General features: G+C 41.2%; 1 protein-coding gene and 1 non-coding gene across 3 annotated transcripts; both read right to left on the reverse strand.

Annotated features, from left to right (window-relative positions):
- Positions 1 to 61,221: 61,221 nt before the first annotated feature.
- On the reverse strand, positions 61,222 to 231,057 carry LOC126248525 (uncharacterized). Of its 2 annotated transcripts, none has more exons than XM_049949577.1 (10): positions 230,424 to 231,057; positions 217,651 to 217,823; positions 163,567 to 168,585; positions 147,575 to 147,688; positions 146,387 to 146,508; positions 144,682 to 144,933; positions 140,210 to 140,410; positions 136,798 to 137,081; positions 98,389 to 98,443; positions 61,222 to 62,994 (listed from the first exon to the last, which is right to left on the reverse strand). In XM_049949577.1, exons 2-10 carry the CDS (start codon positions 217,820 to 217,822, stop codon positions 62,935 to 62,937), a joined length of 6,279 nt encoding a protein of 2,092 aa, XP_049805534.1. In that variant the 5' UTR covers position 217,823; positions 230,424 to 231,057; the 3' UTR covers positions 61,222 to 62,934. The 2 variants fall into 2 exon arrangements, with proteins under 2 accessions (XP_049805534.1, XP_049805535.1); XM_049949578.1 differs by lacking the exon at positions 61,222 to 62,994 and adding an exon at positions 87,050 to 90,850.
- Positions 77,179 to 77,251, reverse strand: Trnaa-cgc (transfer RNA alanine (anticodon CGC)). Its single transcript has one exon. It is a non-coding gene; the product is annotated as a tRNA-Ala (tRNA).
- Positions 231,058 to 288,358: the final 57,301 nt, after the last annotated feature.

Below are 288,358 nucleotides of genomic sequence, written 5' to 3' on the forward strand. Positions count from 1 at the left end.
AGCATCTGAAATTCGAAACGTGTACCAGAAAATGGTGAGAGGACATAACTGTTTACTTAATTTGGTATCAAAGGCGGTGCAATAGTTTAAGGAAATGGGGGTGACATGTAAAACCAGTTAATGGAACAATAGGTTAAGTGCCGACAACGGCCCAAACGTTAGGTTAATACACCCAGAGTAAGTGCTGAACATTAGATTATGCATCATGTTTGCCCCCATGTAATTGCTTCTTGCAAGACCTACATGTTTCCAAACAGCAGAGAATGATGAGCAAGAGAAATCCAACCCCCCAAAAACTGATTTTTTTATAAATAAGCAATATACCCTCGAATTTCCTATTATGGGATCCTTCCTCTCCGCCAATTTCCATATATTCCACAATGTTTAAATAAACTACATTTCACACAATGTCTAAATTGTTTAAACAATATTCCATACACTACAATCGAATACCCTCCAAATGATCGATCAACTGAGTCTCTTCCCGCCAATTCCTAGGAAGAGGTGGTGGTTGGATGACTTAGGTTAGTGGAGGTGCCCTTTTTTCCCGCCATTTTCTTTGGTTAGTAGAGGTTGCATTGTCCTGATGGAATTTGAACTTCCCACCAGGGGGCGTGGCAGGGGGGTGTGGCATTTTCCCACCAGAGAGGATAATTAATTGATCAATGTAAGTAAGTAGTCAATGTGACCTCTCTTCCCGCCATTTTCTTAGTTGCATTGTGCTGATGGAATTTGAACATCCCACCAGGGGGGTGGCAGGTGGGCGTGGCACTCGCCAAAATCTAACAAAATTTGAATTTCCCACCTGGGAGGCATGTCAGGGGGGCGTGGCACTTTCCCACCATAGAGGTTAAGTAATTGATCAGTTTAATTAAGTAGTCAATAAAATTTATAAGAGTGAGAGGGGAGACCTATTCCAATAACTCAGACCTGAAAGTGTACCTGTAGCAGTGAGGGAGGAGGGGGTTAGGGGAGGGGGAGGGGGTGGGGAGAACAACAGGTTAAATGCTTGTCATCCAAAAGGAAATGGGGGTGACATGGAAAAGCACTTAACAGAAAAATAGGTTAAGTACCTGTCAATCAAAGGAGAACAACAGGTTTTCCTCTTGAGTGCATACCTGCTCTGATGTAAGCAACCCACTGTAACAAAATGGCCCAGCACCCCCTTTCTGATGGGAGTTGGGATGGGGGAACAATAGGTTAAGTAGGGTGACATGGGAACCCACTTAACAGAACAATAGGCTAAGGAACTTTCAATTAAAGGAGAACAATAGGCTAAGGACCTGTCAATCAAAGGAGAACAATAGTTAAGTACCCGTCAATCAAAGGAGAACAATAGGCTTCCCCCTGAGTGCATACCTGCCCCTGATGTAAGCAGCCCACAAGATAGCTCAGAACGAAGGTAGCTCTACTACTGAAAAATGTTAATGTCAGTTTAGAACCTACACAGACCTTGAAGTCGTGACTGAAAAAAACAAAATGTATGGTGGCGTACAAAGAGTGTTACAGCAGAAAAAAACGATGTATCAGACAACAAAACGGGACCGTACAATACAGGCGATGCAACTTTACACTGGTCTCTGCAAGCAACTACGATCAGTGGCCAGCTGCTTCAGTGGATCAATACCTGAATACTCAATGGGATCACCACATATGCTCGATACCTGCACATGGACAGTGTTTGTTATCATATACCAGAAGAGAGAGATGCAGTAAAATCTTACCGAGTTCTCTGTCGGACGAAGTTAGCGACACTTTTATAGTTTGTAGTTTTTTATTCTCTGTTTCGTGGTACAAAATAACGATGGTACAATGTTTGATTGACAGACATGGATGCACCGTGAGAGACGCAGATCTCCTTCAAGCTGTAGTACCTGTGTGATGTGGAGTCTTTCTAATTGTCCCGATAAGAAACACCACCATAACTGTTCGTACTTTCTTCTGTACTACCTCGTGCAGGAGAGAGCTTTGTTTTGGCGCTGACCTTACATACCGTACACAGTTTGTAGAGCTATAACAACATGTTCCCATTTCAACTGAGTGGTCTATACACAGTCCTTCGCATTAGTTCAGCTTACCCTGTTTCTACATGGCTTGCAGAAGGCGGTAGATATAGCACTTTGCGACTTCTGTTCAGTTCTGACTTAAATTGGAGTGATTATAAGGGCAAAGCTGCAGGGGTGGAGGGGAGAGACTGAGGAGCAGTTACAAGATGCACAGGGACTATTTAAACCCACGTTGGAGTTTTACTACAGCAGACAGGTTCCAAAAAGGTAGGTCGTTTCGAGATATGAGAGTGGCATAAATATTATTCATCAGTGGCTGCAATCATTAAAAGACGTCTCCGTAGGATCCAAAGCAAATATGTGGTTGAATGGGGAGACTTAATTCCAAATAGCAGGCAGTGTTTTTACCAGATGCATTACACTATCAGTGACTCTTGTGTGTGCCTGTAGAACCAAGACCGCTTTTTATGCAGGGCGATGGTAACATAGTCGTCGTGATCGTGTTTCTAATAGCACTGTCCTTACGTGTAATGTATGTTGCCAGTGGTAGAATCCTTCTGTGGTCAGCTTAGAATGTCGGTTCTGATTAGTGTTCCTCGAAAAGAACGTCGTTTCCCTCCAGGGATTCCCATTTGAACTACCTGGTGAGTGTAATCCGACTGCTGAAAAAGAAACATTGCTCGCCATGCAAAGAGACTCTCATGATCAGTTTAATTAATTAGCCTATCAATTTGATATCATTGACATGCCGTCTGGCGGGTGTAGGCGATGGCTAAGGAGCCACAGATATGATTCTTCACTTGGCGTTCTTTATCGTTGCGGCGATATCTTTTAACGATATTTCAATCGTTCACCTAAACAAAAAGAGACAACCGTCGTAATAAAATCAGATATGTTATCGAATTTATAAAGTGATACATACCGCAGAACTTATATTTACAACGTCCCTTTGCTGTTACTTTAAGAGAATTCGTAGGCGGTGTGACATTTGGTTATCTTAAGAGAAAGTTCTAGAGTGAGGAGGCGTCTTGTGACATTGGTAGACCTTAGCATTCCATCATCTGCCAAAAATGAGTTTAATATTCTGGTCCTGTGATGCATGACGTAGCAGATAAGGAAAGATATTTTTCTACTTGATGAAAGAATACTTAGAGGGAATATAGTCTATGCCATAGTCCTGTACGGGATTTTCACGACAAGTAACGACACTTTAGCGACGTGAAAACGCGTATATTGTCCGATTTCTTCTATCTTCGAAAATAATTCGTATAAACGGGAGGAATCTACACTTCGCAAGAGAAACTCGAGGTGCATGGTCAACAACATCGCTGCCTCGGATTGGGTAAAAAGTGGATTTTTTTTTAAGCAGGAGGCTCTGTGTCAGGGTGGGATTGCTTAGAACTACTGTATACGTCCGAGCTGCACCTGCTTGTTAAAAAAAATAATAATAAATAAATAAATAAGTAAATAAATGGTTCAAATGGCTCTGAGCAGTATGGGACGTAACATCTGAGGTCATCAGTCCCCTAGAACTTAGGACTACTTAAACCTAACTAACCTAAGGACATCACACACGTCCATGCCCGAGGCATGATTCGAACCTGCGACTGTAGCGGTCGCGCGGTTCCAGACTGAAGTGCCTAGAACCGCTCGGCCACTACTTGTTTCACAGTGGTCCGTGGCTGCCTGCAATAGCTGTCACGATGAGTCGGAAATCCAAACCCCAAGTACCGGATTAGCTCAGCCATTGATGTGTACAAAGGATGCGCCTACCTCTCCGATCTTGCCCTTGGCAGCGAGGGTGTTAGGTGAGAGAGGATTCAAAATGATGGACTTTGCGCTGGACGTATTGATAACATCCGAATTCCTACCACTCCAATCATCCGCAGATGACCTCCATGGTCGGGGGTAGTGCACTGTGCCATACACGCAGGTCCACGCTGCGATTGTTGGCCGCAGTGGAAATTTTCAATGACCTCTTTACGTTGGCGCTGGCGGTGTACATGTTGGGGGGGGGGGGGGGATGCCGCGTGTGCACTTCAGGTTGCTGCTACAGACTGGATCGTGGTTGAAGTGAGTGTTGTGTTTAGTGCCTTTCAATACATTGTAGTGGACACTGTCTTGCCGTGATATTTGCCGCTGTCTCTATTCTATCATGCAGTAGAACACCCCGCCCTCCTTCCTAATGTATTGGAGAGAAACGATTTAGAAAGTTTATAGTTTTTTTAAGAACCCAATCACGATGTGAAATTCCCAGTTGATCACTCTACTGTTTCTGATAGTTGTAATGCGTGCACGCATGCGCTCGGTGTGGGCGGGGATGGCCGGCGTAGGTGTGGGGGTCTCTCTCTCAGCCGGTGCAGACAGGGGCTACCCTGCAGTTGGCTGACGGCTCGTGTCACGTGATCGCTAGCTTGTGTGATTTCAGTATTGTTTTATTCAACAGATACGATTAGTGGAAACGTTGTGGTGGAGGAGGGCGCGTACAAGTCCTCGGATGTACTTCGCACTACGATCTATTTCCGACATATATTCCAATACTTGATTTAAGGAATGTTTGCGTGTAATACTAAAACGCTGAAAATATGTTTTATTATGAAGAAGGATAATTGGAAGGTGGAAGTGAGTGTTTTAAGCGATCTGTTTGACTCCCGTGAATTGTTAAACAATTTGACAGAGTAGTGCAGATAGATTATTTCCGTCTATTTTTGATATCGAAACTGCGTCAGCTTTCCCTCTGTCTCCAGCATTAGCCAGTGGGAATACAGTATCCTGCGGAGGGTTGGAAACCGCCATCTTCGTGTTTGGAGACGTTGGTTCACACAGACAAGCATGGAACGGCTTCTTGGGAGCAACAGAGACAGGAAGCAGCTCTGGAATTTACCGGTCAACAGAATGCTGCCACTTGATGCTTTGTTTGGGGGCCGCAAGGTCAAAGGTGGTCGATATCCGGTTCATGGTCGGTGGTGTTTAGTATCGTGATCTGTAACTAGGACGTTGGGCTGTCTTGACTTCCGCGGTGGCGGCGCCCTGACAACAAACACACACATGGGAGAGCCCAAACAGTGGCTACTATATCCCACTTCATTCCATTCCCTTGTGATTACACGTATTATGTCGGGGGGGGGGGGGGGGCGGATGCAGTCGCCATGTCTGGCCAAGTGGGGGAACATTGTCTCCTGCAATGTGATTAAATAAAGAATGTGTATCAATATATTATTGACTTTGATTTGAATTTCGTGTAGTGAGATCCTTCTTCTCCAGCACAGAATGGATCTTTTTCCCACCTGGGAGAGGTGGGGAGACAGGCGCGAGGGGTAGGGTGGTGGAATGTGATCTGGTGGTGGCACTGTGCGTTAGGTCAGTCGAACCCTGCATGTGAATGTGAGTGCACACAGGAAAATTTTCCAATAAGACGACACCTACAATCTGCTGCAGTGTAATTACGTAATTTGGACATGTATTTGCTGGATGTGAGTTTTCCGCATCAAATGAATGTGAGATCCAGCCCCTGCAATCTGAACTTTATAAATAAACAGTATTTCCTATGCTATATAATTGAATTTCTCGTCGTGAGATCCTTTCTCTCCAGCACAGACGGCAGCTTAGAGGCCATGGCAGAATTCATTCTCAGTCACGACTTTGCGCTGGAAGGAAGGCGTCTTGCGTGTGTCGGTATTCCGGAGGGGTTTAGTGGGTAAACGCTGCTTTGATTGCGGTTCAGCTCGACCGCGACCGAAGACGCGTGAAGACTGTCAACACACGAGGAGAAATAGAGAGAATTTCTTATATGCTTTTGTTCGGGGATTAGGATGACATCCGGTTTCTCAGTCGCGCGCCCGAGTGGACACCTGAATGTGGTGCGTAGTGTGTCGCTTTGCAGAACCCCAAGCGTGTTGCGGATGGTGCGTGCTTCGCGATCGAAGCACGCACGTAATTACGTGTGATGTGTGTTTCATGACGATATTCCTTGCGCGATCTGAATAAAAAAAAGAGATCGATGTAATTACTTCTTTACAAAACCTGCATCCTCCCAAACAGCCGAGAATGATGACAAGAGAAATCTAACCCATGCAAATTGAATTTTTTATAAATAGACAATGTACCCTCTGCTATGTGATTGAATTTCCTGTCATGAGATCCTTCCTCGCCACAACAACACCCCCAATTCACAGGTAGGGGATGGTAGGAGAGGGGGGGGGAGGTTTGAAGGTTTACCAGTGGGGAAGGGGTTAATTAACTGATCAGTTTAATTAAGTGGTCAATCAAATGGAAAAGACTTCTAGGGGTCTATTTGAATAACTCAGGCCTGAAAGTGTACCTATAGCAGTGATGGGGAGCGTTTGAGGTTTCCTGAGGAGTTGGGAGGGGGAGGGTTGGGGGAACAATAGGTTAAGGACATGTCAATCAAAGGGAAGGATTATCCCCAGGGGATCTCTGGGATGGTGTCACAAGTTTGCCGTGGTCCTTTCTTTTTGAGTATGTGTTCAAGTGTGGCGGTACACATCGCAAAATTGAAGCCAACCACTGTGCTGTGATCTTGTTAAAATTGTATTGAGAGACATATTCAATAGTATTTAGTAGCTCCTGAAGCAGTTCGTGTTCAAAGACAAGGGTATTTTCCACCCAATCGCGCGAAGTGTATCAGGGCCAGTTTCACAAGTGTGCTGCGATCTTTTTTTTAGAGTCTGTGTTCATGTGTGGTTTTGGTGATATTCCCTGGAATAAAACGCGTAAATGTTTAAATATTCTAGCGTCATCTGTAAAGGCTGTCTCTCTCTCTCTCTTTGTGCAGTGGTACATTTAGGTCCTGTCATATCTTCAAGTTATATAGGTGACAATAGTCCGCAATACCAGATGTATTAACTCCTGAAGCAGTTCGTGTTCAATGATAAAGGGTATCCGGGTGGCTGTGCAGTAAGTGGGTGCAGAGACTCTTGGGGCAGGGAGCCGAAAGTGTTGCCTCTCTTCCAATAGAGTGTGAAGACTCTGGGTGAGTGTTTTGCCTATTTCACTTCAGAAGACTGACTGGACTTTTATAAAATGATGGACAGTTACAGCACACGCATTTATCAATATGAGTTGTGAAGCGTAACTTAGCACGTCTTCATTATTCCTTGAAGCGTATTCATCTTCACCAAATGTCATTGCTATTGACACAGGCCTCATACCCATGATTACACCCTCTTCTCCAGCACAGATATGTCGTCCATTGCCGGTCGTTGTGGCTGAGCGGTTCTAGGCGCTTCAGTCTGGAACTGCGCTGCTGCTATGGTCGCAGGTTCGAATCCTGCCTTGGGCATGGATGTGTGTGATGTCCTTAGGTTAGTTAGGTTTAATTAGTTCTAAGTCTAGGGGACTGATGACCTCAGATGTTGAGTCCCATAGTGCTTAGACCCATTTGAACCATTTTTTGGCTTCTATTGAACACAGTAAACAATTTTGTCCGTCCTCCCAGTCCAGTCGCTAAACTCAGACTGAGTCCTTTGCCCGCCCGTTTTCCCCAGACTGTCATCTTAGGTTATGTCACAGGAGGAGAGGGGGAAGGGCGGGCAGTGCCCTCTGGTGGTTGTGTTGTGAACTAGGTCTGCTGGACTACGGAGCTCATGGTGAATGCACTGGATGGAACTACTGCCTATGACAACTCAAATTGTTTAAATGAACAAGGCATACTTACTTGCATCTTAACTGGCAGCCCGGTGCAGATTGAGTCGTTTTTCCGCCAATTTCCAGAGGGGGGAGGGGAGGGAGGGGAGAGAAGGAGGAGGGGAAGCGGGAGGGGATGGAGGTTAAGTTAGTGGAGGTAGCCCAATTTACCTATATTCATGCCAAAATCTGAACTCCCACTACGATGTCACTGTGTCATCTATAGCTGTCATCTTGTATCCACCATCTTGAATAAGTTTGGTAACAGTGCAGAGTGGGGACACAGTGTCTTTGCCCTACTACTCTCTACTTCTCTATCGTCCAGCGTTCACAGTTCGAGCACTCCTCTTGCACAAGAACTCGGCCAATCGTCGCCATTAAATAATGCTTTCGCCAATTACAGCCTCACAACAAATTCGTCTAGACTTCCACTGCTGCACTTTCTCAACCTAGGCGCCAATAAAATTCTTTCTCACCAATTCCTGATAGTTACTGCAAACATGTGCTAATGAAATAATGGAGCAACGTAGCATAGTCTGCACTGGCCGTTGTGGCCGAGCGGTTCTAGGCGCTTCAGTCTGGAACCACAAAACTGCTACAGTCACAGGTTCGAATCCTGCCTCGGGCATGCATGTGTATGATGTCCTTAGTTTAGTTAGGTTTAAGTAGTTCTAAGTTCTAGGGTACTGATGACCTCAGATGTTAAGTTCCATAGTGCTCAGAGCCTATTACATAATAACTGTGGTGCAACATTTGGCGCTGTTCTGTCAGCTACCCCATGGCGACCATATCCCCAAAATATCCGCAGACAATAGCACAGCCATGGTGCCGAGCTGGTGCATTCCTGTGCAAAACATGAGGCTTTTGCGAGAAAACTGTCCCCAGCCATCATAAAAACAGTGAGCATTCGTAGCTCTGGCCCTTGAGACCCATCATCAGAGGAGAAAGCTGGGACTCTGCAATTCCCAATGATTGAGTGTCCGCCCCCCCCCCCCTACCTCCTACTATTGTGAGTGGTTGGCCTCCTAACAGCCCAAAAGTTCCCACTCGTGTCCTATGTAAAATGAACAGAACTACGACATGCATCATGCATCTTACTCCTGATCATGTACATGCTGGTACATAGCATGCAGTCACCTACTTTTCTTGAGGGTTTACTACAGCTGCAAATTGACATTAATTTGCACATATACAAACTCAGAGTCTCTCTACATTTTTAAGCAGCGTGTGTGCCTCACTTCTGTTGTTGGGATAGTGTGGCACAACACCAATTAAAAATTACATCCCACTTGAATGTTTCTCAACATATCCGAAGGGACCAGAGTTCAATAAAAAAAACAGAGTTTAAGAATTCCCAGTCTACTATTGATTCATCACAATTAAGTTATATAACATGGAGACATCCTCTGGGACATCACACTTATTCATTCAGTTTGTCACACGTACCTAGAGAACTGGACACCAGCCTGTTGCCCAAAATATTTGAAGTGAGTGTCCCAGATTGGACAGAGGCCCTTACAATTAATGTGCACAAATAACAGGTCTCCCACATTGCAAAGTTTAGCGCCATATGTGAGCTGAGAAGTACAATACGAGAAGAGTGGGTGCCAGTTTCACTGCAAGAACTACAAACCCTAACAATATCAATGCTGAAGGGAATTTTTCATATAATTAGGAAGAAGGAAGGATGGAGAAAGTACCAATAATGCATGATTGTTTGTGTCTATCTACTACTTTCATAATAAATTCGATACAGTACACAACAGACACTGTTCTATTACTTTCGTGCGAACCCTGACTTTATACTGATTTCCACTACTGTATGGCCTCCCCCCACCTCAGCACCCCTACAACACTCTCAAGATGGCGCTGATTTCACATTGCACAAAACTAATGGATTAACATTAAAGGCTGAGAAAATCCTGTACTACGAGGAGTGTGGCGACAAGACACCATCCGAATTATGCAGACAGTTGTGTGGAATGATTGTTACCAGTATTGGTCCAGATGCTTTGTTATTACACATTTAGCAACAACAATTGTTATCCCAAGAGAGTACAAATGGCAGCCATCGTGCAAGTTGCTTCAGGTAGCTGATAGAGCATACAACTTGCTCAACTCGCACGCCACAGTGGCGGCCACGACAACTTCCGTTTACTCCAAAGATAGCTAACACATCCTGGACCAGCTCAACGTACAGCCGCTTTGCTGTGAGGCTGCCTCCACTCAAAGGCTGCTGAGTGTTCCCGAATACCTCTGAACTATCTGATCCACTGCTGGAAGGCTGTCAAAGCAGTTGGAAACATTGCAACTAAGGACCGCAACAGCTGAGAGTGTGTGTGCCCACCACATCTCCATATCTCAGACTTGTAGCCATGAGACCACTCATGCAAATGTTTGCTGGTTACACAGACACTTCGGTCACCTGGCTATGAAGTGCAAGAAACATGTTCACACACCAGCGCCAATGCACGATCTGATTCAGACACAACACTTCTGACATTCATTTACAGTGCCTTCCATTCTAGTACAGTCGGCACCCATGATCAAAAAGACATCATAGACTGCTCAACATAACACCTTTTGCGGAAAGATTCCAGTGCTCCCTACTATTATAAGACCACACAACATTACATCTCAAAGGCTGTTCATCACCAACCACCGACAGACCTAGTGTTTTTAAACGACACGGGATCAGATGTCAGCAAACTGCCAGCCGTGTTCTAGTCAGGAGCACACACAGTATGGGCCGGCCGCGGGTGGCCGAGCGGTTCTAGGCGCTTCAGTCTGGAATCGCGCGACCGCGACGGTCACAAGTTCGAATCCTGCCTCGGGCATGGATGTGTGTGATGTCCTTAGGTTAGTTAGGTTTAAGTAGTTCTAAGTTCTAGGGGACTGATGACCTAAGATGTTAAGTCCCATAGTGCTCAGAGCCATTTCAACCAACACAGTATGGCCCCTTTAATCGCTGTTAACGATTCCGCCATGTGCACATATGGTCACAAGACTTTGGAGTTTGACATCACTCTCGCCAAGAACTGCAAGTGGACTTATGTGTTAACTGACAATGCTCGATCCGTTTTTGGCGCTGATTTCCTCATGCAGGTCACTTCGACTGTGGATTTATAAAATGTCCTATTGACACACTCTGTCGACGGTCATACTATACTTGGAGAAAAGGGTCATTCGACAAAACAGCCCATGTCCAGGAAGGGTAATTTATCTGATACTATCTCGAATGACGATTTTCGTTACTGAAGGTCCTACCGCTGCAACTTGAAATCAGACTACCATACTGTGGAAAACGATTATGCAACATTCAGGCCTTAAACTACCAAGTTACGTGAGGAGAACGTGTGACTGAAGGATACCCTACTGAAGAAATCCAAGCGATCTGCAAACCGTTAGAACAGATTAGGCCACCTTCACTGTGCAACTGTGTTCCACACAGAGCAGTGTCCACAGGCAAACAGTGGCCTGTAGAGTCCAGGGCGCGGCCTCACACAGTACTGTGCACAATATTGGTACCACACCTAGCCTGACACTTTCGTCACACACCTATCTGATCGCTGGCCGGTGTGTCCGAGCGGTTCTAGGCGCTTCAGTCTGGAACTGCGCGACAGCTTTGGTCGCAGGTTCGAATTCTGCCTCGGGCATGGGTGTGTGCGACGTCCTTAGGTTAGTTAGGTTTAAGTAGTCTAAGTTCTAGGGGACTGATGACCTCAGATGTTACGTCCCATACTGCTCAGAGCCATTTGAACAATTTTTTTTTAAACAAGCAGCTGCACCTCGGACTTATACAGTAGTTATAAGCAATCCCACCCTGACACAGGGTGTTTAAAATATCCACTTTTTACCCAATCCGAGGCAGCGATGTTGTTGATCATGCACCTCGAATTTCTCTTGCGAAGTGTAGATTCCTCCCATGCTCAGAGCCATTTGAACCATTTGAACTTATCTGATCGCACTGGAATGACTACTCTGATGGCCACTCGTCGACTTCTCTACCCTACAGTAGTAGTTGGACAGGCAGAGTCTGTGCAATTTTGGTACTAGATATGCATCAAACTAATCATGCAAATAATTTGGTATCAAATGCAAATAATTAATTGACCAATTAATAATCTCACACAATGATGACATCTTGGGTGTCCCCTTGGTGGCGAGTGGGTCTCCCTCAAGGAACTTCAAGCCCCTCCAGAGGAAATGGTTGAAAAATTCAAAACATGGCAGGAAGTTCAAATTTATTCGTGAGAATATCAAATTTTGTGTGTTCACCTTGAGGTTTGGATATCAACTGGCTTAGTTCACAACACCACCACCACCAGTGGGCGCTGTTTGCCACTCACACTCCCCTCCTCATGCGGAAATTGCTGGGAAAAGAACTTATGCTGTGATGAACTGCCATATAAGACTGACATAAGTTTTTATTTTGTATGCAGTGCTGTATATTGCTTATTTAAACAATTTGAGTTGCAACTCATTGAGCTCTAGTTACTAGCTCCATCCAGTTATGTCAATAACTACTGGATTTGGAGTCGATATTTTCGCTGTTAGTCTAGCTAATAGCCCTATATGGGGTGGATGGGTGATGGTGGTAATAGGACAGAAAGCTATCATTAAAGTACATGGGAGTAGCCTCCTGCCAGTCTGCTAGAAGTCGAGAGGATACTTTCGCTAGTAGTCCAGCACTGGAGAGTTGCTTCAGCCATTCTAGCCAATAGCCCTATACATGTCATAATGATAGGACAGCAAGCTACCACTGAAGTACTGATCTACAAGTGAACAGCTGCTGCTAGGAGGGACTTAAGAATGGGTAATAATAATAACAGAACAGCGACCCATGGTCCCTCTTTTCTTTCCTTTATTGTAACTTCATTCCCCTGTTCCACAAGGGCAGGGGAGGGCTGGCAGTGGCACAATCCGCTGCTCTTCAGCTGAGTGGCACACAAATAATAAAAGTACAAACTTATTCATAAAAAAGGGAGGAAAAATGGGGATATGAAAACATAGTAAATGGAGATAATGGAAGTTAAAATATACACTAATGTGGGGACGTTCATTGGGGGACAGTTAAAAAAGCCAACATACATTTAAAATAACACGGTTGGCGATTTGTGGGGCACTTAAAAATACACTGAAATGACACACATGAGTTAAAAGTCGGCCACAGTATAAAAACACACAGAGTGAGAGGCACTTAAAAACCACTGCAGGTGTCGGAGCACACACAAAGCCGAGGGGCCGGAGACATGAGAGGATGCGAACTGTCTCTCTTTTTTTCTTTTTCTTTATTGTATTCCGATCTCCCCCCCCACCCCCCACCCGCAAATGGGGTGTGGGCTAGCAGCAGAGCGTAATATGCCGCTCTGCAGCTTACAGATAAAGTTAAAATAACATGATGAGATATAACAATAAAAAGAGGTGATAAAATGGTGACTGTTTAAGACTGGTACATGGCGAAAAAGTTGTCAAGAAAACATAAAAAACAAAGAGGTCAGTGATGTTGATTAAAAACACTTAGGAAATAGACAGGCACAGTTAAATAACACGGTGAAAGTCTGGTTTCTGTTTGCGGCACTTTAAAAAGGGGACGCACAACACTGAACACACACAGAAAACACTGAACTGGGGGGGGGGGGGGGGGGCTGTTCCTATTTTTTTCTTTATTGTTATTTTCAACACCTTGTACAAAGGTGGGCTGTCAGCAGCATAATACGCTGCTCTTCAGCCAAGAGTGATACAATATAAAACATAACGGTGGTACAGATGATACAAGACAAATGGCGGGTAAAAAACTGTAGACACTGAAAAACAATATACACGAAGCCGTTCACGCTGGACAAGAAAAAACACTAAAACCTGTTGACACGGCGCACATAACACTGATGACTGCGACGGCACACGTGAACAGTGGTGGCGTGACGGCGAAAGAACACTAAACACAAAACGAAGCCACACACACGAGACACTGATGGCGATGATCTCCGGCACGCGAATGTCCACTGAGTGTGTACGAGTCCGGGGACCTGCCAAGAGAGGAGGAGTGGGGGCGTGGGAGAGGGAAAGGGGAGAGCAGAGATGCCACGGGCAGGGGAGATATGGGGAAGGGAGGAAGGGGAAGCCTGGAGGAAGAGGGGTGGAGGAAGGGGGATGGGGGGGAAAGGAGAGAGAGGGGAGGGAGGGTGCCCAAAGGAAAAGACACAGGAAGTGGGAGGGGAGGATAAAAGTTGATAGGAGGGGTAGATGGAGGGGAGGAGGACATCCTCAGGGAGGGGGAACTGCCGGAAGCCACCTTGAGAGAGGGTAAGGAGGGTGGAGAGATGGAGACCGGGTGGGACATGGGAATACAGGGACGGCAGTGGGCAGGGGTGGGAGAGGATGGGTGAGACAAGCGGGTGAGGAGGATTGAGTTTATGGGAGGTGTACAGGATCCGTATCCTTTCAAGGAATTTGTTCCTCAGACAGCCTGCTCCTATATACAGAACTTCAATCGCAACATCATTTGAGAATGAAATCCACTTGTACATATTTACGAGTTGCATGTCATACGTTAGCTAACAAAAATATGGGAAATATATCGTACAACATTTTTTACAAATGCCTTGTCTTGTCTTACCTGAACACAGTGTCTCAAGACAAAGAGGAAAACTGACCAGCCACCTTTAGTCACGTCTAGTGACATCTACCAAGTGTATTGTGAACATGAAGAGTCGGCAAACTGGGAAACGGCTCGCTGGACGCAACTTGGTGTCACTGCTCGAGCACTCTGGCTGTCAGCTGTGGTGCACTGTGAGTCAAGCACTAGCAGCTGGCATGTATACAGTGCATTCTTGATATAGACTCATCAGTTTAAAAAAGAAATCCGAAACAGGTATCTTATTTTGTCAATATACCTCGAACTTCTCACGCAAAATGTAGATTCCCCCCTTTTATACGAGCTATTTTCGAAGATTGTAGAAATCAGACAATGCACACGTTTTCACATCGCTGAAGTATCGTTACTTGTTGTTGAAAGCCTGTACAACACTAAGGCAAGGGCTATATTTGCTCTAAGTATTCTCTCATCATGTAGAAAAATCTGTTCTTATCTGCCATGTCCTGCATCACAGAACTAGAATATTAAACTCAGTTTGTCTCATGACAGAGTGCTATAACTATGCTGTAGTTCTGTCACAGGATGCCTCCTCACTTTTGAACTCTCAAAATTAACAAATGTCTCATCACATACGAAGTCTTTCAAGGTAACAGCGGAGAGAAGTTTTAAATATCAGGTTTATACTATGTGTCAGTTCATAAATTCGATAATATAGTTGATTTTATTACAATTATCATCTCTCCCCGTGTAGGTTCCGTTAAAAATCTCACTGCAACGAAAAAACGCTTGTTTAATGTTCCAACTCTCGAATGATATCTATAGTACTCTCACCCTCGCATCCACCAGCCCAGTGACATGTCATTCATATGAAATGAATAGGATAGTTAATTAATTTGCTTACGAGCGCCTCTTTGCATGGTAAGTAATTTCTTTTCCTGCAATTCTATTAGACTCGCTGGATTACACTCGCTAGGTAACCATTACAGACCTTTCCGTGATCTTTATTGGCTTCGCACAGGCTAGGTAATTCCTGCCTCTGATACCAAAGTCGGTGGTAACCATCGTCAAATAGCTAAAGACATCCTACGCTATTTGTGTATTGTCTCTCAGTTGTCTTGTCATGCTGGTGGAAATAAGTAACTTAGAATTCTGGTATACTGTTCCCAAACTAATCCTGCTGAGACCTGTCGGCCTACGGGGCAATTGGATGTTTCACTCTCTTCTCCACCCATGTACTGCATGAAAACAGCTGTCACTGGGCCTCAAACCTCTTCCCCCACGTCAGGGCTGTACCGCTTCCTGCAGACAACCTACCAGTCGCAGTGCCAGACAGCTGTTAATGATTCCAGACTCACAAAAGTTGTCCTACCCTTCTCAGAAGGACTGGGCGCTTAAATATCACTGGGTTAGATACTAGGGCGTTGAATAATATCCTTCCCTACAGCCCTCCTGCAAATCTAAACAGTCTGAGATGTGTTTTCGAAATATCCCGGGTGGTTGATGCAGTGAGCAATAACAAAATAGCTATCTACTGAATGCCCCTCCTAAACATGTACAGGTCTGCAGTCCTCAGAATGCAGCCCTATGTAAGCGTTCTTCTAGGCAACCGCCAAATTAGTGGGCGGATGCTTTGTGAACTCAAATGGGGATCCCTGGAGGGAAGATGATGATCTTTTCGAGGAACGCTATTGAGAACTGGTATTTGAAGCTGAATGCAGAAGGATTCTACTACCGACGAGATACATTTCGCATAGGGAGCACGAAGATAAGATACGAGAAATTAACACTCCGAGGGAGACATATAGGCAGTCTGTTTCCATCGTTGTATTTGCAAGTGGAATAAAAAAGGGAAGTGGGACATGATACCCTCCAACACCCACAGTACGGCGGCTTCAGAAGTAAGCATATGTTGTTGTTGTGATCTTCAGTCCTGAGACTGGTTTGATGCAGCTCTCCATGCTACTCTATCCTGTGCAAGCTTCTTCATCTCCCAGTACCTACTGCAGCCTACATCCTTCTGAATCTGCTTAGTGTATTCATCTCTTGGTCTCCCTCTACGATTTTTACCCTCCACGCTGCCCTCCAATACTAAATTGGTGATCCCTCGATGTCTCAGAACATGTCCTACCAACCGATCCCTTCTTCTAGTCAAGTTGTGCCACAAACTCCTCTTCTCCCCAATTCTATTCAATACCTCCTCATTAGTTATGTGATCTACCCATCTAATCTTCAGCATTATTCTGTAGCACCACATTTCGAGAGCTTCTATTTTATTCTTGTCTAAACTATTTATCGTCCACGTTTCACTTTCGTATATGGCTACACTCCATACAAATACTTTCAGAAACGACTCCCTGACATTTAAATCTATACTCGATGTTAACAAATTTTTCTTCTTCAGAAACGCTTTCCTTGCCATTGCACGTCTACATTTTATATCCTCTCTACTTCGACCATCATCAGTTATTTTGCTCCCAAATAGCAAAACTCCTTTACTACTTTAAGAATCTCATTTCCTAATCCAATTCCCTCAGCATCACCCGACTTAATTCGACTACATTCCATTATCCTCGTTTTGCTTTTGTTGATGTTCATCTAATACCCTCCTTTCAAGACTGTCCATTCCGTTCAACTGCTCTTCCAAGTCCTTTGCTGTCTCTGACAGAATTACAATGTCGTCGGCGAACCTCAAAGTTTTTATTTCTTCTCCATGGATTTTAATACCTACTCCGAACTTTTCTTTCGTTTCCTTTACTGCTTGCTCAATATACAGATTGAATAACATCGGGGATAGGCTACAACCCTGTCTCACTCCCTTCCCAACCACTGCTTCCCTTTCATACCCCTCGACTCTTATAACTGCCATTGCTTTCTGTACAAATTGTAAATAGCCTTTCGCTCCCTGTATTTTAATCCTGCCACCTTCAGAATTTGAAAGAGAGTATTCCTATCAACATTGTCAAAAGCTTTCTCTAAGTCTACAAATGCTAGAAACGTAGGTTTGCCTTTCCTCAATCTTTCTTCTAAGATAAGTAGTAGGGTCAGTATTTCCTCAAGTGTTCCAACATTTCTACGGAAAGACCTGAGTCGAAACAAGGCCCCCGGAGTAGACAACATTCCATTAGAACTACTGACTGCCTTGGGAGAGCCAGTCCTGGCAAAACTCTACCATCTGGTGAGCAATATGTATGAGACAGGCGAAATTCCCTCAGACTTCAAGAAGAATATAATAATTCCAATCCCAAAGAAAGCAGGTGTCGACAGATGTGAAAATTAGCGAACTATCAGTTTAATAAGTCACAGCTGCAAAATACTAACGCGAATTCTTTACAGACGAATGGAAAATTGATAGAAGCCGACCTCGGGGAAGATCAGTTTGGATTCCGTACGTTTTAAGATGTCAGTGCATCCATTTCTAGGCCGCAAAACTCACCCAAGAAGTTATCTCTTATTTATCGTGAAAATAGACGGAACTTCTGCTGCTGATTGTCTCTCCGTAGAAACCTTCGTATTAGCCCCTAATTTTTCATTGCAGTCACTTCGCGAGACATATGTGAGATGTTGTAATATGTTTGCCAACAATACTTAGAAGACATGGTCTAGAGCTCATATCTCAACCCCCCTTTCGTCACAGTATGACTTACCTGCCGTGTTTTCAAGAATCTTTCAGTCTCTGATATATAGCATTTGAATCCACCTGATTTCGACGAGTAAGACATGATCCCCACTAAGTTACAGACATCTGCTAATTCTCTCGATATCCCATCACATTCCGACAGCAGTGTTGCATTAGATACACTATGTGATCAAAAGTAGCCGCACATCTGGTTGAAAATGACTTACAAGTTCGTGGCGCTGGAATTCAGTATGGTGTTGGCCCACCCTTAGCTTTGATGACAGCTTTACTCTCGCAGGCATACGTTCAATCAGGTGCTGGTAGGTTTACTGCGGAATGGCAGCCCATTCTTCACGGGGTGCTGCACTGAGGAGAGGTATCGATGTCGGTCGGCGAGGCCTGGCATGAAGTCGGCATTCCAAAACATCCCAAAGGCGTTCTATAGGATTCAGGTCAGGGCTGTGTGCAGACCATTCCATTACAGGGATGTTATTGTCGTGTAACCACTCTACTACAGGCCGCGCATTATGAACATGTGCTCGATCGTGTTGAAAGATGCAATCACCATCGCCAAAATGCTCTTCAACAGTGGGAAGCAAGAAGGTGCTTAAAACATCAATGTAGGCCTGTGCTGTGATAGTGCCACGTAAAACAACAAAACACGACCACACCGTAACACCACCGCCTCCGAATTTTACTGTTGGCAGATGACGTTTACCGGGCATACGTCATACCTACCACCCTTCCATCGGATCGCCACATTGTGTACCTTGTTCGTCGCTCCACACAACGTTTTTTCACTGTTGTTCAATCGTCCAAATTTTACGCTCCTTACGCAAGCGAGGCGTCGTTTGGCATTAACCATAGTGATGTTTGGCTTATGAGCAGCCGCTCGACCATGCAATTCAAGTTTTGTCACAGTACTTGCAGTGGATCCTGATGCAGTTTGGAATTCCTGTGTGATGGTCTGGATAGCTATCTGCCTATTACACATTACGACCCTCTTCAACTGTCAGTGGTCTCTGTCAGTCCACAGACGAGGTCAGCCTGTACGCTTTTGCGCTGTATGTGTCCCTTCACGTTTTCATTTCATTATCACATCGGAAACAGTGGACCTAGAGATGTTTAGCAGTGTGGAAATCTCGCGTACAGACGTATGACACAAGTGACACCCAATCACCTGACCATATTCGAAGTCCGTGAGTTCGCAGAGTGCCCCATTCTGCTCTCTCACGATGTCTAATGACTACTGAGTAGTGGTGGGCAGGAAATCGCGTATCTGTTAGAAATCACAGTGACTGAGAAGTCACAGATATCACAGTAGCAAATTTACAGAATCTAACTGCGATTTCAGTCACAGTTAGCAGTCGCAAGTAGTATTTCACATTCAAAGACGTGAGCCATCTATTGGTCGAATTTAGCACTGCTTTCTGCGATTTCAGTGACAAGTCGCAACTAAGAGTCGCAAGTAGCAACTAAAAAGCGCGGTTAACAGTGGCATCTGTTGGTCAAAGTTCGTACTACGTCCATCTCTGCGGTACGCTATGGCGTCCAACTGCGATTTCTGTGACAAGTCGCAACTAAGAGTCGCAAGTAGCAACTAGAAAGCACGGTTAACAGTGCCATCTGTGGGTCAAAGTTCGTACTACACCCATCTCTGCGATACACTATTGAGTCCAACTGCGATTTCCGTGACAAGTCGCAACTAAGAGTCGCAAGTAGCAACTAAAAAGCGCAGTTAACATACTTTTCCTTGTGTCATCTGTTGACCGACGTACGTACTTCGTTATGAGAGCCTTGTGCCTCATCTGACGAAAACGGTCTAAAGATGCAGTGGCAATTTCTCCAGATCTGTTGACAATGATATTTTGAGTTATCACTTTACTGAGTGACTAAAATGTAGTTCGCGTACCTGTGAACATAACAATTTGGTAGAATTCATTTTATAAACACGAACTATTACGCTACTGTATGGCTACTTACATATTAATTACACTATTAATATTTTCACAGTTGTTTCTTGAATACAAGATTAAAGCCAACGGAAGAACAAACGTAAAACATACTTACCAATGACAGATTTGTTGAGATGCAATTTTCTGTGTGGACAGATGTAACTTTTTCATACGGTGGTAAGTTGCAGAAATCGCAGGAGTCACAGAAATCGCAGAAGTAGCAGAAGTCGCAGAAATCGCAGAAGTCGCAGAAATCACAGAAGTCGCAGAAGTCGCAGAAATCGCAGAAGTAGCAGAAATCGCAGAAGTCGCAGAAGTAGCAGAAGTCGCAGAAATCGCGGAAGTAGCAGAAATCACAGAAATAGCAGTGGCGGAGGGATACACGACCTAGGTTCCTTAACTGCGACTCTTAACTGCGACAAATAACAGTTATGAATAACAGATACTGAAAAGTAGCATTCACAGAAATCACTGATATCGGAAAATCGCAGTTTAGCCCATCACTACTACTGAGGTCGCTTACGTAGAGGACCTAGCAGTAGGTGGCAGCACAATGCACCCAATATGAAAAAGATACGCTTTTGGGGGCGTCCGGATACTTTTGATCACATAGAGGGCTGATTGGTAGAGAGCTATCACAACGAGAAAAATAGCACACTAACGTACAGGAGGAAATTCATATCCATGCAGAGTATACATGGACTGCACAAAGAAATTCAGAAGCATAACACCTACAATTTATCGATATCGAATGACTGACTGTAAGTATCCCTCCTGTATTTGACCTATTCAGCTTTATCTTATTCCTATGATTAAGATGCTAGAAATATTACGGGGTAATGGTGTCCGAGTCTTTGTTGACAGCACAGCCTCTCTCTCCTCGTTATTTTTGTAACATGCAACTGAATAAAACTATGAACTGTAAAACTTCGCTGACGTCACCTGGTGGAGAAATTAATAAGATTTTACTGTGTGTGTCTCTTCCGATACGTTGGGAAAGAAATACCGTTGCGTGTTGACATCAACCATATGTGGTGAGCCCATTAAATATACATGTATTGGTCCACTGCCGCAGGTGACCAGTGATCGACGTCACTTCCACAGACCGTGTAACGTTTTTTCACCTGTACTGGAGGAAGACTACATCTACTATCAAATGTACAAAATCCTACGACCAATACACTGGCTTTTCAGATCTTTAGTGTAACTCTTTGTGGTAGAAATGCTGTCTGCAATTTGGAATCAAGTCCCTCCATTCAACCACATACTTGCACTGGACCCTAAGGAGATGTCTTTTTAATGATTACAGCCACTGGTGAATCGTATTTGTGGCACTCTGATATCTCGAAGCGAGTCACCTTTTTCTAACCTGTGTGCTAATGATCCCATACAGCAAAATTTCATCATGGTTTTTGGCAGTCTATCCACATCCTTTACACTGTCCATAGGCTTGATCGCCCCCATCGATTGGTGCCCTCCTTCCTCTCCACCGCCCGCACGCGCGCCTCTATCGCTGTATCCCTCTCTCTCCCCACCTCCCCACCCTCCATGTCCTTCATCAGGGCATTTTCCAGCAACTCCACCCTCCTGGATGACGAACTTTGTCGTGATGTCTACCCCTCCTACCAACTGTAGCCTGGCCTTGGTTCCCAATCCCTCCTCATGGCTTCCCTTTCCCCTCTCCTCCTCCCCCACCCCACCCAAGTCTCTTCACCACCTCCTTGGCTATTCCTTCCCTCCACAGCCCCCTTCGGCGCGACCACCCACCCATTCTCCCCCTCTAGCACCATCCCTTCCCCCCTTTCTTCCCTTCTCCCTCATATCCCTGCCCTGGCAGGTCCTCCCAGTTTGTTCTTCGTCATCAGTGTGCTATGTCAATGCTGTGTGGCGCCAAGTGCTGTGGTTTTAATCGTGTGTTTGAGTTGTACATATTTTTGCTGTCCGTGATTATTCTGTGCTACACCCCACCCATCACATGGCTGTTTTACTCATTCTGCAACTTTTATGCTACAGCCGTACATTGCCTTGTGTTCTTTTAATCCTTAAAAGGTGTGGTTTTTCGTGTAAAATACTTTTTTAGGTTTTTATCTCCATTTTTACTATCATCCCCTTTTGTATGCTCTCTTCCATTATGTTCCCCTTTTTTATGTCTATGTTCTGCCATATTTTCTCCTTTATGTTGTATTAAATGTCTTCCTGTTATATACTTAATGTCTCTTGGCAGAAGAGCAGCACCTATGCTGCTGCCAGCCTACACCAGATGGGGACTTGAAATACAATAAAGAAAGAAAAAAGTCATACAGTGGTTTCAAAGTGCCATCGTTCTAGTGCAGATTTTTAATACAGGCCAAGTTTTATCTTGTGCTTGTGACTTCAGTGTATCTTACATGCTGCGCACATTGCCATCTGTGTTTTTATATTTATGTGGACTTTTTTTAACTGTCTCTCCCAATGAACATCTCTGTGTAAGTGTACATTTTAACCTCCATTGTCTGCCCCCAAATTATGTTCTTATGTTCCCCTTTCTATTGCCTTTTTATATGTTTCGTTTCATTTTTTTATTAGCTGTATTATCTCTCGGCTGAAGAGTGGCGGATTTTGCCCTCTGCTGTCCATATGGGGCCATGGAATGAAATTACAGTAAAGAAAGAAAAACATGCACAGAGGGACACTGCATCGCTGTGCTGATATTATTATTACCCATTCTTAAGCTCCTCGCACAGCAGCTATTCACTTGTAGATTGGCAGGAGACTACTCTCCTGTACTTTAGTGCTATCAATATCACACAGTCCGCCCCAATAGCTGAGTGGTCAGCGTGATAGATTGCCATCCTACAGCCCCGGGTTCGATTCCCTGCTGGGTCAGGGATTTTCTCCGCTCAGTGACTGGGTGCTGTGCTGTCTTCATCATCATTTCATCCCCATCCATTGCGCAGGTCTCCCAATGTGGTGTTGAATGTAATAAGAACTGCACCAAGGCGGCCGGTCCTGCCCCGCAAGGGGCCTCCCAGCCAATTACGCCAAACGCTTATTTCCATTCCAATATCACACATATAGGTCTATTGGTTAGACTGGCTGAAGCAGCTATGTAGTACTAGACTAACAGCGAAAATACCGACCCCACATCCAGCAGTTATTAACGAAACTGGATGGAGCTTCTGTCAAGTGCTCTATCAATCGCCGCTCAAATTGTTTCAATAAACAATATACATGCACTGCGTGCAAAACAAAGACTTATGTCAGTTCTGTCTGACAGCTCAGCACAAACTGAGTCCTTTTTCTGCAATTTCCAGATGGGGTGCGAGGGTGGCAGTGCTGGCAGGGGCGGCCCACAGCGTCCTCGTGGGGTGGTGATGTGAACTAGGTCGGCTGGTTTCTGAACCTCACTGTGAACACACAAAATTTCATATTCTCGCCAATAAATTTGTATTTCCCACCATTTTTTAAATTTTCTGCCGTTTCTTGGGGCCTGGGAGTTCACTGTGGGGATCCACGTGCCGACTGGGGAAAGCCAATGACGTCATCAGAGGGTGGCGGTAATTAACTGATCAATTAATTTATTTGTATAATTAATTTGACAGCAACCTGATATCAAAATTGCACCAGAACTCTCTTCGTCCCACTGCTCACTGCCTCCAACTGACTGCGCTCCTACTGACTGCCTCTCCATGGAATCAATTGTGTTACTGACTGCAGTTATGTGTTCGCTAGATCCAGCCGCACACACATGAGCTGTCCACAAAGTTAAATTCAAATTGCCTATCATGTCCAGTGCTCTGCTCTTTAGGGGGGAGTGGGCTGTGTGAAGATGACATCATCAACTAATTAATATATGACAAGAGCAGTGTGACTAATTTCTCATCTTCTTTATTGCTGCCTGTTCTGCTTTGTTCACAAATGTATACACATGTGTCTATCATATTTGTGCACAGTAAAGTGGAGTTTGTTACACAGTTATTTCGTGTATGTACACTCCTGGAAATTGAAATAAGAACACCGTGAATTCATTGTCCCAGGAAGGGGAAACTTTATTGACACATTACTGGGGTCAGATACATCACATGATCACACTGACAGAACCACAGGCACATAGACACAGGCAACTGAACATGCACAATGTCGGCACTAGTACAGTGTATATCCACCTTTCGCAGCAACGCAGGCTGCTATTCTCCCATGGAGACGATCGTAGAGATGCTGGATGTAGTCCTGTGGAACGGCTTGCCATGCCATTTCCACCTGGCGCCTCAGTTTGACCAGCGTTCGTGCTGGACGTGCAGACTGCGTGAGACGACACTTCATCCAGTCCCAAACATGCTCAATGGGGGACAGATCCGGAGATCTTGCTGGCCAGGGTAGTTGACTTACACCTTCTAGAGCACGTTGGGTGGCACGGGATACATGCGGACGTGCATTGTCCTGTTGGAACAGCAAGTTCCCTTGCCGGTCTAGGAATGGTAGAACGATGGGTTCGATGACGGTTTGGATGTATCGTGCACTATTCAGTGTCCCCTCGACGATCACCAGTGGTGTACGGCCAGTGTAGGAGATCGCTCCCCACACCATGATGCCGGGTGTTGGCCCTGTGTGCCTCGGTCGTATGCAGTCCTGATTGTGGCGCTCACCTGCACGGCCCCAAACACGCATACGACCATCATTGGCACCAAGGCAGAAGCGACTCTCATCGCTGAAGACGACACGTCTCCATTCGTCCCTCCATTCACGCCTGTCGCGACACCACTGGAGGCGGGCTGCACGATGTTGGGGCGTGAGCGGAAGACGGCCTAACGGTGTGCGGGACCGTAGCCCAGCTTCATGGAGACGGTTGCGAATGGTCCTCGCCGATACCCCAGGAGCAACAGTGTCCCTAATTTGCTGGGAAGTGGCGGTGCGGTCCCCTACGGCACTGCGTAGGATCCTACGGTCTTGGCGTGCATCCGTGCGTCGCTGCGGTCCGGTCCCAGGTCGACGGGCACGTGCACCTTCCGCCGACCACTGGCGACAACATCGATGTACTGTGGAGACCTCACGCCCCACGTGTTGAGCAATTCGGCGGTACGTCCACCCGGCCTCCCGCATGCTCACTATACGCCCTCGCTCAAAGTCCGTCAACTGCACATACGGTTCACGTCCACGCTGTCGCGGCATGCTACCAGTGTTAAAGACTGCGATGGAGCTCCGTATGCCACGGCAAACTGGCTGACACTGACGGCGGCGGTGCACAAATGCTGCGCAGCTAGCGCCATTCGACGGCCAACACCACGGTTCCTGGTGTGTCCGCTGTGCCATGCGTGTGATCATTGCTTGTACAGCCCTCTCGCAGTGTCCGGAGCAAGTATGGTGGGTCTGACACACCGGTGTCAATGTGTTCTTTTTTCCATTTCCAGGAGTGTATTTTATATGTAGGAGATGGTGTCCCTACAAGGTAGCGAAGAAAACTATACCTTGTATATGACTCCCTTTGTCTGTGTGTCTTGAAACACAGCCAACTTAACCCTTAAATTGTTAAAATTTATTTTGTATGTATTTGAAAAATACAAGGTCAAAAACTATCTTCGTTTTTTTTTAAAAAAAAACTGGTGATTTATGTTTTCATGTGAATCTAGGATTTACAGAGTTACATTTTTGCTTGTAAAATCATTTTATCTGGATGGCAAATATGGAAAAACGTATAACAAATCAATATCAAAGCACATTTTTTCTTGTGACTATGAAAAACATGAACTGGTGCACCTAAATTTTCAACATAAAAGATCAAGATGGCTTTGGCTTATTACATATCAATGTTTTCTACATTCTATGAAGTTTTCTGGGTCATATACGTACCTCTAAATATCGGTTGTGTACAACCCAGCTGGATTACTGAGGAGTGTAGTAATATTTAAAAACAATGTCTGTGGTGTGTAAGAAAAGACAGTTGGTTACTTCACTCTTGGAATGGAGAGATTGGTGATTTGATCCGATTTTTGTGAAAAAGACACACTATAAACACACGCCGCCCCATTTGATCGGTCACAGCCTCGTTTATATCGACATGGTAGCACTAGGCACGTGAGATATAAGGCGTCCCAACGCTCAAACCTGATTAAGTGAGCAAAGTTAATGGTTTAAATCAACGTACATACTGTAGCTACAAGAAAAGCTAAGCTTTCACATATGGCATTGGTCTTTTTACCGTGTGTTACACTTTAAGAGGCATCACACAAATATGCCAGTAAAATTTCAAACAGTGACATTAATGTCTGGTCTTCTAGGCTCAAAATTATTTAAGTGGGTTGTCCTCAAAGTGTTAAGTTTTAAATGAGACTCAAACGCTCTGTGATTTAACAACTTCATTGCACATTCTCGCACGTTACATAGTTCATCTTGCGTAAAAGGAAATTTCCTTTGAAAATAACGCTTTTCAAAGAAACATTCGCAATATTTTCCTGCGATCCTTAAGATGGCGGTGAAAAAACGTACACGAAAATCAAGTTCCGCGAAAACGTAAAACAGAATGAGTCTTTATGTATTCACTGCAAAAAAGTATAGTGGCTCGACATGGAAAGTGTTACTCTGCGAAGTTAAAGCAAAAAACGCAAACGAAAACATTCCAAGATCAAAATCTAGTGAAAAAATAGTGGCAAATGTAAATTCAGTGACATCCATATGTAAACATTGCGATGACTTTCGCCTCATTTTAATTAAAAAAAAAACAAACAGAGAAATCAGTGAACTTAAAAGGACTGTAGCCTTATTGGAGAAACAGCTGCAACATCTTGGTTGTAAAACTCAACAAACTGAGCATCGACTCAACCTTAAAGAAAGATAGGCTACCAGTGACACAAACAAAGGAAGAACGACTGTGGAAACCAGCGCAAAATTTGGAAATATAAAAGTAAGTGCATCAAATCCTTCCCAGGGGAAACCGCCTAATCGAAGGTACCTTCAGTGCAGGGCGGGAGGGTTTGCATAATCCGATGAAGTTAAGAGCTGTGTCAGCGGTAGCGTAGCTACTGGGAGGGTCACTCAAGCCGGAGTGGTCTTGACAAAGGAGCCAGACAAAGCGTGTCCCACAACATAGGGCAAGGAGGGCTCTATAGGCATAGTGAAGACAGCTTCCCTAAAGGAGTAAACTTCATACAAATCGTGGTCCTCCAAGTTGGGGGTTGGGCAAGTGGTTAACAACCCCATCCTGTGAAAGTTCTTGTTGAGAAACCTCAGAGCAAAGAAGCCGGAAGGATTTATGGACGACGACATGGCACTGTTAAAGGCAAAGGAAAACGAAAAAAATGATGTGTTTATTGGAACCTGGAACGTACAATCGCTGTACAGGACGGGGTCATGAGGTCACTGCTTGATAAACTTGATAAAACCAAGGCAGGCGTAATTGCCCTACAGAAAATACGATGGACTGGATATAGAGTGCTTGATATGGGAACCTGGATAATTTTCTACCATGGTTTAGAGAGAAACATGAATTTTGCTCAGGGTTCGTGGTACGACAAAAATTTAAACACCTAGTGAGTGGATTCACTGGAATAATATCTAGGATCTCACATATGAGAGTGAAGACCCAATTCTCAAACTATTCATTGATCATTGTATATGCACACCCAGAAGTATCAGTTGACCAGGATAAAGACACCTTCTTTGAGAACCTTGAGAGGACTTATGATAGATGCCCTGTGTATGACACTAAAATAATTATTCGAGACCTCAATGCACAGAGTGGTAAAGAAGAACATTACCTCCCAGCAATAGGAAAGGAATGAATACACAAATGACAATGGCCACGGAGTCATTCAGTTTGCACTGACACATAACATGGCTGCTGGTAGCACTATGTTCCCACACAAAAGGATTCATAAAGCAACATGGTGTAGCCCTGATCAGCATGCCTTCAACTAAATTGATCATGTAGTTATTGATGGCAGGCATTCCTCAAACTTACTAGATGTACGAACTTACAGAGAAGTTAATGTAAATTCAGACCACTACCTTGTAATTGCAAAACTAAGAGCTCGAATATCCAATGCAAGGAAAATCTCAAGAAAATACCTCAAAGTAAGTATATGGTATCAAAGTTAAAAAGTGAAGACATCTCTAAAACGTACTTTGAGAAGGTTGCTGAGAATCTTGCATTATACACCCCTAGTGTAAGTGATAACCTGGATCAGGAATGGAACACTTGCAGGGATGCAGTCATTAAGAAAGCAGAAGAAGTTCTAGGGAAAGAAGGAAAACAACCGAGGAATTCCTGGTTTGATGAAGAATTTAAGAGAATAAGTTAGGAGAAAAGTCTGGCATACACGAAAATGCTTTAGAAATGCTATACTCTTTTAGCGGTAAGAAATTATCAACATAAAAGGAAAGACGAGAATAAACTGCATTGGAGAAAGAAAAGGGAATGAGAAAGAAAGTAGATTGAAGAACTGGAGACAATTGGAAAAACAAATGATGTTAGAAAATTTTATCAGAAAATTAATAGTGAAAGAAGAACACTTAAGCCACGCATCAACCTGTGTAAAAGTAAAAATGAGACACTACTAACTAATGATCAAGAAGTATTGGAGGTTTGGGTAGAGTATTTCAGCGAACTGTTGGATGCTCCAGAGTCCCCTATTGAAGATATCGCAGTCGCTCCAGAAGATGATGCCATGGTACATTCCCCTTTCCAAGGAGAAGTCAACAAAGCAATTGCCCAACTGAAGAACAATAATGCACCACAGACTGACAGTATAACATCTCAACTATCGAAAGCTGGAGGAGTTGAGCTGAATCGTAAGATCTACAAGATTGTGTGCCTCATATGGGAAAAGGAAGAGTTACCAGAAGAATGGAATGTAGGGATAGTGTGTCTGGTGCATAAGAAAGGAGATCTATTTGAATGCAGCAACTACAGAGCCATAACAAATGGTTCAAATGGCTCTGAGCACTCAGGGACTTAACATCTGAAATCATCAGTCCCCTAGAACTTTGAACTACTTAAACCTAACTAACCTAAGGACATCACACACATCCATGCCCGAGGCAGGATTCGAACCTGCGACCGTAGTGGTCTCGCGGTTCCAGAATGTAGCGCCTAGAACCGCTCGGCCACCCCAGCCGGCGAGCCATAACACTTTTAAATATTATATATAAAGTACTATCAAATATCCTGTTTAGTAGACTTTCACCTATAGCAGAAGATATTATTGGAAGCTATCAATGCAGGTTCAGACCAGGAAAGTCAACCGTAAACCAGGTATTTACTCTCCGACAAATAGTAGAAAAGACCAATGAATTCAATGTTTGTGTGCACCATCTTTTCATTGACTTTAAATCTGCATATTACACAATAAACTGGACCAAATGCGGGCATTTCGAGTGCCTGGAAAATTGGTGCGTTTAACAGAGGTCACCCTAAAGTATCCAGTGTGCCACGCGAGTGCCGTCAAGGCTATTCACCTCAGTTTCCCACTCGAACTGGGTTAAGGCAATGCCTCCTTTTCAACCTGCCACTTGAAAAAGTGGTACGCGAATCGGGTATTCAGACAAGAGGAACTTTCTACTATAAGTCTGTACAATTGCTGGGATATGCAGATGACTTGGATTTAATGAGCAGAACATTTAGAGATGTACAATGTGCATTTTCAGCTCTAAAACTGAGTGCAGAGAAGATGGGCCTGAGAATTAAAGAAGGAAAGACGAAGTACATGTATAAAGGCACTAACCAACCCTCACAGCCCTGAATAACCCTTGATGGAATGACATTTGAGCAAGTGGAATGTTTCACCTATCTGGGCTCAAAGATAGAAGCAAATGGCACCACCTTTACTGAAATTATGGCTCACATAAATGCTTCTAAACGATGCTACCTTGAAATGTTGCGACATTTTAAATCCAAACTTATATCACGAGGGACTAAGTGTCGACTTTACAGAACACTGATACGCCCAGTACCTACTTACGGGTCAGAAACACTGCCAATTAGGAAGAAGGGTGTAAACAATCTGAGATCACATGAAAGATGTACATTGAGGAGGATTTTTGGACCTTTATATGAAAATGGGACCTGGAGAAGGCGAAGAAATGACGAACATTATGACTGCTATAAGGAGGGTGATGTGGTCAAGTTCATAAAGCTGTGTAGACTGTGATGGGCTGGACATGTAATGTGACTCGATGAGACAGATACTGCTAGGAAAGCCTGCTGCAGTGAACCTGGCGGAAGAAGAGCAAGAGGACGACCTAGGTTAAGATGGAGCGATGAGGTTGGAGAGGACGCTGGCAGAGTCGGTTGCCGTAACTGGAGGTCCACGGTGAAGTCCAGAGAGGAATGGCAGAAAATTATTGAGGAGGCCAAGTACCATCCCGGGATGTAGTGCCAATGGAATAAGAAGAAGAAGAAGAAGAAGAAGAAGTGCATCAAATAGCTATAATGACAAACGTGATTCTGCAAACAATATCACTCAGAAACATATGAGTCCAGATAATAATTACAAACAACACCAACCGTGCACTGTAAATTTTTCGCTCGTGTCGCATCGTAAACAAAGTAATGTGATTAAAAATCAGTCGACTGGCCTCAAGTGTGCGAACAAAAACGAAAAGTCTTAATTTTTGCTGGTAATCATGGACATCAGATAGCAGAAACGGTGGAAGATACAAAGACTAACACAAGTGTCCACGCCTTTGTCCAACCAGGAGCAGGCATTGCAGAAGTGACAAAAACATTGCTGAAGTAGTGTGAAAACCTTGACTCAAAAGACTGTGTCGTAATTTGTGCAGGTGCAAATGATATTGCCAGAGACAAAGGTAGTGAACTCATCACTGTTCTTAAAATTGTGCTACCCAAATTAGGCAACACAAATGTAGCTGTTGTAAATCTACCACAAAGACACGATCTATCTCCTAGACCATGTGTAAATAAATTAATAGGAAGAGTAAAGAAACAGATTGTTGAAGTATGTAAAAAATTTCTGTATGTGAACTTAATAAATGTAAGCATGTTAGACAGATCCATGTGTACCAGCCATGGCCTTCATTTAAATCACAGTGGGAAACAATTTTTGGTTGAAGAAATCTGTTGTTTAGCAAATCTGAGTCACAAAAGGTATAGTATTGAAGCAGTCCAAAGTACCTTGGACAAATAGGTCATAAAGAAAGATGTGATGACTTATAAAAAGGGCGAAAGACGTTTTTAGGAAAGTAGAATATAACAGAAAAAATGTGATGCAGAATTAAATTGCAAATACACACCGAATATTTACACCAGAATGTGCAGTCATTAACAAACAAAGTTGATGAAATAAACACACTCCTCAACAGCGAATGGAAAGTTGTTTCAGTTTTATGTTTTTGTGAGCAATGGTTACAAAATGAATATTTTCAATCCTTAAAAATATTGCATTTTAACCTTGCAAACTGCTTTTGTAGAATGGAATCAATACATGGGGGAACTTGTATATATGAAAAAGATAATGTAGATTATAAGAGTATAGCCTCTGTTTGCAAACTAGGGTGTGAAAAAGTCTTTGAAATCTCAGCTGTTCAGATAATGTCTGAAAAAGCTATTATTTTATGTGTGTATAGATCTCCTGTTAGCAACATAAGCGTCTTTTTTTTTAAAAAAAACTGGACGTTGCATTAGGCAAACTCAAGACAACTGGGAAAACAGTGGTTCTGTGTGGAGATTTTAATACTGACATTGCCTACACAGGGAAAAGTTCTTAAATATTATAAAAGACTACAATCTTTGTCTGACTGTTAGCTTTCCAACACATGTAAAAAAAAAGAAACCTAGTGTCACTCCCCTTATCAGGTATGTGTAAACATGGACAAGTGTACATCAGAAAACTTTGATACAGGCAATAGTGACCAACTTTTGCAATTACTAACCATACCTGGAAATCACATCTCATCCAGTGCACAAAATATTATCCATAAAAAGATTTATAATTAGAAAAATATTGAACACTTCCAGTATCTAATCACCAAACAATCTTGGAGAGAAGTATATGATAGTTCTATTACCAATGAAAAGATGGAAAATTTTTTGAACATTTTCAAGTATAACTTTGACATAGCTATTCCACAAAGGTAAGTGATTTCCAGAAGCACAGAAAGATTCAAAAACTGGATTACATCAGGCATTAGAGCTCCTTGTAAAAGGAAGCAGGAACTTTTTTGCAGTCAGAAACTGACAGCAGTCCAGAATTTCTTAGTTATTTCAAAAAATGCAAGCTAGTTTTGGAATGTGTCATAAAATGGGCAAAAATTAGGGAAAATGACAAATATATCATGAAGTCATTCAATGAAACTAAGTCCATGTGGAAAGCTGTGCAGGATCTTATGGGAAAGAAGACAACTCACAAAAATTTGTGATTTCACACGACAGCAAGAATGACACTGACCCTAAGGGAGTTGCAAACAGCTTCAATTCTTATTATGCAACTGTCGCTGGAAAATTAGTGAAGGAACAATTTTGGAAATCCACCTAATATGACATGGAAAGAACTTTCATCTATTAAAATAAATAATATATCAGTGTTCCTCAGTCCAATAGTACCAACAGAGCTCCTAAATACCATCAACTCACTGAGGAGTAATTATTCAACTGGTACTGATGATATTCCAGATTATATTATAAAAATAACAGCAAGACAAATATTCTCTCCTTTATTAGACATTTGCAATTCTTCCTTATCATGTGGTGTCTTCCCACAGCAACTGAAAATGGCAAAAGTAATACCCCTATATAAAAAAAAGGTGATCAGCAATGTATGGGTAACTATAGGCCTGTGTCTCTACTGCCAGGGTTTTCGAAAATTATTGAAAAAGTGTTCCTTTCAGGACTAACTACATTCTTCAACAAGAATAATATTATTTCTGGGTGTCAACATGGCTTCAGACCACAGCAATCAACTGAAACAGCCACTTTCAACCAGATGAACCATGTCTTAAATGCAGTGGATAACCACAGAAATATCTCAGGTTCATTCCTGAACCTAACAAAAGCTTTTGATGTGACTGATCTTTCTGTGCTTCTGAGGAAGCTTGAATGGTATGGTGTAAGAGGTGTGCCAAATCAGTGGATTAAATCATGTTTGGAATATCCTTCTCAGGTAACTGAAATTAAGTACATGGAAAGAATTGAAATCAAGGTACACCTTTCAGAACTATGTGGACTAAGTCATGGTGTTCCACAGGGCTCTATTTTGGGTAACCTTCTTTTTTAATACACATTAATGATTTCCCATCACACGTTAGAGATTCTGAACATTTACTGCATCTATTGATTGAAGAAAGTAAAGACGAAAATGTCACTGCATCTGCAAAAGATATTACAAAAGAATTGTCTGAATGGTTACCAGAAACAGGCTGATTGTTAATTCCTAACAAATGGTACTCATGAATTTCCACACAGATCAAAATAAAAATGCGCCACAACCCGTAATATGTATAGATAACCAAATAATTAGTGCTATCAATGAAACTAAATTTCTTGGGATTCATATCCAGAAAAATCTTAAATGGAGCACTCATATCACATCGCTAAATTCAAAACTAGCAAAAATGAGCTATGTAGTAAGAATTCTTTGCAACAATACTACTGCAGAAACGGTTAGGGCTGTATACCTTTGCTTGTGTGCATTCAGTACTGAAGTACTGTATCCTTTTCTAGGGAAATGTACACCAGGCCATAACAGTTTTCAGGAAAAAAGGCAATTATAAGAATATTTACAATATGCTTCTCTGTACTCTCCACCAATAACAACCATGTTGTATCAGCTACCAAATACCTTACAGAACAGTTGCTGTATGGTTTTTTAACGACATTCTACTGTATGTGTATTGAGGTAATGATGATACATGCAAGTTGACTGCTGTCTCTCATGCTTTCCTGGAAAAGAGAACCATCTGCCTCTAAACTGACATTGATCTGTGTTAAAGGATGATAGAAACTAGATGCAGTGATCAGCTGAAAGGGATTGTAATGATATATTATTTAATCGTAGGCTGATGATGCATTATAGAGAGAGAGAGAGAGAGAGAGAGAGAGAGAGAGAGAGAGAGAGAGAGATGTTGCTGAAGGTCATGTATGAAGCATTTAACCATTTTTTCTGTTGTTATCTCAGGGTGCTTCAGTTGTGTGATATAGCTTGCGATCGACTTGTACACAACTGTGTGTTCTGTGTGTGACAATCCACATGCAGTTGTCAACAGCAAACGTCTCCATGCCACAGTCTGCTTCAAGAGCATTTACGATGAATCATGTCCATCAATGGAAAAGCCTATTGCAACACCCTCCTCTAGACAGATGAAGATGTATCCAAATTATTCCATTTCTCTACCTCATCTTGGATGTAAATGGAGTCTTCAGTTTCATAACTGCAGTGATTCTAAGTTAGTGACAGGTGTTTGAGTCGTATGGCAAACCCTATGTATACATTCGCTTGACGGTTTCCTGTTTACAGAGTTAGTGCACCATGGCGTGTATTTTCATATGTCAAACACTGCTGCTACGCATTTGTCTGTTTCCTTTTTAAGATGCGTTTTCCGCTACTGACGATCATTTTATAGGACTGATGCAATCACAGTATAATGTCTGAAGTGTAATCAGATATGAACAGTGGACACTATACACATCACCGATAAGGGGTGCTAACCTCCTTGACATGTGTGCATCTGGAGAGAGCTTGTCTACTAGTCATGAGTAAGATTGGTGCGGAACAGTCTTCCCTGAACAGCTGTTATGGACTCAGCTCACTCTGTTCCTACACGAGACATGGATTGTTGTGGGTATAGTACCCTCCTACTTCTGGCTAGCTAAGAAAGTAAATTGATAAGAATGTTGTAGGAGGTTTAGTCAAAGACAATGTGAGGAGATCTTTCAATCTCAAACTTTCTCTTAAGGATGTGAGAACACACTGTGACTCCCATCCACATAGTGAAAGGTGGGCAACCACGTGCCATGATGGAAGTGCTACAAATATGTAGATAACCTAACTGCTTAGGTATAGGACAATGTCTGGTAAGCTTTGGTGTCTATGTTCGAGAACTAACCATGAATGGATGTATTGCGCAGACATCTATCTACATCCATAATCTAGTATGTGGCACACACAAAGTAATGAAGGGGTGGTTTAGTGATGATACAGAAATTGGGAAGCATGCTGCCGTGTCATTGTTCGTAGCTGAAATTACAGAAAACCTGGTGAAATAGCTAAAATTGAGCACACTATCAACTGTGGTGCTTATTGCAGTATTTTGTCCCCTTTTGAGGTGTCTTTTCCATCCCATCCATCCACTGGTACGCTGCTGATTATTACATAATGATTGACTGACGTCACTTGTTTGAGATGGAGAGGGTCTTAAGGAGACCAACACCTTCTGAGGGATGGCCATCACCGAAATAGTGATCACGTTTATGGTTGTAATTAAGATTGAATGCTCCTGATCTCTTCAAAATGGAACACCTACACATCTGCTACCGCCTCACTGTAAAGATGAGATTACATGTAGAGGACATCACACACAGGAAGCTGTTTGGGAATACTTCACAATGCCATAAACTCTTCCATTTTCCCTATGTTGTGATGTCTAACACATTATTGTTAGTAAGATACACTGCCTTGTTTACATCATGCTTTCTGTGAGAGCCAGTAGAATGAAATGTGTTAATGTCGGTTAAGCACCTGTCACAAACCTTGAAGTCGTAGTGAAAAAACAAAATGTATGGCGATTTCTCTACCATGTGATGCTAGCAGAGTTTTTATGGTTCATAGTTTTTCTCTGTTGGATGGTATGAAATAACAAGGATAGAGAGAATGTTTGGGTGGCAGACCTGAATGCACCCCAAGGGATGCAGATCTCCTTCAGACTGCAGTACCTGTATGTAATTTGGAGGTGCACTGCAATGCAATAGCAAAATCCTTGTCCTTCTTCTTCCAGTTCCCGTATGATGTGGAGACGTCCTAATTTTCCCGATAAGAAACACCACCGTAAATGCTCGTTTTGTCTTTTTACTACCTTGTGTTGCAGGAGAAAGTTTCGTTTACGCTGGCCTTACACACTGTCCACAGTTGGCAGAGCTATAACAACATGCTCCCACTTTCACTGAGTAGTCAAAACACGGTCCTGTCGCTTTAACTCAGCTCATCCCGTTTCTCCACGAATTGCAGAAGGTGGTAGACATAGCGCTCTCTGACTTCTGCTCAGTTACAACTTAAATTGGGATGATAAAATGGACAAAGCAGCAGGGAGGGCAGAGCAGAGACTGAGGAACAGTTACAAGATGCAGGGGGCTTGTCTAAATCCACGTTGAAATTTTGCTGTATGGGGTCCTTAGCTGATAGATTTGAAAAAGGTGACTCGTTTCGAGGTATAAGTGTGCCATGAATATGATTCACCAGTGGTTGCGATCATTAAAAGACATCTCGATAGGCTCCATCTCGATAGGATCCAACGCAAGTATGTGGTTGAATGGAGCGACCTGGTTCCAAATCGCAGACAGCATTTCTACAAGAAAAAGTAACACTATAGATGGCTCACCCTGTTAGCCGAGTGGTCTAACACACGGGTTTCCGGAGTGGGAAGGAGCGTCTGGCCCCCGCATGAATCCGCCTGGCGGACTTGTGTCGAGGTCCGGTGAGCCAACCAGTCTGTGGATGGTTTTTAGGCGGTTTTCTATCTGCCTCAGCGAATGCGGGCTCGTTCCCCTTATTCCGCCTCAGCTACACTATGTCATCCATTGCTGTGCAAACAAGTTCTCCACATACACGTACACCACCACATTGCTCTACCATGCAAACATAGGGGTTACACTCGTCTGGTGTGAGACATTCCCAGGGAGGGGGGGGGGGGGGTTCATCGGGGGCCGAACCGCTCAATAACCCTGGGTTCGGTGTAGGGCGGCGGAGGGGTGAAGTGGACTGCGGTAGTCATTGTGAGGTTGTGGACCACTGCGGCGCGGATGGATCCTCTCTGTCGTTTCTAGCCCCCGGTTAACATACAATACAATACAACGCTATAGATCTGAAAAGGCACTGTACTGGTTAGAGGATTTAGTACATTTCTCACGACCTCAAACTAGTGTTGCATTTTTAAGTGATTCATCACATAACACACCATCTATTGTATGTGATCATTTTCAATCAACCATCATCCTCCCTCACTTCTAACTCTGTTGATACACTGCAGAACCTCTGTTACATTGCCTACATGGTGTCGAGATAGAATATGTTACAAATGCTGTTTGTTACCGTGTGATACATGTAGCCGTGGCAAGAGGGGGTTGCAAATGTCCACTTAACATCACGTTCCCTACTCAAATCACTTTTTAAATTCGGTGATAAGGGTGATTTTATTACGAGCTTACAACACTGGCATCATGCACCTGTACTTTTGGTCTGTTAATACACACCCTACAATGTGCATCTGTATTCAATGTCATGGTATTTGTGTGGGAGACCACTTCATTCAGAAGCAATGCCATGCCTCGATTTATAAAGCATGTATAGTTTGGATATCGTTAGCGATACTTGTGTGTACCTGATGAACCAAGACCGCTTTTTTTGCAGAATGACAGTAACATGGACGTTGTGATCGTGTCTTTAACACCTGGTCTCTTATACACTGAAGCGCAAAAGAAACTGGTACAGGCAATCGTTTCCCAATAAAGAGATATGTAAACAGGCAGAATACGGTGCTCCGGTCGGCGACGCCTATACGAGTCAACAAGTGTCTGGCACAGTTGTTAGATCGGTTACTGCTGCTACCATGGCAGGTTGTCAAGATTTAAGTGAGTTTGAACGTGGTGTTACCGTCGGCGAATGAGCGATGGGACACAGCAACTCCAAGGTAGCGATGAAGTGGGGATTTTCCATACGACCATTTTGCGAGTGTATCGTGAATATCAGGAATTCGGTGAAACATCAAATCTCCGACATCACAGTGGACGGAAAAAGATCCTGCAAGAACGCGACCACCAACGACTGAAGAGAATCGTTCACAAGTGCAGTCCTTCCGCAAATGGCTGCAGATTTCAATGCTGGGCCATCAAAAAGTGTCAGCATGCGAACCATTCAACGAAACATAATCGGTAATGGCTTTCGGAGCCAAAATCCCACTCCTGTACACTTGATGACTGCGTGAAACAAAGCTTTATGCCTCTCCTGGGCCCATCAACACTGAAATTGGACTGTTGATCACTGGAGACATGTTGCCTGATCGGACGAGTCTCGTTTCAAATTGTATCAGCGGATGGACATGTACGGGTATGGAGACAACCTCAGGAATCCATGGACCCTGCATGTCAGCAGGGGACTGTTCAAGCTGGTGTGGGGCGTGTGCTGTTGGAGTGATATGGGACCTCTGACACGTCTAGATGTGACTCTGACAGGTGAGACGTACATAAGTATCCTGTCTGATCTCCAGCATCCCGCGTACTTGGGCAATTCCCGCAGGACAATGCGACACTCCACACTTCCAGAATTGCTACAGACTGGTTCCCGGAACACTTTTCCGAGTTTAAACACTTCCGCTGGCACCCAACTCACCAGAAATGAACATTATTGAGCATATCTGGGATGCCTTGCAACGTGCTGTTCAGAAGACATCTTCACCCCCTTGTACTCTTACGTATTTATGGACAGTCCTGCAGGATTCATGGTGTCAGTTCCCTCCAGCACTACTTCAGACATTAGTCAAGTCCATGCCACGTCGTCTTCCGGCACTTCTGCATGCTCACGGGGCCCTTAGATGATATTAGGAAGGTGCACCAGTTTCTTTCGCTCTTCAGTGTAAGATGATAACTTCTCTCTTTCTAAGAGACACTGGTACCATCCACAAGAAAAACAAATGAGGCATGTCCATCCATCGCGGATTTTCGCTCAATTTTTTTGTGCCACCAGCAATCAGTGGAGGATGTGTGATAGATTCGCTGTGAGGCAGGGTTATAATGTTTTGTCGGGGGAGGGGGGGGTTAGTTTCTGTGGTCACTGTTCCAACATGTGCAGAGAAAATGACTATGTGCTATCGTAAGTGGATGTATTGATTTGACGTGGGAGATTGCGATTGCAAAGGGCCGATAGCCATAAGGCTGATGTCATCAGATTGAGGCCGCATTCGCAATATTTAATTGTAATTACAATGATAAATATGTCGCTGGTTTCCTAGGACGACACCATTTGGCGTGAGGGGTGCGTGGCGAAGGTAGCCTGTCGCCATAATGAATGGGCATTTGCGGCTTGAGGCTCTCGCGAGCGGCGGGTGCAAAGAAAAGTTCCAGCTGGCCGGCTAGTCAGTTCCTACCCCAGCTGCAGGGGCAAGTCCGGCGGTGGCGCCCTCTGGGTAGCTAAATAGCGATTTAATACTCAATATGCGTTGGGCTGTCTCCGTGATCTCGTGTATTGAATATATTGTCTGTGGAAAATTGAGCGATTCAACGTCGATCACTGGTACGTGTTGGTGCTGGACATATTGATAACATCTGAAGTCCTACCACTACAATCATTCCCGGATGCCCTCCATGGCTGGGGTTGGTACAGTTTGCCATAGATTCACGTACATTGTGGCAACTAGCGCTGTGTGACACTCTGACCTGCGGCGCTGAGTGAGGATGCACGGAAATGAGCGCGAGGGAAGTACGAATGTTCCAGTGATCTCCAACATCTAGCCATGACAACAACTACTGCGGAATGGAATGAGGTGTAACTGTGTGGTCCTTACTGCTTCTCAATAACAGTCCAGTGGACTCTATCTTGCAGCAGAAAGGTGGAGGTGGTATTCGTTGTTTTTTACTATTTGATACATTCGTGTGGTTTTCGGTTCGTGTTCCTGTGATGCTGCAGCTGTATCGATTTCTGACGTCAGTGCGCCTCTTCGCAAAAAATTGTTCTTTGGTCAGAGATGCCTGGTGTGGATAGCAGCTTTAAGCGCGCGCGCTGGGCGAGCCTGTGGTGACTTCTGGACTGGACGACAGAGGGTGGATTAAGCCGTGTAGCGAGAGCCGGACGCATGATAGTCGTGGACTGCAACCGCGGGAAGTGCTACAGCGTCGTCCAAGTGATGGGTCAGTGGCCCGGAGGTTGCTACTTAGTCGATGCATGGCGGTGAGCGCATCACAGAGTATTTAGTGCCTCGCACTCTTACTGATTTTGGTGAGCGTCGGCATCCAGTTTGGAATTTGCACTGCGTCTTTCGCCTTGACTGGAACAGCAATTCATCCATCTGTGATCGACTCCAGTCGCGTGCACGTTCATCCTGTACATGGAACTGTTTTGTCAGCAAGTCTCTGGAGCGTTTTTCGTATATCGTCTGGGAAACATCACAGTGGATGTTGCATGGATCTGCGAGTTGAGCTTATCATTGACTGTAGTGCCACGAAATTGTACTCCGGCAGTATCCTGCAAATTTCCATGTGTGCATGGTTAATTTGATGCCTTTTTGATGTAGACTTTCTGGGGTGTGTAAATAGTATGGAGCTGTGCACTTCAGGGCACTTTGTGGTTGTGGATACGTGTTCTCAGGTTCCACTGGCTGAAATGTGCATATAAGGGAGTTAACTAATTTCTGTGATTACAAAGCTGTCAATCAATCCCATCAAGGTTTATCTGTATTGTTCCAAATTGCCTCGTGTTCAAGAGGCAGGGTGAACGTAACGTTGATTAAGATTGATAGTGATAATTTGTCTCTAGTAAAGAGAGCCATGTACTGATGTATCTGAAACTGATGAAAGGGTTATTCGTGTGCGGACGCAGTGAAGTGTAATTATATTTTGTTATTGGTTCTTCCGTAATTATACCCCAATGTTAGTTTTCTCACAACTGGTTGAACTGGCATTAAGTCATTCACGTGTCAGTATCCCTATGGCCAGTTACGGTGCACTAACGTGAATGAGTTACTGAACTTAATCTCATTTGGTTTAGAAAGAATACCTTGGATGATTTCAAATTTTTATGGTTATTGGTTTCATGTTTACAGAAAAAGGAAGCTTGAGCAATCTAGAACTTCGGCGATTATTCTAAATACCTTGGATCATTGTATTTTTTAAGTTATTGGTTCTAATGCTAAAGGGAAAGGAAATTTTGAGTAATTTAGAATTTCAGTAATTAACTTTATATATTATGGAAGATTTTAAATTCTAAAAATTTTGCATGAGAATATTTTAAGGATTATTGGTTTTAATGTCTTAAGAAAAAGAAAGTATGAATATTCTGTATACCTGCATAACTAAGTAAACCAATAAATATTCAGCTACTGTGCTCAGCCGCTTACCACACCAGAACCATTGTGTTCTAGCTTGACCAGCTCCAAAAGTTATCTTTACCTTTCGAATTCTTTAGAAAAGGTATCAAATGTTAGCACAGAGTGTGGTTACGAAGTTGTACACAGGCATACATTGAATTTTCTTTAGGTACGTTGTATTAGTATTGTAAGGAAGTGTTTTGTTGTATTCTGGTACAGTTCATTGTTTTTGTGGTTTCAGCTTTGATTTAATATGGAATCATAAGGTGTCCTGGGGCTGAAGTATTTACGCAAGGATTGCTTGCAGTATGAGCCCTGGATTAGAAAGTCATCCAAGGTGGGCACGACTGTGGAATTATGCCACAGACTGCGAGGGGTATTGGAGAAGCCTGTAAACATTAGCTTGCAGATGGTTGGGGAGGTAAGTGCCGCATGTGCTACATGTTTGTCGTTGCATGCCGGCATTCAGGAAGGTATTGCTCTAGCGGAAGGCTGCTCCCCCTCTCACGCCCAGCTTACGCAATTGCACGCTTTGGAAGATCATGTGGAAGTAGGATTAATTATGTTTGTTCAGTAAATCAGAATGTTAAGACTGTGGAAGTTATATCTAAGTTGCAAGATCAAGCCTTGTCTATGCAACGGCAATTGTCCCGTCTTAGCATACCTGAGGAAGGTAAACTACAAAGGGGTTATGCGTGTAATGAGGCAGGGGAAGTTAACCTGCAAGTAAATATGTTGAGTCAACTTGGTAAACTGCCGAATCCCCTCCTGCCGGTCATCCAGGGCATTTGCATTTTATTGGTTAGTTCTATTGGTAGCATAACCAAAGTGTTGTGGTTAATGTGCAAATTGCGGGAGCAGGCCAAAGTGTTATTGGTGAACCATAAGTTGATATTCCAGATGACATATCCATTGTCGGATGGTTGATTGCATAGAGTGATTGCTAAAGCTATGCAGGCGGGTGAATCTCTCCAGGCTCATCGTAGGAGAATCTTGGTGGACTGTTTAGGTCCACATAGAAGAAAGGAATTAATGGATGAGCATTATTACAGGGTACAAGATGAGAATGAATTCTTGGGGGATCGTGTTGAGAAAATACGGATGTCAAAGCTTGCGTTCTGTGTAGATGAGACAGGAGCTGAGGCCATTATGAATATTTTGAAGGGGTTGCGACCTCCGGATCGTTCTTGTTACGTTCTTTACTAAGTCACGCACCTTTTCAGAACTTGATAAATGGTTACTAATGCGGAAAGTGTTAGTTGACACGGTGAAAAGCATTGGCAAATTATGCCTCCCAGAAGGGCAACTACAGGAATGCCAGGAAATGGGCCAAATGCTAGTACAGAGAGGTACGTGTGATATAAGTATTTTTTATATGGGAGCTTGCAGTATATGGTTAAGGAATGCAGGGAGCCCTGTCAGGAGCGTATGAACAGCCTATGCCCGGGTGTCCCCTCTGGGGTTGCCTCTTGCCAGCCTCTGTGGGTGTGTCCATTGGTTTGTGCTGTTAATCCCACACTGATCCCATTCACGTGTGCCACTGTCAGGTGGGCACCACTGTGCATACTGAGAGATCCAGGTAGTAGCACATACTTTTACATTTACATTGGTATAACAAACATAAAAAAATGGCGCGTTTCCCAGGCTTGCAATGAGCAAAAAACATGTAGGACTTTATCAAGTGAAATGTTGAAGCTGTTTGGTAGTGTACGTTGTAAACTTAGTATTGGGCAGTTTTCTTGGCCAGTTGAATTTCTTGTAGTGGTGGGACTTCCTATCTGAGTGATACTGGCATGTGATGTTTTAAAAGGAACCTAGTGTTGTCTAGATTATTCCAGTGCGGGATTGTACACACATCGAAAAAAGTTTTTCATCACCCAGGGTCTGAGAGTTCCGGAACCTGTACAGAAAATTGGAATAGATATCAACATAAACATCATTTCCCCCTTTTTACTGCTCATGAAAACATTGCATGTTGTACCACCATACAGCGAGTCCTTCAGAGGTGGTAGTCGAGATTGCTGTTGACTCAGTGGCACATCCTCTTGCATTGATGCATGCCTGTATTCGTTGTGGCATACTATCCACAAGTTCATCAAGGCACTGTTGGTCCAAATTGTCCCACTCCTTCATGGCGAATCAGCGTAGATCCTTCAGAGTGATTGGTGGGTCACGTCATCCATAAAGAGACCTTTTCAATCTATCCTAGGCATGTTTGATAGTGTTCATGTCTGGAGAACATGCTGGCGACTCTAGTCGAGTGATGTCGTTATCCTGAAGGAAGTAATTCACAAGATGTGCAAGATGGGGGCGCGAATTGTCGTCCATGAAGACGAATACCTTGCCAATATGCTGCTGATATGGTTGCACTTTCGGCCAGAGGATGGCATTCACGTGTCGTACAGCCATTATGGCGCCTTCCATGACCACCAGCGGCATACGTCGGCCCATACAGTGCCATATGCTGCTGATATGGTTGCACTATCGGCCAAAGGATGGCATTCACGTGTCGTACAGCCATTATGGCGCCTTCCATGACCACCAGCGGCATACGTCGGCCCATACAATGCCACCCCAAAACAGCAGGGAACCTCCACCTTGCTGCACTTGCTGGACAGTGTGTCTAAGGCGTTCAGCCAGACCAGATTGCCTCCAAACACGTCTCGACGATTGTCTGGCTGAAGGCATATGATGTGGAGAGAACGCGATGCCAGTCCTGAGCGGTCCATTCGGCATGTTGTTGGGCCCATCTGTACCGCGCTGCATGGTGTCGTGGTTGCAAAGATGGACCTCGCAATGGACGTCGGGAGTCAAGTTGCGCATCATGCAGCCTATCGCGCGCAGTTCCAGTCATAATGCGACGTCCTGTGGCTGCACGAAAAGCATTATTCAACACGGTGGCGTTGGTGTCAGGATTCCTCCGAGCCATAATCCGTAGGTAGCGGTCATCCACTGCAATAGTAACCCTTGGGTGGCCTGAGCGAGGCATGTCATCGACAGTCCCTGTCTCTCTCTGTATCTCCTCCATGTCCGAACAACATTGCTTTGGTTCACTCCGAGACGCCTTGACACTTGCTTTGTTGCGAGTCCTTCCTGGCACAAAGTAACAATGCGGACGTGATCAAACTGCAGTATTGACCGTATAGGCATGGTTGAACTACAGACAACACCAGCCATGTACCTCCTTCCTAATGGAATGACTGGAACTGATCAGCTGTCAGACCCCCTCCGTCTAATAGGCGCTGCTCATGCATGGCTGTTTACATCTTTGGGAGGGCTTAGTGACATCTCTGAACAGTCAAAGGGACTGTGTCTGCGATACAATATCCATTAGTGATGGGCTAAACTGCGATTTTCCGATATCAGTGATTTCTGTGAACGCTACTTTTCAGTATCTGTTATTCTTAACTGTGATTTGTCGCAGTTAAGAGTCGCAGTTAAGGAACATACGTCGTGTATCCCTCCGCCACTGCTATTTCTACGATTTCTGCTACTTCCGCGATTTCTGCTACTTCTGCGATTTCTGCTACTTCTGCGATTTCTGCTACTTCTGCGATTTCTGTGACTTCTGCTACTTCTGCGATTTCTGTGACTTCTGCTACTTCTGCGATTTCTGTGACTTCTGCGATTTCTGTGACTTCTGCTACTTCTGCGATTTCTGTGATTCCTGCGACTTACCACCGTATGAAAAAGTTACATCTGTCAACACAGAAAATTGCATCTCAACAAACCTGTCATTGGCAAGTATGTTTTACGTTTTTTCTTCCATTGGCTTTAATTTTGTATTAAAGAAACAACTGTGAAAATATTAATAGTGTAATTAATATGTAAGTAGCCGTACAGTACCGTAATAGTTCGTATTTAGAAGATGAATTCTAACATATTGTTATGTTCACAGGTACCTGAATTACATTTCAGTCACTCAGTAAAGTGATAACTCAAAATATCATTGTCAACAGATCTGAAGAAATTGCCACTGCGTCTTTAGACCGTTTTCGTCAGACGAGAGGTTAGTTTCTAAGCGTTTCGATGGACTTAATTACTTCAGTGAGATGGTTCTTGCAAATGTGATATTCATTATTGCAAATATTAGCAATCTACTCTGTCAGTTATATTGCTAGTAATTAATGACAGCAAAAATAGTTTAATAATCCTTGTGTTTTTGCAGACACAGTTCTGACTCTGATTACTGGTTGCTGTACGTATCTATCCACATAAAGGCTGTTGAGAGAGACTCGTGAAGATTCAAGACAGCTCTTAGAGGATTTGCAGTTTAAAAGTGAAATAATTGTGAAATAAGTGTGTGAATGATTAAACTGTGTTTTATTGAAGTTGTGCGATTTTAAAGGAATAATAAATGTCAAATACAGAGAGTGAATAATAAAAATCTCATTTTCCACATGTTTAAGCCGTCCTATACCCATAATTTTCCGCCACTTACTTATTGGTAAACACTTGTGGGAGAGTGACATGCCGCCGCGCCCCCCCCCCCTCCCCCCCCCCCCCCCCGTTTCTCCACAATCTTGGTGTGACACTGACCTGTAACATATCCAGAAGTCTACAATATGCATTTTGAGGCTGTTGATATGAAAGTGGGAAGTACAGATCTTCCAGTTAAATCAGGAATAGGTTAAGTGCATTACTTGAAAGTAACACAGGAAAAGCTTACTTTTGTAGGTGGTAGTAGTGTCGGCAAAAAGTTCTTGTGTGTGAAGTTGCCATGTAGAACACCAGGTGTATAACTTTTCTCCCGAGTCTTGAACTGTGTCGGAACAAAAGTGAGGCATTCATATGACTGTTTTCATTTCTCTACACTTATACAGATGTCTGAGTTCTGCTGTGTTAACATTGCAAAGTCCTGTAGGCATGTGGAGTATTAACCAAAACTGTCATATTGGAAGCAGAATCAAACACATTTGTTACGTTACTTGATATTTTCAGGAGAAAAAGGCAATGTTGCTTCTTATTAATATAATACATTCAGAGTCACAGCAGTATTTGACCAACCATAACTGATGCTGAATGTGCATGTCGTCATATAATATGAAGGGCTTATTTCAATAGTGGTACAAGTCCATTACCTCCACTTTTCTGTCTATAATGCTTCTGAAATTAGTGATCCAAATAAACATAAATTAAGGTTCATCTCTAGCAAGAAGCCATATGCTTGAATATTTCTGGTATCTCAACTGCAGATTTTTCAGCGCTCATTTAACTTTACGACTCTGTATCTCAAAATGAACAATAATGGACTTGTACCACTATTGAAATAAGCCCTTCATATGCACACACAGTACATCGATCTCGTGAGGCACAAGGCTCTCATAACGAAGTACGTACGTCGGTCAACAGATGACACTAGGAAAAGTATGTTAACTGCGCTTTTTAGTTGCTACTTGCGACTCTTAGTTGCGATTTGTCACAGAAATCGCAGAAAGCAGTGCTAAATTCGACCAATAGATGGCTCACGTCTTTGAATGTGAAATACTACTTGCGACTGCTAACTGTGACTGAAATCGCAGTTAGATTCTGTAAAGTTGCTACTGTGATATCTGTGACTTCTCAGTCACTGTGATTTCTAACAGATACGCGATTTCCTGCCCACCACTAATATCCATAGTCAAAGTCTTATCTTCTACGAACCAGGGTGATGCAAAACTTTCCTTGATGTGTGTATTTTAAATTTCTGTCTGAGGAGAGGTTTCCATCTTGTCCTCACCAGGATTCGTCCATGGTGGGGCAGGTTCAAACTAAAAAAAATTCATTCGATGTTCAACATAAGCCACCAATCAGGCCCAGCAGTTACGTGGTTTATTAAAGGAGTTTCCGCAGGTTCTTACTGATAGGTTGCAGGTGACTAATAAAATACAATATAAGGTCAGATTAATGGATAATATACAAGTGAGACGGCCGCCTTATCGGCTTTCGCCGCCCCAAATGCGGGAATTGCGCGAGAACGTAACCCAGTTGTTAAAAGATGGAGTGATTATGCCCTCTGTGTCACCTTTCGCAGCACCTATTTTTCTAGTGCGTAAGCCTAATGATTGCGGGTCTAGACCAGTAGTTGACTATAGGGCTCAGAATAAAAAGGAAGTACCGGAGTTGGTACCTCTTCCAGACCTACACAATTGCTTTTTTTTGGTTTATTGGACTGAAGAGCTTTTACTGTGCTCGATTTAAATCAACCATAGTATCAGACACCTTTAGATGAACAGTGTAAGCCGTTAACAGCATTTTGTGCCGATTATAATCTCTTTGAGTTTAATCAGGTACCTTTCGACTTGGCTACAGGAGCCTCAGTGCTATCTCATTTATTGGATTCGCTATTAGGATATCTCAAGTTTAAATGAGTCTTCAATTATCTGAACGACTTAGCGGTATATAGTTAGGACTTCCAAGGCATCTCGAACACCTAAGGTAAGTTTTGAGTCGTCTTAGGGAAGGTGGGTTGACCGTGAAGCCCTCTGAGGTCACATTGGGGTGAATAGAGATTTCCTTCCTAGGGAATGTTGTGTCTGCTGAAGGGGTGAAAGATATACCAAGCTAGAACACAGGCAGTTTACAAGTTCCCTAGACCATGGAACACAAAAGACATAGCTCTTTTCACTGGAATGGTAATTTTTTTATAGGAAATTCCTCCCCAACTTTGCACAAACTGCTGCTCCCCTGAAATGACTTTGTTGGAAGGGCGAGAGATTCGAATGGGAGGAATCCCAGCAAGTGGCGTTTGAGGCACTGAAATGTGCCTTGAGTAATGCCCTGTGTTGGATATTCCTAATTTCAATTTGCCATTTATTGTAAGGACTGACACATCTAATACTGGTGTTATGGCCATTCTCCTACAAGAGCAAGAGGCAGAACATATGCCTGTAGCGTATGCCTCAAGGGTGTTATCAGGTCCCAAGGATAATTGCTCTGTGTACGAGCTTTAAGTGTTGGCACTTTTTTATGCCTTGGAGAAGTTTAGGATCCATGTTAAACATAGCAGATTCCGTTTAGAAATGGACAACCAAGCCTTAAGCTGCGTCCTAGTGCGGCCACATAAGAATGGGAGAGTACCCCACAGGGCGGTTCGCATTTCAGCCTTCAGTTCGATGCCGAACATATTAGGGCCACCCAAAATCAGATGGCGGACGTCCTGAGTCGAATGCTCGAGGATGTCATTAGGGAACGCCTATTCCGGCCTCATCTCCTGCGGAAGATGTGGTGGGGCGTCCTGGGGGAGTAGTTTGGATGGCTATTTTAACTAAGATTTCTGAGCTTTTCGGAGATTTAGGGGAGGAAAAGCGTAGAGACCTGGACATACATCCAGTTATTGAACAACTGAATGTAGCACATGAGGTGGAAGGCTATTCCATGCAGAAGCAGCTGCCGTGTTACCATGCTAAGTACAATGGCAGGTTAAAGATATGTATGCTGCAAAAACTGGTGCCTGCCGATTTCGGTTACCTCCATCAGACCTTGTGGGGAGGGCATTTGGGTGTGCACAAGACCAAAATGAAAATAAAAGAACAGCTAACAAAGAAAGGAATGGCGTCCGAGATTAAGGGTTTGGTATCCAAATGCGAGCAGTGTAATCTGGCTAAGCTGGATACATTTGTAAAGAAAGGTATTTTGAGTTCAACTAGAAAATTTAAACCGATGGATAAATTATTTATAGATTATCTCAGTCCATTCCCATGCACGATGGACACTGGCAAGAAGAAGGAACAGGATGGTAGGACATCTGTTAAGACATCAGGGGATAAGTTCCATGGTACTAGAGGGAGCTGTAGGGGGTAGAAAGTGTAGAGGAAGAAACAGATTGGAATACATACAGCAAATAATTGAGGACATAAATTGCAAGTGGTATTCTGAGATGAAGAACTTGGCACAGGAGAGGAATTTGTAGTGGGCTGTATGAAATCAGTCAGAAGACTAATGCCTAAAAAAATGAATACTTACATATATTTGGCGAGCTCTATCTTTTTTCGTTTTTTACAATGTGCATTTTATGTAATTTTATCAAGGCTTTTCAGTGTGTTTGCTTCTTTCGTTTTTACAATACACATTTTATGGAACTGTATAAGAAATGTTCAAATGAAAAGATACAAAACGTCGTAACAATCAAACAGGCTGAAATCTGCAGATGCTGCTCTGAGGTAACATAGTGAGACATCACTTCAAGCCAGAGACAAAGTGGGACAGCATGCAACTGAAGCATTTGTTGTCACCTCCCTCGTATCAATTCAAAGCTGCGCCCGCAGCAGGCAGGATGATGATCACCATCTTTTTCGAGGTCTGATACTGATCGAATTCCTTGAGCACTGAAAAACCATTAAGTGACGTGTACTGTGAAACACTCCGAAGCCTATGCAAGTGAATAAAGAGGAAGCGGCCTGGGATGCTCAAAGAGGGAGTGATTCTGCTCCATGATAATGCACATCCACACTTCTCCAAGGTCATACGAAATGTAATAGCCACTTTCAAGTGCGAGCAGCTTGAGAATCCGCCCTACAGCCTGGGCATGTGGCCATGCGACTTCCATCTGTTTGGTGCGCAAAAAAAATTCAATACGAAGCACAACTCGGATGAAGAACTGGTCTAGCTCCTGTTAAACCCACAGAAATTCTGTGAACAAGGAATCCCTCTGTTCATAAAGTAGTGGGTTAGTTGTGCTAAGGGCCCTGGTGATTATTTTTGAATAAAGAATTCAATTACACCCACATTGTTGTTTCGTATCTTTTCTTTTGAACACTCTTCACATCAATGTTTCGTCACTGATACCTCTTCATGTCTCTCTCTTGTGGACACTTTGATAATGGTGTAAGGTCGAAACGCATAAGGAACAATAAAATTGATAAATACTATATTCTAGGCAATCAGTTTGTTGCACATCGCCAGCTCTGCATGGGATAATGTATATGTTCGCCCTGTAACAGTTTAGGGGATCAAGATTGCCTTTAGTTCCCTACTGTTTATGGAAAGAATGTCTGCCTGGCTGGTAAATGTGAAATTTGTGGACGATCCATGAGGATGTAAGATTCCATCCTTTTTCTGATTGTTTTTCAACTACACAGGCTAACCACCTGTGTCCATTAAATTCACAAGCAATATATACTTTACCATCAAACGATATTGGATCACTGTTACCAGTTCACTTTTGCTTTCATTACAGTCTGAATATACTTTTGTCATTATTTTGTTGTTGTTTGGGGGAATAAAGATGAGAATTTTTTCTTCCCCTACAATCGTGCAGCATTACTCAGATCTCTATGTAAGTTTCAGTTCTTCATTTTCATGATCTTCCATACTAGCATACTTGAAACTGATCCCTTCTACTTTATCCTGGGCAAACACACAAAGTTGTTTGGGTGTCATGATTTGATCAGTGTATGAGGCTGTGACGGTTTCTAAAGAAGTATAGTCAACTGAAACCTATTGTTTATAAGTTATCTGGCCAATATAACTAGTATCCAACAATTCTTGTCAATAATTTTTAAGTGTCTCTGGCCCTAGACAGAACTGACATTCACCAAAGTGAGAAACAAGTAATGATGAGTTACACACAACTCTTGCACTACAGTCTTTGTAAGTTTTAATGGAAGTACCATCTTTCATTGTCAGCTGAGAAATGCTAAGCCCAGTCAGCATTCGTTTGAAGTTTTGGTGAGTAGTACAGACAGACAAACGCTATGTATACCACTACTTCCAACTAAAGTACAACTCAGAAAACTTTGAAAACCCAATGTGGAGTCCTGGATAGTCGTCTTTAAGTGTGCATAAATTTCTTTCAATGTACTTAAACCTTACCGTCTTCACACATTCCATCAACTCTTATATGAGCACAAAATCTTTTTTACCAGACATTGACCTGCTTAACTCATCAGATCAATAAAAGCTTTTTGCAAAATTAGCAGTCGTCTGACTGAGAGTCTTTCCAGGTTTTGGATTGGGAAAAGACAAAATACCTTTGGCCCCCACCAAATCTTTTTACTTTTCTAACCATGTAGTTTATTATGATAAATTCTTATTGAAGCTTCTTAAGACTTCAGCTTTTAGGTACCATGGTGAGAATTTCCATCTGCTTGTTTCGAATGAGCAAGTACAGAATTTTATTTCCATCTGAATGATCGTATCTAATTTTGAATGATAATCTAACTCTCAGTCATTAGAAGGCAGCAACAATACTTTTCTTTGGATTGCTGAAGTTACTTTTATTAGTTACTTCTTAGGATACTTTGCCTCACACAGTAGGTTTTACTTTTATTGATTTCTTCTTAGCATACTCACATAGTCGTTTTCTCGTAACTGGTAGCTGACCTAGAAGCAAAGAAGAATTCAAGATTTCTAGGGCTGCACTTCTAGCAATGTCTTGTTCATCACTACAACTTAGGGTTTTTCTTTCTTTAGGGCCAGCAGCATAATGTGTGTCAGATAATGACATGATTATTAGAAATATGCGCCATAATAGCTGCTTATAATAATTAATATTTATTACTAACAGACTGTTTCGGCATTTATCGCCATCGTCGAGTGCTTCTAGAATTATGTGACATCCGTATCACGTCGTCAGTGAACTGTCTTATAACTGTCAGTGTTTTGATTAGATGGTAAATGACGTAAATACATTGAAAACAATGATTATGGTCTGACAGTTCTTCTCTAACGATGTATGTTTATATATTTGTAAACATTAATGTCGTAAGAGTAGAAATGACAAATCATAATTAACGTATTATTTTAAACATATTTTAGATATTTGCCATCCATTCAAAACATTGGCAGTTATGACAGTTCACTAACGACGTAATACGAACGTTAAATCGTTCTAGATGAAGGCCTACATGACAATGGCGATAAATGACGAAACAGTTTGTTGTTTATACAGATTATTATAAACAGCTATTCTGATGCATCTTTCTAATAATCTAAAACTAAGCATCTTTTCATTTTTAATCTAACACAACTAAGCATCTTTTCATTTTTTTGTCCAACCACAGAACACATTAGTCGTTACTATTTTCTATTTGTGAACTGTAAATTTTCACGGCTAATAAAATATTCTGGGCTATTATATTGTGGTTGGATGAATTTCACATCAAAACCCAACGTTTCGTCCCCGTATGCGTAGGACATTTTCAAAGGGGATTATAGCTTCTTGGAATATCTAGACTCGCTACTAGCTGCAGGAAAATTCCGTTTGTGTGTGTTCCGCACAGGGGCATAATGCCGCAGGCTTTGAATACCCAGGCACAATTGGCCATTGTCAGCTGCCATCGTCCACTGTTGCTATTACTCCGCAGTGAAAGACTCATACATAGCTTCCTAAGTCCCAGGATCCAAATGTCATTCAATTTCACGCCCTTCTCCTTCCTACTGAAATTCCCAGGCCGTTTAACAATCTCTATGGCCTTCCTGTACAGCCTTCCATGGATCTGCTTGTTGCTGCCAGCACTTTAGGCCTATCAAAATGAATGTGGTGGTCTCCTGGCTGCAAAGCATATCCTGAAAAAGCCTTTGTCAATATCTTCCCTTCTACATCAGCCCTTCAGCTCTTCTAGTCATTTTTGACCATTCATTTTGTAGTACACACATCCACCTCCCCACACCTACACGCAATTCTATAAATTCCTGCTTTTTCCAGGCGTTTACGAGCATCCTAGGTTACAATGTTCCGTTTTGTCAAGATTTTTCCTATGTGGTCAGTAACGTCCTTGACGGAAGGCAGTAAAACTTCTGATTTCAGACACTTGTGCATGACTATAGTCTTTGAATGGCAGTCTTAACGCTCTTTTTACCTCAGCACAGCCAACAGTTCTTGAGCAATACATAGGTGAGGTGTTTTAATTATACATCAAGCAGCTATGGTCCTTAAATGTTTTTTGCTCAATCCGCCAACGTTTTCACGATACCTCGCTATTGCTGGGGATGGTGGTTCGAATTCCATTGTAGGTAACGGTCTGTGTGTATGGGTTTTCGGTAGATTGTTTGGCCTAAGCTACCATCTACTTTCTTGAAAACTAGCGCATGAAGAAATTTTAATCTTCTGCTTCCCTCCATTTCCATGGTAAACTGAATCTTCGGATTAATCTTGTTGAGATCCTTAAGAAAACAATGTAGTTCCCCTTTGCCATGCTTCCACAAAACAAATATATTATCCATTTAGCGGAACCAAATAGTAGGTTTTTATTAGCAGTTTCCAATGCCTGCTCCTCGAATTTTTCCGTAAAGAAATTCGCTATAACTGAGCTTAAAGTGCTCCCCATAGCCATGCCATCATTCCATTTGAAAAATGAGGTCGTGAGGCAATATTTAAACAGTTCAGCAGTATCGGGAGGAAAAATCCAATTCAGCTGTTGCAACACCCCCTTGTGCGGAATCATAGTAAACAGCTATACCACATCAAAACTATCTTATATGTCTTCCAGCGGGACCACAATGCAGTTTAATTTACTGATCAAAAATGCCGAATTCTTGATATAAAATTCCGACCGTCCTACGTACGGTTGTAATAATGTTGTCAAGAACTTGGCAACTGAGTAGGTGGCCAAGCCAATGGCACTCACAATATGTCTCAGAGGAACATGTTCTGTATGCATCTTCGGCAACCCGTAAAGTCTGGGTGGTAGCGCAACTGAATTGAACAGACTTTTCTGAATGGTCTGTTCGATAGAGGGCTTTATCAGTGGCAACTTTACTCAGTTTCCTATATGTCTGCAAATCTAATAAGTCGTTTATCTCCCTATGATCGTTAGTCACATAAAAAACTACCCTCGGATTTCCCTTGCCAGCGGAGAGAATGATAATACTGCCGTCGCCATTCGCGTGTTTTATGGCGTTCCTCTCACCCGCAGTTAAATTACTTTTTGGAGTCTGCATGAGCCAATACTCTTACAGCTTCTATACGGGTTTCTTCAGCTGTAACAGTGTCCACACTACCAATGCCTGCTTCTAAACTGGATATTACGTCCTGCGTGGGCACAGCTGATGGAATAATGACAACATTTCCACCCCTGGCAAGAACCGACCTCTCATCGTCAGATAACGTACGTCCAGATAAACTGATAACAGTGCCGGAAGCGCCAAGTGGCGAATCGCCAGATTAGTTTGCAAATTATTGAACTACTTCTGCCTACTATACGTTGTCAACGAAATCTTACTAATATTATACTGCAATAATCTGTCAATTCTATCCCAATCACCACTATACAAATTATTACTGATTGTAATATTGAGAGACATTAACTTACCGTCTGTGCTTGCCAGGTCCCAGCAGGTCTATTGCACCTGCTCTCATAGTATGCTCTCTTCCATCCATTTGAAAATCAGCTGCCCCTTCGTCGAGCTACACAGTCGCTTAGTTCTCAAAAATTTGAAACAACATTGACCACTGTGCAACGAGACAGATATGTGAGGGAACACAAAAGCTGCACTCCCATCTTGTGGAGACCTTCCACACATCACACATTTATTGACGTCTCCTCCTCACAGAGGCTTCTAATTGTAAAATGTAAGTTTTCAGAGATGGACATGTCACAATTAATAAAATATTCTGAGCTATTATGTTGTGGTTGGAAGGATTTCGCATCAAAACGCAACATTTTGTCCTCATCTGCAGAGGACATTTTCAAGGGAGATCGAAGCTTCTTTGAGTGACCCATTCACACACTGGACCGCTACTAACTGCAGCAAAATTACGTTTACACACGCTCCCACACAGCAGCATTTGGCCATTGTCGGTCGCTGTCACCCGCTGCTGCTATCACAACATGGTGGAAGACTTGTACACATCTTCTTCAGCTTCGGGATCCAGATGCCATACTTCTTCATACTGAAATTCCTGGGGTGCTTAACGATCTCTATGGTCACTCCGTATAGCCTTTCATGGTACTCACTTGTGGCTGCCAGTACTTAATAACGGTGATATTTCCAGTCGTGAAAGGTTACATTTTGTAATTAGACGCCACTATATGGAGGAGATGTGAAGAAATGTGCGACGTGTGGACGGTCACCAGAGGAAGAGAGTGCAGCTTTTGTGTTCCCTCACATCACTGTCTCGTTGCAGATCAGTGTTATTTCGAAATTTTTGAGGATTAAGTGACTATGCACCTTGGCCAAGGTGTAGCAGATTTTCAAACAAACAGAGAGGCCTTACTATTAAGGTGGAGGCCGGCCGCGGGGTCTCGCGGTTCTAGGCGCGCAGTCCGGAACCGTGCGACTGCTACGGTCGCAGGTTCGAATCCTGCCTCGGGCATGGCTGTGTGTGATGTCCTTAGGTTAGTTAGGTTTAAGTAGTTCTAAGTTCTAGGGGACTGATGACCACATCAGTTGAGTCCCATAGCGCTCAGAGCCATTTGAACCATTTATTAAGGTGGATCAACAGACCCGGCAAGATCCACCAAGCACAGACTGTAAGATAAGGTCTCTCCACATTACTATCAGTAATAAATTGTGTAGTGATGACTCAGATAGAATTGACAGGTTATTGCAATATACTATTAGGAAGCATATATTGACAACGTCTAGTAGACACAAGAAGGAATTCAATAATTTGCAACCTAATCTGACGATTCGCCATTTTAGACGCTTCCCGCTTAGTTACCAATTTATCTGGACAGACGTTTTCTGACTATAAGAGGTCTGTGCTTGCCAGGGTGGAATGTTACTATTCCGCGAGTTGTGCCTACAGAGGACAGGATATCTAGTGTAGAAGCAGGCACTCTTAGTATGGACACATTTACAGCTGAAGAAATCCGTATAGAAACTGTAAGTGTATTGGTTCCCGCAAAGCATCCAAAAAGTAATTTAACTGAGGGTGAGAGGAAAGCAATAAAACGTCTGTTTGAAGGCGATATTATTGTCATTCTTCCCACTGAGAAGATAAATTCAACAGCTGTTTTGAATACGATCGACTATCGTAGTAAGATTAACGACTTACTAGATCTGCAGACACATATGAAAATGAGTAAAAGACCCCACAGACAAGTTCTTAGAACTTTTATGCAATTGATAAAAAAGTCCTCTATCGAAAAGAGCGTTCAGGAAGGTCTGTTCAACTCGGATGCGCTACCGCCAAGACTTCATGGGTTGCCGAAGGTGCATAAAGAACATATTCCTCTGAGACTTTTAGTGATTGACAAGTTCTTGGAAAAGGCCGGGAGATACGGGAAGATTTCAATTAGATTACATCATGGTCAGACAGAAATTCCGAAATCAGATACTGGACTGTAAGGCGTACCCAGGAGCAGATATACACTTAGATCACAATATAGTAGTGATGAAGAGTAGGCTGAAGTTCAAAACATTAGTCAGGAAGAATCAATACGGAAAGAAGTGGGATACGGAAGTACTAAGGAATGACGAGATACGTTTGAAGTTCTCTAACGCTATAGATACAGCAATAAGGAATAGCGCAGTAGGCAGTACAGTTGAAGAGGAATGGATATCTCTAAAAAGGGCCATCACAGAAGTTGGGAAGGAAAACATATGTACAAAGAAGGTAGCTGCGAAGAAACCATGGGTAACAGAAGAAATACTTCAGTTGATTGATGAAAGGAGGAAGTACAAACATGTTCCGGGAAAATCAGGAATACAGAAATACAAGTCGCTGAGGAATGAAATAAATAGGAAGTGCAGGGAAGCTAAGACGAAATGGCTGCAGGAAAAATGTGAAGACATCGAAAAAGATATGATTGTCGGAAGGACAGACTCAGCATACAGGAAAGTCAAAACAACCTTTGGTGACATTAAAAGCAACGGTGGTAACATTAAGAGTGCAACGGGAATTCCACTGTTAAATGCAGAGGAGAGAGCAGATAGGTGGAAAGAATACATTGAAAGCCTCTATGAGGGTGAAGATTTGTCTGATGTGATAGAAGAAGAAACAGGAGTCGATTTAGAAGAGATAGGTGATCCAGTATTAGAATCGGGATTTAAAAGAGCTTTGGAGGACTTACGGTCAAATAAGGCAGAAGGGATAGATAACATTCCATCAGAATTTCTGAAATCATTGGGGGAAGCGGCAACAAAACGACTATTCACGTTGGTGTGTAGAATATATTAGTCTGGCGACATACCGTCTGACTTTCGGAAAAGCATCATTCACAAAATTCCGAAGACGGCAAGAGCTGACATGTGCGAGAATTATCGCACAATCAGCTTAACAGCTCATGCATCGAAGCTGCTTACAAGAATAATATACAGAAGAATGGAAAAGAAAATTGAGAATGCGCTAGGTGACGATCAGTTTGGCTTTAGGAAAAGTAAAGGGACGAGAGACGCAATTCTGACGTTACGGCTAATAATGGAAGCAAGGATAAAGAAAAATCAAGACACTTTCATAGGATTTGTCGACCTGGAAAGAGCGTTCGACAATATAAAATGGTGCAAGCTGTTCGAGATTCTGAAAAAAGTAGGGGTAAGCTATAGGGAGAGACGGGTAGTATACAATATGTACAACAACCAAGAGGGAATAATAAGAGTGGACGATCAAGAACGAAGTGCTCGTATTAAGAAGGGTGTAAGACAAGGCTGTAGCCTTTCACCCCTACTCTTCAATCTGTACATCGAGGAAGCAATGATGGAAATAAAAGAAAGGTTCAGGAGTGGAATTAAAATACAAGGTGAAAGGATATCAATGATACGATTCGCTGATGACATTGCTATCCTGAGTGAAAGTGAAGAAGAATTAAATGATCTGCTGAACGGAATGAACAGTCTAATGAGTACACAGTATGGTTTGAGAGTAAATCGGAGAAAGACGAAGGTAATTAGAAGTAGTAGAAATGAGAACAGCGAGAAACTTAACATCAGGATTGATGGTCACGAAGTCAATGAAGTTAAGGAATTCTGCTACCTAGGCGGTAAAATAACCAATGACGGACGGAGCAAGGAGGACATCAAAAGCAGACTCGCTATGGCAAAAAAGGCATTTCTGGCCAAGAGAAGTCTACTAATATCAAATACCGGCCTTAATTTGAGGAAGAAATTTCTAAGGATGTACGTCTAGAGTACAGCATTGTATGGTAGTGAAACATGGACTGTGGGAAAACCGGAACAGAAGAGAATCGATGCATTTGAGATGTGGTGCTACAGACGAATGTTGAAAATTAGGTGGACTGATAAGGTAAGGAATGAGGAGGTTCTATGCAGAATCGGAGAGGAAAGGAATATGTGGAAAACACTCATAAGGAGAAGGAACAGGATGATAGGACATCTGCTAAGACATGACGGAATGACTTCCATGGTACTAGAGGGAGCTGTAGAGGGCAAAAACTGTAGAGGAAGACAGAGATTTGAATGCGTCAAGCAAATAATTGAGGACGTAGGTTGCAAGTGCTACTCTGAGATGAAGAGGTTAGCACAGGAAAGGAATTCGTGGCGGGCCGCATCAAACCAGTCAGTAGACAAAAAAGTTCTTGACAACATTATTACGACCACATGAGCCGATCAGAATCCTATATAAAAAATTCCGTACCTTTGATCAGTAAATTAAACGGCATAGTAGTCAATGCAGAGGACATAAGATAGTTATAATGTGATACCGCTATTTACTATCGGTCTGCTCAATGAGGTACTGTGACAGCTGAATCGGATTGTTCCTCCCAATATTGCTGAACTGTTTAAATATTGCCTCACGACCACACATTACAAATCGAAAGATGACTTCTATGAACAGACAGATGGCATGGCTATGCCGAGCACCTTAAGCGCAGTTACAGCGAATTTATTTATGGAAATATTCGAGGAGTAGGCATTGGAAACTGTCAACAAAAAACCCAAATATTTGGTTCCTGTACACAGACAGGTTTGTTTTGTGGAGGCATGGCGGAGAGGAACTAGGTCGTTTTCACAAGCATGTCAGCGTGATTAACCCCAAGATTCAGTTTACCATGGGAGTGGAGGCACACAGAAGATTAAAATTTCTTCATGTGCTAGTTTTCAAGAAAGATGGTAGCTTAGACCACACAGTTTACCGAAAACCTATGCACACAGTCAGTTACCTACACCAGGATTTGAACCATCACCCACAACAAAAGCGAGGCATCATAAAAGCGTTGGTGGGTAGAGCAAGTAACATTTTCCGAACCAGAGCTGCTTGACGCAGAATTAAAACACCTCACAATGTATTGCACAAGAATTGTTATTTGTCTGCTGGGGTAAGAAGAGCATCAAGACTGCCATTCAACAATCACAGCGATACAAAAGCGCCAGTGAATTCAAAAGTTTTCCTACCTTTTGCTTAGCACGTTAGTGACCACATACGAAAAGTATTTATTAAACGGAACATTGTGGTACTCTACAAACCCACCTGGAAATTCCGAATCATCTGAAATTGGCTAAGGACGCTCGTAAATTTCTGGAAAAAGTAGGAATTTATAGGATTTCGTGTAGTCGTGGGGAGGTGGATGCGGGTACTACAAAATGAATGGTAAAAAATGGCTAAAAGAGCTCAAGGATAACTATAGCAGGGAAGAGACTGCCATATCAGCTGTTTCGAAATATGCTTTGCATCCAGGAGACCACCACATTCATTTTGATAGGACTCAAGTACTGACACCCACATGCAGATCCATGAAATGCTATAGAGGCCGTAGAGATTGTAGAACAACCAAGGAATTTCAGTAGGTAGGAGGAGGGCGTGAAATTTAATGACATTCGGATCCTGGTGCTTTAAGATGTGTACAAGTCCGTCACTGTGGGGTAATAGTAACAGTGGACGATGGCGGCTGACAATGGCCAATTGTTCCTAGGTATTCAAAGCCTGTGGCATCACGCCGGTGTGTGGGAGCACACAGACAGAATTTTCCTGCAGTTAGTAGCGAGAGAGGGGTGTGTTATCACACACTCCATATGAAATCCATCCGACCACACTATAATAGCCCATAATATTTTATTACTCGTATGTTTTCTGTACTATATGTATTGCAAACTTTTATTTGTGAATGTTTTCCTGGCTCTTGGCACATACTTTCTGACTTAATATTGGGAAAGGGTTTCTTTCTACCATCCATTGGGGAAAGAGGATGCGAGTTTTTTTTGGCTCTGAGCACTATGGGACCTAACATCTGAAGTCATCAGTCCCCTAGAACTTAGAAATACTTAAACCTAGCTAACCTAAGGACATCACACACATCCATGCCCGAAACAGGATTCGAACCTGCGACCGTAGCGGTCGCGCGCTTCCAGATTGAAGCGCCTAGAACCGGCCGCCGATACAAGTTTTACTTGTAGTTATTGTGATCCTTTTCATTAAAAACATTACAGCTCAAAGCTGAATTTTTGGGCACTTTATGTCGTTCTCAAGTGTCTAACTTTCGACACATTCCCAGAGTTCAGTGCATCAGCTTTGTCTATTTAGTAATACACAATGTTACTTCCCCAGCTGTTCACATCCTGGAATAAAATTAAATGTTATGTTAATAGTTTGCCAATATTAACTTATTACATGCATATAAACTTGTACACTTCTGTGAGAATTATACAGACATACCTTTAAGCTAATTTGAACACAATATTTCAGTATTACTCGCATTATTTTACTTTATAGGCTATGTCAGTCCAAAAGAAGATGTACCGGTCACTTTCAACAACTGAATACCGTTGACTGCAGCTGTCTAAATATTATACAGTAACAAAATATTCAAAATATGCGAGATAGTCACACTATCCAACCATTTTGTATACCGTCCTTAAAATGTGGTTCCTTCACTTCTATTAAGATATATGTATTATAGATATCCAGGTCCCTTTATTAACTTTGAGTTATTAATTTCGCTTGTGCTACGCTTTAAAACACTTATTTGTATTACAAATACAATTTTGTAGCCCAGGTAGTAAATCAAACTGTGATTCTGTAAAACTGTAATGGGTAGCAAAACAAGAACAACAGTTCACGATATGAGTGACATTTAACAGAATTGTTATACACATAAAATTACTTTTGAAAGTGTTTCCACGATCCTCTCAAGTTGAAACTTTAATACTATGTGGGGGAAAACATTATCTTTCACGTTTTTTGAAAATTATGTATATATATTTTTTCAACTAATTATATCATTTGAAAGCCCTTTAACTGAGTTTTCAAATAAATTCAGTTTCACTGTTCTACCTTAAATTGAACACAACTTGTGAAAAAATCGATACTGTTCTGAAAGTAAATTTTTATTTATTTATTTATTTTTTTATACATTTTAAGCACTCATTACTCAGTGACTTATCGTCAACAAAGTGGAGACAATTGCTTGTGTCACTATTTATGAATTGTACATGACTATTTAATTTCAAATAAATCCGTAGCACTTTTCGATCTAACATTGAATGAGTGGTGAGATACGAAGTTATCAGAATTACATTGGCGACAACTTACAGTGCAGTTATTCTATTAATTGGCAAAGCTTCCCTCTGGATACCACCATATTACAAAGCAAATGAAAAATTATTTAGCCACACTGAAATACATATTTAAATTCAGAGATTTTGTAGTTTATTAGTATGACTTAAATAAAAAACATCACAGCAGATTAGGAAATGTCAAAAAAATTACATAAGCATTTAATAAAAATACTCAGAAATATTCTTTAAAAATCAATTATCACAGAAACTGATGACATTGCAACTAACATACCAGCCACATTTAGTAAAAATATCCAAAAGTATAACAGGTAACTGCAATCACAGCAACTAATAAATAGATGTGAATTATGTGCAACGTTTAATGAGAAGTTAAAAATATTATTTATAACTGTGTGAGATTATGAGAATTCATGTCAATAGCATCACTCACTTCCTGAGAATCTACATTCAATTAGAGGAGGAATGGGTACTTCTATTACTGAGAACATTCAGTCATCATTAAGTGGTAAAGAAAATTATCAGTAAAGTAACTTATTACGATTGTAAACACCACTTACATCAAAAGTAAATTCACATAAGAAAATTATCTATAACTGATTACATTACATAAAATTAGACTATGAATAATCATGAAAATATTGATATAATACTTAACTCCCTTGGAGGAATACAAACAACAGAATGACTAAAGATAATCACTCAGCATATAGCTCACATACTAACATTTGTGTAAGCCCAAAACCAAGTACTGAAAAAGCTATTTCATCTGACACAAAGCTCCCATGTTGCAGTTCTTATTTACGCACTTGTCATTATCTCATCTTCATATGAAAACTTCATAACCACTCCAATTTTATAATTCTCGATTTTTACAGAATTCAAAACATAATACAAATTTTCAAAATCATGAATATTACAAACACATGGATTATAGTTCCAAAAAAGCTGCTAAACCATTTTATACAGTATCTGGAAGAACAGCCTATTATTATAGAGCTGATTCATCAATTTCTTCGTCTCTTCAATGATAACAAGTTAGCTAACTTATGTTCTGTGGAAATATTTGAGATACACAACTTTTCTTTTAAAGTGTACAAAAGAGATGAGATGGAGAAATTAGGGAGTGGCCACTCAATAACACAATCGTAATTAATTTTTCTTTTATCGTAAAGTATTCTTATAGTGTGTTTTTACAGTATGCAACTGGGAAATGGAATATAGTTGTGATAAAAATTTTGAGAAGAGGATAGGAAAGAGAAAGGTTTCTAGATAATGGAATGAAGATTTAGAGAAAATGGAGTGAGAATGGTCCGTTTACTAGTGTGTTAAAACCACGAGAGGGAAGCAAAGCACCCATAAAGAAGGAAGGAAATGTATTAAATGAGAAACACGTGCAGCCATATTGTAAATATAAAGAAAAAAGAGGAGCACAAGATAGAAAGTAGGTGGGTAGTTGGTAAAAGAGAGCTCAAAAAGGAACAGAGCTCATGCTGTCCCCGTAATTGAATATTATGGTGACTTTGGAAACAATCAAATCTGGTCTCGATGTGTACTGCTGGACATTTACAACTGCAGGTTTATAGTAAATGGTGGCCTTTTGAGATGAATGGTTACCAGTTTTCCCTGAAACAGTGAAAGAAACAATACATGTAACGAAATTAAACATGAAGTAGAAAATGTATTTACTATTAACTATACTTGTTGAACAGTTTGTCAGGTCATTAAATTTTATGAAGTCCAACAATTTGCATGCAAATAAAAAAAAAAGAAGAGCCATGCATTTTCAAATACAAGTCCTTTTCATACATATGTGCATGTGTGTTCACAAAAAAACTTAGTTGAGAGCATCAAAATAAGAACAGTCAGAATTGTTATGAGATTGACAACTGGAATAAAAAAATGACTTATCAAATTTGCAATTAGTCCTGTGCTACAAAAAACTTTGTCTCCTGCAGTACAGTCATTCTATCAATACCCATAATGCCAGACATGCCTGACAGAGAGAGACAGAGAGAGTTGAAACCTACTATGTTACTTCCATCTGCCATCATTCTGGAGTAAAGTGGTAGCGTCAAAATGTCATCTGGTGTTTAAACTGCCTGCTATTCAGGCAACTATAATGCAAAGAATAACAAGCTGTTCCCATATGTTTGCTCAAAGAGTCAAACTTTTTTCACCACTTAGCATTTCATCATCTCCTACGAGCTTTTAAGATTCCTTACATCTGTAAGCTAAAGGCACCATTTCGTGGATTCTGTATGTTGCATGTTAAACAGAGTTAGTATTCAGCATTAACTCTTTTTTACCTTTCTGCACGCAAGGAACAATTTTCAATTGTGATGTCAATTAAGGAATACAAAGTACACACAATAAATACTGAATGAGTGTGAGTGGGTGATAGTGTTGTGTGTATATCAATTTAATAAGAATAGAATTGAAAACTATGTACCTATGTGAAGCATTTCCTAGCACTGTTGGCTGTAAACAGAGAGAACTGGTGATTCATGAGGCATGGGGGAAAGAAAAAGAGGATACTGCCAACACCGTGAAGTATTTCCTGTGGAAAATGCAATACGCCAGTGAAAATTGTCAGAAGACCAACCACCATGTTGCTGAAATACATTTCTCCAGAGCTTACATCACTGCCTTGTTACATACAGCTCCGGTTAGTAGCAGAAAAAAGCAGGCATTAATTAATCAGAAATTTCTAAATTATGATAAAAAATTAAAACTTAGTTTAACAAAACTTAAGTGAAGATTAGAACAGGTAAAGGCACAAATAACACAATAAAACTACATTTGAGGCAGAAAAATTTTATATGGACTAGACGAAAAATGAATGTGTCAGTTTGGAACACAAAACAGGCATAATTATTTTCCATTTATCAATGGAAATGGCGCCACTAGAGAAGTAATAGTGACAGAGGACTGGGTTCGGAGGAGCTGGTTGACAGAAGGTGACTTGGGTGTGGTGCAGCACAGGTGTCTACATTGCAGCAGGCAGTGGACCACAAGTCACTGGGACAGGGCATGGAATGGGTGGTCACAGGGGCCACCGGTGTGTGTGAGCCCGTGTCACCGGCCCGGGCCCAGGGGCACGACCGGCTCGGGCGGAGCCCGGGGGCACGACCGGCACGGGCGGGGCCCGGGGGCACGACCGGCACGGGCGGGGCCCGGGGGCACGACCGGCACGGGCGGGGCCCGGGGGCACGACCGGCACGGGCGGGGCCCGGGGGCACGACCGGCACGGGCGGGGCCCGGGGGCACGACCGGCACGGGCGGGGCCGGGCGCAGGGGCATGAACGGCCCGGGCGGGCTCCAGGCTCGAGGGCACAATCACCCTGGGCAGGGTAGGGCTTGAGGGTATGAGCACCTTACCTGAACAGCTTGGGTGCTGGGGCATTGGCACAAGGGGCCTGGGGGGACAGAAGGGGTTCTTGATGGTGGATGATGCAAAAGGTTGGGAGGAAGAAACACAGGACTGGGGGTAGACGCGCGTGAGGGTTTGGGGGTAGTCGCGCATGACAGGGGTCGTAGTCTCGGATGACAGGGGTCGTAGTCGTGCCGGACTCTGGGAGTGGTCATACCATAGTCACGTGGGACTTTGGGGGTAGGGCATGCAGGAATTGGGTACGGGACAGGCTTTAGGGCTCGATCAGCTTGCTTAGGGGTTGGTTGCAGGAGCATACTAATCAGAGGGCTGAGCACCTCAGTTGGGAAGGGCTGATGGAGGCCTGAGTGGCTTGTGTGGTGGGGGTCAAGAGGTCCCAATCAACTTAAGGGGGACTGGTATCCCAAGCTGCTTTGTGAGGCCAGGGGCCTGAAGAGGTTGTGTGCTGGGGCACTGGCACGAGGGGCTGGGAGGCAGGTCTGGAGCAAGTCACGCAGGACTCAGAGGTGTAGTCATGAATGACTGCGGGGGTAGTTAAGCAGGTCTTGGCAAGTGGCAGTCATGTGAGACTGTGGGTGGTTGGGCATGCAGGAATTGGGTAGGGGCTTGAGAGACATGGGGTTGGTTAAGAAAGGTGTGGGGCAGGGCAGGAGGGACTTGCAGGCATGAAGGTTTTGACGGTCTATCATGTAGCAGGGGTGGTGTGGGGAAACAATTAGTGGGAGGAGCAGTCATGGGGGCTGTAGCGAGCCTTCATGGTCGTGGCAGCCACTCTGTGGCCACTGATGATATGTGTGTTGGCGCAGGGGCATCGTGACAATAGGTGTGTTGTTGGAGGAGGTCTACCCAGAAACATGTTGGCCTTAGGGTACAGGTGCCACAGTCCCTCTTATAAGATTTGTGTTGCCCTTGGGGGAGCCTCCAACAAAAGACGAGAGATGAGGTGGGAGCCACAGCCACGACCAGCGATTGGGCTGGGCGCCACTGCCATGACCAGCGATCGGGCTGGGTGCCACCGCTAGGACTAGTGACTGGGCTGGGCGCCACCGCCACGACCAGCGATTGGGCTGGGCACCACCACCACGACCAGAGATCAGGGAGGGCGCCACCGACATGATCAGCGGTGTGAACGTCAACACCATGACCAACAATCAGGGTAGGCGAGACCATCACGACCAACGAATGAGGTAGGTAGCACCACAACTACCAATTGGGGTGTGTGAGACTGCCACAATCAGAAATTGGGGCAAGCGCCAACAGTCGAGCACCGATCGCACTGAGCAAAGCATCAAGAGCACTTATGGGGGAAGCACTGACAGGTTTGCGTGCACTGGTTGGGGATCAGTATCACTGGGGTGAGCAACAGTTGATGCTGAGTACCAGTTGGTGTTGAGTGCCACCAGTCAGGGCATGGGTTGGTGTTGAGTGCCACCAGTGTGAGTACATTGCATTGAGCACCTTTGACGTAAGGCTTGAAGCCAGGATTCAAGCAGTGAGGCCCAATTGGGGAGGGAGCAGGAATTGGACGATGTGCAGTGTGGCTGTGGCAGCGGGGGCCCGGCCGGGTGGAGGCGACGGCGCAGGGCCCGGCCGGGTGGAGGCGACGGCGCGGGGCCCGGTTGGGTGGAGGCTTGATGAAGGTGGAGGCAAGTCCATCAGATCTGTTGGAGGTGAATGCAATTGTGTGTTCTTGTTGTGGATGGCAGCCTGAGAGCATAGGTAGGGTGGCAGGAGTGGCAGCTGGCAAAGTAGGATGGGGTAGTTTGTGTTGCAGCTGCAGAAGGTGGGTGGGGCGCCTTTTGTCGCGGGTGGGGAAGGGGGTGGGGTGCCTTTTGTCGTGGTTGGGGAAGGGGGCTGGGGCGTCTTTTATAGCGGCTGGGGAAGGGGGGCTGGGGTAGGGGGGGCATAAAACCTGGCAATGAGGAGGTAGGGGACAGAAAATCTGTCAATGAGGCGGTAGGGGACAGCAAACCTGGCAATGAGACGGTAGGGGACAGCAAACCTGGCAATGAGGCGGTAGGGGACAGCAAACTCGACAGCCAGCAGCAAGAAAGCAAGTGACAGGAAGCCAAGGGGCCGATAATGAAGCAGTAGATGACAGCAAGCCCAGAATCCAGCTGGTAGGGGATGGCAAGCCCAGTAGCCAGCAGTTTGCAAGTGACAGCAAGCCCAGGGGCTGATAATGATGGGGTAGGTGACAGCAAGCCTGGTGATCCATAATGAAGGGGTAGGGAGAGTAAGCTCAGCGGCCAGTAAAGAAGGGGTAGGCAATGGCAAGCCCAGTGGCTGGCAGTGAGTAGTTGGGGAAGGCAAGCCAGGTGACCTGCACTACGAGTGGCTCAGAATGAGAGAGTAGGAGATGACAGGCCTAGCAATCTCCAAGCCCGATGGCTGACAATGAGGAGGTAGGTGACAGCAATAGCTAACGAGGGGGCAGGGGGGCACCAACGAGGGGGCAGGGGGGCACCAACGAGGGGCCAGGGGGGCACCAACGAGGGGCCAGGGGGGCACCAACGAGGGGCCAGGGGGGCACCAACGAGGGGCCAGGGGGGCACCAACGAGGGGCCAGGGGGGCACCAACGAGGGGCCAGGGGGGCACCAACGAGGGGCCAGGGGGGCACCAACGAGGGGCCAGGGGGGCACCAACGAGGGGCCAGGGGGGCACCAACGAGGGGCCAGGGGGGCACCAACGAGGGGCCAGGGGGGCACCAACGAGGGGCCAGGGGGGCACCAACGAGGGGCCAGGGGGGCACCAACGAGGGGCCAGGGGGGCACCAACGAGGGGCCAGGGGGGCACCAACGAGGGGCCAGGGGGGCACCAACGAGGGGCCAGGGGGGCACCAACGAGGGGCCAGGGGGGCACCAACGAGGGGCCAGGGGGGCACCAACGAGGGGCCAGGGGGGCACCAACGAGGGGCCAGGGGGGCACCAACGAGGGGCCAGGGGGGCACCAACGAGGGGCCAGGGGGGCACCAACGAGGGGCCAGGGGGGCACCAACGAGGGGCCAGGGGGGCACCAACGAGGGGCCAGGGGGGCACCAACGAGGGGGCAGGGGGCCACCAACGAGGGGGCAGGGGGCACCAACAAGGGGGCAGGGGGCACCAACGAGGGGGCAGGGGGCACCAACAAGGGGACAGGCAACTGAAACGAGGGCAGTATGTGTCGGCAAGTCTCATAGCCAGGAATCAGGTTCAGGGAATAGCAAGCCAGTCAGCTGGCAACCAGGAGTAGAGTATGGCACACAAGGCAGCTGGCAACCAGGAGGTAGCTGATGACACGGCTGGCAGCTGCCAATGACGGAGTAGGGAACGCCAAGCCCCACATCCGGAAATGAGGCAGTAGGGGTGGGGAGACAAGCCCCACATCCAGCTATGAGATGGTAAGGGGTGGCAAGAACCACATCTGGCAATAAGGGGATAGGTTATGGCGAGCCTCATGTTCCGCAATGTACCAGTAGAGGTCTGCAAGCCCCACATGTCAATGAGGCATGTGGGGACGGCAAGTCTCAGGTCAGGTAATGTGAGGTTAGGGGAAGCCAAGCATGGTGACTGGCAGTGAGGGGTAGTGGATGTCATAGAGGGTGTGTGGAACGACAAAGACGGGGTATGGGACAGCAAGTATGCCATCTAGCCAAGAGGCAGTATGGGAGGGACAGTAGGGTGCCTGGCCAAGAGGCAGTAGGGGACGGACAGTACAGTGGCTGGCCAAGTGGTATATGATGGCAAGTACAGCAGCTGGCCACGAGTGGCTGACCAACAGGTGGTATGGGATAAACGTATGGCAGTTGGGCAAGAGGTGGTATGAGACAGCAATAATGGCAGCTGGCATACAGGTGGCATCGGACAGCAAGTAAACAGCTGGCCTAGAGGTGGCATGGGACAGCAAGTACAGTGGCTGGCCTACAGATGGTATGAAACAGCAAGTACAGTGGCTGGCCTACAGATGGTATGAAACAGGAAGTACAGCAGCTGGGATAGGGATGACATGGGACAACAGGTGGTATGGGATGGCAAGCTCCATGTCCAGCAATGAGGAGGCATGGGATGACAAATCCCACATCAGGCAATGAGGGAGTAGGGGATGTCAAGCCCCATGTCAGGCAACAAGGGAGGCAGTGGGGGACAAGCCCCATGTCTGGAAACAATGGGATAGGGGATGCCGAACCTGGTGGCTCACAAGCAGCGGGTATGGGATGCCAAACCTGGTGGCTAGCATCAAGGTGGTTGGGAATGTCAGGCCCGACAGACAGCAATGAGGGGTAGGGAATGGTGTATGGAACATCAAAGAGTGGGTATGGGAGAGCAAGTATGGCGACTGGCCAATAATTTGTATGGGACAAAAAGTACGGCAGGTGGTATGGGAGAGAAAGTGTGGCGACTGGCCACGAGGTGTTATGGGAAGGAAAGTGTGGCGACTGGCCACGAGGTGTTATGGGAAGGACAGTGTGGTGGCTGACCACGAGGTGTTATGGGAAGGAAAGTACAGTGGCTGGACAAGAGGTGCTATAGGATGTAAAGATTGGTGGCTGGCCAAGAGGTGGAGTAGGGCATGTGATGAAAAGTATGGCAGTTGGCCAAGTGGTGATATGGGATGGAGAATATGGAGGCTGCCAAGTAGTGGTATGGGATGGAAAGTACGAGGGCTGGCTAAGTGGTGGTATGGTATGGAAAGTATGAGGGCTGGCTAAGTGGTGGTATGGGATGGAAAGTATTGGGGCTAGCTAAGTGGTGGTATGGGATGGAAAGTATGGGGGCTAGTTAAGTGGCGGTATGGGACGGAAAGTACAGTGGCTGGACAAGAGGTGGTATGTGATAGAAAGTATGGTGGCTGGTCAAGAGGTGCTATGGGATGGAAATTATGGCGGCTGGCCAAGAAGTGCTATGGGATTGAACATATGGTGATTGGCCAAGAGGTTGAACAGGACATGTGACAGGAAGAATGGCAGCTGGCCAAGAAGTGGTACAGGCTCAAAGGCATGATGACTGGCCAAGAGGTGGTATAGGACAGAATGTACAATGGCTGACCTACAGTTGGTATAGAACAGGAATATGGCAGCTGGGCTAGAGTTGGCATGGAACAGCAAGATTGGCAGCTGGGCTAGAGGTGGCATGGAACAGCAAGAGTGGCAGCTGGGCTAGAGGTGGCATGGAACAGCAAGAGTGGCGGCTGGGCTAGAGGTGGCATGGAACAGCAAGAGTGGCAGCTGGGCTAGAGGTGGCATGGAACAGCAAGTACGACAGCTGGCCAACAGATGTCTGGAACAGAAAGTACAGCAGCTGGCCTAGAGATGTATGGGACGGCAAGTACAGCAGCTGGCCTAGAGATGTATGGGATGGCAAGTACAGCAGCTGGCCTAGAGATGTATGGGACAGCAAGTACAGCAGCTGGCCTAGAGATGTATGGGACGGCAAGTACAGCAGCTGGCCTAGAGACATATGGGAGAGCAAGTATGGCAGCTTGCCTAGAGACATATGGGAGAGCAAGTATGGCAGCTGGCCTAGAGACATATGGAACAGCAAGTATGGCAGCTGGCCTAGAGACATATGGGAGAGCAAGTATGGCAGCTGGCCTAGAGACATATGGGAGAGCAAGTATGGCAGCTGGCCTAGAGACATATGGGAGAGCAAGTATGGCAGCTGGCCTAGAGACGTATGGGAGAGCAAGTATGGCAGCTGGCCTCTAGTTGGTATGATACAGCAAGTACAATGCCTGAACTAGGGAGGGTAGTGGGCAGGAAGCACAGTGGCTGGCCTAGAGTTGGCATGGGAAGGCAACTATGGTGGTCGGTCTAGAGGTGATATGGGACAAGGGGTGGCAAGCCCCATGTCCGGCAATGAGGGGGTAGGGGAGGACAAGGCCTATGTGCAGCAATGAGGAGGTAGGGGACAGGAAGCCACATATCCAGCTATAGGGGGGTAGGGGACGGCAAGCCACATATCCAGCTGTAGGGAGGTAGGGGATGGGAAGCCATAAATCTGGCAAGAAGTGGGTAGGAGGCAAGCACCACGTCCAACAACAAGTGGGTAGGAGGCAAGCACCATGTCCGAATACAAGTGGGTAGGATGCAAGCACCACGTCCGGCAACATGTGGGTAGGAGGCAAGCACCACGTCCGGCAACTAGTGGATAGGACGCAAGCTCTAAGTATGACAACGACAAGGTACGAAGCAAGCCCTATGTCTGGCAAACAGGGGGTAATGGACTGCAAGCTCAGCAGCCAGCAATCAGGATGTAGGAGAAACCAAGACTGGTGACCACCAAAAAGAGAGCAGGTGACGACAGGCCAGACGGAAAGTATTGAATGGTAGGGGATGACACAGAGGGTGTATTGACTGCCAAAGAGGGGGTAAGAGACAACACGTACGGTGGCTGGTCAATATGTCATATGGGACAAAACGTAAGGTGGCTGGAGAAGAGATTGTATGGAATGGACAATACGGAGGCTGGGCAAGAGGTGGTATGGGACAGCGTGTGCAGTGGCTGGACAAGAGATTGTTGAGATCACAATTAAGATTGCGGACCAGGAGGTGGTACAACAAATAAGGTAGCTGACCAAGAAGGGTTATGGGGTGGAATGTATGGCAGCTGGCCAAGAGGTGGTATGAGACTGCATGTACAGCAGCTGGCCAAGAGGTGGTATGGGACGGCAAGTACAGTGACTGGCCTAGAGGTTGTAAGGGACAGCAAGAACAGTGGGTGGCCAAGAGGAGACATGGGACAAGAGGTGTTATGGGATGGCAAGCCCCATTTCTGTCAATGAGGAGGCAGGGAATGACAAACCCTACATCTGGCAACAATGTGGTAGTGAACAAGTACCATGTCTGGGAATGAGTAAGGGGAAGCCAAGCATCTTGACCAGCAACAAGAAGGTAGGGAACAGCAAGTCCAGCAGCCAGCAATGAGGGGTAGTGGATGGTATAGATGGGGTATGGAATGCCAAAGAGTGGGTATGGGACAGCAAGTATGGCAACTGGCCAATAAATGGTATGAGATGAAAAGTATGGAGGCTGGCAAAGAGAAGGTACGGGACACCAAGTACCTCGGGTGGCCAAGAGGTGGTATGGGACATGAGGCAGCAGGGGACGGCAAGCCTGACCTCTAGCAATGAGGAGGTATGGGTCAGCAAGCCCAGGTCCAGCAATAAGCGGGTATGCGACGCCAAGCATGCCAATCAGGAATGAGGGGTAGGATACATCATAGAGTGTGTGTGGAATGCAAAGAGGGGGTATGGAACAGCAAGTAAGGCAGCTGGGCTATATGTCATGTTGGACAAAAAGGAAGGCAGCTGGCAAAGAGATGGTATGGAACAAGAAGTATGGTGGATGACCAAGAGGTGGAATGGGACGAAAATTACGGTGGCTGGTCAAGAGGTAGTAGAGGATGGCAAGCCCCACATCGAGCAATGGGGGATATGTGATGACAAGCTCAAAGTCCGGCACTCAGGTGGTAGGGGATGCTAGGCCTGGTGACCAGCATTGAGGGTAGGGGATGGCATAGAGAGTGTGTGAACGCCAAAGAGAGAGTATGTGACACCAAGTATGGTATGGGACAGTAGGTTTGGCAGCTGGCCTAGAGGTGGTGCAGGACAGAAAGTACGGCAGCTTTCCCAGAGGTGGTAGGGGACAACAAGTTCCACATCTGGCAATATTGGGGTAGGGTATGGCCAGTCTTCTGCCAGCAATTAGGGGTAGGGGAGGGCAAGCCCCATGGTAGGCAATGAGGAGGTTGGGGACGGAAAGCCCCACATCCAGCAAAGAGGTGGTAGGGGACGGTAAGCCCCTTGTCTGGCAAAGCTGGTCTAGGGAATGGCAAGCCCCTAGTCCAGCAAAGCTGGTCTAGGGGATGGCAAGCCCCTAGTCCAGCAAAGCTGGTCTAGGGGATGGCAAGCCCCTGGTCCAGCAATGCTGGGCTAGGGTACGGCAAGCCGCTGGTCCAGCAATGAGGGGCTAGCGGAAAGCAAGACCCACATCTGGCAATGAGGGGGTAGAGAATGGCAAAGCCTCATGTCCAGCAATGAGAGGGTAGGGGACAAGCCCCATGTCTGGCAACAAGGGGGATAGGGGATGGCAAGCAGGGCAGTTGGCAAGCAGAGCATAGGGGACTCCAAGCATCATGACCAGCAACAAGGAGGTAGGGGACAGTAGGCCTGGCTGCTGGCAGTGAGGGTAAGGGACGGTATTGAGGGTGTATGGAATGCCAAAGAGAAGGTATGTAATAGCAAGTATGGCAGTTGGCCAATATGTGGTATAGGAAAAAAGAATTGTGTCTGGCAAAGAGATGGTATGGGACTCAGGTATGGTGGCTGGCCAAGAGGTGGCATGGGACAGTATGCAAAATGGCTGACCTACAGTTGGTATAGGACAGGAATGTGGCAGCTGGCCTAGAGGTGGCACAGAACAGCAAGTACAGCAGCTGGCCTCGAGGTGGTACGGGACAGCAAGTACAGCAGCTTGCTTTGAGGTGGTATGGGATAGCAAGTACAATGCCTGACCTACAGGTGGTATGGGACATGAAGTACAGCGGCTGGCCTAGAGGTGGCATGGGACAGCAATGACAGTGGCTGGCCTAGAAGTGGCGTAGGAAAGCAATTACAGTGGCTGGCCTAGAGGCAGCATAGGAAAGAAATTGCAGTGGCTGGCCTAGAGGCAGCATAGGATAGCAATTACAGTGGCTGGCCTAGAGGCAGCATAGGATAGCAATTACAGTGGCTGGCCTAGAGGTGGCATAGGAAAGCAATTACAGTGGCTGGCCTAGAGGCGGCATAGGAAAGCAATTACAGTGGCTGGCCTAGAGGCGGCATAGGAAAGCAATTACAGTGGCTGGCCTAGAGGTGGAATGGACAAGAGGTGGGCAAGCCCCACATCCAGCAATGAGTAGGTAGGCGAAGGCAAGGCCCACATCCGGCAATGAGTAGGTAGGCGAAGGCAAGGCCCACATCCGGCAATGAGTAGGTAGGCGAAGGCAAGGCCCACATCCGGCAATGAGTAGGTAGGCGAAGGCAAGGCCCACATCCGGCAATGAGTAGGTAGGGGAAGGCAAGGCCCACTTCCACCAACGAGGAGGTAAGGGACGGCAATCCCCATGTCCGGCAATGAGGTTCTAGGGGACAGCAAGCCATATATCTGGGGGGAGGGGGGGGAGGGGATGGGAAGCCCCACGTCTGGCAACAAAAGGGTAGTAGGCAAGTCCCAAGTTTGGCAATGGGGGGAAGGGGGGTAGAAAGTAAGCCCCATGTCTGGCAACAAGGGGGTATGAGATGTCAAGTGGCAAGCAGATTGATGAAAAGCCTCACGACCACCAAAAAGGAGGCATGGGATGGCAGGCCTGGCAGCCAGCAATGAATTGTAGGAGAGGGCACAGAGGGTGTATTGAATGCCAAAGAGGGGGTATGGAAAAAGTATGGCGGCTTCCCAATATGAGGTATGGGACAAAAAGTACGGTGACTGGCAAAGAGATGGTATGGAATGAATAGTACAGAGTTTGGCCAAGAGGTGGTATGGTATGTCATGTACACTGGCTGGCCAGGAGATAGTATGGCATGGCTTGTACAGTGGCTGGCCAGGAGGTGGCATGGCATGGCATGGCTTGTACAGTGGCTGGCCAGGAGGTGGCATGGCATGGCTTGTACAGTGGCTGGTCAAGAAGTGGCTGAGAGGGCAAGTAAGGTGGCTGGCCACGACATAATATTGCACAGCAATGTGAATGGCTCAGAGGTGGCATGGGATAGCAAGTACACCATCTGGACTACAGGTGGTGTGGGGCAGCTAGTACAGCAGCTGACATAGAGGTGGTATGGGACAGCTAGTATAACAGCTGGCCTAGAGGTGGTATGGGACGGGGTACGGCAGCTGGCCTAGTGGTGGTGTGGGTCAGCAAATATGGCAGACAGTATAGAGGTAGTATGGGATGGAACTACAGTGGCTGGCTTAGAGGGTGTATGGGTAAGTACAATGACTGACATGCAGGTGGCTCAGGACGGAAAGTACCGTGGTTGGCCAAGATGTGGTGTGGGATGAAAAGTATGGCAGCTGGCTAAGATATGGTATAGGGCATGGAACAGAAAGTATGGCGTTTGACCACGAGGTGGTATGGGACAGGAAGTATGGGTGTGGCCAAGAAGTTGCTTGGGACAGAAAGTACAGTCGCCCACCAACAGGTGGTATGGTATGGAAGGTCAGCGGGGCAGGCAAGAGGTGGTAAGTGAAGGAAGTCAAAAGCTAGGCAAGAGTTGGTAAGTGAAGGAAGTCAACAGCTAGCCAAGAGGTGGTACATGAAGGAAAGTATGGTGCCTGGCCAAGAGGTGGTAGGGATTGACAGTAACGTGGATGGGCAAAAGGTTGTAAGGGATGGTCAATATTGTGGCTGGCCAAGAGGTTGTATGGGGTGGAAAGAATGGTGGCTGACAAAGAGGTGACATGGGAAGCAAGCCCCACATCTGGCACTGAGGGGATAGTGGACGGCACACCCAAAATCTGGCAATGAGGGGGTAGGGCATTCTAAGCCTGACAACCAGCAATGAGGGGCAGGGGATGGCATAGAGGGTATGTAGAACTCCAAAGAGGGTGTGTGGGATAGAAAGTAAGTGCAGCTGGCCAATATGTGGTATGGGATGGCAACTATAGCAGCTGGTCAAGAGATGGCTGAGATGGCAAGTAAGATTGCTGACCAAGAGGTGGTACTGGACGGCATATGAGACAGCTAGCCAAGAGGAGGTATGGGTTCGAAAGTGTGACAGATGGCCAAGATGTGCTATGGGACTGCATGTACTGACTGCATGGCCAACATAGAGGTGCTATGGGACAGTATGTACAGTGACTGGCCTGGAAATGGCATGGGACAGCAACTATGCCAGGAGGCTGAGTGGTGACATTGGACAAGAGATGTTATGGGACAGCAACCCAATGTCTGGGAATTAGGAAGTAGGCAATGGCAAGCTCTATGTCCAGCAGTGAGGGGGCAGGGGATGGCAAACCCCACGTCTGGCAGTGAGAGGGCAGGGGATGGCTAACGCCATTTCCGGAAATGAGGGGCAGGAGATGCCAAGCATGGCGACCAGCAGTGAGGGGTAGGGGATGTCATAGAGAGTGTATGGAATGATACAGAGGGGGTATGGGACAGCAAGTATGGAACCTGGCCAATATGTGGTATGGGTCAGCAAGTATGGCACCTGGCAAAGAGGTGGTATGGAACAACATGTACAGAGGCTGGCCAAGAGGTGGTATGGGATGGAAAGTGTGGCAACTGGCCAAGATGTGGTATGCAATGGCAAGTCCAATGTCTGGCAATGAGGGGGCAAGGGACAGCGGACCCCATGACCCGCAATGAGGAACTACGGAACTCCAAGCCACACGTCTGCCAATGAGAGGGCAAGGGAGGGCAGGGAATGGCAAGCCCCACATACAGCAATGAGGGAGTACGAGACAAGCTCCACGTTTGGCAATGAGGGGTAGGGGATGGCACTCCTGACACCAGGCAAATAATGGTGGGGGACAGCACAGAGGGAGTATCAATTGGCAAAGACAGGGTAGGGGACAACAAATATGGTTGCTGGCCAAGTTGTGCTATGGGCAAACAGTTTTGCACCTGGCAAAGACATGGTATGGGACAGACAGTATGGAGGCTGGCAAAGAGGTGGTGGAGATGGCAAGTAAGGTGGCTGGCCAAGAGGTGAAATTGGACGCAAGGTGGCTGGCCAAGAGATTGTATGGGAATGGAAGTACAACGGCTGACCTATGGGTGGTATGGGACAGGACATACAACAGCTGGCCTAGAGGTGGCTTGGGACCTCAAGTACTGCTGCTGTTCTAGAGGTGACACGGGACAGCAAGTACGGCAGTTGGCATAGATGTGGTATGGGACAGTAACTATGGCAGCTGGTATGGGGTATAAAGCATGGTGGCTGGTGAATAGGTGTTATGGGATGGAAAGTATGGCTGCTAACCAAGATATGGTACAGGGCGGACAGTACAGTTGACTGCTAAGAGGTGTTATGGGACAGAATGTAGGGCGGTTGGTGAAGAGGTGTTATGGGACAGAAGGTAGGGTGGTTGGAGAAGAGGTGTTATGGGACGAAAGAAACGGCAGTTGGTGAAGAGGTGTTATGAGGCACAAGGTAGGGCAGTTGGTGAAGAAGTGGTATGGGATGGAAAGTATGATGGCTGGTCAAGAGGTGGTATGGGATGGAAAGTATGATGGCTGGTCAAGAGGTGGTATGGAATGGAAAGTATGATGGCTGGTCAGGTGGTGGTGGTGGTGGTTAGTGTTTAACGTCCCGTCGACAACGAGGTCATTAGAGACTGAGATCATGCTTGGGTTAGGGAAGGATTGGGAAGGAAATCGGCCGTGCCATTTCAAAGGAAACATCCCGGCATTTGCCTGAAGCGATTTAGGGAAATCACAGAAAACCTAAATCAGGATGGCTGGAGACGGGATTGAACCGTCGTCCTCCCGAATGCGAGTCCAGTGTGCTAACCACTGCACCACCTCGCTCGGTGATGGCTGGTCAAGAGGTGGTATGGGATGTCAAGTACGGATATGGGACAGCAAGTACAGCAGCTGGCCAAGAGGTAGTGTGGGACATGGTACAGAAAGTAACGTGGCTGGCCAAGAGGTTCCATGAAACAGCAAGTAAGGTGGGTGGCCAAGAGGTAGACTGGGATGGCAAGTAGGACAACTGGCCAAGAGGGAGAATGGGATGGCAAGTATGACAACTGGCCAAGAGATGGTATGGGGCAGCAAGTACAGTTGCTGGCGTACTGGTGGTATGGAACAGCAAGTGCGTCCAGTGGCCCTGAGGTTGTGTGGGACACAAAATAAGGTGGCTGGCCGAGAGATGGTATGGGATGGAAAGTCGGTGCATATCGAAGAGGTAGCATGGGTCAGAAAGTACGGCGACTAACCAAGAGGTGGTATGGGATGGAAAGTTCAGCAGATGGCCAAGAGGTGGTATGGGACAGAAAGTAATGTGGTTTGCCAATTGATTGTATTGGAGGGAAGTAACATGGCTGCCCAAGAGCTGGTATGGGTCAGAATGTACAGCAGCAGGCCAAGAGGTGGTGTGAGGTGGGACGTGTGGCAGCTGGCCAAAATGTGGTAGGAGATGGGAAGTGCGGCAGCTTGCCCAGAGGTGGTATGAGCTGGCAAGTGCGGCGGCTGACCAAGATGATGTGTGGGACCTAAAGTACAGTGGCTGGTCAAGTGGTGGAATGGGATGGAGTGTACAGCAGGAAGTGGTATGGGACAGCAAGTATGGCGGCAGGCCAGGATATGGTGCGGAGGGCTAGTTTTGTGGCTGGCTTGGAGGTGGTACGGGATGGCAAGTAAGGCAGCTGGCCAGGAGAGGATGTGGGATGGTAATTATGATGGTTGGAGAACAGGTCAGGTGGTTGGAACTGTAATTATTAAGGTTGGATAAGAGGTCAAGTGGTATGGGACTAATTATGAAGGTTGGATTAGATGTCAGGTGGTATGGGACTAATTATGAAAGTTGGATAAGATGTCAGGTGGTACGGGATGGTAATTACAGTGATCGGTTAAGAAGTCAGATGGTATGAGATGGTAATCAGGGAGGCTGGCTAAAAGGTGAAGGGGGCAATGGTGCCATAATTACAGCACTTGGCAAAGAAGTGGTTTGGCATGGTAATTATGGCAGTATTAGATGGTAAGAAGAGTAATTGGCAAATAGTTTGTACATTATAGTAGTGGTGGTAGTTGCCAAAGAGCGGGAAAGGGGATGGAAGTTACAGAGGTTGACTGTGATAATACACACATAATGGATGGCTCAGGTGATAAGAGGGAGGCACATAAGGGATGAGTTAGATAAGGCAGGATGTAAAGGTTGGCTCAGGTGACCTGGGGGGGGGGGGGGGGGCTGTTATAAGGGATGGCTCTGGTGAGGGGGGTATATAAGGGATGGTTGAGGTGAGGGGATATAAAAGATAGCTCAGGCAAGGGGGGATATAACGGATGGCTTGTATGATGAGGGGGGAGGGGGGATATGTAGAATACTCAGGTATTGAGGTGGGGTACACAGGATTGTTCACATGATGATGGCAGAACATAAGGAAAGGCTGTGAGGATGACGTGGGTGGGGGGGGGGGGGCATAAGGGATTGGTCAGAGGATGAGGGGGCAATATAAATGATGGCTCAAAGGATGAGGTGGTAACATAAGTGATGGTTAAAAGGATGAGGAGACAATATAATGGATGGCCCAGAGAACAGGAGGGGACAGAAGGGATGACTCTGAGAATGGGATGGCACATAAGTGTTGACTCAGAAATGGGGAGGGGGCAGTAAGGGATGGCTTACAGTGAGAGAAGTGGAGGAATGGAGGGATTTAAGGAAGAGAGGAGATGTCAGGGAGTATCGAAAGAGTGAATATGATTAAATTTAGGTATCGGAAGTACAGAGTGTGAACGGAATGGGTCCTACAGGCAACACGGATTGAACTTACAAGGAATGAAGAAAATGCGGAAGGGAGGAAGGAAGGACAGGAGTTTAGGGTTAAAAGTCCCATCAACATCAAGCTCATTAGGGACAGAGCACAAACACAGATTATTTCAATGACGACAAAGGATGCAGACTTCAACAACCATCATCCTCAATGAGAGTCAAGGCACGATAGGAAACAAGGGTCGTGGTAGAGCAGAGTGGGAGGAGTGGGCCAGGGTGGAGGCAGTGCAAGGCAGGATTTGAGTAGTGGTGTGGCAAGTTTGATGACAGGGTGAGGTCGCAAAGGCAGGGCAAAGTCTCAGTGGTAAAGAGAGTGGTTTGATGGAGCTAAAGAGTTGCAGGATGGTGTGTAAGTGGTGACAGGGGCTGAAGATGGTGAGGCACTGCGAACTGCAAGGCAAGAGTGGCCGGGTGGATCAGGCGAGGGAAAGCAGGGGCGGAGGCGGAGAGTGGGGCGGAGGCGGAGAGTGGGGCGGAGGCGGAGAGTGGGGCGGAGGCGGAGAGTGGGGCAGTGCTGTCACTACCAGGATATTTGCAAGATGCTAGACAATTTTCTCTGTTCCACATCTGCATCCTGCAAATAAATTTCCATCACACACTAAAACTTAACAGAAATTTAGAAACTGATCATAACTTTTCTCTATTCGTGCTCAAATGGTAAAACTGTTATTTCATCTATCAGCAAGTGCATTAACTTACACCACGTACATACTATGCAACTATATCAAAGGTCTCCTTTTCATTTGAGAATGAACAAATACCTTTGCATTTTTGGTGCACAACACCGTGACTCTTAAAAAAATTATAATGGAAGTAGGCGATGTTGCATTTGCTAAAAATATTGATAACCTAGCTATTCTTGGGTTATCTCTACTCAATCTAAGAAGCAAGAGAAAGAAAGAAGGTTACCAAAATAGGGAAGGATTTAATTGCTTCCCATACATTGCAGTCTTTCATTTGCAAGTATCGTATTACTGAGGGGGTGAAACATGCTGGTGGCATACAGACTAGTTGCCTCATATACTATCAAGTATGTAGCCGGGGTGAACAAACACATCCAACAGATGGATCACATGGAACATGTCTCCAAATCAACTTCATGAACTGAATAAAGCAAGATCTTGTTAGATCTGAAAAAACTGTAATTCAACTACCATTTTGTATCAACAATTTACATAAAAGTTTTGTACTCACTTTATCCCCTCCTAGTTTAGTTCTGTTGAAGTTAATTATCTCTGTGTGGTTACGGTTTATGGGTTAAGTCAGATCCAGCGAACCTGTAAATTGTCTTAAAAGAGGAAAGAACTAAACTTCTACCTCACAGAAACTTAAAAGCACATGAACCAACATACTTTGTTCCATTGTTAAAGATGTAGTGTTCGAAAGCTCAGTACTTCAGCCATTAAAATTTCCCTCTACTTTCCAGATGTCAGGAGTGGGCTCTCACGCTCTGCCCTACTCTGCTGAATGTAAGCAAATACATAGCTCAGGTAGAGTTTGTGTGTTTATTATTATGTCAATCATATCAAGTGTTCAAAATGTTCACTTGCTTCAAAGTGATTCCAGACAAACAATACTGCATGTTGGTCTTTATGTACTTATTGCAGCACAAGCCTATGTCACACAACATTTCATGACTTAAGGATTTGTCAGTATTTCAATGTATATCTCATTTTAATGATCCCACACAAATAGAAGTCCAGAGTTGTTAATTCTGGTGAGCGTAAAGGTCACTTCGTGATTCCTAACAGATTAAACAATCTACAAATGTTCAGTTAAGATGGTCTGTGATTAACTTCATCTGCAAACTAAACCCTGCATAGAGACACTTTGCGGTTTTCATAAACTCCATTCAAAGAAATCTAACCAATTTTAAAAATCTTTGTCATGAAGTTGTTGATGGAGTAAAATGTGAAAAGGATGAAACACATTGGAATGTAGTATTAACAGAATACTCCTTTGGCTGAGCCCACAACCACATTCAATCAGCCTTGTAGTGACATGTGGATTGTGTGTTACGGCAGCTAAAAAGGTAACTGTTTATTCCATCAGTTGCTGTTCATTTTCATTGGAGTATTTTATTCTTTACACTTCCAGTTTATAGTGGTATGTGGCACTGTTATTTTATTACTTTCTGAACCAGTTTCACACGTGTTGCTGAAATCCTGATAGAAACTCCTTTCCTGTGTCACAGAAGAAAGTATATAGTTCCATAAAAAAAGCATCAGTGACATAATTCGGCACCTATAAACACTAAAAGTTACTTGTGTATGTCAGGAAATTAGACAATGTTTGTTGTAACTTGCCAAAAACAGCAATTTAACATATTTATTCTTTCTGGACATATTTTGAGTGGTATGTCTTAGTTGGTTGATTGATCTGAGGGAGTGGACTAAACAACGAGGTCATCAGTCCCCTGGGATTAGGGAAAGAAGTTGATTGTGCCCTTTCAAAGGGACTATCCCAGCATTTACCTGAAGCGATTTCAGGAAATCACAGAAAACCTTAATCAGGATGGCTGACTGCATGTTTGAACACGTCCTCATGAATGTGAGTCCATTGCGCTAACAACAGCGCCACCTCACTCGGCATATGTCTCAATATTTGGAAATGTAACACAGAGTGGTGCTATCGTGTAACTGATGGCATTGGTTACATCTGTTCCACCTTACAGAAAAATGGCTTGAATTGAATATTCTCATTTATGGATATCCAAATACTGTATTTTCAGAGACATGTAGTATATTTCTATTCCACACAGGAATATCTGCCAACAAAACTGTGTCACACCATTCAAAAGAGAATTGTAAAGACTGTCATTAGATTACTTACCTAGTAATTTCTGAACAACAATCTGAGTTTACTGACATTAGTATGTTGAAGGACTACGAAACCTTTCATGATGAACTGTTCCCTCACGAGCTCAGCAACAAAGACTTTCACCACTTGTCCCTTGACTTTCCACTGACATCGTTGTAAATTAGACCTTTCAATTGCTTTCAACTCCAATGAAAAGATAATAGCCACAGCATCAATGTGAAAAGAGCACAGCACCAAACGAAGGGATACTTCATAAAAGAATGACTGATGCATCCTATTTACAGCTAGGATGGCAGCTTAAACATTTCATATCTTAAATATTGCAAAATAAATTACAAGGGTATTTAAAAAAAAAGTTTTAAGTAATATAAAATTATGAAATATAAAACTGCTGTTTTAAGTAATAAATAGCACCACAAAACAGCTCTCTGACTTACCCCATCACAATTAATGGTATATGGCAATAAGACTGGGAAAGAAGATAGTGCGGAGTAAGTTGTCTCAGGTTAATCTTTGTACAACAAACTTTAGAAGGCAAAAAATACAAATGACAGTGCCATTCCATTGGTTTGACCACAAAAAATTGAATATGTCTACACTGTAATGTAAGATATGCAGTACAAGCATACATTTTTTGAATACATGATGATTATTGAAACAGTGGGAAATATGCACTAATTTCTGGTATAAAATTTTGTCAGTAACATAATAAAAGAACGAATTATACTTCCTGACAACAAGAAAAAATAAGCATTTGCTAATTTGTAAGTCATGCTCTACTTCTGGTAGACTTTTATGACCAGAAATGTTTATAGCTTAGGAAAATGGGGGACGGGGAGTCTTTTCCAATTCAGAAAAATAATCAACTTTCATTTTCTGACTGACGGCTTTCAAACACCGTCTCAACTATCTAAGCTAGTAATAAAGAAGTGTAGGTATGTATTATAGTTTTGGGAAGCAATATCATGCAATCCTGGCTGAGAACATTGGCTGACAAAGAATTCTCAACCAACATAATGTAAATTGTACAGTGATTTCTTGAAGTTTTTCAACGATTTTTCACTGATTATACAAGAACTATTTCATACAGTCATACTTGGTACTTTTTGTAGATGATAAGTGTTATAATTAATCTATTTAGAGAGACAGCAAAATAAGAAAATGTCATTATGTTTTTCTGAGAATCAATAAGTTGATCTGTACAAACGGATTCTTATCTTATTATTCAGATCAAACTAAATAGCACAGTAACAACTATTAATGCAGCAAATGAGCAGGAGTCAGTGGATATGATAGAATGTTCATACTTTTGGAGCTTACATACTGATTAATATATGAAATGAGAGGAACACATTACAGAGCTTCCCAAATATCCAAGATAAGGACTTTTGGCTCTCAGCATAACTGTTAGTTTGAGAAACAAACAAATCAACAGATTAACACACTTTGAATTTTTTCAAGCTTTCATGTATTATGGTATAATTTTCTGAGGTCAAAAAAATGGCTCTGAGCACTATGGGACTCAACTGCTGAGGTCATTAGTCCCCTAGAACTTAGAACTAGTTAAACCTAACTAACCTAAGGACATCACAAACATCCATGCCCGAGGCAGGATTCGAACCTGCGACTGTAGCGGTCTTGCGGTTCCAGACTGCAGCGCCTTTAACCGCACGGCCACTTCGGCCGGCTTTTTCTGAGGTCACTCATCACTTAGGAAGGAAGTAGCAATTTCACAAATGTGAGCAGTCAGGATAATATGTTGTGTTCAGCCACTGTCACCTTGTTCATTTCCCTTCACTATATGAAGGGTCTCTCTCCTACGAGACATCAGTTGCATTTACTATGGTGTTTCAGCATGTATTTGCATTTTCACTCTTGCAAGGTGTAGATGGATTCTGCCTCAACAAATATTGCTTATCACACCATTCATGCAGTGCCCAAGGTCAACAAAAAGTGTTGGCTTCTTTCCCATTACAAACAAAATGGTTTTTAAAGTGGAATTTTGCATGCCCATTCAATAGAGTGGTTCTCAATTAGTGTAGAATGATTTTGTACTAAGAGATATGTGTTAAAAGAGACAGAGAAACCTTTTCTTTGCCACATCTTCATTGCCTGACTTACCTCACATGCTGCCCTGGCCCGTGATGTCTGCTACCACCATGCAGCACTGCTACTCAGCCACTGCTGAACTACTCATTATTCTTAGTGTTTTACTGTCGCTATTAAAACATACTGCTAAAGCAAGTATTACACTAGACTAATTTGGAACTGCTCTATCAAATGGGCAAGTAGAAATTAGCTTTGAAAATAATTTTGTTTGTAACTGGATATAATCGAATGCTTTCTGTTGACACTAGGTATGGATGAAATGTGATGCGCAATATCTGTCTGGGCCAGCTTCATATACCAACTGCAAAAATGAGATTGAAAGTATCTTCTGAAAAACCATAGAAAATGCACCTGATGACTGTTAAGAGAGTCACCCTGTACATTAGTAATTTCCACAGTGATGATCCTGGAAGCAAACAGCTTTTGTTACTCATTAATAAAGTTGTCAGTGGTTCAGAAAGGAGTTCAGTATGTATCCACAAATTGACCATTAGCCCAATAATACAAAATATCTGACAAGTAGCCAGGCAAATTTTAACTCTAACCTGAAATCATTTCTTTTGGACAACTCCTATTCCATAGATGAATATTAAATTAAGCACTGGTAAAATATGTTTTCTATGTTGTTAAATCTTTGTTTCTCTTGTAATGTGTACTGATGATTAACATGTCATTTTTTATGAAATTCAAGCCATTCTTCTAATTAGTATTTTGTATAGTGCAGTCATACACACAAACAGATCAGCTATACATAGTCTGTCAAATGATTTTACTCATATTTCTATAGAAATTGAGCAAACATTTTGTGTAACATTAACTAAGTAACTAATTTGTGCCTGACTAACAATGGTGAATTTTATCCTTGAAATTGTGATTGTCATCGCTCTGTACACATTGCGCCCTCATCCTGTGTAAACTCATGACAGCCTCTCATCTAGAAGAATATGTAGTAACAATGATTGCAATCTAAAGCAGTAACTTATGCTTCTCAATTTCTCTCGTTTCAGATAATTAACAGGTTGTGTTCCATTGTACGAGTATTCTGATCCATTTAAACCTGGCTGCCTATCCCAAAAGTAATGTTGTCTCATATACCAGTGCAACTGAAAAGCCACAACCATGCCAGATATGATTAATCAGTGTGCATGATAGGGACATCTGATGCCATATGAATGGGAATTTTCACCATCTCTCTTCCCGATGTGAGTGCTTTGAAATGGCTGAACACCATAAATGTGTAACACAGAAAAGAAAGAAAAATGTGGTAAAGTTGCAGCAAAATATACGAACACAGGAAAATCAGACCCTATTTTTGGAATGTGTATCTATTGCACCTTCTTTTCTCTCTCCATCAAATGCAACCTGCAAGTTAGTGCTGACATTTGCTGTTTGCTTTGTTTCTCCACTAAAACTGAAGATTAGGTGTACTATATGATTAACATCAAACATGCTTTTTCTTTGTTTGTACTATCTTTTGCTGAAATTGGAGAATATTTCACACAAGGGCAATGTAGTTTTTTCTTTTCTTTTCTTTTCTTCCCCCCCCCCTCCCCCAAGACAAATAAATTTGTTATAAGTAATGCAGCAAGATGAGATGTGACACTGTTTTTTTTCCAACTCCTTATGAAATGTATTGATATTCTTGATTGCAGTAATCACTTTTTATGTCCAGTTTTAAATACTAATAGCTATATCCAGATTAATACACTTCAACCTCAATCTAATATCAGTTACAACAAATATCACTCAACAACTATTCTTGCAACAAAAAACTAAAGCAAGGAACAATTAAAAATTCTTTGCTGTATAAAACCTACCTTTTGACATACCTGTACATCAGTCCATACCTGTTAGCTGGCTGTCTCATACTTATGATACAACATTACTGAAGAACCTCATTCGCGCATTTTGCAAAAATAATTATTGAAGAAGGAAGGCAGACTATGATGTAACATGCCGTTAATGACAAGATCATCACAGAAAGAGCACAAGCACAGACTGAGGTACGCTAGGATAGGAAAATGACTGTCTTTTTCATAGGAACCTGAAATTTTCCTTGAATAATTCGAGAAAACCATTGAAAGCCTAAATCTGGGTGGCCAAACCAGGATTTATACTACTATCCCTAATATATGTCTAGTGTCTTACCACTTTGCTTGGTAGTAACTGATGACTTAGATTTGATAGTATACATAATTTCATATTACTCCTTTATTGTACAGATGTGACAATGGTTAATTAACAATAAAAATGCTTGTGAAAGTGATAGAAACTGAATGACTATGTCACACAATTGCAGAATATGATCACTGTCTTTGTTGTCAAAAATTACATTGACATATATTAAATTATACAATAAAATAGATATTTTTAACAATGATTTCTGGAAATAACAGATTACAGCAGGTAATTATAAAAATTGTGCAAGAAAAAATACTACCTAAATTTTACATGTTACAGAAAACGGTTCATTAATTATGTGGAAGAATTCATAACATTACCATAAATAAACCAAAGGTCTAATAATGAGTTGCGGAATGGTGGAGGTATGCCTGCTATTAATATCACACTCTGGTTTATTAATTACAAGTGGCGATAAAGTACAACGCTGAGCTTTCCTACTAATCCTGCGTGTATGTCATTCATTTAGAAACCCATGCATCCCTGATTATAAATGATTCTTGGCTGACTAGCTTTGTGTATTTTCTCCTTTCCTTCACTCCTTTCCAAATAATCTGTAAATGGGAAATACTCTATGAACGAGTATTTCACAATTCAGTCTTTTTTTTATATATCTGGAATGTTTTAATCCAAATGTTTTAAATATGCAATTACTCAAACAGTAATAGTTACTTCTACACACATACTTTTTGTGGAAGGGTATCCATTTCTTAAAAAAAAATAGGTGAAATAAAAAATCATATTTTATTTGATAAACATATAAAACAGTCATATATGACAACTTATGATTTGCACCTGCCAGTTGGTCTAAAATGAAGTATCTCCCAGGCCATCACTGTATAACAATTTTCACTTCAAAGCTTTATTATATATATGACCCACTCTAGCATCTGTTAATGCAGAATAACAATCACACACAATAGATTCATAATATTGCTGCTTATATTACCCTAACATATTAAGGATATAAAAAAACACTGTAATAGATGAACATGTACATGTACACTGAATGCCCTCTCTTCATATTAAGCTATTAAAGTAACTAATTCATAATTTCACTAGCACCAAAATGGTAACATTACTTCCATATCTTATTTATATAATATAAATACCATACACTAATATTTCAATGTTGCTTTATTTTACAATTTTTTTTGAAGAATTTGCCTACTATTTCATAACTTACTGCAGTTGCTGAAGATGAAACACCTTTCACATCAATTAAATACTATAAATACAGAAGCACCCTTAGCAACTAGGTCTCTCGGGCTGTGTTAACCATTTTGTTTCCAAACAATAAATATAAATGCATTGTTGCAATGTGCAAATAATACTGCGTAATTTTGTAACCACTTGCAGATACAAGTGATTTATCAATAAACTTTGACGGCAAAGTAAGAACCAATTAAAAATATTTAGACAGTACAGTTTACCCAACTTATCATGAAATATACGATTATATACATTCACATCATTAACTTTAAATTCTGAAATAATGCACATAACAATACCTGATTTTGTGCATACGAGAAACACGAACACATTTAGACTTTCCACACAACTATTTGTCATTATCGCAACAACGTGTACCAATGCTAAAAGCAGATGTTTTATTTAATTAAAAGGAATTAGCCTTAAGTTTCTGTCTGCTGGCAAATTATATAGAAATTTCACAGAAATACTGTTGTGTACAAAGGTGGGTACCACCTCAGTGAAACACTGTGACAATATGTTAAAAAAATCAAAGTTTAGTATGCTGTTATACACATGTAACATGTCATGAAAGACAAATCATACAAATAATGCATACCTACATTCCACTTGCCACCTCTGAGAAAGACATCAAGATAAGAGTAGAGGCAGTTACGAAATTAGTGTCATTTTGTTATGTGTACGGGTAGAGATACAATGATATAATTTAAGGACCTGCAAGTATTTGAAAATATATTCACCTTTTGGATGCTATAATAAAAAATTCAAAATTTTTAAAAGAGTATGGAGGGTAGTATGACAACTTGTGCCCTACTAACAGAAAACAATATTTATAGTTCTGTTCTGAATGCATAGTTTTACAGCTTTCACTAATGTCCACCTTTCACAGAAATTCTGCATATTTCTGTTACCACAAAGTGCATTCGTATTTCCCAATACTGGATGCTGCCTGTTACTGAAAAGTGATACATTCACTAACATACCACTCCAAGGTGTAGACTCATCTGTTTGGCTTTGAACTGTTATAGAGTTTCAAGATGTTTAGGAAAATAACATCAGAATCTGTCAAGAAATCAAGAGATGTAAATCAAAAAGTTTCCACAGAACAGATATGAAGAATGTGCTACACAAAAGAGTGTTCACATACAAAATGAATACTGCTTATGATTTAACAAATAGAGTTGCGGAGGATTTTTTGAATGTTGGATGTTTGATGTTGTACTGTTAACTACCTAGAGTTCTGCCTGGAAATTTGTGGACAGTTTGCCTTTCTTTTAGATTTAATAGCTAATAATGACTTTCTACCTACCCCATGCATGAAAATTTCCATTCCTGCTCCCCAAAGAGCATTTGGTGTTATTTAAATAGTGAATGATCAACATATGCGAAGTTTGTAAGAACTGGGAATACTGCAAATACCCAACATGCAACACGTCATCACGCCCATTACCTTTATGGTAATTAAAAGCTGTAGATTATTCTAATTGAGAGAAGTAGATCATAATGAAGAAAACTGTGGAGTAAATTAGTCCTCAGGAATGTGACCAGATACTTTATGTAATAAATCATTACTGAAAAATAATAGTATAACAGAGCATCCACATTTTCTTGTACTGATATTATGAAGACAGGAGTGGATGGAAAATCCTAAGCATGGCAGATGAATAACTAATAGTAATGCCATAACCATCAGAGGGGACTTAGATGGTAAATATAATTTGAAATTAAATTCACCCCTCCAGCCCTTTATTTTCTGCATAATAATCTCATTATTCACAGCTCCGAGTTATTTATGGAAGTATTAAGTTTACAAATTTAACAATCAACCGAGGAATTACTCCATTTTGATTTAATACCAATAATAAACTTATTACTGTAGTAACAGAAACTAAATTTAACAATCAGTCTGAAAATTTTCAAAAAGAAACAGCTATTTTAAATTTTATTTTAATGTGACTTAAGTTCTCTTTTTAGTTATGATTTACATTCCAGCAGTGCAAGCTGACATATAACAGGAAACTGCAAATCCAAGTTCATTACTCTTGTCTTCTATTGGTACTTTACATGAGCTACACACTCCACAATCTCCTAAGGTCCATGAACTACTGTGTTATTTTTGTTCAACTCCTCAATATTTATGGCAGTTAAATGAAGGAGTGCTCACTACCAAAAAGAGTTCGAGGCACATAATCCCTTTTTCAGACAAGTCTTCAGGCTACTAATCGAACCATAGCACCTCCCACTAAGATTTAAAAAATGGTGACCATGACAAGGAACACGCAGAATTAAAGAGAGAGACTGAAATGCAGTCAAGTGGCATTACCACTTACATAGATAATGTCCACCCAGACATTTCAAAACCAAAGAGAGATAAAGACTTCACAGATTAGGCTAGGAAATCATCAAACACCAGCCCTTCATAATACCATCTCCCACACTTTGGCTTTCAAATGTTTTTAATAGCATGTAAAAATAGAATTGTAAAAACTGTATAATGAAGTACATAACTGAGTTTAAGTCTGGTCCAGTCAGAAGTTTATAAAAGGGGCAGAAGAATGACTTCTCTGGCAAACTGGTAACATAGTTTGAGCAATTGGAGAACTAACTTTTCTCCTTGAATAAAGTAAATTTACATGCTAACTTCTGCATGATGGGTATGGTGGGACAGCAACTCATATTTACATTGTAGTGTAAAATGAGAGAGCCATATTTGCAACTAAAATGGATGTTTATTTAGCCAGTGACAAGTTTCAGGCTATGCCCATTCTCAAATCACCAAGTTTTGCCATGTGAAATGCCCATCCAGAATTGCAGTAAACTAAGTGGGTACATATACATATGGTCCCAATTAATGCCTTTAAAGAACATTACCTGGGGCCATACACATAGGTATCCATTTGTTTATGGGTATTTTGGGCGGACATTTTACTTGGCAAACATTGGTTGGGTGTAGTCTGAAATCAGTCACTGACTAAATGAACATCAACTTTAGTTGCAACTCTGGCTGTCTCTTTTTGCATCACAAAGTAAATTTAATTTATTCTTGCTAAATAGTTATTCCATTCCAAATATTGGGATATACTGGGACCAAGAACAGTTTTAGTAGTATTATACATAGCACATGTGTTAAAATGTCCTTTTTACAAACAACTAAAACTTGAAATTCATAGAAGGCTAATAGATTAAAATAAAACACATCACCTAATATTTCTTTTTACTCGCTCTCCACTTAATCAATAACTATAAATTTTCAGTCTATTCTGTTGACATGGGAGAGCATGTCTGCATGGCTTATTGGTCACTCAAATCAGCTTCTGAAAAAGAATGGATTAATTTGAAAATTAAAATATCCACAGACCAAGCATGCTCTGTTCATCACTCATGAATTCATCTGTACGGTGAGAGCCAACCCGCAGTTTCTATAACTATACAATTCCTATCAAAACACAGGGAATTTTTAAAAATACTTTTGTCAAGAGCATGATATGATTAATGCCGCAGGTATGATTTCCACTATTAGGTACACAATAAAAAAGTGACTGGATACACTGTACTTTGCTTTGTGTATTTAAACTCACAACAGTTACAGGTATAACTACATACCACAATACCTTTTATAACTTAACAAATACTAACCTCTGTCATGCATAGTGTTTCAAAATGGTGCCCACCTGCATCCACTTTCATCTGATCTTTCCAGTAATTCTTCCACTGACATGCTTTAGTGGGTTTTAAAACTTTTAGCAGGGCATTGTACAATAGCATAAACAATTTTTGCTATGGGGTGAGGGATAAACTTAAAATGTGAGCTGTGATATATTGACTAGTCTTCTGCATAAGGATGTAAATGCAGACAGACACCACTTTCAATAATATCTACAGCAACTGTAGTGCTTGGTATGATTTAAAAATGCAACTGTCTAAATTTTATTATAAACTAAGCAAATAATATGATAAATACGCTACACCAAGGTGTCACAGCTCCCGGCAAATCAGCCACTGTACACCTAGATTTGATTATACATTCTGCACAGTATTACATGATGCAGTTATGACAATTCATGTCCACACAACATGTCATTGACATGTCATGTATCATTTATTACCAGCACTGAGCAAACATAAAATAATTGGCACAAAATTATGAAAATAATATCATTTCAAAATCTATTCAAAGAAGCAGCCTAGTATTCATGAATAACTCTGAAAATGTCTCACACTAAATTTTTTTGGCATTTTATCTAAGAGGCAAAGAGAACTACATGTGTATAACAAATATTATAATATCAATAAAAATTGTAAATACTACAAAAGTTAAAAAGGCATAAGGCCAATAATACAAAAATAAGTTTAAATAAAAAATTACATGTGATTAAGTTTCAATAAATTGGGACTAATCATAGAAAGTTCAAATATCAAACAGTTACTACAAAATTTACAATGATCTTCTAAACCTTAAGACTTCTGGACGTATTAAGTTTCACATGATTTACAAAAGTTACTCAGGTCTTGCAGCAGCCATTATTCTCCATTTCTGTTATAATCCCAAGATTTAGTTTCTTCTCAAAACCTGAATGGCCAATCCTAACTGACAATAAAATGCCAGTCCAGCAGTTCACCCAGTCATATTTCTTTTTATTAGTACAAAAGTGGATGTTTTAGTGCATATTCTGATTTAGAAATAAATATATATAAAACCTTTACATACAGTGTTCTTCTCTGAATAATGTTGTTATTAATTTTAAAAAAAGTTTAAAAATGAACAACTATTGAGAGACAAACAATATTTACTGCAGCAGTTTCATACAACATAATCCAAAAACCAGCTTCTATATGAAAAAGCCAGCTAATATTGTCAGTAAACATTATACAACACAAATGACTTCATGTAGTGCCATCAACATGAAGATGGCTGGCAGGGTCAACAGTATTATTCAGTACAGACTGATTTTATACAAAACATTACTTGTCTTTGACTAGAAGGTGCTTCTGAACATTACATGAAAATACTGTCCTACTATCCACAAAACCAAAGCATAAACCCTCTTCTCTTTTACAATCTATATAGACATATGCTTCTTTCTGGTTTAACTTGTTTCAAAGAGTATATACAGTGAAATGAAGGGAGAGAACTGACTGATAAGAACTTGCAATATCTTCAGACAACAACAAGAACACAATTAGTAACCAGTAAAAATGTTCACAAATAAGATAATATTAGCACAATCAAGCGAGTACACAACAAAAAACATGCACTGCAGTGTTGCTTCATTCAACAATATGATACATCAGCTGTCACTATCTCCTCTTAAATATATATATTTTTAATGGATAGATCTGGACATTGACGAATATAGACTGGCTGTAATTCCTTACACGCAACTTGAGAAACTTACATTTACTTTCCAAGATTAATGTTAAATCATGCCTATTTTTTTTTACTGCAGTTAACAACGTTATTTGCCGAAAACTTCATAAATGTTAGGACAACGAGGCGTTTTAGATATTTTCACAAATTCTCTTTTCTTACACTGATATACTGTAATGACCATTTGCATAAGACATGAAGAAAGGCCACCTAAAAATGCACGCACATCCACATGCACATGCCCACACATCCGCACACGCACGCACACACACATGCACGGAGTGCTCTCTCTCTCTCTCTCTCTCTCTCTCTCTCTCTCTCTCTCTCTCTCTCTCGTACTCTTACTTTTCAGTGTAAGATTTAGTGAATTTTTACAGCTTCCTGTTTTTCAATATGACTGATAATAATGGACAGAAGAAACTGCCATCTTATAGATAGCAAAAACAAAATGTGTTGCCAGCTACATAATCTAATACAACTTCTATTATACTTTCATAATGAAACTAGCAATCTCTTTAATTATATCTCTAAATTAGGTCTATTATTCTGTATATACCATGATTTAACAGGATTTTAACTTTTTATATGGACTACTTGCCCTCCAATACACCTAATTCTGCCAGTCTATTAATATACTGGTTTGCATACTTTTCAATCTATCAACAAAATTACCCAATCTGTGTCAAATGAGAATTCCATTCATATCCTCTGGAATACCAAATACCAGTTAAGAAACAACCACCAAAAACTCTTCTTAGGGTCACTCTCTTCAAAAGCAATTTAAACAGTTGGTTTACAGCATCCTTTACTTGACCACATCGCTCTCAAAGTAATACTCTCTGGCAGACACTCAAACCAGGTCCACTTACATTAACTATATCTCCACAGCTAAGTACTCTGAGCAAATAATGGAAAATATTGCTTGAAAATTGTAACTTAACAAACCAACAAAGAATTCTTCAGTGCATAAAAAACTGTAACAAGAAATATATCCATGAAGTTATATTTTCTATACAGAAGCAGCTTTCTACACTGTGGAAAGGAGACCCAGGAAAATAGTTTCTCTAAAATTAGTCTGAATAAGACATAAAAACTGTATTTTCACTCATTACTAGACAGGATATATACACGTGGCAGTGTAATGAGCTAGCTAAATCACAAACACTAATTTTCATCAAAGAAATGATAATATTTAAAATGTTATGCTATTGGTTTCATACTATAGTTACTGTTGTTTGAAATCATTTAAAAAAACGGACAGTAAATTACCAGGAGCAATGCACTGAGTTAAAATTAGCAAAATATTTTCTGGTAGTCACCTTCTCCCCCCTTGCCTCAAATTCTCTTACTGTGGCAAATCACTTCCAAATAAATATAACGACAATAACATTACATAGCAGCAATGTGCACAAATTTTGGTTGCAAATTACGTTTGGTGAATGCCGCCGCCCCCCCCCCCCCCCCCCAAAGAAAGAGATCACTATATCTTGTAAATCAAGAAACCTTCAGCCAACCCCCCCAGGAAAAAAAAGAGAGAGAGAGATCACAAACAATTTACATTGCTTTTTTCTCTGGTAAAGCAAAGACAATCACCAGGTCTAAATCTATATGCACATGCATCTACCGCCTCCAGCATAATTAATTTCCTATACTTGTCTTATGTTAGTAAAAGTCCCACAAATAACTATACAACGTGAGAATATCACCTCTACAATCTATGTAACTTAGTCATCTGTACATAATTCCAAGATCCTAAATTTAGTTCATTTTTTCTCCCCATGGGGGAGGGCACTTCAAACAAGTTGACAGTCTACAATTTAGCTGTTCATCAGCTGTTGTTAATTCTCCTGATCATTTAGACATGGCACTGCTCTCAGAACATCACAAACGGAAACTGTTAATGAGAATTATCTCAAACATATGAACAAGAACATGTAAAAGCACATAAATCACTACTGAGAACACTTAGAACTGTAAATGCAAATTAAGTTCAACCTTGACATTTGTTTGTAACTGAGTCACTTTGACAACATTGTTCATTGCTACAACACACACTCTGAATATAGAACTCTCAGTTTTATCACACTAAAAAACTTTAATTTGGCTTTTACACAGTTTCCTTACACACGTTATATGTGTAAGAAAAAGCCCCGTTACAGCACTTCATGGTAAGTGGAAAGCTCACTGCACAAAATATCTATTTCACATCACTACAGGATATCCATATAGGAAGGAAAGAACAAAATAGTAAAGAAGGTCAAAATTAGGCACACCGGATCATTTACATGACCACTATGTATCTCGATGTTGCTACCATACTTCAATTATTTTCATTATATCCTTTTTGCAGACTGTAGTACCTGAAAGGCTGAAAATGTTCTTTGGCTATCCCTGTCACTCAGGAGGACAGTAATCTTTCTTCTAGCACTATTAACGATTACATTAGACAATTTTCTGCTCTTGACTGATGGCACGCACAGAGTACTGCAATAGTGGGGAAAAAGTGGAAGGAGGAACATCGCATTATAATTTTCTCAGCTGCCAGCTTCTGCTTTGGTGAGGTACCAGGCGAGGGGGAGGTGCAGCACAAGCAGAAGAAGAAGAAGTAGAGAACAAATAGAAACATGCTGCAAAAGCTAAGCCAAGCATAGCCTTCAAATCTTGGCATCACTATTTGCGATAAAATGTTGGGGCAGAAGGAAATGTTGGTACAATTTCCTGTGAAACATGCAATCTGTATAACATTTTCAGTATGGTTGGAAGAAAAAAAGATGATAAAATGGGTAGTAGTACTACTACCAAAGCTATCAAGTCATCTTTGGTAACACAAACATGCAAAATAATGTTTCCATTGCACATAGTTGATCAAAATGAAGGTTGTTTCTGTCAATATTTATCTGAATGCTGGCATATGATAGGTGTCTAATTTTCAACTGTTCACGCGCACATGACATATGCAGTTACAGAGAGACAGTTGGTTCCTCATACACTAACTCACGGAATGCACACAGTGATCTTTCTACATCATTTGAAGTACACAGTTAATGATGTGTTTTTAATTTATTGTCATTAGTGCTGCAATTTTCAGTCAACACCTATGGTGTCATACCATATTCACACATTTATTACGAGCTCATTCCACAAAGTATTATCCTTTCCTGCGAACTTACCTAACTAAATTTAAAGGTCTTTACATAAAATATCTGAATGCACAATTTACATCTGTAGTCTTACAAATGTATATGTCAGCAATGAAACAATTTTTTGCTCTCACTGACATGTAGTACTATCTACAGAAAATATCTGCACACTCCCTCTCTACCGCCCCCCCCTCCCCCCTCCAATGCATCATTTTGTTGCTCATCCAGGTTCCAAACCTTCATAACTCCACAAGTGACGAGCAACTGACCATCTTTCAGGACTTGCTTTAAGTTAAAATTTACTTATTCATTAACTCTGTCGACCATGTATACACACAATGTTGATACTCCTCCCTCAATTATGCATCTCTCCCCCTTCAAACACTGGAACCAGATCTTCTTCATGTCAATTACCATACATAAAAGCTATTAACATGTTCATATTAGCCTATCTCCTTCTTCCAAGTTAGGCTCCTGTCTGCCTCTCTCTCTCTTTCATATGCATCACAGGTATTTACTTTTACTTTCTTGGCCGCAGCATTTTGAATATTTGTTTTTAATTTAAATAATATGTAAGGTTAATTACTGCAGACACATTGTGAGCCTAAAAGCACTCATATTGCTATCATTAATACTTGCTTAATTGAACACTGAGAACAGATAATAAACGTCTCTCACACAAGATCTTCAAATACCTTTTAAACCTGGTGATTACTAATCAATGTTTTCATTAAGACAAAAGATCCTGAAAAACTTATTACTTTGAAGGTCTTTCTTTTGACAAATTTTTGGGCAAATCTCTCATCTTTCCAGTACAGCTTCTATTGTTCTGACGTGTGAATCACATATGTATACTAGGTGTCTACTGCAATTAATATGAGACATTTAAAGATGCTGTAGTTCCTGATGCAGAGTGAAATTTTTGTCACTTAGTATGTAACAGTCTCATGTTTGACTGCCTGAGATATTGGTTTATTGTGTGCCGCTGTAAAGACAGTTGCCACATCATACAATCAATCTGTAGCAAATACTGGACAATTATGAAACTAAACCACACACATTCAAAAATACCATTCACATGACTGTTAACCAGTTGACCCTTGGTCTCTGATTGCAGTATGAGAGGTACTACTACAAATATTTCTTGACAAAAATGTCTTGGTAAATATTTAAATATTCTGTCATAAAACCTAGCCCACTGTATCTACACTGCATTTATGTGGGACACTACAATATGAAGAAGAGTACCAATACAACTTTTACTTCCATACAAAAAATGAATTATGAAGTATGTCAGTGCGTAAGTCATTGGACGGATTTCCTAGAAGAAAAGCACAAACCTGCATGACAGTTTCACAACATAAAAGTCTTGACAAACTCAACAGTAGCTCTTGCATAGTAGTTGTTTCTCCTTACTGAGCATACAGCAACAATATCAACCAGTACATAATGTATAGCTACTATTTACAACATTTAACAGTTACTTTTGTTGACAGATTGACAAACTTTGCAACTGTATATGCAATGAAGCCACACAATTTGTTATTAACATTTGTGAAATGAAAGAGTACAATTAAATACAAAATTATTTCTGTTGGTGCAGAATTATGATGGCTGGGCATTACCTGCTTCATCCATGCCAGATAATTACCACATGCAACTATAATGTAGAACTACCAAATTAAAAATAACAGCATTACAGGGCATGCCACAACAAAGTAGCACCTTTCTCCTGTATCACATGAAAGCATTCATCACCATTACAATAAATACATCGTTTCTACAACTTTTTGACAGACATAAGGCCAAAATTCAGCGTTATCACAATTGACGGTAGTAGTAAAAGCCAGCCAAACAATGAATGCTTTTATGTGGCACAGTGGATCAAATTCATTTCCACTGACAACTTGACTTTCAGTACCATAGTTGATGCAACAACAATCAGCTACTTTGCAGATATGCATGCTCAAAAACATTAATGCATACATAATGTGTTACAGCTTACCACTACTTGCCTAATAAACATTATGATATACAAAAAAATTCCTTCATTATATTGAAAAAACTGATATTGTAAGGTGGTGAAGTTATACATGCAAGACAGTAGTAGTTTTTACAATCGGAACATGCTACACCATATCTATCAGCGATTAATGCTTTGAGGTCACAAGCTTTCAAGTGAAATTAAGCAACATGGATAGATCTTCAGCAACATACCTAGTAGCTAGAATTCTAGATCTTCCAAAATATGGTTTGTCATCACTCATAACTGTAAAAGCATTTCATTCAACCATACAAAAATACTACATGTTGGTAGTCAAAAAATCAGATTTCATTTACTTACATCATTGTTACGACTTAAAACAAGCCTGAAGAGACCATCATTTACCTCCTCATACCTGGAACAAACAAGAATAAGCAAGTCTTAAATATAGAGCATATAGGGAGATAAAAATATCCTTTGAAAGAGGACACACTACACGAATCCAAACACATCCATAAACTATACAGAGGTAATGAGGTAGATTGGAAAATATGACTCAGTGTAAAAATGGACACTTTTTGATCATCATCATTTTACATACCTTCCATAGTTCCCTTGACAGAGCACTGATTATCAGTCTCTTTCTACCGTATAACTTCCACCTCAGCAATTAAATAATAGGCTATTTGTTTGGTTGTTAGATGTACTTCATTCTTCTTATTTTCAAAGCATTTTCAATGACAGTTACACATAGGCATAACCCAGACACACTGATCCAAAACATTATGAATACTGTCCACCAAAAGACTAATTGCTGCCTGGTGGAATTGTGGGTATGTGGTGCAGTAAGGGAAGTAGATGAGCAGAGCAGAGACAAATGAGGAATTATTTCAGCATCAATGTGGGCCACAAATGGGGAAACCGACTGACATTAGTGGCTCTGACAAAGAGCAGTGTGTTATTGACCTGTACTCAGGAATGAGCATCTCGGTAACAGCCAAGCTGGTTGGCTGTTCATGTGCTACTCTCATGCGCATCTATAGGAAATGGCTGAAAGACAATAAAACCGTAAGTAATGACAAGGTGACAGATGTCCATGTCTTAAAAGGGGGTTGCAGACTTACTTGTTCTGTAAAGCAGGATACATGGAAGTCTGACAGGTCTGATGACAGAAGACAATGCTGGTGCAGACACAAGTGTTTTGGAGCACACTGCTCAGTGCACATTGTTGAACATGAGACCCAAAAAATTGTCAAGTACAATTGCAGTGGGCATGGGATCATTGAGACTGGACTGTGGATCAATGGAAACATGTCACCTAGTTGGATGAATCGCGATCCTTTTTACACCAGGTTGTTGGTCGCGTCTCGATATGATGTCGCCCAGGCAAATGACTACTCATTAGATGCACAGCATCATGCTTGCAGATTGGGGAGGGAGGGGACAGGCATCTTGCAACAGGATAAATGTCCATATCGTAAGGGGTGGCCTCCTTGCTGAACTACCCATTACAAAGGAATAAGGACAGAAAATAATTGTTTCATTTTTGACCAAGTTTGATGTTATTTCTGCCGTGTTCAGTGTTATTTTCTGCAAATTTTGGCATTTTTGCGAATATTGGTATTAGTTTTTGACAGCTTACTTTTGAAGTACCATATGTTCTTTATTTTTGTCTTATTTAATTACTTTATGTTGCAAATGAAAGTATACTGATCAGTTACATTATATTTATTCATGTCACACTTATTTGCATTATTAAACAAGGACCTTACACCCATTAATTCTAATCAGTTAAAAAAAAAAGGTAACATTTGAACAACATACTGTTTTCTCAAGAACTCACATTCATAACTTCAAAGTTCTCTTCAACGACATTATGCCACCAATAAATCAACATTTCACCATACTGTGCAAACTGCCACCCAGAGGCTGAATTTGAACATGGAGGACAAACTACCTGCAGCACACCACCAGAAATTTGATGATGTCCACATATCCTGCAGGCATGGAAAGTTGCTTTTCCACTAAATTATGAAGGGATTTTCATGAATTCAGAATATTTAACAGGGACTGGCAGTTTAAAGGTAACTTTTTAATTTTTTTTTTTTTAACTCAAAACCTGCAGCTTCTAGTGAAAATGTTTCCCAGAACAAAATTAAACTATTTTGCATTTCCTACAAATAAGATCAAATTCATTTCCTCCCTAGGACTATTAGTTTTCATATTGCAGGGCATGGAAAAACCACAGGTCATTAAAGCTACTGTTTTAATGGTATAGAATTACTGCGTCTTGTTAAATGAAGTGGGTTAAGAATAAACATGAAGTGTGCATACCACATCTACATACAGTAGAGCTGTATTAAGGGATAAATTGTGTTCGGAGGGTTAACAAGGTGAGTGGGAGGGTGGTGGAGGGTAGAAGCATGAGGGAAGGTTAGTCGCCAGATTGTGACCGTGCATTTCCCACCTTCGTAGGTCTGCAAATTGAAGAGTGGGCTGGTTAGTCCCCACTCTCTCTACCCCATGACACAACAAGCAACTACAGGGTGTTCTATAAAGTTATACTGAACCTTCTGTAGTGCAACTTATGAATCACTGGTGATGCTGTGCACGGTCGGGGATATTTATTTTTCACACACTGCATTAAAACTACATGGAATACAGATTTGGATCAGTAATAATACTAGCACAAGAAAATCTAAAGGACAGAAATCTATGTAAATATCAGTACACCGTTCTACAATGCTAGAGGAAAATTGATTCTTAGTCATCCCGTACAGCATCTGTAGCATTCTTCTGGGAAAGGCAACTTCCACACCATGAACGCTGCTTGCCTTCAGTCCTGAGACTGGTTTGATGCAGCTCTCCATGCTACTCTATCCTGTGCAAGCCTCTTCATCTCCCAGTACCTACTGCAGCCTACATCCTTCTGAATCTGCTTAGTGTATTCATCTCTTGGTCTCCCTCTATGATTTTTACCCTCCACGCTGCCCTCCGGTGCTAAATTTGTGATCCCTTGATGCCTCAGAACATGTCCTACCAACCGATAACTTCTTCTAGTCAAGTTGTGCCACAAACTCCTCTTCTCCCCAATCCTATTCGATACCTCCTCATTAGTTATGTGATCTACCCATCTAATCTTCAGCATTCTTCTGTAGCACCACATTTCGAAAGCTTCTATTCTATTCTTGTCCAAACTACTTATCATCGACGTTTCACTTCCATACATGGCTACACTCCATACAAATACTTTCAGATATGACTTCCTGACACTTAAAGCAATACTCGATGTTAACAAATTTCTCTTCTTCAGAAACACTTTCCTTGCCATTGCCAGTCTACATTTTATATCCTATTTTGCTCCCCAAATAGCAAAACTCCTTTACTACTTTATGTGTCTCGTTTCCAAATCTAATTCCCGAACCATCACCCGACTTCATTCAACTACATTGCATTATCCTCGTTTTGCTTTTGTTGATGTTCGTCTTATACCCTCCCTTCAAGACACTGTCCATTCCGTTCAACTGCTCTTCCAAGTCCTTTGCTGTCTCTGACAGGATTACAATGTCATCGGCGAACCTCAAAGTCTTTATTTCTTCTCCATGGATTTTAATACCTACTCCGAACTTTTCTTTCATTTCCTTTACTGCTTGCTCAATGTACAGATTGAATAACATCAGGGATAGGCTGCAACCCTGTCTCACTCCCTTCCCAACCACTGTTTCCCTTTCATGCCCCTCGACTATTATAACTGCCATCTGGTTTCTGTACAAATTGTAAATAGCCTTTCGCTCCCTGTATTTTACCCCTGCCACCTTCAGAATTTGAAAGAGGGTATTCCAGTCAACATTGTCAAAAGCTTTCTCTAAGTCTACAAATGCTAGAAACATAGGTTTGCCTTTCCTTAATCTTTCTTCTAAGATAAGTCGTAGGGTCAGTATTGCCTCACGTGTTCCAACATTTATACAGAATCCAAACTGATCTTCCCAGAGGTCGGCTTCTACCAGCTTTTCCATTCGTCTGTAAAGAATTCGTGTTAGTATTTTGCAGCTGTGACTTATTAAAGTGATAATTCGGTAATTTTCACATCTGTCAACACCTGCTTTCTTTGGGATTGGAATTATTATATTCTTCTTGAAGTCTGAGGGAATTTCGCCTGTCTCATACATCTTGCTCACCAGATGGTAGAGTTTTGTCAGGACTGGCTCTCCCAAGGCTGTCAGTAGTTCTAATGGAATGTTGTCAACTCCCGGGGCCCTGTTTCGACTTAGGTCTTTCAGTGCTCTGTCAAACTCTTCATGCAGTATCATATCTCCCATTTCATCTTCATCTAGATCCTCTTCCATTTCCATAATATTGTCCTCAAGAACATCGCCCCTGTATAGACCCTCTATATACTCCTTCCACCTTTCTTCTTTCCCTTCTTTGCTTAGTACTGGGTTTCCATCTGAGCTCTTGATATTCATACAAGTGGTTCTCTTTTCTCCAAAGGTATCTTTAATTTTCCTGTAGGCACTATCTATCTTACCCCTAGTGAGATAAGCCTCTACATCCTTACATTTGTCCTCTAGCCATGCCTGCTTAGCCATTTTCCACTTCCTGTCAATCTCATTTTTTAGATGTTTGTATTCCTTTTTGCCTGGTTCATTTACTTCATTTTTATATTTTATCCTTTCATCAATTAAATTCAATATTTCTTCTGTTACCCAAGCATTTCTACTAGCCCTTGTCTCTTTACCTACTTGATCCTCTGCTGCCTTCATTACTTCATCTCTCAAAGCTACCCATTCTTCTTCTACTGTATTTCTTTCCCCCATTCCTGTCAATTGTTCCCTTATGCTCTCCCTGAAACGCTGTACAACCTCTGCTTTAGTCAGTTTATGCAGGTCCCATTTCCTTAAATTCCCACCTTTTTGCAGTTTCTTCAGTTTTAACCTGTAGTTCATACCAACAGATTGTGGCCAGAGTCCACATCTGCCCCTGGAAATGTCTTACAATTTAAAACCTGGTTCCTAAATCTCTGTCTTACCATTATATAATCTATCTGAAACCTGTCAGTATCTCCAGGCTTCTTCCATGTATACAACCTTCTTTTATGATTCTTGAACCAAGTGTTAGCTATGATTAAGTTGTGCTCTGTGCAAAATTCTACCTCTCATTTCTTAGCCCCAATCTATATCCATCTACTACGTTTCCTTCTCTCCCTTTTCCTACTACCATATTCCAGTCACCCATGACTATTAAATTTTCGTCTCCCTTCAATATCTGAATCATTTCTTTTATTTCATCATACATTTCTTCAATTTCTTCGTCACCTGCAGAACTAGTTGGCTTATAAACTTGGACTACTGTAGTAGGCGTGGGCTCCGTGTCTATTTGGTCCACAATAATGCGTTCACTATGCTGTTTGTAGTAGCTTACCCGCACTCCTATTTTTTTATTCATTATTAAACAGACTTCTGCATTACCCCTATTTGATTTTGTATTTATAACCCTGTATTCGCCTGACCAAAAGTCTTGTTCCTCCTGCCAGCGAACTTCACTAATTCCTAATATATCTAACTTTAACCTATCCACTTCCCTTTTTAAATTTTCTAACCTACCTGCCCGATTAAGGGATCTGACATTCCACGCTCCGATCCGTAGAACACCAGTTTCCTTTCTCCTGATAACGACATCCTCCTGAGTAGTACTGTATGGTTAAACGAGTAACTACTAGCCTATTTATGCTATGCATTAGATAACAAAATATTCAGGTAAGTTGAGAGGGAAAATAGAGTAACAATATTTGTGCTCATATTAACAACAAAACGTGTGATCACTAACAAAAGGTTTAGAAGATAATACTTTAAGAATTTAACTCTGCTGAGTGTGAAAGTAAATAAAAAGAGAATACTCCCATGTACTGAGCCAGTACAAGTGATTAAAGGATGAATGTGATGCGAGCTGACCCATGGGCAGTTACATACTTGGTAGTTTAAATAGTGATAAGAATATATTCTAGGGAATGGTGAAAATTTTTGGAGATTAAAGAGTGCGGATGAATTTATGAGGTAAAGGAAAGATGTAATACCATAACAAATGAGTTAACGAGTAATTTACTATGAGGCACAAAACACACAGTGTGAGTATCAAATAGTGTTTTAAACAGCGAATTGTGCAAGTGGACATGTCTACCTCTGGATATGTACATTGGTTATAGCACATGATAGTAAGAACTGTAAATAACAGAATGAAAACTTTACATCATTATGGTACCTGAACAAAATTACTGACAAAATATGCTGTAAGTACAAGAATTAAGAAACAAACTCCAGTGAAAACAATAATATGAGGAATGCAAGGTGGAAATGGAGCAGCCTTCTGTACCAAGGTATGCGGGGACGAGTAAAAACATACATGATAGAACTTCTTAAGCTGGGAGACTATGTACATTTAAAGAAGAACTGTCTAATAGTTAACACAAATACATGTAGACAGTACAATAAGTATACATAAATATACTGGATAAAACTAAATGTTTGTTTGATTATGATATGATGAATTTCAGATGAATTTTGGGCAGAGAAACCCATATTTTTCCTTCGTTCAAATGCCACAGTTCCCTGTAGAGATTAGATCTCTTTCATGTAGAGACAGAAATGATGCAGAGTGTAGTAGTGTCTTGTCTGTGTTAGAAGATGCAAGGACAATAGAATATTTCAGTTTCCTTTTTCTGACCAGAATATTTCAGTTCCCTTTTTCTGAACCCTTTAATTATGGGAAGATATATAAATTAATAAAAATAAGGCTAATTTTCATCTATTTCAAAAGTGCAAAAAACTTACACATGTCAGCTGAAGAATATTTAGAATGATGAAGTTAAATTCTAATATAAAACCTATGATTCTTGTATATAACCTTGTAATTCTATGTAATATTTCATGTATATTATGTAAAGACAATTAGATGATAGTGATGCAAGACGAACCTGAACCGTGTTAAGCGCAAAAAGTGATAAGGTTGGTTTTCTACCATGAACATGGCCTCCCCAATACGGCCACTGTCATGACAATATGTAAGAAAATATCAACTGAACTAAAGAGGGCATGTAGAACAGGAAAAATAAAAAAATGTATATTAAATATTGTAAATAATATGTTGTAAAAAAGAATTTTTTAAAGTGAATATTAAATAATGGGTAAAAGTTAAAAAAGAAAGAAAAAGCTGACGCAAAGGAGAACTAAAATTTTTTTTAAAAACTTATTAAGTCTGGCCAAACAATAAAGGGTATTGACCTCCTCCAGGCCAAGGGCCCAAAATAGAAATTGTAATATAATATCTGCTCTGAGCAATGAATAAACAAACTCTAAACTACCTAGAGAGTGCACCACTACTGTATACGGTCATCTAGTAAACTTTGGACAATGCCAGTATATAGAACGGGGGCAGCTGTAGTGTACCTAAACTAGGGTACCTGAAAGAATGTATTTTTTTTATTGCTTGTATCTCTCTCTTTCTCACGATTTACAGGAAGATAAACCTAACACGATTATTCTACATGTGGTACATAATCAATATTATCTCAGTAATTTGAATTTTTTAATATTCATTTGTTAACAGTTTTGTTTTATTGATCACTTCTCTTGTTTTTACGCCTCCATGATAGAACATTTTATAGAATCACTCTGTCTTCTATGGGAAGAAAAAAGTATGAATTTGTATCAAAAAGTATTCAATATAGTATTTATTAAGAGTTTGGAGTGTGGTTTTATTAAGTAGGAGGAAAAACCTACATCCATTAGGCTTCCTTCTACAAAAATTTTATATCATGCAGACAATGCCTTATCAACACAATTGAATTGAACTGAATTTTATATGATCCTGTAAGATTACATTGTGCACAGTAAATGTAGGTGTAATATAGGACATGTCAAAGTATTAACATTCATTATCACTTTACATTATTACAATACAGTCAGAAGAAATTTATTTATCTAGTAAGAGGAAGGCCACAGAAGAAGATTCCACAGCTGCTGCTATTGAGAAGAAACAAGGTAAAGTGATAACTTCTGTGGACATTACTTTACAAGACATTAATAAGAACTGGTAGTGTTACAAGTGAACGTAACAATAGCAGCTATTCGATCTGCCACCGTCCCCACATATCTTCAAAGACTTACCATTATTTATGCAAATTATAAGAAAAAAATAACTAAATAACATCATACCCACTTCCTCCTGAAGAGATGTCCACTGGAGTGTCGTCTTCTCCATCCAATCCCATACATAACAAATACTAGCAAAAGTTGAATAGCCAGAATATGTTGCCAAAGCAATATCAAACTTATTCACTACTCTCTCTCCAGTATCACTCCTAATGTCAGTCAGCATGCATTTGACATTCTCAAAAACTTCTGCATAGGTAAACCTATAGACTGTAATTCTTTGATTCTGTTGGCAAGGAAGGCGAAGTTGCTATATAGCCTTACGCCAGAGAAGTTCTTATTTGAAGTTCAGTGAAACAATTTGGTGTCTCTAGTACTAATACTTAATGTTCTCTCGGAAATAACTCAATCACACATTTCCTATCTTAAAAATGTCCATTATAAAAACCGACAGCTTCAATCTGTGTACCCCACTTGATAGGATGGGCTCAGGAGGCAATGCTAGGTTGAGCAATAGTCCTCTACAGAATGACAGACAATTCAGGGCTTTGAGAAACACTCTCTTGATATATGAAATTATTTTATTTACTTCTTGATAGCTGCCCTTCATTTCTTCGGTAATACATTTCAGTGCAAGGGCCAGGCAGGTGAAGGGGATGAAATGCGGATAGAATACGCGCAGGGCAGCTGATGCCTTCAGCATGTTGGCCACAGCATCCAAATACATAAAGGATTTTTTTTTCTCTGCCTTCAGACCACAGCACTTAAACACTCCCATTCACAAAATGAGATATTCCTGAATTATTTACGCAGTCCACCACTTTGCAGGAAATCAGTAATGGCTTGGAGGGCTCTTCTCCATCAAGTTTATCAACAATGAGATTGTAAGAGAAACGTCCACATACATCCACTGTTTTGTTGACAGTTATTAATATGTGGTGGCTAATTATACAAAGCTGCACACTTTTAGAACCTCCTGATAGCAAAAATCTAAATAGTTTTACGTTATGTCTATCTATCAGAAGTTTGTTTTCTGCAGTACCTTTGTAGAAATTTGCAATATTCAGGCACTTCATGCTTATATCATGAGATGTTCACAGCAATCATAGCTGGGCATGTATTATGGAAAAATAACTTTCTGGAGTTTCGAGTTTAATGCATCTGTGTCAATAATACTTACTTCTTACATGCTGCACTGCTTTTTTCTTTGTGTATGCATCACTCCATATATGTTGCTAAAGGTGGGACTTCATAGACCTAATCTGTTTATTGTATGCTCTCCAACAGTCGTGAAAGTACTGACTATCATAGCCTACAATCTTAGAGTGATGATTTTAACCAACAGGAGGCATCATACATATAATCGTGAATTCTTAGGAAGTACTACTTGGCAAATTTTTCTTGGTGCATGAACTCCCTAATCTTGAATTGGTAGAAGTCACTAATAGTTGGAAAATTTTAGGCTGCTACTCTTTTGTTTGCCTCACTGCCAGTCTCGAAAGCATACAAAGCCATTTACTGCATATAATAATGGCTACTACAGTGCTACACTCACTACTGTTATTGTATCTTTGTTGCTTTTGAGAACTAAAATTGTGATATCGGAAAATCAGGCAGAAGCACGTTCTTCATGACCTAACTCCAATGTGCAGTTTTTTGTCTTCTAGTAGTAGTCTATATGAAGTGGTACAGAAACTGCAGCTACAGTAATGAATTGCCTTTAAATGATCTCAGTGCTCTGTTAACTGGATACTACAGTCAGCAGACACACCTTGTCGCTGCTAGCCTCCAATTTAATCAGCATCATACACAAAATGGACAGATGTACACAGCTTGGGCTGCCAACTTGCAGGGTCTCACATGTAAGTGCAATTTCATCTGCCAGAACTGTAAAGTTTCATATGTGGAATCATTGATTTGAAATGTGACTGAGCACTTTGTCCCTGACATGGAAGTTACAGCTAATGCTTTGGCTACATCCGAACCTAATCTTGGTGAAATGCTGAAAACTGCTAAATCTTTCAAGGATGCTTGGGCAGCTCAGCATGCTTTTATGAATGAAATTCAAGTTTCCTGAGTTGTTAGTCGCCATTGTAAGCAGTGGTCATTCGATGTTTATGATTCATTACGCTCTAACTCTGCCGCCCAGCCTCTCCCAAGTACACAGATGTCGGTATTGCTTGTGTTTTGTGAGAGATCCAAGTATGGTGATACCTCCGCTACATTCAGCTTATTCAGATACAATCACCTATTGTTTGAGGTTGCGAGTGCCCCCATCATTTTCCAAAAATATTTAGAAGAATTGGTTCACAGCATTCTGCACTGCGTTGATTATTTGGATGATATTGGTGTTATGGACTGACACATGCGAAACATTACAGAAATTTTGAATCCCTTTCTCAATGGTGCCAGGAAAATGGTTTACACTGTTGGATGGAAAAGTGCAGTTTCTTTATCACCACTATCAAATACCAAGGATATATTCTTCGTAACAAAGGTTTCACACCCACACACAACCAATGTTGCCACTATTATCAACATACAAGTCCCAACCAATCTTAAACAGTTGTAGTCATTTCTGGAGAAGATCATTTACTATGTTCAAGAAGGGTGTCAAAATTGTGTTGTCACCCGTCTGTCAAAAGGCTTTCCAGCGACTTACGGATGGTGTCACGTTGGCTCTGTGTCTGATGCCATATACAAGGGGCATTTGGGAAGTCCATACAAATGTAAAAACTACTTACGTGTTTGTCATAAACCTTTTTTATTTTTCAACATAGTCTCCTTTTAGACTTATACACTTCATCCAACATTGTTCTAAATTGTTGATCCCTTTCGAATAATAGGAATTGTCCAAGTCTGCAAAATAGCTATTAGTTGCTGCAATCACCTTCTTGTTTGAATAAAATCGTTGTCTTCAACAAATAGTAGTCCGACGGAGCCAAGTCTGGATAATAAGGGGGGGGGGGGGGGGTTGTGAAACAAGTTAGAATCATATTTCCATTAATTTTGCGATGTGTGTGCTGGTGTGTTGTCGTGATGGAAAAGGACTTTTTTGCGGTCCAATCTCCAGCGTTTTTCTTGCAGCTCAGTTCTCAAACGGTCCAATAACGACGAATAATATGCACCTGTAATAGTTTTACCCTTTACCAAATAGTTGATGAGGATTATCCATTGCAAACCTGGTGCAGATTCTCCCTTGGTAACCCACTGTTTAGATTCCAGAATGAGATTTTCACTCTGCAGCGGAGTGTGCGCTGATATGAAACTTCCTGGCAGATTAAAACTGTGTGCCCGACCGAGACTCGAACTCGGGACCTTTGCCTTTCGCGGGCAAGTGCTCTACCATCTGAGCTACCGAAGCACGATTCATGCCCGGTCCTCACAGCTTTACTTCTGCCAGTACCTCGTCTCCTACCTGTGGAAGTTTGGAAGGTAGGAGATGAGGTACTGGCAGAAGTAAAGCTGTGAGGACCGGGCGTGAGTCGTGCTTCGGTAGCTCAGATGGTAGAGCACTTGCCCGCGAAAGGCAAAGGTCCCGAGTTCGAGTCTCGGTCGGGCACACAGTTTTAATCTGCCAGGAAGTTCCATTGTTTAGATTGTTGTTTGGTCTCAGGGGTATAGTAATGTATCCATGTTTCATCCAGTCACGAAACGACACTGCAGATTCTTCCTGAATAGCTGCAAACAATCCTTGCAACTCTTCACATGATTCCATTTTTTATCAAGCGTGAGCAATCGTAGATAGCTTTCTCATGTCCAAATGTTTATGCAAATTATTATCTACCAGTTCGTTCAAAGGTGCCCACAGCACCAGTAATCTCACACACCTTAACTCTTCTGTTATCCATCACCATATCATGGACTTTATCAATGATTTCTGGAGTCGTAACCTCCACAGGGCGTCCAGAATGCTCAGCATCACCTGTGCTCATATGGCCACTCCAAAAATTTTGAAACCACTTATAAACTGTTCTAATCGAGGTGAAGAGTCACCGTAATGTTTATCAAGCTTCTCTTTAGTCTCCTGAGGCGTTTTGCCTTTCATAATGTAATGTTTAATCACCACACGTAATTCTTCTTCATACATTTTTTGACAATCACTCGACTTCCTTGATTCACACGAATGCCAAACACAAAGAAATACACCAATATGGGTAAAACTTGGTGTGCATTCTTTCCAAAGATGCTACTAACTAAACATGACCTCAATACATGCCAGTGGTGCCATCTCTCGGACTTTGCACGGACTTTTCAAATGCCCCTCGTACACTAGGACTGCCATTAAAACTGTAGGGATGTCATAGTATGGCACTGTGGCAGTTTTGTCACACAAGTTGTCAGACCCAATTGCCTTCACCTCCAAAATAATAAACGCTGCGCAACTCAACTACTCCTAAATTGAAAAGGAGGCTTTAGCAATCATTTATGGAGTTGAGAAGTTTCATGTATATTTGTAGGGCAACAAATTTCACCTGCCGACTGACCACATGCCCCAAATTTTCTTGTTCAAGCATCGGTCTAAGTTCCTGGATAAGACCGCACAGTATTTGCACTGCTGAGTATTGTTTTTAGGCAAGTATCACCACAATATACATTTTCGTCCCACTGCCCAACATGCCAGTGCAGATACCCTGTCCTGCCTCGCTCTTGGCCCCAACATGGAATTTGATCAACAGGAAACTGTTTTGATCCGAATAGAGAGCTGCAGACAACCTCAGACAAATTCATGCCAATAGGGTGTGAGGTTGCCACAGCATCATCCCATGATACAGTACGCCACAAGGTTTTTTCAGAAGTCCAGAAGAGGTGGGCAGAGCACGTTACCTGCTTGGCCGACAAAGGTTTTTGAAATTATTTCATGCTGTGCTAGTGCCTCAACCCCACACAGGGCATCTTAAACTGGTCTGCTGGGTCGTCATTCCACCTCCATTCCGGCCCTGAGTCCTCGAGCTCCTTCATGCATTGCATTGACGCATGACGCACATGAAGATGTTGGCCGGGTGGCACATTAGCACATTTACTGACCCAGCATCAGTGCTGACACTGAACGTGCATGATGATGCTGCTGCTGCTGCTGCTGCCATGCCTGCTCACTCAATCAAGCACCCCCAGCTCAATGGTTTTTTTTTTTACCATTGTCCTGCCCAGACTACTTTCGGGAGAAGTTCCACACCAATTTTGAGAGGCCATTTCAGAGCCCTATGTGGTTGTGGTGGTAGATACCCTCTTCAACTTTCTGTTTTTAGAGTGAATACCGTCCAACATCATGCCTGCTACCACACATTCCATCGAGAGAATTTTTGCTATTGAGGGGGCACTTCGCACCCTGGTGCCCGACAACAAGCCTCAATTTATGTCGATTCAGCTCAAGGACTTCTCTCACTGCAATGGCACTGACCATCCAACACAAGCCCCCTTTCGCCCTGCCTCTGAGGCAAAGACTGAGCATAATGTCTCCACCTTTGACATACAGATGCGGAATGCCTTTCGTACATTGTCAACTGAGGGTGCCTCACACAGATTCCTTACAATGTGTCAGTCCACCTCTGTCAACAGGTTCACTGCTTTGTCCTACATAACCAAGACATTAGCGTAGTGCTTAAGAAACTATACTATTACAGAGGAAGCTGGCCTGAGTGGCCGCGCGGTTCTAGGTGCTACAGTCTGGAACCGCGCGACTGCTATGGTCGCAGGTTCGAATCCTGCCTCGGGCATGGATGTGTGTGATGTCCTTAGGTTAGTTAGGTTTAAGTAGTTCTAAGTTCTAGGGGACTGATGACCTTAGAAGTTAAGTCCCATAGTGCTCAGAGCCATTTACTACAGAGGAAAAGTGAGGTTCAAACACTTGCCTTGTCACCATGATTCACAATTTTGTGAAATACTTACAGAATGATTACAAACCTGGATAGCCACATGCATCAGCACACCACTTCCAGGATTCTGAAGGGCCCCCAGATGGAATCCGCCTGGTGGATTAATTACGAGAGCTAGTGTGCTAGCCAGCCTGAACGTGGTTTTAGGCATTATTGTACATTCGACTAGGTTACTACTCGGTTATACCTATTGATACCTATATTCTGCTTCAGTTACAAGATTTGCAAACATATCAAAAACATTCTCACATTTTCGCATGGGATAAAACTGGACACAGACTGATGAGGTACAAAAATTCCATCCCAGAGGGGGGTGGGGGCAAACCTTCTGACAGCTGAAGTGATGTTAGTGCTCCATGCGGCTAGCCTGTAGTAATAGATGGCACGACACAAATGGAGAACTTTCTATTTATAATGTTGTTACTTCCATAGTTCTTAGTCACTAAATGTGGTGGTGAATTTTCCAATAACATGTAGGAAAAGGTGATTAAAGTAATATCCCATCTCCTGTTAACATCAATCTGTAATAATAAAATGTTAGATCAGGGAAATGCATACAGTTCACAGTAACACAGCTTTAATCGTATCTTTGAAAATCGTTTAAGACAAGAAATGAATTATAACCAGATATGAGTAAGTTCAAAAAGATCTGATTATGATTGCATCCATGGGCTTGGTGTGTAATTTTTGATGCTCTGCGCTGATTGCAGTTTGTTTCAAGAGGGTTTTCTTTTTAATGACAGATTTTGAATTCATTTTAATACATTCAAAACTAGACATGATTTTTTACCTTCTTAGAGATTAGGTGCTATTTCTCCTTATAAACATCCTTTTCACCTTGTCCTTGCTTCTATGCCTTGTGTATACCTATAATGTTTATCTTTTCTACTTTCCAGGTATCAAAATTTATCTATCTCTTCAAGAATCTCTTTCCCAGTGTAACAATTAGTCCACCTATGAGGCATTCTTCTTATTTATGTGCATACACAACAGCTAGCACATGTTTCATTACATTTTGCACAAAGCAGTGACAACATCTGATGAAAAATCATGTGATAAATTTGAGATTAATGTCATTTCGTCCATATACAGATTTACAAGTTTTTCACTTTGAGGAAATTGCTTCATCTTCTCTTCCAACAAATTGAATTTTTTTCATTACTACTTTCCACATATTTCTGTAAAGTTCTAATTTATGGAAGATGAAAATATTCTGATAAATATTTATATGCAAGTGCACTGCAATTCAACATATTCTGAGAAAATACAATTACTTTATCATCACGTTTCCCTAAGGTACTCTGACTTGGTTCAAAACAAGATTTACAGCTTTCTTTGCAAGATACTGACACCTTATCGTGCCAAGTGTCTCCCTGTCTTTAGCTACATTTTTTGTATTCAACTTTCCTCTTGCAGTTCTTGGGTGATACATGTGCCTTTTAAACTGTGTGCACCTTTGACACAAACAAAAAAATCTCAGCAGCTTCATACAGTATTTCAACTGCTTCTTCAGGTGATCAATTGTTCCATTTAATTTAATTGTTTCTTCCTGACAGGAACTGAGTAGCATACCTCAATCAAACAGCACTGCTGCTGTACTGGAGTGTCTATTCAGGGTACTCACTGATGCACTCTATTCACCTCCATCAGTGACATCCACACAGCATGACAATTTGTATTTCAGTCATATAGCTGGCTGTTGGTTTGGAACATCAAACGATGTTGGCACTACATTCCCCATAAATTTATTCTTGTCAGAAATTCATTAACTGGCATGCCTCAAAATGAAGAGCACAAATCCTAATATTCTTGTCCTGGTACTGTGTATGCTTTTTCATACGGTTGCCCATCTCATATTTATAGGGCAGCTCTTGCTCCAGGGGAGTTAAAACTAAATGATCGATATCTCTCTCTCTCTCTCTCTCTCTCTCTCAGATTTTCACATCATCCATAAAATAATATTACTATCTCTTCGTTTATATCCACATAATGTAGCCTAATGCAATCCACAATGTTTCTTAACTTCTTATTGCATGCTAATTTTAACAATTTCCTGTCTGTTTATACACAATCATAGTAATTACTTGCAACTACATGTATTCTTACTCAATCTACATCAACAGCTACACAGATACTCCGCACGCCACCATACGGTGCATGGCGGAGAGTATCCTCCACCATTACTAGTCATTTCCTTCCCTGTTCCACTCGCAAATAGAGTGAAGGAAAAACAACTGTCTATATGCCTCCATATGAGCTCTAATTGCGCAAATCTTATCTTCATGGTCCTTACATGCAATGTACGAGGGTTGACTAAAAAGTAATGCTCCACCTTCGTACCTCTTCAACAGTTGGCAGCATTGGTATGCGGCAGGTACTGGCTTGTTCCCTAGTCTCTTCTCGACAGCTCTCATTGACGGGAAGCCTTAGCACTGAATGTTGGAAACCTGAGTAGACGGTCGGTCAATGTGATTTAAGCAACGTGCAGTCATTGAATTCTAGACAGCAGAAGGTGTCTGTTGTGTCGACACGAGAGCCGACACAGTGTGTTTGAGGGTGGCCGAGATGCACGCTATAAACACATGAAGGATGGCATGAGGTCTGAAACAGGAGACGTAATGAATGCTATAAAGAAAAGTACGTAGCTGCGGAAATACTTAACTTTACTCCATCCTTGTGGTACATCGTTCTTGATGAGACATCTGGAGATTGTGGCGATACAAGTGAGACTCTTTAGATACAAGCTATCTAAGGCTAACGGCGCCTTGCTAGGTCGTAGCCATGGACTTAGCTGAAGGCTATTCTAACTGTCTCTCGGCAAATGAGAGAAAGGCTTCGTCAGTGTAGTCGCTAGCAAAGTCGTCGTACAACTGGGCGAGTGCTAGTCCGTCTCTCGAGACCAGCCGTGTGGTGGCGCTCGGTCTGCGATCACTGCCAGTGGCGACACGCGGGTCCGACATGTACTAATGGACGGCGGCCGATTTAAAGCTACCACCTAGCAAGTGTGGTGTCTGGCGGTGACACCACAGTGTCACCCCAAAGGAGATTCATCAGAGAACGAAAGCAGTTTATGGTGATTATGTTGATGTGAATACTGTGCGTCGTTGGGTGATAAGTTTTTAAGATGTTGATGCGGGAACATCTGACCTGCGAGACAAAGAGTTGGACATCCTGTGACAGCAATCACCAATTTTCACAAGCAAAATGTTGACAGATTTATTCAGGTCGATCGTCATATCACTGAGAGAGAAACTGCAAGCACAATCGGAATTTCAAAAGAACTGGTGGGTCACATTATTGCTTTGCTTGGCTATCGGAAGATCTGTGCACGATGGGTACGCCAGATGCAGAACTTCAGGGACTGAATCTCACCACCGTACAGTATCCTCCATACAGTCCAGATTTAGCACCGTCTTGCTTCCATCTGTTCCTGATAATGAAAGACGATCTGTGGGACAGCATTATGCTTGTGATGAAGACGTTGAGAGAACTGAGAGACTGTGGTTGTGGAAACAGAGCGTTGATTCTTCCGTGACGGCTTCAGAAAACTACTTCATTGTTGGCAGAAATGTATCCAATTGGCTGTTGATTATGTGGAAAAGTGAATATTGGCAATTAAAAATCACATTCTAAGGATTATTTCTGCATTTGATTTATTAAAATATTCCCATCCAAACCCAATTAAGGAAGGTGGAGGCATTGCTTTTCACTCAACTCTCGTATGTTGGCGCCAGCAGGAACGTTCGGCAGTCGGCTTCAAATGTTGGTTCTCTATATTTTCTCAATAGTGTTCCTTGGAAAGAGTGTCACCTTCCCCCCCCCCCCTCCCCTCCCCCAAAGGATTCCGGATTCCTGTTTGTGTTCCTGAAGCACCTCCGTAACACATGTTGTTCGAATCTCCTGGTAACAAATATAGCAGCCCACCTCTCAATTGCTTCAATGTCTTCCTTCAATCTGACCTGGTATGGATTCCAAACACTTGAGCATTACTCAAGAACAGGTCACACCAACGTCCTATATGTGGTCTCCGTTCCAGGTGAACCACTCTTTCCTAAAATTCTCCCAATAAATCGAAGTCGACCATTCGCCTTCCCTAACATAGTTCTCATATGATCGTTCCATTGCTCTGCAATTTTATGCACATATATTTAAGCGAACTGACTATGTCAAGCAGTACACTAGTAATACTGTAACCAAACATTACAAGTCATTCAACTTCAACACTTTGCGGTACACCACAGCGAAGAAGTGCAGATTGCTGCCCGCCCTGTCCGTCAAATCATTTATGTATATAGAGAACAACAGCAGTTCTATCACACTTCCCTGGGGCACTTCTGATGATACCCTTGCCGCTAAATAACATTCAGCGTTGAGGGCAGCATACTGAGTTCTATTACTTAAGAAGTCTTCTAGCAGCTAACTGCAAAAATATACCAGTATGTATGTCCATAGTTTTATGTGGAACTGAAGAATGAAACTAAGTAACCCTTATTCAAAAAGTTGTTGACTGCTCAAATGTAATCGGGAAACATCCAGATTCTGAAGATACTACACGTGAATGGAAATGTTAAACATTTTCTCCCACAGGCCTGAAAGTGTAACTAGCCATCCTAAAATGAGCAGTTGTTATTCGTAACATCATTGACTTACCTATGAATATCTTTCGGAAACCAAAAGAGAGATATTTCCAGATTATATTTTTGATTGATGCTACAATTTATAGCACCACAATAAGCTCCAAAATATGACTGCATTATGAATATGTTTCTCACCTCCATATGCACATACACAATCTTTTTGCAATATGTTTATATGCCAGCTGCTTGACAGTGCTGCAGTAGCAAAGTTGCAGAAAATTTCTGGGAGTTTCATGACTCAAAATCCAGCCTGGTTATGATAACTTCATATTGAAAAGCAAGAGCAGTATTTCCCTGATGAGAATCTAACAACTGATGAAGATTTATGTCTTAGAGGAAGAATTCGATTTAGAGAATACACTCCTGGAAATTGAAATAAGAACACCGTGAATTCATTGTCCCAGGAAGGGGAAACTTTATTGACACATTCCTGGGGTCAGATACATCACATGATCACACTGACAGAACCACAGGCACATAGACACAGGCAACAGAGCATGCACAATGTCGGCACTAGTACAGTGTATATCGACCTTTCGCAGCAATGCCGGCTGCTATTCTCCCATGGAGACGATCGTAGAGATGCTGGATGTAGTCCTGTGGAACGGCTTGCCATGCCATTTCCACCTGGCGCCTCAGTTGGACCAGCGTTCGTGCTGGACGTGCAGACCGCGTGAGACGACGCTTCATCCAGTCCCAAACATGCTCAATGGGGGACAGATCCGGAGATCTTGCTGGCCAGGGTAGTTGACTTACACCTTCTAGAGCACGTTGGGTGGCACGGGATACATGCGGACGTGTATTGTCCTGTTGGAACAGCAAGTTCCCTTGCCGGTCTAGGAATGGTAGAACGATGGGTTCGATGACGGTTTGGATGTACCGTGCACTATTCAGTGTCCCCTCGACGATCACCAGTGGTGTACGGCCAGTGTAGGAGATCGCTCCCCACACCATGATGCCGGGTGTTGGCCCTGTGTGCCTCGGTCGTATGCAGTCCTGATTGTGGCGCTCACCTGCACGGCGCCAAACACGCATACGACCATCATTGGCACCAAGGCAGAAGCGACTCTCATCGCTGAAGACGACACGTCTCCATTCGTCCCTCCATTCACGCCTGTCGCGACACCACTGGAGGCGGGCTGCACGATGTTGGGGCGTGAGCGGAAGACGGCCTAACGGTGTGCGGGACCGTAGCCCAGCTTCATGGAGACGGTTGCGAATGGTCCTGGCCGATACCCCAGGAGCAACAGTGTCCCTAATTTGCTGGGAAGTGGCGGTGCGGTCCCCTACGGCACTGCGTAGGATCCTACGGTCTTGGCGTGCATCCGTGCGTCGCTGCGGTCCGGTCCCAGGTCGACGGGCACGTGCACCTTCCGCCGACCACTGGCGACAACATTGATGTACTGTGGAGACCTCACGCCCCACGTGTTGATCAATTCGGCGGTACGTCCACCCGGCCTCCCGCATGCCCACTATACGCCCTCGCTCAAAGTCCGTCAACTGCACATACGGTTCACGTCCACGCTGTCGTGGCATGCTACCAGTGTTAAAGACTGCGATGGAGCTCCGTATGCCACGGCAAACTGGCTGACACTGACGGCGGCGGTGCACAAATGCTGCGCAGCTAGCGCCATTCGACGGCCAACACCGCGGTTCCTGGTGTGTCCGCTGTGCCGTGCGTGTGATCATTGCTTGTACAGCCCTCTCGTAGTGTCCGGAGCAAGTATGGTGGGTCTGACACACCGGTGTCAATGTGTTCTTTTTTCCATTTCCAGGAGTGTATATCAAGAACAAGAAATTCATATATGGTATAAAGTTTTTCATTCTTAGTGATTCTGCAGCAGGCTATGTTTTGAACCATTAAGTGGATACTGGTGCAGGGGAAAAAGGTACCAGTGCAGATTCAGTAGTCTTTCATTTGTGCACCAATTATCTATGTAAGGGTCATACATTATACATGGACTGGTTTTATACTAGTGTAAGGTTATTTGTAAGTTTGTTTGATGCTGGCACAGTAATTAGGAATAGAAGGGGGCTGCCACAGGAATTTAGACAAAATAAACTAAGACGAGGTCAAATGGTATTCTCTGAGCTAGCTCCTCACTGGAAAGGCTCTAGGGATATGTCTGTCCTGTCTACAAAAGACAGCATGACAAGTAGGTGTCACTAACACAAAATACAAATCTGGAATGGTAAGAAAGTGAAGCCTAATCATACTTGATGGTAATAAAAATAAAACTGGTGTTGACCATGAAGCTCAGCTAATGATCTACTATTACTAGGTCGGTGGATAAGTTCGTAGCATTTTTGTTTCCCATGTTGGTATCCTGGTTGCTGTGGATTTGTTTATCGACTGCCATTTTTATATGTAGTTCACTGTTGCTATTTGAGTTTACTTATGGTCATCTGGGGATAGTGAGTGGAGTTGTGGATGCTAGGAAATGGAGTGCCAAGTAGAGAAATCAGGGCATTATCGACATATTCTTCTGTTTGAGTTCAGTAGACAAGTGACAGCAGCAGAGGCAGCCACGAATATTTGCACCTAGTATGAGGATAGTGCCATTGGAAAGAGCATGGCAAGAAAATGGTTTTCTCATTTTAAGGAGGATTGTTTTGGCATTATTGACTCTCCACATTCAGAAAGACCATTGGGGGTTTGATGAAGATCCTTTAAATACATTAATCCACAATGATACACATCATTGTACCCACAAACTCGTACATGTGATGAACTGTGAGCATTTCACCATCGTGTGACTGTCTGCACTGGGGAAGATTCAAGAATCAGGTGTACAGGTACCGCATGCTCTATGCCAAAATCACAAAAATCAGCAGCTGGCAATACATGCATCTCTGCTTTATCGTCATCAATTGGCTTATGAACAACACTTCCCATTCCTATCCTGTATCATTACTGGTGTTGAGAAATGGTGTCTTTATCCTAACATAAGCAAAAGAAAGGAATGGTTGACCACAAAGAAAGCAGCAACTCCCTGTACTAAGATCTGCACACATCCACAAAAGATAATGTTATGCATCTGGTGGAACAATGACAATGTGGTGTACTACGATTGCTTCCCCGAGGTGTAACCATCACCGCTTACACTTACTGTCAACAACAGAGATGTCTTGCAGATGTAATCCAAGAAGAATCACAAGGAAGACTGCATGAAGTTACAGTAATGGCCATCCGCATTCCAATAGGCTGACAAAAAACACTATACAGCAGCTGTGTTGGGAACTCATTCCACACCCACCTTATTCACATGATCGTGTGCCCTCAAATTTTCACCTTTCCTGCTCTCTATCGAGCAACCTTCAAGGAACTTGCTTTTTGGATGAAAAGTGCTGAGAACATGGCTCAATGAGTACTTCACCTCAAAACTACGTGATCTCTACAGTTGCAGCACTGGCAGAGTGTTGTAAATAGTGAAGGAGACTACGTTATTGACGAGTAAAGTCTCTGTTATATATATTTGTTGTTGTTAAACTTGTGGAAGAATGCTATGAACTTATGCAACAACCAAATATTTTTGAGAGTGAACAACGAAATGGTGAAAGAAGGTATTTTTTCAAGTGTTTATGATGCGTGTGATCAGTTCCTACATTCTCTACTAGAAACTTAGGCCTATATCTCACAAACGAACCAGGTTGTTTACATTTATACTAAACCTGGGAAAATAAATTCCTGAGAAAGATGGTACAGATTTTATTGAAAATGAAAAGCAGTGCACTCCAGCAAACTAGCTAACTGCAAGGCATTTTCCCACTCATGTACCACAGAAAACAAGCAAGAAGTATGCTTCACGATACAGCATTGTTTGTTCTGAGAAAGGCGCATCCAGTAGTGGCAAATGAATAAGCAGAGAGACCAGATGGCGGTGTGAAGATGTAAACTAGGTTTGTGTCTGACAGACTGTTTCAAACAATATCGCATCAAAGGACTTTCACTCAGTGAAAACAGTTATATAAATTCTTATGTACTGCATTTACAAACGTTTCTCTACCTCTGCATCTTATAAGTTTCAAAATATAATGATTCTATAAATATATGGCACATTGCAAAACACCTTAAATAAATGTGTAGATAAAGGATGACAGTACATGTTTCAATACAAAAGTTTTGCTTTTCTCCTCCACGTCGTAAGCAGGAGCCATACCAAGAAATCAAAAAAGTGTATGACTTCTGGCGGATTGTAAAAGTGTGGTGGTGGTGGTGGTGGTGGTGGTGGTGGTGGTGGTGACTGCTTTGTGGGGGGCTCAACTGCGCGATCATCAGCACCCGTACAAATTCCCAATCTGTACACAGTCCAATTTAGCCATTTTCACGAATGATGATGGAATGATGAAGACAACACGAACACCCAGTTCCCGGGCACAGAAGATCCCCAACCTAGCTGGGAATCGAGCCTGGGACCCTGTGATCTAGAGGTAGCAATGCTAGCCACTAGACCATGAGCTGCAAACAGGGATTGTAAAAGTCACTGTGGTCAGACTCGACTGCGATGAAAGAGAAAGGTGATGTCATTCTCCCAAAAACAGGTTGGATAAAGTTAAAGAATCTGATTTTGAGGTAGACTGTGCAAACATTACACTGCCTCCACAGTATATCTCACGTAGGAGACATAATAATAATAATAATAATAATAATAATAATAATAATAATAAGCCTTGGACAAGCGCCATCATGGTCGGGGACGACGCTTGAACCCTATGCCCGCCTACAATGGTAACGACACTGCTAGCCAACTGGAAAATGATTTAAATCCAAATAGAGGTGTTTTGTAGGATATGCTTCCTACAACCACACTAGAAGGAAAACAAAGGCAGAGGATGAGATGGTCAGATGAAGTTAATCGACACCTCATGTTCTGTTATTACCAAGCAACAAACCTAGGAACCAACACAACTGGATACAGATCATAAGTATACACAACATTTATTACCAGATACCCAGAATTAAAATTTTTAACAGAACAACGACTAGCTGATCAGATCCGTGTAATAATAAAAAATAACAGGATACCCCAGTCAGAATTAGAAAACATCAAACAAGAAGTACAACAAATACTGGAACAAAATAATGTGCAATCAGAAGAAGAAGAAGAAGAAGAAAATACAGTAATGGACTCAAACATCCCAGAGCAAACAAACAAAGAACAACACGCATCAATTAAACAATCAGAGGAAAACGAAATCTTACGACAGCCACCAGAACAAGCACAAATAGAACACGAAGTGACACACATGTTAGATATAGAAGAAAAATTTCAGCTGACATATATAGAATACAAAGACACAAATACAGACATTAGACCATTCTTGCATAGACTGCCAAGTAACCCACAAGTCGAAACAACAATAAAAACTATCAACACAATCGTACACAACAAAATAAATGAAAACACAACTATGGAAGAGTTACAACTACTGGTTTATATAGGAGCACTCACTACACTAAATATACACACTAGGCAGAGATCAGAACCAACCAACACACAGAAGAAACCCACAAAACCAACATGGCAACACAGGCTACAGATCAGAATAGAAAAACTGAGAAAGGACATCGGACAGCTAACACAATTTATAAGAAATGAAATGTCAGAAAAAAAACGAAAAACGTTAAATAAAATCTCACAACTAGAAGCGATAGAGCAATTAGATGAGAAGAAGCAGAAATTACAAGCATTGGCCAAACGACTTAGGAGATACAAAAAAAGTGAAAATAGAAGGAAACAAAACCAAACATTCAACGCAAACCAAAAGAAATTTTACCAGACAACAGATAACAAACACATTAAAATAGACAATCCACCAAACATAACAGACATGGAACACTTCTGGAGCAACATATGGTCAAACCCGGTACAACATAACAGGCATGCACGGTGAATACAAGCAGAAACAGACACATACAAGATGATACCACAAATGCCTGAAGTGATAATTTTGCAACATGAAGTCACCCAAGCTATTAATTCTACTCACAATTGGAAAGCCCCTGGAAAAGATAAAATAGCAAATTTCTGGCTAAAGAAGTTCACCTCAACACATTCACATCTAACTAAATTATTTAACAGTTACATTGCAGACCCATACACATTCCCTGATACACTTACACATGGAATAACTTATCTGAAACCTAAAGATCAAGCAGACACACCAAACCCAGCTAAATATCGCCCCATAACATGCCTACCAACAATATACAAAATATTAACTTCAGTCATTACACAGAAATTAATGACACATACAACACAGAACAAAATTATAAATGAAGAGCAAAAAGGCTGTTGCAAAGGAGCACGAGGATGTAAAGAGCAACTGATAATAGATGCAGAGGTGACATATCAAGCTAAAACTAAACAAAGGTCGCTACACTACGCATACATTGATTACCAAAAAGCTTTTTATAGTGTACCCCACTCATGGTTACTACAAATATTGGAAATATACAAAGTAGATCCTAAACTGATACAGCTCCTAAACATAGTAATGAAAAATTGGAAAACCACACTTAATATCCAAACAAATTCAAATAATATCACATCACAGCCAATACAGATTAAGTGTGGAATATACCAAGGAGATTCATTAAGTCCTTTCTGGTTCTGCCTTGCTCTAAACCCACTATCCAACATGCTAAATGATACAAATTATGGATACAATATCACTGGAACATACCCACACAAAATCACACATTTGCTATACATGGATGATCTAAAACTACTGGCAGCAACAAATCAACAACTCAACCAATTACTAAAGATAACAGAAGTATTCAGCAATGATATAAATATGGCTTTTGGAACAGACAAATGTAAGAAAAATAGGAAAAACACACTAAACAAGAAGATTACATATTGGATAACCACAGTGACTGCATAGAAGCGATGGAAAAAACAGATGCCTATAAATATCTAGGATACAGACAAAAAATAGGAATAGATAATACAAATATTAAAGAAGAACTAAAAGAAAAATATAGACAAAGACTAACAAAAATACTGAAAACAGAATTGACAGCAAGAAACAGGACAAAAGCTATAAATACCTATGCTATACCAATATTGACCTACTCATTTGGAGTAGTGAAATGGAGTAACACAGACCTAGAAGCACTCAATACACTTACACGATCACAATGCCACAAATATAGAATACATCACATACATTCAGCAACAGAAAGATTCACATTAAGCAGAAAGGAAGGAGGAAAGGGATTTATCGACATAAAAAACCTATATTATGGACAGGTAGACAATTTAAGAAAATTCTTTCTAGAATGCGCAGAAACTAGCAAAATTAACAAAGCAATCACTCATATAAATACATCAGCTACACCACTGCAATTTCATAACCACTTCTACAACCCTTTAGATCACATAACATCAACAGATACGAAGAAAGTAAACTGGAAAAAGAAAACACTACATGGCAAGCACCCGTATCATCTAACACAGCCACACATCGATCAAGACGCATCCAACACATGGCTAAGAAAAGGCAATATATACAGTGAGACGGAAGGATTCATGATTGCAATACAGGATCAAACAATAAACACCACGTATTACAGCAAGCATATTATTAAAGATCCCAATACCACAACAGATAAATGCAGACTTTGCAAACAACAAATAGAAACAGTAGATCACATCACAAGTGGATGTACAATACTAGCAAATACAGAATACCCCAGAAGACATGACAATGTTGCAAAAATAATTCATCAACAGCTTGCCTTACAACATAAACTTATAAAACAACACGTTCCTACATACAAGTATGCACCACAAAATGTACAGGAGAATGATGAATACAAATTATACTGGAACAGAACCATTATAACAGATAAAACAACGCCACGTAACAAACCTGACATCATACTCACCAATAAAAAGAAGAAATTTACACAACTAATCGAAATATCCATACCCAATACAACAAATATACAAAAGAAAACAGGAGAAACAATTGAAAAATACATCCAACTGGCTGAGGAAGTCAAAGACATGTGGCATCAGGATAAAGTTGACATCATACCAATTATATTATCAACTACAGGAGTCATACCACACAATATCCACCAGTACATCAACGCAATACAGCTACATCCAAACATATATATATATATATATATATATATACAACTACAGAAATCCGTAATTATTGATACATGTTCAATTACCCGAAAGTTCCTAAACACAATGTAACATATAGCGTACAGTTAAAAGGAAGTCACGCTTGATAAAGGTCCGCGTCACTTTCATTTCGAACCAGACCTAAGGTCTGAGAAAGGAAAGAAATATTAATAATAATAATAATAATAATAATAATAATAATAATAATAATACAGCTACATCCAAACTTATATATACAACTACAGAAATCCGTAATTATTGATACATGTTCAATTACCCGAAAGTTCATAAATGCAATATAACATATACCATACAGTTAAAAGAAAGTCACGCTTGATCAAGGTCCGCGTCACTTTCCATTTTTGACCAGACATAACGTCTGAGAAAAGAAAGAAATAATAATAATAATGTGAGAAAATGGTAATTACTAATAATAATGTGAGAAAATGGTAATTACAGAGGCATATACGAGTCATATTACCCTCACACCATACACAATTGGAACACTGTAGAACATGAGTAACACTGGTTGTTATATCCTAGCCAGTAATGCCACCCGAGCCCGCTGCCAAAAGGTTGGCAGCATCAAAGTCCGGACGCCGTCCGCATAAGCAGCGCCAGCGAGACAGGAAATCGCCGCAAGTCTGCGCGCGCCACCGCTGGCTTCTGGCTTCTTAAGCGCTGGAGTCGCGAGCGCTAGGACAGTTCTGTACTCGACGCTCAGTTGTATACTCACCACCGAATTGTGTACTTGCTAGTCAGTTGTGTGTTCATTGCAGCAGATTTGTTGTTTGTCGTCAGCCGACGCTGACCTAGCCGCTCCGACTCAAACTAGACAGATTTCTGTAGACACGGAGTTCACTACTGTGTTTCTGTATCTTCGTTAATAAAGATAAGTACCGACTTTTATTTAATCAGAGTGTTTGGGTTTTCATCTTTCTGTTCACTGTTCCAGCGGACTGGTCGGCCCGCTATTAAAAGTGTGGCGGTGACTTCGTAAGCCGTTTCTACAGCGAATTGTTTGTCGCTACGAACGCCACCACAAAACTGGCGACGAGGGCTTCCGAACTCGTGTGCAGGGCTGGTTCAACTTGTTTCTGGTTATACTAATTATAGCGATAAAATTTTGGGGGCTGGTTTAATTTGTGTTCACTATGTCTGCCGAATTACAACAGTTGCTCTTGTTACAGAGTCAGCAAATACAAAGTCTGGTGGAAGCAATCGCCAAACAAGCGGCTAATCCTCCAACACAAAAGGAACAAGCACAGGCAGCACCGCCTTTCCGTGCTTTTGATGCATCAAGAGAAGAATGGCGAGAATATTTCGCGCAGTTGCAGGCGCACATGACAGTCTACAAAATCACGGGTACTGAGCGGCAGCTTTATTTAATTTCCACTGCAGGCGTGGAAGTCTATCGACTACTTTGTAAGTTGTTCCCGGAATCCAAGCCAGAAGCTTTAGACTATGACATTGTTGTTAACAAGCTTGCTGAGTATTTCGAGTCGCGAGTTCATGTGGCAGCAGCCAGATTCAAGTTCTTCAGATTAAAGAAACTGCCACATCAATCTAATAAACAGTGGTTAACAGATTTACGGGGCCTCACCCGTCAGTGCCGATTTAATTGTGTGTGTGGAGCTTCCTACAGTGATGTCATGTTACGAGACGCTATTACTCAAAACATTGCAGATTCTCGTATTCGTGCTGCTATCTTAAAGTTGCCTGACCCGTCATTAGAGACTGTGATGAACATTACTGAAGCCCAAGATACTTTTGACTATGCTGAGTGTGAGTTAGATCAGCCATGTATTTCTCAAATTGCCTGTGCTAAGCAAGTTATGTCACGCCCGCGGCCCCACCGGCAGAGTCAGACTGTAAACACTAGCCGGCCGCGTCATGTTAAACACATTCGTCAGCCGCGTGTGCAAAATGATAGAGTTAAGTCTTGCCCTAAGTGTGTTCTTGCTCATCCTCGTGAACGTTGCCCGTTAAGAAACGCAGTTTGTCACTTTTGTCAAAGGAAAGGACACATCCAGACTGTTTGTTTGCGTAAACGCAAGAACAATTCTAGTGCTGCCCAGCCCATGGATATTCATGTTCTTCAAAGCCAGCCCGCCCAGAGGGTCGCGTTTAAAGACTCTTCCACGGTTCGTGTGGGTAATAAACTTGTTCGCAATAAGCCACCCACCCAGCCCTCTGCTATGCGACCCAAGCGTAATTCAAACGCTGTAAAAAGTAATGTACCGACTGCAAGTGAAGCGGAAGTTGTTGTTCCACCCGCCCAACCCACGAGTTGTCGTAAGCAGCGAACACGCGCTAAACGCACTGATTTTGTGTCTTCCGCCTCCGCTGCACCGATCCAGAGACAGTGTAATAAACTATTTGTGAAGCTACGCATCCAGGTTAAGACCTTCAATTTTCAATTAGACACTGGTGCGTCTGTGACTCTCATAAATAGTGCTACGTATGCGGCTATCGGCCGCCCTAAACTTTCAGCGGCAAAACATTCTTTGGCTACTTATAGTGGAGAACAAATTCCTGTGTTAGGTGTATGTAGCGTGCCAGCCACATTCCGTGGCAATACAAAAACAGTTTCATTCACAGTGCTCCGCGCTACAGACAGTGTAAACATTTTCGGATTAGACTGTTTTGACTTGTTTGGCCTGTCTATCCAAGACAATGTGTTGCAAATTAATTCTGTTGTTGTTCCTCAAGACAGCATAACCGATTTGTGTAAACAATACAGTGACATATTTAAAGACGAACTAGGTTGTGCTGCGAACTTTGCCGCTCATATTACGTTAAAAGATAATGCTCAGCCTCGATTTTTTCGTGCTCGTCCAGTGCCTCACGCCCTTCGGGCACCTGTAGCAGATGAACTTCGTCGTTGGCAAAACAACGATGTTATTCAACCCGTTTCAGCGAGCCAGTGGGCTTCTCCCTTAGTTATTATAAAGAAACCGTCTGGCAAGTTACGTTTGTGTGCTGATTTTAAGTCGACAGTTAATCCTCAGACTGTCATTGATTCTTTTCCTTTGCCTAGACCGGACGAGCTGATGGATAAGTTAGGGGAAGCTCGTTTCTTTTCCAAAATTGATCTCCGTGAAGCATATTTGCAATTGCCCCTCGACGAGCAATCACAACAGTATTTTGTCATAAACACGTCGTTGGGGTTGTTCCGTTTTCTGCGTTTGCCTTTTGGTTGTGCGTCAGCTCCAGCTGTTTTTCAGCGTTTTATGTCACAACTTCTGGCTAATGTGCCATCGTGTTGCAACTATTTAGACGATATTATTGTGTCCGGTCGGACGCCTGCTGAACATTTCCGTAATTTGGAGTGTTTGTTTACAGTGTTGTCTCAGGCAGGCCTACGTTGCAACATCGATAAATGTTCATTTTTCCTTACGGAGATGGAGTATCTGGGACATGTTATTAATGCTCAAGGCATTCATCCCTCCCAGTCACATTTAGCAGCTATTCGTGATTTGCCCGCCCCTCACAATCTGCATGAATTGCAAGCAGTTCTTGGCAAATTGACATATTATATTAGGTTTATACCTAATGCATCACAGATTGCTGCACCGTTGCATCGTCTCCGCCGTAAGAATGTTCCGTTTGTGTGGTCAGCTGATTGCCAATCAGCCTTTCAGCAGCTTAAAGAGGCTTTATTGAATGATCGTTGTCTGGTCCATTACGACCCTAACAAGCCTCTGGTGTTAGCTTGTGATGCCTCTTCTTTCGGCCTCGGTGCTGTGTTGTCTCACCGAGTCGGTAACACCGAACGTCCTATTGCGTTCGCATCTAAATTACTAAACAAAGCTCAGTGTAATTATAGCCAATTGGACAAGGAAGCGTTGGCTCTTGTGTTCGGTGTCACAAAATTCCATCACTACCTCTATGGTAGACCATTCTATTTAGTAACAGATCACAAGCCCCTGACGTCACTGTTTCATCCGTCTAAACCAGTTCCTCAGCGGACAGCTCAGAGACTACAACGTTGGGCTCTTTTGTTATCACAATACCAGTATGAGATACTGTATCGCCCTACAGCTCAGCATGCAAACGCTGACGCGCTTTCTAGATTGCAGATTGCTGCGGATGATGTCTTCGATTCCTCTGACGACTCTTGCCAACAGATTGACGCCGAAGAGCATCAATCCCTCCGGGATTTTCCGATTGATTATCGTCAGGTGGCACGCGAGACAGCTAAGGATCCTCATCTGAGTTTACTATTACGTATTGTTCAACGTGGTTGGCCGTCCAAGGCAAAGGACATATCGGATCCTGTGGTTCGTCGCTATTATCCGCAACGTCATCTGTTGTCTGTTTCGCACGGAGTTTTGCTGTTACGCACCGAGAATGACCAGCTTCGTGTAGTGGTTCCCCAAGTGCTCCAATCCAAGGTCCTCGACTTGTTGCATCAAGGTCATTGGGGAGTGGTCCGCACCAAGCAGCTTGCCCGCCGTCATTGTACATGGATCGGTATTGATAAGCAGATTACGCAGATGTCTACAGATTGTTCGACGTGTGCCGAACACCAAGCTGCTCCGCCTCAACGCTATTTTGAGTGGGCACGCCCTGCCGGTCCCTGGCAGCGAGTACATATTGATTTCGCTGGTCCATATTGGAATTCTCGTTGGCTCATTGTGATAGATGCATTTAGTAATTTTCCGTTTGTTGTGCCCATGCAGTCTACAACGTCTGCACAAACTATACAGGCGTTGACTTCAATTTTTTGTATTGAGGGTCTTCCAGAAGTTTTAGTGTCTGACAATGGTCCACAATCTACCTCTGCTGAATTTGAAAGTTTTTGTTCTGCCAATGGCATTCGCCATGTTCTTACTCCGCCGTTCCACCCTCAATCGAATGGTGCAGCGGAACGTTTTGTACGCACATTCAAGGATCATATGGACCGCCTTCGTGCTACGCACTCTCGTCAGCAGGCCCTCATCACGTTCCTGTCGTCGTACCGGACCACGCCACGCGACGGCCCTTCGCCTGCGGAGCTTCTCCACGGCCGTCGTCATCGCACCCTACTACGGTTGTTGCACCCCCCGGATCGACCCGCCGCTTCTGAGCATCGCACGCGTTTTCAGCGCAACGACGCCGTTTTTTTCACAGTTTATCACGGTCGCCGTCGTTGGGAACGTGGTACCATGATAAGTGTCCAGGGTCGTGGTTTTTATACTGTTCAAGGTGCTACTGGGGTGCACAGGAGGCATCAGAACCAGTTGCGCCGCGCTGGCCTCCCGGATTCTGCCGCTCGTTCTTTGTCCACAGATTTGGTCCGCAGCGGGTTCCAGCCGCGCCTTCCGACTTCGCTGCCGCCCCCAGGGCAGCAGCAGCAGCCGTCGCCGCTACCACGCCGACAGCCCGTCCCGTTGATGCCTCCCGCGCAGCTTCACCTGGGAGCGCCCCAGGTGGTCGCTCCGGTGCCTGCGGTCCCTCTTCAGTCGCCACCGCCTTCGGAGCTGATGGACGTCGACCCCTCAGCCGGGCCGCCTTCCCAAGCTGTGCAGCCTGTCCTACAGCCGCTTTCCTTGGGCACCCCCAAGGAGTCTGACACCGCAGCGCCTTGTCCGGCGCCCACTCGGCAGCCGTCGACGCAGCGTCAGGAGACGCTGCCTCTCTTCGTGGGTCCCGACGCCCCGTCGCGTCCAGTACCAGAAGCTGCGCCCGTGGTCACAGGCGTGCACCCTGACCTCGGTTTTCAGTCGGTGTTTCCCGAGGCCCCGCGCAGCCAATGCTGGGGTGCGGACCGGGGACTGCCACCGACAACTGTCTCCGCCCCGGTCTCTTCTGCTACGCCTGCGGCCAGACCCCTCCCCCGCCGTCGACGCTCGCCACGTCATTATTCAACGACGGTGCGGCGATTTGGGGGGGAGGAGTGTTATATCCTAGCCAGTAATGCCACCCGAGCCCGCTGCCAAAAGGTTGGCAGCATCAAAGTCCGGACGCCGTCCGCATAAGCAGCGCCAGCGAGACAGGAAATCGCCGCAAGTCTGCGCGCGCCACCGCTGGCTTCTGGCTTCTTAAGCGCTGGAGTCGCGAGCGCTAGGACAGTTCTGTACTCGCCGCTCAGTTGTATACTCGCCACCGAATTGTGTACTTGCTAGTCAGTTGTGTGTTCATTGCAGCAGATTTGTTGTTTGTCGTCAGCCGACGCTGACCTAGCCGCTCCGACTCGAACTAGACAGATTTCTGTAGACACGGAGTTCACTACTGTGTTTCTGTATCTTCGTTAATAAAGATAAGTACCGAATTTATTTAATCAGAGTGTTTGGGTTTTCATCTTTCTGTTCACTGTTCCAGCGGACCGGTCGGCCCGCTATTAAAAGTGTGGCGGTGACTTCGTAAGCCGTTTCTACAGCGAATTGTTTGTCGCTACGAACGCCACCACAAAACTGGTAATGAGTATGATGTACTCTCTATTGTACATTGTACAACAGTACATGGAATATAAAGGTAGATATAGACATGAAACTGATTTGTCAGCAGGTATATAAAAACATAACAAGTGTTAACCATGCAGCAAACAAATTCCTCCTTTGCATACAATCATTTGTCTTATATCTCCGCCAAGAGAAATGGACCTAGCCATTGATGAGATGGCTTGCATGCTTCAGTGATACACGCAGCCATACCGTAGGTGCAACCACAATGGAGGGGTATCTGTTGGGAGGCCAGATAAAACGTGTGATTCCTAAAGAGGAGCAGCAGCCTTTTCAGTAGTTGCAGGGGCGACAGTCTGATATGGCCTTGTAACAGTAACAAAAACAGCCTTGCTGTGCTGGTACTGTAAACGGCTGAAAGCAAGGGGAAACTACCTGAGGGCATACTGCTCTACTGTACAGTTAAATGATGACAGTGACCCCTTGGGTAAAATGTTTTGGAGGTAAAAAAAAGTCCCCCCCCCCCCCTTCAGATCTTCGGGCAGGGACTTCTTCAGGAGGATGTTGTTATCAGGAGAAATAAAACTGGCATTCTAGAGCATGGAGTGTTAGATTCCTTTATCAGGTAGGCACATTAGAAAATTTAAAAAGGGAAGTGGATAACTTGACGTCAGATTTCGTGGGAATTAGTGATGTTCAGTGGCAGGAGGAGCAGGACTACTGGTCAGGTGAATACAGGGTTACAATACAAAGTCACATAGGGATAATGAATGAGGGCATTTAATAATGAATAAGAAGTGAACATATTATCATAGCCAAGACAGACACAAAGTCCACATCTACCACAATGATTGAAGAAATGTATGATGAGAGTAAAGAAATTACTCAGATAGTTAAGAAAGACAGAAAATTTAACTGTGATGGGGGACTGGAAATCAACAGTGGGAAAAGGAAGAGTAGGAAAAATAGTCGGTGAATATGGACTGGGGAAAGGAATGAAAGAGGACACCACCTGGTAGAATTTTGTACAGGGTATAATTTAACCATTGCTAATGCTTGGTTTAAGAATCATTAAAGAAGACTGTATACATGGGAGAGACCAGGAGACATCTGAAAGTTTAAGGTTGATTATATCATGGTATGCCAGATATTTCGGTACCAGATTTTAAACTGCAAGACATTTCCATGGCTAGATACAGACTCTGACTGCAATTTATTGGTTATGAACTGTAGATTAAAACTGAAGAAACTGCAAAAAGGTATGAAATTAAGGAGATGGGACCTGGACGAGTAGAAGAACCAGAGGTTGTTGATAGTCTCAGAGAGAGCATCAGGCAACAACTGACTAGAACAGGGAAAAAGAATACAGTAGATGGCACCAGAGTATCAAATAGGTAAAAAAATAAGGTCTAGTAGGAATCCTTGGATAATACACAAGAGATTGCATTTAACTTATGAAAGGAGAAAATATAAAAATGCAGCAAATGAAGCAGGCGAAAGGAAATACTAACGTCTACAAAATGAGGTTGATAGGAAGTTCAAAATAACTAAACAGGAATGGCTAGAGGACAAAGGTAAGGATTTAGAAACATATTTCACTTTGGGAGGGGGAGGGGAGAGAGAGAGAGAGAGAGAGAGAGAGAGAGAGAGAGAGAGAGAGAGAGATACAGTCCACAGGAAAATTAAAGAGGCTTTTTGAAAAAAGAGAGGCAACTGTACGAATATCAAGAGCTCAGATGAAAAGCAGTACTAAGGAAAGAAGGGAAAATGGAAAGATGGAAAGGGTATACAGACGGTCTATACAAGGGAGCTGAGCATCAAGGTAATATTATAGAAATGTGGATGAAGATGGGATGGGAAATATGATACTGTGAGAAGAATTTTGTCAGAGCACTGAAAGACCTAAGTCAAAACAAGGCCCCTGGAGTATATGACATTCCATCAGAACTACTGATAGCCTTGGGAGAGTCAGCCATGACAAAACCCTTCCACCTGGTGTCAAGATGTATGAGACATACATCAACAAGAATGAAGTAAGTGCAAGTCCACAGAAAGCAGTTGCTGACAGATGTGAAAATTATCAAACCATCAGTTTAATAATAAGTCATGATTGCAAAATACTACCACAACTCCTTTACAGAAGAATGGAAAAAACTGGTAGAAGCCAATTCTGAGGATGATCAGTTTGGATTCTGGAAAAATGAAGGAACGCACAAGGTACTGAAACCAACAACTTATCTTAGAAGATAGGTTAAGGAAAGGCAAATCTATGTTTATAGCATTTGTAGACTTAGAGAAAGCTTTTGACAATGCTGACTCGAACACTCTCTTTGAAATTCTGAAGGTAGCAGGGGTAAAAAAAAAAAAAAAAAAAAAAAAAAAAAAAAAAAAAAAAAAAAAAAAAAGAGAGAGAGAGCGAAAGGTTATTTAAAACTTATATAGAAACCAGACAGCAGCTATACAAGTTGATGGGCCTGAAAGAGAAACAGTGGTTGAGAAGGGAGTGAGACAGGGGTGTAGCCTATCCCCGATGTTATTCAATCTGTATATTGAGCAAGCAGTGAAGGAAACAAAACAAAAATTTGGAGTAGGTATTAAAATTCATGGAGAAGAAATAAAAACTTTGAGGTTCGCTGATGACATTGTAATTCTGTCAGAGACAGCAAAAAAACTTGAAAGAGCAGTTGAATGGAAGGGACAGTGTCTTGAAAGGAGGATATAAGATGAACATCAACAAAAGCAAGACAAGGATAATGGAATGTAGTCAAATTAAATCAGGGGATGCTGAGGGAATTAGATTAGTAAATGAGACACTTAAAGTACTAAATAAGTTTTGCTATTTGGACAGCAAAATAACCGGTGTACAGAGGATATAATACGTAGAATGAAAATGGCAAGAAAAGCATTTCTGAAGAAGAGAATTTTGTTAACATCAAATATAGACTTAAGTACTAGGAAATCTTTTCTGAAGGTTAGGAGTGTAGCCATGTATGGAAGAGAAACATAGAAGATTAACAGTTTACATAAGAAGAGAATGTAAGCTTTTGAAATTTGGTGCTACCGAAGAATGCTGAATATTAGATGGGTAGATTACTTAACTAAGGAAGAGGTTCTGAATGGAATTGGCGAGACAAGAAATTTATGGCACAACTTCACAAAAAGAAGATATTGGTTGATAGGACATATTCTGAGTCATCAAGGGAACACCAATTTAGTGTTGAAGGAATGGGGGGAGGGGGATTGGATAAAAATTGTAGAGGGGGATCAAGAGACAAATGCATTAAGCAGTTTCAGAAGGATATAGGTTGCAGTAGCTATTTGGAGATGATGAGGCTTGCACAGGACAGAGTAGCATTGAGAGCTGCAGCACACCAGTCTTTGGACTGAAGATGACAATAACGTGGAACCATGTGTGAAAAATACAGAGTACCAGGTAACCACTCTAAATAATATCTTGAATCCACCAGAACCTCTTATACATTAAAAAACTAATGTTACAGGAAGATGATACAACATTACTTCGTGTTGTTCACAAAAGCAGTGACAGTGGGAACAGTTTGGTTTTGAGCTATTTGGACAAAAGGTTATTTCTTGTTCTCACACAAATCACAAAATGGAAATTAACACGATTTCTGTGAAGCTGGTTAACTATCATTATCTCAATTATCAGCGAAAGTAGAACAACTCTTTATATTTGAACAAAGTTATTTGCTTTTGCTTCTTCTTAATGTATTACTTTCCTTTATTTTGTTAAATGCTAATATTTGACTGAGTGTGTCCCCACATGAAAATATAAATCACTTTAAATGAAAGGAAAAAAATATCATATGAGACTTATAGCTTGGATGTGTTTGTTAAATGGTAACATCAGTCAACACAAAAAACACACAATACCTTACGCTATGACAAATAACTATAAAAATTTGGCTCAAGAAGTTCTAGGACTATCTTGTCATAAAATACAAAGTGGATTTAAAAAACAATGTAATTCATATTTGTGTTCAGCATACAGGTTCTGGAACAGCACAGCAAACATTTTGACTGGAATACGGTTCAGGATTGCTGTTACATTCTATTTAATCAATTCAGCATCCTCAAAATGCAAGTGGGATGGGAATGGCAGGGGGTGGGGGTGGAGCTGAAGCTAGCGGGTGTTCAAGGATTGTTGTCCCCCATTTGGCAAAACCTTATGCACAGAAATGTTACTATGGGTTGGAGAACAATAGTAAAGAATAAACATGCACTATCACATATCTCTACATACCACTACACTAAGACAATTGTTTGAAAAAGACTGGGAATACGATAAAGATATCTACAGCCTGTTCATTGATTTTCAACATGCATACAACAGCATCCACAGGAAGAGCCTATACAATGCAATGCGTGACTTCAGAATTCCTGAGAAGCTAGTGAGGATGGTGCAAGCTTGTACGAAAGGGTCAAAGGCAGCAGTACGTTTCCGAAGAGCCACATCACAAACATTCGAGACTGGGACACGCCTCAGACAAGGTGATGCTCTCTCATGTGTTCTGTTCAATGTCATCTTAGAGAAAGTAATAAAAGAGTGTAGGCAACAGGAGTGGGCTGGAGTAGAGATGGACGGCAACTTCAATTGTCTCACATATGCAGATGACATAGCACTACTAAGTGAATCAAAGCACGAGTTGAAAGAAATGTACCAGAAAAATGGACAGTTATGCACAGAAGGTAGGGCTCAAAGTGAATCGAGACAAAACAGAGTTCATGCAATTAGGAAGAAGACAAGAGCAGGAAGAATTTCTTGAGATAGATGGCAAGAGGTTCAAGAGAGTACACCAGTTCAAATACTTGGGATCTTGGTTTACCATGGACAACAACATAAAAATGGACATCAAGGAAAGAACAGCAGTGGGAATGAAATGCATGCATTCCCTGAGAGAAACGCTCGGCTCTAAATCGATCTCAGTGAACACTAAGATGAAAATCTAAAAAAAGTGATATGCCCAGCAGCACTGTATGGTTCAGAAATATGGAGCATGACTAAGTGAGGAAGGGGAAAACTATTAATATTTGAAAGAAGAGTAATGAGGAAGATATGGGCATCAGTTTTAGTTCATGGAGAATGGAGGAGGAGGAGGAGGAGGAGGAGGAACGAGGAAATCTACCTTCTGATGCGACAACCAACTATCCTACAGAAGATAAAGAGCAAAAGAATACAACGGGTGGGCCATGTAGCTTGTATACCAGGTGGAAGACAGGAGAAGATGGCACTAGCAGCGAAACCAAACACCAAACGCCCCATTGGACGACCAAGGCAGCACTGGATGGACGACCTGGCGAAGGACCTAGGAGTCCTGGGAATTGAAGACATGCAGCACATGGTCTGCAGGGCCTGTGATCGTTGAATATCTATTTATTACATACCTCAAGTACTCACAACAGATTATTGCCAGATTTGTTTGAATAATAGAGCCTCTTACTTCTTGGCCAAATATTCTGTATGGCCACTTACTGAACAAAGTGCGTATTGCTAGAATCACGATACAGACATTCATATTTATTGTTATTTTCAAACAGGACAATTCTGTACTTACTTAATACTCCGCTGTGTGAGACGCTGCAGAATGGCAGGGCGTAAACGAGGCTGACCCCCACGAGAGTTGTTACCACGACCAGTCACCACATGGAGGACACGCCGTGACTGCCCACTTGCTTTGAGTCGCATAATGTGAGCATCCAGGAAACTGTCCAAGAGGCAGACTGCCTCTCGTACATACAACCCGTGTAAGTCTAAGTTGGAAGAATCTGGTGCTGCTGCACTAATCGCTGTCGCTGCACGGCAACTCGCTTCTTGTGCGTGAGTTTTGTGGAGTCGGGCCTTTAAGCAGAAAATGATAATTGGTATGATTATAATGACAGAATATTTACAGCAGGCTGTTCCAATGCTGCTTCATTGGGCACAAATGCCCAAGAGGGCACGTCAGCTCACCTGCATGCAGGTGCAGGCAGTACAGACTATCCATCAAGATTCCAACTCAGAAGCTTTGCCTTTTTGTCAACATGTGCTCAACCAACTTAGCTACTCATGCATGACTCACAACCTGTCCCACAGTTTGGGTAGCTCAGTTGATAGAGCACTTTCTGCAAAAGGCAAAGGTCCCAAGTTCAAGTCTTGATCTGGCACACAGTTTTAATCTGTCAGGAAGTTTCACATTAGTGCACACTTTGCTGCAGAGTGAAAAATTAATTGTACAGAAACGCTGTTGGTGAGGAGAATGTACATGGCACAGGCTGTGGGGCAGCTACTGAAGTCAACTACGTACACTGCAACTGGATGGTCTAGTTGGCCTTGTCATAGTTTGATAATGGTCATCCTTTCGAATGGATCATTTGCTCATGGTCATACCCAAGTGGAATGCTGTGTAGTGGTCACACAGCTAAGTTTATTTATGATGAGGTCACTTTTACATGTCATTATGAAAGGGGTGAAGGACTGCATCCAAAAACTACGCACTTTTTCACCTCACTCACATGCCTGACCACTGTTCACTGTCACCTGTATTTTTTTTTTGAGTACTAATCTATCCTCTTTACATACCAGCTGGTTATTATTGAACTGACAGTGTCTCAAGTGGTGCAGTGCAAGCTGGATATATTGCAGGACACTGAAACATCGTAGGTGCGTTCATTAAACAGTGTGCTTGCGGAACAGGCCGAAAAAATATTAGTTCCACTTTCTGCCACCAGGTGAAACTATGGCACTTTGAGCAGTCAGAATGTGAAATGCTTCCTGTTTAGACATCAGGATGCTGTTTGTCGCTTGGTGATGTGTTGATTTCTTTTGTGAAGTGACTGTTGGTATAAATGGTTAAGAAGGTCGACATTTTTCTGTACGAAACGCAATGCCTATTTAGAATGGAGAGCGTGCACTGCTAGTGAAGGTGTTTTACCACAATGGCAGCAATAGTAGTGCAGCACTGCAGGAATGTTACCGACAGAAACAGCAGTGATGAGGCCCCATGTCAATAAATGGACTAACGAATATGATCAAGAAATCTGAAGAAACAGGTGAATTAGGTGGTGCAGCAGGGAGAGGGAAGTGGCCCAGTGTCATGGTAGTTGATGATCAAGTTGCTGCAGTTATAGCTCACCGTGCAGCACATGCCTCAAATTCTGCAGGCAGCATTCAAGCTGTGCCACATGAATTGTCTGTCCCCTCTTCAACAGTCCAAACGATTTTGTGCCACATTTTACACTGGTATCCCTACAAGATTCAGAATGCACACCAAATGAAGCCCCAAGATAGGCTACAACACCATGACTTTGCCTTTCATTTATTGGTATTCATGGAAATGGATTACATATGGCCGGGGAATATTCTTTGGATGGACGAGGCACATTTTACTCTGCACACTGCTGCGAATGCACAGAACTGTCTGATACGGGGTTCTACTTCACCAAATGTTGTGCAGGAACATCCACTGCACTCAGTTTATGTGATTGTGTGGTGTGGTTTCATACACTCCTTCATTCTCAATCCATTTTTCTTTGAAGAGATGACACCTCATGGTCCTGTTAGGTATACAGTGATATAAGCTCATTATAAGAATCTCCCTATGCAACATGTGATTCCAGCTTTGTAAGAACGTAACCGTGTGTACACCATTGTTTTCAAACAACACAGAGTGACACCACATATCGCTTGTTGGGTGAAAGATTTGCTTTGAGAAACCTTTGGTAACAGTCACATCATCTTTATGCAATTTGAAGATGTGTGGCCTTTCAGATCCCTTGACCTAAATCCATCCAATTTCTGGCTGTGGGGATATCTGAAAGATTGTGCCTATAAGAGATGCATCTGAACTCTTCCTGATCTGAAGGACATCATATGACAACATTTTGCTCTTATTATACCGGATATGCTGCGAGCAACTGGTAATCATCCCATGTCATGGATGCAGCATGTTGCCAAGTCAGAAGACTGTATTGAACACATTATAACTTGTGACCATATCCTATTAAACATGTCAGAACCACTATTATCATGTATTTGATTGTTTCTCCCCTTCTCCTGCACCCACACCACATTCTGATTACTTACAGCAACATATTTTCACCTGGTGGCAGGAAGTGGAAGTAGTATTTTTTCAGCACACTCTGCGAGCACACCAAATAATGAAGATACCTATGATGTTTTAGCATCCTGTGATGCATAAAGCTCACACTGCAGCACTTGGAACACCATCATTGTAATTATAGCCACCTGGTATTATATGCCATCACAGTCTTTTAACTGTCAAATAATGTTTGTAAGGGCAGGCCCATTAAGAGTGTCAATATGAAGAGTTATTTCCCATTTTAAAAAATCTCATTCATTTTTCTTCACTGGAAGCATACGCCATAATAATATTTACTTCACATATTAGTGCAGTCAAGAGATATTGACACTAAAATTTTGTACCTTTAGTCTGCAGTTCTGATTATATAGCAAATTATATGAAATTCTGTAATGTAATGCAAATCAAGTATTTTCACATGACACCTGGAGAAACAAATTCGCTAAAAACTTTGATGAACAAAATATGGTTGTCCATCAATCAGCAAAACAAATAATATGTAAGATTAATAACACCAAAGCATATATTACCTTCCCTAATAAGTGCGCAGACGAGACATAATGGCAAGAATTGACGACATAAGCACCTTTTGCAAAAATAAAACTGTACAACATTTAAATTGTATGCCCACACAAAGCAGAAGGAATGTTACAAAGGGATAAAGATCTTTTGGTTCAGTTTTTGATCAAACTGAACATCAAAAGCATGAATGAAAAAATCATGCCTGTAAATTATTGCACTTTTCAACAATTAGTCATATCAAAGCACGCTCATTACTATCACAGCATTAGACACAGTTGCAACACGAAATACACCATTGCTGCAGTTGTTTATGACCATATTGGCACAGATAATTATGAACTAAATGAGAAGCATTACCAGAACGTACCAACTGTGAATAATAATGAGCCACTGAAGGCATTCCTTTTTGGAAAGCTTCCTGTGCTTTCATATGGTATTCACTTCTCCTCCTGTAATGATGTGCAGCTTGTTCTCTGTATCTTTCAACAATATACAACACATTACTGCCTCTTCCGTCAGCTGTAATGTCATCAAAATCTTCTAAGGGACTGGTGGTCTCAACACCTCTCTGCAAAAATCAAAAAGAAACTAACAACATTTCCAACATAAAAGGCTCACATAAAATCAGATTTTACCAAGCATAACAAACTTTATGGTACAATACTAGAGGAGAATTCCTCGTACATATTTTACAAGATTGATAAATAATCCAGGAAGACTTATAATCACTTGTTACAACAATTTTTCTTTTTTTTCTTTTCCTTAAGACTGCTAAACCAAATTCAACAAACCGTACATTTAATAACCTCTATACCTGTTGTTCAAGTTATCACAGATGTAAAAACATTCATCTCCACAAATTATAACAGTAACTAGCTTAAACCGCCAATGCATACCTGCTGTTCTGTTATCTAGTTTATTTTAGTGTTTTGCATGCCTCTGAAAAGGGGTTGTGTGTTTCTACTTGTATTTTAAGATCATTAATAATTTTATTACAATATGTTTTTAAACACAAAATCCACAGATGCTCACAGCAGTAGGTAATTCAAATGGTTAAACATTACTGCTTGAGCTGGAATAGGTTTTCTAATCTAAAGGTCCAGTAAGGAAGACAAGTGCTGCATTTGTAATCCTCTTTTAACTGAAATTTTTGCTCTAATTTTTATTTTCTACTTTTTAAAATAATGGTCACTACATTTTAGGTATAAATATTAATATTGTGGTATTATAAAGACACTGAATTACATGTTTAGTGCTTTGAAATGTGGATGGCAAACACTACTTTGCAGGGAGAAACTGATAGTAATGAGGCTATAGTGGACACTGCCCCTTCTATCTCTTTCACCTGGTCCCCCTTAGCCAAGAGTGGCACGTTTCTGGACAATAATGACATCTGCCTCTCCAATGGTTCCATGAAAACCTCTACCCATATGAACCCATTAACCTTCAATAGTATCCTCTCTTTTATAGTGGAAATCTATTCCATGCCAAAAATGTCAACCATATGGTCTGGCCACAAGTGTATGGCACATCACTAGTGATCTCCCATGAATACCCACGTGTTCCCCTAATTCTCCAATCATGCCAACAAACTAGATATAAAGTAGCAACCACCTCCACCTCTCTTTACCCAATATCACCCCATAGTGGAATAACATAATCACATTTTTATCTTGGTATTTGCCTGCATTTCACCATGCACTATATTTTGCCACCTACCCAATCTATGAAACATCCTAGCTCACCTTTATACCACACATACTCACAATCCATGGCACATTGGTTGTATCCCCCTGGAAAACCCATGTGAAAGACCTGTCCAACAGAACCACCCTGAACACCCCATTCCAGTCCTATCACAGGTCTATCCTATGTATCACAGGCAGGGCCTCCTATGAAAGCAATCATCTCTTATACCAATGCTGGTGTAACTTCTGCATGGCCTTTTATGTGGGCATGACAACCACCCTTATGAGGAGGTAGAAAACCTCTATGATGAGTTACAGAACTGGCAACTGACAGTAAAATCCCACAACAACATGACAGTGGAGGATATTAATGTGAAAGTATGACAAAAATTGAAAGTACAAGTCTTCAATGGGACAGTTTGAATGTGATAGCAGATATGGCGCGAAGTCATAAATTCATATAATTTGTCAAGAACAAATAGAAGATGAATTTGGCAAGCAATAAATGGAACAAACAAATTGGCCAGGAAACAGACTGGAGTCAAAGACATGATTATACTAATAATCAAAATGAGATACAAATTAATGAGTCACATGGCCAAGAGGGCCCAAAAAAGTTCTTTGCTATACGCCAAGAGATAAGGGAAGACCGGGACAATAGCCTAATAGGAACTAGGTACATAACATTAGATAACATGAGTGGGAGTCGCTGAAGAACAAAAAATTCTAGAGGTGGCCTTTGTCTAGCATTTGATGTCAAATGGTTGTTGTTGTTGTTGTTGGTGGTGGTGGTGGTGGTGGTGGTGGTGGTGGTGACGACACTATAGAATTAAGGTAAGCAAGGTATATCAGCTTTTTTAAAAAAAAATTGCATCACCTATGTACAAAACATTCACAACACAAATATTTGAGTAGGTGCTTCAGCAGTTCAATAGTTTACCCCTTCCAACTGAATTTGTTATAAAGTTGTAATTTCAGAATTTCACATTGACTGCCCCTTCTATTTGCATTCCTACAAATTTTATGCTTATGGTAGGTGGAAACTTCTTACAAGTTATGAACTATATATAGTGAATAAAGATTCCAGAATGACCTGACACAAAGAGGCATCTAGGCAGTAAGCACATGGACTTACATCATGCAGGCACATGCTGTACACAATACGGATTTTAATTATGTTTTATTTCAAATGTGTGTGTGTGTGTGTGTGTGTGTGTGTGTGTGTGTGTGTGTGTGTTATTCAAAGTGATGGTGAATATGAGTGGTACACATTCCACAAGGATAGTTCTCATAATAAAAAGTGTGTTGGCATCCTTAAAAAGTGTTTGAATACTTATTGCCAATAGCCAAGCATCTTGTTAATCATTTGTAGTGATCCTCATTGCAATCAACAAACTAACAATCATCTGACACCTTCTGCATAAGGAACACATCTATAAAGGAAACAATTTTAGTGAAAAAAAAAAAAAAAATACTTGTAATAGGTATGTGAAGCGTTCATGTCCAACTGCAGCACTTGCATAAAATTTATGGCCATTACAACCAGCCCATATCATCATGTTTTTTGGCAACAATGATGAGCAGAGATGTCGTACTCTCTCAGGGATATCCTTCACTGACGGGGATGAGACATTGTGTTTCTATTAATCAGTTCATTCAACCACAGCAAAATAACAAGGAATATTTTGATGTGACAGGTGGGCCTGCGACGCAACCTCATGGGCTGAAGAAGGGCTGAGTTGACAGTGATGGCAAGCAATCGGCCCGTCAGAGACAGGCCAGCTACAGCACACCCATGATGGGCTAGCGCTGAATATGTGTAGTCAGTGCTGAACATAGATGCCTATCCTCTTCACCCTTACATAGTAATCTATTAATGTACATCACATTGTTATCCTTGATCCACCTATCTGCTCAATGAATATTTTTTGGGTAATCTAGAACTCACTATGTGCCACTGAAATTACAGACTACAGTTTTGCTGAGATTGGACTTCCCATTGACTAATATCTTCTGTTTACAGAAATTTTCAACTGCTCTTGCATACATTACATACAGTAGCTGTCTCAACTATAGTAAAACACTAAAGTAATAATGTTAAATCACTTATGTAGGCTGATGAAATATGATACTTTGAAAAAGGCACAACGTATGTTACAAATATTGTCATGAGTGGACTTCCTGCAGCTGTGCTTTTCATCTATGTTTACATTAACAGATAACAATTATGAGTCCACTGAATATGCATTATTTCTTGCTTAAGTTGACTTCAGTTTTCAAAATATGTATGTACTTGAAAAATATGAGTCTTCAGCCAGCTCACTAATGGGCAGATCAGAATTCACTCCAGAAATTTTTTAGTCAATGCTTGCTTGAACTAAAATTATTGGTGACATTTAAAATGTCATTTTCTGCCACCTGTATTCCAGGATGGAAAATACAAAGTCTTCTTAATTAACAAATTAGTTGTCCTCTTGGAAACAAACTCAAAAAGAAACTACAAAACATGTGCATTATGGGTTATGGGGGTCCCTTCCTGTTCCTTTTATGATCTCTGAATTCCTAAAAGCCATTATTATTGAATCGGTACAGACAGATCTTTTCCACAGTACAGATGCAAACACATTTAGAATTCCAAGCGCCAACAATCCTTTTACGACAAAGGATGTCCTTGGCCACATTGCATAACGATACAAAGAAGTCAGGCATTTGTAAGGATCATTTCCGTTCAGTAAATAAGATTTGATTCCTGAAGATGAGCACAAGTACCTCAAAACATGTTGCAAATAAATTAATGTTACACAATTAATAACTAATAAAAAGTGTTACTGGTTGTGGACTACACATATTACCTTTATTATAATATTCACAGATAACCATTACTGCCAAATGGCAAATACTTATTCTTTACGTGGCACTTACATTTAGTCAGCACACAGGATAATGAGTTTTACCCTACTTACTTACAACAGATCAAAAAGGAAATATAGACTTTTTTCGGACACAACTTCACACAGAAAACTTTAATACTCTAAATACAAAAAATAATGTAGCAAAAGCTTCTGAACATCTTTGTTATAGCATATGAGAATTGTAAGTTGAAAACAGTTGACACTTCTGAACTAAAAATTTAAGATCCAACAGCACTCACCTTCACAGTTTCTTCTGCAGCTTCTATCAATTGGCTACGATGTTCAGAAAGAGCTTCTGGGCTCATTGCAACCTTTGCTTCTTCTTCACTCGTGGAAGCTATAAGTACAGCCAGTGTGTTATCAAAAGAGTTACCCGTAGAACTGAATACATCGAGAATTGCCTCTTTACGGAATGTTGGGAACATTTCACATAAAATTTTTTTAGATAACTTTATCGCCAATGTTTCCTTTGTTTCATGATGAGAAAATGTCTGAAAAATAAATGGTACGTGCATGCTATTAATTTCCAGTTTCTTCTTTTGTAAAAGAATTTCAAGAAAAATTATAATCAATTTTATGTATTACAATACATTCAATAAATCTCATATCATTAGATCACCTTAATGTAACAAATGAATGTAAAACATACACTGAACAACCATTTTATGGTGTTTTAGATATGTGTACAATGGTAAGTAATAAGTGTTTTCACAATTTCTTTAATAAAGAAGCTTTTTGCATTTTCTTTACATCTAGTACAATTTTATACCATTTTTATCCACAATCATCCTTCTGCACCATAATCAGTTATATCCTTGTTTCATAACATTATTTTGCTCTTTGGTTAACACCTTGCAATGAGCTATTGACCTTGATCGAGTTTCAAGCTTTCTTTTAACAATTTTCAAACATATCTGTTCATATCTTTTTGGGGTGCAGCTCATAAATTCTATCAACTGCAGCACACAATTTTCTTTCTAGGCAGCTCTTGATATACAGTTCTCCTTAACCTTATCTCTGTGGTTTTAATATAGATTTATAGTACTAAAATGAGTTGTATATAAACTACTTGTGGGTTGGCAATGAGATTTGGAGGGGAGGGGGGTGGGGGTGGGGCAGGGGTAGAAAGTGAGAGTGAGACAGAATGAGAGTGACAGTGGCAGTGAGAGTGTGAGTCAAGTGGCAGGGAGGAGGCGGGGGCTGGGGGCAGTTGGGTGCCTCAGTCTCAGGCTGACAAGGATGAGGAATGAAACCTGTCAAGCCATATTCAAATTATCCAACCCAGCCTCTGGTTCAACACATTTACGGAATACAAAGTAAACCTAAATTTCTCATCTCAGTTATATTTTGGCAGCACTTACATCTATTTGTTCACCTAATATATTTCTGCTTCTCAAATCACTCATTAATAGCACGTTTAGCTGTCTGGCACAGATTATTATTTTCAACTTTGCACTTGATGTAAGTTTGTCATTCATCACTGTCCTGTGGTATCCCACTGACTGCTTCTCTCTTTTGCTAGATCCACATTCCTAATTTCCTAATGCTCTCTCTAACCCCTCCCTCTCTCCTTTACCCATCTGCAGCAAACTCTTCACAACCTCTCCCCCACACACTCCACCCTTTCAGATCCATTGCTCAACAAATCCTTCACCAGAGACGGCCTCAAGAAGCCACACATTTTGCTCAAATTCATTTCTCTACCACCACCACCACCACCACTACTACACATACTCCTTAATAGGAAAAATATGTTTCAGCAATTATAAACATCGCATATATTTACTGAACAGCTGAAATGAAATTACTGGATCAAATATGTAGGGAACCAAATTTTTAAAGCCACTAAAACAACATCTAACCTTTTGCAACCACAAAGCATATCAAAATTCAGAACACTTTCATTAGCAGCTAGTGTTGTGACTGCAGTTTGAACTAATGTACCTGGTCAGCTTTATACAACGCCAATGCCATCTCCATATCCATAATTTCTCGAAGATCTGGGACCTTTTCATCTTTAGAACGCCTTCCATAGCTTTCTTGTATTTTCCTTGCAAGTTCCTCATCTATAAGACAAATGGAATAAATATTAGTGTATCATTTCTCGCATTTTTGAAGGTCTATTATCTTTGCTTTAGGATCAGATTGTGTGACTTTCGAAAATATATTTCATAGTTTATATTTTATGCAAATATAATTCTAATTCTAATGCATGTGTGAAACAACCATTACTCTCTCTCTCTCTCTCTCTCTCTCTCTCTCTCTCGACCCCCCCCCCCCCCCACACACACACACACACACGCATGACATCACTACAGAAGATATATTTTAAAATTTTATGATATGTATGCAGTTTCACTAAAATGTGTAACAAGATTCTCAGATGCTGCAGTAATTTTAAAATATCTATCACTGGTATCACCATGATGTACAGTATCCCCATTTAAAACGCGATGATATTTTCTTACCAGAAAATAAAATGTATTGTTAAAATGTAACATATTGATATTTATACAGCACAAGTGCCGGCAACTTCCCTAATAACCACAAGTATGCTTATGAAGTCTGTGCTATGCAAGAATACAATTACATAATTAGATTAACACATGCACTCCAATTAATGGAGTGTTGTGAGACAAGCATGTACATTACGCCAGTGCCTGCTTGAAATGGCATTTCAAATAAATATCTTGAAATCACAATTGGTAGCTGCATTTTGTAATGTGGCTAATAATTATGACACTAACTGTTTGCTAAATAGTAATTCAAGTCTGAAAATATGAATTTCATTTCAACAGTCAGTAAATGATATTGTTAATTCTCATTGGAAGTTATAGTCCTGAAACTGTTAAAACCTCTGTCAACTCTCACACACATATTTGTTTCAGATAGAATCTGATGGCTCCCACTTCGTAACAATCCTTTCAAATAGAAACACATTTTCCATGATCAGGAGTGTTCTACAATGACAAATGCAAATCAATAGAATCTAAGTTTCTTCACATTTATTATGATGCCACAATTAACATTAGGTGAAATGAAGTTTTTAAATGTATGAGCAGCACACTTTAACAATAGCTGTAAAGCGATATATGTAAATTTAATACAATAACCATATTTTGAGAACTGCACCTTCTTTAATCATAACATCCTGCTGTTGTTTAATCTGTTCTTCTTCATGCTTCATAAGATAGTAGTGGATTTGAAGTGCCAGGCAGAGAGGGAGCTTCACTGTTGCAGAAGTTTCTGGAAAATTAGTAACCTCATTAAATTATGAGTATAACTACTGTTAATTTAAGAAACAATTCCAGCGGAACTGACTTTTCTTTAAATGTGCTTAATAAAATTATGATAAAATTTGAAGCAACTTAAAATTAATGTTGACAGACATCAGCACTTATTGTTAAATTGTATGTCAGAGATATTACTCTGTTTCCTGTTTCTATAGTATACCTACATCTCCATTTACATGTGGTGGATGGTACCTCTGGTATTACTAATACTTTACCCTTTCCCTGTTTCATTTGCAAATGGCGCACAGAAAGAATGACTACTGATAAACTTCTCTAATAGTCTCGTAGTCATTTCATGAGACAATTGTGGCATACCCATGTAATCCAGGACACTAGGACGCCGTCATGTGTGTGTGAGCTATGTAGATCAACCACAGATTCATTTTTTCCGTAAGCTCAGAAACATCCACAGTAGAGATCAGAAATGGAGGTAGTACAAGTTCAATGTTGAGGGTTGCATACATTAGAAATCAAGGCGCCACTGTTATGGCGGTCTATATTGGCGTCTCTCCTTCCCGCTATAGTTCCGCGAGTATGACAAGCCTGAGACTGGTAGTGTTGCAGTCACTTCCGACTCATCGACTCATAACTTCTTAGTGAAGCATGCATGAGAATAAGACTAGCCATGATGTAATAGGGAAGCTGAGTGCACAATCTTGCTGTTGTCATGTAGCTCTTACAGGGCAAAAATTGCCATCTCTTAGGAGCCAGATGGCCTCCAATGACGCTGTGTTTTGTGAGACTGTACAGAATGTAAAACAAAAATTAAGTGATGCAATGTACACAGTAGCAAATGTGCTACAGAAGAGAAAGAGTGATGTCCGGAAGAAGTTTGACGCTGTAGTCCAAGCTGCAGATGCAAAATTTACAAAGTTTGTCCAGTAAAAACAAAATGGTTGTATTCTTGTTTATTCCATACGTCCACCATGAGAAAACATGAATGTTCCATAAAACAAAAACAGGGCAAAGAACAATGTCAGTGTTACGTCACCGCAACCAAAAAGTGTGCTATTTGTGATTCAGTGGTACTCACGTGCAGCGAAGAAATTAGACCAATCAGTATGGTTTATGGCTCTGGTTTCAAAAAGGTAGCCCATGCACTTATATCTGTCTGATCTGAAGTAGGTTGTGAAGTTTATGTGAAGGCTATACTACATCATCCTGCTAAGATTAACAATCAAGTAAATTCCACTGCAGATTCTATTAAAAAAGGTGTGGGTTCCACAAGTTACTGCTGCTACTACCTGTAAAAAGTTCTCTTACCTAAGAGATATGTGGATGGATGATGCACGTAAAATAACCTACATTGCAATGCCTATCCACTATTAGTGAAATGTGACATACGAAAATCAATGTACTGTTTACTGCCCCCCTTTTCCAATTATTGGAGCTTGTTCAATGTTTAAGAGTCCTTGCAATTTTCTGAGGACCTGATGAAGACAGAACCTTCCATAACAGATCAGGGCTCTAATATAGTGGCAGCTCTGAAAGCCTTCACTGGACTTCCTAGCGCTTGTCATTGTCTTAGTAACTTGCTCAAACATACGTTGAAGGCAGAGTTTTTACTATTGCCGTCAGAACTATCTTGTGTAGGAGCAACAATAAACCAGTGTAAAGTATTTGTGGCATATTGTAAGAGGATTGGTCTTCCAAAGAGACTCACAAATTCAATAAAACAAGAGGTCAAAGCCTGATGGAACACTTTGTTAGAAATGGTGGTTTCAGTACCTGATACTCTGATCGATGTTAAGAAGTTGCTCCCACAAAAAGAATTAAGTAAACTGCAGAACATAGATGAGCAGACCCGATCTCAAATGAGACAAGTATTCAACTCTACCTTTTTTTATGTCTCTGGCAGCATAAACTTCTGAATGAGCTTTTGAGCCCTAATGAATTAGATAGCGATATCTTGCTAATACTTCAATTAAGATGCAGAAGTTACATGGCCAGAAGGAATGATAAGATTAACCTGCACTTATACCACAAGATCACTGCATTTTTGTGTCCCCCATACCTTTTGATGCTGAGCACTGAAGGCAGAGATAATGTTTTCAAAGAGGTTGGTGCTCTGCATGCAGACATTTTGGGTGAGTTAACAGCCATACATGTCTATTATTTTATGCTATTGGAACATGATTATGAGTAAATGTTGCTACAAATTGCGACCTCCTATCTTTCTAGTTACTAATGGTTCACACGAAAGTACATCAGGCCCTTCAAAAGTGCCACATCTGTTGAAGTTCCAGAGGTATCCAAGAAGTTTGGACCCTATGGACAAACTTCGTGAAGTATCACCATACCTCTCAATCACTGCTAGTGAAAAAGATGCAGAGACAGAAACTGATATTCTTGAATGGTGGAAAGAACAAGAAAAGATAGCATCTTCTCAACACATGTAGCTAAGATCATACTGTGTATTCCAGCCTCAAGTGGCTCTAGTGAGAGAAATTTCTGTGCTGCACGTTTAGTTGCTACCAGGCATCACAGTCATCTGTTGTTAAGGTTGTGGATGGCATTTTATTGGTCCACAGTAACAATGATCTATTAAATACTTGTGATTTGATTAACTAATGTCAATACCACTCAGATCTTTATATATTATTGTGACATAATAACAAAATTTAATGATCCTTCCCAACAGTCTCCTGAAAACACCTATTTGGTGGACCATCGTCTCTCAGCAATTTGTTAAACTTCTGATACCAATGACACAGCATTGCCACATTATTCGTAATGGACATTAAATGACACTGGGCTGGTTCTTAACACATGCAGCTAGGAGGAGATGTTTGAAAGCAATTACTATGGTTGCAGAAGACAGAGTGCTGTATACAAAATTAATGGAACGAGACAACTTATAAGTCAAGTGTGTCAGTTGGAATATTCTGTCTATCACGGTAACTCGTGTTTATAGGCTAATAGCGAGTTATGTAACATATCATTCATTTCTGTAATTTTTTGAAGATGCTGTATATTTATTTTAATATTTAACCATTATTCAGAGAAACCAACTCATCCTCATATACTGTTTTCTTGTACTGTCATCACATACTTGGTAACTTGTCCAAAGTGTGTGTATGTCAACATAACTGTTTGACTCTCTCTGAAATGAGAGCATACATAAAAATAAATTTGCAGCAGTCTTCAAAAACATTATATTTAAATATTGACAAAAACAAAGAAAAACACGCACACCCACACAAAAATCACTCCTAACTGATCAGTATTAGTACATAACTAGCGACTTGCCTCAGATTTGCATGGGTTGCAATAAGTACTGACGGCCAGACTTCTGTTGTACCGGTACAAAATTATATACACAAATCTTCCTTGTGAATCAATCTATTAGTGAAAACTGTCTCAAAATCCCTATAGTAGTCCCTCACATTAGTCTTCACCTACAGACAGAAAGTCATAGTGGAGGATTTTCAATTATAATATGTACAGATAATCATTGCAAACTCGTGTTCTTATTCTCCTTTCCATGTTGGTGTAGTACACTTGCACCTACCAACAGACTCAAGTGACACGTTGTCGGTTACATGGGCAGAGGCAGAGACTGGCAAGTTGAGTCTCCAAACATATGTAAAAGGCGCACTCAAAGATGATGTCACAGAACCCAGTGTCAAGTTTAATATGAGTTTACGGAGCTCATTTCTAATCTCTAGTCCATAGTGACTTCACAGTGTTCTGGAGCAACCAAGGTGGCAGTGCCAAGAATTTCGACCAGTGGTGCTCCCAAAGTTAGAGAAGCCAGACCTTATGAAACAAACCTCAGGAAGCCAAAGCATAAGAAAAGTCATGAAATGATGGAGTCAACTTCAAAAGAAACATGTTGCCCAACTCCTCTTCTTTTGTGGATGAATTACATTGCCTTAAGATTTTTCCAATGAATCACAGCCTAGCACCTACTTTTCATTAAAATAAATAAATAAATAAATCACGCACAATGTGTTCATTAATGTTAATGCTATTCATGTACACATGTCCTGCAAACTGACTCATTCCACATCATTTTGATAAAAAAAAAATCATTCAAATGTGATTTCCCCCCATTGGCATAATTGAACAGTAGTGGATCTCTTCACCTATTTACACACAATATGTTACATTTACTTATGTTCATAGTCAACTGCCAGTCCCTGCATCAGTCATTCATCCTCCGGAGGTCTTCCTGCATTTCTGTACAGTCTTCTGGCATTATAATCTTCTTATATGCAACATCTTCATTTGCAGAAATCCTCATGGAGTTTCTGATGTTGTCCACTAGATCATTTATATAACTATAAAAAGTAATGGTCCTGTAACATCTCCTTGGGGTATTCTATAAATTACTTTTACATTTGTTGATTTCATCCCATTAAGAATAAGTTCACAGGCTTCAATGGACAGTGTCATTTTGAATAAAATAATTTTGGGTAGTGGGTCACATCACTGTAATTACATGACACTATAATGACATTGCCCAATACCCACAATTATTTTATTCAAAATAATGTATAATAATAATAATAATAATAATAATAATAATAATAATAGAAAGTCCATACACAAATCTGGTTCAATAGTCAGTAAGCTAACATTCTGTTTACTGAATGACAGTGCAGAACTATATCAAATGCCTTCTCAAAGTCATGGAACATGATGTCACCTTGGTTGCTTTTATCTGTAATGCTTTGGAATTCATGAACGAACAGAGAGAGCCGTGTTTTTCAAAATTTGTTTATGGAATCACTCTTGATTTTTGCAGAGGAGGTTTTTGTTCTCCAACCATATGTAATTGGTGAGCACACAACAAGTTGCATAAGTCTGCAGCAGAATGAAATCATTAATAGATACCTATAATTATGTGCTTCAGTTCAGTGACCTGTCTGGAACACCGGAATGACCTGTGCTTTTTCCCACTTATGTGGTACCCTTCAGTGTCATAGTGACTATGATAAACTACTGTTTGAAAGGGAGCAATTTCTTTTGCATAATGTATGTAGGTTCTCACATGTATCTCATCTGGTCCATATTCCTTTCCGCTATTTAGAAATTTAACTAATTTTCTATTCCACAATAACTTGCCTCAATATCTGCCATCTGAGCATTCGTGCTATGATTTAAATGAGGAACCATATTACGATCTTCTGCAGTAAAACATTTTCTGAATAACAAATTAAGTATTTCGGTCTTCTCTCTGTCATCTTCCGTTTCAGCGCCATTATGCCCAATGTGCAATTAATGGACGATTTTGATCTGTTTACTGACTTTATGTAAGACCAATCCTTCTTAGGTTGACAAAATATGCATTCAAACTCAATGAACATTTCTAGCGCTGTTCTCCTTATGATTATTTTGGCTTCATTCAACTTTTGTTTGCCAACTGGACTTTGATTTTATTTAAATCTGTGATGAAACTCTCTCTGCTTCCATATTAATTTTCCAACACAGCTTTTGTACTAAGGTGGGTCTTTTATCATGCCTTGCAACCTTGATCAGCACATACTTACAATATTCTCCAAGCATTCCTGAGGAAGGTGGTCTATAAAAGTATCCAATTACTATGTTTAACCCACCATTGATGGTTACCTTCAGCCAGATTATTTCACATTCGGATTATGTTGTAATCTCACAAGGTATTTTTGAATTCTTTATGGCAACAAATACATCACCATCATTGGCACCTGTCCTATCCTTGCAATATATGGTCCAATTTGGATATAGACTTCTGTTGTTATTTGCTTCTAATTTCAGTCAGCTTTCTGTTCTTAATACTAGGTGAGCATTATTATGTTTAATAAGCAATGCTACTTCTGGGACCTTACCATGGATGCTCCTCAAGCATATTTCCAATCTGCAAGAACAAAAGTACTGTAAAGTTGCTGAACTTTTCATTTTCGGCCTGCAGATCATCACTGACCCTAAGAAGGGCTTCCTCCAACTTGAAAAACTCTATATGCATGGCACATGTACTCTACTACCCAAGTAGCCACTTCCCAATTCTCCTCCAACAGTGGAGATTGAGAATTTTGTATCCGGAGGGTGGGTGGGTGGGTGGGTGGGTGGGGGGGGATTGACACAGATTTGTATGAGTCTCTGGCTTAGATCTTAAGCTTGGCTCCAAACTAAAAACTGTAAATGTTTCTGTGTACAATTCTACAAACAGTGAGCTGCATTCCATCCCATAGGAGAAGCTAGCTGTCTTCACCAATTAAACCAACCATATAAACCCACTGAGGATATCTCAGAACCTAGGCAGCAAGTGTCATTTGTGCTAACATGAGATACTATTTGCTGCTGTTTTCACCCAGTGCGTTCAACAGCAGGTGGCAGAATTCCTCTATACCTTGGCAAGCAAACAGAGATCGCATTATCTTTCTTTCAGGACCTGCTTGCTATTTCCCTCAAGGGCTCCCTTGTTAGAACTCCCAGTGATGAACAAACCCACCCTTTGTGACTGTCCAGTAAAATTGGCCACTGGCTCAACAGACAAGGCATTCTGTGTTCACCCAGATATGTTCTCAAATTTGTCTTCCACCCAAAGATTTGCGAAGCCACCACTGTCTGCAATTTTCCCTCCAGAGAGTAAAAACTGGTCAGATGTTTCGCATCTGGAGGTGCAGTGGCACTGGGGTTGCCAGTAGAGTACAGAGGCACCAGAGGTGCCTTAACTTTCATCACTGGTGCCCAAACATCACTGCAGCTTACAGCAGTATACTGAAGCCTGTTGACCATCACCACCACAGTTCTAGCTGTTTCTAGACAGAGGCTAATTCACAATGTGTGTGCACACAACAAACACAGTCCCTATCTGTTTCTTATTGCCAAACAAAAATAAAAACCAGGTGTCATACATTTTAGATAGTGCTGATGGCTACTAAACAATGTCATAAAATGGAAAATCCAAAGGGTCATTTGCCTTCCATAGAATAAGAAATAAAAAACAAACCAATCTTTTACAAATGTGAAGATCTTGTTTAAAATGATCCACATCACCAATTTGGGACACAAAACATAATTTATTGTGATACAGAATAGTACAAAGAATGCAAAAGTGTACACCAATATACAGTAAAACTAGATCAAAGCGGAATGTGTATAATTCAGAAATCTGTCCAAACCGTACAACTACTTCAGTCCCGATGCATTCAATACACTATTGTAAGCCCCCTCATGAACCATGGACCTTGCCGTTGGTGGGGAGGCTTGCATGCTTCAGCGATACAGATAGCCATAACATAGGTGCAACCACAACAGAGGGGTATCTGTTGAGAGGTGAGATCAACGTGTGGTTCCTAAAGAGGGGCAGCAGCCTTTTCAGTAGTTGCAGGGGCAACAGTCTGGATGATTGACTGATCTGGCATTGTAACACTAACCAAAATGGCCTTGTTGTGCTGGTACTGCGAACGGCTGAAAGCAAGGGGAAACTACAGCCGTAATTTTTCCCAAGGGCATGCAGCTTTACTGTATGGTTAAATGATGATGGCGTCCTCTTGGGTAAAATATTCCGGATGTAAAATAGTCCCCGATTTGGATCTCCGGGCGGGGACTACTCAGGAGGACATTGTTGTCGTCAGGAGAAAGAAAACAGGAGTTCTACGGATCAGAGCATGGAATGTCAGGTCCCTTAAACGGGCAAGTAGGTTAGAAAATTTAAAAAGGGAAATGGATAGGATAAAGCTAGATATAGTGGGAATCAGTGAAGTTCGGTGGCAGGAGGAACAAGACTTCTGGTCAGATGAATACAGGGTTATAAATACAAAATCAAATAGGCGTAATGCAGGAGTAGGTTTAATAATGAATAGGAAAATAGGAATGCGGGTAAGCTACTACAAACAGCATAGTGAACGCATTATCGTGGCCAAGATATATATGAAGCCCACGCCTATCACAGTAGTCCAAGTTTATAAGCCAACTAGCTCCGCAGATGACGAAGAGATTGATGAAATGTATGATGAGATAAAAGAAATTATTCAGATAGTGAAGGGAGACGAAAATTTAATAGTCATGGGTGACTGGAACTCGACAGTAGGAAAAGGAAGAGAAGGAAACATAGTAGGTGAATATGGAATGGGAGTAAGGAATGAAAGAGGAAGCCGCCTGGTACAATTGTGCACAGAGCACAACTTAATCATAGCTAACACTTGGTTCAAGAATCATGAAAGAAGGTTGTATACATGGAAGAAGCCTGGAGATACTGGAAGGTTTCAAACAGATTATATAATGGTAAGACAGAGATTCAGGGACCAGGTTTTAAATTGTAAGACATTTCCAGGGGCAGATGTGGACTCTGACCACAATCTATTGGTTATGAACTGTAGATTAAAACTGAAGAAACTGCAAAAAGGTGGGAATTTGAGAAGATGGGACCTGGATAAACTGAAAGAACCAGAGGTTGTAGAGAGTTTCAGGAAGAGCATAAAGGAATAATTGACAAGAATGGGGGAAAGAAATACAGTAGAAGAAGAATGGATAGCTTTGAGAGATGTAGTAGTGAAGGCTGCAGAGGATCAAGTAGGTAAAAAGACAAGAGCTAGCAGAAATCCTGGGGTAACAGAAGAAATATTGAATTTAATTGATGAAAGGAGAAAATATAAAAATGCAATAAATGAAGCAGGCAAAAAAGTATACAAAAGTCTCAAAAATGAGATCAACAGGAAGTGCAGAATGGCTAAGCAGGGATGGCTAGAGGACAAATGTAAGGATGTAGAGGTGCATATCACTAGGAGTAAGATAGATACTGCCTACAGGAAAATTAAAGAGACCTTTGGAGAAAAGAGAACCACTTGTATGAATATCAAGAGCTCAGATGGAAACCCAGTTCTAAGTAAAGAAGGGAAAGCAGAAAGGTGGAAGGAGTATACAGAAGGTCTTTACAAGGGCGATGTTCTTGAGGACAATATTATGGAAATTGAAGAGGATGAAGATGAAATAGGAGATATGATACTGCGTGAAGAGTTTGACCAAGCATTGAAAGACCTACGTCGAAACAAGGCCCCGGTAGTAGACAACATTCCATTAGTACTACTGACAGCCTAACAAAACTCTACCATCTAGTGAGCAAGATGTATAATGCAGGCGAAATATCCTCAGACTTCAAGAAGAATATAATAATTCCAACCTCAAAGAAAGCAGGCGTTGACAGATGGGAAAATTACCGACTTATTAGTTTAACAAGCCACGGCTGTGAAATACTAACATGAATTCTTTGCAGACGAATGGAAAAACTGGTAGAAGCCGACCTCGGGGAAGATCCGTTTGGATCCCATAGAAATGTTGGAACACGTGAGGCAATACTGACCCTACGACTTATATTAGAAGAAAGATTAAGGAAAGGTAAACCTACATTTCTAGCATTTGTAGACTTAGAGAAAGCTTTTGACAATGTTGACTGGAATACCCTCTTTCAAATTCTGAAGGTGGTAGGGGTAAAATACAGGGAGCGAAAGGCTATTTACAATTTGTACAGAAACCAGATGGCAGTTATAAGAGTCGAAGGACATGAAAGGGAAGCAATGGTTGGGAACAGAGTGAGACAGGGTTGTAGCCTCTCCCCGATGTTATGCAATCTGTATATTGAGCAAGCAGTAAAGGAAACAAAAGAAAAATTCGGAGTAGGAATTAAAATCCATGGAGAAGAAATAAAAACTCTGAGGTTCGCCGATGACATTGTAATTCTGTCAGAGACAGCAAAGGACCTGGAAGAGCAGCTGAATGGAATGGACAATGTCTTGAAAGGAGGATATAAGATGTACATCAACAAAAGCAAAACAAGGATAATGGAATGTAGTCGAATTAAGTCGGGTGATGGTTCGGGAATTAGATTAGGAAATGAGATGCTTAAAGTAGTAAATGAGTTTTGCTATTTGGGGAGCAAAATAACTGATGATGGTCAAAGTAGAGACGATATAAAGTGTAGACTGGCAATGGCAAGGAAAGCGTTTCTGAAGAAGAGAAATTTGTTAACATCGAGTATAGATCTAAGTGTCAGGAAGTCGTTTCTGAAAGTATTTGTATGGAGTGTAGCCATCTATGGAAATGAAACGTGGATGATAAATAGTTTAGACAAGAAGAGAATAGAAGCTTTTGAAATGTGGTGCTACAGAATAATGCTGAAGATTAGATGGGTAGATCATATAACTAAAGAGGAGGTATTGAACAGAATTGTAGAGAAGAGAAATTTGTGGCACAACTTGACTAGAAGAAGGGATCCGTTGGTAGGGGATATTCTGAGGCATCAAGGGATCACCAATTTAGTACTGGAGGGCAGCGTGGAGGGTAAAAATCGTAGAGGGAGACCAAGAGATGAATACACTAAACAGATTCAGACGGATGTAGGTTGCAGTACTGGGAGATGAAGAAGCTTGCACAGGATAGAGTAGCATGGAGAGCTGCATCAAACCAGTCTCTGGACTGAAGACCACAACAACAACAAGCTAGTATTTCGTATAAAGCAGAATGTGCCTAACACGGAAACCGGATGCAAATTTTAAGATTTAATTGATAATTAATTGCAAAATGCAGAAAGAGTTTATACAGCACTGCTGTATTACAGCATACATTAGTTATTCATGACTGTAAAAGGACACTACTATTACAGGGTGTATACGCGAACAAGGAAAAAAAAAATTCTGGATTTTTTCCGGATTTCCTGCTTAAAAATAAATTTTCTCCTGGGTGAAAATACACTTTTTCCGTGTTAAGTGACAGTATACTTTCCCTCGGAACTGTGAAACTTATCAATCCTTTGAATGGCTATGGTTTTATACACCAGCGTAGAATTTCTCGGCACTATAGGAAATGAAACTCAGGAGGGGGGAAAAAACACATTTTTGAAAGATCTTTAATGTGTATCAACTTGTACACTGCATATTTTCATATTACGAAAGTATAAATGCGAATTCCACCAAACACCGCATGTTACTTTCCGAAGCATTGAAATCGAGATTGCGATGCACTTTTGTAAGCCAGTCACAGCTCATGTCACATGATCTCGCCACCCAATGACAGAGCATAGGACACGTGATGATGTTAGCCAACAGCAACATTACTGTTAAGTAGCGAGAACACCCTAGTAGGAAAAGTTGATGGTTTAAATTAATATACACAGTGTTGCTACAAGGAAAGCAAAGTTTTCACATATAATATTGGTCTCTAAAAGATTTCTGGAGGTGTATAACCACTGGCTCACCCCGCAATAATATTGCTACCCTACCACAGCGCTAACAACTGCATCTTTACCAGACCAATTCTCTGTAGTACGCACTCTATGCTACACACATTATGTATATGCTGTGAGAATAAAAGTATTCATAATAAGTGATGGGAGTACAAGTGATTATCATCATAAATACCATGTCTGCTCTCCAATGCCTACAGATTAAGAAGCTCCAAGAGAAGCTAAGCTTTCACATGTAACGTGAACACAAATGTAATCTTCTGGGCTCGAAATTCTTCTAAATGGCTTGTCCTCAAAGAGTTGATTTTTAAATGAGAGTCAAACGCTCTGTGATTTAAGAAATCAGTTTGCCAGAGAGCACCAGGTAACAGGCATCACCGCTCTTGCGCAGCTACGATGACGTAGGAAGCCCATATGTTCATACGTGTAACACATTTAAAGATCTCACATTGTGTCATAAAAGAAACAAGACATCAGAGGATACTCCAAGAGCATCAGAATTTTGTGAACCATATTACAATGCATAATTCGGCTTATAGTGCACATTCGCATGTCTAGATTCCCAATGAAGTAGGCCTCGACCTAACATTAAGCTTTTCAGTGTAAGTTTTCTTGGACTACCAGTACTATATTATCTCATGTTTGGTTCTTTATTATGGCATAATGCCATACGTGCTAGAAGATGAAAACGTACACTTGAAATGCAGCAAACAGTTGAAACTAGCCAGTAGCGTGAAATTGAACACTTCGTTTCAAATAAATTGACTGCTTCATTGGAAAAGATTAATAAAAGCCAAATCTCTTTAGCAAACCGACAAAAATAACTTCGTTGTTCTGCAATGCGATTCATGCTTGGCTGTCAGAAAAGTGGAAATAAAATAGGATCTGAAACTAATAACATTTTAACCCTCTGTAATTATGTGAAGGTATTTTAATTCACTTGATAGCTGCCAGCCACATAAATCCGTTTTGTTTTCATTTGACGTGAGAGCAGTAAATGAAGAGGAAACAGCAAAATCACTAAACATAAACACGGGTCACTTGTAGTAGAGTACCCACCTCCCCACTACAACACAGACTGCTCTGCACAGCTGCCCTGTATCTACGATATTTCCAACCCCCCCCCCCCCCCCCCAAGGGTTTGAGATTGAATGCCAAAAATTTTAAAAATCGACTTTTCAAAAAATGTTCATTTTGTAGAGCACATCTTTCTGAACAGTCTGCCAAAATGCAGTGCCACGCCTCTTCACACAGCATTCTTCTATCACATGTCACTGTATTTCGCTCTGTGGAATTAAAACTTGTATATTTTGTAATGGATGTCATCAAACTATATTCATGAAAGTGGGGATTAAAATGTCCTGTGGTGCCTCTCCTGCTCCCAGTTGGCCTGCCCCTCTTTTTTTTTTTAAAAAAAAAGAATTACAAATTTGCAGCAGCTGTAACACACACCAAATAAACGAGACTGTTTTTGGCACAAATGGTCATTTTATAGCATGACACAATGTAATTCACGAAGTACTAATATCACGTGCCTATTAAACCTACTAATAGCAAAAAGCTTTATGTTAGGAAATAGTTTCACATTTCATTCATACGCTCCAGTTTCTCAAGCATGAGATTGAAAAGTAGTAGTACAAAATTTTTGTGTACATTTGGAATCATCATATTCTTAAATAATTTGTGTGATGTTCCTGTTTCTTCTCCTTCCTCATTGCAACTAACAATCTTGTCATCAATAATTCTGTAATGTAACTATTCCTGCCAGTGTTAAGACTCATTCTCTGGTTAGCTTCGCTAACCCTGCCCCAATCACCTGTTTAGTTATCCCGCGTTTATTCTCTGGTTAGGTGCTATTACGTGTCCATATAACACGTTTTCTGCGCGACTCCCATAACTGAACTTAAGCGGCTGCTAGCTGGGGACTTTACACTAGTAAGTGTAACAATCCTCTGGTAGTCTGAAACTATCAATTTCACTAGTAATTATAAAAAAGCTGATCATTCACAAATGCCGTCACAACCACATAACAAACAGTGATTGGCACTCACCTGTTTGGCTTTATTCCACTCAGCTCATATAGCCCCGTCCCCTTTTGTTTGCAGGAAAGTTTATTTGTAGATGCGACCGAGATTCTTCTGGCAGAGACATCACATACACTATGCATGTATTCAAAAATCAACTTATGATTCATTCAGAAATCAGCTTGCAGTATGTTCAAAAATGTTAAGAAATCAACAGTGATGCACTTCAAAATCATATGAATAATCGATAGACCAACGTGCGCTGGATGCTAGATGCTTTGTGAAACAAGGTTTTTTCCCTCTCAAGAATATGAATTTGCCCTCCCCCCCACTGAAATAGCTGCCCGGGGCAGACATTCCGGTTTGCCCCTCCACCAAGGCCCCTAGATCTGGACTTGGTGCACGTGCCTGAATAGCTTGGGTGTGTCAGTAAAATTTTTATGGGCAACATCTGGCTGCTACTGCTTATACAGCTAACAGCCACACTTCAGTAGCCAGAAGCGAGTGAAGGTACTACTCACACGCGACTCAACTGCGCACGTGCATGAGCCCTCTCGCAACTGCTCAAACAAATCTAATGTAAACAGTTGTGATGTCACACTCATCGAAGGCAATTTGTTGTTATGAAGCATTGCATAGTCTTCCTAAAGTCTATGACACATTTTGCTGGTGGCAGACGCTTGTATGAGCACTGTGTTTTGTTATTGTATGTGGTGCATTTCCTTTGCAACTGAAGTTTTATTTTCGTAGTTTCTCTCGTTCATGTTTTATTGCTGCAGTATTATTCTGTAGTAACGGGATACAGTAATACCCTTTGTTAGAGTATCGGTTCTTACCATCTGAAATTATAAAAATTTAACTGAAAACTATAACAATGAAAAATTCCCAGAATTCTAAAAAATTCCTGGGTTTTTCCCAGTTTTCTCCCGGTTGAAAAAATTCCCAGGTTTTTCCCAGATCTCCCGGTTGTCCCGGGTCATATACACCCTGTGTTAACACAAAGACTGAATACCCATGACAATGATGTTGAGCAGTGCAAAATCAAGAAAAAAAGAGTTTTGGAGCAGGGCTGCGTTATGGGTGTGGGCATCAAAGCGTGTTGTTTGCCAGCTTTTCTCATTTTCCATTATTACTGATGCACGCTGGAGCGCACTGGAACATTGTTGTGCACTTACAAACACTCTGCTGCAATATGAGCAGTGAAAGAGGTGGGTGTTGTTTGGTGAAACAATGGTTTTACCCAGGAAGGCCGAGCATTCAAATAAATGCACTGTGTGCATTATCTTTTGTCAATTTCAGTTCACTAGCAGAACATTAAGTGAGGCCGGTAACATGACGTCAAACAAAAAGTATGTGTCTGTAACATTTAACGAAAAGATTAAGGTAGTCATGCCGTGTGAGAAAGAAACTCTTGCGTTTGAAATGGGGTAAAACACAAATTTATGATACCTTAAGAAACAGGGATAAGATGGATGAAAGAGGATGGGCAAATGAAAGGGAAGAAGACGGGAAATGAAGAAATTAACGAGATAGTGTGGGAATGGTTCGTAAGTCGTGAGTCAAAAAAACTTACCTTTGTCTGGACTCATGTTACAGAGACAGGTTCCGAAAGTCACTGAAGAGCTTGGAAATAAGGAATTTGACTTCTACATGATGGCTTGAAAGTTTTATATAACTATTCACCACATCGTGTGACATGAAGTGTGTGGGGAAGTTAAGAACATGCAGGAAAGAGTAGCAACAAAATAGAGGACAATACTGTACAACCTAATAGCAAATTAATTAAAATGCGAAACATTCCATGTAGCGCAGATGACTACATTCGAAGTAATGACTCCCTGTCAACTCACTCTACTTTTACTTCAGCAACACATTTTAATAGAAATCCGCAACACAGAAGACGATCAAGAAGAAACAAAGGAAGAAGAAGGGGAGCAAAATTACGTTCCTAGAATAATTAACATGCCTGATGATGCTATTGCATTCAGAAACTATGTTATGCAATTTGCAGCACACTCAAATTGTCCCAAGCTGTTGGAACCATTGTATAGTGCAAAAAAAATGCATAGAATAAACGTTTTTGAACAGGGGAAAAGTGGCAAAAAATGAAATGTAAGGCAAATAAATGCGAGAATAATATGCATGTACATACAACAATAAACAAATTTACTGTTAGAGAAACAATGCAGAAATGCAGCATTATTTATTTATTTCTGTAAAGTCTGGTGTTCCGTTGTACAATATACAGTAAATGAATATCTACTGTGCAGGAGTGAAGGTACATAAATATGTGCACAATTACAAATTTATACTTCATGATACCTGCCAAATTTCATGTAGCCTAATGTGTTTTGTGTAATCTGGAAACTTGTCCAATTCAGAAAATTGTTTCAGTCCCATGTACTTCCATTTTGAGCAGTTTTACTGTACCAGGTGTGGACTTAAACTGATCTCCCAGATTTGTGAATAGTAAAGTTCAAATATTTCATACAGTGACTTAAAACTTTCACCTGCAACTAACATTCTTCTCCTATATCAACAGCCTAACACCTCACTACATACTTTAAAAGATCAACATGCACAAAATTTTAATGACATAAATTCTACAAATGAACAAAATTAATGTATATTAATGTCACTTACCACATACTGTTGTATAAGATGACTTCCCAAATAGCTCATGAAGTTGTGACACAAATTCTTCCCCAAGTTTTATGTCCACAAAAGCTTCACGGTCAGAAATTCCTGTTGCCTCATCACCGTTTGTAGAAGAAATGTCACTATTCTGATTATTATGCTCAACAATAGCATCAGTAACAGCATTCTCTGGGTATAACATGGCACCTGAAGCAGTCTGTTCCAGAATATTCTGTTTGGCTGAGGATCCAATTACTCCATGAGAAGCTGAGACCTCATCACAATCCTCAATCTGCAAGATGGTGTCATTGTTTTTATTCGAACTAGTAGTTACCTCACCCATGTCTAATAATTCCCCGTGCCTCATTTTCCTAATTCTCAGTGTGTGTTCTGAATAGCAGTTCTTATTTAGCACTATATTTTGTTCAATATGCTCTTTCAGCTCTTTTGCTGTGGGTGAAATATTTTTATCTTTTCGAATGGTTCTGCTGGGAGAGAGCTGTGTCGGTGTAGCATTTGTCTTATCAGTTTCTTTTTCATACTGCCAACTTTTTAATTCAGATGGCTGACAACATTCTTCAGATGTGTGCCTTATATTTGAGTATGAAGACTGTTGATCAGTTTTTTCTGTCACCACTGATGGTGAAACACCAATTTGAAGGTCGTTTTCAGATTTATCTGAAATCTTAAGAGTACATGGCTCCAAAGCCATCTCTATCCCAGGGGACTCTTCTACTCCCTTATAATCTAGCTCCAATAGCACATCAACAGTCCAGTTTATATCCCTATTGCATTTCTGAAATATCTCTTGTAAGTGAGGTATGGGGACGGCAGGAAAAGCTCTAAGTAGTTCTTTAAATTCAGTTTCAGAGAACTTTGTAAAATTTTCTTCATGTTCTGTCATGGAACTTTTGTCAAATACTGACTTCCCACTTTGGCGCAGATGGGGAGACATTGCAGGCTGCACTACAGCACTGCCTTTGTCTGTGATGGGTGCATAACAACTTCCAACAATTATTTTGACATCACTGGGAATCTCTTTACTGCTGTTAACTTGCTGCAACAGTAAAAAATCAGAGTAATGTGTATTTGTTACACAATCTGTATATATTGAATCTTTGACCAATTTCTTTCCATCTGTTACTTCAAAAGTACCTGGAAAAACTTTACACTGATGCAATAATGTTTCAGGTGTTAAATTCTGCTCTGATTTCCAAGCTGTGGGTTCTATAGAAGAACAATATTTAGACCAGTTAGACCTGTCATTTACAGCATAATTACCTGCAGCAGATAATGATCTCGGAGGTCGCATATCTCGTATTTTATGTGCAGTATCTGAAATTTCAGACGGTGACTGCCTCTGAGATATACTGGAAGCAGATTTGCGTGACCGAGAAAAGCATCCTAAAGACCTCTGTGGTTGAGGTACAAATTTTCCTTGCGAATCTTTTGAGGACACATTTGAATGATCCTCTCTCCTCCTTACATCTGTGGACATATTGTTGTTTTTCTTCCTATTTTCCCATGAAGATAAGGGATCTTCTACAGTGTCCCACTGATCTAGTTCTTGTACTGGACGTGTAGCATTTTGTGACAAGTTATGTAGACTTTCCTTAAGAAAATCTTTCACAGGTAGTTTCTTACGACTAATACGAGGTGGTTTCGGAAGACAGAGGTCTTCCTCGATGCGTACGTTGACACTTGGTTTCGGGTCCTCACCACCCCAAACATTCCCATGTTCTAAATCCCACAATACATAGTTATTCTCAGCATTTGCTGTTGTTTGATCATTTACTGCAGTGGGCTCACTGTGCTGAACAGCACTTGCCAATTTTTCTCCACGCTTCCATATTTTGTAGTTACCATTACTTGATTTCTTAGCTGAGTCCTCATTCTTATCATCAATTTCTAGTCTGCTCACACTTTCAGAGAAGTTTCGTTTAGACTTTTCTGTAACCACAAATTCGTTACTTGTATCAGAACTCTGATGGGCAGGAAATGTAGTATCTACTGAAGACCTTTTACAGTCATCTCCAATAACACGTTCAGTTTTTTCAAATTCAGTTTTTACACAGTTTCTACCATCCAAACTTTGCAGCTCTGCAGTTTCCTCATGATCCATGGCTTCCATTAGTCTGTTAACTTGTCTATCAAAATTAAAATTAAGTTGAATGTTATCATTCTCCAGATTTTTTGATGATTCATTGTCAGTATTCTCTTCATTTACATGACTGGAAAGTGTGTTACTGACAGTACAATTTTTTTCATTCCCTACCCTGGGTGGTCGTTCCAACAGCCATTTATGAATATTGTGTGGTTTTTGAAATATAAATTCGCTGTCCTTCACAAGTACATATTCATCTGGTGAGGCACTACATTCTCGTCCGATTTCTTCATTTAAAAGATCATCAACAACTTTTCTTGTGTCTAAGCCAGGGTTACTCAAGTCTTCAGTCACTGCAGCTGCTCTTTCTACTTGTTGATTATCCACATTCTCCTCAGTGCCTTCCAAATGAGCAACTACAGGTTTCAAAGACCTAAGTCCATCTACTGTATATGTTCCAGGTGAAGCTGAGTCTTGATTATTTTCATGTACAATGGATTCACCCTTTTGCAATAGGCTGCTTTCAGTTTCCCCTACAGCCTTTGAAAATACATTTGTTTTATCACCAACAACATTGGAAAATATTGTACAGTTAGAATCATATGATGTACCACATGATACGATATCTGAGATTTTTGACAGATTTAGAATGTTATCACCATCCATCATCAGTTTTTCTTCTGAAAGTGATTTTCGAATTTTGCGTTTCAACCTATTCCTTTTACGTTTTTTACGTCTGTGCTTTGGCATTCTTGTAGTGACAACATGAGGCTGAATTAGTTCAGAGGCATCCAGCTGCAGATGGTACATACCAAGAAGACCGGCTACAGTAATAGATCTGTCAAAGCGATGCATCATATCTGCCACTCGCTGGATAGGGACACCGTGTGTATTTCTCCTTGCACATTCTGCAACAAAGTAGCGCCAGTATGTATTAGGCTCAAGAAATTCGATGCGGTACCCATGACGAACGGCAATGGTCGCATAGGGTCGCATTTCGGATGCCTCCAGGTTGGTATTATCCACAATAATAGGAGTGATGCCTTTCACAGCATCTGCCAAAACTCTCTTTACATTCCACGTGTGTGCCTCATGCAAAAATTTGGAATTAAATTTGTATCGACCTTTACCACACACTGTAAAAAAATTATCAGTAGAATGGATGAACCTATGAGGTTCCTCTCCCATTGTGGAGCGTACTAGATGCCTAGCTAGAGTTGATTTACCACTACCTGGGAGACCACGCATTAATATCATAATTTTCTTGCCATCAATGATGATGTTCGCCAGTCTGTCCACTTTACTACATCGAGTGTGTTTCCTAATACCATTATGTTCTCGCACGTCTTTAGAGGAGTTGCTACTGCTTAATGATGCAATAGAAGATTCTGTCACATCACTGGAACTCTGGTCAGTCACACGATCCATCACTTTTCTGGAACACAGTGCTTCACCATGATCTTCGTCTACTGGTACGGTGTGACATACTGCTGCAGTGTCTGCAGAATAACTTTGTTCTGTGCCCCGGAGCCAACCAGACACCTTATCTTCAGCATCCTTGTCTTCAATGCTAACATCACTTGTTTCAGCAGCTAACAATGGTGACCAAACATGATCTGAGGTCTTTCCTTGAATGATATCAATATTTTCCAGGTCAAATGTATGCTTACTGTGTGTATTTTTTTGTGTGAAAGGTAAAGTCACAAATTCACCTAATAAACCATCCTGATTAACAACCTTATTGTCATTATGTATACTGTCCTGTCCACAAGTAATTCTGGTGTCACACGCTACAGTTACTGGTGGAACAGCAACAGCAATTCCATCAACATAACCACTGGACAGCAGTACAGAGCCTGACAGTGGGCTTGAAGAAATCCTGGTAGAACATGATGCCTGGTCATTATAGTCACCCTTGTTCAATACACTAACTTCAAATGGTGCACTGGTGACCTGTTTGGCATTTGTATGCACTTCTCCTCCACTAACTGAAGACATTTCACCAATGTTGGAGACACAGTAAGAATCTTCCCGGTTTTTAAACACATCAGTAACCTCAAGCTGTCTGCAGTTGTTTACTGAATTCTCACTTTCAGTACTTTTATTTAATGGTGTCTCTCCCTCTCTAAAATATTCTGCACAATTTGCTGCCTGGTACCCACAGTCACCATTACCACATTCAACCTGACAAACATTTTTGGAAGAGCAGTTTTCCTTTTGTAGACTTTCCTCAGAGAGGCAGGATGAAGTCGATAAATTCCTGTTTTGGACGTCAGCCTCAAGCTCACACATCACATAATTATCTAGATCGCTGTTGTTACTTTCTTCTCCTGGGAGCAACTGTTCAAACTTACAAAATGCACACTTCCCTTGTTCATCTTTAGGTGTATGTTCACATCCCACCATTATCTGAGGAGAACAATTCATGAAGTATGGTTTTTCATGTTTCATGTTTATTTTAGGATCTGTTCCTGATTTAATTTCATTGCCTACACTTCCACATGCTTCTGTTTCAATCCTTATTTGAGAATAAGTATCAGTGCTGTCTGGTGAATTTGTTTTCATGCTTACTGTAGAATATGCTCTTGTTGCCATTTCCACATCTATACTTGCACAAGTAAATCCTTTAACTGCAGATTTATCCCCGTTATCAGTTTTCATTTCAGGAGAGACAAATTCCTCTGTTTGTATGTTTGTTTCTGTGGCAGTTCTTGGACTTGTTTCTCCAGGAGTATGCTGCTGGGCCTCCTGTGTGTTTTCATTACTTGCAAATCCATTTTTACTGCTGGGCTTTATTTCTTCATCGTGGCTGCTGGATACTGGTGACTCACTTTTGTTGTGTAGTAAAGGATCCATTCCCAATTCCACTCCTTCTGACTGATTCCCAGCCAACATTTTCAGCGCTTTAGTTGATCTCCATTCTAAAGCGGAAAAAAAGTGCCATTAGTACAGAATTCATGCAATTAAACAAATGTTTACAATTGTATTACACCACAGATGCTACTAAATATTATGTGCAGACCATAAATACAGAGTATTCTCTTCCAAATAACTGATATCAATTTAGATGATTCAACATCACTCAACATGCATCTTCAGACCAGCTTTCCAAAATATAGCACACAAATCCATGGATACTTACCATCAAATGGCATATGCACCACATATCTCATCACTAATCTCGCTTATTTCTGTGGCATGTTGTGTAGTCTGTTCCTAAGTTGTGCATGTTTGAATTCTTGGCAGAGATATATGTTTTCATGGCCCTTAAACGATAATCTTGTCTGTTTCTTACTTTCCCATACACTACAAAAACTTCAAAGTTTGTGCTTAATGTATGATTAAAATTATATTGGCTCGAAAAGTCTTCCACAAGAAGTAAGTATTTTCAAGTATCAGCATTCTAGCATAACAATCTCTGAGACCTCAAAGCAGGTGTACAAAAACTAGCAAATTTTTTACTGGGATTGCTACTCTTTACAATAAATGAATGAGAATAGTTCTTCTTGCTATTGTAAGTACTTGTAAAGCAAAGAAGTGAAGCCACAATAAAATAGTGTTCTTTATGTTGACTAATCTATAGCAGCATCGCTGGAGAAGTTGAGGAAACTTACTTTTGATTCACACTCATACTTCTTTGCCACAGGTGCACTACAACCACTTTCCTTATACATTTTCAAGCATCTGATTTTAATGAAGAATTAAATGGCCAGAATCTGCTATTAAATAGAATATCACATGCATATTCCACAAATACAACAAGCAAGAGTTAGTGTATATTAAAGCCCTTCTTAACAAATGAATAGTTGCCTCAGATGACACTCAAAATTTAGGGGGAGGAAACACATTTTTCTGCTTTTGCTACAACTTGCCTTTGTATGCTCTCGAAGTACTGTATCTACGTATGACTCAAATATTATGCCCCCTTTTCCTCAGTTGCGCAGTCCAACTGCAAATCTTTCCAACAGAGGCTCTCATGAGAAATCTTAAAGACTGCCACCAATGCAATTCAAAGAGCATGCTGAAGTTTACACAAAATCCTTATTGAAAAAGATGACAATTGATTTTTTAGAAATGCTCCTGTTTCATCTCTATGGCTGATAGCAACTGAATTCCCTTACAACAGTTGCACATCACAAAAACTTGTTACAATATATTAGATCCTGCGCAGCTATTGTGTGTCTTTTCAGGACTACAATGGATTGAAAACATAGTGATTCATAAAAGTTTTTAACTAATGCTAAAGTAAAATCTAAACTTAATTAAGGGCTGTAATCATACTACTGTGCTTGTTTTCACTGTCTGAAAGCAATGAGTGAAGTAAAATGTCAAGACTGCTATACTTTTACCAACATAAATTACAGATTCAATGGCATGTCTGATGGCCATTACAAAATGTCCATAATTCTGTGGTTGGGCCTATTTGAGAAATCTCAGCTGGCCTTGCTTAGAAAGGCAGTGTATCATCAGTGTACAATTTGGCATAACAAATCAAATGGTTCAAATGGCTCTGAGCACTATGGGACTTAACATCTATGGTCATCAGTCCCCTAGAACTTAGAACTACTTAAACCTAACTAACCTAAGGACATCACACAACACCCAGTCATCACGAGGCAGAGAAAATCCCTGACCCCTTTGGCATAACATATATTTGTATTATTGTCAATGCTATGAAATGTAAACATTACATCAGATGTTTTTGACAGGCAAAATTTAATTACAGCTAATCTGACCTAGTATTTGAAGACATAGACGAGTTCCACCACCAACAGTGACGACTGACGTTTTAACTATGATGCTGTGAGAATTTAAATAGTGAAACAGGTAATTATTACTTAATTGTAACAAAGTAAAATTATTATTTAACACAGCTAAACAAGCACAACTCTACAGATATTTAAAATCGTTCAGTGCACAAAATATACTAATGTTTATAAGAATTGCAGCACCTGGAAAACATAATACATCAAATGTGAGGAGCAACTTGGCAGATTCAGATTTCAGGGTGATTACACTAACATTACTGTAGAAAAAAATTTTCTCAATTTTCATGAAGAATTTCTAGTTACAAATGTTTGTATTGAACTGTCAAAAGAAACAAAAAAAATTCAATCAACAAACTCGGTTTTTTTTCTGTGAATATTGTTGCTTCATAAACATACAAAACTACTGCCCAACATCAGCTTCCCTGGTGTGTCACCAGTCTTGTCAGCAGGGAAACCCTTAAATCTCCTATCTCAATCCCACATTTGATCATCCTGCCAATCGTCCACCTCATGATGAGTAGTCACTTGACCACAGTTGCATGAATACAGCAAATGATGATTTAGTCCTGGGACCCTCAAGGTTATCAACTACTCGGCATGCATCAAAGGTATAATTAGTTTTAACTTTTGTAACTCAATAGGGACCTAAATTCTTGGCCTTTAGCTTTAGTGTTGGTCCAATTCATGTTTAACTTATTCCAACCAGGTTACCAACTTTGTTCTTTGAAGCCTTCTTCTGATGTCAACTTTCTTCTTGCACCTTGCTGATCTGTACCTTAGCTTCTATTTTCAGTTTACTTTGTCTCTCTTCAAATGAATTAATACTGTCTTCTAATAATAATTTTGCGACATGAAGATCAATCTGTGTGTGCATCTTAACTGATAAAAGTCTAGATAGTGTTTTCCCAATACTTCTGTTGTATGCTGAATTCATAGCACATTGAACTGATGGTATCACCTTGTACCATTCATTAGCACTATCAATATTAAACATACTAATCATTTTAGCCAAAGTAGAATTGATCCTTTCAATCTTCCACTGGCTCTAGAGAGCCCTGTTGCTATTAAAATATGTTCAATTCTTTCAGTAATGCAGTACTCCTTGGATTCTTGAGAAGTCAAGCAAGTCCCTCTATCAGTAATTTACTTGGGTTGGATTTCCAAAATTAGTTTTCTATACTAATTGCTTCTGTTGATTTTGCAGTCTCGGTAGGATACAGCCAGGTAAACTTGGTAAATGTGTCAATAACACTTAGAATGTGGTTATATCCTTTGTGTGTTGATTGAAGAGATCCAATATGATACATGTGATAAGTATATAATGGGTCACTTTATCTTAGTAAAGGATGAATGAATCCTTTCTTCTTTCCTGATTTCTTATTCACAATTAAACTTTTTAAACAATTTGGGATCACTCTTTTCACCTTGCCAGTCAAATTTGGTATACAATCATATTGTTTTACTTCCTCCTCAGTTGAGTTAACTGCATAATGACCTCTCTCATACACAAGCTTGATGATTTCACGGTGCATAGTGTGTGGAACCACCAAAGTATCTCTTCTGTCATAGAACTTGGAAAGAATTCCATCTCTCATTAAAAAGTTTTCATAAGGCCATTCTTTGAGAATGCTCTTGACTGCTGCTAAATCATCATCATTCTCTTGGGCATTCCTGATCCTACCTATTAAACTATCTGTGAAACCAAACAGTAAATTCACACAATGACTTAAGGCATCTACATTTTTCACTCTAGAAGCAGACTGGTGTTCACTAGTGTAGGAATACTCTTCCAAGACTACAGCCCATCTTGATATTCTTGGTGACGAGTCCTTCTTTAGAATACAGTGCAGTCCATTACAATTTTAAAATGTATTCCAAGCAAATTCGCCCGGAATATCCTTAAGGCTTTAACAATCGCTAAGACTTCAAGTTCATGACTACTTATTCTTCCTCTTGAGGTGCCCTTTTGACTAACATACGAGGCTGGATGGAACATGTCATCACCAGGAGATTTCTGTAACAACGCAGCTGCAAAACCTTCTTTTCTTGTGTCCATGTGTAGTTCAGTTTCATGTTTTGGACTGATGGTGCTGAAACTGCAGACATCTAGGTGGAGTGCATTATGCAACATACAGTACCGATTTAATGCTTGTAAAGTCGTTGTGTGATAAAGTATACTGCCATCACGTATCATCATTGTGACAACTAAAAATCTGGGGCATGTTCGATAGTGAAGGATACTACTGTATAAGTATACGCTCAAGAATATAGTTTTCTATGAGAATGAACGCCTCTTTGGATTTAATAAAGTATTACGCCTATTTTGCACTAAATTTAAGACACTCTCAACAATCCGGCACCCATATGTACAAGGGATGGCCGGATTAGCGAGAGAGTCTAGTGTACTTATTTTTCCTTTTGAGGTACCCTTTTGAACTGAAACTGCCCTGAGTGTCTCACAAACTAGGTCTGTTTTCGTCTTTCTTCTTCAACATAAAAAAAAAAACAACCTTTCTTGAGGTCTAGTGTGGAAAACACACAAGCCTCTTATAGTTTATCTAAAAGATTTATTATAATGGGCAGTGGATAAAGATCTTTCACTGTGATCTTGTTTAATTTTCTGTAGTCTTTACAGACCCAATAATATCCATTTTTCTTTTTTACAACTTCAGCCTGGCTAGCATATCCAGATGAACTGGGTTCTATTATTCCTGGACTTGGTTGTCAACAATTTCTTTCTCTCCTGGTGACAATCTTCTGGGTGTACTATACAGCGTGGGGTGGTTAAAACTGTTTGGGGAAATATGAGTGAAAGTACACATCAGATTACAAAAAGGGTTTTAATAACAGTTTCTTGTCTCAAAGGGGGATATACAATGATGCTACACTCTACCATCCTACTCCACCCCTAGCAGCTGGTAGGGGAGTCAACTCTGAAATCTTCAATAGGAACCCCCAATTTTTATTGCTGATTTGGATTCTCCAGGAAAAAATGTGTAACTTTTGTATGGAACAATTTTACTGTTGCATGATGATGGTGCTGTAATTGATACAAATCAAAATAGGTTACAATCCATTGAAATGTGATAGTATCTCAAGAAATTACCCAACAGATTAGGATCCCAGGAAGGAGGAAGGGCAGTATTCTTACATTCTGTAATGTGACACTGCGTTTTATAGCAAACCAATGTGGTTCTCCAGACCATAACACATTAAAGTGTCCATATTACTGGGTGGTGAAGTGGAAAGTGGATGGAACAGGTCACTGGCTTGTTTATCAATGCACTAACAACTACATTTAGCATTACCAAGGAACAACAATGTGGACATAGTAGTATTTTGTTCCCTTCGGGATTTTTTTTTTTATATGGGATTTTTTTTTATATGAGTCCCCTTGCCTGTCACAATCAGGGCACTTGTTTTAGATGAATCCCCTTGCCTCTCACCACCGATGTGCTTATCTTAGGTGAGTCCCCTTGACTCTCACAAATCTTCATGTTTTACTGAAGCATATGTTCACAATGGTGACCACTTGTTGCACTACACAATGAAACCCTATTTCTGAAAGACAATGCAACATCTCTCAGTGTCTCTTCGATAATGTCAACACATTCAGCAATAATTCACTGCTTCATATTTGCAGTGGTTGTAGGTACATCCATGTAACATTTCTCTTTTAATTTTCCCCACAGGAAAAAAATTGGGTGGCATCAAATCGGGTGAACGCGTAGGTCACTCATGAGGACCACCTCATCCAATCCATCAATCAGAATATCGATGATTTAGAACTTTATGATATATCCATGAATAATGTGCTGGATAGCCATTGTGTTGAAACCACATATCCATTCTTGTTTAAAGTGGGACATCTTCCAGTAGTATTGGCAAAAGATCTAAAAAGTCACTAGACATTCGACCATTCACATTACTGTCTATGAAGTATGAGCCAATTATCCGGGTACCCAACACACTGCACCAAACATTGGGACTCCAGGGGCTCTGAAGTATTTTTAAATAGTTGTTAGTACTCTTCTTAACAGCATTGGCATTCAAAGTCACCTTTTGATTATTTTTCTCCTTTATGCATTCATATGAGACATGGACAAACATTTTGCAGTTGAAGCATCTCTTTCCCTTGCTCTTGTGGTTGCAATCACTTGACTTGTGACCAATTGCAGCACAACTGAAACACTCTTGGTTTCGATTCAAAGCTGCGCTTTCAGTATTTCTGTTACTCGAGTCTTTAGCGTCTTTCTTACTGGAGTTTAAATTATTTTCATTGCTGTAACTTTTGTTATTTCATTTGGCAATGACTTCATAGCTCTTTCATAATGCTTCATTTTTTTTCCTTAAACTTTTTCACACTTCCAGCATCATAAAGTAGAAGTTTTGTGTCCAAGTCATCTTCTATCCTGTCAACAACACAATGAAGAAATGAATAGTTATCAACATCAGCACCACTGGCAATTTCCTTCCTTATGAGAAGATATTCAAGAGACTATTCCTGTTTCATCTCTTGTTGAGAAAGCAGTTGGTGGATCTCTGCAGCACTTGTTATCACATTGAATTCTTCCAGCAGAGCTTTCTTCAGTGCAGCCCATGATATAAGGTCCCTCTCACCCAGAATCAAAAATCAAAAGCATAGCCAAACTTTCAAGTGCCCCCCCACCAAAAAAAAAAAAAAAAGTTTGGAGTTCACTCCAGCCCACTAAAAACGCTGTTTCCTCAAAGTCCATGATCACTTTTTAACTGGATATCCCTCACCATCACTAAATGACTTAAGTTAACCTTAAACATCATGAAATGACCAAGAAAATTTACACTGATCTTGTAAGTGTGGTGAGAATCTTGTTTCACTTTTATCACCTGTTTCTAAATTGGAATCTTTTTCAGTCTTCTTTTGAGTTAACTCAATCTTTTATTTACACATTTGGATTGTATCCTACTCTTCACGATTGGCATCATCACCATCCTCTTCACATTCTAGATTATCATTAATTTTCACCGCACGTTTGTCAATGTTGGATAAATAACAACGTATCTCAGTACTCATTTCATTTTTCACCCCACTATCTATATGTGGTATATTGCAGATTGCTCCTAACTCTGCTTCTGAAAATGATGTTTCAATGAATGACTTCTTAGCTTCAAGTTCATTAGATGGTGATTGAAAAATAAAACCAGAAAATTCTCTCGAGCATTTCGAATTTCTTCTATCATCTTGAACTGTTCCGAAAATTAACTTATGTAGAGATTCGATGGTCTTAAGCAGCACAGACTTTATATTTTTATTTACTTTTCTGATTTCACCTAACTTTGGCATTTCTAAAGTTTTTCTTCTTTTTTCTTCATCTATTTTCCCTTTCGTAATGTTCAAAATTTCTCCCTGTATCACTCTGCTACTGATAGTTATTTTTAAAATGTGCATCCTTGTCATATATATACAGTCAACACAATAACACGTCGCTATGTCGTCGCGGGCAAAACAGTGGTCAGAAAAGTTCATTGTAAATGTCACAGGTTGGGCAGCAAAACTGTGTCATACTCGTTCAGTGGATTTCGGACAGAGCTACCAAAATCTGTAGGAAAAATGTTCCGAATTTTCATGAAGAACTATTTATTATCTCGTAGTTACAAACTTTACTGCTGAACTGTCAAAAGAAACAAAAGAATTCAATCAACAAACTCGTATTTTTCCTGAGATAATTGTTTCTCCATGAACACATAAAACTACTGCCAAATTTTCAGCTTGTCTGGTATGCCACCAGTCACTTTTTTTTGGTAAGTTCCTAAGGGACCAAACTATGGAGGTCATTGATCCCTAGGCTTACACACTACTTAACCTACCATAAACTAACTTACACTAAGGACAAAAAAAAAAAACACACACACACACACACAGGCCCGAGGGAGGACTCGAACCTCTGACAGGGACAGACGTGCAAACTATGACAAGACGCCTCAGACTGCACGGCTACTCTGCGTGGCCACTTCTACATTGTCAAAGTATGGATACAAAAAAGAGGATCTTGAGCAGGGAAAAGGAATACCGATGTTGCACAAATGCTTCTTGAGACCCATCACACCTCACTGCAGTCAGATGTTGTCAGAGAAAAGGCTGACAACTCCGCACATGACACAACTACTCACATACAATCAGTAGGTTTATCCTGCTGTCAAGCTGCCAGTCATACAAATAAGCTGAGAGTACAGGTATGTTGGCATACTGGCTGTATTAAGTTGAGAGCCACGTCCACATCATCTGTGCATTGTGGTACAGGACTAGTGAAAGGGAAGATACACACCTCAACCCCATCACAACTCCTACTATGTTAATGTGCCACTGGAGTATGGCTACAGGCCACAGATGTCCACAGACAGTGTCTCTCAATGTCTCCTACACATACTCATGCATCAGAGCTGTGAATACTGATGAGCGTGATGAATTGTAACAGTCAATCTTTTCAAATGAATCACGTTTTCACTTTTTTCAACTGTGGTAGCGCTCGACTATACTTGACAAATGGCAAACAGAGAAGAGTATCTGTCAGTATCATACTGAGTCGCTGCCCAGTTTCCCATTTTAGGGTGGCATTCACCACCACAACCTATCTTTCCAGCAGTATCTGACTCACACTGTACTGACATGTACAATACCCCACCAACTGAACATGGGGGAAACCTAACTGACAAGACTGGCCTACAGGACGCATTCACTTATCTCCACAATCTATAGACAGACACTGATGTAACATACCATTTTCTGTTGCATGTGAGAACTGACTTTTTTCCAGTCAATTCTCTTTAAAACTGCAGTAGCAATGATGATACATGTGACTGTCAAGATTCAAAGCTCTTATTATTAAGCTGTCAATGTTCAAATCATCTCACCAAAACTACTAACACACATACAGCATCCATCACAAAATAAAACATGTTTGACAAAGAGTCCTCATCCTGCTATATAATCACTCATACATAGTACTTCTTAGTAGGAGAGGTTGAAGCAGGATGGCTTCAAAAACACTACATAATGCTGCTGAACACAGGAGCAATGGCATTCACTGGTCCATTGAGGTATGAGGTGTTTGTAGTTTCCGCACATTGGAAACTGGAGCTATGGCACGTTTGCCACTAGTCAAGCCAGCTGTCAATGACTTCAAACTGTTGATTCCAACGGGTCAGAACTCATGTTAGATGCCCTTCTATTCTTCTATTCACTAGTTACTTACACACACACACACACACACACACACACACACACACACACACACAAACTGACATAGCATCACTTCCATTGTGAGCCAAAAGTGTAACAGGATGACAATTCTATTTCCGGGAGGTCAACTGTTCTTCCCCATTTGAGTTCACTCAGCAGCTTTGATATTGATGAGGTGCACTAACCATTTTACTTTCTCTATTGTGAAATAATGGTATAGAGAAAACATGACAGAATGACTTAATTTATTAATAAGAATTTAAAGATATATTAAAAAAGTAAAGGCTATTTGTTTATATTCAAAAGATGACAGCTCAGAGAAAGTTGTACAAATTCAGTGCCAACTACTGTTTGTTTACACAGCCACAGAAGTCATTGTTCTGATTCAGTAGTTGTTTGACTACATGTGAAAACAAACAACAATGACTTCCTTCAAAAAACTGTTGCTTCCACCAGTTATAAAGGTACATGCTATAATTCAATTTTTGTATGCAAAATGATCTACAGCTAGACGAATTCATCAGGAGTTGTGTCTATTTTAGGTGTTTATTGTAAATAGTGAAGGAAAGGCCAGATAATGTTTGTCACATTTTAAAAAGTGACTGTACAAATGTGCATGATGAAGAGCAGAATGGTAGGCCAAGTATCATGACTGATAAAATTGTACCAACATGTAGAGGGGAAAAAAAAGGAGAGAGAGAGAGAGAGAGAAACAACTATGATACGACTGACAACTGACAATTTGTGCTCTGATTGACAAATTTCAAAACATTGGTCACCTTGCTATTTAAATAATTTTCATACGAAAGCTGAGACATCACAAATTGTGTGCGAGGTGGATACCAAAAATGATTACAAACACAGAGAGCAAAGAATGTCAAATGGACAGGTATTTATGTACCACTATTGACAAGATGGAGACAATTTGTTTACCCACAGTGCAATGAGCGACAGAACACTGATATCCTACACCAATGCAGAATCAAAATAATAGTAAATGCAGTGGTGCCAATCAACATCAGCAATGCCAAAGAAACACAAGCAATGCCTTAACGTAGAAACAAAAAATGTGGCTACTGTTTTCTGGGAGAAACAGGGTGTTCTTTTGGTGAATTTAATGGAATGTGCATCTACTATTATAGATTACATGTATCAAAAAACACTTGCAAATTTGAGATGTGCCAGCCACAATTGACAGCATGGGGAACTGTAGTACAGCATAGTTCTCCTCCAGGAGAGTGCACATCAACAAACCATGGCCCATACTTTAAGATTCATCATTTTTGCTGGGAACTTTTCAACCACCCACCCTACAGTCTCAACCTTGTATCCACTAGCTATTTTTTCTTCTAGCACTTGAAATAATTGCTGTGGAGCAATAGTTTGAAGATGATAATGAACTGAAGACAGTCGTCGTCAACTGGTTCTGTTCCAAGACCGAGAACATCTATGCAGAGTGGTTAAAGTAGCTAGTCATACATTCAGGCTAGTACATTATTTTATAACTAAATGACCCTTACCTTTAGAATACACGTTACACATCTATTCAGTCAAAATTATAGACTATATTAATCTGTGCACAGACAGCATCTACCAATACATTCTATAACTGTGACTGAATTCTTTCCATGTCTTGCAATTTTCAAAATAATTAGTGTAGAATGAAGTATATGTGGTGTAAAGAATTTAAAATTAAATTTCTCTCCCCTGCATGTTTGTCACAGATGTTGCAATTTTATAAACATCAGTGTGCAGTTGTTATTTCACATGTTATCCTCTAAACATTATTATTTTCGGAAAGATTAATTCAGTGTGTTTTGAAAATACTGTTTACTTTTTGAACAAAATAATATTGCCATGAGTTCTAGCACATGCAGTGTGGTCCAGTGATAAGTGTCACTGGCTGGCGTGCTGTGGGTTGCCAGTTCAAACCCAATCATCAGCAATTATTTGTTATCTAGTATTTACTGTTTCAAGAAGGTTCTTGAAATATCTGATATTTGATTACATGGAAAATTCTATGCTTGCGTAGCCTTTGGATTTGGACTTGATTGTGGTGTCGCCATGACAACATTAAATTGTCAATGACACAGTTATTTTGTGCAGGGCGAGAACTTTGGTGAACAACTGATTTACATAAAAAATGAAAATATAATTTATTAATAAAATCTCAGAGTGTGAAAAAATCAAGCACATAACAAAGAAAAAGTCTGTTACGGCCATATGCTGCAAATAATCATGTCCTATATTAGGACTAGTCAAGGAAAAGTACATTATCATGCGAAGTACTAAACACACCTGGAAACCAGTGCCATTATATTCCCCAGCCATACCCCAATGCAAGGAAGGGTTCAGTACACTTATGTGCCTTTCTTGCTCTTTCATTGCTCTGAAAGCGAAGTAAGTAATAAATGTACACCATAATGTCAGAAGCAGATGAACACAAAGTGAAACAATGTCAAGGCAAATTTTACTGTAGCGATTGTTGGAGAACAAAACATTCACTGTCACATGTCCTCTGTCTAAAGAACTTCCATGCCGTACTTAGATTTGCTGGAGGGGCATAAATAACGCCAAAAAGAATGTTTCCTCAAAAATTAATCTGTATCTAGGACAGGCTCACTGTGTCATAACATCTACTATCTATGAAAAAACTGATGGTTTGATCAGGAAAAGCATTGGAATCTGGAAAAGCAGGCAGACCTACGCAAAAATTCATTCATTTTAATTGCATATTGAATTTCGGTGCCACCTGTGAATGGAAATGTGTCATTCCTCCCTACAGTTGAATCAAAATTTACACACACTATTTCCAGGAATGCCCTAGCAATTACCTTCTTCAACTACAAAAACATAGTACTCTGTTATCTAGTAGGAGGAAGGCAAGGTCACCATTGAAATATTACTGTATCTCATTGCTACCTATCAGAACCCCTCGGAGAGCATTAAAGATAAACACCAGTCCTAATTGCCCAATTGTAAAGTGACCCGTTTCCAAATTACATACAAAAATAACCACTATTTCAGTATACATATAACTCAAAATGATGTTTTGCTGATTAACATTGTTCTTATGTGAAAAACACAATATAAATGTGAAATTAATACTGTAACTAATCGAAAGAAATGTAGCACATGGTCAGGATGTACCAGTAAACCTATCATTATAAAATTACTACAGAAAATTAAATAGAACATATAAATAAAGCATGTTAATTGAATCTCCGATATATGTTAGCACTAAAATTCAGGCACTAGTTGATTTGTTATAAACAAATTTAGAAATGTAATTGTTACCTGTAACATAATTAGTCAGAAAATGTTATATTAACTCATAACTAAGTTGAATATAGGTTCACCTTGTTCAGCACTGTGATTCTAAATTTTTAGCAATGTGTATCTCATATTCGGTTTAACTTTTAATTGTGATTTTACATAAAATTGTAATTTTCATTGTAGGTAATTGGTAACAAAAGTATAAATAGAGGTCACGCAGGTGCCTTGGAGCACTCGTTTTTTTGGCTAGGGTTGCGAGCAAATGTATTGTAGGCTCACTCGTTTGTTGATTGTTGTGAACACTGTGTCATTTAATGTCAACTTTGGGTACATGTGATGTAACCAGTGTTCCGGTGATAACATTAGAGTGTAAGAGCAGAAATTGATATACAAACAAAATTGAAATGTCCTTCAGTGCTACTAACTAAAGCATATTTCAAAAACATCTGACCCTGATTTCAGATGATCTGTTGTGTCAGTCTCAACACTATTTTTGCAAAATACGAGGACACACACAACTACCTGCTGTTTGCTTCAGAGAACTTCTGCAAGGTAGATGGTTAGCAGCTTTTTCCCCTCTCTGTCACTTATAACTCAGACTAAATTTATGGCATTTACCATAGATAACAGATAAGTTACACACATTGTGATTTATGTGGTATGGAGGAACCAAAGTTCACTCAATGTGTTAGGTGCAGTACATGATATACCTTTAGGTTTTTATGCACAATGAGCAGATAAAATGTGCTGTCACACAAACATCAAACACACTTGAACAGCTACGCAAACTGACAAATCCAGCAAATGTAGAATGTTTTCTAGAACGATGTATGGAAGAGTGGAAAGAAAAACATGGGAGGCAACAGACTGTGATAAGCCTTTTATATTTTATTTAAGCATGATAGTGGGTGGATACAAAGGGAAAAAAAATAGTCTTTTCATTATTATACAAGTTGAACCTACATTCCAACTATGAAATTCTGGAAGTTGTTCAAGGGTATTTTTTGAGTACGTTGTAAGAAATATGCAATCTCTGAGGGCTCATTATTAAGTAATGATGTAATTATGATTATTCAGTTTGACACCTCACCAAATATGTTTATGTGAAAATACCTTTTCGATAATGAAAAAGCCTATAATATGCAATTATTAGAGTGTACAACACAAACATAGAGTAACTACCCTGACATGTAAAAATACTGTAATGTTGTTGCCATCACTGCACAAACAGCTCAGCATAGTACTGTTGTGCTGTTCTTCCATTGCACTCAGTGAATCCATACAAAAGCTGCATATCACCCAACTCTTCATCTGTAAACTTATCCACACTGCCATGCATTACTGTTAACATAACTAACACTGCCAGAAAACAAACCTGAGACAGAACCACACAGATTGAATGTACATTTGAAGGCAAAGAGTAAAGAGGGAAATACTTCTGTCAACAGCAAGAACTGCAAGTTAATGGAGCAAATGTACTTTTAAACAAGACACACACTACATACTGTTGATATGTTCAATGCTGTGCAGATATTTTCGGAGCAACAATAAAGATATAAAAGTAAAGGGGGTAAGAAAACAAATGAAATTAATTACTCTGTAATGACCCACTGGGTCCCTGGTACATGAAAATACTCAGAAAATGTCGTTGAAAAATGTCAATTTTTTTTTTCCCTTTTGGTGTAGTTTGGGTTCACAGTGTACACAAATAAATTAGGAAACTTGAAGAGTATACCTGTAAATCTGGAATTGAATGACATTTTTAGAGAGGTCACAAATGTGAAACAAATTTACAGAGAGAACCAACTTCCACATAAATTCTCAATTATCATGCTATCATTAACCCAAGAAAATACAAAGCAGCAATCAGAACTGGTAGATGTACAATGGAATTAGTTAACACTTTCAAGACTGGCTCCCCACAAAAATATCAGACCTACGAAGCCAGTCATTTATGGTGTTACTTAAAGCAGTACTGGCACATATGTAATCGATGTATCTTCAAGAGTAATACATACTAAAAAAAAGACTGAGCTTCAAGATTTATTTTTCGTATTTCATTTACTTCTTTAATATATCACAAATTGTAAAATAATGACGATAGAAGGAATAATTATACTTTTTTTAAAAAATGTGAGATGAGTTACTGAGCAATTTCTTCCACTTGAGCTTCCAAAATTTCTTGCCCATTCAACAAACATGATGTATTTGTAGTAGAATTACAGCAAACTATGAAACCTAATGAGTGCACACATGAAATTATGCCACTGGGATCACACTGGCTCAGCCATTCGTGACAGCAGCTGCTATGCTTGATACCATTTCTTTCAAAATAATTCTGGAAATTGACAGCAGAAGGCAGCACCAGTCAAGAAACAGGTAGTAGATGTCCATACATTCATCTCATACCCAATGAGTCCAGTTTTTGAGTGGTGATGGCTCACACCCCAAGAAAATTGTGGCCCGTCCAGTATTCAGGTATGGTATTTTTAACACAAAGTTGTGGCCCACACTATGCTAGGATTTGGTCTACAAAATGTTAAGGTATTTTCCTAACAAAATTGAAATAAGGAAAAGTCATGAAAATATTGCTTCAGGTAGCTGTTCTAGGACCCAGACTGGAATCAGTTTCTTGGTGTCTTTTTCCAAGAGCACAGTGTTATAGATGGATGAAGGAAATGAAGTAGAGCTAATGTCGGAGATGAATGTTAGGTACAGAAATCTGGTCCACTTGGAAGAAGGGAAAAAGTTTGAAGTGTGATGCCCCTCTGAGATCATTAGGAAAGTGCAAAGCATAAAGAGAGAAAAAAAAAAAGACTGGATTACTGACAGTCCCACAATTCATGCTACATAATAAGTGAAAACCTAAGTTGGGATGGACTGACAGACATTTACATGCCACTCCGCCCCTGTTGTTCCAGGTGCCATGTAAACTCAATAGTATCACTGAAAAACCACGAGAGTTGTCACATACCTCACCAACTAACTCAAATGAGTGTCACACAGCTGAAAATACTTCCCACTCCTCTCAAAGTCCCATCATCCATGTAAAACAATTATTCCACCACCAATTGCCTAGGTCACTTAGATCCCAGCTCTCTATCACAGATACAAGGGTGAGAAGAACCCGTACAAAAAAGCAGCGGTTATTTGAAGTTAACACGACATCCCTTGCAAAATCAAAGGAAGAAAAACACTATATTTCGCAGCATGATTCTGGAAAATAAAGAGGTCAGACAGATCTATATGTAAATTCACTGTGTATTACAATTACCAGTATCATTTAGCTCTTAAGTATGGATCATCACTACACACTTGGTGTAAAAAAAATACTAAAAACATGCTTGCAATAGTATGTATAAATAAGTAATAATTTATAGTAAAAAATATCTAAAATCCTGCATGGGTAAAAAGTTTGTGTTACAATAAAGCCTTTCATGTTAGATTTGGGAAATGGAATCAGCACAATAGTACATGCCACCCTGTACAGCATTTAAGGAAATGTTACCCAAATGAAATCATTCTGTGTAGCCGAATGAAACTATATGGTTCCAGAGATCTCTTTTAATCTCAGACATTTATGGTGTATGTATGCAGACTGAAGCGATGGATAAAAATTTGTACCAAGGTCAGGTGTCAAACATAGATCTCCTGCTCACTAATCACATACGCTAACTCACATGCCACCCACGCACAGTGGCTTTGCACAACTGTACAGACTACCCTAACAGGCCAACCTCCTCATACCAAATTCCCATGCATATACATCGTAAATCGTTCAGACTTGAAAAAGATCTCTGGAGCCACATAGTTTCATTTAATTAAAGCACCTATGTCTGGGTTTCAGGCAGGATTCCACATTTTGTTCTATTCTGAGGTGCTATTCCAATACAGTTGGAGAGCCTCTTGCAATGCTGTTAGAGTTTATAGGGAATACCAAGTGGGCTGAGGCATGAATGGGAATTTGGGTTGAGGAAGTGGGTGTGCTAGTGTAGCCCGTGCAGTTGTACAAAGCCTCTGTACCAGGATGGTGTACAAATTTATGATCTGCCTATTGAGCAGGAGACCCGAGTTTGAATCCTGACCTTGGCACAAAACTCCATTGGTTGCTTCAGTATGCATACATACATTCTGCCTAGCGTTCACTGAGTATGCTCATGCAGTATCATAAGTGGTTAAGAAGAAGTGAGAGAGAGAACTGGAGCACAGGTGACAGGCACACAAATTTAAAAATACAATTGAATTGCAAGCTTTCAAAATTTTCATAAAATCTTTTCTTCCAGAATAAATATGAGGAACAGAGTAAACCTTTCCTGCCTTGTGGCACCTGTGTGTAAGTACATAATTTCTTCTCCCAGGCTGTGGTCTTAACTGAACATCAAAGGTTTAGTAATCTCTTATACTGACATAAACTACTTATGTACAGGTATCTTACCAATAACCAACTAGAAATTATACACTAAAATGCTGCATTTCTAGTGAACACAAAATTAAATAACATATAACTAACTATATGCAATGCATTAAAGACACGCCAATGGTGGTAAGTGGTTAGAAGAATGCATCAAAATGAAAATTATAAATCTGGTAAGAACTACAAAAAGGATAATAATGACGGCTACATTTACCAAGACAGTGAAAAAAGAAAAGAACTAAGCAATGTACGTAAGTGCATGACCACACGAATTACACCAGAGCTCCAATAACCTGTATCTGCAGTCGCATACTGACGCAAACTGCCATAACTGAATGTATCTCACTTAGTGGCAACTTCAAAGCATCTCATCACTGCAAACTACATACCAGAATGACAATAATGGTAGGAATACAAAGCAAAACTGACAGCAGTGATTGAAAGAGAGTAATATGATTCAACATGTCATTATTCCTTCCATTTACAAGAACTGAAATAGTTTATTTAAACAACTTAAGAAACTTACACATTAGAAAGCCAGCTCTCCTCTCTGGAACTCTAAGCTTCTGTGACAATACGAACCATTGTTCCACAATATTTTATCAGTCCTGTCGCTGTTCACCAACGATTAATAATGGCCAAAACCACATATTTCACAAATATTAATAGGTGTCATAAACACTGCTGAACCAGAAGAATTCAGAGAATGCACTATATTCTCAAAATGTGTGATGGAATTGTAATCTTATCTCCACAAGTCAATAAAACGGTGTATGAATTACAGATCTGTCGGGAAAAAAACTGCACAAATATTCAGTCACACCTTGATAAGAGTTAAAAATGGTGCAAAGATTGGCAAACTTGTTTTACATGGAAGGAAATCTAACACTGTGCACTTAAAAAATGAAAAAAAAATAGTATCTCACAATTATAACAACACTGAGTCACAACAGGAGTCAGTCAACTCATACAAGAACCTGGGCACAACAATGGACAGGGATATGAAATGGAATGATCAGACTGTCTCAGTTGTGGGTAAAACTGGTGGCACACATTTTTTTCCTTGGCAGGATACTGAGTAAATGAAATCAGTCTACAAAAGAAATTGCTTACAAAACACTTGGCAACTCATCCTAGAATACTGCTCAAGTGTGAGGGGCTTGCGCCATATAGGACTAATAAGGGATACTGAACATATACAAAGGAGGCCAGCACAAATGTTCACAGGTTTGTTTAATATGTAGGAGAGCATCATTGAGGTATTGAGAAAAACTGAACTGGCAGACACTTGAAGACAGATGCAAGCTATCATGTGAAAGCCTACTTAATAAGGTTCAAGGACTAGATTTAAGTGAGGAATCTGTAAATATACTACAACCCTGTATGTATCTCTCCCATACAGATTGTGGAGACAATAATATACTACTTACAGTATGCACAGAAGCATTTAAGCAATCAAATGTGCCACATTCTGTATGTGAACACAACAGGAAGAAACCCTAGTAACTGTTACAATGGGAAGTGCCCTTTGCTATGCACTTCACAAAGGTTCACAGAATATAGATGTAAATGTAGATGTTGATGTTGACTGTTTCATTTCTTTCTGTCATTACTGTGAATTTGTAACTTTCTGAGGAGCTATAGCCGGTGTCTACAATAGACCAAGAATTCCTTCATCACCCATTATAGGATAAACAATTTGAACACAGCACAATGAAACTTGACAACAGATAGAATTCTACAAGGATTACTACTGCTGGTCAGCACTTTTTGACTGCAAAGGTTATCAGTGCCCAGAAAAAAAACTGATCTGAAGGATCAGGAGAGCATGAGTAAACTGTTGTAATTATGGCTGTAATGCATTATAGGGATAGCATCCAATAATAGTATGTGTAAATCTGCACATCTTGGGTGTTAGCCATTATGCACATTCTCTGCATAATCAGCAACTAACTATACAGCCACAATGAGCCAGGGTTCCTTACCTAGGAGACATACACATTCCTGCCCGGGTTTCAAAGCTAGATAACCTTGACACAAGATACCAGGTATTTTCACAAAAGAAAGAATGAAACAGTACAATTGCAGTCAGCTACAGTTAAAAACTACCTCCTGAAGCCGGTGAATAACACAGAAATGTCGTTACACTGTTAGGATCATGCCAAAGACAAATCTAGTGACTGCTACTATCTCGCTAAACTATATAGAATAATTAATCCTTAACTAACAGTTATGTGGTCAGTAGTTACATTGAAATTACACAGTCCATTCACATTAATGTGACCACTGCCTATGTTCGATGTCAATATGCAATAACCACTCACAGATGGTAGTACTAGCAGTGCTGCATATATGATATCTGACATCCCAAAGGCCATGCTCATTTGCTCTTGAGTCAAGGGTAGAAGCATTTCCAAAAGGGTAAAGTTTGTAAATTGTTTGTGTGTCACCATGGTTAAACTATACCGCACATGGCAAAATGGTGCTGTCCAAAACCGGGATTGAGGTAACTGTGGTCCACCACGGGCCATAGATGATAGGGATGGGCGACAGCTGCGGAGATGAATGCAAGTGAATAGATGTGCAATTGCTAAGCAACTGACCACCAAGATGAACCAAGGGGCAGATGGCCGTTGGTGTGTATGGTGTGAAATGTCTGAAAGCGAACACCCTGCAAAAACTGTTGGAAGGGTCCAGGCCAGAGAAGGTACCATTATGATCAGGGGAATGTTTTTGTGGCATTCCCTGGATGATCTCATTATTCTGGAACACACAATGGATCAACACAGGTATGCAACTATCCTTGGGGACCATGTACATCCCTACATGCAGTTTGTTTTTTCCTCGGCACAATAGCAACTACCAACAGGACAATGCTACCAGCAGAACAATGCAACATGCCACACAGCTTGCAGTGTATGTGTGTGGTTCGAAGGGCACCAGGATGAGTTAACTGTACTCCCCTGGCCACCATACTCCCCAAATTTAAACCCAATCGAGAATCTGTGTGACCACATTGATCCTCAACAGTGAAACTTGGTGCGGCTGGACATGGCAATAGAGTCAGCATACCTCCACATCCCTGTCAATAACTTCCAGAACCATACTGACACTCTTACTGGACATCTCACAGCGGTTCGCACTGCAAAAGGTGGTTACTCAAGCTTTTAACATGTTGTCACTGTACATGTGTACAGTGTATAGTAAGTGTTGGCATAAAGTTATACACAGTTATAGCTTTTTCAACAGTGCAGCAGAGCTAACCTGTATCCAAGAGGCTATTAAATACTGAATAGATGAAGTTGCGTCCTTGCATAGTGACATTACTACAGTTGTGTAGGAACTTATAGATGAGAGACTAGTGAAAGGCAGGCAGGTAGAAAGGAAGGTCAAAGTCACACACCTCGAAAGTGAGGTCATAAGAAGTGAAGCACAGGTTCGGTCAGGCAAACAATTGTCCTAGAGCTTGCGCAAAGTTATGGTCATATGGGTATACGAATTCAAGTCTTAAACACTGCAAAATATCAAAACATCACTCCGTAAAAACGACTGTAAATACATAAGTTACCTTCACGCATTAGGCTACCGGTTCATTGTCTCCTTTATTGAGAGAATGAACTGTCCTGTAAATGGCATGGACAACTGCAGAAGGAAAGCAGCTCCAAGAGGAAGATAAAAAGAAAACCACAATGGTAAAATTAAGTAAAAAATTCTGTTTGTTGCTTATGTGCAGCATCAAGATTAAAGAGGGCGGTAAACTTTTAAGTTCATAAACATCTCTGCAAAATGTGACAGTTATTAGAGCCTTTGCTGTTTTTAACAGTGCTAGCTGCAGGATAAAAGTAGTAACCAGTGAAGTTTATGAAATTCGTCACAGCACAATGCACAGAAACGCCACTCTCTCATTTGTACAGTAAGTAGGTTGTGGTAAATTCAGCCAGAGGCTGTGGATACATTACAGAAAAAGAAACAAAAATAAAGGCCATAAAAAAGTATACATCAAAGAAAAATACATTCACATCAAGTTCAGGATTGGTCATCTCTTACAAAAATGCATTATTCCTCCTGCCAATATTACATGCAACATGTCAAAGCATATACATTATTATTTTCCTCACTACTCACTTCTTCCAAACATTGTTAAAGGGAAACTTCTGGCGTGACTTAGTAGACAAAATAGGAGAAGACTGGTTGCATCTGAAACGTAAACAGTCTCTAAGCTGAAAATATGACATGCCACAGTCTACAAAGTGTTCTTTAACTACAAATGGAAGGACCATTCACAAATTAACGCTATTTTCTTATAGCAGCATATTTAGCCTCAGTTAACTGCAGGATTCTCAACTGATTAATTCCATTGTGATACTCTCAATTTACTTCAGACAAAATTATTGTGGCACCATGACTCGTAATGTTTAAGGAAATAAACTGCCCATGCCCACACTTCTTTATTTACTCTTTATACACTGGATGTAAAAGTTAAGGAAGAAAGTAACTTTCACATGTTGCGTCACTGCCATCTAACATAGCTCAGTGAGACTTTGATCACACATACAAAGAACTGCTACCATATAGTACAGAAAGTAACTGAAACAAACACACAATGAGACAACCAGAAATGATCCTTTTATTCAAAGATGAACATTACATTGAAGTTACCGCAATTTATGATGGCCCCTGGACGTTAAAAAAGATGGGACATGGGTTTCAATAGGGTGTGTGATCACCATAGGCCACAATACGTACTGCTACATGTTTACATGCTGTCCAGAAGATTGGTAATGAGTTATTGTGGTAGCGTATTCCATTCTTCTACCAGCACAATTGACAACTGCTGGATGGTCACTGGTGCATGTGGACATAAAGTAATATGTCTCCCCAATGCATCCCACAAGTGCTTGATGGGATATAAGTCAAGTAACAGACACGCCACTCCATTCGCTAAATATATTCTTGTTCCAAGAGCCCCTCCACCTGTGCTGTTTGGTTCGATCATGCACTGCCGTCTGTAAAAATGAAATCAGGGCTGAATGCACTCTGAAAAGACGTACATGGGTGGGAGTACAGCATCACAATAAAGTTGATTGGTGAGTGTACCATGTTCAAATATCTGGAGACCAGTATGTGTGATGTGGGGAAGCTATAATGTTGCATGGGTGTACTGACCTTTCAAATCTTTGAACATGGTACAGTCACTGGTGAATGTTACTGTGACATTGTATTTCTTTCTGATGTGTGTCTTTTCTGAGGTGCATTTGGCCCTAATTTAATTTTCACAGATGACAAAGCACGACCACTTTGAACTGCACAGGTGGAGCAGCTCTTGAAATGAGAGCACATTTAGTGAATGGACTGGCTTACCTGTGCCCCCTACTTAAATCCCATTGAGCACACACACACAGTATTCCTTGCTGGATACATATTGCAGCACATCCACATGCACCAATAACCATCCAGTAGTTGACAATTGCACTGGTGGAGGAATGGAACACCCTACCATAAGAACTCCTTACCAACCTTGTGGGTAGCAAGGAAGTACAGTGCAGAGCATACATTGCTGTCCATGGTCATCGCATATTCCATGGAAAACCATGCCCCACCTTTTATTATGTCCATGGGACCATCATAAGTCATGGTACGTTCAGTGTCATTATTGCCTTTGCATTAAAGTGTCTCATTGTGTAATTCTTTCACTTATGTACTGTACTGTAGCAATTCTTCCTACATATTGTCAAAGTTTCATCAAGCGCTCTTACTTGGCACTCACACATCAAGCAAAAGTTATTTTTGTCCTTACTTTTGCACTCCAGTGTAGTGTAGAAGTATAGCTGTATAATACTTATTGCCTCAAAAATTATTTGCTACAGAGCAATCAATTTTCTCTGAGAAATATGCAGATGATCATTAATAGGTGCCACAGCAGGAGGATTTGATAATGTTTCAGCCTAAAAACTGGCAATGAGAAAATAAGCAAATAAATGAATGTTACTGTGGAAGCTTTATTTCCTGAAATAAACAATTTCATTGCGTACAATAGTATAGCAATGTTGTCCATTACTGAAATGTATGTTTAGCCCTACAAAACATTTTCTCTGCACAGACCTCTATCATTTTGATAAAGCAGATCTTAAGTGAATGAAAATAAAACAGTAGGTGAAATTTCAAATTCTACCAATCAAACACACAACATTGCGACAAATTACACAAAAATTACCAGTCCACAGAAACTTCTGAATTTTCTAGCACTGTAATAAGTGAGGAGACTGTTAGGCAGCAGACTCCTAGCCAGGGTGTGCCACAGTGCAGTAAGACTTGGAACTGCATAATTTTCATAGATGTGTAGGATACACCTAATCTAGACTAAAGCCTAAATTATATACATATGAATGCAAAATTGGGCAGCTAAAGTTCATGGAAAATCTGAGTACAAAAAGAAAATTTCACTTGTTCAGGACCAGCAATCTTATTTCCTTTCCTTCTCTATTCATTTAGATTGTTAGTTTCAGAGCAATGCTGCAGCATATTGCAGAATGCTGCACAGAATCCATCAATTGTTCTCAGATGGCAGGCATAGATAAGAAGGGGTTACAATGTCACTGGTGCACAATACAGCAATCCACGATTGCAATGGTCAGATGTGGTTGACCAGAGCTTTGATGATGGGTATGACTGCCCTAACGTCCCATATCAGGCCACTGAGACATCCGAGTGTCCCACAGATCTGGATAGTCCATGATTCAACCAGCTCGTCAAATGGAGACCAACAATAAGGCCCTTTTTGGACTAAAACAGGTGCTGATAACACTGCTTCTCAGGAGTACACAGCATCTCCGTGTCCTCCACGGTGATCGCTCAACATCGGATACTGCTCACGTCCTTTATATACCCTACCACACTTAACAACACTTGGGATCTGGTAATGTTACAAATAACCTTTATTTGTAACATTACCAGATGTCAGGTTTGTTTTGTTTGCAGATGACACAAACATTGCAATAAATAAGTCAAGTATTAGTTGACCACAATATTATTGCATCTGGGAATGAGGGCTCTTTTGTCAGCTTTTTGAGAGTCAGTGCATAATCGAGGTTGACAGTATACATGCAACTGATCTGAAAGCATTGACTGTATGATGTGTTTTCCTTAATCACCACTGTACTTGTTTAATGTAACATCGTTGCTTGTTTCTGATAGTGCCATGTGCAATAATATTGTGGCTGAGTAGCATAATCTTACAAAGATCAGTTAATGAAATGTTCATGACCATTAATAAATGGTTGCTAGCCAATTCTTTGTCACTAAAATTTGAAAAAATACACTACGTGCAGTTCAGAACTGGTACGATGTTTCCTGCCAGCATATGACTAAAATTATGATGACAAACATATAGAAGAAGTTGACAGTGTAAAATTCATGGAATTACAGCTTGATAGTAAATTCAACTGGGAGGAACATACCACAGAACTGCTAAAACACCAAAACAAATCTCTAATAGGAATGTGAATGTTGTCACATGTAGGTGACATAAAAATAAAAAGGGCTAGCATGCTATGCTTACTTTCATTCCATAGTGTCAGAGGATTTTTTTTTCTGGGGGGGGGGGGGTGGCTCAAAATTGTGTAATAAGAAATTATTTGTGGTGTGAACTCAAGAACATCCTGCAGAAGCCTGTTTAGGGAACTAGGGATGCCAACTACTGCTTCCCAACAAATTTATTTCTTAATGAAATTTACCATTAAAATATATTACTTTTTCAAATCAACAACTCAGTTCATGGAATGAATATTACAAATATAAATAATCTTTGCAAGTATTTTAAGTCACTTACTTTGGTCCAGATAGCTGTCCATTATTTAGCAACTCACACTTTCAATAACTTGCCAGCAAGCCATAAAAAGTTTAACCACTAATAAATTTCAGTTTAAGAGGAGCCTAAAGGATTTATTGGTAGCCAACTCCTCCTACCCCAATCACAAATTTTTAAGTAGAACCAACTGATATGTATATGTTCCCAATAATTTGAAATAATGCAAGTTTTAGTACAGTACAGTAAAGCAATTGTTGTAGACAAGTGTTGTAAAATGATATTTGAATTTGATGATATATGGCTACATATAGTCTAAGAATTATCATATGCACCTCACTGTATTGAACAATTACATGCTTTGTGACAAGTTATTACCTTTTAAATGAAAATATGTTTAAGATTTTTTACTTATTCTGCAACCACAAAGACCATTTCACTTGGACCTGTGGAAAATACATTAGAATATTTGTTTTTATCTGTAAATACTTATTGTGTATTCTTGTTTTCCTGACAATTGTCTACATCCTGGAAGATCTCCTCACTATGGATCTACTGGAATGACAAATACGACTTACTGTTATGCAATAATAGTGATATGGTGAAATAGTGTTGAAACACAAGCATCAGTGTGGATTACAGGGAGCTGCTACTCTGTGCCAGTATTGATGCATTAAAGGGATATAGAGAAGTCCTCTTTCTGCATCAGGGTTGAAAAACATGATTAGAAAGTTGGAATTAACTAGCTATTTGAAAATTGATGCTGGGAGAAGTTGATGGCCCATTGCACTACCATTGCACTACAAATTGTTGAAGAAGTTACTGTTGCAATGGCTAAGAATGCTGGATGCAATGTGCAATCTTCATGCAGTGCACGAGCTGTGTCATGACAGCTGAACATTCCATGGTCCACCATTCAGAAAGTGCTGCAAACAATTGTGAAATCATATCTCGAGCACAGTTCCAGACTGCAGTGGATGCAGATGGTCATCACATTGAGGAACATTTGTAACCTGGACTGTAAAGATGTTATGCAATCAACAAATGTTACCCTCTCATGCAGAAATTAGAATGGGTTTCTTTCAATGGTTTATTCACTATTTCTCTTCTGCATGTCCTTACAAATGTTTACACAATGTTTCATTGTCCTATGACCACTTGTTTTTCATGGGGGCCCTCTCAAGTGCCAAATGTTTAATTATAACCAACCTGTACATTGACATCTGACCATGTCTTCTTTGTACTTCACTTTCTTTGTCAGACTGTTTACAGCTTGGTAACCTGCCTAAACAATTCTCTCACCTCAAATATTTTTGGCATGTTAAACATATCTGAGAGATATTTTACCTAGACAGAGACAAAAGGCTCACAAAATGTGACCAATGTGTTTTCATAAAGTTATTCGGCACTGACAAAAAGGCATGAAAGTAGTTTCCCCCCCCCCTCAACCAGATACTGGAGCTTTTTGTCTCCAGAACTTCAGTTCTCAATTACATAAATACAAAGATACAACAATTTAGTAGGTCAGCCAAGAATTTCAGAGAAAGTAAATATTTAAAACTACGATTTTTCTGTACTGTTTTCTGTAAGGTGAATCATGCACCAGACAAAAGTTTATGGCATTGTTCATTGAAATGAATACCCTCAAGTCATGTAGGACTGTGTAAACTGCATAGTTTTAAATGTAAGGGAGAAGGGAATAAAACAATAAGCTTTATGAAGCTAAGGAAATAACTTTACCATGAATTAAAAACAAACTAATAATGAAAATAAATGCAATCTGTTCAAAACTGCACATCTGTGAAATCACTGTCTACTGCATAACTTTCAAGACTATTGTTCCACGCACACAACTGTTGCACACTCAGATCCTCCTCGGCACACTGTCCAAAAGATGGTCCAAGTGCTGCTGCTCATGCCTGTCCAAGTAAGGCAGTGTGTGTGTGTGTGTGTGTGTGTGTGTGTGTGTGTATGTGTGTATTTTGATCTTATGGGTGCTCAGTGGTGAGGTCATCATCAGCGCCTTCAACTCATTAAAATGAATAAAATTGTTGCACACTCATGCACTCAAAATGACCACATAGTCACTCAATCTCACATGCAGTTCAACAACTTAAAAAGACGGAAAGTAGCTATACATGAAAGTAAAGCACAGAGAAAACACAGCACAGATGAGCTAAAAGAAAAGCATGGGGAAATGTGTGGGGCTGACCACATACAAAAAAATTAGGTGAGCCAGTCACCCTGTTAACACATTAAAAACATCACCCTAAAATCTTGGGAAAAATGTTGGATTATTCACAAAACTCTAAAACTCAAATTACATTCATTTCATTGTCAATTAAAATAGAAGGCAGAGCCAGTGACAAATCTGCTGTGGCCTACCACTGTGGCCTGCTGATTGTCCAGTAAAATGTGGTGCACAGTGATCTGTGCGCCCCAAGCACCACACACTGGAGAATCCTCTCACCGGAGCAAGAAGCCGTGCATCAGAGGGCTGTGGCCTATGCGAAGATGAATAAGGAGGATCTCATCCCGTCGATGTGGCTGGAAGGAGGTACGTCATGGCTGCATGGAGGCCTTTACAAGTTGTAGCTTATTTTCTGTCACTTCAAGCCACACCTCTTCCCACCGATGCATGACTTTGTACCTCAGCAGTGAAGTAATAGCATGCAGGAGGATGGAACACGAAATAGCTAAGGCTCACGACAGGCCTCCTTGGCTGCTAGATCTGCCCTTTCGTTCCCCACAATACCAATTTGTCCTGGAACGTCTCCTTTCCCAGACATTGTAATTGGAGGAATGCATCCTGGATATTCTGGACTACTTTATCTGCTAGATACAAATGTTGTAGAGAGTGAAGGGCACTCAGATAATTGGAACAGACAAGAAATTTAGTACTGGAAGAGCATCTGATCTGCTCCAGTGTCAGCAAGATCGCACATAATTCTGCATCAAAGACAATAAGTTCTTGAGGCAGTGAGACCTTAAGGACACAATCTGGGAAAACTACAGAGCAACCAACTAAGGCCCCCTGTTTAGAACCATCCATAAAGACAGCTACATAGTTACGGCGCTTATATAAAATGTCAAAAAGTGTCACATTAAAAACAGAAGCATGAGTGCAATCTCCCCTGTACTGCACCAAATCTAAAACCACTCTGGGCCTCTGCAGTAACCATGTTGGCAGGCAGTTAAAACACTGGATTTGTGGCTGCACATGCTTCACACAAAGTGATTTCAGCACACACCGCACAAGAATCCCAAACGGCATTGTGGCTTGTGGACAGTTGGAGAAATTGGGTACCAGAGGTAGACGAGCAACAGTATGGTATGCAGGTGAATTTGGAGCTGCAAGTAACTTACATGCCTGATGAACCATGAGGAGCTGACGCCAGATGGTGAGTGGTGGTTCCCCCACCTCAGCACAGAGATAGGATATGGGACTAGTTCTATAAGCACCTGTGGCCATACGAATCCCCTCATGGAGGACAGTGTCAATGATCTTCAAATAAGAAGGACTTGCAGATCCATACACTGTGCACCTACAGTCTGGCCAGGAATGCATGAAAGCCCTATAAAACTGGAGAAGACACACCCTGCCTGCTCCCCAAAACCTGCGGCTCAGGTATTTTATGATATTCAGTGCCTTGAAGATTCAGCTTTCAGGTCTCTCAGGTGATGCAACCACGACAATTTAGAGTAAAAAATGAGGCACAGAAACTTCACCAAGTCTCTAAAATGTAGGATGGTGTACCCCGTATCCAAGGCAGGTAAATTAAAAATATGATGAGAATGATTAAAATGAACGAACACTCACTCTCACTCTCTCTCTCTCTCTCTCTCTCTCTCTCTCTCTCTCTCTCTAACCTCTGCAGTGTAAGTTGTAACTGACAGCTCGCTGTTGCAACACTGGAGGAGGAACAGAAAACAGCAAAATCATCCACAAATAAGGGACACTGTACACGGCTCCCTACCACAGACGTGATGCTGTTTATAGCTATGGCACGGAGGGTAACACTTAAAACACTGCTCTGAGGGACACCATTCTCCTGCTCAAAATCATCAGATAGTGTGTCACCACCTAGGGTCCTAAAAAACCGCTGAGACATGAAAGACCATAGGAAGATGGGAATGTGGCCACAAAAGCCCCACCGATGCAGTTGTGCGAGAACACTGTCTCCAAGTAGTATCATACACTTTACTGATATCAAAGAATATGCCTCTACACTGATGTTTACGTGGGAAAGCCTGCTGAATAGCCACCTCTCGCAGGGTCAGGTTATCAACAGTGGACCGAAATCACACTGAATAACACTGACAGCAGCTAAGGAGTTGTCTGGTCTCTAACAACCAAATCAGACAATGGCTAACCATTTGCTCCAGAGTCTTTCCTACACAGCTCATTAAGGTGATACTCCCGTAACTACTGAGACATGTGCAGTCCCTCCCTGGTTTGAAGTACTAAAATTGTCCCCCTCCGTGAGCTGAGGGAGTTACCCGTCTGCCATGTAAGATTAAAACATTTGAGGAGAATTTCTGTTGATGCCACTGTCAAATGTTGAAGCATGCAGTACCAGATCTGGTCATGACCGGGTGCAGAATCATGAGTCTGAAAGCGTCAATTCCAGTTCCCACATGGAGAATGGGGGGTTGAAGAACTCAGATCTGTTTGATCTGAAATCTGACTTGACCCTCTTGATAGTTGCGCGGTAGTGATGAGACACTGGATCCTGGCTTTCAGTGTTCACAAAACACTCGGCAAGTATCTGAGCGATATCTAGTTAGTTAGTGTTGTTTTAACGTCTCGTCGACAACGAGGTCATTAGAGACGGAGCGCAAGCTCGGGTTAGGGAAGGATGGGGAAGGAAATCAGCCGTGCCCTTTGAAAGGAACCATCCCGGCATTTGCCTGAAACGATTTAGGGAAATCACGGAAAACCTAAATCAGGATGGCTGGAGACGGGATTGAACCGTCGTCCTCCCGAATGCGAGTCCAGGGTGCTAACCACTGCGCCACCTCGCTCGGTTGAGCGATATCTACAGGTGTTATTTGGAGACACCCTCGTTTCGGTACTACTGCTATTGGTAAACAACTGTGTTGACAGCGTATTTTTGTAGGACAAGTGGAATGGTTTATAGAGTCCAGGAACGCTTGCCATGACTTTATCTTGCTTTCCTTAATGATGCATCGAGCCTTGGCCCTCGAAAGGCCACGAGGTTGTCCTCCATTGACCAGCATTTAAATTGTCGAAGAGCTGCATGCCTGTCCGAGATTGCTGAATGGTACTCATCTGTCCACCAAGATACAGGTCACCTCCTAAGTTGACCAGAGGGCTTTAAGAGGGCTAGGGCAGTGGCATGATGGAGCACTCATGTGATGTGGTCCACCCATTCCTCAATGATGCTGCGGCATTCAAGCTCAGCCAGCTGGCTGAACAGCGTCCAGTTACCTTCGCTGTTTGAACCGCGCCCAGTCAGCCTCGCTAATAATCCATGTTGGTGGCTTCCGTTCAAGCAATCCTCCATCCAGTAGGTGGATCCAGAGCGGAAAGTGGTCACTGGAATTAAAGTCATCACTTGCTTCCCACTGTGCTGAATTTGCAAGGGCTGGAGAGCAGAAAGACAGGTCGATGGCTGAGAATGACCCAGTAGCAGCAGAGAAGTGAGTGGGATTGCCTGTGTTGAGGATGCACAGTTCCTGAGACGATATGAGATTCTCCAAGACTAGATCCCTGGGGCAAGTATAGTTTGAGCCCCATAATACATTATGAGCATTGAAATTACCCAGTAGGAGAAACGGATGGGGGAGTTGCTCAATAAGGCCTTCGAGAGCCTCCGAGTCTATGGCATCCTGCAGAGGTAAATACAGGGAGCAGATAATAATCTTCTGACCCTCATGAGCAGCAATAGTTACTGCCTGTAGGTCAGTAACCACAGAGAGAGCTGGTGAGTTGTGTGTGCTATTGACAAACACAGCAACGCCTCCCTTGGCTATGTCCCCAGACAGGTCATCATTTCAGTGGAGCACAAAGCCTGGTAGCACAGGAGTATCAGTAGCTCGGAAATGTGTTTCCTGTAAACACAAGCACAGGCGCAATGCCTGTGCCACGAATTTCAGTTCCTCGACACGAGTCCTGAACCCATTCATATTCCACTATGGGAGCCATCTATCACGAGAGTTGTACTTCCACCCTGACTTTCTGCCGGGGTGGGGTGCCCACAATGGGTGGAGTTTCAGCCTTGGGGCAAGATGATTTCCCTGGGCAGACTTTGTAGTCCATTGGCTCTGAAGCAAAAGCAGCAGAGCTCTCAAGTTGAATGACATCTATGTTACCTGATGATTTACCACCTGCTGTCACCTGTAGTGTGAGCTTCCCACTTGCATTTTTAGACTGGGAGGGCTTTATGCAGCAGTGGTGGAGACAGTGTCAGATTTTTTTTACTGGGCTCTGCCTTTGGAGCTACTGGAAAGTCAGCAGTGGTGGCAACTGCCATTTTATATGATGTTTGCAGGAGGATTATGGGCTCTGAAACAACTGCAGCTTGAATTTGCACTGACAAACACAGGTGCTGACACTAGCAACCTCCATTTGTGCAGAAGTGCTGGCTGTCGAAATACATTTTTTAAGAGCTGAAGCAAATGATGTAGTGAACGTGGGAGGCTGCACGGCCCTATAGATCTTCTTGTGTTCTCCATATGCGATGAGTTTTGATGTCTTAATCTCCTGTATCTTCTGCTCTTCAAGGAAGACACTGCAATCCCTACTCGACACAGGGCAATCCCCAGAGCAATTTAGAATCTTTGGAGGAGAGGAGCAACCACTGGCGTCACGGGCTACCTTGCCACATTTGCCACAAGTGACTTCACCCTTACATCCAAAGGTGGTGTGCCCAAAGGGCTGGGTTAGAAACATTGGCATATGCTTAGATGAAGGAAACCTGCCATGACAAGTTTGGAGAGCTTTGTGCTACTGAGGGTAAGGATGACGGAGTCAGATTTTATGATATCCCCATCCACCCTTTTCAATATATTTTGCACATCAACAATCCCTTCCTGAGGCCACTCATCCTTGAAATCCTCCTTGGGAACATCGAAAAGATCTCTACAGGTCACAACACCTTTGCTATAGTTGAAGGGGTTATGGGGCTCTGTTCATATGGCATATTCTCCTATGCACTTCGCTTTCTGAAGGTTGGTGACTTGTTGGGAACTAGCAGTTTCAACGAACAGCGTTCCGATAAGCGATCACTTGACAGATTTCAGTGTACCTGTGATGCCCTCTAAACCTTTCTGAATATAAAAAGGCGAAACCTTTTCAAAGCTGCCCCATTTTCACTTCACAATCAAAAACACATTCTGAACAGCAGCATGCATCCTTTTACAATATACTGAAGAACTCTGTATAACCCTTGAATCAGGAAGACTGGCTATACGAGCCCTCTAGGTAGACTGGATGCTAGTACCAGCCAGCGGCCCACCTTTCCACTGGGAGGAAAAGAAAATTTAGGAGGATCCATTTCAATCCTACAAGCAGCCAGGGAAATAAGGGTCTACTCAGACAGAGCCCTGCGTGCCTGAGTAAGCCTTATAGAACTGTGGTGTGGCAGGTTCCCCAGAGGTTGCCCACTAATGACTGTTGCACCTCAATAGCCCCGCATCTCATCAGCATCCAGCACACTTTGAGATTGAGGGTTTTTCTTTATAGAGGTTTATTCTATCTTCGCAATCTGAGCAGTCAAGCCAAGATCCCTGTTCCCTATGACACACAATGTTCCAATGGTCACTGAAGCATGCCCAGAGTTTACGGTGATGGATGACTGACAGTGCTTACCAATCCCCAGCTCAGGGGCCGTGAAGCCAGTACTCAGAAAACGAATGCTGAGCCCTGAGTGGGAGGCAGTGAGGTGTGCTTGCCCATTACCACTCTGAAACACATATCCATCACTGAAAGGTTGACGGTAGGGTTGGACGAATCTTTCCAAATACTGCACAGCTCCCACATTACCCTCGACAGTGGTGAGTGGTGTCCAAAATTCAGTGATGAGTGGTGTCCAACATTCATACATAATACCAGTCCTAAATTTGACTGCTAGTCTCCCTGCTGAGACCCATGGGACTGCATGTCTGGGACATTCATTGATACCTGGGTATCTCCACACACTTCTATGAAGATTATCTGTGTAAGACAAATCCTGCACTTTTCAGTGAAAACAAATGTACCCCACTGAGTCAGGTTCCATTGCGTGTGTTCCCTTGCTCACCAATGAGCACCACAGTGCTGGTAAGTTTGTTCTGTTGTTCAAGATGGATGCCTAGAGAACAAACCGATCTTGCGGAGATGGTTGGTTACTGTCAGGGTCAAAACACTCCATCAGTTGCCCCAAAAAGGCTGCACTGAGTTCTGTTGCATTCTCCTTTAGGTACCTACAAGACATTATTTGTAGGCACCAGTCATAAGCTGGTATTGTGACCATGAGTGATCACTAAATGGTAAATTTTCAATGTTTTGTGTCTCACAAAAGTGGCTGAATGTTAAAATGACTTCATTGTGGTGTACACCTATTTGATGAACAATTTACCATCTTGCTATAAAGTGACAACACACACACAGTCTAAGCTCGAAATGACATTTTGAGATATGTTGACAGAACAAACGGTGCACGCAAATTGCACTGTCCCAGTCTCATGTGGAGACACATCAGACTTTACTGAACTATAATGAGGATGAGACTTCACTTTTACCCACATTACATGGTGGCTGTACAAAGCTATTTCCTGTGATCAAAAGAGTACTGGAAAAGAAGTTCCCAATCGCAACAACAACCAATGCAACTTGGAAAAACTTGTTTCGAAAAGTTTATTCTGACCAGTTACATAATGGTAAGCAATGTTTTAGAGTTTATGTTTTCAACTACCTCCTGCTGGAATACCTATTCCACCTTTACTCTGTATGTCAATGGAGCAAGATGGTGTCAACAGTGCCAGACACTTGTAAGTGAAATAAGTCACACAAAAACTACAGGCAAATTCCTATTTTACATTGATTTACATTTCTTTTTATACCTATTAAATAGTTATGCAATGTACTTCCGTCATAAGGAACTGTTATCCTGGCGTTAAAACAACATTACAGTTCTACTAAGAGATGCACAGTTGATGCATCTTCTTTGTGATTAATTAGATTACAAAGCGTAGTCACAACCTTTGTCCAGATGATAACACATTACCAATATGGCAATACCTTAAAAGTATTAACAACAATATAGTGTATTCCAGTGTTTAATTTGTCTATTTTTCTCCATGTACTGACAGAATATTTCATACAAGGGTCTAACAAATTTTGAGATGAAAGTGTTAAGTGGGAGATCCTATTTCCTCTTTCCTTGGTAAGTGGCAGAGTAATAACCACTTCAACTACCTTCAGGACAACTAGCATTCCAGATGGTATGGTCCATTTTATCTGCTGGATACACTAGCCAAGCTCACCATAAAACACTACACAAAAAAGGGCGGACAACAACCTTACTGCAGACATGATGTTTCTTCTGCAGCTCCACGCAGAGGCTGCATCGAAATAACAAAAGATTTGTTCCGTAAGACACTCATAAAAGCAAAATGATACAATAACACAATAAAATTACTGATAACATTGATCTTGAACCCACTAATACACAATTATGTATTTCCTGACACAAAGTTTTTAATAGTCCTAAAAATTTTCTGCATAATGCTGTTGTTCTTGTCCCCATCACACTAAGATTTGCATTGGAGCTCTCAAACAACAGTGGAGGATAGCCGGTTCTTCTTGTTTTAGAAAGTTAATGTTGACAACACCCAACAGGCTTGCACTTTGTATTGGGCTCCACAAATACAAAAAGACAACAGTATGGCACTGTAGGATAAGGACCCTTGGTATGTGAGTTGGACAGCGTGAAACAAGCAATGGGTGGAATATGCTGGCTCTCTTCCCTCATCTCATTTCATTGACTCATTATACAGCTCAGACTAAGTCCCCACAGCATACTGTACACAGATTTCCAAACAGAATAGTTTGTTAATCAGTAGAACATTAAAAAATTACTTCCTACCAAAAAGCCATGGCAACATAGTATATAAGCAACCGATTTCTATTCATTCTTCATGTACAGTAGACTGAGCATCCAGATACACTAGGAGTCCCTCTCATGTTGAGCAAGTAGTGACTGCAAAAAGAGCTCTTGCATGGCACCAAAAGTCTGGAAGCAACATAAACTTCTAGCACTAAAGTTGCTCAGATAAAACTAAATTTAATATTTCCTTAGGAGAACAGTTTTAAATCCAGAGTGTCCAACCACAATCTCTTTTCTCTTGGAGAGACACTTAGTTATACAACTTCAATAACTCACTTCGGCAACTCATGTGACACAGAGAAAAAGCAGAAAATGAAACAATATCCACAAATAAAGGGTACTGGTTTGAACTGTGTATCGTGACTGTAATGCTAATTATTGAGATAGAAAACACAGTCATGATTAAAATACTTCTGCAAAAATTGTTAATGAAGGATGGAAGGTTAGAGTTATAATACGTCCTGCCAACACAGGTCTGTAGAGATGTATTGCTATCTCGAGAATGAATTTTTTTAAGAAATAATCTAGGAACTCACCTGAAGGGATTAAGGGAAAGCATAGAGTCAAATGTCTTGAAAGGGATTTGGACCCCCATTACTCCCCAAAATGAGGCCTGTATGTTTACCGTGCAGAGTAAAATCTGTCAAAAGACTATACCTCTAACTCAGCAACAGACAAAATGATTTCCTGGGAATTGTAGCAATAGCTTTTGGGACAATAAGATTATCTCAGGAAGAAGTATACTCAAGTGCTATAATAGATCTTCAATATGTTTAAATATGGTTCTACAACACAGAGCCTACATAAGAAAGCCTCACATACAGCAAACTACATTAGCCAGGCAATGAAAAATGAAGCAATATTTAATAAAATCGATAGAGAGCAACCAACAATCTCTTAAAAGTCATACAAGGTGGCAATTTACAGTCTACTTGAGGTTATCGTCTAAGTAATTATAGTCCAATTAAAATTACTTGACAGCTGACACTTCATGTGTCGGAGCCAGTTTCCTCCAATCATAGCACCCAGTGTCATGCCCAAACAGTTCGCTGTTGCCAAACTACCACAATTGGTAGGTTCACTTCCAACTCCTTGTCCGGCATTCTTTCTTAATGTGTTTGGATCCCGAATAATGGATCTGGCACTTTTATGTCCTATTTCATCACACATGAGAAACACACACACACACACTCACACACACACACACACACACACACACAATGCTAAAGAAATACACATATTTCAAACACAGCACTTACCAAACACCACTGGATACTTGCACACAAAATACGAATTAGTGTCACATATTCAGTTATCATGATCAAGGATATCAGCTTGCATTAAATAGCTTCACATGGCATTGCATGAAGCCGAATTTTTTAAGGCTGCAATTCATTGTTGCAACTGGATCACTACAGTTGGATTATAACTACTTTACACAGTGTTGTGGTGTAGTACAATGGTTAACACATTAACATACAATGGTTAACACATTAACCTGACCTGTAGGAGGTATTAAGTTCCAGTCTTCTCAAATGCAGCAATATTTGTTTTTTATTTCAAAATTCAAACCAAAAGTGTTTCATTATTGTTTTTATTCAATTAATTCATTTAAATGCAATTTTGTTCTTGTTTAAATTCTTTGTCATGTCATTTTTCATCATCACACTGACTTTTTTATTTGCTCTTCTTTGTCTTTCTAATTTTTTTTTTTTTTCATTTGGAATATGCCTGTGTCACTATAATCTGCAAACAAGTTTCAATGAGAACTGCTCATTGGCTGGTAACACAGCAGTTCGTGCAGCCAGTATGAGGATAGTTTCAGGTAACCAATGATAACGAGAAATTAAAGTTTGCTTTTAGCGTTGAAACTTGTTTCGAGTTTGCACGTAAAGGTTAGCTTTAATTGCCGTGAGCAAAGCAATAATGATTTTGGTTCTACTGCAGATTTTTTTATGGCTATTTGATCAGATACATTGTAAATCATGATCTTGTAGTTAGCTTAGGAAATGAATTTAAATTTAAGGCTGTGAAATGAATCATCTGCCACAGATCAGTCACTGGTCATTTAAAATCAGCAGTCGACAGAGCATCTTGCATTTCCGACATACCTTGCAGAGGCCACTTTCAAAATTGCTTTGCATTACCCACTAACAGCATTTTTGAGGTGACTCACTGTGTTCGTGTGTGACTTATAACTGAGTGGTAGCTGTTAGCTGATGTGGCAACACTGTCAGGGCAAGAGACAGATGTTATCAAGTAATTTTAATTGGACTATAGTAAGCACTAAATGTTGGCGAGTGAGACACTATCCTAGCTTGCTCAAACGAGGACCTTGTCACCTGCACGAGTTGGAGTAATGCTCATTGGCTGTCAGTAAAAGAAGCATAATATGAAACAGCACTTATTTTGAAATTCAGATGCTGTAACATGCGATAATGTACTATATTTGGCAGCAGGGCTTTACCGTGAGCCAGATGATCTCCATCTACAGCAACAGCATCAGTCTTTTAACACAAGTTAATGATTACAGAAGGTCATAACCATCTAGCAATGGTGTCTGGTTCCAATGAAACAGTGAGGAATCTAAACAACATACAGTGGTGTGAAACCTGAAACACAAGACAACTAACTTCTCTGGATGTGTTCCAAGGGAAGTAACATCATTTACATCTACATCTACATCCATACTCCGCAAGCCACCTGACGGTGTGTGGCGGAGGGTACCCTGAGTACCTCTATCGGTTCTCCCTTCTATTCCAGTCTCGTATCGTTCGTGGAAAGAAGGATTGTCGGTATGCATCTGTGTGGGCTCTAATCTCTCTGATTTTATCCTCATGGTCTCTTCGCGAGATATACGTAGGAGGGAGCAATATACTGCTTGACTCCTCAGTGAAGGTATGTTCTCGAAACTTTAACAAAAGCCCGTACCGAGCTACTGAGCGTCTCTCCCGCAGAGTCTTCCACTGGAGTTTATCTATCATCTCTGTAATGCTTTCGCGATTACTAAATGATCCTTTAACGAAGCGCGCTGCTCTCCGTTGGATCTTCTCTATCTCTTCTATCAACCCTATCTGGTACGGATCCCACACTGCTGAGCAGTATTCAAGCAGTGGGCGAACAAGCGTAGCTGCTGATCACACCAGAAAAAAAGTAATTGTACAGTAAGCTATAAACAATGGACCTGGGGATGAAGGCAGCAAGATAACAATGTGTGAAGGAGTGGATTAGTTCTGGACTTGGAGGTGGTGGAGGACTAGTGTGATTGGAGGCTGAATGAATCAGGTTGAAGGAAGAAGATATGGTAATGTTGGAACAGATAATGGCGATGGCAATGACGATGACGGGTGATGGTTGATTATCAACAAATTAAAATGCATAATAAAAATCAAACATGCGACAATGTATGTTTACATGCACATTGGTATTTTTTCCTCATGCTTAAATAAAACTATAATACAGTCTTGATATAAAATACTATATAAATCAAAAATTAATTCAAGAAGGTGCCTGGCTGTCTACTAACGAAAACAGGGACAGATTCAGCCACTTAGAAAACAAGTAAATGTTGGGAACACTTCACTACATGGATGTTAAAAGTCCTGATTAAAAAGGACAAACACCCCCCCACCCCTCTCTCTCTCTCTCTCTCTCTCTCTCTCTCTCTCACACACACACACACACACACACACACACACACACACACAAACAAAATGGCACTTCAAACTCTGGCTATGTGGATTACAGAGGACTCTACCACAGTGAAGGAAATCACTTGTTGCCTGTAAAGGAACATCACAAATTGTCTTCAAGCTACTCTACGCACGGGGTCTTCTTCCCGTGGTGATACATTGGAGTTTGACAGTGTGTCGACTGTGGCTCCTGGCTTAGCTGGGAGAGATACATGCCTGTCCGCTACGGGGTCTTGAAGCTACCTGCTTCAGCTGTTACGACGGCAGCTAATCCTACCTGCACGCACAAAGGACCTGAGAGATCCACTTCCGTACGTACGTTGCACGGTCTCACAACAGGGAGCAGACTATACTGGACAGTCTGACCGCCCAATTTGGAAGCTGCCACTAGATGGCACTTGGAGTAAGTTGCAGAGTCCAAACATACTCCCACTCTAAAATGAGTTTTCTCATTTTATAAATAACCATAATTTTAACAAACAACAAAACCAAGACAAGGAAAACAATAAAAATATAACTAGACACAATATCAATGCACATAAAACATGAATACACTAGGATTTGGGACGCCCACACCACCAAAAAACACTGTCACACTGCATGTGAAACACGATAGGTACTAACATGTAGGACACAAAACAATAAAGTATTCATATCACACTGCATAAAAACAGAAAAATCAGTACTAAGAGCAGTTAGTCCACAAGAAACATCCACAGCTTTCCAAGCTGATCTTATGAATTAAGAGGTTGTTCCAGTAAATGGTAAATTTGGCAGTGGGCCTGTATCATACATCACTACACAGATCTGAGGGAGCACTGAACTGATTCATTGCTTAGGTAGGGGACACAATTTTGCTATAGGCCTCTTAATCTGCCCATTAGCAGTTTTTACCATCACCACATGCACACACTTATCAGGACCGGGAAACAGCTGATCAATGACACCCAGCCTCCACACCAAGGGAGGCAAGTTATCTTCCTTGACCAGTTCATGATCGCCGGTCTGGGGTTGCCATGCTGCTCCCAATGCCCATTTTCTGCGTTGCTGCAGATCATTTATGTATTCTGTGGACCACCTCTTCCAGAAGGACTGATGCAACTGCTGTACAAGTTGCCATCTGTGCAACCTGTTGGCAGGAACCTCAAGGACGGAGAGTTCAGGATAAGCACAATGGGGCTGTCCGATTAGGAAATGACAAGGAGTGAGAGTGGCAGGAGAACCTAGGTCATCAGAGAGAAGACACAACGGTCTTGAATTCAAGCATGCTTCTATCTGAATTAAGACAGTGGTCAGTTCTTCAAATGTCAGTACCGCATTGCTGATGACGCTTTTGGGATGCGTCTTCATGCCTTTGATTCCTACCTCCCAGAGTCCACCAGAGTGAGGGGCATGAGGTGGAGTGAACCTCCAACTGATTCCCTCTGAGGTCGAAAAATTCACCACACCATTAACAGTAGCATCATTAGAGAAAAAACATTTAAGTTCATTGTTTGTACCAACAAATGTGGTGCCACTGTCGCTGAACATGTGAGGTTTCCCTCTTCTTGCAATGAATCACCTGAGGGCGGCCAAAAAACTTGTTACCAAGTCACTAACTAATTCTAAGTGGATGGCCTTGGGTGCCATACACATGAATAAAGCAATATAAGCCTTGGTGGTAACCTTACTCTGTCTTCCACCATGATTTACAGCAATAGGGCCTGCATAATCTACTCCACAGTGCTGGAATGGACGAGACTGGTTTACTCTAGCTGCAGGAAACTGACCCACGAGTTGAACTTCTGTCTTGGAATTAAGCCTAAAGCATTTTAAATATTTCCTGATAACTCATTTGACTGTGTTACACCCATTGGTGATCCAAAACCTCCTACGCAACATGGCCAACAAAAGTTGTCACCCAGCGTGCAACAGATTTTCGTGTTCATCTGTTATGAGAATTTTTGTCAAATGATGCTTAGGCTGTACAATAATAGGAGGCTGTTCATCATATGGTACATCAGCATTCATTAATCTCCCTCCCACTCATAAAATACCTTTGGCATCAACAAACAGGTGCAAATCCCTTAATTTGCTATTATGTTGAATAGGGGAACTGGCCTTCAACAAAGCGATCTCATTACCATATTCACTATGTTGAACTGTGCCAAAGGCCCTTTTGATAGAGTTTTGGCATTCCTGTGGAGTGAGTGGCCCAGTTATCCTGTCTGATTGCTGAAGCCTAGTATTATTAGCAAACCTCAGTGCATAGGTCATAACTCTAAGTTTTCTTGAATGATGAATATTTACACAGCAATTCATCATCAAGTTTATGACTGACACCAAGGATACTTGTACAAACCTTCTGTCAGGCAGATCTTCTACACTAAGTGGAGTACAGGTGTTGCAGTCGAGGTCACGAGTGGATAGCCATGACGGCCCAGATCACCACTGAAAAGTGACCTCAAAGCAGCTTCAGAGACTCTGTTAGAAATTAAGGTAGTGAACTGCTTATAGATGTTGACTCTGAAATTACTGGTATATCAGAGCACCACTTAAATAATTTGGCAATTCAGAGGCTTCCTTTGCCAGGATCCAGATTAGCTGGCTGTTTCTCAAGGAGTTCCTTGCGGGGTGGGGGAGTGGCTATGTACGTGAAAAACAGTATTCCATTTGTGCCCATAGATGTATCACGACACTGCACTTAACAGATATTTGAATGTTGTGCAGCGGCAGTTGAATTTAGTTAAACTAAACTTCTAATTGGTGTTGTTTATATGTCCCCCAAATGACTTCAGAGCATTTCTGCTCAAGCTAGAGAGGGTTCTTGATTCGCTTTGTAGAACATACCAGAAATTAGTCATATGTGGTGACTTCAATATTAATTTTGTATATGATGGTGCAAGAAAAAGGATGTTGGTAGACCTCCTAAATTCATATGATCTGATACAGACTGTGTTTTTTTCAACTACGGTGCAGGGGAACAGTAGCACAGCCACAGACAATATTTTTATTCATTCTTCATTACTAGATGGGCATTCTGTTAGTAAAAGCGCGAATGGCCTTTCAGACAATTATGCACAGATTTTAACACTAAAAGACTTTTGTACTCAAACCAATGTCATATTTAATTACAAAATATGTAGGAAAGCTAATTCAACAGCAACAGAGTGTTTTTTAAACCTTGTCAAGGAACAAGAGCGGCAGGATATTTATAGTGCCGATAACATAGATGATAAATACAATGCTTTCCTTAACACATTTCCCATGCTCTTTGAGAGTTGCTTTCCACTAGAATGTTCTAAACGGGGTACTAGCAGTAATAGGCAGCCCGGGTGGCTGACTAGTGGGATAAGGATATCTTGTAGAACAAAGCGGGAATTATATCAAAATTTTAGAAGTAGTCATAATCAAGCTACAGTAGCCCATTACAAACAGTACTGTAAGGTGCTTAAAAATGTTATTAGGAAGGCAAAGAGTATGTGGTATGCTAACAGGATAGCTAATTCACAGGATAAAATTAAAACCATATGGTCAGTTGTGAAGGAAGCGTCTGGTCAGCAGCACAAGGTCGACGATATAGTTAGTTTGCAGTAAAAATATTTCTGTTACTTATAAATCAGATATATGTACAATATTTAACAATCATTTTCTGAGCACTGCTGGTGCATTAAATAAAAATTTAGTTTCTACAGGAAATCATTTAACTTTCTTGGCAAATGCCTTTCTGAGACTGATGTCTGAAATACTCCTCTGTTATACAGACAAGAGGGTGATTGAGTCAATAATTAAATCACTGAAGACTAAGGACTCTCATGGTTATGATGGAGCATCTAGCAGAATATTGAAGTACTGTGCTTAACATGTTAGCCCCGTATTTAGCTATATTTGTAATTTTTCCTTTACAAGGTCAGCTTCCTGAGCGATTAAAATACTCAGTAGTAAAGCCGCTTTATAAAAAGGGAGAAAGGGATAATGATTTTAGACTTATTTCTATGCCATCAGTGTTTGCAAAAGTTTTTGAAAAGGCCGTGTATGTAAGGATAAATGATCATTTTATATCACACGATTTGCTATCAAATGTACAGTTCAGCTTTAGAAGTCATTTAACAACTCAAAATGCTATATTCTCTTTTCTCTGTGAGATATTGGATGGGCTAAACACAAGGTTTTGAACGCTTGGCATATTTTTTGATTTAACAAAGGCATTTGATTGTGTTGATCACAAAATATTGCTCCAGAAGTTGGACCATTACGGAATATGGGGAGTAGCTCACAAATGGTTCACCTCTTACTTTAGCAACAGGCAGCAAGAGCAAAGGCAAAATGTTGAGAATGGCTGTGATGTGGGGTCTGAGTGGGGTACAGTCAAGTGGTGGGTGCCCCAGGGATCAGTGTTGGGGCTGACTGTTCTTTATTTATATAAATGATATGCCCTCTAGTATTACGGGTAACTCCAAAATATTTCTGTTTGCTGATGACACTTGGTATTAAAGGATGATGTGTGCAACATTGGCCCAGTTTCAAATAGTGCAGTACATGACCTAAGTTCATGGCTTGTAGAAAATAAACTAACACTAAATCACAGTAAGACACAGTTTTTACAGTTTCTAACACACAATTCAACAAAAACTGAAGTTTTAATTTCACAGAACGGGCATATGGTTAGTGAAACTGAGCAGTTCAAATTTCTAGGTGTTCAGATAGATAGTAAGCTGTCGTTGAAAGCCCACATTCAGGATCTTGATCAAAGACTTAATACGGCCATTTTTACTATTCGAATGGTATCAGAAGTTAGTGATCATTCAACAAGAAAATTAGTCTACTTTGCTTATTTTCATTCGCTTATGTCATATGGTATTATATTTTGGGGTAACTCTTCCCATTCAAAATGGATATTTTTGACTCAGAAACGGGTGGTTCGGGCAGTAAGTGGTGTTAAGTTCCCGTACCTCTTGTCAACCCCTCTTCACGAGTTTGGCTATTTCACATTGGCCTCTCAATATATGTATTCCTTTGTTAACAATATTAGCTTATTCCCAAGAATAAGCAGCTTTCACTCGGTAATACTCGGCAGGAATCAAACCTGCATTTGGATCAGACTTCCTTACCTCTCGAGCAATAAGCTACCACTCAAATTCAAAAATCTTAGCAGTAATCCACGTGCTTTCACATCGAAACTGAAGAGTTTCCTCATGGGTCACTCCTCCTATTCTGTCGAGAATTTCCTTGAAAAATTAAGCTGATTCAATTGTATTGTTGATTGTGTTTACTTGAACTTATGGACTGACTTTTTTAGGGTTCATAAACATTTATTTTTATCTGTTATTACTTTTACGTTGTAATTTCAAGTACTGACATGTTCCATGACCTTGGAGATTTGCTCCTCAATTTGGCCCTATGGAACTTGAAGTGTACATAAATAAATAAATAAATAAAAAAGTTTTCCAGGACCATGCTGCAGCCAACAAAGAACTACTGGAGAGTCCGTCCACAAATGAATGTTGCCACTATCTATGATATCTAAGGCATTGGCCACCTTGTGAATGAGTCGAGCAAGAAGCAGAGCACCACATAATTCACATGGAAGAGACTGTTGTTTCACAGGGGCAACCCGAGATCTGGCTGCAGCCAATGAGACCGGCACACTGTTATAGAAAAGAACACATCTGACGTATACACACGCACCAAATGCCAACTGTGAAGCATCACAAAAACCATTAACTTCTAATTTAACATACTGGGGGCAAGGAATGATCTTCCTGTTAATCAAAATATCATTTAGGGAAGGCAGTTGCACACAAACAGCATTCCATTCATCAGTGAGGTTGGATGGAAGAATTTCATTCCAATCAAGGCTTAGTTGTCACAAGCGCTGCAAGAACAATTTACCTCTTATGACTGCTGGACCTAGAAGCCCCCGTGGGTCATAGATTGATGCTGTTGTAGACAGGACATTGGGCTTGGTAACCTTTGAGAGCCGATGACTATTCAGCTGCACATGGCACTGGAATGTGTCAGAGCCAGGGTGCCATAATATCCCTAATGTTTTTATGGCTTGCTCATCAGTAAGATGACAAAGCAAAGACGTTTCTCTGTCCTGCACAGGAAATTTTTCCATGACCTTGTGACTATTGTAACACCATTTCCTCAGTGGAAACTGCTCAGAAGCAAGTAGTTGAGTCAGCTGAGTTTGAAGTTCCTGAGCTTCAGCTTCCATAGCTGATCCAGCTAATAAGTCAACCATATAAATGCTAGACATCAACACTTGCAATGCCATTGCAAACCTGTTTCGATTTTCCAAAGCCAACTGTTGAAGACATCTGGTAACAAGAAAGACAGCAGCAGTGATTCCATAAGTGAGTGTACATAGTCTATATCCTTGCACCGGCTCAGGCGGTGTTTCTGCCACAGAATTCTCTGGAAGTTCCTCACAGAATTCTCTGGAAGTTCCTATCATCAGGAAAGACACACACTTGGAAATACATTTTTGATATGTCAGCCTACAGAGCCACATTAAAGGAGCGAAATTTTATAATAATGGAAAATAAGTCTGGCTGGACAGTGGGACCAACCATCAAGATATCATTGAAAGATATTCCATTAGAAGTGGCAGCGGAGCCATCAAATACTACCCTCAACTTAGTAGTGGGGTTACATTCTTTGAAGACAGCATGATGTGGAAGGTAACACCTTGGACCAATAATACCTTGAGAATTACAGATCTCCATGTGTTACAGTTCAGCACATTCATGCATGAATGCAGCATATCCCTTCTGCAGATTCGGTTGCCCTTTAAATCTCCTCTCAAGATGAGTCAGTCTCCGAGAGGCTTGTTGTTGTGATTCACCTAAGGGTTTACAGTTTCAATGACAGTTGAACCACAAATCTCCCTTCTTCATCTAGTGCCATGTGGTGCTGAAAGTGAGCCTCACATATTTTATCCAGCTTACTCATCGTTTCTGTAAACAGTTCCTCCAACTCCAAAAACCTTTGCAGTTTGGCATCTGAACTGTCACCTCTAACAAAGCACGAGGTCACTGTAGAACGAGGTATGTTACATGCAACTGAAGGCATCCTACCTGAAGGATGACTTGGTTTCACCAGCCTTTCCTTACAAGGAACATCAAAGAAAACCTCAGCACCAAGAATTAAATCTACTGTGGCAGGCTTGTTGAATTCTGGACCAGCGAGCAGAATATTACATGGGACACTCCAGGACCTTGTAACTATCTTGTTCTCTGGTAGGGCACCGGTGACATTGTCTATGATAGCACAAGTGGTTCTGACATGAAAGTCATTGAGCCTAACGACAGTTCAACATTGCACATGTAAGACACTGAGGCTGCAGAGGCATTGTTTACATCCTTCACAAGAAATGAATGTTTACTTTGTTTCAGTTTTAATTTCTCTGCCATGCCCTTAGATATAAATGATAGCTGACTTGCACTATCTAGGAGAACTCTGCAAACCTGCTGTCAACCCATGCTGTCCTTAATGTTGACAACAGCTGCTGGCAACAAAACATCACAATGGAGGTTTGATTTCCCGTTCATAGCTTGATGGGCCAAGGAATGGCCTCCTGATTTACTATTCTGCCCATTCCTTGGATCAGCAGGCTTGTGGAGCAGTATGTTGTGCCTTCCCTTACATGTCTTACAAGGAGAAATCTTGCATTTAGTCGAGAAATGACCAGAGCGGATGCACAAAAAACAAAGCTTATTTTTTGTCACATATGCCTGCCACTCATCAACATTTAGTGTTGAAACCCCTTGAATTTAGTGATAATGTGAGGTTCACTACAAAAATTACGTGACTCCTCAGTATCAGCATTAGCCAGATGAGCCCTCCTCACATGTCTCATTTGACTTGAATTATTGACATTTCCTTGCAGGTCCCTTGAGGTGTTGTTTCCAAAAAATCTATTAGTTGATTTAATGTGGTGAATGTCAACCCAGACATCTTTACCTCCCACTCATGATGATCCGTAGGTCGCATACTAGCCAGAATCTCTCCTGAAAGAATAACTTCATGAAGTGGAACATCAGGTCCGAGAGCTTCTAAGGCCTTCGAATGGTTACATACGTGATTAATTAGTTGCCTATAATAGCTCGCTGCACCATGGTCGACCGTAGGTAAGGCCAACAAAGCCTTAGCATGTGTGGCTGCAATTATTTTTGGGTCATAGATAGGTTTCCTGCTGTGGCAGGTACACGTTTCGACAGGTCTTTAGCTTCACCTCGCAAAGACAAACTAAGGTAATGAAGTTTTTGATTGTCATCAATTTAATTGTTATTCATAATGAGACTCAAAAATGTAGTTTCAAAGAACTGACACTACCTGACGGATTCGAGCATAAAGGCTGCAAAAGCTGGGTGTACCTCTTCATTGAACCCTTGATAGTGGATTCAACAAAGTGACACAAATCCTCAAATTCTGCCCTGTCCTTACTATGATCTGCTGATTCGCCTTCAATTTCCAGCCGTGTTTGAGACGACTCAAAATCAGTCTGAATACGAGTCAATCGACTTAATTTTGATCCCAGCATTTCGATGCTGGCACTGTCCGCAGACTGCACGAAGCTCGCTAAGCACGAGAGAGTGGCCTTTGCTACACCTCTCTGCTTGACTAATTTCTATTTCTCTGAGGGTTCCAGTTTAGGATTGGGAAGATGATAGAAGGAAGCCAACAGTTGCACTTACCAGGCTGCAGTGGCAATACGAGGCAGTACGGACTGGAACAGCAGCACCGTCATGGGCACTGGCAGCTAGCGTGGCGGGCATTGCAGTCTCTGAAGGTGTGAAGTTTCGGCAGGAGCAGGAGGTGACGTCACCGATGATGCTGGCACCGACATGTTTCTGTGCTTCTCACGTTTGAGTTTGAGACACATTAAACGCTCACAAATATGTCCCCGTTCACCGTTGCTAAGGCTGTTATCAGCGAAGTGTCGAACAGGCCTAGGGACACTCGTTAGCGCTCACCAATGAAACCAATAACGTGCGCAGCTCACAAGTGGTTTTTTAAAAGTTCACAAATACCGGAAAATGAATAAGCACGAAGGTCAATTCCACGTGGTCACTGAATCCAGCCTGGAGGACCGGAAAATGTACACATAGGCTCGTCTTCCTGTGGTGATACATTGGCGTTTGAGTGTACAGTGCGAGAGGACTCACTGTCCTCCCCTTATTTCCACTCACAATAACTGGACGGAACAAATTGTACGTTATAAGTGTTTATTAGAATAAACTCTACAATATGCATGGGCAATGAGCCAACTGCGGCTCCTGGCTTAGGTGGGAGACATACACGCCTGTCTGTCCGCTACGGGGTCTCAAAGCTACCTGCTTCAGCCATTACAACGGCAGCTAATCCTAACTGCGCACACAGAAGACCTGGGAGATCCACTTCCGCACGTAGGTTGCAAGGTCTCCCGGCAGGGAGCAGACTATACTGGACGGTCTGACCTGCCCACTTTGGAAGCTGCCACTAGGTGGCACTTGGATTAAGTTGCAGAGTCCAAACAGATACTGTTTTGGGAGACGAGTGGGTGGATGGCAAGGGGGGCTGAAGGGTGGGAGATCTGATATTTTTACAGGAGCTGGTCTTTTTCAAGTGTCTCACTCCGTCTGAGGAGGGCAAGGGTACACCAGCTTCAGGGCCGGACCATGACTAGTAAAGCAGTGTGGTGTTCAAACCAAACATCTGGAAGGAGGCAGCTTTACCACCTCACCCCCCCCCAACCCCCGCCCCCCCCCCATCCCATCCACAAACACATAATGAAGAAAGAATGAAATTAAGGTAAGAAAATTGGTAATGGGCAAGAGATACAAAACTGGCATAGAAAATTAACAACCTATTCAGATCATACCCACTACCAGCAAAACAGAGATAAAAATCATGAGGTGGGTGAGGATAAAGAAAACACATCAATAAATAAATGATTGTATGCCCATTTAAACCATACAACCTATACTTGCATAACTACTTACTTATACTATTCTGCTGGTGATTTAACACATGCAAAGAGATTACTGAAATTTCTGACCTTTAGTTTTTGTCTGATCCTGCTTTCTTTAGCTTGAAACCACCCACAGGCAGCTAAATTTCATGAATTTCTATCAATCCCAGGTTCTGATTGATCTGTCTTCCTTTCTATCACATTTTCATACTGTTCTCCCATTACCTCTACATCAAGAATCAGTGGTCCTGAAACTTTCAGTTTTAGTTTACATCTCCATCAGATAGTGTTTACTTTTTCATTATTATAGCTTTACCCATCTGTATTGTATAGGCTTTTATTTTCTACTTCTAGTTCATATTTCACAAATACCTCATTGTAAACAACAAAATGTGACTGAAAAGTGTACTGTCAATGAATGGAGAAGCAAGATATTATCAGAAGGTATTGCCGGTGAACTTAATAGTTCTCCTCACTTTGAATTGAGAATTGAGAACCACTACAGGATTTTTTAATGACAAAGTGACTTAATATATTTCTGATCATCACTACAAGGTCCACAACAATTTCAGGTGCCATTAAATGTAGGTGGTAAAACCAGCAGCCCAATTTTAAAGCAGTAAATCAACTTAGAAAAACTATTACCCAAACAGTCAGCCCTTTCATTTCACATAACGAAAAATGAGATAACACGAATTTCACACCAATTATCACTGTCATTAAATTTGTCAGAATATAGAATAGTTAGAAAAATACCACTTACCATTCCATCCAAAACTTGCAGCTACACAAGTAATGATCTCATTATCAAACTGGTGCTGGAACAATGCTTTCAGGTTTGCCAACGTAGCAGATCTTGCTGATCTCCCTGATACTGCATTTCCAGCAACATCAGTGCCAAAACTTTTATCCGAGCCACCTGCTGGTTCAGTCATCCTGTAACACGTCAATTACACACAACATTTACATATGTATGCAGCACAAATTATATCCCACAATTTGATAATATTCACCATGTTCCACAAAATGTCAGATAAAACAAATTCTCACAACACTATACTAAATGCTCCCATTTCATCAACTTTTAATTATCTTTGACTAACACACTCTTGAATGCAAGCACAATTTTCAGTCTTCGATGTTTTTAAAAGACAGTGCACACAACAGTGTTAAAACAATGGCAGACTTGAAAAGCACAACAGTTGCAACATGTTTGTGGTGAAGAAAAATCAGGGTTTAATGTCCCACTGACAACAAGGTCTTTTCAGAGGGCTTAAGCTCATATAGGAGAAGTACAGCATAAGAAATAAAGTATATTCTCGCTAAAGGTACTTCCCAGCAACTTACTTGATTAAGGCAAAGCATGGAAAACCAAAACCAGGTGTCTGGATGGGATTTGTAACCTACTCCTCCAGAAAGTTACGTAAGTATAGTTACCACTGTAAAGGAGAGGAAGTCCTCAGAATTTATAGCATCCAAGTCAACATATATCAAGACACTGCTAATCTTATATAAAATGTCAGTCATTTCATCATCAAACAATTAGAGCCAATACAATGACCCAAGACAAGGTGTAAGCCATGCCGTGAACTTTAAATAACATTACCTTGCTACAAAAGTTGTACTGATGCCTATTGGGGGTGCAGGCTAACAATTTTCACCTCATGTCAGTACCAATGACATCAGATACCTACCATTATACAACTATCCCCATTCCCCACAAGCAACTAGCTGATGGGGTGAAGATCATGAATCTCATTCATGCGGTGAAAGCAGAGCTTCCTACTGACAGTATATATCCCAATGTGACTAGGACTACCCATTTTGGAGACAGATGGTGGATAGTATCAAGATACTCCACTGCTTCTGTAAAGATCTTTACTTTGTAGAACTATGTAAGCCCGATTCAAAGATCAGGGGTACACTACACAAAAGCAGTAGCTAATTAAGTAGCAGAGTGTGTACGCAACGAATATCACAATTAGAATTATATTAATACCTTCAGCTGCTAACGGGCGTTGATATATATATATATATCAATGGGGACAGGTGAAAATGTGTGCCCCGACCGGGACTCGAACCCGGGATCTCCTGCTTACATGGCAGATGCTCTATCCATCTGAGCCACCGAGAGCACAGAGGATAGAGCAACAGCAGGGACCATCTCGTGCATGCCTCCCGCGAGACCCACATTCTCACCTTGTATGTCCACACACTACATTTGTAGTGTCCCACCCCAACACACTCATTACTTGTGGAAGACATTCTTACCAAGTCCCATAAGAGTTCGGAGAATGTGTGTGCATCCGCACAGAAGAAGAAGGTCATGGCCGGTGTTGCCACAACTATACACTTATATGGATATGGTGTCTGTTCTTTCGGACATGCCCTCAATGGCTCAAATGGATAGTGTGTCTGCCATGTAAGCAGGAGATCCTGGGTTCAAGTCCCAGTCGGGGCACACATTTTCACCTATCCCCGTTGATATATATCAACGCCCGTTAGCAGCTGAAGGTATTAATATAATTCAATATATCTAAAAAGAAAGATGATGAGACTTACCAAACAAAAGCGCTGGCAGGTCGATAGACACACAAACAAACACAAATATACACACAAAATTCAAGCTTTCGCAACAAACTGTTGCCTCATCAGGAAAGAGGGAAGGAGAGGGAAAGACGAAAGGATGTGGGTTTTAAGGGAGAGGGTAAGGAGTCATTCCAATCCCGGGAGCGGAAAGACTTACCTTAGAGGGAAAAAAGGACAGGTATACACTCGCACACACACACATATCCATCCACACATACAGACACAAGCAGACATATTTAAAGACCCCCAAAAACATACGTTTTCCACATTAGGTGCATTGTGCTGCCACCTACTGCCAGGTACTCCATATCAGCGACCTCAGTAGTCATTAGACACCGTGAGAGAACAGAATTGGGCACTCCATGGAACTCATGGCCTTTGAAAGTGGTCAGTTGATTTCGTGTCACTTGTGTCATACGTCTGTACGCGAGATTTCCAGACTCCTAAACATCCCTAGGTCCACTGTTTCCGATGTGATAGTGAAGTGGAAATGGGAAGTGCAAAAGCGTACAGGCCGACCTTCCCTGTTGACTGACAGAGACTGCTGACAGTTGAAAAGGGTTGTAATGTGTAATAGGCAGACATCTATCCAGACCATCACAAAGGAATTCCAAACTGCATCAGGATCCACTGCAAGTACTATGACAGTTAGGCGGGAGGTAAGAAAACTTGGATCTCATGATCAAGCGGCTGATCATAAGCCACACATCACGCCGGTAAATGCCAAACGACACCTTGCTTGGTGTAAGGAGCATAAAAATTGGATGATTCAACAGTGGAAAAATGTTGTGTGGAGTGATGAACCAAAATGTGGCAATCTGATGGCTGTGTGTGGGTATGATGAATGCCTGGTGAACGTCATCTGCCAACAAGCATAGTGCCAACAGTAAAATTTGGAGGTGGTGGTGTTACGGTGTGGTCGTGTTTTTCAGGGAGGGGCTTGCACCGCTTGTTGTTTTGCGTGGCACTTTCACAGCACAGGCCTACATTGGTGTTTTAAGCATCTTCTGGCTTCCCACTGTTGAAAAACAATTCGGGGATAGCAACTGAGGAGGAGGGAGGAGGAGGTTAGTGTTTAACGTCCCGTCGACAACGAGGTCATTAGAGACGGAGCGCAAGCTCGGGTTAGGGAAGGATGGGGAAGGAAATCGGCCATGCCCTTTCAAAGGAACCATCCCGGCATTTGCCTGAAACGATTTAGGGAAATCACAGAAAACCTAAATAAGGATGGCTAGAGACGGGATTGAACTGTTGTACTCCCGAATGCGAGTCCAGTGTGCTAACCACTGCGCCACCTCGCTCGGTGATAGCAACTGAGCTCTTTCAACACAATTGAGCACCTGTTCATAATGCATGGACTGTGGCGGAGAGTTTCATCCCTGTAATGGATTGGCCTCCACAGAGTCCTGAACTGAATCCTATAGAACACCTGTGGGAAGCTTTGGCATGCCGACTTCGTGCCAGGCCTCACCGACCAACTTTGATACCTCTCCTCAGTGCAGTACTCTGTGAAGAATGGGTTGCCATTCCCCAAGAAACCTTCCAGCACCTGATTGAACGTATGCCTGTGACAGAGGAAGCTGTCATTAAGGCAAAGGGTGGGCCAACACCATACTGAATTCCAGCATTACTGATGGAGGGCGCCACGAAGTCATTTTCAGCCAGGTGTTCGGATGCTTTTGACCACATAGTGTAGGTGTATGTTGGAGCTGTGACAACCAGTAAGAGTGTCAAAGACAAGCATGACTGAAGGCTAGTGTGGCTCTTAGCTTCTACAGGCCATTAATGACAGACCTTTCGTAACAGAATGAAGTGGTGTCGGGCAGTGTATTTGTTTTGTCTTTGGAATGGAAGCCAACACAGTCTTAAATTTATCATATAAGCTTTGAGATTTATCTTGTACTGCTGTTGCTAAAAAAAAAAACAAAATTATGCTTTAATGAATTATAATTTTTTCCAGACATTTGTGTACTGGTCAGCTCTTTATTAGCATGTTTTTGTTTGATCGCAACTGCTGCAAAAATCATAAAAGAGGTAACTAAATTTAGATGAGATGACTGTCAAATTGTCAAATGTGAAAACTGCATATACTGATGAGTTCAGAAAAATAGTAGATTACTGCTACTGCTGTTACTACAACATCATTTGGATGTTTCCACCTGTTTAGGAAGTTAAACATATTTGAATTATTAACCTTTCCAATTCTGATTCTGTGCTCAAAAAACATAAACATAATGTTCTATTGTGTTACAAGGAATGCTTGATGCTAGTTATAAGTTTATAAATACTGATTTATCTAATGGAAAGCTTCAGCTGGATGGCGACAAAGAATATATCAACATTAGGTTATCACACTTTTGAATAATTGTTGAATTCGTCTTTGATATAATGTATTTTAAATGGAGTATATACATATTAAAGTTTGTATATGTGGCTACCAATTTTGTTAAATGGAAATGTTCAATAAATTTAATAACTGACAGAGATGATATTGAATACTATCTTACAGCAAAAATAACTTCATGACCAATAAATGTGTCATAAAGCATCCATTTGAAGTTTGCATTATTGGACCACAAATACTTATGATCTCTTAAAAACTTATCTTTCCATAATGTAGTGTTACCTATTATAAATACTACTCTGAAAAACTTTTTTACACAGAAGAGCCAAAGAAATTGGTACATCTGCTTAATATAGTGTAGGGCCCCTGCAAGCACACAGAAGGGCCACAACACGGTATGGCATGGACTTGACTAATGTTTGTAGTAGTGCTGGAGAGAACTGACACCATGAATCCTGCAGGCCTGTCCACAAATCCCTAAGAGTAAGGCGGTTTGGAGATCTCTTCTGAACAACATATTGCAAGGCATCCCAGATATGCTCAATAATGTTAATATCTGGGGTGTTTGGTGGCCAGTGGAAGTGTTTAAACTCAGAAGAGTATTCCTGGAGCCACTGTGTAGCAATTCTGGATGTTTGGGATGTTGCATTGTGCTGCTGGAATTGCTGAAGTCCGTATGAATGCACTGTGGACATGAATGGATGCAGGTGACCACACAGGATACTTATGTACATGTCATCTGCCAGAGTCATATCTAGACATATCAGGGGTCCATTATCACTCCAACTGCACACGACCCACACCATTACAAAGCCTCCACCATCTTTAACAGCCCCCTGCTGACATGCAGGGTCCATGGATTCATGAGGTTGTCTCCATACACTTACACGGCCATCCACTCAATACAATTTGAAACAAGATATGTCTGACCAGGCAACATGTTTCCAGTCATCAACAGTCCAATGTCAGTGTTGACAGGCCCAGGCAAGCCATAAAGCTTTGTGTTGTGTGGTCATCAAGGGTACACGAGTGTGCTTTCGCCTCCAAATCCCATATCAGTGAGTTTCGTTAAATGGTTTGCACGCTGATGCATGTTGATGGCCAAGCATTGAAATCTGCAGAAGAGTTGCATGTCTGTCATGTTGAACAATTCTCTTCAGTTGTCATTGGTCCTGTTTCGGCAGAATCTTTTTCCGGCTGCAGCAATGTCGGAGATTTGATGTTTTACCATATTCAAGCTCACTTAAATCTTGATAACTTGCCATTGTAGCAGCAGTAATCAATCTAACCACTTGCTGTCTCATATAGGCGTTGGCAACTGCAACACCGTATTCTGCCTGTTTATATATCTCTGTATTTGAATACACATGCCTATACCAGTTTCTTTGGCGCTTCAGTGTACATAAATGTTGTTTTGATTTAATTGTCACTTCATTCCAAATTTTTCCTAAAACAATTGTAATTATGATGCTTTTTGTCTTTCTAGTCTGGCAAGTATTTCACAAGCATTCTCGATGCTCGTGAAGAAAACTCATGTGGGAATTATCAATGTTCCTATCGCTGCTCGTTTATAAGTGTGGCTCAGAGTGATGCTCCAATATGAACACTGCTATGAGAACGACACTTTTCGTCAATGACATCTTCAAGACTGCATGTGATAGACGTAAAATTAAATCAAAATGATTAAGACCATCCTTTGTTACAGAGCTCGTGAAGGACACACCAGAAGGTCAAATCTACTGTGAAGTCAGTGTGGTGAAATGTTGTTGACTGATTAATCTAGAGCCAGAAACTGTTACAACTACATAAAGACAGAAATTGCAAATATTTTCAGTGAATATGATGTCATACCAGTTTCTTCGCAACGCTATTTAAAAAATGCATAGGTGAGAGAGAAAGAAGTGTTTATGTGGAATTGAAAATGATTGAAATCCACATCTTCAGCCATATTACAGAAACTACTACAGTATGTGGGTACCTTGCACCATGGCAGCTAATCCCACCCCCTTTTACCATTGGGAAAAATGATTGCCTTTCAACCTCTAAATAGCTATCACAATGATCTCTACAATTGAACCAATTGCAAGTTACTGGTGTAGGCTACCGTAATCATTTGCTTCCAGTTATGAAACTGTAGATAACCTTCAATCCAGTATCCACAGCTGAATTTGCAATTTTCATCTTCATCCATCTGAAGATTGGACTCAACATTACAGGGCTTTATTAGAAACAATTCTATTCAGAGTACTATGCCCTTGTATTCCTCTGCACCTCAGAATGAACTCGTCCATCTAGTTATAGGGTCACTTACACAAATCGAAACTATGATTCTGGATAACTTCTCTGCACATACAAAGCACTGTCAGGGATGAAAGTCATTCACAGACTTCATGTTCCCAAGCAAAGATGGAATTTTTATGGATGAAAATGTGCCACAACTGTTCATGACTAGTTTGAAGAACATACTGGATAATTTGAGCGAATGGTGTGACCACCAAGATCACCCAACACAAATCCCATCAAACATTTATGGGACATAATTGGAAGGTGAATTCCTGGACTAAATCCTGCACCACCAACACTTTCCAAAGGCAACATGGCTTAATATTTTAGCAGGGGACTTCCAACAACTTGTTGAGTCCATACCACATAGAGTTGTTTCAGTATGCAAGGCAAAAGGAGGTCCAACACTATATTGGGAGGTATCTCATAACTTTCGTCACTTCAGTGCATATCTTGCTAAGAGTATCTATGGTAATTTTTTGAAAGAGTACACCTCCTTTTCACTATGCACTACTATATCTAATTTTTGTACTATCTAGATTTCAGCTTTTATGCCACTTTCAAGTATGTCGTATCTGTTAATGCAGTCCAAAGCAGGTGAACAACAGTAACACGGCTTTAAGATGTATCTGTCAAAGAATGCAGACTCTTGAAAACATAGAAAATTTGAGATTCAAACTCACACAGAACCTTACTAACAATCATTCTTCCCGTAAATTATTTGCAACTGGAACTAGAGAGAGGAAAAGTGATAGTGGAAAGAAAGGCCCTCTGCCAAGGTGGCTAGTGGAGCATAATTGTAGAATGTATCTGAAACAAAATTCTACTTTGCACAGCCTGAGAAATCAGATTTTTGAAAGTCTCAAATAATTTAAACAAACTGGGAAAAATTTTACTGAATTAGGTTAAGAAATGAACTGAATGTAAGTGACAATTTCTTAAGTGAAAATGTAGATGTATGCCAATGATATGATCCTACTATAAGAGAGAAGTGTGTCATCGCAGAAGCCATTAACAAACTGGAAAAACTGTCCCACAAAAATGACCTGGTCATAAATAAGTATAAGACAAAAGGGGTCTACAGAAGCGTCCGATCCCACGCGTCGGCTTTGACCCGTGACGTAAGGGTGTTGTCGTGTGTGACGTCACAACGGCGCAGAGTTTGGTTTGTGAGTGTGGCGTGTTTGTAGAAGTCGTCGTGTTGTGCTCTCTGGTGGTATGTTCAGGGTTTTCGTTTGTGTGGTCAGATGTCGTCGTGTTGTGGTTTGTTGTGCTCTCTGGTGGTATGTTCAGGGTTTTCGTTTGTGTGGTGTAATGGGCTCAGTTTGCTTTTGCTCATTATCCAGAATTGTTAGTGTGTTGGCTGTGTTTTGTAGTGGAATTCGTTTCAGTGAGTTAACGATTTTGTGTGAAGGTTAATTTAGTGTTGTTCGCTGTACATTGTGTGGTAATTTTATTAAAATTAATCGGTTGTTGTTTTTGTTCAGGAATGGATATGACGGATAAAATTAACAGTCAAGGGAAGTGTTTGATCCTAATTTATGGGATCGGGAGCTGCTGTTCAGCTACATAGGTCAAGGGAAGTGTCTGATTCCAGATGATATTGTGTTTAGTGGTATTTGGGGAGTTCTGTGATGTCAGTTTTTTTCGTCGTTTTGTGTGGTTTTGTATGGGATTGGGTGTCTAAATTTGTTTGTATTTAGTTTGCCCCCATCCAAAAACACCCCATATCCCGCGCTTGTCCCGTTAGTGCCATTAGGCTTTTTTGTGGAAAGTGTGTGTGTTTGTTTTCAATGTATTTTTGTCCTCATAATGTGTACGTACTGACTTTATATGCGCCATATTGGAATCGTGGTTTATGGTCGTTTCCGCCATATTTGTGACGTCATGAGTCAAAGCAGACGGGCGGGATCAGACGCTCCCGCATTTCCGACAAAAGCAATTACATTCAAGAAAGGAGGGACCCCCACAAACAATGACAAATTCACCTGTGGAGAACAAAAACTGGAAACAGTCAGGCCGTTTTCCTAGCACATTGGAGATAGGGTACTAAGAGCGAAGAATGCAACTACCGAGATTAATAAACTGAATCTACTATCTGTAAGAACAGCTCTGAGATTATTTGACATAAAGGTTGCAACAAGTGCATCAGACAGCTTACAATACGACTTACATGGAGACACCTCACACATTCAAAACCTCAAACGACTAGAGGGAGTCAAAGCAGCATGCATTTCACAATACAATCAAAACAGAGTAATCTACATCCTGTCAGACATGAACTACTTCACTGAAGGTTATATTGCAGCTTATGACTTGATATAACCCCACAAAGCATCAGACTCCTGCAAGACATGCAGCACAAAGCAATAACAAGAGCAAATCACAACCCCACTGAGAGTTGTGAGTACACCATATGCAGAGGACCTTGCAATACATATCAAGTGTAAAGAAAGAACTTTGTCACTATCTCACTATGCAAATGATAACTTTGGTTAACTAACCAATACCTTGCACATGTCATGTTTCATAAAATCTTAATAGAACTTAGTGAAAATATCACTTTGTGGGGACGTAGAACCAACACTGGCTCTACCCCCAATGATATCACAGCAAGAACAATTGTATCTTTGCCATAGCAGTTATCGTAGTATGTACTCTATGCTACAGGCATTGTGTATACGCTGTGAGTATATAAAAGTATTCATATTAAGTGACGGGAGTGCAAGTTATTATTTATTGCCGTAATTACTGTGCCTGCTGGCCACTACCTACAACTTTATCGGTAAAGATTTATAGCATTTGATATTAACTTGTCCATAAAATTTGGTAGAAAAATTTCCTCACCTCAATAATATTAAACGCACAAGTTCTGTTTCCAAAAGCTCTGTGTCAGATTTCTGAGCAATGACCTAGCATATGAAGCTATGAATTTCATCTGAAATCTTGACGATGTAGAGAAGAGACCGATCATCTGCGACAATTACGCCACAATAGAAACAATTACTTCCCACTCTAAACTGCTTTAGCAGTAACTGATAACTCAAGCATGTTGCTTCATGTGCTGCTGTAATAATCATGATACAGTGACCACCCACTGTCAGCTGAAGACATAACTGTAGCACTAACAGAATAATATGTTAGGCCTACATTCTTGTTTGATTTTAAATAAAACCAGTTCAAAAATAAATTAGACAATCATTTTTACATTTTTCCAACATGTCTCTCTAGTCACATGGCAGTTTTACAACAGCTTCATTTTATCTTAGACTTAACAACTAGGCTGCAAGCTGACACCACAAAAACTTGCAAAATTTTGTCACATGTAAAATATAATACAAATACGTAAATTAAACCGTGATGTTCTATCTTTCCTACAGCATAAAATAACTGTCGCAACAGCAGCATTTGACTGAAGTGTATTCAACAAGGAGGAAGACTCATAACTGTCTAGTAATTGCCTTAATTAACACTTTGTGGTACCTCAACTTCTAGATAATTTAATTTAAATTATGGTTTCAGTTCTAAGAAACAAATAAATAATTTAAGAAGTAGCCTATAAAAATGTATTAAGAAATGACTTGCAGTAAAAAGAATGGTCTTCCTACTTAAAGAGTATAAAATTTCACAAAAAAAGAAAAAAAAACTGTTACATGCTTTCACCTATAACTTTCCCATTCCCCTTTGTTGTTACAGTCCAAATGCACTTGCTGGCAGGAGGAAGTTGTGGTGATGTAAAAGGTTTGTTTGAACTTTTGTGGATTGGTATTAAAAAAGACTATGTATGCAGTGTTTAAAAACAAAAAAAAAGGCTGTAGACATGGATTTAGAGGTTGATGGAACAAGGCTGGAAGAAGTAGAATCTGCTAGATTCTTAGGTATTCTTGTGGATAACGAACTGAAATGGAAAAAACATATTAATAATGTCTGTAAGAAACTGAGCTCTGTCATATTCTTAATGATGCAGCTATCACAGTATTCAGACAAGAACCCTCTGTGTACAGTGTATCATGGACTTTTCGAACCATACTTACAGTATGGAGTGACTGTGTGGGGAAACTCAAACAACCAAGAGACAAAACGAGTGTTCACATTACAAAAAAAAAAAAAAAGCAATTAGGACCATTTTAAGAAGAAAGACCTCTGAAACATGCAGAAACTGTTTCAAGAATTTAGGTATCTTAACTTTTTCATCGTTGTATATATACGAAACAATAATGTACATCACAAAAGGTAGTGAGGACTGGATTACAAATGCTAGTGTACACACCCACAATACAAGAAAGAAGAATGAGGTACGGAGCATACCCCACCGACTGAAAATGCTAGAAAAAGGACCGCAGTACTCTGGTATCAGACTACTAAGAAGTCTGCCCAAAACCCTGCAAGATAGTGTACTTCACAATGACTTTGCAAAGAAACTTAAAGACTATCTCATTGAAAAAGAGTTTTACAGTGTTGCAGAATACTAATGTCATTAAATTTGTATATATTGTTACTCATTATCAGTGATGAAAAATGTAAGCTAAAGGTGTAGAAAAATAAGTGATAAAGAACTTTAATACTTTGACATGTCCTATATTACACGTACATTTACTGTACACAATGTAATCTTACTGGATCAAATAAAATTCAATTCAATTCAATACTACAAAAACATTTGACAGAAACCTAAAATTGGTGCAGTATCAGCCTGGACACATTAGATAAAAACAGCAACTGCATATTTGAAGAGGACAGGCAATGATTTTCTACACATACACAAACATATATAATCCTAAAGTTCTTTAGAAATAAATCCTATAATTATCACTATTAGTGGATTAGCAACTGCATAATTTGTTGAAGAGAAATAGCCTGCAGTGGCTGTGTCTGTCAGTGTATAACTTCACTCATTCCATATTCCTGAAGGGTCTCGATGTTGAGATTTATGGAACACTAAGTATAAATGAATTAAGGCAGATCCATCAATCGACTAGGTTTGGAGGGTAGTGTCCCTCTATGAAAACTGTAGTAAATCCTTTGACACACAGGAGGAAAAATTCTGTCATGTAAATGGAAAATAAAAGATAAATCAGGAAATGGACACTGAATCATTTGCCATTTTTACAACAACTTGCCAAGTGCGCTATCAAACAGTTCCTTTACTTGTATGTAAAAGACATTATCTCCTAAACATATATTTTCAAAAGTGGTGCAATTAGGATATGGTCAATACACCTGAATCATTCCAGGTAATGCATTAAGCTTGAGGCACAATCTGCTTTATTCACCACAGTCTTTCTGGTCCCTTTAATCCCACAAACCAACCACCACAGTCTTAAAAAACAAGTAGCCTACAGACTATATGCACTTTGAATGAAAGTGTGAGTTGTACCAAAAAAATTGAATCATTCCCATTGAATAAAAAAGTAGTTTTCTCAAACAGTTGTAATCCATGAACTATCTGAATGTAGAATCATGTACTACCTGTTTGCTGACCATATAAAGTAAGGAAGGGTACAGTTTAATACCACATCCACTTAAACAGCGTTTAAAGATGAAACATTCTCTCCCAATTGAGGGAGAATGCAAAACAAGAAGGCAATGTTCTCGTTGCAGGAAACACAATTCAACAGTAGTGAATTACAAAAACCTAATTGAGAACTGTTAGGCAAAAACTGAATCTCTCTAACAAATGTCCAGTGCCATAACTAAGACACCTAAGAGGATTTGATTCTTAATTTCAAAAAAGTAATGTATAAAGAAAAACAATTATATCATTTTTGCTGGAAAAGAGGGCAGGATGATAGCACTGTTGAATATAACCAACCAACATCATCATCGATAACATCATCTGCAACACCACTTCCTGCGGTGATTTTATATTTTCAACTTCGAGAATATTCAAAAGTTTTGTCATCTTTACTGGAGAGGTATACAACACCACAAATTTTTAAAGTGAACAAACTTTACAAGCGAAAGTTTTAAATTGTAAAGAACTGAAACATAGATAATCTGAATTCGTTGTGCACAAATCTGATAAATTTATTTATTTGCAAAATTGCGGTAATTGTCTGGAAACAAGACTTCAGTCTATGTATGAAGTTAATTATATTATTGTTATGGTTACATAATTATTACACAATTGTAGGTACTCTTAAATTATAATCTACCGTTGATATCAGGTGCAGCTCACGCAGTTATGTGCATATAAAGCGAAACTTTAGATGTCATACCTATCTGTCTCGTTGATTTACGTAACGTGACAGCAAAACAAACTTCTATGAAGTACATATTGTGTATGTTTTCTAAAGGACTACACACAAACACACACTCACCTTCAATTAAAACGTATTTTTCCCATTCACTTGAAGCACAATAAACGCTGAAAAAACGAAAGCATTCATCTGTGCATTTAACATATGCACAACCTGCTTTGATGCAATACACTTATTAGTTTATTCTTATCTCAATACCCATTACATGGCACTTCCACAATGTATTGCGGAACAAGCGTAAGGTGAACTGACACAAAGAAGGAGCCACTGGAAGGCTGTTCTCTCTCTCTCTCTTTTTTTTTTTTTTCTCTCTTATACAAATTCACTCATACACACCAGCACATAACGTCGCATTCTGTATCACACCTTCAGACGTTCAAAACAACATCATGAGAAACTCAAATATGTTGGCAGAAAGATGTGAACGACAAATGAATACAAAGACTTCATTTGAGAAGAAATGCAACACTACACTTTCAGTCTAATGTCTATTGTCTCAGTTCAAAGGAACCACAATTAAAGTTAACCCTAGATTGCCCATAGCATTGTGCAATATTTTTATTGTGCAAGATTATTGACTGTCTATGAATAAGATTGAAAGTTGCTTCGTATATTATCAGATCTCCTGCGATTAGATTCTTATTGCTCAAACTGTTTGTACTCAGTCTAATTTTGTATAACTTCGTCAGTTCACGTTTAGATACGTGCCTTTATTTATATATACGTCACGAGAGGTACTGTGGCTGCGCTTCTTTCAAAGATATACTTTGGCTTTCTCTAAGGAATCGATAGATGTCACTGTTGTCGGTAGCGTCGTGACTGCGGTAGTTTTAAAGCAGCAGTTCCTTTTATGTTCATCTGGTTCATTAATTGCAAATTAGGAAACTATTGCTGCCTTTTCTTTCTTTGCCCACCTCATATTCGCTATTTACATAGCGGTATGTAGCACGGTAACTACTTTAGAAGCTCCCTCAGCAGTGAACAAATGTGCTGGTTGTGTGAAGTGCGTTCTACTTTGCCCGAAAGAATACAATTCGCCGCCAGAAAAGTAAACTTTTTCCTTTGCACTTCAAGGTAATTGAAACAACGAGAAGAAAAAGCATCTAGAATGTGCCTGTACCAGGAGCAGAATGTATTTCGTCTGCATACATTCTTTACCCGAAGACTTTCTTGTTTGGAAAAGAAGTCTCCTAAAATAACTAACTTGTGAAATTTCTTTTCTGCTTTATAAGTGGCTGACAGATGAAGTCACGTTTTAATTCTCTCTCACATGTGTCACTCTTTTTTGTGATGAGTCCTGAGTGGTAGTTTGTTTTCACCAGATTCGCTCGCTTTTCCATGTTTCATGCTTAATTTGTAAATAATTGAGATTTAATACCAATAAATTGTACCTCTTTGAGAGATTCTCAAGGTACTAGTGTTCTGGAGCAGCATTTATTTACAGTAGATAAGCTATAATATGGTTATAATATAAAACACACGTAATTCGAGCTTATTAAAATCCAATACGGCCTCACCCAGATGCTTCACGTGCTTTTATTTGCATATACATCACGGGAGCTACTATGGCTGCTCTCATTTCAAAGATACACTTTGGTTTTCTCGAAGGCATTTATAGATGACGCTGTTGTCAAGGTATCGTCACAGTCTAATATATACAGTCGCGACACTCTCGCTGATTTTTGTTATACACAGCGACAACAGCGCCCCAAGCGGTGGAGAAGCTACGCTGCTGAATACGGTATTCAGTAAATGTAAACAGTATCCTTTATATTCATTTTTAAGATGGTATTTACGAAAGGCAGCGTATGTAGCGCCATCAATTGCAGTAATAATAGGCAGAAGACACCACATTTGTCATTCTTCAGGTTTCCTAAGGACCCTGAGAGGTATGAAACATCACATTAGAGCGCTCTTTATTTACGATTTTTTTCTAAACTGTATTGAATTACTGACTTTGTTTTTCTTTTTTAGGAGCAAGAAATGGTTAATAAATAGTAGAAGACAGGACCTGCTGCAAAAAGTTTTGTGCGTTACATTTCGAGTCAAACCAGTTCATGAGCGCGGAAAAGAAGACATTGGTATTGAATTCAGTTCCTACGTTATTTGACGTGCCGAATAAGCCACAACTAGTGACGATGAAGTGAAATTGCCATACAAACGTGAAAGTGTTACTGCAAAAACAATAAAACTGTCTCCTGACACTGAAGAAACAGCTACCACAAGTGTTACTACACGAGAGAGACATATAAAATCACTAACAACGGAATCTGCAACACAGACATCCTTTGAAGATGAAATGCTTAGATTACGTGAAATTATTCGCGTGTTGGAAAATCGTGTGAATTGTAAAAATGTGCAAATCATTAGACTTCGTACAAAATTACTACGTGACAAGGAAAGTGCCCATCGTAAGAATAAACTGCAACCACAACGTCACAGGACACAAATACAAAAGGACAAGCTCATTTTAAAAAGTATTGGTTCCAAGTACTTGAGAAAAGATGCTCTCGATTTATTCCACTGAATGGAAAACGTGGTGCGAGATGAAAAGATGAAACTCAATTCTTTGCACTTAATTTGTTGTATTATAGTACTCAGGCATACAGTTTTTTGTCACACTGTTTTAGCCTTCCATCAGTACGTACCTTACAAAGGTATGTGGAAGATACACAATTAAATTGTGGGATAAATAATAACATATTTCATCTTTTCAAAATGGTTCAAATGGCTCTGAGCACTATGGGACTCAACATCTGTGGTCATAAGTCCCCTAGAACTTAGAACTACTTAAACCTAACTAACCTAAGGACATCACACACAGCCATGCCCGAGGCAGGATTCGAACCTGCGACTGTAGCAGTCGCGCGGTTCCTGACTGAGCGCCTAGAACCGCTAGACTATTTCATCTTTTAAAGCAGAAAGTGCAGCAGTTACCAGAAACTGATATAATTGTTAATGAGTCCTTGGATGAGATGTCACTAATGGAAAATTTGATATATGACAGCTCTAGGAATCGTGTTATTGGATTTGAAGACATGGGTTTCATACGTACTCTGTGGTGGCCAATACTGCATTAGTTATAGTGATTAACGGCATCTTCTCAAATTTCAAACGGCCATTAGTATATTATTTCTCCAAAGGACCAGTAGGAGCCACCCATCTGACGCGCATATTTTTTGAAGTTGTCAAAAAACTCACAGGGATTGGTTTGGTTGTAAAAACATGTGTGAATGACCAAGGCTCGAATTTTGTGGAGTGGAGGAACGGACTGGGTATCACACCAGTTGATCCATGCTTAGTAAACGAAGGGAGTAAGATCTACTTTTTTTATGACACCCCATACTTGATAAAAAGCATACATAATAATTATCCACACAACAGATGAAGGAGGGATTGGCACTGCTTCATGCAAGGACATTTGTCAGTCGTAATGAAGTGATTGTGAAATTTTCAAAAATGAAGGTAAGCGCTGAAGTTCGTGTGTTGAGTCACACAGTAGCAGCAGGCATTGAGACACTTGTTACTTGTGGCATCACATCATCATCTGCTACTGCTACTGCAGATTTTTGCCAAAAAGTAAATGATATTTTTTACATATTTAATGCATATAGTGTTAAAGGGCCTGTATCCTTAAGGCCGGTATTACACTATCAAATTTCTTTGTCAAAGATTTGATCAAAGATGTGATCCAATATTCCGTCCAATATATTTGACAAAGATCTTTGACGTAGTGCTACAAGGGGTATTACACTGTCATCAAATTTTTCGTCAAAGTTCAAGATGGCTGACAACAACTTGTTATTAACCGCAGCAGTTCTACGTACTCCAATTGCATTGTGTGCACATGCGGAAAAGAAGTGGGGGGAAAAAATGGAACCATACATACGAAGTTGACAGTCTTAAAAGTCCTGGGATTACAACTTGATAATAAATTCAGTTGGGAGGAGCACACCACAGAACTGCAGAAACGCCTTAACAAATCTGTATTTGCAATTCGAGTGTTAGCAGACATAGGCAACATAAAAATGAAAAAGCTTGCATACTTTCATTCCATAATGTCATATGGGATATTATTTTGGGGTAAATCTTGAAGTCAAACAAAAGTTTTCAAGGTCCAAAAGCGTGTAATACGTATTATTTGTGGAGTAAATTCACGGACCTCCTGCAAAAACCTCTTCAAAGAACTGGGTATACTAACTACTGCCTCTCAGTATATTTACTTCTTAGTAAAATTTGTCGTAAATAATATATCTCTTTTTCCAACAAACAACTCAGTTCATACATACAATACCAGGAACAAAACTGATCTGCACAAGGACTTAAAAGCACTTACTTTAGTTCAAAAAGGGGTCCACTACTCAGGAACACTCATCTTCAATAATTTGCCAGGAAACATAAAAAATTTAGTTAGAAATAAAGATCAGTTTAAAAGGAGCCTGAAAGACTTACTACTGGCCAACTCCTTCTACTCCATTGGCGAAATTTTTAATAGAAACAAATGTTGTATTTATTCATACTATTAGTATTTTTATTTCAGCTTAAAAAAAAATCGACATGTTCCACATCCACGAGGATCTCCTCAGCACGGATCTATGGAACGAAAAACTAATCTAATCTGGGTGAAGCCGTGGGTTTTACGACGACACGATAAAAGCATTCAACAAAACTTGTTACGTGAGCTTACAGTGGAAGACGTCAAGTCGTACATCAATTACTTAAGAATGGATGAGCATACATTTCTGTATGTGCTCAATGAAGTGTATCCTCATATCATAAAGCACAATTTTCACTTAAGAACTGCTACATCTTCAGAAGACAGGCTCACTATAACACTCAGATTCCTTGCTACAGGAGAGGGTTATGTTAGGTCAGGTTAGGTCTCCAATCTTCTTAATCTATTTTTGTATTCAGGGTGCCTCACGTTGTAAAGCGCCTCATCAGCTTCAGACATCTCTATTAATTCTGTAGTTGTCGGCACACACCAATTGTATTTACCGGCAATGGTTATAAAAACACTACAGACGACAGAACGCTGCAGCGATGCTAGCGCTCCATGTGGTAACATGTCAGATTGCAGTGAACAGAAGACAAGCGATTTCTTTGATCAAATATACGGCCTCGGCCTAGATTTGATCAAATATTGGACGACATTTGTCAAAGATCCCTATTACACTATCAAATATCTTTGACAAAGATATTGGACAAAGATATTGGACAAAGAAATTTGATAGTGTAATACCGGCCTAAGGGACTGCATTACAAGTGCCTCAAGACATTTAGAAATATTAAAGATACTGATGCCATGGATACAGTCATGGAAATTTGTAGATGTTGATGGGAAAGATTTTTCATCTAGGATTAAGTGTGTTAAAGGACTTCTGGCTAACATAAGCTCTTTGAACATGTTTGTTGATGACGTTTTGGATGGAACCAAGTTATATTTATTAACATGCAAAATTAATCAAGATCCACCAGAAAACGTTTTCTCAGTGATAAGGCATAAAGGTGGTTTTTGTAGCAACCCATCACCAAGATAGTTTTGTGCTGCATTCAATAATTGTGCTTTAAGCAAATTAATGAACACACATGGTGTAGCTACCTCCAATTGTGAGGGGATCAACTGGGGTCAGACAATAGTGGATATGAAAGCAGCGCCCAAATTACTTGTTTCACCACTGTTGGACATCAGTGACACGAGTTCAGTGATCAGACTACCAAATGTGGAAGTCCAAACAGACCTCGGAGAGGCAAACAGCATGACACACGTGTTTGGTTATGTATTAAAGAAACTGCTTACCATTCATGACTGTTATAAATGTAGGACGGTACTTGTAGATGGTAGCCAAGACTTAGACGCAAATGACAAAGTTTATTGTCATTTTAAAAGTTATGAAGGCGACTTTGGAAGCCTATTTATTTGTACAGAAGATGTCAAAGAATTTTTAACTCATTGTGAGACTAAGATGACTTCTACTTTTGATGAATATGCTCACATAAGTAATTGTGGTGTTTTTTTTTTTTTTTTTTTTTTTTTTTTTTTTTTTTTGAACATGTTGATGGACATCTACAATTTTCCACCTGGGTGCTGTGCTGAAACTAAGCTGCTGTTAATAAGACTGTTTGTGAAAGTGAGGCTCTTTTACAGTATTAAATTCTACTTAATCTGTAGAAGCAAGAGAAGAAATAAAAAAGTGATGAAGCTGGTTCATTTGGGTTGCTAAAGTGTTAGGACTGACTCATTCATTTAATTTTATTTTCGTTAAATGTATCAATGGGATATAATAAAGTTTTAAAACAGTCATACTTTTATTGAGATAACCTGATACCACAAAGAATAAGACGGAAATTGTATTTCTGGAAGCAGGATTCCTGCAAAGCAGAATGTATGAAAAGTGATGTGTCGCTTCATTTTTACACAAGGAAGATCATCAATATGATTCATATGTGGGATAAACAATGAGTATTCTGTTACTTTCAGTGGAATAAGTGTGACTGTATGCTACTTCTTAATTATTTCTTCAAGAATATGTTGCAGCTTATGTCACTTCATTCAATAGTTTGTGCTCTGTTTACTTGTATTTCACGATCATTTATGTCTCTCGCTGTTCTCCTAACACTTGTGACGCAAAAATATATTATTTATTTTGTAAATTACGTACAAAACGAATTAAAAACAAACATTATTTTTACGTCGCATGTGCTGTCAGAGGAAGGCGAGCTTTCTGGCCGCTAGGGGCGCTAGTGTCACTTCAACTGTCAAATGGTAACAACTTTCACAGCAGTAAGTGTCGCGACTGTATATATTAGACTGTGGTATCGCCGTGACGGCGGCAGCCATTCTAACATGCAAATTAAAGCAGAAGGTCTGTATAATGTACGTGTTCAGCTGGTTCATTCATTTCGAATCTGGGGACTATTGCTATCATCTCTTTCTTTCAAAGTGACATTCTGCCCACATCATACATTTACATAGTGGTATGTAGTACGAATAATATTTAGGAAGATCCCCCAGCGCTAAATAAGTGTGTTGGTTGTGGGAAGTGTGTTCTAATTTGCGCAAAAATTACGAGTATTGTTGTACTTTCTTTCTTTGAAAGTGACAATCTGTCAACTAATTACTAGTTATTTATATAGTGATACTTATTACAGAAATTACTGAAGGAGAAGAATCCCCCAGTGATAAATAAATGTGTGGGTTGTGTGAAGAACGTTCTAATATGCGCGAAAAACTACAATTCATTGCCAGAAAAGTAAACTTCTTCCTTTCCTCTTGAAAGTAACTGAAACAACTAGAAAAACCATCAGCAGAAATATGACTGCATCATTACTAGAATATATTTCGTAGACATATGTGCTTAATTTGAAGACGCTCTTGTTTGGAAAAGAAGTCTCCTTAAATAACTAGCGTCTAAATTATTTTTAAACTTTATAGGCGGTTGACAGTGAGACAAAGTCACCTTTTAATTCTTTGTCACATGTGTTTGTCTTGTTTATGTTTTTTGTTCTGACGATGAATGGTAAGTTTGTTTTTATCAGATAATCAACATGTTTTGAATATTCACTCTCACTTCGTATTTCATACTTAATTTGTAAATGACTGACAAGGACAAGTCACAGGAGCTGTCAGAAACTTGAAGATGAATATTAAAATTTTTGTGGGTGGCAGGATGCATATCTTTGAACGGAGCGCAGCCATAGTTCCTCTTATGATGTATATAAAAATATAGGCAAGTCGATGCTTCAGACAAAGCGTAACTTTGAAAGGAGCACAGCCGCAGTACCTCTCGTAAGATATATGTAGTTAAAGGCATGTCGTTTAGATGTATGCCAAACTGATAATTTTACACGATTTATTGTGTGCTGTACATAAAATTATGAAAAGCGCTTAGAAATCTGTTCAATGCGCGTTCATTTTGGAATTAGGAATATTGGAGTTCTGTGGGGGTTTTTCAGTATGATGTGCTATCTATAGATGAGATACAAATTCTGGAAGATGACGAAAACCGAATTTCAGAAATGTCTTTTTTGCTGTCATGGTTCCTAGTAAGGCCTAAAGCAGTTTTGCTAGTCTGATCAGGTATCGTTTTCCAAACGTCAGTTGTTTTACTAAAATGGTGTCTGGAAATCAGTTGTTCTGGTAACCAATTTAGTGAGCACAATGGCAGTTTCTCTTCAGTTAAATATCAAAGGCAGATAAACTCTGTGTTCAGTCAAATATTTCTACTGTACAAAAGGCACACCGTCCTGAGTAGCCAAAAATGTTTCAAAACAAGACATAATGCGAAAACTCAGCCATGTTTCGAAATTATTGGCGTTTATATGGAAGCAAAAACGATTGTAGAAAAGGAGATACGCATCGAGTGACATTATACTGAGTGCACTATCCGAAAATTACCTCGAGCAATTAAACAGAGAACCGACTCGTGGAGATAACATGTTGGACCTACTGATAACAAACAGACCCGAACTTTTCGACTCTGTATGTGCAGAACAGGGAATCAGTGATCATAAGGCCGTTTCAGCATCCCTGAATATGGAAGTTAATAGGAATACAAAAAAAGGGAGGAAGGTTTATCTGTTTAGCAAGAGTAATAGAAGGCAGATATCAGACTACCTAACAGATCAAAACGAAAATTTCTGTTCCGACACTGACAATGTTGAGTGTTTATGGAAAAAGTTCAAGGCAATCGTAAAATGCGTTTTAGACAGGTACGTGCCGAGTAAAACTGTGAGGGGCGGGAAAAACCCACCGTGGTACAACAACAAAGTTAGGAAACTACTGCGAAAGCAAAGAGAGATTCACTCCAAGTTTAAACGCAGCCAAAACCTCTCAGACAAACAGAAGCTAAACGATGTCAAAGTTAGCGTAAGGAGGGCTATGCGTGAAGCGTTCAGTGAATTCGAATGTAAAATTCTATGTACTGACTTGACAGAAAATCCTAGGAAGTTCTGGTCTTACGTTAAATCAGTAAGTGGCTCGAAACAGCATATCCAGACACTCCGGGTTGATGATGGCATTGAAACAGAGGATGACACGCGTAAAGCTGAAATACTAAACACCTTTTTCCGAAGCTGTTTCACAGAGGAAGACCGCACTGCAGTTCCTTCTCTAAATCCTCGCACAAACGAAAAAATGGCTGACATCGAAATAAGTGTCCAAGGAATAGAAAAGCAACTGGAATCACTCAACAGAGGAAAGTCCACTGGACCTGACGGGATACCAATTCGAATCTACACAGAGTACGCGAAAGAACTTGCCCCCCTTCTAACAGCCGTGTACCACAAGTCTCTAGAGGAACGGAGGGTTCCAAATGATTGAAAAAGAGCACAGGTAGTCCCAGTCTTCAAGAAGGGTCGTCGAGCAGATGCGCAAAACTATAGACCTATATCTCTGACGTCGATCTGTTGTAGAATTTTAGAACATGTTTTTTGCTCGAGTATCATGTCGTTTTTGGAAACCCAGAATCTACTCTGTAGGAATCAACATGGATTCCGGAAACAGCGATCGTGTGAGACCCAACTCGCTTTATTTGTTCACGAGACCCAGAAAATATTAGATACCGGCTCCCAGGTGGATGCTATTTCTCTTGACTTCCGGAAGGCTTTCGATCCAGTTCCGCACTGTCGCCTGATAAACAAAGTAAGAGCCTACGGAATATCAGACCAGCTGTGTGGCTGGATTGAAGAGTTTTTAGCAAACAGAACACAGCATGTTGTTATCAATGGAGAGACGTCTACGGACGTTAAAGTAACCTCTGGCGTGCCACAGGGGAGTGTTATGGGACCATTGCTTTTCACAATATATATAAATGACCTAGTAGATAGTGTCGGAAGTTCCATGCGGCTTTTCGCGGGTGATGCTGTAGTATACAGAGAAGTTGCAGCGTTAGAAAATTGTAGCGAAATGCAGGAAGATCTGCAGCGGATAGGTACTTGGTGCAGGGAGTGGCAACTGTCCCTTAACATAGACAAATGTAATGTGTTGCGAATACATAGAAAGAAGGATCCTTTATTGTATGATTATATGATAGCGGAACAAACACTGGTAGCAGTTACTTCTGTAAAATATCTGGGAGTATGCGTGCGGAACGATTTGAAGTGGAATGATCATATAAAATTAATTGTTGGTAAGGCGGGTAACAGGTTGAGATTCATTGGGAGAGTGCTTAGAAAATGTAGTCCATCAATAAAGGAGGTGGCTTACAAAACACTCGTTCGACCTATACTTGAGTATTGCTCGTCAGTGTGGGATCCATACCAGATCGGGTTGACGGAGGAGATAGAGAAGATCCAAAGAAGAGCGGCGCGTTTCGTCACAGGGTTATTTGGTAACCGTGATAGCGTTACGGAGATGCTTAATACACTCAAGTGGCAGACTCTGCAAGAGAGGCGCTCTGCATCGCGGTGTAGCTTGCTCGCCAGGTTTCGAGAGGGTGCGTTTCTGGATGAGGTATCGAATATATTGCTTCCCCCTACTTATACCTCCCGAGGAGGTCACGAATGTAAAATTAGAGAGATTAGAGCGCGCGCGGAGGCTTTCAGACAGTCGTTCTTCCCGTGAACCATACGCGGCTGGAACAGGAAAGGGAGGTAATGACAGTGGCACGTAAAGTGCCCTCCGCCACACACCGTTGGGTGGCTTGCGGAGTATAAATGTAGATGTAGATGTAGATGTAGAAATGTAGATGTAGATGTAGATCTATAAAACCTAGTTTATACAACGACACTAGGCTGCATGCATTGAACCAACTTTAGCTACACAAGTTACCTGAGTATTGAGGTTTGGTCTGTCGGTTAAGTGCAAACAAACCGAAATATGAAGCGAGGGTGGAAGAAAATTGCTCATGTTATGGATATCAATGCTCTGCGTAGGTGTTTCTGAAATTTTAATGATGTCGATTGCACAAACAAGCAGCAACACGTTGTTGTGCTTGAGACGGTCCTATGTGATCTGAACATGGATTGGCGGAGAATATCTGAGCTACAGAGATAAAATTCATTTAATCAGGAGTACATATACAAATGAATTAAGAAAAATGTAGGCAAGCAAAACACTTCGCTGCGAAACAGCCAGCATGTACGGGACTAAAATTCCTTGGTTCGAGTTGGCCAATTCTTTTTAAGGAAAATAATTCACAGAGAAAAGGCTGCAGAAATCTGGAAAGCTGAATTCTTTATTCAATGTTAATCTACGTATTTAAAACACCACAGCAATGCTTCCCATTAACAAATTGTAGTACAGATGATTAAAATAATTTCTAAGAGTCTTCCAGTATAATTTCTTTCAGGAAGGTTGCTGAGCAACTGGCCTGGCATCTTTTTTATCCAGTCATGGACCCAAACAGTTTTCTTAGCATTTTTTTTATCTTTTGTCATAAACCACTATTTCGTGCAAACAAACATGAAAGCCGCCACAACTTGTACAGTTTCCAAAAAGTTTCATTTTGTATACGGCTATGGCATTTACAAACCACTGAAACTGAAGCGTACACTGGTGGCGCCGTGTCTACAGACATATACAAAACTATCTGCAAGCAACTTATTTCACACAACGAGTGCCACAAGCCGGTGGCGTCGTGTAAACCAGGCTTAAGGCCATCACACTCAATGATCAGTCTGCACAGACATTAACCGCTGTAAATGTGCTGTTCACTAAAGCACCAGTCTACCACATGCTCGCTATCTGTCGCTCTAGCAAAATAATAATAATAATAATAATAATAATAATAATATTTCGGCGGCAAGCTATTCCAATCTCACAACCTCAAAGTTTATCTCACTTATTCTAAAATTCGTACTGGAAGAAACTGCATTGTGGTGTGTGTAAAAAAAAATTTCAGAAGACGAAAACATGGATCAAAGTGGATTTGACAGTGTCTGGTTAAGCAATGATTGCAGATACATTTACTCTGTGAGTTGCGGAGTGAACCCGATGACTGGCATAATATTATTTGCAAGTGGAACGAATAATTATCTTTGGACGCTAATACCTCCTCGTAACACGGAAAAATACTTGTATGAGAGGAGCAATTCCCCCAGATGTGCAGCTTACGGTGATGTTAAACTATAAGGATCCAAAAGTTTTTACTGCAATTTCTAAACAAGTATTGAGTAAAATCATGCGCAACGCATGTGAAAGTATTTATGTTGTCTTGCAGTACTGTTTCATGAAGCCAGGTGAAGTACCTGACTTCTGTAGCATATCAATTCTGACAAAATGAATGGAATAGATATTAGTGTCAGTGGCGTTGAGAAACAGTAGAAACCGTTAATATTAAACCAATCCCAAGGATCCAGTGGAATCCCTGTCACATTCTATACCCAATTTCTGGCTCAGTTAGCCTCTCTGTTAACTATAATCTACTGTAGACCCCTCAAACAAAAAACAATGACGAGTAGTTGCAAGAAAGCACACATCTCACATGTCTACAATAAGGGAAGTATCGTGGAGTATGGCCACCTCAGGTGGAATCGACATAACTACCGTTCAGTATCCTTGACTGTTTGTTGTAGAATCTTAGAACACGTACTGATCTCAAATGTAAGAAGATACATCTCAAACAGAATGACCTCCTCCATACTAACTAGCATGGATACCGATAACATCGATCATGTGAAACCTAGTTTAATCTTCTCTCACATGACATACTGAAAGCTACATATCAACTCACTCAGGTAGCTGCAGTATTTCTTGAGTACTGAAAAGCATTTGACCCAGGATCACATCTACACTTATTATCAGAAGTATGGTTATATGGTGTATCACCTGTTTTCTTGGATGGAGAGTCATCAGTAGACGTAGAAGTAATGTTAGGTGTACTGCAGGAAAGTGTGTTGGTTCCCTTGCTGTTCGTGTTGTATATTGATGAACGTTTGGACAATATTAATAGCAACCTCACACTTTCTGCAGGTCATTCTGTTATCTATAATAAAATACAACCTGAAGGAATCTACACAAATATTCAGTCCGATCTTGATACAATTTCAAAGTGATGCAAATATTGGCAACTTACTGTAAATGTTCATAAATGTAACATTTGCACTTCACACAATGGTAAAAAAGTATCCTATGACTTTAATATAAGTGAGTCACAGATGGAAATGGTAAACTTATACAAATACTTGCATGTAACACTCTCTAGAGACATGAAATGGAACGATCACATAGGCTCAGTTGTACGGAAATCAGGAAGCAGATTTTGGTTTATGAGTAGACTACAAGGGAACTGCAATCAGTATACAAGGGAGATTGCTTACAAATCCCCCGCAAGACCCCTCCTAGAATACTGCTCAAGTGTGTGCGACCCATAGCATATAGCGCTAATAGGGAAACTGAATGTATGCAACAACTGGTGGCATGAATGGTCACAAGCTTGTTTGACCTGTGGAAGAGTGTCAAAGGGATGAAAGATCTGAACTGGCAGACTCTTGAAGAAAGACGTAAACTGTCTTGAGAAAGACTATTTACAAAGTAGCAATAAGCGGCTTTAAATGATGACTCTAGAAATACACTATAGCTTCCTACATATTGCTCCCATAGAAATCGTGAGGATGATATTGGCTTAATTACAGCATGTACATTGGCATCTAAACAATTATTCTTCCTGTGACCTGTACATGAATGAAATGGGAAAAAGCCCTAATACTTGTTGAATGGGACATATCCTCTCCCATGCACTTCACAGCAGTTTGCAGAGAATGGATGTAGATGTAGAATTTACAGATATTATCTTTCCAGTTTTAGACATATTTGAAACTCAGTGTATTCTTAGAAATTATAGGTGTGGTCAATGAGCTATAGTTTAGTTTGTTTTTGAGTTGGGATTTTCAGTTCACTGCCTCCAGTCTACTAGCAACCCATTAAAGTCTTTAGCACCAGAACATAAACTCCATTCTGAACTCTAGACAGGGATTCATAATCTGTCTGGCAAGTTTTACTTCTAGTGTTGTGGTAGTGGATTCCACAGTTCAACTCTAAAGCACTCCTGTTATGAACCACATATTATATCAGAAAAAAAGGTGTAAAATCCCTATGTCCCTGAAAGCACTCTTGCAGCATCTTCCATTATCAGCTTAACACAATGTTCTGACTGCACACTTATTTAGGACAAATAGGGAATACTTTTTTTGCTGCACCTTCACATAAGATTATGGCATAGGATAGTACTGAGTGAAAGTATGCTAGCAGTCCATCGACACCAGGTCAAATAAATTTTGTTACTTTAGTTAACACAGAATAGCGCTACTAAGCATTCCAGAATGCATTTCAAATGACGACATTCACACAGTCCATCAACACCATGGAGGGGAACGGAATTAAACAGGACGTCTCCATCAAGATTTCTCGGGAAATAAGTTTTGACGTCATTTGCTAACATCGGACGTCAGCGTATTTTCGTCGTACTTACTCATATTATAGTAGTGGTTTTCATCCTTTTGCGTTTTATTAGCCTCTGTTTTATTATTTTTGTAATAAATTGCAAATATTCCATGACAACTTGATTTTTTCTTCCGTTGAGTGGTCTTCCATAAGAGAGGCCATATTTGTGAAAAGTGAAAATTATGTAGGTTTTACAATACCTGAACAGAACTGCACCTATGTAAAAACATCAGCTCTAAGGAAGGGGAAAAGGTAGCATTTATGATGTGATTTGCTGTCGATGAAAAAAATACCACAATGGATAAGGTAAACAGGCTCTATGTATTCCATTATAAATATTGTTTAGTGTGTTTGTATGTATCCACATATTGCTCCCACAGGGGTCGTGAGAACTGGGGTAGATTAATTACAGCAGGCACAGGGGTATTTAAACGATCATTCATCCCACACTTCATACATGAATGGAGTGGGAAAAAGCCCTAATAACTGGCACTGTGGGACATTGATGCATTACTACCAGGTAAATATATTTCAGAACTGAAATTTCTGAGATTTGATACAAGCTGCAAAATAATTTGTAATCGGGGAATGCATCACCAGATGGTGGCTGCATGTGTATTTTCATCTGCAATATGTACGAATCAACGCAAAAAAATCAGGCAATGCTTTATTCTGAGTTCAGCAAAAATCAGGATGTATAATATATTGAAACTACCATCATATTCAGTTAATTGTGGGCGCCTGTGTCCGACTAATCTAGACAGTACAACAACATCATTGAGAGAGAACAAATGACTGAATCACCCAACGTATGGCTTGCAAGAAAAATTCCCCAAGAAACAAGAAATGACTGGTACAGATTTCTCAGGGATTTATTGCATAATATGCAATGATAGAATATGGTGAATGTTTTGTCATTATTGTCCACAAACAGTATGCCATATAATCTTCTGTTCCAGCCACACCTCTCTGAGAACAAGTCATATGAATTAAAAGACACAGTGAAATGTAGAGGTTTAAAATATAATTGAAACACAGAATAATTATGAGATTTTATTATATCAAGAAAACTTATATAATATTACACCTGAAAGAAGACTAACTAGATTATTCGAAACATCAGAAGGACAAAAACAGTGGTCGAACGAATTTAGTCTAGCATTTACATTTATCTTGTAGACATGAGGTTTTGACGATCGATACAGCAAAATAGGTGAGTAAATTCAGAAGAAATGCACAGGTGCATCCCTTACAAAGTTATTGTATGAACAATTCATACATGCAAATTCTGGTAGACAAAGTGTAATAGTACATGACCTCCTCAAAGGCTTGAAGGAACACAAAACACTGAACCCCTTCAGGTCTTCAACTGAACGTTAGGGGAAAAGCCATGATACCATGAGTTGCGTCATTTTCGTCTTAGAAAGTACTTTAGTATGTAATGGCAATAAATAATGGTTAAATATACATGTACAGTACGGAATTCAGAAAGCATTACACATAGTAGAATCATACAACAATTTCAATCAATTATTTACACGTAATGTGATTCCTACACAAATTTATCATTCATTTAAAATTTTTAAAGTATTTTTCTTCTTTACAGGTAACATAGGGATCCATCGATCAATCACTGACGCAAGTGATCAAAATTTTCAAGTGAAATACAGAGTGCTTCAAACAAATGATGAGCAACAACTTACTCAGTTGTGAATTACACATAATGTAACAGGTTTCAATAATTTCATATCGTAAGTCTGTACAGAATGACTCATGAATTAACTGTGATTCTGATCATAACTGTTTTTAGAAATTTGGCTCGATAAAATGATAAGTAGATTCGACATCTTCATGGATCGATGCCCAGTCACAGTCCAAATAAAATGCTGAAGTTATACAAACACAATGCAGACTTGATCTCCTTGGTGGATGGCTTAGGAATTTTGCTCAAAGAAAAATGAATTTATATGAACTAAAAGTCAACTTGTAGTCTTCTGGCAGTGCATAGCCGAAAAATTTTACAATGTGTTGAATTTATACAAAAGCAAAATAAACTCAAGATCTTCTCATGTAGTGTTCAAATCTCCATAGACAATGAATGTCTACAACACCAAAGTAGACTCGTGGTAATTTGGCATAGCAGTTTATGAAAAATTATTAAGGTGAAATAAACTCAGTGTAGATTCGTTGTTTATGTTCCGCACAACCACAGAAAAATCGCTTGGAGTGAGAGGAGGACAGAGGGAGAGAGGTAGGTCGCTGCCTCCTCTGGTTATTGACCACCAGGCAGCCCCTCCACCCACACGATCATCATAGTGGCGGCATGTGGAGGCAATGTGCATCGAGTACACAGGCATATACTCAAAGACTTGTAAGTGTTGCCAACTGTTTGTTTGCTCAGTACTCCACAACATTCATAAAACAATGTCAAATCACAGCATCAGTGTGCAATAAAGACTCATTCACACATCACTGCCAAAGCAGTATTCTGAATTCATGCCTCTCACAGTAAACACAGTCTTGTTTTACACAAAACTCTGGTCATGATCCACTGCAATAAGCGCTTGTTTTTTATACATACTGTGTGTAAACTGGTACTCTACAGCTCATCTGCTGGTTCAACAGTTATTATCGTTCAAAAAATCTAACATAAATAAACAACGCTGCTTGACAGGGCACAAAAGTCTCTTAAACACACATGTCACAGGCACTCCTGGAGTGTCCATATATAACACACACACACATACATTTTAACTGCTCTCACAGAAATTTTAAAGTTTGAGAGTGCATATGTCATGTTAACAACCAAGTTCATAGCTGAGTCTGAGACTATTGGCTAATGTGCATGGATAGGCGACTGGTAAGTTCTCAAAGCTTCTAAGTTCATCACATGCATATTTCAAGTGTGATAGTGTTTGTGAAAAGTACGCTACCTGAAGGAACACAGGACTACAATGTCCAAGGATCCACAATAAAACAGCATCTGATCGAGACTGGGCAGGGGTGTGTAAACACCATTAGTATCCATATTCTTGATCTAACATATAGGCTAGAAAGTTTTGCTCTGCCGAAAGATTAGCCTATATATTCACTTTACAAAAATGTCTATGCACCACTGCTAGTCACATGACTATAAACAAGGCACGCACCAGAACTGCATGTAATGTTTGCATTCTAATCCCAGGATTGTGACAAATGTCTTTCAAAGATTCTCATATACAAGATCATACCCTAGTAGATTACAATTAGTCATATGACAGGTAACTAATGATCCTCAATTACAAAGGGTAGGTAAAAAAATCGGCTATATTTTTACAGTTTGGAATATATAAGTGAAACACCTGCAAATGGCCTGTGATCTAACAAATCAGAGAATAATAATAAAAGGTTGGGATATCAAGTCTCTTAAACCCATAAATTACATAAACAAAGCAAAACGACCACAGCCAGTAAAATAACAAGGCTCGCAAATACAAATGCCAACACAGCAACATGACAGAAGCTAAAGTTACATGACACAGTCACATTCCGCATCATGTTGAGGACACAGACAAAATAGACACACATACAAAGCATTAATATAAATACACTTGAAAAAACATGCCATACAACACATTTAAGGCAACCAAAAATCATAGAACTTAAATTTGGTTTACTAATTAGACACTAAAGATTACATCCACTTAAGTGTTTATTTCACCAGTCTTACAATTAACAATTTCTATATGCAACCTGATTACAGAGATACACATCTCATAGAAAATAGCAACCAACGCTAAGTCCATGTGTGCTACAATGAATAGAATGGTCATGAATGTCCTTACAGGATGTACTTCAAGCACAAAAAGTCATCCCTACATACACAATTACACTGAAATTTCACTGACTAGTGACACAATTAAAGAGAGGATCCATATCCTCAATCTCTAAATTTCAGATTACTGCTTACATTAGATAAAAGAATATACTTGACAAATTACAAGATAAAAGCCATACCTGTTAGGTCATACTCACTTACACTACTAAAATTTGTAGAGCAAGAGCCACTAACTAATGTGTAGTTGATACAAACCTCAAAATATGAATCAGAATTCTAGTACACCATAGATTATCATGAAGTCTGGCATCATTTAAGCGAATAATTCACAGCTTTGCGCAAGCCTCATTTTCACTTAGTGCATTTTAGCAAAAAGCTATCTCATTCAACGATTATTTGACAAGATGTCAAGCGCCCTTAGTTATTTACATCGCCATACACATATATAAATAAATTATAAAATATATTTCTCATGAAACTAATGTGAGTCTAACTACACGCAGTAACAAAACAAACCTCTACTTTATAAATATTCTTAGATCCCTGTGATGATAAAGCCCTTTGACTTTACACGAGTTTGGATATACTACAACAAAACATCCACGGTGGATGCCACACACGTACACACATACCGACGCTCGTTGCAAAACTGCCACCTGCATAACGCGCCGGCCAGCCTTCGTCTGCCGTCTGCCATGAGGCTGGTGCATCGCGCACTGAAACACACTAAATCACAATTTCGCACCATATTTCCTAACAATAACCCCTTGTCTTCTACACTTGAGACGAAGTGGCCTAAGATAAGTAGTACCATCTCATCCAGGCCAAACGACTGCATTTCACCTAGCTTTTTATCATACACTCTCTTTTGTGCCACAGTGCTGGAATTCAAAGACATAAACGCTTGGTGTCTTTTTTTTCCCACAAGATGTCACGTCTCGGGGAAAATGGAAGTGGAGTTTTTTTTTTAAGTAATTTCGTTTAGTGTGTGCTGTGTTGAAACATGTGGAAGATAACTAACGATTTCCTAAAAGAGGGAGACAAAGTCAGCCCACTTTGTTTGTTTATGTAGAGTATAGGTTCGAAAAACGGTTGAATTCCATGTAAATTCTTTCTGTACAATTACTTTCTGGATGGAAACGTGAAATAAAAATCTGCTTGATATTATGCTCACGAAGAAATGAGCTCCAAACTCACCCAGTAAAATTCGAAGCATTACCAGATAATATTGCATCTGGCTTTCCAAGCTGAGAGAATTAGAAATTCTTCAACTTCCTGACTATAGGTGCAGAGTGTTTGGACTTTGTGACATATAATCTGACATGTTTTCAGAATATACCATTTACTGCAACCAGATATTTAATTTGTCCTCTTCTCTGAGGGTATGGTCCAGCTGTCAATGTCGGCGATTTCTCCAGGTTTATTTGTCAGAATCAGATGCAAAGGAATTGTTGTCTCAAAAACAACACCCATGGCGTTAATATCTGATAGAGTAGTCTTCAAGTTAAAGAAACCTTAAGGCTTTGTGCTCGTAGAAAACTTTGACATGCCGAACACAGACAAAATAATTAAACTTCTTAAATGAGTACACCACAGTGAGGGCCCCTAGCTCCGTGACTGTCTATGACCTCTCACACACTGTCAGAACCCTGCTAGCGAAACTAATGACACGAACTTCCATTCTGCCATCAATCTCTACTGTATAAAACGAACAGGATCCGAGTTCTGTGTGAGATGTATCTGAGGCAATACAAAAACCCTTCTCCATATCAGGATGGTGCAAGATGTCAGTGTGGACCAGCGCATCTTTAGTACTTTCACTGGGGAGATAAGAGCTAGTGAGCATTTTTGTTTAACAAAACCAGTAGATCTGGGATGTTTAAAAGCTGATTTGAAATGAATTGCCTAGAGAATGACTTCATACCCAGAAACACTTTCAACTGTTTTCTGGATGTTGGTGGGGGACATTTGGGTATTGCTTGTACCTTTGGTTGTATCTTATCCAGATCAGCCTCAATACCTGCCAGAGATATGATATGTCCTACAAACGTGATCCGTTGTTCACCAAATTTCGACTTCTCAAAATTAGCAGTTACTCATTAATCAGAAAATCGTTGCAAAATTTTCCCTGAAAGTTGTATGTCCTTTTCCTAGGAAGGTGTGGCTAGTTCATCAACATAGACTTTGTCCAACAAACCCGACATGAGAACAGTGTCAAGGGCTGTAATAAACAAGCCGGAACTAACATACAGGCCGAGTGGAAGTCCCTTGAACTGATATGACAGTCCAGCAAAGACAAGTAGTATGCTTTCTAGCATTTTTTCACAACTGGATCTGCCAGTACGATGACCGAAGATCGAGTATCGTTAGGAATTCCATCTCAAAAAAACTTTTGAAATAACACATTGAGAGATTCGTTACAGTAAGTGTCATGAGGAGCAACAGTCATGTAATAAACGTATCCCATCACAATGCCCAGTACACATGTCATCAGTAAATGTATCAGTTCATTCTTTTACTGTCCATCAAGACATTCAGACTCCTGAACCTTGGTATGAATTTTGCTTATATTGGGTAGATTGTCATTCACATCGACTGACACTGGTTCTGAATCGCAATTGGAAAAATCACTGTCTGCCCCAAGCACATTTACATCAACTAAGGTAACTGACAGATCCTGGCAGAATCTTCCCTGACGTTCGTTGGTACGAATCCACTTTAATTCCACTTCCCTCTCATCAATAAATGAATAAGTAGGTTGCATGTTTCGTGTTGGACGTTGACATACGTATTCATCCAGCTTAGAAACTCAATCCCCACCAAGAAAGATACGGTTAGACCCTTAACCACTAAAAATGTGCCGTAACGGCAGAATTGTATGGCCGTAGCGGACAGCGCCAGAGCCGCCGCGGAATCCTGACGGGAAATGCAATCTGAGTCGCGCGCCGTGGCGGGTACACAGCCACCGGCTACAAAGAACAGTCTGAGACCGGCCAGTTGCGAACATGCATCGCTCTCGACAGATCTGATGACGGGTTACCAGACGCGCGTAATGCATTGTCGCACCGTCTTTATTAATAAATGGTAAAACTAAGTTTTCCGTGTTCCACATTCTGCACCACCCAGAACTACCGCCCACTAACAGCAAATGGCGCAATAACATTTTACTCGGCCGTACAAAAGACCCCGTTAGAAAAGTGGCGCCAGGTGTGGGATTATTTTCGGAAAACCTACAGTCCTGAAAAGTGCAGCGATGTGTAAACTTAACATCGGAGCATCTTCACCACAACACAGCAAGCAGCAGCAGCCAAGGACATCGTTCAACAACACTGGGACATCCAGCGCTGGAATTCAGGTTAGTCTACTCAGATTGGCTTAAAACGAAAGGCAGTGATGGATTTTAAATTTTTCTCTATTGAGTGACCGGTATAGACTGCATTCAAAATGTTAGACGCACACGCGAGTAACACGGTCGATCTCCAAACCGTTATAGAAGAACTATGAAGAGAGATTCAACATTTAAAAGCAGATAAAAGCGAGCGTAGCCTCCCGATTGATTTGTCACATGCGGCACTTCTGTTCAAATAAAGAATTTTTCTCTGTTGCCATCTGTACCAATGTTCAGTGGAAAACCCGAGGAAAATGTGAAAGTATTTTTTCCGAAACTCGAAGGCGCAGATCTGTTGGGTTCGTGGACTGATTCAGATAAGCTAGCAGTTACTAAATTGAAAGTCCAAGGAGCCGCACAAGATTTCATTAGCGCGGAGCCGACTTGCGTGAAAACAGAAGTTTACATTAATTTTAAAACGGTAGTGGTTCAGAGGTTCAAACGCAAAAATGCAATCAGATTCTACCGTGAGTAACTTCATAGTTTGCGCATGCGGCGTGACGAATCTATAGAGCAATTCGCTGATAGAATCCGAAACATAAATGTTCAGACTTACGAGCTCGTAGAGGACGAAAATGAGAACCGAATCCAGCTTTTCGAAACCAATCAGAGAGCACTTGACACATTCATCCATGGGTTGTATGGAGAAGAAGTAAACAAAGCAGTCAGACTCCATGCTGTAAAACATTTCAAGAAGCAGTAGAGGCAGCTGTTGGTTTTGTCGAAGCATTGAGATGCCCAAATGATATGCGAAAAGAAGAACGTCGCGTGTTCAACTCAAATGTGGAATGTTAACGATGCAATAGGCCCGGTCACAAGCGCAAGGACTTTAAGGACAACAGGACCTGCCACAACTGTGGGATACAGGGTCACCTAGCGAGGAACTGTCGCAACAAAAAGAAACCAAATGTGAGCAGCTGTCAACTCGGCAGATCTTTAAACGAGTACGGGACGTACGTGCCACCAAAGCGTCCGCCCCTTGCCCAAGGCAGTGATTCCTGTTAGTGCAGCTGAAATTAATTTGATAATGACTTCATGATAGGTGCTGTTTATCGCGGAAAAAAATTACAATTACAACATGGAAAATCATTCTTCATGTCGCACTCAAAGGAGCCGAAATTCTGACGTCGAGGGACTGATCACCCCGACCGACGCATCAGTTGGAACCCTACGAATCGAAGTACAAATTAATTAATATCCATGAAAATATCATTAGCAGATCTTTCTAGAACTACATTCGACATACTATTTATTGCAATACTTGTGTCATCTGCAAACAAAACGAACTCTGCTTCTGGCAGTGTAACTGATGAGAGATCATTAATGTACACAAAAAAAGGAATGGCCCTAAGATGGATCCTTGTGGGAGACCACATATAATTTCTTCCCATTCTAATTATGACTGATGACTTAATTCACTAGTCACTTGCACTGGCACCCTTTTTTCCCGTTAGCAAGGTATGACTTGAACCATTTTGCAGCACTGCCAATGACACCATAGAATTCTAATTTATTTAAAAAGGTGTTGTGGTTCACACAATCAAATGCCTTTCACAAATCACAGAAAATACCTGCTGTTTGTAATTTGTTATTTAATTAATTAAGTACATTTTCACTATAGGTGTAAATAGCCTTCTCAACATCAGAACCCTTCAGAAATCCAAACTGTGATCTTGATAATATGTTGTTTGTGGTCAGATGGTTGAGAAGCTGCCTGTACATTACTTTTTCTAAAATTTTTGAGAATGCTGGTAAAAGTGAAATCGGTCTGTAGTTTGATGGTATCTCTTTATCCCCTTTCTTGAATAGAGGCTTAACATCTGCATATTTTAGCCAGTCAGGAAATGTACCAGTTATAATTTACTGGTTACACAAGTAACTTAGAATTGTACTAAACTCACAAGAACATGCCTTAATTACCTTTGTTGATATTTCATCATAACCACTAGAATGCTTTGTTTATAAAGATTTTATTATGGAAGTTATTTCTTTTGGTGAAGTGAGTGACATATTCGTGTACCTGAAGCTATTTGTAAAGACTAGTTTCAGATATTCAAAGGCATTATTTATTGATCCTGACAATCCCATTCTATCAGAAACGGATATAAAGTACTTGTTAAATAGATTTGCCACACTATTCCCGTTGGTTCCTAATGTGTCATCTACCCTTAATGCTATTTGCTCCTGTTCCTTTCTGGTTCTACCAGTCTCCTCTTTCACTATATCCCAAATTGTTTTTATTTTGTTCCGTGACATTGCTATCTTCTACTCGTAGTCCATTTGTTTAGATGTCTGAATTACTTTTTTTAATATTTCACAGTATTCCTTGTATTTAGTTAAACCATCAGCATTGGAGATATTCTTGGTCGGCAAATACATTTTCGTTTTTGTCTTACAGGAAATCTTTATTCCTTGTGTAATCCATGGTTTTATTATAGACTTCTGTAACTTTTAGAGGAAAACAGTTTTCTTTTCATTCATGGCATGAGCACTATAAACATCTTTCCAGTTCATATCTTTGAGCAGTTTTCTAAAACACTAAATTTTTGGTTGATTGACTACTCTCCTCCAGTCTTGATAATCTGCTTAGAATTTACATCTAAAACAAGGAGCTGCATGTCTTGATCTGATAGTCCATTTATTACAGGTTTTATGATATGATTTTGTTCCTTTGATTTGTCTATAAAAATGTTATCAATGGCTGTCCTTGAGGATTTAGTGATCCTAGTTGGAAAGTTTACAGTGTGAGTTAGATTGAAAGACAACATTACTAACTGCAGTAAATGTTTACTGGAAGATTGCATTAGAAAATCTGTATTAAAGTCACCAGCAATCAAAAGTTCTTTTTTTCTTCCTGTTAAATAACCCAAAAGAGCTTCTAGATAACTTATGAATAGATTATAATTTCCTGCAGGTGCTCGGTAAATGGTTACTATGATACACTTTGTACAGAAAGCAGATGGCAGTTATAAGATTCAAGGGACATGAAAGGGAAGCAGTGATTGGGAAGGGAGTGAGACAGGGTTGTAACCTCTCCCTGATGTTATTCAACCTGTATATTGAGCAAGCAGTAAAGGAAACAAAAGAAAAGTTTGGAATAGGTATTAAAATCCATGGAGAAGAAATAAAAACTTTGAGGTTCGCCGATGACATTGTAATTCTGTCAGAGACAGCAAAGGACTTGGAAGAGCAGCTGAACGGAATGGACAGTGTCTTAAAAGGAAGGTATAAGATGAACATCAACAAAAGCAAAACGAGGATAATGGAATGTAGTCGAATTAAGTCGGGTGATGCTGAGGGAATTAGATTAGGAAATGAGACACTTAAAATAGTAAATGAGTTTTGCTATTTGGGGAGCAAAATAACTGATGATGGTCGAAGTAGAAAGGATATAAAATGTAGACTGGCAATGGCAAGGAAAGCGTTTCTGAAGAAGAGAAATTTGTTAACATCGAGTATTGATTTAAGTGTCAGGAAGACATTTCTGAAAGTATTTGTATGGAGTGTAGCCATGTATGGAAGTGAAACATGGACGATAAATAGTTTGGACAAGAAGAGAATAGAAGCTTTTGAAATGTGGTTCTACAGAAGAATGCTGAAGATTAGATGGGTAGATCACATAAGTAATGAGGAGGTATTGAATAGAATTGGGGAGAAGAGGAGTTTGTGGCACAACTTGACTAGAAGAAGGGATCGGTTGGTAGGACATTTTCTGAGGCATCAAGGGATCACCAATTTAGTACTGGAGGGCAGGGTGGAGGGTAAAAATCGTAGAGGGAGACCAAGAGATGAATACACTAAGCAGATTCAGAAGTATGTAGGCTGCAGTAGGTACTGGGAGAGGAAGAAGATTGCACAAGATAGAGTTGCATGGAAAGCTGCATCAAACCAGTCTCAGGACTGAAGACCGCAACAACAACAACAACAATATAGGATCTGTTATGGAACTCTACTTCTGTTACACATGCTTTTAGATGCTGCTCTAAATAGAATTTATTAATGTCAATGTTCTTGAATTTATAGCAGTTTTTAATAAATGTGGCAACTCCTCCTCCATCCATATCTACTATGCCGAAGTAGGAATCTAGCTTAAATCCTGAAATGTCAGTGGTCACTTGATGTTCAGAGAGGCAGATTACGTCAATTTGGTTAGATGAATTCATTTCATCAATAGAAATGAATAATTCTTTGACTTTATTTATGAGTCCCAGAATGTTCTGGTGTAATAAAGATAACTGATACTGCATACTAATGGGATTATAACTGCTTTATCGAAGATGAACTGGCCGTTTTGTGATTACTTTCTGTTAAACATTGCTGGCCGGAGTGGCCGAGCGGTTCTAGGTGCTTCAGTCTGGGACTGCGCAACCGCTACATTTGCAGGTTCGAATCCTGCCTCGGGCATGGATGTGTGTGATGTCATTAGGTTAGTTAGGTTTAAGTAGTTCTAAGTTCTAGGCGACTGATACCCTCAGATGTTAAGTCCCATAGTGCTCAGAGCCATTTGAACCATTTTGTTAAACATTGTTTATGGAGGCTGTATGCTAAAATCTGACTCCTGTTCATCTGTTTTCTCAAACTGAGTGTGTCTGCCAATCTCTCTTAAAACTCGTTTTCTTTCCCCCTTCCCTATCCTAAGAAAGGCATCCCTCTGACACCTGTGACCACTGGTATTTTACCACTTGTGACAGTGTCCCCCCTTAAGTTTTCTGCAATCAACCCAGACAGTTTTCCCCTCCCCTTCCTATTGAGGTGAAGGCCATGCCTAGTGTAGTCCCATCTATCGATAGCATCCACAGGAATCAAACCAATATGGGACCCTATATCCGTCCTAAGCAGCCACTCCAAGTTCACCCTCGCGACAGAAGAGTTCAAATGAGGCCAATCATGGCGTCTCAACACAGACACAAGTCCCACACTTGTATGCTTCGTTGCTGATGCTATCTTCACCAGGTCACTCTCTATTGAATATTCAGAGTCTCTGTCAATGCTATTTCCCGGATCACCCACTATAACCACGGCATCCTCCGATCTGAAATCATTGCACAAAGAACCTACATCCTCTGCTACCTGACTCAGATCTGCAGTACGCTTGAAAAAGTTTGTGACCTGGTACTCTGGACCTAGATTTTCCTGTAGTAGTTGGCCAACACCTCTACCATGGGAGCTACCTAACAACAGAACTTTCTTTCTCTTTACAAATTTCCCTACCTTTTTCAAGTCCTTGAAAGCTTGTTGTGCCCTTTCTACAGCTTCAGCTACGTGAGGCTAATCTGATTCTGACTGAGCCAACAGGTCAAATCTATTTTAAAGATTTATGACAAAGCTGTCTGATGCTCTCCTTTGCCTCTTCCCCCTATTACCTGTTGCCACTTCCCACCTCTATTCACCCTTCTCCCTCTTTAACCTGTCCAGATCCTACCTTGCCTTGTCTAAGTCGGCTTGAAGAGCTGCAATTTTCCCTTCCTGTTCCAGTAATTTCCTATCTCTACTGCAGATCCTACAATACCACTGGTGAGCCTCATTTATGTCCCCATTTCCCATGCCACTACATTCGCCCCAATGAAAGAAACTACAGCACCCATCACACCACACCCCAGGAATTAACGATCCTATGGCATGTCACACACATCTCACTCATGGTAAAAAAAGAAATCGTATAAACTGATTTAAGTACTGACTAACAAGAATAAATTAATTTTAAAGCAGTTAATTGTATGTTTGTAAATCTTAATCCTTTTAAATACAAATTGGATGTTTATATTTAACATGAAATGGAAAGTAATTTTAAGCATCCTCCACATTTCTGGCATATAGGTCATATTACACGTATATTTCGTAAATATTGAAATTCTATTTGTCATTTATACTCTCATGTTTCGTTTACTACTTATTTATTTAACACTGAAATGCCCACTGGGAACATATATTTTCATTCAATGGGATTGTTTAAGTATCGTTTCGACCTATAAGTAAATAGCCGTTTTAGATTTCATGTCCCTCAGACTAACCATTAAGGGATTTTGTCCTCCATTTGTGATCTGGCCAAAATCTCTGGAGGTAATTATGACATTACAATAACATCGATGATCAGTAGCAGACGACATCACAGAGGCTCTTTGAAATAATGCAAAGATACTATTTGCGCATGTTGGTTATTTTTGCTGTACAAAGCTGTATTGAGAGTGTGAGATATATATCAGACAGGATCATAATCTTAAACCTGTGATTCCAAAAAGACACACTAAATTTAATCCAGATTTATGCACCTCAAGTGGGATGTAGCGAAGAAGAGAAGATGGACATTGAAAATGCGTTAGAAAACCATTTAGCGAGTGCTAATATAGTGATGGGAGATTTTAATGCACAGATAGGCAAAGGCAGAAAGGGATTTGAGCAAGTATTGGGATGTTTTGGATATGGAGGCAGAAATGAAGAAGGGGAAAGACTCCTGGATTTGAGCCAGAGGAATAGAATGAAAATAGCAAACTGCTGGTTTATGAAGAGAGAAAGTCATATTATCACCAAATACAGTTGGGATGGAAGAACCAAGAGTGTAATTGATTATATTCTAGTAGGTAGGGAATGGGGAGAGAAAGTAACAAATGTGAAGGTAATTCCAAATGTGAGTGCAGATGGAGACCATAGATTACTGGCGGGACAATGGAAAATGAATCAGTGTGTGAAAAATAGAAAACAGAAGAAAGTGATGAGGCTATGGGATTGGAAACTGAAGGAGAGTGAATGTGCTGAGAAGTACAACGAATTAATCACACGAAAATTTCCAAAAGAAGTTTTCCGTGATGTAGAAAAAGAATGGAGTTTATTCAAAGACACTTTACTTGAAGCAGCACAAAAAGTATGTGGTAGAACATCTGGAAAGGAAAAAGTAAGACAGACAAGTTGGTGGGATGATACCACAATCCAAGCAATTAGAAGAACAAATGGAGCATGGAGAAAGTGATGAAAACTAAAAATAACGAAGACCACAAAATATATATAGGGGAAAAGAAGAAGTGCAAAGAAATAGTGGAAACAACAAGGGAAAAGGCATGGGAAGAGTTTACAAAAAAACTTGAAGAAGATGTGAAGCGCAATACGAAAACGTTCTCTAAAATGATGAAAAATAAAAGGAAGGCTCCTGAAGTATCAGTAAAGATGGAAACAGAGGACGGTACCATGATTGAAGATCCATGGAATTTAAAAAATCTCTGGAAAGAACATTTTAAGAAGCTGTTAAACACTGAGGAGCTGATACATGAGGAAACAACAAATAATGGAAAAATTGAGAGAAATTGGGAGACAGAATTAGGACAAATTACACGGGAAGAAATGGAAAAAGCTGTGAAGAAAGTCCCAGGACCTGATAAAGTATCAGTCTACATGATAGAGCAGCAGGTCCAGTGGCAATGCAGTGGCTGTATAGAGTACTATCAAGTGTGTGGAGAAATAGTACAATACCTGACGACTGGAGAACAGGAGACATTGTTCCCATCTTCAAGAAAGGGAAGGAATGTGTGAAGGCGAGCCTCTAGGGGCTGCCCATACCTGTACAGCCACAGGTTGTCCGAGTCCGTTGCAACCTGTGGCTGTAAAGGTATGAATAGCCGTTAGAGGCTCGCCTTCACACATTCCTTTTTAATATTTTGTGACTAAAGCCCTCCTGGCCTGTTATTTATTTTATATGTGACATGTAAGTACTGTCTCTGTCTTGTATTGTTAGTCAGTACTTACACATTTTTATATAAAAAAATTTTGCTTCCTGTAAATTTGTAATTATGTTAAAGACCACTTTAAATGTCTAAATTCTGATGAAGGCACTCTTAGAAGTGTTGAAACCAGGTTAATAACACTAAAAAATTGTGACCAAGGGCTCATTTGTTTCAATTTTAATTTATAAACGGTCACTGAACCAAGCAGCCATGTTCATGTTCAAAACTTTGGTATGTTTTAGTTTTTTTTCTCTCGTTTATGACTGTGTGACTGATAGGAGGTAATCATACAACGGTCAGTACCACAGGCAGCAGGGTTATCGATGCCACAAGTGGCTGCCAGGGAGGAGGTATTGGGAATCTTAGGAGTCGAAGTAGATAAGTTAAAAGCGGAAATGATGAAGCGGGAGAAGTGATTAGAAGTATTTTATGCTAAGATGAACTAAATAGCTTACCACAAAACTCCAGCGCCAGCGTATAGGGAGAAGATACAGAGAAAGCATGAAGACTGGATAATGGAAAGTGGGCATCGGGATCTGAGGAATATGTTGATCATGTAGAGAATGGAAACAAGAAATGAGAAGAATCAGAGAAGAGGTGGAAGGCGGAAGTTAAATTGAGAGCAGTAGGCTTGTGGATGGTTTACCTGTTCCTGTAGAAATGTCATCTACCGTTACTGAAGTTGATCTGTCCGTTCTTAGAAGATTTAAATAGTTGCAAATAGCGACGAAATACAAGTTCCTGAGAGTTTATATGAGGCACAGGATAATGACGTTGTTGAAGTAAAGATAAGTCATGTAGAAGTACCAGCTCGATATCCAGTGGAATCGTGAGGAATGTGGGCTGTACCGAAGTGACTAAGTTGGGGGATGGCAACGTGGGTTATCTAAGAGTAGGTGTATCGGCCCCGTTGGGTTATAATGGGTGTTGTGTTAAGGCCAGACAGTCTGGACCAGATACACAGGGAAGTGCATGTGACAGTGATTTTTGCGTCGTCCAGAGTGGAACTACAGACGATGTTGCTGTTTTTGATAGTACAGAGTATGTGCAAGAAGTAGTCGATAGCTGTGTTGCAGATGTTGTGGCAGAAACGGTACAGACACATACATTTCCTAAAAAGCAGCATGTATAGAGGAAGAGGAAATGAGAGGCTGAATCTGTTGAAGAGTGTATGCCAAAGGTTCAGAATGTGACGTGGACACAAGTACTAGGTCACAGCCTTGCAGGACAAGCAGGTGACGTGTGCAACAAACTGTCTACAGCACAGCCAAAGTCTGATGTATGCAGCAACTATGACATGGGTGAAGGATGCAACAGAAGTCTGAAAATAAACGTTCTGACTGAATATCGTACTAAAGTTGAGCTTCAATGACAGAAAGCTGTTGCCAGGTGTGTCTATTGTACAAGACAAACAAGCTAAAGCATGTACAAATACATTAAGGAGTAATTCGCTTGGTGCCACCAGGCACCAGGAAGTAGTTTTGGATGAGCAGGAGTACTGGAATATGTTTTGTAATATTTGAGTTAATGAGTAGGGTGAGGGACGCTTGAGAGATGTTGTGAGACTAAACAATATTAGCAAGGGTCAGAAATAAGTTTATGGAGCTTTTGAAGAATAATATAGTACTTGTGTAGTAGTTGAGTGTAGTCAATTTACTAGCATGTACTTGTTTTAGAGATTTAGGGAAAAGATGATTGCAATAGAGAACCAGGCCTCACCAAGATCCAAGGGGCCAGATCTTCTCCATGGGGGGGGGGGGGGGGGGGGGGGAGGGGGGGGCGTATAATGTATCGCTACCCAGTCTATGAGCAAAAGTAATAAATCTTCAGCAAAAGTAATAAGAAGCAGTCGAGAGGCCGCCGTGAAGTATTGCATTAGCAGCCACAGGCAGACAGCTGTAGTGTGGTGACATACACATAAGGGTTTGGGAGATTAGGTCAGCTATGCTCAGTAGAAAACTGCACCCCACAGCAGTAATGACTGTAGCAGGTGGATCAATGGTAAAAATGTAAATGTCGTGTGACTAGGGCCTCCCGTTGGGTAGACCGTTCGCCGGGTGCAAGTCTTTGATTTGACGCCACTTCGGCGACTTGCACGTCGATGGGGATGAAATAATGATGATTAGGACAACACAACACCCAGTCTTTGAGCGGAGAAAATCTTCGACCCAGCTGGGAATCGAACCCGGGCCCTTAGGATTGACATCCTGTCACACTGACCACTTAGTTATCGGAGGCGGACAGATAAATGCTACTGCATCAGGCAAGTATCTTGTTATGGGTGATATGGCTAGGTGCTGGATTTCAGTGAAACATATGCATGTGTGAGGAGCATAAAACAGTCTGAATTTTGAGGCAGAAGCAATATTCGTTGCTGGAGTCCAGCAGCAACATCACAAAGCCAGGGCTAAGCTGGACACTGAGACAACTGGACATCACTATCAGTAGCCATGGTTTCGAGGATGGGCTGCACAAGCTGCCATCAGCACTAAGTTCTTCACGGGACTTGGTGCCAAATCACCGCTGATCTGCTGTCCATGCCTGCTGCCACCGATGGTGAATTGCTAGTGGGACCTGGTGACTCGGTGCCAGCCACCATCCTACTCCTGTCAGAGGGCAGCAAGTTCCATGCACAGCTGTCTCCACACATTACTGCAGTGACACGTGAGGAGCTGAAAGGTCGCTAAGGCTCCACGTCACCAAGGGATGTAGGACGCCTCTGATGTCAACGACAGCGGCTTCCACAGGTTGCCGGCCTACCACTGATCTGCCATCAGCATCGCAGGATAACAGATCAGCAACCAGGGCAGAAGCTGCTGCTTATACAGCAGCGTCGGCCAGAGATAACAAAGGAGGCGTGTTTGTATAGCAGAGGCATGATATATCATTTACTGCAACTAAATAAGTCAGTCTTTACTGTCAACAATGTTTCCACTGAGCCCTCCAGCTTGTCACTGTCACTACTCACCCCTCCAAGTGCAACTACATTCTTAAATATCTACACCACCTGACAAAAAAGCGAAACACCAAAAAGAGGAAGAGGAAACGAAATCAAACTTCACAGGTTGAGAGAGTATGTGACGTAATTTATGTGATTACAAAATAGAATCAAATTTACAATGAACTCGGCAGTATCAGCCCTCTTACCGGTATGACCTGGACACAGGCACAGATTTGGTTGAGAAGGGAGTCACAAAGCTGCTTTACCCTCTCCTGAGTCAAGCTATCCCATATCCTGGGTACTGGCCATGGGGCAGACCTCAAGTCTGAGCTGGTTCCACAAATTTTCTGTCAGTGACAGATCTGGGGAGCTTGGTAGCTGGCTGCAGAAGTAAATAAGCGTCATGCAGACAGTTCATAGAGACACATGCCATGTATGGTCGAGTATGTCCTCCTGCTGAAAACTGGCGCTGGACTGCTGTCGTATGAGAGGTAGTACACAAGGACATAGGAGACCCATGATGTTCTCTCAGTCACTGCCAGACCTGACCTGAGGTGATACCTAATGGCTCCACACAGCATGATGCGAGGAGTAACACCATAATACCTCTACTAAACATTGGGAGAATTGACACCTTCTTAGGTCGCTATCATACTTGCCAGCGATGGTCATCTGTGGTAGTGCAGAACGACGATTCATCGATGAACACGTGATGCCTTTCATCAGTACTCCATGCTTGCTCCAATGACAGCCATTTGTACTGTGGTGTTAATACAGCCTACACTTGGGACGATAATTCCGTAGTCCAATTGCAGTTGGTCGTCGACCAATGGCATGGATTGACACAGAATGTTGCAGGGAGTTCGTCACTTATTCTCATATGACAAGGGCAGTGCGAACTGGCTTAAAAATGATTGGTGAACAATATGGCGATTTCCAGACGAGGTCTGTTAGACCGTCAGCGAGAGCGCACCGTTAGTTCCTGCTACTACTAAGGCAAGTACACCGTTCGCTTGTTACATATTTTTACGAGCTTCAAACAGGAGTAGTGCAGTGATGGATAGTAACTGTGATTGTAGTGTACAGATGCGAGCTGAGCTGGCGACCCTTCGCTCACAGTTTCAGGCTGCGTTGGCTTCCATCACACAGCGTGAGGCTGCTGCCAAGGGGCGGACGCGGGGATGCGAGAGATACCGTTCTTGCAGAAGCAACGAAGAAAAGCATGCCAAATTTAAAAGAACGCAAAATCCCCAAGACTGGCAAAGTTCTACAGAAGTTCGAAATATGGTGCGTACTTCAATGCGAGATGCTTTTAATAATTTCCACAATGAAATTCTGTCTCGAAATCTGGCAGAAAACCCAAAGAGATTCTGGTCATACATAAAGCACACCAGTGGCAAGGCACAATCAATACCTTCACTGCGCGATAACAACGGTGAAGTCACTGATGACAGTGCCACTAAAGCAGAGTTATGAAACACTGTTTTCCGAAACTCCTTCACCAAAGAAGACGAAGTAAATATTCCTGACTTCCAATCAAGAACAACTGCCAAGATGAGAAACATAGAAGTAGATATCCTCGGTGTAACAAAGGAGCTTAAATCACTTAATAAAGGCAAGGCCTCCGGTCCAAATTGTATACCAGTCAGGTTCCTCTCAGAGTATGCTGATAAAATAGCTCCATATTTAGCAATTATATACAACCACTCCCTCACAGAAAGATCCACACCTAAAGACTGGAAAATTGCTCAAGTCACACCAATACACAAAAAGGTATCACTAACGTCGATCTGCAGTAGGGTTTTGGAACATATACTGTATTCGAACATTATGAAGTACTTCGAAGAAAATGATTTATTGACATATAGTCAGCACGGATTCAGAAAATATCGTTCGTGTGAAACACAACTAGCTCTTTATATTCGTGAAGTAATAAGTGCTATCGACAGGGGATGTCAAATTGATTCCATATTTTTAGATTTCCAGAAGGCTTTCGTGATTTACTGTCGGAAAGGTCGCAGTTCGTAGTAATAGACGGAAAGTCATAGAGTACAACAGAAGTAATATCCGGCGTTCCCCAAGGAAGTGTTATAGGCCCTCTACTGTTCCTGATCTATATTAACGACATAGGAAACAATCTGAGTAGCCGTCTTAGATTGTTTGCAGATAATGCTGTCATTTACCGTCTTGTAAAGTCATCAGATGATCAAAACGACTTGCGAAATGGTTTAGATATCTGTTTGGTGCGAAAAGTGGTAATTGACCCTGAATAAAGAAAAGTGCGAAGTTATTCACATGAGTAGTAAAAGAAATCAGCTAAATTTCGATTACGCGATAAGTCACACAAATATGAGGGCTGTAAATTCAACTAAATACTTAGGGATTACAATTACAAATAACCTAAATTGGAACGATCACATAGATGATATTGTGTGTAGGGCAAACCAAAGACTGCGATTCATTGGCAGAACACGTAGAAGGTGCAACAGGTCTACCAAAGAGACTGCTTACACTACGCTTGTCCACCCTATTCTGGAGTACCGCTGTGCGGTGTGGGATCCGCATCAGGTGAGACTGACGGATGACATCGAAAAAGTACAAAGAAGGGCAGCTCGTTTTGTATTATCGAGAAATTGGGAAGATAGTGTCACAGACATGATACGTGAATTGGAGTGGCAATCATTAAAACAAAGGCGTTTTTCGTTGCGACGTGATCTTCTCATGAAATTTAAATCACCAGTTTTCTCCTGTTGGGACGCACATACATAGGGAGAAATGATCACGATAAAATAAGAGAAATCAGGGCTCGCACGGAAAAATTTAAGTGCTCGTTTCTCCCGCGTGCCTTTCGAGAGTGGAACGGTAGAGAGACAGCATGAAGGTGGTTCATTAAACCCTCTGCCAGGCACTTTATTGTGAATAGCAGAGTAATTTCGTAGATGTAGATGTAGAAACTTGACAATGAGTAGCCTGCTATCATGTTCCCATGCAGTCCAATATCAGACCACTGTCATATCCGAATACCCCATGAATGTGGATGTTGCACCATTCGACCAGCCGGCCAAATGGAGACCCACAATTAAGCTCCTTTCAAACTCTGCCAGGAACTGTCGGCTGTTGATCATCTGAGGTGCTGGCGTGGTCAAACTTCGCTGCTGGACTGTACTCTATCTTGCTTAACGTTTAGTGGACTCTATATTTTGCATTTTGACCTGTCTGCCTACAGATAGAGTGTGACCTCGTCGCAGTTTGCAACCAATTCACAATCAGTGAGGATGAAATCCGCGGTTTCTTAATGTGTATGCCGCGCAGAATAGTTGCGTGGTCTCAGGCGTCTTGTCACGGCCCGCGCGGCTCCCCCCGTAGGAGGTTCGAGTGCATCCTCTGGCATGGATGTGTGTATCGTCCTTAGCGTAAGTTAAATAGTGTGTAAGCTTATGGACCGATGACTTCGGCAGTTTGGTCCCATAAGACCTTACCACAAATTTCCAAAATTAATGTGTATGACCCTATACTGAACTCGCAAAAGCGACTCGCTCTGTATGTCTCCATCTAAGTTATCAGGCATTACTGTAAATATTAATATCTATTTTTTTACTTTGTGGCAAACCTTAATGATTAACTCATTGCCTTTTAAACAATTGCAAAATTTTGCAACAGTAATCAAAATAGTTCATGATCTCTATGCCTTCACTAATTACAGTATAGACATGTATGGCAACTGTGTTTTATAGGAATTGTCCTGTACTTTCCGCTGCTGCAGTAAGAATTAATGTAGCTCTAATTAGTTTCGAATTACAGGCAACTGTATGCAAATTTATAAACAATTAATTAAAAATGACGATTAAAAATATATATCTTACAAACTAAATGTTGTAGTGGTGCGTAACCACGTCTGCCAATACACACTTCCTTGCTGCTAGTACAGCTGTCTTGGATAAAATGGTATGCTGATTTTAATCAAAAGTTCATTTAAAAATCTTTCACAGGTTCATTGATTACGTCATTGATACGCGAATAGCTCACTCAGTTCGCATTGATGAGAGCCACAGACTGATAGCTTGATCCCTTCTGAGTAGTAAACTTGTAAAAGTTATTAATTATTTACTGGGTTACAGTTAAACAAATTTACTCGGCGCTGTAATTTTCCACGCATGTTATCTTCAGAGCACTTCTGCATACCAAAAGAATTCTCTTTATTTCCTGTTAAAAATGATGTATTACGCTTTTCTGTACTTATAATAGTTGGTGCTGCACATGCACAAACGTGAGCAATATAAATCAGCAAAGGTCTGGTCTGAGACCCTTAAGGTTTGCAAGATGATTAGGCTTGGAATACTGTGAAGAAGGCCAGTTGGCGCTTTGTGCACTAATGAAATAGCATTAGCAAGACATACACGTTACAACTGAATCATCTTCTCCCCAGACATGGCGAGGACAGTGGATGCAGCATGCAGCCTTGGAGCACACGAATTTGTCCACCTCAGCAGATCCTCAAGTCTATTGTCTCTGTTGCAACCACATCTCGATGCCATTCAGGGTAATGGATGGCGGGCGTAACATTTAGAGTGGTGTCGACCACCAGATCGTAGACTACTTGTTATTAGGGCACTCTCCTGCTCTTGTGGACATCAAAGCTGGGTGCCTGAGTAAACTCCAGCAGCTCTGTGTGCAATGTCGATCACAGTGCAGAGTTGCTGCACGACCTGTCCACTAGAGATAGGCTTTGAACGCCATTGTCTACTCACAAATGTAAGTTGGGGGCAGCAGCCTTTAGCGTTTCTACCACATATAGCGACAGCTTGATGGAGCACCAAACATAATCAGTTCAGCTCTCAGCAAGCCTGAGGTAGAAGTCTCAAGACTCTATGTCAATTAATGGATGTTGGCAGCTCACAGCGAACAGGTTTGGCAGACCAGGCAGCGAGCAATCTCGAAGGTAGAAGTCATTTGGCGAGTCCTCAGCAACAGGTCACAGGGTCTGCATCACATGGTAACTCAATAGGATATGGGCTTGAAGCCTGAGTATTTATTGCTGTCTGTCTGAGACAATGGTGTTATGTCTTGCTGAGGATGACCAAATGCTCCTCATTTTCTGGTCTCTTCAGTGTTGTTTGTCGCATCATGGTATCAAATAGTGAATTTCTATCCTTCAGCTTGATGCTTTCCCACAATGTCAGTGAGCTGAAAGTGTTCTTGTGAAACATCATCTCGTTCTTGCAGCATCATGCTGCACTGTCAGAATGACGTTATGATCCCTCTTCAGTGAGGTCATGTTGCTGAATTAGCGACTGAGACTTTTCGCTTGACGATGGTGAATCAATTGCTTCCGGGGTGTAGCAAAGCATTTGTTGCAGTATCGACTCCCCGCCTGTTTGTTATTCTGATTGCTACATCGCGCACTGGTCTGGTTTGACTTGGTTTAGTGTTGGCTAGAGAAAACTTTAAGAAAAAAATGTTCAAATGTGTGTGAAATCTTATGGAACTTAACTGCTAAGCTTACTCACTACTTAACCTAAATTATCCTAACGACAAACACACTCCCATGTCCGAGGGATGGCTCGAACCTCTGCCGGGACCAACCGCACAGTCTATGACTGCAGCGCCCGAGACCGCGCGGCTAATCCCGCGCGGCAAACTATAAGAAAATTTTACATTTCCCCATGACATCTTTCTGTGAAACACCAAACCTACCCACTGTGATCGCTATTTGGCGGATATGACGTAACGTCCAGAGTATTCAAATCTGACAGGAGGACATTAATTCTCGACCATGCAGCTTTACCAGTCATGCCTATAGCCACCCATCACAGATGCATTTGCCTGGTCCTCATGTCAGAATGCAAGCAAACCAAGTGCTGTGTCCATCAAAAATGAAACACCAGTGTTCAGATATAGCAAATTGTGTCACGAGTGGTGATATTTCAGGAGATGAATGTGGACATATTTCCATTCTGCACAGACTACAGGTATCATAAAAAAACACTTTGAGGTGTAACATTTGACTTAACATAGATAATCGATAGGCTTCCCCAAACCAACTTTCTTTCCATAACTTTTTCTTGTAATTTTGCGCATACGATTTCTATGGAATTCATCAAGGAGAGGCGACAAAATTTTGCACAGGTCTTTGATTCATGTATGGAAACGGCGATTATGGATGGCCTGTTCCCATGGTTCATTACGTGTAGCATGATAGGCAAGATCCCACAGAATTATTTTTTAAACTGTCTCGAATTTTTTTCTGCAAATGTCAGTTTCTTCTTATTAGATGAAGCAGAATGTGTTGTCATTATTTAAGACATCTTATATACTCCAAAATCAAAGATTCTAACACATCCAGTGGCAGATGGTTGATCCTATGTACACACACCTGGCTTGAGCCCTATGCCATGTGACAAGGCTAATCACAATCATGCATAACGATGGTTACATATATCAAAATTATTGGACTTTAATTAGGTACAGGTGACTCATACAATATATCAGTAGGAGGGAGACTGCTCTCCTCGATGTGCTCCTTATGTGCTACCTGGATGATATAGTACGGTGTAAAAGTTCCTGGATGGGTTAATGTAACATGGATATTAGATGGGTTGGTAACTGGATGGGGTAATATACCTGAGTGGTACACAGACAGGATAGTACAGGATATTGCTGCTTGCTGTTGGGTGGCACAAGAATGACAGCCTCCCTCCTATAGATGTAATGTATTGTTCACCTGTATATACTTTACTTCTAATCTGCTCGATTAATATCGTTCTGGTATTGCTTGATTGTGGTTCACCTTATCACATGGTACACAGCACACATCAAGTGTGTATGTATAGGATCAACTGTCTGCCACAGGAGGTGTTACAATCCCACATTTTATAGTATAAGAGGCCCTAAACATGGTTTCATCTAATGAGTAGAAAGTGCAGTTTCCAGAAAAAAATTTCTGAGTTAGTATACAAAGTGAGTGCATGGGATTTTTGTCTATCATGATACAAGTAATGGTCCATGATAACAGTCATTCTCATAGGCATATTGAAGACATGTTCAAAATTTTCTCACCTGTACTGGATGAATGACGTAGTACTCATATGTGGAAAAGGTTTCCAGAAAAAAAAACTAATGGAAAGAAAGTAGTTCAGGGGGGAGATTACTGACTATCTGTGCTGAGTCATATATTAGGTTTCAAAATGTTTCCATGTACTAATTGTAGCCTGTGCAGAATGGAAACACATCGCCGTGGTGGTCTAGCGGTTCTAGGCGCTCAGTCCGGAACCGCGCGACTGCTACGGTCGCAGGTTCGAATCCTGCCTCGGGCATGGATGTGTGTGATGTCCTTAGGTTAGTTAGGTTTACGTAGTTCTAAGTTCTAGGGGACTGATGACCACAGATGTTAAGTCCCATAGTGCTCAGAGCCAATACTGCTGTGCAGTTTAAAACATGTCGTGTGAAACGTCACCACCAACTCTGGGTTAGCTGAGCATAAAAATAGTACATATTAAGTGAGTCTAGTAGTTTTCAAATGATTGGTCTTTAGCTATGGGAAAGGAAGATAGGAGGATCAGAGATTAACGTTCTGCCAACAGTGCAGTCATTAGACACATAGCACAAGTTCAGATTATGAAACTGGCTGTACCCTTTACAAAGGAATCATCCTAGCATCTGCGAGGTGCAGCTTGTAGAAACCATGGATAACCTAAATCTGGATGCCCAGACGGCATTTCAACTGTCATCCTCCTGAATTCAATGCCAGTATGCAAGCCACTACACCATCTCGTTTGGTCATTAGCTATTAAGCAATTGCTAGACAAGCTCAGCAAAGCTGGATTATTCCGAAATGCTAATTGAGATCAAACCAAGTGTCTCCATTGTGGTGGGTGCTTGAAAGATTGAAAAGAAATGCATGATCCATGGTCTGAAAATGCTCTGTGGTTTTGCAAGTGTTTGTTCATGATTCCCGTGAAAGGTAAAGATTTTACAAATAGCCTACTATACAGCAGAGTAACGGTGTATTAATTACAGCGGGGGATGCACCTAATATTAAACATACTCCAAATTTTCAGGAAGCTGTAACTGTTGTTCAAATGGCTCTGAGCACTATGGGACTCAACTTCTGAGGTCATCAGTCCCCTAGAACTTAGAACTACTTAAACCTAACTAATCTAAGGACATCACACACATCCATGCCCGAGGCAGGATTCGAACCTGCGACCGTAGCGGTCCCGCGGTTCCAGACTGTAGCGCCTAGAACCGCACTGACACTCCGGCCGGCAACTGTTGTCAGTCATAGAGCATGAAGTGTCTCATTAATTGAACAGCATGTGAGGCTCACCTGTGTAGAATTTGTTCCCTTGAAGAGATGAAAGTGCTATTCTTTTCGTGCAGACACATTGCTGTTTGCATTAACTGTGCACCTTCCATTTCATTGTGCTGTGAGCTGGAATCCTATTTTAGCTTGAGTAAGAGCATTTTTGTCGTAATAAATTCAGTATCAATGAATATTTTTAATATATGAAACGTTGAACTGCATTATTTCTACATGTCATTTTGTCGGATTTGATAATTTTTGTGGCGGCCTTCGTAGCGACAACACTTCGCTGTAGAAACGGCCATGAACAGAAAGATGAAAACCCAAACACTCGGATTAAATGAAAGTCGGTACTTATCTTTATTAACGACGATACAGAACACAGTGGTGAACATGGTCTACAGAAATCTGTCTAGTTCGAGCCGGAGCGGCTTGGTCAGCGTCGGCTGACGACAAACAACAACTCTGCTGCGATGAACACACAACTGACTAGCAGGTACACAATTCGGTGGCGAGTCTACAACTGAGCGGCGAATCCAGAACTGTCCTAGCGCTCGCGACTCCAGCGCTTAAGAAGCCAGAAGCCAGCGGTGGCGCGCACAGACTTGCGGCGATTTCCTGTATCGCTGGCGCTGCTTATGGGGACGGCGTCCGGACTTTGATGCTGCCAACCTTTTTAGCAGCGGGCTCGGTTGGCATTACTGGCTAGGATATAACACTCCTCCCCCCCAAATCGCCGCACCGTCGTTGAATAATGACGTGGCGAGCGTCGACGGCGGGGGGGGGGGGGGGGGTCTGGCCGCAGACGTAGCAGAAGAGACCGGGGCGGAGACTGTTGTCGGTGGCAGTCCCCGGTCCGCACCCCAGCATTGGCTGCGCGGGGCCTCAGGAAACACCGACTGAAAACCGAGGTCAGGGTGCACGCCTGTGACCACGGGCGCAGCTTCTGGTACTGGACGTGACGGGGCGTCGGGACCCACGAAGAGAGGCAGCGTCTCCTGACGCTGCGTCGACGGCTGCCGAGTGGGCGCCGGACAAGGCGCTGCGGTGTCAGACTCCTTGGGGGTGCCCAAGGAAAGCGGCTGCAGTACAGGCTGCACAGCCACCGCTTGGGAAGGCGGCCCGGCTGAGGGGTCGACGTCCATCAGCTCCGAAGGCGGTGGCGACTGAAGAGGGACCGCAGGCGCCGGAGCGACCAGCCGGGGCGCTCCCGCATGAAGCTGCGCGGGAGGCATCAACGGGACGGGCTGTCGGCGTGGTAGCGGCGACGGCTGCTGCTGCTGCCCTTGGGGCGGCAGCGAAGTCGGAAGGCGCGGCTGGAGCCCGCCGCGGACCAAATCTGTGGACAAAGAACGAGCGGCAGACTCCGGGCGGCCAGCGCGGCGCAACTGGTTCTGATGCCTCCTGTGCACCCCAGTAGCACCTTGAACAGTATAAAAAACGCGACCCCGGACACTTATCACGGTACCACGTTCCCAACGACGGCGACCGTGATAAACTCTGAAAAAAACGGCGTCGTTGCGCTGAAAACGCGTGCGATGCTCAGAAGCGGCGGGTCGATCCGGGGGGTGCAACAACCGTAGTAGGGTGCGATGACGACGGCCGTGGAGAAGCTCCGCAGGCGAAGGGCCGTCGCGTGGCGTGGTCCGGTACGACGACAGGAACGTGATGAGGGCCTGCTGACGAGAGTGCGTAGCACGAAGGCGGTCCATATGATCCTTGAATGTGCGTACAAAACGTTCCGCGGCACCATTCGATTGAGGGTGGAACGGCGGAGTAAGAACATGGCGAATGCCATTGGCAGAACAAAAACCTTCAAATTCAGCAGAGGTAAATTGTGGACCATTGTCAGACACTAAAACTTCTGGAAAACCCTCAATACAAAAAATTGAAGTCAACGCCTGTATAGTTTGTGCAGACGTTGTAGACTGCATGGGCACAACAAACGGAAAATTACTAAATGCATCTATCACGATGAGCCAACGAGAATGCCAATATGGACCAGCGAAATCAATATGTACTCGCTGCCAGGGACCGGCAGGGCGTGCCCACTCAAAATAGCGTTGAGGCGGAGCAGCTTGGTGTTCGGCACACGTCGAACAATCTGTAGACATCTGCGTAATCTGCTTATCAATGCCGATCCATGTACAATGACGGCGGGCAAGCTGCTTGGTGCGGACCACTCCCCAATGACCTTGATGCAACAAGTCGAGGACCTTGGATTGGAGCACTCGGGGAACCACTACACGAAGCTGGTCATTCTCGGTGCGTAACAGCAAAACTCCGTGCGAAACGGACAACAGATGACGTTGCGGATAATAGCGACGAACCACAGGATCCGATATGTCCTTTGCCTTGGACGGCCAACCACGTTGAACAAAACGTAATAGTAAACTCAGATGAGGATCCGTAGCTGTCTCACGTGCCACCTGACGATAATCAATCGGAAAATCCCGGAGGGATTGATGCTCATCGGCGTCAATCTGATGGCAAGAGTCGTCAGAGGAATCGAAGACATCATCCGCAGCAATCGGCAATCTGAGCATGCTGAGCATGCTGAGCTGTAGGGCGATACAGTATCTCATACTGGTATTGTGATAACAAAAGAGCCCAACGTTGTAGTCTCTGAGCTGTCCGCTGAGGAACTGGTTTAGACGGATGAAACAGTGACGTCAGGGGCTTGTGATCTGTTACTAAATAGAATGGTCTACCATAGAGGTAGTGATGGAATTTTGTGACACCGAACACAATAGCCAACGCTTCCTTGTCCAATTGGCTATAATTACACTGAGCTTTGTTTAACAATTTAGATGCGAACGCAATAGGACGTTCGGTGTTACCGACTCGGTGAGACAACACAGCACCGAGACCGAAAGAAGAAGCATCACAAGCTAACACCAGAGGCTTGTTAGGGTCGTAATGGACCAGACAACGATCATTCAATAAAGCCTCTTTTAGCTGCTGAAAGGCTGATTGGCAATCAGCTGACCACACAAACGGAACATTCTTACGGCGGAGACGATGCAACGGTGCAGCAATCTGTGATGCATTAGGTATAAACCTAATATAATATGTCAATTTGCCAAGAACTGCTTGCAATTCATGCAGATTGCGAGGGGCGGGCAAATCACGAATAGCTGCTAAATGTGACTGGGAGGGATGAATGCCTTGAGCATTAATAACATGTCCCAGATACTCTTACTCCGTAAGGAAAAATGAACATTTATCGATGTTGCAACGTAGGCCTGCCTGAGACAACACTGTAAACGAACACTCCAAATTACGGATATGTTCAGCAGGCGTCCGACCGGACACAACAATATCGTCTAAATAGTTGCAACACGATGGCACATTAGCCAAAAGTTGGGAGAAAAAACGCTGAAAAACAGCTGGAGCTGACGCACAACCAAAAGGCAAACGCAGAAAACGGAACAACCCCAACGACGTGTTTATGACAAAATACTGTTGTGATTGCTCGTCGAGGGGCAATTGCAAATATGCTTCACGGAGATGAATTTTGGGAAAGAAACGAGCTTCCCCTAACTTATCCATCAGCTCGTCCGGTCTAGGTAAAGGGAAAGAATCAATGACAGTCTGAGGATTAACTGTCGACTTAAAATCAGCACTTAAACGTAACTTGCCAGACGGTTTCTTTATAATAACTAAGGGAGAAGCCCACTGGCTCGCTGAAACGGGTTGAGTAACACCGTCGTTTTGCCAACGACGAAGTTCATCTTCTACAGGTGCCCGGAGGGCGTGAGGCACTGGACGAGCACGAAAAAATCGAGGCTGAGCATTATCTTTTAACGTAATATGAGCGGCAAAGTTCGCAGCACAACCGAGTTCGTCTGTAAATATATCACTGTATCGTTTACACAAATCGGTTATGCTGTCTTGAGGAACAACAACAGAATTAAGTTGCAACACATTGTCTTGGATAGACAGGCCAAACAAGTCAAAACAGTCTAATCCGAAAATGTTTACACTGTCTGTAGCACGGAGCACTGTGAATGAAACTGTTTTTGTGTTGCCCCGGAATGTGGCTGGCACGCTACATACACCTAACACAGGAATTTGTTCTCCACTATAAGTAGCCAAAGAGTGTTTTGCCGCTGAAAGTTTAGGGCGGCCGATAGCCGCATACGTAGCACTATTTATGAGAGTCACAGACGCACCAGTGTCTAATTGAAAATTGAAGGCCTTATCCTGGATACGTAGCTTCACAAATAGTTTATTACACTGTCTCTGGATCGGTGCAGCGGAGGCGGAAGACACAAAATCAGCGCGTTTAGCGCGTGTTCGCTGCTTACGACAACTCGTGGGTTGGGCGGGTGGAACAACAACTCCCGCTTCACTTGCAGTCTGTACATTACTTTTTACAGCGTTTGAATTACGCTTGGGTCGCATAGCAGAGGGCTGGGTGGGTGGCTTATTGCGAACAAGTTTATTACCCACACGAACCGTGGAAGAGTCTTTAAACGCGACCTTCTGGGCGGGCTGGCTTTGAAGAACATGAATATCCATGGGCTGGGCAGCACTAGAATTGTTCTTGCGTTTACGCAAACAAACAGTCTGGATGTGTCCTTTCCTTTGACAAAAGTGACAAACCGCGTTTCGTAACGGGCAACGTTCACGAGGATGAGCAAGAACACACTTAGGGCAAGACTTAACTCTATCATTTTGCACACGCGGCTGACGAATGTGTTTAACATGACGCGGCCGGCTAGTGTTTACAGTCTGACTCTGCCGATGGGGCCGCGGGCGTGACATAACTTGCTTAGCACAGGCAATTTGAGAAATACATGGCTGATCTAACTCACACTCAGCATAGTCAAAAGTATCTTGGGCTTCAATAATGTTCATCACAGTCTCTAATGACGGGTCAGGCAACTTTAAGATAGCAGCACGAATACGAGAATCTGCAATGTTTTGAGTAATAGCGTCTCGTAACATGACATCACTGTAGGAAGCTCCACACACACAATTAAATCGGCACTGACGGGTGAGGCCCCGTAAATCTGTTAACCACTGTTTATTAGATTGATGTGGCAGTTTCTTTAATCTGAAGAACTTGAATCTGGCCGCTGCCACATGAACTCGCGACTCGAAATACTCAGCAAGCGTGGTAACAACAACGTCATAGTCTAAAGCTTCTGGCTTGGATTCCGGGAACAACTTACAAAGTAGTCTATAGACTTCCACGCCTGCAGTGGAAATTAAATAAAGCTGCCGCTCATTACCTGTGATTTTGTAGACTGACATGTGCGCCTGCAACTGCGCGAAATATTCTTGCCATTCTTCTCGTGATGCCTCAAAAGCACGAAAAGGCGGTGCTGCCTGTGCTTGTTCCTTGTGTGGTGGTGGATTAGCCGCTTGTTTGGCGATTGCTTCCACCAGACTTTGTATTTGCGGACTCTGTAACAAGATCAACTGTTGTAATTCGGCAGACATAGTGAACACAAATTAAACCAGCCCCCAAAATTCTATCTCAACAAACAAGTTGAACCAGCCCTGCACACGAGTTCGGAAGTCCTCGTCGCCAGTTTTGTGGCGGCCTTCGTAGCGACAACACTTCGCTGTAGAAACGGCCTACGAAGTCACCGCCACACTTTTAATAGCGGGCCGACCGGTCCGTTGGAACAGTGAACAGAAAGATGAAAACCCAAACACTCGGATTAAATGAAAGTCGGTACTTATCTTTATTAACGACGATACAGAACACAGTGGTGAACATGGTCTACAGAAATCTGTCTAGTTCGAGTCGGAGCGGCTTGGTCAGCGTCGGCTGACGACAAACAACAACTCTGCTGCGATGAACACACAACTGACTAGCAGGTACACAATTCGGTGGCGAGTCTACAACTGAGCGGCGAATCCAGAACTGTCCTAGCGCTCGCGACTCCAGCGCTTAAGAAGCCAGAAGCCAGCGGTGGCGCGCGCAGACTTGCGGCGATTTCCTGTATCGCTGGCGCTGCTTATGGGGACGGCGTCCGGACTTTGATGCTGCCAACCTTTTTAGCAGCGGGCTCGGTTGGCATTACTGGCTAGGATATAAAAATAATGAACTGCTAAGTCCAAAAACAATTAAAAATGTAGACACTGCTACGTGTCACTCTTTGAAATTGCAACAGTGGAACGGTGAAGTTACATCCCAGGTAAAAAACATGTGGTATGTCTGTCACGTCAACAACTCGACTGTAGTCTCTCTCTGGTATTGCAAATGTATGAACTGCTGAGACTCTGTCTCTAACTATAGAAAAGTCTCATGGGAAATATGTATATACATACACTCCTGGAAATGGAAAAAAGAACACATTGACACCGGTGTGTCAGACCCACCATACTTGCTCCGGACACTGCGAGAGGGCTGTACAAGCAATGATCACACGCACGGCACAGCGGACACACCAGGAACCGCGGTGTTGGCCGTCGAATGGCGCTAGTTGCGCAGCATTTGTGCACCGCCGCCGTCAGTGCAGCCAGTTTGCCGTGGCATACGGAGCTCCATCGCAGTCTTTAACACTGCGACAGCGTGGACGTGAACCGTATGTGCAGTTGACGGACTTTGAGCGAGGGCGTATAGTGGGCATGCGGGAGGCCGGGTGGACGTACCGCCGAATTGCTCAACACGTGGGGCGTGAGGTCTCCACAGTACATCGATGTTGTCGCCAGTGGTCGGCGGAAGGTGCACGTGCCCGTCGACCTGGGACCGGACCGCAGCGACGCACGGATGCACGCCAAGACCGTAGGATCCTACGCAGTGCCGTAGGGGACCGCACCGCCACTTCCCAGCAAATTAGGGACACTGTTGCTCCTGGGGTATCGGCGAGGACCATTCGCAACCGTCTCCATGAAGCTGGGCTACGGTCCCGCACACCGTTAGGCCGTCTTCCGCTCACGCCCCAACATCGTGCAGCCCGCCTCCAGTGGTGTCGCGACAGGCGTGAATGGAGGGACGAATGGAGACGTGTCGTCTTCAGCGATGAGAGTCCCTTCTGCCTTGGTGCCAATGATGGTCGTATGCGTGTTTGGCGCCGTGCAGGTGAGCGCCACAATCAGGACTGCATACGACCGAGGCACACAGGGCCAACACCCGGCATCATGGTGTGGGGAGCGATCTCCTACACTGGCCGTACACCACTGGTGATCGTCGAGGGGACACTGAATAGTGCACGGTACATCCAAACCGTCACCGAACCCATCGTTCTACCATTCCTAGACCGGCAAGGGAACTTGCTGTTCCAACAGGACAATGCACGTCCGCATGTATCCCGTGCCACCCAACGTGCTCTAGAAGGTGTACGTCAACTACCCTGGCCAGCACGATCTCCGGATCTGTCCCCCATTGAGCATGTTTGGGACTGGATGAAGCGTCGTCTCACGCGGTCTGCACGTCCAGCACGAACGCTGGTCCAACTGAGGCGCCAGGTGGAAATGGCATGGCAAGTCATTCCACAGGACTACATCCAGCATCTCTACGATCGTCTCCATGGGAGAATAGCAGCCTGCATTGCTGCGAAAGGTGGATATACACTGTACTAGTGCCGACATTGTGCATGCTCTGTTGCCTGTGTCTATGTGCCTGTGGTTCTGTCAGTGTGATCATGTGATGTATCTGACCCCAGGAATGTGTCAAAGTTTCCCCTTCCTGGGACAATGAATTCACGGTGTTCTTATTTCAATTTCCAGGAGTGTATATATACAGGGTGAATGTAAATTCTGGGAATACTTTCTATTATTTATTGCACAAGTACTACATATTGTACAGATGACATACATATTGCATTTTGAAGAGACACTGTGAAAGTTTCTTTTTTTTTTTAATTCTTGTCTCTCGTACACGCTCCACATTCACTTCACTCACACTGGGACGTCTGCTTCTCTTTGCCGGGCACACGCAACCTATCGTAACGAATTTGTTGTGGCAGTGGTAAATGGCCTTCCTTGTTGGTGGCTTCTTACCGTACTTGGTTCTAAACATCCGTTGAACAGCTGTAGCACACTTGTTTTTGTCGAATTCCAACACACAGAAAGCTCGCTCCGCACCTGAACGACATGTTTGCGACTAGCGCTGACTATCGGCAAATTACCAAACTATGCTGTGGCGATATACATGAAAAAAAAACTTTCAGGGTTTCTCTTCAAAATGACATATGTATGATATCTGTACAATGTTTGGTTCTTGTGTAATAAATAACACTGTTCGACATGGGTTCTATTTCTGATATTACAGTATGTGCTTCTAGACCATTTTACCGTGGGAAATTCAAATATGTAAACAAAATATCGTTGTCAGGGATACTTTTTATGTAATACGTGTATATATGTATATTCACAATTCATGGCAAACACAGAGACGTTATAGAGAAATACGGTTATGTTGCTGCATCCAGTAGTGATAGAACGTGATAATTTCTTGTGCTACAGCAGGTGGGAAGAATCAGACATCATTAGGTTACCGCTGCCACACCTATGTCATTAAGACCACCTGAAACATCTCATTAACTCGAACGGCGACAGCCGGTCGCTGCCTCGGCAGTAAAGTTTCACGCCTCCTAGGGGCAGGTGCATCGAGTTTACAACAGTGGTGTTAGCCGCAATTTGTGTCAGTCTTAACAAGTGGGTGTTTTGGCTGACAAGTGACTGTCTGTCATATTTCTGAGCACGGTTGAATTTTTTAGTTCCTGTGTGTAAACTGATTGAGCCTGGTGCTGAAGGTAAAACGACTGCTTGCTTTTACACATCAGCGTTCCTTTAGTTCCCTACTATTAATTTAATACAGGTGTATTACCAAAGTGGTATTTTTAAATTTGCAGAAATGCCACGTCATCGTGGATGTCGATATTAGCCGGAAAACTTCTGCTACATCTGTGGGAAGTTCACTTTTGCCAGAAATAGGAAGAAAATTTCTTCAGTCATAAAGAAAGCATACAAACATTACTTTGGAGTAGAGGTAGGAGACCAAGATAAAGAATGGGCACCACATTTCTGTTGTGCTACATGTTACTGCAAACTAATTCAGTGGTGGAAAGGTAAAGAGAATGTGGCGTTGTTTGCTGTTCCCATGGTGTGGAGGGAGCCTAAGGACCATGTTACTGATTGTTATTTCTGTCTAACAAAAATTCAGGGTTTTACAAGCAAAAAGTCGAAGAGGCACATTGTTTACCCAGATCTGCTTTCAGCGAGAATGCCAGTTCAGCATTCCGACAACCTTCCAGTACCTTCAAGAGCTCGAGGTCAAATTCTGAGTGACAGTGAAATAAGTAGTACTGAAGAAATCACAGATGATGATTCTTTATATCACTGCACAAGTGAGTCATCGCCACATTTGTTAACACAGGCAGATTTAAATGATTTAGTACGTGATCTAGGACTAAGTAAAGAAAAGGCGCAGCTGCTTGGTTCAAGATTACAAGAGTATGATCTACTGCACCAAAGTACTAAAATCAGTGTGTTCAGGCACAGAGAACATGCCTTTATTTCTTATTTTTCAACTGACGAAGCACTAACATTTTGCAATGACGTTGCTGGCCTGATGAAAGTGCTGAACTTCATTTATATTTCACTGGAGTGGAGACTTTTCATAGATGCATCGAAAATAAGTCTGAAGGGTGTTTTGCTCCATAACGGAAATAAAATACCCTCTGTTCCAGTATCTTACGCTAGTTTGACAAAAGAGAATTACGAATTCGTACAAAGGATGCTAAATTCATTAAAATACAATGAACGCAAATGGAAAATATGTGCAGATTTCAAGGTAATTGCTATGGAACTGGGAATGCAACAAGGCTACACAAAGTATGCCTGTTTTCTTTGCGAGTGGGATAGTCGAGACCAAAATTCTCACTATGTGAAAAAGATATGGCCTAGGCGAAGAGGGAAAGTTGGTGAAAAGAATGTACAACGTGAAAGTCTGGTAGCTCCTGAATATATACTACTTCCACCGCTTCACATCAAACTTGGCCTGATGAAACAATTCGTGAAGGCCATGGATCCAACAGGCTGTGGGTTTGTATATCTAGCTACCAAATTACCCCGTCTTTCAGCTGCAAAAATAAAGGAAGGTGTATTTGTGGACCCACAGATCAGAGAGCTGCAGAAAGACGCAAATTTTGAAGCATGTTTAACTGATAAAAAACCGCATGGGACTGATTCAAGATGATGTCGGAAAACTTCCTCGGAAGAAGAAGAGCTACTAACTACAAAGCAATGGTGAAGGATATGATCAAAGCATATCAGGATTTGGGGTGCAATATGTCTTTGAAAGGTACATATGATGGACTCTCATCTGGACTACTTCACAGAGAGTTGTAGTGACGTATCGGATGAACATGCGGAAAGATTCCATAAAGACATTTCTATCATAGAAAGGCACAATGAAGGGAAGTGGGTACCCTCTATGTTAGCAGATTATTGCTGGAATATCATTCGAGAGAAGAAAGATTCACAATACAAGAGAAAAAAGTGATGTGCATTAGAAGGCAGTGGCTCATTGTTTGTCAATTTTCTGTAATTTCTCATGTCAAATAAATGCTTCAAAGTGTATACACAAAGGTTACTGTGTTATATGTTAGATCCCACCCTCTATTAATGTGATGAACTTATAACATCATAAAGATGTGCATTTGTTTGTCGAATTTCACCTCACGTTTGCTACACTATATCAGAAACTGAAAAGAGAAATAAAATTGCGATTACTCATAAACTATCCCTGACAGAAAAAAACCAAAAACAGTTTTCAATTCAGCACTCAAATTACAACTAGGATCACAATACTTTTTATCAGAAATAGAAAAAAAGGTTTTTTTTGTAGAACAGTGATAATTGCAGTGGACTGATAATGCTAACTTATGTTATAGCACAGTGGAGATTCCATCACTCTGCACCTTATACATTGTCACGTTACAGCTAAATTGTAAGAAATTATCCTACGTTACAACAAAATTATAACAAAGCCCTCCCCCCTATATCACAGTAAAACAGTAAAAATTATTCCATATTAGAGTACAGTTGTAACAAAGTGCTGCATGTTACAGTCACATGCTGTTGAGGTGACAATGATGCACTTTCTACTTTATGATAAACAATATTCTGAAGATTTGGAGTAAGTTTCATATTAGTTGCATCCCTTGATATAATTAATACATCTTGCTTCTGACATACAGTATCTATAACAAAATACTTCATGGTACAGCAAAACAGTAACAAAATTCCCCTGTTATAGTAAAAATTTAACAAATTACCCACTACACTAATATGCTACAGCAAAATTCATTGAAAGCATACAAGCTGTAGGGCAGACCACATGCTGAACATGACAGACTGGTACAGTTATGTATCACTCATACACCAATTGTGCCAAAATGGTGCTGTTACTTAATGCAACATGATAGCTTACAGAAATGTTTAGTGCTACTACCTAAGACTTCTGTTACTTGATGCAACATGATAGCATACAGAAATGTTCAGTGGTACTACCAAAGACTTCTTAGCTCCGACACAGTCGTATCCTACTAGGTTTCTCCGTGTTATCACTGGATGTGGGTCACTTGTGTTCATAGTCGTACACAGCGAGGGGCAGGGGGGGGCAGCAGCTGCCCCCCCCCCCAGAAGATGTTCGCAGTTTTTCACTAGTTTACTATTTTATTTAATAAGAAATGCTGCATGTTCTCTCGGATTGTACAAGTGCATTCTTGTATTTAAAATGTTTATTAAAAGCAGTTTTTCACTGGTTTACTGTTTTATTTAATAAGAAGTGCTGTATGTTGTCTCGAGTCCTTGTTTCCTGAGACTAGTATGACCTGCCCCCCCCCCCCCCCCCCCCCAGTTTAGATCCTGGGTACGCCCTTCCTTGTGTTAAACATAGACCCAAGATAGACTTATAACTATCGAAGATGGCTACTAAGTTAAAAATCAAATATGGCAATCCAAGATGGCGGACCTCAGCATAGCCATATGGACTATCCAGGACATCACTGATGACATCAGAATGCAGCAGGGCGATCCGAGATGGCTGCCCCAGGGATACGAGCATGGGTTGCAGTGTTGGTAGTCGAAAATACACTGCGCAACAGACTTAAAGTATTGGTGTTCGAATCCGAGTAACTGTCTCCCATTGGCATGCATAAGTTTGAAATTTGTAAATAAAGTGCCCACAAACCTCCTCTTTAATGGTGCAAAAGTCACCGGCACCGTCAGGCGGGCGATGCTTCAAACACGGTACTCGGGAAAAAAGGCCACAGTTCAGAAGTTCACGTTTTCCGTAAGGTGGGTTAATGACGTTAGATTGCCACTAAATTTCAGCACAGTCCTGCCCAGCGCCACTGTGCACGTGTCACACGATGAGAAGGTCGTCACAGCCCCTCTTACCCACATTTCATCCCTTATTTTGACGTCTCTGCGATGGACGTCAGAACTGAGACACCCAGCCTCGAAATCACGCCGTTTTCTTATGGAAGGTCGAGGAAAACATTTCAGACACGCAGTCGCTCAGAATCGACAGGAAAAGGCTTCACGGGCATAGAGGCCGCCAGTGAAACCACCCCTTTCCTTGATTCCCACACGTTTCACGGCTGAAAACGATAGTTCGCAGTGTGATGAACAACCTTTGACACTGCTGACACCCTCGGACTTTTCAACCCTTCTCTGAAGGCATTGTGGGGCTGCATCCTCACTGAACGTCATAGCTCCCTTTTGGAATGCAGTGCGACCACAATTTTTGCTCTCATTTAGAGGTTGGAACCACTACGGACTGTTCAAAACCATTAGACGAAATCTGGATGTGAAGCAACTAAGTGTACTTATACTTTTTCAGCCCTCGTGTTTCCTGCCCCCCCTGCCCCCCTGTGATGTGATCAAGTGGGAGTGCAACTTTAAGAGGAGTCTGAAAAAAATGGCCAAGTGTCCCCAGTTCAGCAACACCCTTGGTGCCACCCATATAACCTCGCTGAGCACATTCCAAATGTACCTGTCAGATACTTTGACATTAATTCAGTCTGGCTGCTGCCCAAGCGCCTGAGTGTTAGGCAACCTTTCAACATTCCTGGCGTGTGGTTTGCCTACCTTCAAGCGCTAAAGCATCTACCAGGCTGAACTAAAAAATTTCTGACAAGTACATTACTAACGTGCTCAACAAACGTACGTGGATGAGACTGAGGGTGTTGCTGAATTGGGAATTCTTAGAGGGGGTCCGCTGCAATTCTCGGAATCAGGGCTCATTAAATGGGCACACAGCTGCGCATTTTTGCAACAGGCCCAGTACAGAAGGTCCATGAGCTGTCCCGCAGTTTTTACAGGACTGCAAGTTCTAGTTACATCCAGTATGGCGAAGACGTGGACCAATGAGCACATAGAGAATGTTATTGAATAGTAGCGCAAAAGACCTTGTTTGTCGGAAATCACCCATGATTAGATTATATTAGATTTACTTTCATTCCAATTGATCCATAGTGAAGAGGTCCTCCAGGATGTGGAACATGTCAGAAAAACAATAATACATGACAGATATTTACAACTGAAACAAATAAGCTAATGTAACTTCCACAGGTCCCAAGTGGAATGATAGTCATTTTTTTAATGAACACTATATGAAAGAATAATTTTACAAACACTAATGCACTGAATATAAAATTTTAATTTTTTTTATTTATGAGGTAATAAACATGTGATAGACATTACACTAACAAGAATATAAAACATAGGAAAAAAGAAGAGATTGTAGAAACATTTGTAGATGATATTCCAACAGTGGACCGAACTGTAATAACAACGATTATACAATATTTGAGATCAAGTTACAGAAAAGAGCGAACAAAGAAGTTGGGAAGGGAAGGATAAACTGTATAAAACAATAAAACAATGAGTGCTAAAAAAGAAATCTTGTGTTAAATTCATTATTATATTACAAATAAATGTCTTATGTCTATTATTTTATACACTGAAGCGCCACAGAAACTGGTATAGGCATGAGTATTCAAATACAGAGATATGTAAACGGGTAGAACATGGTGCTGTGGTCGGTAACGCCCATATAAGACAACAAGTGTCTGGCGCACTTCTCAGATCGGTTACTGCTGCTACAATGCCGGGTTATCGAGATTTAAGTGAGTTAGAACGTGATATTATAGTCGGCACACGAGCGATGGGACACAGCATCTCCGAGGTGTACCATGAATATCAGGAATCAGATAAAACATCAAATCTCCGATATCGCTGCGGCCGGAAAAAGGTCCAGCAAGAATGGGACCAACGACAACTGAAGAGATTCGGTCAACGTGACAGAAGTACAACCCTTTCACAAATTGCTGCAGATTTCAATGCTGGGCCATCAACGAGTGTCATCATGTGAGCCATTCAACGAAACATCATCGATATGGGCTTTCGGAGCCCAAGGCCCATTCGTGTACCCTAGATGACTGCTCAACACAAAGCCTGGCACTATCAACATCGACATTGGATTGTTGATGACTGGAAACATGTTGCCTGGTCGGACGAGTCTCGTTTCAAATTGTATCGAGCAGATGGACCTGTACAGGTATGAAGACAACCTCATGAATCCATGGACCCTGCATGTCAGCGGTGGACTATTCAAGCTAGTGGAAGCTCTGTAATGGTGTGGGGCTTGTGCAATAGGAGTGTTATGGGACCACTGATATGTCTAGATATGACTCTGACATGTGACACGTACGTAAGCATCCTGTCTGATCACCTGCATCCATTTATATCCATTGTGCATTCCGCCGGACTTGGGCAGTTCCATCGGGACAATGCGACACCCCACACATCCAGAATTGCTACAGAGTGGCTCCACGAACACTCTTCCGAGTTTAAAAACGTCCGCTGGTCACCAGGCCCTGCAGACATGAACGTTATTGAGCATATCTGGTATGCCTTGCAACGTGCTCGTCAGAAGAGATCTCCAACCCCTCGTACTGTTATGGATTTATGGACAGCCCTGCAGGATTCATGGTGTCAGTTCCCTCCAGCACTACTTCAGACATTAGTCGAGTCCATGTCACGTTGTGCTGCGGCACATCTGCGTGTTCGCGGGGCCCGTACCAGTTTGTTTGGCTCTTCATTGTAGGTATTACGAGTTACTGCATTTTACAGAAGATCAATAACGTCCTCTTCCGAGCATATCGAACTTTCACAACCCTCAGAGGAACGCCGACGGTTCAGAATGCGGTGTATTGAGAAACAAAGAGGAGTTTGATGATGTTGATGAGCCAATTCTAGGTAGTGGAAATGAAGGAAGTAGTAAGCAGAAGTAGACAGTAAAACATTAGCAGGTAATGAATATTTGATTACAGTCAGCTTTCATCTGAAATACACTACATTATACCCACAAACATACATTACATCTGCAACTAAGTACCATATTAAACTAGAGATATTCTTGTAGTTAGCTTATAAAGAATTAGGACCAGGGAAAGTACAAAGTTAAGCTTTTCCTTTCTTTATCATTTCAACCTGTCCGGACACTTTTACTTTATTGTCGTAATAAAGCACGTATTGCTCTCGCCCGTTCATGGGGTCCAAAGGAGGTAATTGAGCTATGGTGGTTTACTATAGGTCCTTTTTCAGTATCAGCGCTCCACGAACCAGGCTCTTCCGCGTGAGTGACGGAATTTTATCGGTCAGTCAGTCAGTCTAAGGATTACAATATGCAGCTCGTGAATGCATCAAAAAATTATGCGGTGTACACACTGCCGTAACAGCATATATAATATTTTGAGGTCCGATGCTAATGGTAGCACATATGATATGAAATCTAGAAGCCATTAGCCCAAAATCATTTTCTAGAACATTTCCTGCACGAGAGAATATGTAGTTGAAGACACGACTCTCATGACTGAAATTCCGCTGAGAATATGGCTTGAAATTGTTCGTATGCAAAAGAGATGCTGCATCTCCGAAAAATGCGAAGTTTCATCCTTCTTTTGTCTCTTCTTTAGATGGTAAATTTTGTATTCGTCTTTGTAAGCGCACGTGATACATCGTAGCTTCAATGTCACTTCCATCTGACATTCTTCCTTCCTTTCCCACGTCAACAAAAATAAACTCATAGTCAGAATTAATAGTCATCAAAATAACACTGTAAAACTTCTTATTAATATAATAGAGTGCTCCAATGTTTCTTGGTTTCACAAAAATGCGTTTCCCATCACCACATCTCTAGAGTGTACACCTCCTATTTGTTTGTGAACCTATGAGCCTCATCTATTCATTTTTGTTTTGTCTGTTTCCTCTGGAACAAGAAATGTATTGAAAAGCATGTTCTTTAGTCTCATACACGTCTGTTCTTTCGTTTTCCAGTTTTTCAAAGGACGACAGAAAAATAAGATGAAAACCAAAGCTATAAGCAAAGACCTCGACACATTTACTGCAAACCTCAGCACGCAGTCTACAAGCACAGTTGACTGTAGTGCAGTTAGAAACTACATTTTGGCGAAGTTGCATAAAATGAACAATTCTCTGAAAATTGTTCCAGAGGCGCTAATTTAAAAAGTCATAACTCAACGAATCACCAGCCCAGCAGTGTTTGTGTTACCACAACTACTCATCACTCACACAGAATATCTAATGGATCACCACTACTAAACTATCAACTTCTTCATCCACAGATTTTCCTCCTTGAATATGTAATCTTTGTTGTTTCTCTATATTCACTGCTTAATGAAAGTACATTGAAATTTCTAAATTTTAGGGCATTGTTATGCCTACCTTCATACATTTATCCTGCAAGGTCTTATAAATGATTCGCCATGTTTTGAGAATCATACACGTAAACGTTTGTGGTGCAATCCTTGTTGTGAATTTCTAAACCTCATAACTGAAACACAGTAGCTAAACAACTAAACATGGCAGCTTTCATGTCTTATAGTGTCTTGTTTCTGTAGCATGGAATCCAATATTTCTAAATATAAAAAATTGCATTAAACTAGAATCTGCTGCACTGCGTGCTATATACAGGGTGAGTTACCTAACATTACCGCTGGATATATTTCGTAAACCACATCAAATACTGACGAATCAATTCCACAGAACGAACGTGAGGAGAGGGGCTAGTGTAATTGGTTAATACAAACCATAAAAAAAATGCACGGAAGTATGTTTTTTAACACGAACCTACGTTTTTTTAAATGGAACCCCGTTAGTTTTGATAGCACATCTGAACATATAAACAAATACGTAATCAGTGCCGTTTGTTGCATTGTAAAATGTTAATTACATCCGGAGATATTGTAACCTAAAGTTAATGCTTGAGTACCACTCCTCCGCTGTTCGATCGTGTGTATCGGAGAGCACCGAATTACGTACGGATCCAAAGGGAACGGTGTTGGACCTTAGGTACAGAAGAGACTGGAACAGCACATTACGTCCACATGCTAACACCTTTTTATTGGTCTTTTTCACTGACGCACATGTACATTACCATGAGGGGTGAGGTACA

This window comes from Schistocerca nitens, chromosome 3 (assembly GCF_023898315.1).
Source record: "Schistocerca nitens isolate TAMUIC-IGC-003100 chromosome 3, iqSchNite1.1, whole genome shotgun sequence".
In the NCBI taxonomy this organism is placed as follows: Eukaryota; Metazoa; Arthropoda; class Insecta; order Orthoptera; family Acrididae; genus Schistocerca; species Schistocerca nitens.

Bases quoted from the DNA above. Each gene is read 5' to 3' on its own strand.
- LOC126248525 (XM_049949577.1), bottom strand. From the start codon at position 217,822: ATGACTGAACCAGCAGGTGGCTCGGATAAAAGTTTTGGCACTGATGTT. The intron at 137,082-140,209 runs GTACGTTCTGGT...TTCTGCTTAAAG, and splicing joins CTCATTATTATTCACAGTTG to GCCCGACTCCACAAAACTCA. The intron at 98,444-136,797 runs GTAAGTACAGAA...TGTTTGTTCCAG, and splicing joins CTCACACAGCGGAGTATTAA to GTATGAGGAGGTAAATGATG.